The sequence below is a fragment of the Tiliqua scincoides genome, chromosome 1, assembly GCF_035046505.1.
Source record: "Tiliqua scincoides isolate rTilSci1 chromosome 1, rTilSci1.hap2, whole genome shotgun sequence".
Taxonomy (NCBI): domain Eukaryota; kingdom Metazoa; phylum Chordata; class Lepidosauria; order Squamata; family Scincidae; genus Tiliqua; species Tiliqua scincoides.
The window spans coordinates 275,101,437-275,389,794 of NC_089821.1; the positions used below are offsets into that span (position 1 = coordinate 275,101,437).

At 44.4% G+C, this 288,358-nt stretch overlaps 1 protein-coding gene across 4 annotated transcripts; it reads right to left on the reverse strand.

Annotated features, from left to right (window-relative positions):
* Positions 1–32,463: 32,463 nt before the first annotated feature.
* Positions 32,464–227,047, reverse strand: BCL11A (BCL11 transcription factor A). 4 transcript variants are annotated; one of them, XM_066626298.1, is made up of 4 exons: positions 226,622–227,047; positions 219,732–220,061; positions 50,847–50,989; positions 32,464–35,259 (listed from the first exon to the last, which is right to left on the reverse strand). In XM_066626298.1, the coding sequence occupies exons 1-4, from the start codon at positions 226,674–226,676 to the stop codon at positions 35,176–35,178; spliced, it is 612 nt and encodes a 203-aa protein (XP_066482395.1). In that variant the 5' UTR covers positions 226,677–227,047; the 3' UTR covers positions 32,464–35,175. The 4 variants fall into 4 exon arrangements, with proteins under 4 accessions (XP_066482395.1, XP_066482377.1, XP_066482368.1 ...); XM_066626280.1 differs by having other exon boundaries at positions 49,262–50,989; XM_066626271.1 differs by lacking the exon at positions 32,464–35,259 and having other exon boundaries at positions 44,516–50,989.
* Positions 227,048–288,358: the final 61,311 nt, after the last annotated feature.

The window sequence follows — 288,358 nt, forward strand, 5'->3', positions numbered from 1 at the left end:
CCCCAGTAGAATCATAAATAAAGCTTTTCCACAAGCATCCAGTGACTGGAAGCTGCAGAGTTGTTTAAAGTAAACTGAGCAGGACTGAAAAGATTTGCATCCAGTTGTGTTTATTCATTGATATCATTGTGGAAGAAATTGCTAACAGTGAGTTCATACAAATGGTGCCAAATTAAGTCAGTAGTTGACTGACTTAATGCTTGTTCCTCTTGGCCCATATAGCAGCACAATCCACAGCTGATGATATTTTGTAAAAAGCAAAAAAAGATCACTGATATTGTACACCATGCTGACTTTTTTTTTTTTAAGAAGCAAGAATCTAATACGCAACTCAAATGAAGTAGGTGCTGTGTGGGGATTTCATGAAAGAGCTTCATTTTCACCTACATTTATGTATATTAACTGAATCAAGTACTCATCTCCCATGTACCAGATGATGCCTTGTTTTTGCGATTTCTTTCACATCTACATTGGGTCCTTAAATAGAAGAAAATTGATGGCTGAGGGGAATCCATTTCTCACCCAAGATTTCCTACAAAGACAGAATTGAGGAATGTGGTTGTAGTTCAATGCTATGGTCACTGTACTAGAAAGGTACTGGTTCAATTCCAGATAAGGCTAGGAAAGACCCATGGCAAAATGTCAATGCACATTGTTCTGAGCCAGCTGGATCAAGGATCTTTGTAGTATCCTTGTAGTGTTTTCCTACTAAGCCTTTAACCAAAAGAACAACTTCCTGGCTTGTAAATCAGTGGAAGACTGGCGATGGCAGAGTCAACAATACAGCATAAAGCTGGCTAAAACACAAAGCCATCCCTGAAACAGAAAGTAGAGCTTTCAGGGATGGGTAATAGTTGGGGAACAGTTTTCAGACAAGGATCCTTGGTTTGAAAGTTGGGATGTTAAAGTGTCCTTCAGTCCAATCCTTCCAAATGTTCATGCAGTGTAAACCCCTACAACCGTTGTTAACACAACAGTGCCAATGCGTGTGACCTGGCCACTGCCACAAATGGCGAGTGACTGGGTTCATGTGATGGTGGAGAGTGGATGCCCACCACCCCAGGTAAGCTTGGCAGGGGCCAGAAGGGAGGTGGGGAGATGAAATGGGGTGGAGGTGGGCGGAACAGGGAGGAGACAGGACAGGGAAGAGGGTAGATAGGGTCCAGGAAGGGAAAGGGCTTGATGACAGGAGCACCCACCAAATCCTAACTCCCTTCTCAGGCCCAATCCACCTCCATGGGTCAATGCAGATTTGCACCAGCTATACAGCTGGCACTGGTCCAAGCTGATCCACGGTGACTGCTGGGTCTTACCCAAAATGTTCCCTTGCCTCAAGGAGCCCTCAACATGCCAAAGGCCCCTCCCCCCACAGAATACAGCAGAAGTCTTGTGGGTATCGCTCCATTGCAGGGAGTTACAAACAATTGGGCTCTCGTTTTCATCTGTGAAAAGGTGGTGGGATGGAGAGAGTGTCAGACACATGCACATCTTCCTCAAGCCCCTTCTTGAAAGCCTTGCTTTAAGCCTGGTGGCCGCTGCCCACAGATCCATGGGCCTCTTGAAATGGACATGGGTGATTGAAAGATTCCCTTCCTTTCCCAGGCAGCTGAAAACAATGGAAAACTCTTATTAGAAAATCTCTCTCTCTCTCTCTCTCTCTCTCTCTCTCTCTCTCTCTCTCTCTCACCAGTGCTGTTTAAAGCCTGACTACCTCCAGTGGTCTCAGTGTGCACGCTCACTTCAAGGTTCCGTGTGATCTGGCGCCCAGCGGACTGTGCTTAGCCGAAGAGATCTTAATTATTATGATTATACACAAGTCCACATCCAAACTTCCAGGAAATCTGGAGCAGTGCAGTATGTACATCTTTAATTTAATTACTATTTATTATTTATCATCTCTTCCCCTAAGCCTTGGAGCTTGCCGTCTTTAAAGAATTAGCCCAGCACTACTAAAATATGCAATGCGGAGAGCCGGCCAGCTTAATCATTCTCTTTCTGATGGTTTTTTAATTATTACAGCCTCTGTTCCCTGCCACCACCCGTTCAGCGTCTTCTTCCTCGGTTAACCTGATATGAAGCCATCTTTCCTAAGGGAGAGAAGCAAAAACCTTGAACTGGGTTGCCCCCCAGTCAAAACTTCCCATCAAACACAGAACCACACCAGAGTCATTCACACCAGGCATGCTTTGCCCGACAATCATTAAAGCCGGTACCCTGATGTCACAGAGAGACTTGGCAGCCAGGCAGATGGCTGCATTGGCCAGGCCTGCACAACTTAACACACCAGGTCAAACACACTTCACTCACTTGTGTCTCGTAGCCTAGAAGGGGTGAGAGTAACCCACTATGTTGGGCAGTCACAGGCATGCAGCAAAAGACAGTCCACTGTGCCATCCGCAATATCATTTTTGCATTGTGTGGGTTGTTCAAGGAGAACAAGAAGCAGTGCAAGGTCAATTTTGCATACTTTTGACAGGAAGGAGCTATCGGACAGGGGTCGAGTAACTGCCAGCCCATCCACACGGGCACCTGATGCCAGTTGCATCAGTGGTGAATTGTAACAGGTCCATGGGGGGGTGGCTGATTTGGGGTGCCTTTCACCCTAAGTCTGCCACAATCACCACCTCCCTCCAACCAGCAACCAATGCAAGCCACAATGATCAGCTTCACATTTGCTCAAGTGAGAAGCAGATCATTCGCGCTGTCCCTGTAAATGAAACCAGAAGTCCCACACTTCCTGGTTTCATGGCAGCACACAAGGAGCACAGTAAAGGTTTTTGTGCGTTCATTTGTTTGTTTGGACCACAGTTGGACTCAGGTGGAGCTGACATGACATGGCAGTGTTTCAAGTTGCACTGCCCCTGGGCTTTGCCACATTCAGTCCCTGACGTCCTTAGCTAGGGGTAGGAAAGATCCTCTTCTGAGACCTTGGAAAGCCACCCCCAGCCAGCACAGACACAGAGCTCAGTAGACCAATGATCTAACACACCTTAAGGTAGTTTCATATCTTTAACTTGGACCCTCCCAGGCCACTCTTACCCACATGGAGTTTCTTGAGCTGCAAGAAGGACCTTGGGGAGACCACTCTTATGTCACCAAGCACTCAGCAATAAGTGCCCCTCCCTTTATGGGTTTTCAGTGTATTCTAGAAGAGTTGGGCATCTCTCACTTCACTTCAGGTGTTGGGAAAAGTGAGAGTAGCAAGAGAAACTCATTCAGTTTCTGACTCAAAGTGCTTATCAAATCCATCTCTGTCCTAGATATTGAGGTTCCCCTATGTGTATCAGAACAGAACTTAAATGTCCTTCTTCCAGAGGAATATTTCCAGAATATTATAAAGTGACAGGAGATTTCTGCTCCCTTCTCTGTCTTTTTCAGGTAAAAAACACACACACCTCAAAAGTAAATTTAAAAATGATTTTTTTCTTGTTACAATTGCATAATTATTTTTTAAAATGTGATTTTTACACATTTTTTAAAATACACATTTTAAAAAAATGAGTGAGTGAGTGAACTAGCAAGCTTTCATTTTTCATTTTTTTTCCCCCAAGTTTCCACAGGAGTATAAACTGGAGGATTTTGTAAAATCCCAGTCATTCCTGACAGAATTCAAATGAAGGGGAACCCAAGGGGTATTGGAAAGCTGGATCAATAATAGAGCAGAACTAAGAGAATCTGCATCCCAGAGAATTTGGAAGGGATCAGAAACAATGATTTCTCACTTCACATCCATGTTGTGTTCAGGTACAGTGAATTAATGGTGCACTTTCTCTTTAAATATAACCCAGTGGTTACAGTCCTCCCTCCTCTCTTCCATTAGCTGACAAGGAACATTGCTGTAGGGAATCCTTCCCTTCCTTCCTGGGATTAAATAGGAAATGCAGGAAGGGTTGATCTAGATTGAGACCATGGTGGCGGCAAAGGGTTAGAACCCCCATCTCACATGCCATAATCACTCCTCATCTAGCAGCTCCTAAGATTAACTTATGCCCCAATCCTATTGGGTTCTTGTGCTGCAGTGGCACCACTGATATCCTATCCCCTTCCTGACCTCAGTCCACCTTTCCGGGTCCACTTGGGCTTGCACTAGCAAAATTGCTGGTGCAAGTCCCAATAGACTCATTTGGGCAGTGGAACATAAGAACATAAGAGCTCTGCTGGATCAGGCCAAAGGCCCATCTAGTCCAGCTTCCTGTATCTCACATTTGGTGGCCCACCAAATGCCCCAGGGAGCACACAAGACAACAGACACAACCTGTGTCCCGGTGCCCTCCCCTGCATCTGGTAATCAGAGGCAGCCTGCCTCTATAAAACCAAGAGCTTGCACATACCTACTATGAATTGTAACCCGTGATGAACTGTTCCTCCAGAAATTTGTCCAATCCCCTCTTAAAGGCATCTAGGCAAGATGCCATCGCTACATCCTGTGGCAAGGAGTTCCACAATTACACGCTGGGTAAAGAAATATTTTCTTTTGTCTGTTCTAACTCTCCCAACACTACATTTTAGTGGATGTCCCCTGGTTCTGGTGTTATGTGAGAGAGAAAAGAGCATCTGTCTATCTACTCTGTCCATCCCCTGCATGATTTTGTATGTCTCAATCATGTCCCCCCTCAGATGCCTCTTTTCTACTGTCCACAAGGTGCTGTCCACAAGGACCCCAAGATCTCTCTCCTGATTTGTGGAAGTTTATTCTCAAACACAGACAGACAAATGTTCCCTTACCCAGAGGTAAACTCCGAGGCTGACCCCCCCTCCACACACACACACACACAGGATGCAACGGCACTCCACTGATGCCGCTGTATCAGCAGGGAGAGGGATTTAGTTAGGATTGCACTGTAAATGTAACATATTTTGGCCTTTCGTATTCAAAGTTCAGGAGACCACACACCACCAAATATACAGAATAAAGTGAGAGATTCCAGACCTTCTGAGTCCTTTACATCGTGCAAACTTCCCATGATGTGCACAGAGTTCTCTTCTGCCTTCCTCCCACTTCATTCTCTCATGTCACTCAAAACACCCCAAAGCAGTGGTTCTCACACTTTTAGCACAGGGACCCACTTTTTAGAATGATAATCTGTCAGGACCCATCAGAAGTGATGTTGTGACTGAAAGTGACATCATCAAGCAGGAAAATTTTTAACCATCCTAGGCTGCAATCCTACCTACACTTACCCAGGAGTAAGTCCCATTTACTGTCACTGTTAAAAGAATATACATAGTAGCTTGTTAAAAGTACATGTCTGTAACATTTCCCCAGATGCAGTCACATACCATGATAGCATCAAGTCTAATATATTAAAAATAAAATATTGAAATGAATGGGGACCAACCTGAAATTGGCCCACAACCCACCTAGTGGGTCCCGACCCACAGTTTGAGAAACACTGCCCCAAAGGATGCAAGAGATGTGAATGCCCCTACATCAGCACACAGGTGAGCTGTCTGCTTGCAATGCTCTTTCCCCCAGAACTGGAATACCCCCTCCAGTCTCTCACTCTGGCCCTGCCCATGTGGTTGCGTCATTTCAACATAAGAACATAAGAACAGCCCCACTGGATCAGGCCATAGGCCCATCTAGTCCAGCTTCCTGTATCTCACAGCGGCCCACCAAATGCCCCAGGGAGCACACCAGATAACAAGAGACCTCATCCTGGTGCCCTCCCTTGACATAAACCATTTCTAAAATCAGGAGGTTGCGCATACACATCATGGCTTGCACCCCGTAATGGATTTTTCCTCCAGAAACTTGTCCAATCCCCTTTTAAAGGCATCTAGGCTAGACACCAGCACCACATCCTGTGGCAAGGAGTTCCACAGACCAACCACACGCTGAGATGTACAAAATTATGCAGGGGATGGACAGAGTGGATAGGGAGATGCTCTTTACACTCTCACATAATACCAGAACCAGGGGACATCCACTAAAATTGAGTGTTGGGCGGGTTAGGACAGACAAAAGAAAATATTTTTTTACTCTGCATCGTCCACTCTTACTGGTAGCAGCACTGCAAGGCCTTTCACAGCACAATGCATGCAGCACACGAGGTGGCAGCATTCAGAGGGGATAGAATGGACTGTACCAATTCAAACGGTGGGGGGGGGGCCCTAAAGACCAGGAAAAGTCCTTACTTCTGGCTCCTATTCCTGGTAGTCACTGTCCTGCAGATCGCTTCTGTGGGTGCCTTGATGAGTGCTACTGGAGTTGTGATTCTTGATTCTCGATGGGTCAACCCCTTTTCTTATAGTCCTTCTAGCCCTATTCTCATGATACATCCAGGATGAATGAATGAGTGTTATGTGAGGGGAGAAAGATCAGAGCAGCAGGCCAGGCACCCTGGTCTACATATATTTACCAGAACGTGTGCATGGAACCACAACTATACTTATCTAGGGTTTCCTCCAGGTGATTGGGAACTCTGAAAAAGCAGAGGGAACTCTGAAATTGCAGGGAGGGAGCCTAACATGTGTACAGTACTATGTGCATTGACTCCATTCAAATAAATTATCACCTTCTATGCATGTTCGCTCATTATGACTGTCATGGGAATAGGGCCAGAGTGTCTCTAGAAGTTAAACTGCATTGCTGATGCAGCTTTTCTTTAGCATGGGGTGGGGTGGGGATTAAAAAAATGGGATCTCCTATCTGCTATCTGACATGGTACAGTCCTTTCTGCCGCCATGTTCCAACCTGGCTTGCTGCAACCAGTGACCATGAGGCTGAAATGTGCAATGCCTTTGGTGTGGATCATCCTGGGGAGCTGGGAGTTTATGAACATTTCTCAACTTGTGCTGGAGAAAGGAGCTGAGATGGTCAATGCTGGGGGGCAAATAAGAAGCTCTAGAGGAGGCAGGATGAGCTGCCTGATCACCAGTTTGCCTACCCCTAAACTATAACCACTACTTTTCCTTCTCAGTCTGGGGACAAAACAGAGAGGAATGCAGCAGTTTACTCCCCTTTGGACAGTGGCTTTGCTAGGGAGGTGTGGGCCACACTGGGTTACACGCACGGTGGGGGTGATACGCGCTATGACCAAAATTGCTAAAATCACAGTTTGTAGGAATAACACCATCATTGCCAGTTGATGTAATGAAAAATCCCAGAGTGAAATATCTCCATTCTATCAAACATTATGGCCAGAAAACAAAAAAGCAACAGTCTTTTATAACAAAAACAAAAAACATTTCCTTAATTCAAAATGGACCAATGAGACTGATTGTTTGAAGAGCCAATGATATGTTATTATGACACCGCATGGAACCAATAAGGTGTTAGTAAGGTGACACCCGGGGGTGACACCACTAGTGACAAAAATCGCTAAAATCACGATTTGTAGGAATAATACCATCATGTTATATACCATTCGATGCATCATTTACAGCAGAATGCAATGAAAAAAACCCACATGGAAATATCTGTGTTCTATCAAAAGGTATAGCCAAAAAACCAGTGGAGTGGGGCAATAGTACATCACCACACTCACCACCCGGGTTATTGGCCAGCCCACTGCATGGGAGGAGGTCCATCATGGGGTGATGCTCTGGACTCCCGCACCGGGTGACGCAATGCCTACTGACACCACTTCCTTTGGAGCAGTACTGCAAACAATCCACGTGTTGGGTCCTTTACTGCTGGGGTAAACTACCGGTGCTTGAATCAGTGCGTGCAAATGTGGACTTCTGTGGTGGGAGAGCATAAGAAACCATTTGCAGTGTGCTTTCCCTGGAAGTTCTCCTGTAGAGACTATTGTGCCACTTCAAACTCTTCCCCTTTTGGCATCATGTTAATTATCTCAACTGCTCATTAAGAAGGTAAGACTATCTTTCATCTTCCTGAGAGCATGTTATAACAAACATCAGCCTCAACATGGGGAGAGAGAGAGAGAGGCCCTGTAACATTCATCTCTGTGACCCAGTTAATTCTCATATCTGACCGTTTTTGTAGGCTCATCTAATCAGTAGCAGGATTGTTTGTGTGTTTACCACATTTTCATCCCACCCTTTCGGTAAATGCCTTCCAGGGTTTGCAGATTTCAGCTTATCAAATTAAAAATTCACAACAATAATAAATAGATCAGCATCAAGCACGATAACAATAAAAAACAGACTCAGCAGCAAAATAACAATAAAAATACAGGCTCAGTAGAAAAATAACAATAAGCCAGTTAAACAAAAGACATTAAATTGTCTGGGCAAATGCAAAGATTTTCACCTGGTGCTGAAATGAATCTTTCCTGCGATCCATGAACAGCACTGTGCACATGTCCAAGTACTGGCTGGGATGAGAGAGGGGAAATAAGTCCCTGCCTTCTTAATTCCCCTCCCCATAAAATGTCTGACTGTGGGCCTGCTCAGCAATCTACTGAGTGCACCTGTACGATATCTGTGTTTTCAAACCCACGTTTGTCACATTCATTTGTCACATTTCTTGGTGTATTACAACATCTTGAGAGTAGGCTTAAAGATGTGTAATGTGTGAATTTCACCTTTGGGGGCAGAATGGTGAGAGGCTAGCATGCACTTCTAGCCCTTTTCAGGAGTCAATTTCAAGGAGAACAGAAGTGTGCAAGACTGACTAGCTCAATCCCAAACTATGAGCATTCACTGGAACACAAGAAGAGAGCTCCCATATATATATACAATTGCACACTGTGGGGGGGGGGGGTCTCTTCTGGAATTCTAATGAATGTGCAGAGCTTGCTATTGCTGAGATCTTCCTCTTTCACACACACACACACGCGCACACACACACACATGTCTGGAGTGAACGTCTGAATAGGGAGGGCTTAAGTTGTTAAGGAATAACAGAGCTACATTTAGCCAGAATGCAAAAGAATGGGGGAGGGAGAAGCCTTAACAGTTGAACCTTGTTCAGATGCAATCATATTTTTCATTCTCTTATCAATTGGTGTCAGTTACAGATTTGGACAAATAACCCCAGTTCACACACCCAAATGAGGCTCAAATGACAGGTGATGTCAGCGCACTCACTTATTTAAACTTGGGTCTGCCCAACAAAATAAGGGGCTGGGCCCAAAATTAAGAGCAAAGTAGGTGTGAGGATCTGAGCCCTCCCCAGGAATTTTTCTCCCCACTGGAGCCAGGCTTCAGAGAGAGAGAGGAATCCTTTGCCAGATGGCTTGTGGGTAGGTGAGCCAGAGGGAAGTGGGAGGGTTTGGATCCTCTCACCCACATGCCTCTTTTTCTCTTAAAACAAACAAGTGGGTCTAAACAAATGGCTCCACTGTGATTGTGTGTACAGTAGTATCAGCCTCAGCGTCAGCTTCTTGTGGGTCTGTATGCGCTGATTCTGTTGCAAAGTGCAGAAGAACTGGGGCAAACATTTCAAGGGGTTAAACGCCAACTGGGAGGAGAAAGTCTAGCCTTCAGGGCATCAGGTTCCCCAGCTACTGAAACCCAGACAGGCCCTCTCCCTCCCTCTGGCTCTCTTTCTTTTTTTAAAACACAGCACTGTTTGACAAAGGTGTCATGTGATATTAAACATGATCTCAAACCTGTGAACACTGACCTTTGGCCCTCCTTTCAAATCTGAAATGTAGATTTGGCTGGGACACAAACTCCAGTCTGCGAGCCAGCACTGAAAGTTTGCATACCAGTTTGAATCGAAAGACGGTACAATGCCAGGGTCAGCGTAACACAAAACACGCAAGCCCCTAGACATAACACAGACTCTCTCTTTCTAAACACCATTATAAGCTGTTGGCCGGCCCCATCCCCCAGCAGACAGCTCATGTACACGGACTCGCATTTCAAGCTTTTTGGGTGATTGTACAGTCCTCCCCCCCAGCTCCATTCGCGGTTTGGCTCTCTCAATACACTGTGATAGCTGAGAGTGTTCGCGGTAGCAGGGAGTGAGAAAAATCTTGAGAAGGGGAGGTCAACATGTGTTGTGTTGCTTTCTTTGCTCTAATGCTGAACTGCCAGGAAAGGCGTCTTCCTCCCCACCACCACCACCCACCACCACCTCGCAGCTGAAAATTCAAGCAAACCACATAGACCTTCCTGTTTCAGTCAGAGGTACATCATAGATAAAAGAGATCCTTACACTTTGCTTTATGCTTTTGGGGGGTACACCTCAGATATTTTAAGTGAACCTGCCAGAGGAACATGACAATCATGATTGCAAACACATGCAGGGAGCTGGACTGAGAATTGCTACTGTCTGTTGAGTGTACATGGGAGCAAACCCAGGTCTGTGTCTCTCTAAAACATGGAACAGACCTCAACATAGGACTAAAGGACACAGGATGGGGGAGGGCTGTGCGGAGCCATATCCTTGGCTGCACATTCACATTGTAAGTGCCCCCAGTGTGTATTCAATGAATGCATGGACAGCAGGTGCAGTGGTGTAGCTAATGATTGTGTTGCCCGGTGCAGAGCTCATAATTATGCCACAGAAGTGACGTCACGTCTGAGCTTTAAAAAAACTGAAAACGGGGGAAAATTCACCTCCTCCTTCAGCAGCTCACTGCCCACTTGCTCTGCTACCTCCCTGCCGGGTCCCCCCATATTAACCTTATTGGTTCCCTGCTGTATCATAACAACACCTAATTGACTATCGGAATAATCAGTCTCATTGGTCAGTTTTGAGTTTAAAAAATTCAGTTTTTGTTACATAATGCAGTTTTGTTTTTATTTTCTGGTTATTTGGCTACAACTTTTGATAGAATAGAGATATTTTGACACAGTTTGTTTCATTACATTCTGCCTTAAAGTCCACACTGAATGGTATATAACTTGATGCTATTATTGGAAAATACCAAGGTTTTCACAATTTTGGTCACTAGTGCCAAGCTCAGGTTGTTGCTCCCCTAAAGCTTGTTGCCTGGTGCAATTGCTACTCCCTGTACCCTTACAGTACAGTAAGTACAGTACAGTACTGTAGCTACGCTACTGGGCAGGTGGGATTTCACCCACTGGTCCTGCTCCAAGCTTTGCCATTGAGCAGGCTTTGTGACCACACTAGAATCTCAATGCCCCTTAACACAAGCCACTGGGAGGGGTAGTAGGATAGAGCTGTTGCCTTCTTGATTGCAGGCTTCCCTCAATAATCTGGTTTGTCCCTGTGGGAGGCAGGAAGCTGGGCTGGATGGATCTTCTGGTCGATCAGCAGGGACTTTCCTCATACTCTTTGCAAAAACCAGAACTGACAACTAGCACAGTGGTCCAAACACTGTCCAAGTTCATTTATTTTCATGGCCAGTTGGCAATTTTAAGTGCAGCTCCCTACCCCAGTCCTTGAATGTAACAACAAGGACCGTGTACCTATTGTCATTTGCGTACTTTTGGAGGACAGTGGGCGGTGGGTCTGTTGGAAGGAGAATCATTCAGGACAGCAGAGGTTTAAGACTAAACACAGGAGAGGAGAAAAGATCCTCCACTTGATGCCTGAGTTAGAACATCTCTTTGCTAAGAATTAACTGCCAAGGAACCCCGTAAACCCTGCACCATAAATACTGCAGGCCTAATTAGCCTTTGACCTCATATAGCTGCCTAGCTGGTCCACTAACCCTGTTACATGCTGTATTTATGGTGCTTCCCAAACAGGATAAAAGGATATATTAGATTTAGTTTCTTTTTCTTTCTTTCTCTCTCTCTCTTTTTTTTTTTTTTTAAGAAAAAAGAAACTTCAATTATGTCAGAGTCTATGGCCAACAAATGGCAGCACCTGACATATGGTCAGGAAGCTCAAAGAAGAGACTCTAAATGGTGCTACATAGATGGAACTCCCATGTTCAAAGGCAGTGTGCTTTCAGCAAATAGAAGATGCTAAAGAAAAGGCAATGAGGGGGGTTGTCTGTTTCCCAGGAGTTTCTCTTACAATAGACTGGAAGACTAGGTAATAATCACCTTCATTGTATTATTCTGTTGTTATTTTTAAAGCACCTAAAATTGCTAGGCACTGCACAAAGTTGCCAAGTGATATGTGCCCTCTCCTCCAGTTTATAATCTCTGACAATACAAACTTATGCATGTCTACTCAGAAGCAAGTCCCACTGGGTTCAATGGTGCTTTCTCCCAGGAAAGTGTGCATAGGATTGCAGCCTGAGGTTCTTTGCACAGGCAATGTTTATGTCCTTTTGTTACATCATTTTGCAGAAGACACCACCAGTGAGCAGACAGGTTGCTGTTCTCTTGACCAGCAACTAGCTCAAGGGCCACTTTGAGAGGCTTTTTCCCAAGGCCTGCAGTCATACTTGCAAGCGATCAGATGGAAAGGCTATAGGCAAGTGTGTTATCTTTGTCAAGTTGAAGTCAAGCTCCAGAGTGATGAATGGGTTCAGAGGGACCTAAGGCAGGCACGTAGTCAAGGCTGATCAAGCAAAAGGCAACAACACAGGAGGAGAGGGAAGGTGCAGGAGACTGTATGATGACTACTCGCTGAGTAAGTTGTTCAGATGCAGCAGTGAATAGGACCAGCCAGGCAGTCCTCCCCAGATCACCTGTTAGGACTGCAGTACCATCTCAGGTTGCCATCTGGGTGGCGTTGTGGTACAGTAAGGACAAGCCAATATTTCCCTCTGCCGGAGAGCTGTCTTGAAGGCAAGCAAGTAACAGCCCAATCCTGAGATGCCCAGTGCCCTGAGGAGCAGCTGTACCAAAATGGTTGCCACTGCATCCTATTTGTGCCAGCAGTTGCCAGCGTCTCCTCATGGGAAGGGGTTCATTCATCCCCTTCCCCCGCGTAAGGGCACAGGCCCTACAATGAGGATACTCAAGACTGTGCTATTTTCCCAGCGCACAGTTGAAAGGCCTCATATCAGGTAGGAAGACCCAACACAGTGTTTTGGATGCGGCTAGCAGAGCTCCACAGGTCCTGCCCCCGCCACCCTGCTCCCTCCTCCCACCCTGGAATACCTCCCACTACCCAACAAATCTCTTCACCACCTGGAGCTCTTCCCTTGCTCCTAGCAGCGTGCAGCAGGCTTACGGCACATTTGCGACACTCAGCACTGGCATAGGGCTGGCACTAGGAGCTCAGGATTGGGCTCTAAGGCAGCTGGGGCCTGCTGCCAGATTTCCTCACTGATAATCCCCATGTCTTTCAGTTTCTCTGAAGAGTCATCTTGTGGAGTGCTGGAGTGCTTTGTTGCCCCTCCCATACCCAATCTTCACATATCAGATTCCATATCAGAAAATGGTGGTTCCTTCTTAAGAGTGCTTCCACCCTGATGTGTGTGGCGTAAGGCAAACATGGTTACAACCATTTCAGCTAGAGAGGAAACAATTTCCTGTTTCTCCAAAGGTACAGGACAGCAATGGCATGGTGGATGATGATGTTGTCATTCTGTTGCCCCAGGCAGCTGCTTATAGGGTCTGTTGGGCTGGACTGACTCTAGGAGCAAACATCACCAGCTGCTTCTGAGATTTGTCCTGGGAAGTCACGAAGATGAGGAAAGATGTGATGATGCATATGAGAGTGAAAGAAATTAACTGGGAAAATCCTCAGAGGAGACACACACCAGGTTCACCATGCCACTGCTGTCCTGTACCTTTGGAGCAACAGGCAGTTGTCTCCTCTTTAGCTGGCATGGTTGCAACCATGTTTGCCTCATGACACACAGATGAGAGTGGAAGCACTCTTAAGAAGGAATCATGTATCAGAGGCATTCTGAAGAGACTGGAAAGTTAAGACACATTTGGAGGGAAGGCTGACAAAGAGAAGGTTACAGCTGACCGGCACAGTACTTGGACTTTTTTTAAAAAAAGAAACTATTATATGCCAACATAATCCTATCCCTTGCCTTTGACCTTGCTGTTTGCCAAACACTGAAGGCCAAAGTCTGAAGAAGTTGGAATGCAAGGTGTAGAGTGCTGAGATAAAAGAGAGACAGGGAGAGAGATTAAGTGTTTGGTCTACTCTTCAGCCAGCTTTAGAGTTGAAAGGTCAAGAATTGTTCTAGGAAAGCAAAAGGAAAAAAACACCCCTGCTACTCCCTGGTTCACATACTTCGAGACAAAAGGCAGTATTCAAATGGATGGCTGCCTTAGAGATTGAAGAACTCAAATTTCCTTTCAGAGTTCTTCTTTTAAAGAAGGGTCGAAAGAGAGAGAGAGAGAGAAACACCCAACCAATCGCTCCAACAACAAAGGGCACCTTGAAAGACTATGAGACATTATTCTATATAATCTCTGTTTGAAACCGAGGGCTGACTTGTTTGTTTGTTTTACCAATGTCTCCTTTCTGTGGCACAAGGATCCTGGAGGGCAACAGGCTGACAGATTAAAAACCCAACCCTGATTCACATCCCTACCTCTGAGCTTTCAGCTTATTTACTTGTTCATTTCAGACCTATGGATGTGTCATGGATGCATATCAGACCCATTTTAAACCATGCCACATGGCAGCTGTGAACTAGAAGCCATGCCATTTCTAGAGCACTGACCAAGACACCTTTTGCAGCACCATGTTAGATCATTTTAAAAATGAAACAAAAACAGGATAGGTGGCATGGGGAAATCACACTGTCTGCTCAGTCAACTGTGGCCATGAGGTGGAAGACGCCATGTGGCATGCAGCATTGTTCCAAGGGGCATTCTCCCAAGTGTTGTCTGCGCAGAATATGTGGTAGCCTGAAAAGCATGTTCAAGGTTTGTTCTATGGAGGTACAGCATTCATGTGTGGGACTGCACAAGCAGCATGAAAAAGAATGCAGTCTTTATTATTTTTTGACACAGGGATTTTCACAGCCTTGCTGACACTTAGCAGGGCCAGACTGCTAGCTGAACATAGCATCAACCACATACAGAAAGGAGCAAGTTCAGGACTGCCTGATACCCTCTTAGGAGGACGGGTTGCGATTTGTACAAAAGTGCTAGCCCAAGAGTTCCAAACAGCCCTTCACAGCCACACCCTCAGTACACAGCCCCCCCCCCCCAACACCAAAAAAAGCCTACACAGGCCAACTTGAGTGGTATTCCCACAAGAAAAATTAAACACTCCTAATGCTTTTTTGAAGTGAAATGCGCCCGCCCACCCCCTTCATTTGCATCTTATAATAAGGATGTTATCATTCTAGTTTATAGCTCAGCTCTTTAGTTGCTATCTCTCGAGGGCTTAGATTGCCCCTCCTGAGTTCAATATATGTCTGTGAACTAAATGTAATCTTTTGGAAGCACTTTCCTTCCATATTAACATTGCAACATTGACGAGCTAAAGGTTTTTCACTTTTCCAAAGTGTGCAGGGCGTTTTTTTGGCAGATAATGGGAGTCAGATGTACTTGCCTGTATCCAGGGAGGTTGGGTTTGTGGAACCAGCAGTGAGCTAAGAAACCTTCCTTACCCCTTTATGCTGAGCCATAATCTCCAGTGTGCTCAACCTCATACATTTAGATTAATTATAAAACATTGTCACTAGAATATTAAAATAATGTTTAATACACAAAAGGGAATAAAGGGGGGGGGGAAACCTGAACATATCATTTTGCCCCGTGACCTATCGCACCAGTTGCATGCAATATTGCCTCCTGATTTACCTCCCCTGATTGTCTGCTGAAGAGCAAGCATTTATGCCTTTGCCAACTGTGTGAAAACCACGTACCCTGCTCATCCAAAAACCAAAGCCACCTCAAGTGAGCTTCTGTGGTGGGACATCTCTCTCTACCAGCAAGGATGGTAACTTCTAGTCATTCTCACATATTTAGCACAGGGACCCACTTTTTAGAATGAGAATCTGTCAGGACCCTCCGGAAGTGATGTCGTGACCAGAAGTGACATCATCAGGCAGGAAAACTTTAACCATTCTAGGCTGCAATCCTACCCACATTTACCCAGAGGTAAGTCCCATTTACTATCATTGTTAAAAGAATATACAGCAGGGGTGCTCAATAGGTGGATCGCGATCTACCGGTAGATTGCGAGGCAAAATGAGTAGATCGCGGAGTGCCGAACCCCCCCTTCAGGTGCCTCTGGGAGGAAACGCCGGGAGTAAGGCCCATTGTACTCAATGGGCTTACTCCCAAGTAAGTGTGGCTAGGATTGCAGCCTCACAGCCTAATCCTAGGCATGTCTACTCAGGAGTAAGTCCTGTTATACTCAGTGGGGCTCAAGGTACACCAACATACATTGTACACATAAATGTTATATGTTATGATGGGCGAACATTGTAAAAAAAACTCTGGTAGATCTCCGGGCCTTGCTGGGTTTCAAAGTAGCTCTCAAGCCAAAAAAGTGTGAGCACCCCTGATATACAGAGTAGCTTGTTAAAGGTACAGGTCTGTAACATTTCCCCAAATGCAGTCACATACCATAGTAGCATCAAGTCTAATATATTAAAAATAAAATATTGAAATGAATGGGGACCCACCTGAAATTGGCTGCCCTAGTGGGTCCCAACCCACAGTTTGAGAAACACTGCTCTAAAATAACCAAGCCATGAAAAGGAAGATATGCTGGAGATACATGCCCTCAACTATCCTTCTTTCCCAAGAAGAGTAATCTTGTCCAAAAAGAAAGAGCACATGGAATGAAAGAACATGCCTTCACAGAAAGTGGAAAGCAGTCAAGCTTCCAAGAGAAATGATCATCAACTTTCATTCATTTGTTTTCAGAAAAGCAAGCCTTCAATGGTTTGGGGTAAGCAGTCTGAAATCTATGGCACCTGACGTTAATGAATGTTCTGGAAAATTGTGGCACCTCCCCCTCCATTCCCAGGAACTGGCCTTCTAAATCTCCAAGTCATTTGTCATGAACCAATCTCTCCCCCAGCCCCCAGCTTTGTTCACTAGTACTTTGGATAGTGCTAAGAGTTGCAAAGGAATCACAGTTGCAAAGGAAGCCTTGTCAGCTCTTCTGGTGCATGATGGATTGTTCCGATAGTAAAGAGTCCCTATTGTGTTCTAAAGGTTCCAAAATGTACCTTTGGAAAATAGTGTAAAGGAGAAGCCTGTGGGATCAATCAGTAGCAGCCTTCTCTGTAAGCTGTGCAGCTGCACGGCTGCCCCTACACTGCCACTCTAGGGCTCCGCACACCCCTTGAAGAAATTACAGGCATCATTGGTGGGTAGAGTGTGGGACAGAGAGACCCACCTTGGGTTTCAGTTCCATTTTGGCTGTGAATTGTTTGGGCTTGTCATTTTCTGGGAATGTTTCTTTGATTTGGAATAGTAGTTCTAGTTCAAGAGTTATTGTGACGTCAAGTGTGATAAAGATTGTGTCGCACTGTTCAGTCAGATGCTCTATAGATGTGGGCTTGTACATGCATCCAGTGGAATACTGTCTCCATCATATAGTTCCAATCTCAAAGTGCAGCTGGGCATGGCATGGAAGATCTATGATGGTGCTCAACTTGGTTTTAGCGAGAGAGAGAGAGAGAGAGAGAGAGAGAGAGAGAGAGAGAGAGAGAGAGAGAGAGCGAATGGCAGGTACTGGCAGGGTCTCATCTTTTGGGCCCATGGTTGCTGAGCCCTCATGTAATATGAGGACAATAACTTGGGACTATCTTATGAAGTTATTGTAAGATACAGTCTGTGTATGTACATTCCTGGTTGCCAATACTAATCTTCTCTCACCCAATCTGAGACTGGTTTGGATTTCCCATATTCCAGGTGCGCCTTGGTTAGATTTGTGCTGCAGTGAGTGGGTGAGTGAGGACTAAGTGTTTCAATGCATAAATTAAAAAGCACAATAAAAATGAATAAAAATACTTAAGCCATTTCTGCCCAATGATGCATATACACAACAGGGACCAAATATGTACACCTGTGGGCTGGGCAAAAATGGGTTAAAAATTATCAGTGGGAAGCTGGCACCCTCCCACTTGCCCCACCAGGGTCACCACAATTCAGCACAAAAAAGGGGAGGGGTTCAGAGTGCTTCCAGAGCTGCTGCAAGCCAAGCCTTGGAAGGGGAATTCCAATGAATTCCTTCCCTGAGTAGGGGAATTCCAAAGCTTTGGGGATGCCTCCGTCTGCACCTTTGCTGCCAGCTCCTCAGACAATTTATGTTGCAAATAAGAGTCATGATCAAGACAGAAAAGAAACAAATTCTGTGGAGGACAATTGCCACATTTTCGAGATGTCAAATTTGCACATAGCATCACAGAGTTGGAAAGGACCTATAAGATCAATGAGTCCAAACCTTGCCCACAACTACAACATCCCCAATGGGTGGCTATCCAGCCTCTGCTTAAAGAACTCCAACAATGAAGATTCTACCACCTTCTGAGGCAGACTGACAAACAGTGCATACCATCAAGAAGTTCTTTCTAATGTTTAAGCAAAATCTTCCTTGTAATTTAAACTCATTTGTCTTGGTCCTACCCTCTGGAGCAAATGAGAGCCATTTTGAGTTGTGGATTTTTATGCGAGTTTTTAAACTAAGCTGTGTGGGGATGGGAGATGATTCCACAGTCAATGCAACACTGAAGACCGATAAAGGGAACATACAGGGATGGACATATTCAGTGTGGCTTGACTCAAGTCGAGTCAGGAGTCTCCACCCCCTGCGATTTGACTTGAAAACAAGTCATAACAGAGGCACTTTCCAAGTCACCTGGAGCATTTTCAAAACTCAAAAAGACTCAAGTCATGAGTCTTTGAGCCTTTTTGATGCACATGTCAGGAGTGGGAGGGGGTGGAAATGGGGCTGCTGCTTGGGAGTGTGTATGCATTGGAGGTCTCTTTAAACACTCCCTTGCTGTCCCATTTGCAAACAGAGTGTGAGGGGTTGGGACAAACTGTGGGAGAGTGGGGACAGAAGCTGCAAGAGGGAGGAATGTGAAGTGCAGCAGCTGCAAAGCTTACCAGAATGATCCACTCCTTTGCAGCTGTACTCATAAGCACTCATAAGCAGGCCCACTGCAGCCAGTGATTCAATGGGGCTTCCTCCCCCCCCCCCAACAAGCAGTCTGAAAGCATGGTTGCTACAAACCTCCCCCCAATGGCTTCCTTGCCTGCTTTTTCCTGGGCTTCTCCAGCCAATTCCAAGGCAAGAAGCTCCTTCAGCTCCTCCTTCTGCCTTCCCTCATCCAAAGAAACCAATCAGACCACCCATCCATCCTCCAATAATCATCCTATTAGAGATGGGCAAGAAAGCCCGATCCTGCCTCCCCCCTCCTGCTTGGATGCAAAAGCAAACATTAACCCTTCCTTGCCTCCTGCCTAGAACTTCTCTGTTGCTCACCTGGTCTGAATGATGGCCCTACAGTAAGCAAGCACACCCAGAAACAGACTTGAGTCTGCATGTGTGGGAACCAAGTGCCAAGTCAGGGGCCTCGGACTCAAGTCAATTCCTGAGTCATTGGCGCAACTGACTCAAGTGTAAAAGAGTCAGTGAAAAATGCTGATTTTTTTGTGACTCAGATTTGACTTGAGTTCCCATCCCTGGGAACATGGGTGTTGTAGAAGAGGGAACCCAAAGTCAGCTATATTAGATCTCATCCTCACCAAGGGGAAAAACTGGTTGATGAGATGAAGAGAGTGGGAACCTTAGGGGCAAGCGGTGGCAAAGCAAGGGTGGGGCAGAGAGGGAGGTCCGTCCCGGGTGTACGCCATAAGGGGGTGTTAATGGTGTGCTGCATTGCTTGCCTGTTTTGTACCACCACTGTCCAGCACAAAAATCCTTTGCTGGAGCTGCCCTGAAGACTATTTAAAAGTCCAGAGCGCATGTGCGATGGTCTCCTCTGCCCTCATTTCATTTTCACATCCTTCTCCCTATCTCTTCATTTTCACATCCTTCTCCCTATCTCTCTCTCCTTTTAGCAATCCTTGCCCCTCCTGTGCTTGTTTATCTCAACCCTGCGATTGTAGATCTAACCAGCAAATGCTGACCCGCACATACTCAGAAATTATGGCACAGGGTGCAACAAGCTGCTCTTAAAGGTGCCACGGTAGGGCAAGAAGTTGGGCAGGTGGGGAGCTCCATTATGCATGCCCTATGCGTTGCTGCCTTGGACTCTGCTGTTGCAGTGCAGTGGGAAATGTAGGGGGTGGGGGAAGCCCTGCTTGCTGAAAGCAGAGCTGGCACCTCACTGCAAGAGTAGGGAGGCGGCCAGCCCAATGCTGTCCTCCAGCTGCCTTGGCAAGAATTGCTCTGGTCACTGGCTCAGGGAAATCTGGAATTGCCCTTTCCCCTCATAGGCCTCCTTGTCTACTCAACCAGTTTTCTCTCCCCTCTCCCCTGGGTGAGTTTATATGTGCTGTGGCTGTTGTTCTTCCCTCCCTTGGTGAATGCCCAGCCTGTGAGGCAAAGGAGGAGTCTGGCAGGGAGAAGCTGGGTATCTTGTGAATAGGAAGCAACAGCCTGGGCTATTTCACTTTTCCCTCTTTGCACAAAGATTGTCTTGACCTTGCTCTGATCCAGGCCAAGGCTCTGATCTGGGCACAGGTAAAGGTTTGGGAACTAGAGGGGGGGTTAGAACTAAGGAGTGGAAAGAAATCTTTGAGATTAGGCACAGCCTCAGGTTGCTGGGAGGGGAAAGAGAGGAGAGGTAGCAGTGGGGGAGTCGTGGTGGTGACAGGCACTGGGGCAACCAGGATGTTTGGTGGTGACTTGATGACAGGTGTCATCAAGCCCAGTGATGCCACTGGGGGCAAATGACCTCTTGAGGACTAGGCAGGATCCATGATATGGACATGGGAGAAAGCTGACTTGAGTTGGACATGTACCCTGGTTTCAGGAAAGCAGACTTCAAAAAGGGAAGCACTGGAAGAAATTACGTGGGCAGAAATCCTCAAGGAGAAGGGGGCTCAGGATGGATGGGAGTTTCTTAAAAGGGAGGTAGGGAAAGTGCAATCTCAAATGACCCTGATCAGGAAGAAGAGGGCATGCATTATTTTATGTTATTGTTGGTTTTAAAATGACAATATCGTCTGGCACATTCTGTTATTGTAATCTGCATTGGTAGTGCCTTTAACAGGACCGAAAGGGGCCTAGAACATTTTTCAATAAATAAATTACATCCCAGTGGACAGTGTTCTAAACCTTTAATCCATTGATCTTATCTCTTAAAAAGCCTCACATTTTTATTTTTAAAGATGGAGAAAAGATTGAGTCATTATCCATTTCATGGGGTGTGGGGGAGGAGGGAGAAAATGGTGAGCTACAACTATAAAAATCTTAATTGCAATACAACTGAGCAAGCCCTGTGTCATCACGTTCTTTCCAAATGCTACTTTCCTCAAAGTGGCTCCTTCCTGAAACCTCCTTTTTGTGCCACTGCACAAAGGCACTGGATGCATGAAGTGATAATGGCACCAGGCATGTTATGAGTCATCTAGTTCAGGGAGATAAATAAATCCTCAGGAACATAGGAAGCTGACTGAGTCAGATGGTTGGCCCATCTAGTTCAGTATTGTCTATAGAGGTGGTCCTTGACACGGATGTCCGACTTACAGACGTTCCAGTGTTTGCTCAGGTGTGGCTGTTCAGCCTTGTGCTTTAGTGCCTGCACTGTGCCACAAGAGCTGGCTGGATAGCCACATCAGTGCTTTTGCATGGGCACCGTCCACCCAGCATAATAGCCCTTTTCCGACTTCCATACAAAATTTCAGAACAGAACCTTTACATAAGTCTGGAACTACCTGTACTGGCAGTGGCTTTTTACTCACCTTTGAGACAAAGCAGTTTCCATTTGGAAGATGCGTAAGTGAGGTGACCCCATGGCCAGAGTTTGCATTCAGAGATCTCAGCCTTCAGTACAGCCTTGGCCACAAACAGCAAGCTTCAGTGAATCTTGTTGGAAGGCCTTGCACCACTCCAGGAAATGGGAGGCTGTAGCAGAGGAGCTGTGTACCTGGCCAAATGCAATCAGGAGGATTGTGGATTTGCTCATTCTTTCAAGATTAGTGGTTCCCAAACTGTAGGTCAGGACCCACTGGTAGGTCACAGTCTGATTTTTTGTGAGTGCCGTAGCAGCTGAGCAGAGCCTCCAATGAAAACACAGGTGAGGGAAGGATCAGATAACTAATTGCCTCAAGCCCTTTTCAGAACTCAGAATTGCCCTGCAAAGAGCTCCTGCAGTTTGCAAGCATGTGTAAATATAGGAGGATAAATGTTGGAGCATCTTTTTTCTGGTTATTATTACATGTAAATAAGTAAAAATATTATTTCTTTCTATATTTTTTATGTCTTGAAAACCTAGGTGGGTCCCTAGAGTGTCATTTTAATAAGTGGGTCCCAGTGCTAAAAGGTTTGGGAACCAAGGCCTCTGAGAGGAATTTTATCAGGGGGTACAAAGTTTGTTTTGGGCCCCTTTGTGAAGGGGAGGGGATGAAACAGAGCAGGGGTGGATGGTGATGGGTGAGCAGAACGGGGAAGGGAGGTACAAAACAGGGTGGGGTGAGGGTGGAGACAGCTGGAAAAGTCTTTGGAGCTCAGGTCTACCCACCCATGTGGCAGCTGGATTCAGTAATGCAGAAATCAAACACACTCCTAAGTCTCTCTAAAATCTTTTAAATATAGAAATTCATTGCAGAAAATTCACATCATTCTATTTAGGCTCCCACTAGAATGAAAAGTGTCCTGTGAGTACCAAAACTTACTTCTGCAGCAGCTGTGGCCCTGAGCTCCTCTTCACTCCTTCATAGCAAGCAGATCCACAAGCCAAAGAGCTACTGTAGCAGTTCAGTTTCCTCCCGGGTTTGATGCTGTATTAAGGAGAGTCATATCTGCATTCCTTGGCCCAGCATATATGGCTTGCCAGTAGCTGGAGCCACAAGCTCCTGGTTGTGTCCCCAGCTTCCCCTGCAGGCAACAAGTCTGAGTAGATAGGAAATGACAGATCCTGGTAAATTTCTGGGCCCCTCCTTGGGCTCCTGGGCCCTCTTTTTCACCCTGGGCCTGGGTACGAATTACCCCCTTAACCCCCTCTCCTAGGCCCTGTTTGGAGCTACTGGTCAAGAGAGCCTGGGCGTCCTTGAAACGCCCCTTGCAGCACCTTCCTTGCCCAGTGCTGGATGTCATTGTGCCAGCCGCCTCAGCCATCCTAACTGGGTGATTCTGTCCAGTACCTGGATTGACTCTTTTGCTCCACAGCTGTCCAGGTAAATCACTGGCTGCCAGGGTGACAGTGTCTGGGTGTTCTTGACTATGTTCAAAAATCTGGACTCCAAGAATTTGCCTTTTTGGCCCTGAGGAACCCTATATTAACCCTGGGCATCCCTCAACAGTTTGCCACACCCTGCCCGCAGCCACTGCTCAAAACCACTGTGTCAGTCAGACTCATAGCTGAGCTGGCCCTGGATAGACTCATCCTCCATGGAGGCTTTTTTTGCAGGAAAGATATGACAAGTGGAGAAAGGGACAGCAGATGGGCAGGAAGATCACAGAAAATGGAGATACTGGTTGACATTCCAGCACCAAGGAAGGAAGTGAAAAACCCCTATGACAGCAGTGCTCGAACTTTTCGGTCTCTTTACACTCCTACAAGGAGTCTTGGGGAGCCCCAGGACATTGGCACATGTGTGGAGTGGCACAGCACTGAATACCGGCAAAGAACCAGAAAAGTGGGGGACTGAGAGGGGAGCCACAAATCAGAGAGGTGGGAGGGAAGGTCGAGCAAACCAGGCAGGGGGCAGATGGCAGCCACTAATGGTGTGCTTGCAGAGCCCCTGAAGGTGTCTCAGGGAGCCCCAGAGCTCCTAGGAGCACACTGAGGAAAGTTGCTCTATGACAGTGTTTCTCTACATTTGTCGTCCGTCATACCACTTCACAAGGTCCACCTATTCAGAGTGTCACCTGAAGTAACTAGCGATGACATCATCACCAATTACTTCTAGGTTGGGAGGCCAGATGCAACATGACAAATACCAGTAAGAGGCTCTTCTCATGTTCTTATGAGGAGTTATAGTGTATTAATGGATATGGGCTGCCAAAATCCTATCCCTCTTTCCCAGGACACATGAGAACATAAGAACATAAGAGCCCTGCTGGATCAAGTCAAAGGCCCATCTAGTCCAGCTTCCTGTATCTCACATTTGGTGGCCCACCAAATGCCCCAGGGAGCACACAAGACAACAGACACAACCGGCATCCCGGTGCCCTCCCCTGCATCTGGCAATCAGAGGCAGCCTGCCTCTAAAACCAAAAGCTTGCACATACCTATTATGACTTGTAACCCGTAATGAACTTTTCCTCCAGAAATTTGTCCAATCCCCTCTTAAAGGCATCCAGGCAAGATGCCATCACTACTTCCTGTGGCAAAGAGTTCCACAAACTAATTAGATGTTGGGTAAAGAAATATTTTCTTCTGTCTGTCCTAACTCTCCCAACGCTCAACTTTCGTGGATGTCCCCTAGTTCTGGTGTTATGTGAGAGGGAAAAGAGCATCTCTTTACCCTACCCCTTTTCTCTTGTAACCCATGTGGACTTTGCCTCCAGAAATTTGTTCAATCCCCTTTTAAAGGCATCTAGGCCAGATGCCATTGCCACTTCCTGTGGCAAGGCGTTCCATAGACTAATTACACAGTAGGTAAAGAAATATTTTCTTTTGTTGGTCCTAACTCTCCCAACACAATTTTAATTGAAGCCCCCTGGTTCTGGTGTTATGTGAGAGGGAGAAAAACATCCCCCTATCCACTCTTATCCATTCCCTCCATAATTTTGTATGTCCCAAACATGTCCCCCCTCAGGTGCCTTTTTTCTAGACTGAAGAGCCCCAAACGTTGTAGTCTTTCCTCATAAGGTAGGTGCCCCAGTCCAGTAGTCATTCTGGGTGCTCTCTTCTGCACCTTTTCCATTTCCACTATGTCTTTCATATGTAAAGTTTTGATTTTTTGCCCCAATGTGCATGACTTTACATTTACTTACATTGAAACGCATCTGCCATTTTGCTGCCCATTCTGCCAGTTTGGAGAGATCCTTCTGGAGCTCCTCACAATCACTTCTGGTCTTCACCACTTGGAAAAGTTTGGTGTTGTCTGCAAATGTGACCACCTTACTGCTTAACCCTGTCTCCAGGTTTAATCCTGTCTTTTCAGTCTAATGCCAGCAAAATGACTGGTGTAGCTCTAAGGAGGTCTATAGGTGATTGGGCAGCCTACCAGAGGGCAAATATTTTTATTTACTTCCTGCTGGCTGTGATCCCCCCCCCCCCAATTGGATGCAGCACATACTCCAGCAGGAGGTCTGGCTCAGTTGGTAGAGCTGCTGCCTTGTATGCCTGAAGATCTGAGGCTGCCAGTTCGAAACAACCAGAAGTACCCGAGAACTGATGACGCACTGATATACTGATGAGCTGACCCTCGGTGGCAGAGAGGAGTTGCCGTCAGTTGCCTCTCTCGGTGGCAGAGAGGAGTGGAGCATGGGAAGTGAAGGGCCAGAGAGAGGCCAGACCGGGAAGGAGTCCAGCTGGAATGAGGAGTTCTATGAAAGTCTAGAAATATTCAGTTGTAAAAATCCCTACGGGGGTTTAGAACAGGCTGCCTATGTAAACCTTGGATTAAAGTCTGAGGAGAAATCTGACGACCAAAGAAAGGTAGTATATAAATACCTGTATAAATAAATAAATATTCTATCAGCAGGGCTGCATCGACACCAATGGTGGGTGTTAGGATTGGGCAGTTTGTATGTATATATGGACATGATGTTAATTTGTACTTCAATTATGCTCTTGCACATTAAGATCTTGTAACTTAAAATTATTTATCCTTTTTAATGCTGTGCTTTATTTAAATCCTTTTCTCCTCTTCATCTCTGCACCAGCAGAAAGCCCTTCTTCTCATATAGCTGCAGTGGTGTGGCCTCTGTTTCCCCAGAGAGCAATTCCCTCATGGTTGCAATGGGCTGCAGGTGAATACTGCAGCCATGTGGACAGGGAAGATGTGATGTGATTTTCCCATGTGAGCAGCACCCTGGATGCCAGTCAGGTGGGAAACACCAAAGTCACAAATCCTGCCCACTTTTGCATCAGTCATGTGTGACCTGTCACCAGAAGGGTGTCACACTTTTGTCAGTCACAAGGGGCAAGTGGCTTTAAGGCCATTGTCGTTATATGTGAAAGGAGTTAATAACTCCCTATTGATTTAGCACATGGACATGCCCTCTCCTTTCTTGCCCCGTGAAGTGTTGACATACCAATTGACCAAAAATGAAACAGCTTCTAAAGCTGCAATATTATACATGCTTACTTGGGAGGAAGTAGCACCAGTGGTGTAGCTAATTTATTTATTTTATATTTCACATTTTTACATATTTATACCGCCCTTCTTCCAAAGAGCTCAGGGTGCTGTACACAGCTGCTCTCCTCCTTCTTGTCCTCACAACAACCCTGTGAGGTAGGTGAGGCTGAGAGAAAGTGACTGGCCCAAGGTCACCCAGGAAGCTTCATAGCTGAGGGGGGATTTGAACCTGGATCTTCCAGGTCTGAGTCCAACTCCCAAACCACTACACCACCCTGGCTAATGATCATGTATCCTGGTGCTGAGCTCAAAATGATGCCCTGGAAGTGATGTCACAACTGGAAGTGACATCATACCCAGGCTTTGAAAAAAGTGAAAACTGGTGAAAACCCTCCTCCTCCCCACAGCCGCTCATCACCCACTTGCTCTGCCATCTCCCCCCAGTGGCATAGTTAAGGCATCTATCTGTTACCTGGGGTCAAAGAAGATTTTTGTAGCTCCCCCTCCATGAGAAAATAAAATAAAATAAAAAGTGTGCCCCTTAATGGTTAGAGTCACTGTGCTGGGGTGAAGAGGGAGTTATTCTCTCGCTGCTAAATATAACAGGAGCATCATTTGAAAAAGTGCCTCTTTACCCAGTTAGCAGGTATAAATTTATTATGATACATGGAAATGAGAGCTGATTCATATTAACACCTTATTGGTTCCATGCTGTATCATAATAACAGCTCTATGGCTCTCAGAGCAATCAGTCTCATAGGTCAGTTTTGAGTTAAGAAAATACACTTTTTGTTCCATAAGGCAGTTGTGCTTTTTTCTGGTTAATTGGCCATAACTTTTGATAGAATACAGATATTCCAATGGGGTTTGTTTCATTCTTTCTGCATTAAATCGCCTTTCCAATGATATGTAACATGATGGTATTCCTCGTACATACCAAATTTTTTCACAATTTTGGCCACTAGTGTCAAGCTCAGTTTGTTGCCCCCCTAAAACTTGTTGTCTGGCGCATTTGCTATCCCCTTAGCTATGCTGCTGAGTACCACTGAACGCAGAGGAATTTGATTCCAAGTGGATGCGCACACTTTCTGAGGGGTATGTCCCATGCTGCTTGTGATTTTAATGTATTTTAGCATGCCATAAATACCGTTTTGAGACTGAAGTAAATATAAGTATAAAAATAAATGCACAAACCCAGCGGGCCTCACTTTCAAGGAGATACACATTGGATTGCCTGTGGGATCCCAGCTGCTGCTGGACCTGGTGCCCATCAATTCTGGCCCTCTAGCCTGCAGCGTTAATGCAAATCGAGGGGTTGCTGGCCATGCAGTGGCAACAGCCGCAGCCACCCTATTAGAATAAGTGAATCCTGAAGATCTAATAACGAGCTGAGAAGACGTTTCAGTGCCTCAATAACAGGGCAAGACACACCAAATCAAAAGAAGCAAGATGAACAGTGCATTTGCCTGGAAACATGAGTGCCGAATAAATGGCATATTAAGCAGAATAATCTCTAAAAGCCAAAGAAGGAACCCATTTCAATTCACCTTTTCCTGAAGTTAATGGTTATCCTGCCACCCTCGAGAACAGAACTAAATATTCTCGCTGACAGGTTTCAAGTGTTGCTATTGGCTATTTGGATTACCTGGCAGGGCACAGCGCAACGCTGGAATAAGAATGCTGGGCAGTTCTGTGCCTGTGTGTTTTGTCTTTTAAGATCCTGTTTGGACATTACGACGAGGATGTCAATTCCTTTTGAGCATCTGAAATTAGTGCGGTTTAACAAGCAGTCCTTTCTGTTTTATTAGCACCCTGTAAAAATTATATCACCATGCCAATGGTTCATTGATGTCTTAATCAATGTAATTTTTAAGGTCAGGGGGGAAAGGAAGGTGTCGCAAATGTGTTAACCTTTGCTATTTTGTACTGCCAGGAGACTCTGTTAAAGATTATGGTGTGCCGAGAGAAACATTATAGACCTCAACCAAATGGAATCTGACAAGTGCATTTTTGCCATCTTGTTTATTTCTGTCGGATCCTCACAGGGAGCAGGTGCGATCCCAGAAGATAAAAAGGGCTGGTAGTTGAGGTTTAGACTGGACTTGACCAAAAATGTGCAACTGCAGGTGGGCATCTAGCTTCCCCTTCCCCTCTATAACAACTTACATCATAACATTCTGTTTTGCTTCTCCTACTTTAGAAGGCAATGACATGACACCATAAGTGATGACATCAGCAAGTACATATTACAAAGGAGTTAGACACAGGGTTGCCATTTTTGGCTCCAGTCACACATTTACTGGCATGTATCCTTTGGCATTCAGTGAGCCAAACTGGTTCCTTAATGAAAGCTATCCCTACCAATTAATTTCATGGGATAGGTCCAGCCATGAAGCTTTTGAATGGTGTGTGAACCTTAACAGACCACATCCCCTGTAAGGTTACAAAACCTCCCAGACATAGAACCAGCATTTAACCCCAACCAGCAACATGAGACACACTTTCATATTTTTTTTTTAATCTATAAATCAGATTTCCATGTTTTGATGGGTAAGTACTACTGGACGTAATTCAGAGTGGGCTTCTCTCAAGAATTAATTTGGGCTCAATTTAATCAGGCTCAAATTAAGCTCTGCTGATCTAAGGCTGTGTTATGGTTCCAGTGCAATTATCAGAACCACACCATGGCTTGGAGGTGACTATGGTAATGGGGGTGACTTCTTGCAGCAGTGTCTCTGTTGTAAGAATCAATGGAAGACATAGTTCCCACAGATCCTTGCAGACACTGTGCATTGTGAACATGCATACCAGTGTTATGGGTACAAAAATCCATGGGAAATGTAATTTTTGTGGATCTAGATGACTCTGCTAGGATGTCAGGAATGACAGCAACTACATCTCTAGATCTTTAGGTTTGGGATGCTGCTATGGTAGCACCAGACATATGAAATGGACGTCACAATGAGGCCCGCACACTACTGTCACACAGTCACCTGGTCCGCTTGAATCAGGAGGGGGCAGCTGCCTCAGGAAGGGTGGGGAACCCAGCTGAACCCATTACAAGTTAATGTTAAATATTAGAGGAGGGTCGTGCTTGGCTCACAGTGGGCTTGAGGGTTCTGAGGTGGGGAAGTTCATTTCCCAACTCAACAGTGCAACTTCAGTACAGTCAGTCATTCCTGGAAACCTAGAGGCATCTCAGAAGCGTATCAGAAGCTCCTCCATGAAAAGATACTGTCAGATGCACTTCCTTGGACAACTTAAGTTTTATCACTCATTCTAGCCAAAGTGATAAATTCTTCACTTGAATTGAAACTGATGAAATTGACAAAAAATTGAAGTATGACAATTCTTCACTTGAATTGAAACTGATGAAATTGACAATATCCTTCCAAATTAGGTTACTTCAGTTCCAATGGTCTGCAAAGAAAATTAGGAAACTGACCAGTGTCTTCACAGGCAGGCAGGAATTTATGGTCTAGGTCAGATTGACTTGCCATCCTGCTTTGCCTTCTGGTACATATGAAGTTGCCATCCACAGCAGTCCACTTAGCTGAAAACTTGCTAAAATGACAAGTGGTGTTCCAATATTTCAGACAGGGGTCTTTCCCAGCCCTACTTGGAGATGCTAGAAATTGAGCCTATAGCCTTGTGCATGAAGAGTATGTGCATGACAAGTATGAAAAGCTCCCACTGAGCTGAGACCCTTCCGCCTGGTAAGACAGGTGGTACAGCATGTCTTGACTTAGGCCCAAATGCTTAGCTCCTAGGCGCAATCCCTGCCATCTAGAGCAGGGGTGTCCAAAGTTTTTGGCAAGAGGGCCACATCAGCTCTCTGACACTGTGTCGGGGGCCAGGGAAAAAAAGAATTAATTCACATTTCAAAATTGAATAAATTTACATAAATGAATATTTTCGAGATGGAACTTATATGAAAGAATGAAGGTCTTGCAATAACTCAAGGCCTATAACAGGCCTTGCACAAAGCAAGGCTGGCCTTTCCTTTACTGCCGCTACTGCATCACAGACGTGAAACAGCAAGCAGTAGAGGTAACCCTCATCCCACAGCTCACGTGAGAGGTCAAACAGTCGCCCTCACACTGAGATCAGTTGCTTCGGGCCAGAGTAGGCTCCAACAAATCTTCAGAGGGCCAGAGGCTCATTGGAGACTAGAGGCTCCCTGAGGGCTGCATTGAGAGGCCTCGAGGGCTGCAAGTGGCCCCAGGGCTGGGGTTTGGGCACCCCTGATCTATAGGAAAAGCAGAGAAACATTCCTCCCTGAAACCCTGGACAGCTGCGACCAGTCTGTGTTGTCAATACTGAGCTTGATGGACCAGTGAACTGACTTAAGTTAAAGGCCGCTTTCTGTGAGATTCAGTACCCAGGATGCAATTCTTGTCTTTGATTGGGGCTGAAAAAGAATTATTCCAATGGCACATTGGCCAATTCATCAGGGAGGGAGACTCCTGCAGAATGTGGCTTGGCTTCCTTGTATGAGTTGCCTCAATTACCCTCTGGAAGCAACATTAGCTTGCTTCTCTGCAGCAACCTGTGAGATGCACTGTGTAGCTCAGTGGGCCCAGTCAGATCAGTTGGCAGACCAATCCGGTACTGAGTTGATGAGCTGAGCTGCTCTGCCCCTTATGCTCTCACTTTTTATGCCCTCCCCACCAGCACCACAGATACTACTGGCAATTTTGGAGCCTGGTCCCTCCAGTCAAACCACACATGTATCTACGATTCACACTCACTGTCACTCATCCATCCCCACAAAGGCCAAACTACACATGATGCAAGAGATCCATGAGTAGATTTCTTGCCCTCCTTTGGGTTTATTAAAGCAAACATGGATGTCTCAGCTGATACTGAGGCCTTACTACTGAGGGAGAGCAGGCTCACTCACATTGTATCTGCCTTGTTCAATATCTGATAGCAGCTTGGGAGGGTGACTGAAGTTGGGAAAACAGTGCAAGTGAAAGAGTTAACCCCTCCCTGAATGCCACAGTCCTGATCCAATTCGACCCCACCTCCAGCTTTTAATGAAAGATGTCAAGAGTCATTAATCCCCTGCATCAAATGTAGTTTCAATCTACAGTTCTCAAAATGCTGATAACTCCAGCAGATTCTGTCTGAGAAAGCCAGTTTTGGATCTCGATGGGCAGCCATAAGCAACCCATTTCTCAGAACATTAATATTATAATGCCATTGCACAAACTGATGGCAAGGCCACACCTGGAGTACTGCATCCAGTTCTGGTCACCACACATAAAAAACGATATAGTGGAAATGGAAAAGGTGCAGAAGAGAGTGACCAAAATGAATACCTCCCTTACGAGATAGACACCTCCTTTACAAGGAAAGGCTACAGTGTTTGGGGCTCAGCCTAGAAAAAACGCACTGGGGGGGGGACATGATTGAGACATACAAAATTATGTAGGGGATGGATAAAGTAGATAGGGGGATGTTCTTTTCCCTCTTACACAACACCAGAACCAGGGGACATCCTGGTTCCAGTTGTGGACCTGCTATTAGGTCTGATGGGGCAAAAGCCGCTAGGACGCCGCGGAAGCCTCTCTGAGTTGCCCGACAGGGTCCGAAATGGTGCTTCTGGTTTTCTGGAAGCATAGTTTAAAGCACTGGGGAACCTCAGAGAGGCTTTCCCAATGTGGATGGAGGTTGTGTGAGGCTCTGTGAGCTTCAGGTGAGTGGGGGGGAGGCAGCAACAGCCCGCGAGGTGTGCCATCATGGACCTTTACACTGGGCATGGGGCTTGGGAGGTCTGCCCCTGCCTGGTTCTCATAAAATTGAGTGTTGGGAGAGTTAGGACAGACAAAAGAAAATACTTCTTTTAGTGTAATTAGTCTATTGAACGCCACAGGATGTGGTGATGGCATTTGGCCTAGATGCCTTTAAAATCTAAAAATCTAAAATCTTTAAAATAAAAATTGGACAAATTTCTGGAGGAATCGTCCATTTCATGTTAGAAGCCATGATGGGTATGTGCAACCTCCTGGTTTAAGAAGTAGGCTACCTCAGAATGCCAGATGCAAGGGAGGGCACCAGGATGCAGGTCTCTTGTGTTCTTGTGTGCTCCCTGAGGCATTTGGTGAGCTACTGTGAAATACAGAAAGCTGGGTCTTTGACCTGCTGCAGTGGGACTGTTCTTATGTAACAGCTTCTTGTGTTTCTAAAATGGGTTTGGATTCTGTCAAAATAAGAATGGAGTCTAATAAACATGTTATGCCAACCCTCTATTCATTCCTTCCCATCTTTTTTGGGAATACACAGCAGACAGTGTTGTGCAATCACAGGGCGACACAAAGGTTTTTTTCTTGTTTCTTATTTTTCCAAACAAACACAAAGTAAAGCATGGCATGGCCCTCCTGCCCTCCCCTTTGCCCCCCAAAGTACATATTTAAGCAATAGAAATGCAGTACATCACAATCGGCATCACGTAGTTGCACACAAATGATAAAATTAGACAGTTGGGAAAACCACATGGACTTCTGTAAGAATAAATACCAATGCAATTGTTATAATAAGAAATCGTGATAATGACTTCAGTACATTTTCTGGAAAGGTATGCCACCTAGAGCTGTAAAATGTCTGGTGTGAATATATGCAGTTCTTGGTATTTCCAGTTAAGGGACCTCAGTTAGCAGGGCTGGTGGTCCAAGACCCTGGAGAAATGTCATTCAAAAGTAGAGAGTGCTGGGCTAGATGGAGCATTGATTATTAGGAACAGGATGGAGAATAAGACTGGTAGCATTGTATTGCCCTATAACAAGTCAATGGTACAGCCACAGTTGGAATTCTGTGTGCAGTACTGATGGCCACACCTCAAAGAGGCTATTTGTAGAGCTGGAGAAGAAGCAAGAGGGAAGCCATAATGACCAAAGGGCTGAAACACTTTCCTTATGAGGTTGGGCTACAGCATTTGGGGCTTTTTAGTCTGGGGGGGAAGCAAAAAGGGGGGAATTTTGGCTGGTGTAGAGAGAGTGGGAAAAGAGCAGTTAGATGTTCTCTGATACACAATACTAGAACCAGACATCATCCAACGAAACTGAGTGGTGGAAGGCTTAGGACAAACTAAAAGAGGTGGTACTTCACACAGCACATAATTAGTCTGTGGAACTAGTTGCCACAAGATGTGGTGATGGCCACTAGCTTTGACAGCCTTAAACGGCGATTGGACAGATTCATGAAGGATAGGTCTAGCAATGGCTAGTAATCATGATAGCTATGTGCTACATCTGGGTTTAGAGACAGTTTACCCATGAATACCAATTGCAGGGGAGCAGCAGTGAGAGAGATGGATGACTTTCCTGCTCATGGGCTTCCCAGATGCAGTTGGTGGGCTACTGTGGAAAATTGGATGCTGGACTAGATGGGCCTTTGGCCTGATCCAGCAAGGCTTTTCTTATGTCTGACTTCAGTATAAGGCAGCTCTATATAGCTTAAGAGAGACAAACCTTAATGGACAAAAGAATCCACTGGACCCATAGTGCCCAGAGGATGGGCAGCCCAGAGGGCCATTTGCATGGTGATTTGAAAGAGATTGTGCATAGATCCAGGGACCACCAGCTCCAAGCACGAACCATATAAGGCTCCTGAATGGTCCTATTAGACTAATCAATGATAGAACACTGCAGCCCCTTGGTGGCATATGAACAACTGATGATGATGATTCTTTATCAAATACCTCTCTGTTTATTAAGTGGGATGCTTGCCAGGACCCCAGTCCCTCTCAAAAACTTTAGTGAGAGTACCATGCCTTACAGCACAGAGGACCTGCTTCTCCACAGCAATGCCACAACACTCAATGGTAGCCACTGACCTTGTGCAACTGTGATGACTGCTGGTGTAGGCATTCCTGTTTTATACCTCAAGTTCTTGTTCAGTGATGCCTGCAGTTACAGCACATGACCATTAGGAGATGAAAGGCCATGTGGTTTCAGTGAGAGATGAACAGGAAGCAGCTCTCTGGAGAGCTACAGTATCACTATCAGATGAATGTGGTGCAGTAGAAAGATAGGCTGCCACGTAGACAAGGGCATTCAGACGTCATGGGATTTTTGGCAGGATGTGACCAATGTCTAATCATAGGCAGCTGATTCATGAGATTTGACCATTTCATACGATTGGTATCTTCTAGCCCTACTGGCTGATGGCTTAGCCAGGAAGAAAAACCTGTGTTTTTGAAATACGGAAGGGTGAGACTCACGACTGCATCTGCCTTGGCAGCTGCTGCTTCCACTTTCTAACCACCAGCACACACAGAAATCTTGGAGTAGCTTGCTAAAATCAATGACTGTCACTGTTTATGCACATCAGCTTGCACAATGGCTTCCACACGTGATATTGGCTTCTATAAGGCCAGTGTAGCAGGTCATGAGAATTGTGATCAAATCTCATCTCCCCTCCTGAATTTCTCCTTTAGGACGCATTTTAACACTAGCATTGGCTTCGATCTTAAGGATATGCAAAAGATATATTCACCACAGCCCCTGATGTGTGCCATCAAAAACTAATGAGTCTAAGGAATTTCCTTCTACTAAGCCAAACCATTGGTCCATCCAGCCCAGTGCTCTCTGTTTTGATGATGGTGGCATTCCACAAGCTTGGACAAAGGTCTTCCCTTTCTGCAAATTCTATACTGTAGTTACAACATAGCAAGTTGGAAGAAAGTTGTTCCCCTCCCCCCTTCGGGACTCTGATGCATCACAATGATTGACATGAGTACGTGCAGGTAAAAAAAAGATGTGGTCTAGTAACTCCTGGGAACTGATTTGCCTTGCCAGCCTATCAACATGTTTTAAAGTGGCTTTAAAGATTGTCAAATAAAAGGGAAAAAAAAACATTTTGATAATGGAAAGCCCTTGATGGAGGATTTTCCTTTTAATGATGTTGTTTTTATACTATATTAAAAATATATAAAGAGTCCTTCAGACAGGCAGCAGGGAAGGCCTTTAAGATCCTGCCTTGTGCGTGGCGACTCCTGGAGCTGTTTTGCCAGACACCATCCCAAACTAACCAGACAGCAAACCCCACTTGGATGTCACATACGTGGCGCACATCCCCCATTGCGCTTCACATTCGCTCAGAATTTAAGCGGCCTTGAGCTTCCATCCGGAAATTGCCACACATCAGGAGTTGCCTGGGCGCTACGCCAACCTACAAAAAAGGATGGGGACAGAGGAAAAAAAAATAGGTGTAACATGGACCGAAAGTCAAAGCATTCCTATTTACATTAAGAGTACACATCACACTATGGGATGGAATACTCTACTTGAGCATCTGCGTCATCCAACGTAACAATCCAAAATATCTCATATACTTAAGCAAGGTGTCACCCAACATAACAAACTCCCACATTACCTAGGAAGTGCAGTGGCCCCAATCCAGCTCTAATTACATGCATCTAGTGTCCTTGGGAGGGAATGTGCATCCTCAAGCACAGCAAAAGATGTGCCCAGGTAGGTCAATGAATACTGTAATGTGTTTGCAGTTGCATATCCAGACTGCAGCTGCATCAGCTAAGCATACAGAAACCTGCTTCCACAATGGATCTCCTTTGCTGGATTGGGGCATTTGAGTCTAACTCAATACAAGACATACTCATGAAAATAAAATCATCACAAAGTCTATGCAGTTTTTTGGTTGAGAAGCAATGCTGACATCCAGTCCCATGACGACAGTCTTTGTGACATGAAGTCTGGGTGAAATCATAGACCCTTCAAAACTCTGCTGAATTTGGCAGAAGCTGTGGATGCAGGGCAGGGCTGGAATTCTGCTGTCCATATTCCATTTCTTATGTAGATTGAAGAAGCTCTTCCGTTCTGAAATGGTCTTGTATCCATGACCCTGACATGATGCCATATTCTTGTCCACAAAGACCTCTAAGAGGAACTATTGCGCTGAGATCAGCAGGTAGTTGAGCAGGACTTAGCTATATGATGGGAGAGAGGGATGCTTTCCAAAGGCAATACTGGAAGAAATAATGAACTGTATGGAAGACACATAGGAGACAAGGTGTACTACACAGGTACATCCCACACCTATAAAAATCCCAACATGGACATGTTCTTAATTACAAAGTCATTTTTCCTGTGATACATTTTCAAACCAGAAGTGAATCATATCACTGTCCTAATGTCATTGATTTGTAGCACAAGAAGCAGATCTGATGAAATGCATCCAATCCTTCAGAATATCTGACATAGAACACTGGACCATTTTTGTTGAAGGGATGAAATCCCTCCAGGCCATTATTAATATGAAGTGCCTCTGGCATCCCACTTCAAACTGAAGGTTGGGGGGGGGGGGTTCACTTGAATCAAACAAATCCCTGCACACACACAAAAAAACAAGCATGACAGAGATGTTACATTGGAACCTTTTCCCCCAACATCTAGTTTTCTATGTGAAGGGTTGCTTTATTTTCAAAATGGAGGAATCTTCTGTCACATGAGCTCCGATCCCCAGCCTGAAATGCTACAAACCTAGACCCATAACATTCTTAATCTTGCTTCTGGTCTCCCTTACTATGGCCCTTCTATTGAAAGCTGTGGAAAGTTAATTCATTGAGAAGCTTCACTGCAACTCAGCTCATCGTCTCAGAAGTTTAGAGTGACAAAGTTTTTAGTATCTGCCCCACTCCACCCCATCACTCACTTGTTAAGATTTCTTTTCTTTTTTCTCTCTCACCAGAAATAAATATCAAAAAGTTTCTTTGGACCGTAGGCCAGGCTCACACAAACTGTTGCTGCAGTTTAAGAATACATTACAGCCACTGTCAAAATCTATTTCAGAAATCTAACAAACAGTGAATGGGCCTCAATGGTTCATGCCTTTATAACACCATTAATTTATCACACTGCTAGAAAAATGCCACATTCCATATTAGTAGTTTTGCTTTAGTATTTGAGCATAGGATACATTGTCATCTGAAAGTTATGTTATTATTCTACTTCTGTCCAGTTCATTCTTGTTGACTACTTTATTCCTTCTGCAACATTCCAGTTATTTACGTACGAGACCGCAGCCCAGTGCTAGGACTGCTCTTAAGATCAATCCACTTGAAATTCTAGATGTTACCTTCTGATCCAGCCCTGCTCCTCCATTGTGCCAAGGACCAAAAATGGCTCTCCACAACCTTTCAACATTTGGGGTCCAGGGCATGTTCCAAGGGTACAAGGTACAGCCACCTGACCTTGCAGAAGTTAAACAGGTCTAGGGGTCTGGTCAGTGGCCATCTGTTTGCCTTGCTCCCCAATGCAGTTCTTTTGAAGTGAGCAAGATTGGAAGGGGAAGCAATATCGGGCTCCACCCAGACACGCAAATCCAGGTAACAAGCAAACGGCTCTCTAATCCTGTCCTCCCCAATATGAACAGCAACAGAGGCTCTCTCAAAGTCCTCCCCCTCACGTACACCTCTCCTGTGCTAGTCAAGACAGCTCGAAATGAGCAAGAGTTTCTACAGTGCGTAACAAAAAGATCTGTTGCTGTTTATACCAACAAGGATGGAATTAAATATACCTTTATTTGTAGGTGAAACTCTGTTGAGGCTTTTATGTTCAAACAGGGCTGTGAGTGTGTGTGGAGGGGGTATGAAGGAGGGCGTTAAAGTCTTTGCCTGAATCGTCACGCATATAAATTAAAGAGACAAAGTTGTTGGGGGGCGGGAGTATAGATAATTGGGATTGCTAGCTATACTGGGAGCTAGGTGAGAAACCTATGCAGCCTGGACTAAGGCTGTATCACTAAAGTTTTCGGCTGGAACATCTGGTTGCTAATCCCAACACACACATGGATTTGCTGCGAACTTTCAGGAACTAATCCTCTCTGTTTCAGCATTGTCTAGCAATGGGAATAAAACCACTGCATGAGCACCCTTGGTTGTGTGAAAATGCTTTAGATGTGATTGATAATCATAACTGAACTATAAAGGGGGGGGTTGATGGGGGAGCTTTCTTTAGATTTCCTGGATCTCTGAGATTTTACATGCACATTGATCCTAGCTAGTTTTCCAATCTGAGGAGAAAAAAAATTCCATTAACTTATCCTGAAGTCATCACATGATAAATAGACATTTAAAATGCATGTTTTATATGTTCATACGCTGATATAGATGAAGACAGATATAAACCATCGGACACATTTATATGACACATTCTATGGGCTGATGAAATTTAAATAATAGCCATTATTGTTTCATAGCCAGATGAGCAATTTAAAAACATACAAAACAAAAACTTATGATCTTGCCTTATCTGATGACTTCTGTAAAACTAATACAACAGAATGACATACAGTTCTTTAGAAAGGTATATTGGCAGTGACCCTCAAAAAAATGACTTTCAAGTCGAACAGTATCAGACCATTCACTGCCAATATAGATGGAAATATAGATGGAGTTTGTCTGATGGTGCTATCTTTATTTTAGTCTAGAGGCCATGGGCTGGTTCCCATATGCACATAGATTATTATCCTCTTTGTATGGTGGCTGAGTACATACATACAAGTTCTGTGCAAAAAGGAAGGTCTGGGATGGCTGCATAAAGTGAAGGCCCATATTGACCCCATCAAACAATTCCTGTCCTTTAGAAAAAGGGAGGGAATAATTCTATCTCAGCAAGCACACATTCAGGCTTGCCTTGGGCATTACCTTAGGTGGGTGGTTGAGGAGAACATGCGCTATTCTGCCACTGTACCCAAATGAGTGATGGGAAGCATATGAATTGACCCTGTTTTAAGGATAAGCCTCACATTTCAGTATGATCTCATTTACAGGTTCTGACATCTCACATATACATTGTCTTCAGGTCCGTCGTCATTTAAAGGCTCAGAGTGAACTCTGCCACAAAACCAAACTGAACTGGGTTATGCTGAAGTGATGAACACCAAAAAATCTTAAGACTCACAACAATGTGAGCACCATAGTTGTGATTCCACAAAACTATTAAATTTTTATTAAATAGACAGCCAATGCTATCTATTCCAAACATTTGAAAACATTCTATTAGTTGGCATTTGAACCCAAGTCTATCATTCTGAAACTGACCCACTGTCCAGTATACCACACATTTTGGTTATTTATACTTGTTGCCCCAGGGAGCTATTTTTGAATATTCTCCATAACCACAAGAGTTTTACATACAATTCACCAGTGGAATCCTTGTAATTTTCCATCATAGGTCCATATAGGGAAAATCTTCGTCTATTCTAAGTGCTAGATCTCAATCACACATTTGTTCTAGACTAGCAAACAGCTGTTTACCTAGTCACTTGTGGTAAGTTAAAAATCAGCTCCAGGTGACCAAGAAGGGAAGTGTTTGAATACTGCAACAGAAGTAGTTCTTTTGCTCTTTCCAAAGCATGCCACAAAGAATATGTGGACTGAGGAGCACATGTAAACATGTTTGTAGTCTAGCAATATTTTAAGGCTTATATCAAGATCAGAGTTTGATATCAACTGATCAAAGTCTTTCTGGGTATGTATAAAATGGCCCAATCCAGTGGTTTCAGAAATCCTGAACCAGGAGATTGATATGTATTGTCTTCTGAGTAGTAGGTCTTCTGTTGACATTATTAGGGTGCAAGGAAACTGCTATTGCTGCAGCTTCATCTTGTAATGCACATCCTTTGTCCCTTCTCTGGACCTTGAGGGCATTTATACTAGCAGAAGGCCCATCCTCAGATAATGTGGAATGATTCCCCATTTGTCAAGTTTCCTTGTCTCTCTCCCCTCTGCCATTTTCCAGGAAGTGTCACACCAGGCTTCAATCTGCAGCGCTGAAGTCATGTTGCATTGGGAGTTTTCTATACACACACACCAAAAGCTGGCGGTGTGCACAGCAGCTGTTCCCCACAGTTCATGGAGGTTTTGCACATGTTCTTCCAAGAAAAGTGTGGCAGAAGTACTGGCACTGGAACTGGGGCTAAGACGTGTTCTCTATACACAGGTTGCTTTCAGATGTGAATGGAATTGTACTTCAATGGCCTGGGTTTGATCACACAGTGGAGCCAATTCAGTGTAATAGTAGAGGAGAGAGGGGAAAGTGAAGGAGGTGAATATGATACTTTAGGGATTCAGCAAGAGATTCAGCAGCAAAAGCAGAGAGGAAAGAGCAAGTTGGGAAGTACTGAAGAGGAAGAAGTGACAGGATTATACACTGGCCTAGAAGCCATGAGAAAAGGGAAGGAATCCTCCTAGGCTTGCATAGTTGCATACCTAGGAGAAAAGTTCCATTTAAGTAGTTTATTTTCACTTTGTTGGTTGTGGAAATGATATCTGCAAATAAAGATCAAAGAGACTGCATTGTAACTAAGCAGGAATTAAGAGACAGAATGGTACTTCTCTCAGGTGTTCTCACATAGCCTGTAAGCCAAAGTCAGAAATGTGATGAGAATCTTCCAGTGAGTTGCCATGCAGAGGGAAAATCAAGAACTGTTATCTGCTTGACACTACAAGCTAAAAAGATGTAGAACAAGGTCTGGAGGTCTAGGAAAGCTAGAGAAGGACGAAGTCATAGAAGCTCAACAGGAGCTCAGGATGACAGAGGAACCAACAGTGTTTGAGATAAGCCAGGCAAGTGGAAGGAGGTTGGAGAGATTCGGCCAGAAAAGTCTCTGAAAACTGTCATAGGAGTGATTTTAATGGAACAGAAACAGAGAAAAAAAGGCCAATGTGGAAAGGGCAGGCATATTGTTGATGGACACAAATACTTCAGCCAGAGCCAGAATGGATGTTACACTGGCCAGGAGGATCAGCATCTCCGTCATAACTCTCTCCTCCATATTGTTGGCTGCAATGTATCACATAAGCCTCAGTCATTGTATCATGAATGTTCCTGCCCATAGGCCACATCAAGAAGAGTTCACTGGTGACATGGGGTTAAAAACTTACCGTGTCAGCATGTTGGACCTGATTAACATGACGAGCTGTTTTAGCCAAAAAATATGACCTAGGAGTGGTGATGCCAGTGCCTTTGGGGAGCAAAGCATCTAGACTGGCAGCCACTGGAGTTAGAAAGGGAATGCAAATGAGACATTAGTGGGAATGAGAAGTTATTGAAGTGGGAAGGAGACAAAGAAAAAAGTGGTTCACAGTAAGTGAAGGGGGACAAGATCAGGAAAACAAAATTCTATTATTAATAGGAGCACATGTATGGCACTTAAATTACCCTAGGGCAGCTTTGGAGATTACAAAACTGCTGCTGAATGCAAATCTCTTCTGCATTCATAAACTGGTAGGGTTTGTCTTATATGGAAAGGGAAGGAAAATTTCTATGTACAGCCAGTGCAAATACTTAACACAAGATCCTTTTCAGACATGACAAATGCTAACAGTGAACTGCAGAAAAAAACAACTGCATAGCCAACTGGAGGCACTTGTTAATACCATCCAAACCCATTCTCATTTGTCCTTATATTTAAGTGATGGTGATCTTAAAATAACCTGCTCAAGATGGTCCAGCGAATTAATAGCAAGAGTGAGCTTTATTTATCTATCAGAGACATTTAGCTTAGGTAGCTATCAGACTACACTGGATCATAGTTGTGAGACTAGTGGAAGTCTTAAAATGGCACACATTGCATGTGAGGGCCAGGCTAAGTCAGGGTCACCTGTACCTGAATATAGAGCAAAAGGTTATGTACTTGAATCTGAACTGGAGTCCTCGCATCATCTGGGAACAGTCACTTAAGAGCAGGACAGGATCTATGATCAACCCCTGGATAGCCCGCAGTCTTCTTCCATTGTGTAATGTAGGAATGTAGGCATCAGAATGTGAAGGATCAATCAAAACTGGAGCCTGCCCGGAATCCGGGGAATTTGAAGGACACAACAGATTTTAAGGAAACTAAGAAGAGAAAAAGAAAGGAGAATGGGCAATAGTGAACTAAGAAGCAATAGACTAGGAGCCACAGAAACCATGCATCACAATGTGGAGTGGGAAATATCAAGTCTTTAAAGCTAAGTACAAACAGAAATGGGCCGTAGCTCACTGGTAGAGCACATGCTTTGCATGCAGAAAATCCCTTGTTGCGTCTTCAGGTAGAGCAGAGAAAAAAAATCTTGTCTGAAATGCTAGAGAGCTGCTACCAGTCAGTGCTGATTAAGAGTTAGACAGACTAATGATCTGACTCAGTATAAGGTAAACAACGCATCCAGAAAGACCAAATTCTGATCCAATCTTTTCATCCTGCCACTGGGGTGTTCTGATGTATGCATCTTTTCTGGGAAGAAAAATATTACTTTGGAAAAAAGCCCCAAGAGAATCCAACAATCAAGTTCAAAGGTAGGCTTGGAAGAGGAAAAGGGTACAGTAGTTAGAGGAGGGGAAATGACAGCAACATAACCATAGAAGCATAGCTCTAAACTAAAATTGCTGCAATGGTTCCTTTATCCAGTGAACTGAGTTTTGTGAAACTGATCACTACCAGATAATTCTTAGCACCCTCACCAAACTACAATTCCCAGGAGTCTCTCAGAGAAACCAGGACAGTTAAAAGGTTATAAAACTGATTTAAATTTTATGGTGTAGGCAGATTCAGAGAGGTATCTAATGGAACACCATGCTACCAAAGAGTGACTGGTGGATAATTCCCTTGGGTTTATACATAGGCAAAGATTTTATTAGAATGGAACAGACATTGTCCTTGCTTGTAGATGATCTTATTATGAATGGCCTCCATACATGAACTGACGAAAGCTCAGTAGAAGCAATGTGTTTTGTACACACAAACTCTTAAATCCAGTCCCTCTCCTCTCCAGTTGAAGGATGTCAAGCAGCAGAGTTGAGAAAGCCCACTGCCTCCCAGAGACTCTGGCAAGCCGCTGACAGCTGGAGGGAGATGAAACTAGGCTGGTGTGCCAGTGATCTTAGCACAAGACAGTTTCTACACATTCATACATCTTTCCAAGAATCCAGCCTCAGGTAGGACTATAATCTGTAAACAAGGAGAAAGAATTGCCCTGTGGTCAAGCACGTGGTTTGCACACATAGGACACCATACACATTCCCTAACCTCACTGATTAAAAGGATTTCAGATTGCAGAGGCTGGAAAAGACCCATGACTAAGAGTAGCACACATTGTACTTTAAATGAGTGTTTGAGCTTTCCATGCTTGTCTTGTAAACAAAAATGGTACACAGGGCTCCCAATCAGGACTTCAGCATAGCAGGACTTTAACCCTTCCTTCCATCTCAAGTCCCAGTATATACTGGGCCCCCCTTCTTGAAGCATTTACCTTGGAAGGAAACTCCAATTGACATTGATGTGATCTTTTTTCCAACTAAATAGCATACATGCTGGGAAATGGGGAGGGGTCCACTGGGATTGGGAATTACACTCCCTCCCACATCACAGTCGCAGTGCACAATCTGCACTGTCCTCTGTCCCCAAGCCCCAGTGCATGCTATTTTCATTTAAACAAGCACAGAAGACTGAAACTATGCATTTAAGTAATGCGCAGTTTTATCCCAAGACCTCAGTTTTATCCCAAGACCTCTCAACAAAACAGATGAGCTGGACCAAGGATCTGACTCAAGATAAGGCAACTTCACATGAACAGTGCAGTGGAGGTTGTGACCATTTGTACTGATGTGCTTATGCACCTATGAGCCAAAGTTATACATTACATTTGACCCGGAAGGATTGGAATGGGAAAGAGTGGAGTGGAAGTACTAAAAAGGCATAAATTGCTGCATCTTTCAGCATGTGTCTGTCACTTTTTAGTACTCACAATGGCTTTAGATTCCAACTACTGGAGCACAATGTTGGGAGCACACTGGTCCCCAAGCAGCTGGACCTCATCTCTCTCTCTCTCTCTCTCTCTTTTGCTTATGTTTCAACTAGAGTAACCAAATTCTCCTTTCCCTGGTTTTTAAGGGAACTCAACTGTGAAGAAACAATGGAAGGGCTGCTGCAAAAGGTTTTGAGGTTACGCTGTACCTCAAAAATCTGGGATAATGTATATGACTAGGAATTGATCCAGTTTTGGAAGTTGTGCCAGCAAGATTGGCAACCACATCAGGCTACAGTGTTGCTCACACAACTCAGTTGTGCACTGATACTCAACCCAAAGTACAACTGACCCATGATGTGGTATGGATCATAGTGGTCTTTGCACACATATGTACACAACCATTGTTAAAACCAGTCTATGTAAGAGCCCCAATGTGGACACAGGAGAAAAGCAAGTATTTCCATTGTTTCTTTTTCTTTTAAACGATGTCTCTTAAGAAGGTATAGGTCAAAATAAGGCAACAAAAATGCTATCAAAAGACAACAAATGTAACAATTTTTACAAATAAAAAAAAGGAAAGCAAGAAATACTCAATTCCGTTGCGCCAGGAAGAGCAAGAGACAGTGTCACAGAGGTATGTGTTTTTAATAAAGCAAATAGATGCTGCAACATGCAGTATTCGTAAAACTTGACAACATATACAGACCTCTCAGGAGGAAAAAATATATATATATATATTTATATATATGTAATCAGAACCAGAGTCCAGATATTTAAAGACAATGTATACACAATGTTTTGATAAAACCTATCCATTGTACAGAATATATAAAAAGAAGAGCCGCTCCCGTCCCAACTTCTTTCCAGCTGGACAAATGTGGTCAAGTGGTTCCCCAAGTAGTTGGGCCACACTGGGTCTGATCTAGGTTGTGATATGCACATGCTGGGATGAAACTCCCTGTGCATGCATGTATGCCTGTGAGCAGTTTCTAGTTTTGCTACAACACCAGGTGACATATTTCCAGTTCAACCCTGGAACTGGAATCACTGGGTTTTAGTTTATTTTGAGATAGGCAAGGAAGGGGGGCTCATGGAGTGTTGCTGCATGGGGAGGGAGTTGCATATATTGTTGCGTAGCTTGTCTGTGATTGTATGCAATGGCGCAAAACAGGAAGGGGGCTGGAGGGGCTGGATGACTGTCCCTTTCACAGACAAATATGAACATTGTTGCTGTCAATAAGTTTACCTTTTAGGCTTTAGCTAAATGCATTCTTGGGGGAAGGAGGCGGAAGAAATATCCAGATGGAAAATAAGGGTTCCCTCAGTTGGAAAAAAAGGAAAAAAACAAACTTAGTCCTCAACATAAGACCAAAGACACTTTCCCCGGGGCAAAGCATTTTATTGTGATCTAAATAGGGAGCTTTCCAGATCTTGGGCTACTAACAAATACATCAAATGCCCCCGTGAAGAAAACCCACTGGTCTTCTCTTAAAAGTTGCTTCTCTCTTGCTGAGGGACATTTACAGTGTGTCAAATGAGGACACGTAAAGCTTATGGTGTGTACTTTAAGCAATTATTTTTATTTTTTATTTTTTCAATTAAGGGACAAAATGGGTGAATGAACAGGGTAATGCAGACAACTGCCCAATTAAAAAAAAACCCAAAAAAACACAGACAGTGGTTTTTCCAATAGAACTTAACAAAGACTAGAAAAAAAAATACAATAAAGAGCCAGGTTGCGAATGACCTTTGGTCATCTAAACAATAATAAAAAAAAATTTTTAAACCCAGAGAAAAATAAAAGATCAAATCCAATGCCTCTGTTCTGAACAGAGGGCATAAGCAATAATAAATAGTGACTTCCATAGTAAAAGATAAAATTTCAAGTTACGACAAACAGCTTTCATTACAGGAATAGAAAAGGCCGATAATAACAAAATATTTTGCATTGCCATATACAAAAAAAGGTATCGACTCCAGCAGGGCTCTCTCTTTTTTAATATGCTTTGCATATGAAATCCTTTCCGATCTAAATATATAAAGCACCATTTTAATTTTTTTTTTCTTTTTGGCAATGGAAAAAAAATCCTGCAAAACTTTTAATTTTTTTTTCCTTTCATTCTATTTTTCTAAAATTTTTTCTTTTCTTTTTTAACTGCATATGAAGTTTTAAGATGCTGGAATGTAAAGGGGTAAGAGGAGAAGAAGAAAAAGGGACCAAAGAGCACACTACAGAACAAACCAACATCATCACCTTGCATTACTGCATACAATATGGCAGCAGAAAACAAAGGAACCCCGAAAAGAACCTTGATATGTACAACCCACTTCGACGCTCATTGAGTGCGACAATCAAGACAGATTTTTGTTCCCCTCCCCCCCCAAAAAACAGCCATTATATGGCCTCTTATCTGTACAATGTCACACTTTCGTTGTCCATTTTTTTTGAAACATACAAATAATTTGCACTATATTATCCTGCCAAATTAAAAAAATATACCGTGGCAGCCTGTTTGTATGTATGTCTGTGTGTGTGTCTGTGTGTTTTTCCACTACCAAAAAAGGTATGGTGATACCTTTTTTTAAAAGAGAAACAAGCAACAGTTAAAAATACAAGCTTCATTATAAATACTATAGTGCCTACTCTAGGTGAACATTAAATTCAAATACCATTCTAGAAATTACAGAAAAAAGAGACCATAAATGTGTTTTTCTTCTTTTTTGTTTTTTTTTTTCTTCTTAGCATAGGAACCAACAGGAGTGTGCATTTTCCTATATTTAAGTACTATATATTCTTAAACCTTTCCCCGATGCATTTATTTTACAACCTGAAGAGTTGTGTGTATATCCAAGGCATAGGATTTTCCACTACTGGTTTTCAATGAAGAACAGGTCTTGTACACCACCAAGACAATGAACCCTAAAATACAGGTGTTTTTTTTTCTCCCCTAAGCATAATGAAGTGTTTTTTATAAAAAAAAATTTCATAACATTTATATTTTAAAAAGTTTTGTACAAAAAAAAAAAACATCCTTGCACTGTAGGAGCGAGAGCAATCATTCATTATTTTAAATATAATTGTAGGACCTGTTCCCATTCACAGCGCCGTAATGTTGCGTCCCAGTCATTAGTCAAGTAAAACGGCAAGCTGGCAGAGTTTTTTATATGCTCATCAGTGTGAGATCATGCTCATTTAAAAAAAAAATTTTTTTCATTAAATCTTGCAATTTTTCCCTTAAAGTATAGACCTGTAAACTGGGAAAATTGTACAGTGCATTTAAATTGTCCTATCTGAGCAGTCTTAGAAGTTTTTTATACTCAGCCTGTGTACCTCTGATTAAAGGAAAAGATACAGACACGACAGGCAGAGTCAAGTGCTATGTGAACATCCAACGGGGCAGATGCTAGCTTAATCATAAAAACAATGAATCCTTTATCCATGACAACATAACTAGCACATAGCATATGATAAAAAAAAATGAAGTACAACTTTTAGGGAGCACAGACAAACACTGCTACTCTTTTTAAATTATCTTTTTCAGAATGTCACACTTCAAGGCAAATCTTATAGTTCATAGTTAATCATCATCATATCAATATTAGCTTATAACCTGTTCTTAGTTTTAAATGGCAAACAGTACCACATTGTGCTAATAAATCACTTTTCTTTTTTTCTGCTATGTGTTTACACTCAGTAAAATATTATTGCCGAACTGTTTATACGTCTTTCCTTATATAGAGGTCAATATATAGACAGACAGTACGCAAGGTTGTAAGTTTCTAAGTTGATTGTCAAAGTGACAACCAAATGGATCTGGACTTAATTGTTTTCATTCCTTTTCTTTGTCTCTTTTTGCTGTTGCTTTTTGTATGCTAAAATCACTAAAATATATTGTTAGAATCTTCATAATGTGAAATTTCTTCCTAGGGTGTTTAAATCACCTTTCAAGGACTCCATTTCACATTCTTTTTAACATCAAAAATAGTAATTTCAAAATGGTGGCTATGGAGCAGGATATGGGGAAGGAAGGGTTGTGGGGCAACAGAGAAAATTCTGTGTTTGTTATTTTTTCAACTCTCTCCTGGAGTGCAATCGGTTAGTTGGGTAATCATTTTTCTTTTTAATCAAAAAGGGGGTGGGAATTCAAATGATGATTAACTAGGACTTATTGGGTTTTCATTCTTAATTTCTTTCTTTCTTTCTTTTTTTAGGTAGCCACTGTTGTGAGAAATACAATATAGAATTATCAGCTGGTCCTAAGGACTCATTTACATTGCCCAGTGCGGAAGTTGAGCTACAAGTTTAGAACAAGTAGAGTTTGCCACCAACATGGCTTAAATAGATTCAAGGCACTCAGATTTCTGTTTTAAACCAAATGATAGTACAAATTTACCTTTTCATTTATGTCCTTATTTTTCAATTAAAGGCCTTTTTTTCCTTTTCCCCCACAAAAATAAAAACAAAAAATAAAAACAACTGATATGTTAAATCCTTTTAAAGACAGCCATCAAGGTAACACTGCAGAATTTTTTTTTCCTTTCCAGTGTTATCTGTCTGTCCATAGAGGGCTAATTGAAAGTAGATTTTTTTTCTACATGTTTCAAAACAAAACTGTACATGATATGTGTTACAGAATGGATGCAGCATGGTTGGTTCTGTTTTAAAAAAAAAAAACTTTTGTTGTCATTTTATTATTAAATTTTCTCTAAACATCTTTTCCTGGACCATTATTGGAAACAGCTATGGAGCTGTCTGCATTTGTGTGTGTCTTCTTACTTTTTGTTTTGTTTGCTCAGCAACGAATCAGGGGACAATTTTTAAAAACAGCCATAACATACCATACATGCTGTCTAATAAAAAAAATTAAGAAACATACATAACATGTAAATTATTGCACAAGAGAAAGGCTCAAAGTTTGCGTAGTATTGCCCCAATACAGATCATGCATTCAAATGGTGAAAACAGAAAAGGGGAAAAAAGAAAAAGAAAAAAGGAAAATGAAAACAGGTGCGCTGGTGACAAGCACTTTCTGAATATCATCCTTAGCTTCCATTATTTTACTCACAAGGGACTAGAAAATTTCTACATGGGGGCTGGGCGAAGTTTGGGGAAAGGAGGGAGCAGAGGGGATATGTTAATATACCTCTATTCAGTTTTTATGTCATTATTCAAGACTCGATCACTGTGCCATTTTTTCATGTGTTTTTCCAGGGTACTGTACACGCTAAAAGGCATCTTACAAATTTCACATTTGTAAACGTCCTTCCCCACCTGACCATGCGTTTTCATGTGCCTGGTGAGTTTGCTACTCTGGGCGCAGGCGTAGTTACACAGCTCACATTTATAAGGCCTTTCCCCAGTGTGGCTTCTCCTGTGGACAGTGAGGTTACTACAGTTCTTGAAGACTTTCCCACAGTACTCACAAGTGTCGCTGCGTCTGCCCTCTTTTGAACTAGGCCTTCCAGGGCCCGGGCCACTAATATGCGGGGTGCTCCCTCCGCTTCCTGTACCGCTGCGGCCTGATATCCCTCCATCCATCTCCCCGGGAGGCGTTGAGAAGCGTAAACTTCCATTTTCAGAGGAGTGTTCTGAGGAGGAAGCAAAAGGCGATTGTCGGGAGTCTCCGAAGTTGAGGAATGGATCTTTTAGCTGTCTAGAGGCAGCATACCCAGCTAGCCACTGGGAGTAAACATTTTCAGTGTTAGGCATTGCCGTCGTGGGTAGGTCAAACTCCTTTTCAAGTTTGATGCGTTTAGAGAAAGGACTGAGGGAGCTAGGACTACCCAAGAGCAGCTTTTTTGACAAACCTCCAGAGGCAGATTCACCAGGGGAACATCCCCTACCGTTAATTGCGCCGTCATCAATGCGATCAGATTCACCAGCTACTGAGTCTTCGTCACAAGTGTCTCTATGTGCCTCAGATTCAGACAAATGCCCTCGTTTATGTTTCTCTCCAAGGACCTGATGGAAGGCCTCACTGAAGTGCTGCATGGAACTCAGAACCATACCCTGCATGACATCCGGTATAGAACGATTCTCCTCAACAGATCGGGAGTTGTTTTCATGGTGACGAGCTGCTTCTAGATTAATGCCAAACCCGTAGTCCTGCCTTTCATTCTCAGTCAAATCCTCCTCTTCTTCTTCCTCTTCCTCCTCTTCTTCCTCCTCCTCCTCTTCCTCTTCCTCATCCCCATTTTCTGGAATCATATTGGAATCATTCTCACTCTTAAACTTGGCAACTACAGATTTGAGGGCACTGCTTGCACTACCAACCAGATCACTAGTTCCAGGTTCCGGGGAACTGGCTGTGGAGAGGCCATCATCGGACTTCACTGTCATGGGGGAGGATTTGTGCATATGGGTTTTCATGTGCCTCTTTAACTTGCTTGCTTGAGTGCATGCATGGTCACAAAGGTTGCACTTGTAAGGTTTCTCTCCAGTGTGGCTCCTACGATGGACAACTAAATTGCTCTGAAACTTGAAGGTTTTCCCACAAAATTCGCAGGACTTGGATTTGATGGGTGGTTGGGAAGGGGGAGGAGCAGACTGAAGAGGAGGAAGAGGTGGTGTTGCCAGGAATGGTGGCTTACTGCCTGGCTGGAATGGTTGCAGTAACCTTTGCATAGGACTGGGCCGATTCGGTGACAATGGCGGACTAGAGGTGTTTCCCGCTAACTCTCTAAGTCGCCTGGAGAAATCCATTGCTGGGGGCTCCATGGCCAAGGGGTTGAGTCGCAGCACCCTGTCGAAGGCACTGGGGTGATGGGTTGCAAGAGCCATTTCTTCGGCACCCAGGCGTTCTATGCGATGTGGATCCAAGTGATGCCTTGGAGGGGGACTAAACAAAGGTGGCGTGGGGGGGAAACGCCCTTCTCCGAGACCCGAAGCTTCTCTCGCTACCGATCCGGGTATTCTGAGTAGATTAAAAGGATTATTGTCTGCAATGTGAATCCCATGGAGTGGCGGCTGGGAAGGACATTCTGCACCTAGTCCTGATGGAATACCAACCCGTGGTGTCAGGGGACTTCCATGCTCACTTTCTAAGTAGATTCTTAATCCATGAGTGTTCTGTGCATGTTGCAAGAGAAACCAAGCGCTGTTGAATGGCTGTTTACATGTTGTACACGTGTAACTGCTGGGTTCATCTTTACCTGAAAGACAACACAATGGTAGCATCAATGTTTAATCATTGGATAGCCTCCTTTATGATTGACCATCATCAAGGTTTAATTTCTTGAAAATCATTCTACAATATTAAAAAAATAAGATGTAATGATATTGGAATACACAAGAAGAAAATATATAAACAAGTGAATACAGAATATTACTAGACTCCCTAATCTCAGACCCAACACACTTGCACCGTGTAATGCTAGGCAGGTTTACTCAGAAGTAAATTCCACTATGTTCAGTAGTAGCACATTGTTTAGGATTGTATTATAAGGCCAGGAGTATGTAAGTTCTACTTGTATGGGGAAAGCTCTAAAACTAATTGTTTGAGGAGCATAAGTCTTATGAATCTTAAAATGAGGTAACCTGTAGGCTACGAACTGCTCAAATACTAGGGTAGCCTCACCAATTAGACTGCCTCAAAATTATTTATCTGGGGAAACACAAATGCCTAGAAGTAACTCTCACTTTTGTCATAAGAACATAAGAACAGCCCCACTGGATCAGGCCATAGGCCCATCTAGTCCAGCTTCCTGTATCTCACAGCAGCCCACCAAATGCTCCAGGGAGCACACCAGATAACAAGAGACCTCATCCTGGTGCCCTCCCTTGTATTGGCATTCTGACATAGCCCATTTCTAAAATCAGGAGGTTGCACATACACATCATGGCTTGTAACCCATAATGGATTTTTCCTCCAGAAACTTGTCCAATCCCCTTTTAAAGGCATCCAGGCCAGATGCCATCACTACATCCTGTGGCAAGGAGTTCCACAGACTAACCACACACTGAGTAAAGAAATATTTTCTTTTGTCTGTTCGAACTCTCCCAACACTCAATTTTAGTGGATGTTCCCTGGTTCTGGTGATATGTGAGAGTGTAAAGAGCATCTCTCTATTCACTCTGTCCATCCCCTGCATAATTTTGTATGTCTCAATCATGTCCCCCCTCAGGTGTCTCTTTTCTAGGCTGAAGAGGCCCAAACGCCGTAGCCTTTCCTCATAAGGAAGGTGCCCCAGCCCAGTAATCATCTTATTCGCTCTCTTTTGCACCTTTTCCATTTCCACTATGTCCTTTTTGAGATGCAGCGACCAGAACTGGACACAATAATCCAGGTGTGGCCTTACCATCGATTTGTACAACGGCATTATAATATTAGCCGTTTTGTTCTTTTCTAATGAGCCCAAGCCAACATGATTTACAGTCCAATCTTATCCCTCCACTGATGCAGGTTCTGCTGCATGTTTTGAGAGGGAGAGGCAACCAGAAGGCAAAATGGTTGCCTTCATGCCTACCTCCATGTAGGCCTATGGAGCTGGAGAGTCCAAGGAGAGGAAAAGGGTGGGACGGACTGAGAAAGATAGGATCTTAGCACAAGTCGTTGATGCCATGATCCACCCTCTCCTTTCCTCATGCCATGACACTCCCACTGCCAACTTATTGGAGTTGGTGCAGCTTGGGTTCTGCAGTGGTGAGATACACCACTGCCACCTGTGACTGGCCTGGCAGCTGCATGATTTTTGTACTGTCGCTGGGCTTAAGGGTTGTCATACAAGGACCACAGGACCGGTCCATAAGTTTATAGGAAGTATGCTTAGGGTTGCACTTGTGCAGTCCAATTCTTGCAGGCTAATCTAGAAGAATATCAAATCATGTTCACTGGGATTTACTTCCAAGTAAACTTGCACGATTGCAGTCTAACATGGAAATTCTAAGCATGCTTAGTGAAACATGTTAGCTTTGAGTTCTGAGGGAAGCAGAACCACAGCTTACAAGTTGGTTCAGGGAGCAGGTGTAGATTGCTGAATCAGCAGAATCAGCAGGCACCTGGGACTGACACACCCTGGGTGTGACCAAGCCAGCACTGATTGGCTAAGCTAACTACATAAGGTTAGTCTGTCGGAGCTTCCAGTGCAGCAGTAGGGGTGTTGGAGATAACTGTGGAACTGCTGCCAGTGACTGAGGAGACTGGATACTGTATGTATATGTTATTACTGACTTATGGACTGAACCTTTGACTGTGTATTGTTGGAAACTGATTTGGATTTGTTATACTTGGATTGATTGCTCTTCGTGCTGACTCTTGGACTGCTAACTGACTACTCTACTTGTGATATCCCTTGCTCAAATACATCTGCTGAAAGTACTCTGCTGTATTTGCTGTTTTTCTTGCAACCGACTCACATTGGGACAAAACAGGGATCCTACACCAAACATCTCATTCAAACTAACCTTAACAAAACAAATGGAACTCCACTGAATATGTACATAAGATCATGCTACATTTCTCACAGCAAATAGAAAAAGTTGTCTTACACTGAGATGGAGCAATACTCTGTCCAGCTCAGTACTGTCAACTTCACGCTCAGCAGCTCTCAAAGTTTTCAGACAAGAATATTTCTGTGCTCTACTTGGAGAGGCCAGGGCTGAAACCTGAGACACTGCATGAAAACCTGATGCTCTTTCAGAGAAACCATGGCCCCTCAATAAAGACCAGAGCCTAAGGCAATAAATTATATGCTAGGCCTTCTTATGTAAGTACGTTACAAACAAGAAAGAAAATGAAAATTACATTAAAATTATCCCCAAAATTACGGACATAAATAGGTAGTTTGAAACCTGAGAATTATGATATAATCCAACTTTTTTTTTCTACAACTGGTTTTTTGGTGACCCAACAAAATCCATACAACCAGATAGTTGGATAAAACTATTTATATGTGGATTAGGAGTTTTGAGTGGGCAAAGTTCAGACAAAAATGGATTTGGATAATTCAAATGCTACATTTGGCTGAGAAAAGTTCAACTGTTTATCAAATCAGGAGAGAAGAGAGAGGGTATGTTCATCTAGCTCAGGGGTGCCCAAACTCTGGCCCTGGGGCCACTTGCGGCCCTTGAGAACTCCCAATCCAGCCCTCAGGGAGCCCCCAGTCTCCAATGAGCCTCTGGTCCACCGAAGACTAGCTGGAACCTGCGCTGGTCCGATTCAACTGCTCTCAGCGTGAGAGCAACTGTTTGACCTCTTGTGTGAGCTGTGGGACAAGGGCTCCCTCCACTGCTTGCTGTTTCACATCTGTGATGCAGCAGCAGCAGCAAATGAAAGGTTGACCTTGCTTTGTGCAAGGCCTTTTATAGGCCTCGAGCTATTCCAAGACCTTCATTCATTCATATAAGTTCCATCTCTAATATATTAATTTATGTAAATTTATTCAAATTTGAAATGTAAATTAATTTTTTCCCCAGCCCCCGACAGTGTCAGAGAGATGATGTGGCCCTTGTGCCAAAAGTTTGGACACTCCTGATCTAGCTAAACAACCAAATCCTGCTTACCTTGGAAATGCTCAAGATTGGAAATGTCAAGTTGAGATGCAGCTATGTATCTCTTGTGGCACTTTAAAAAACGATCACAATTATAGTAGAACCAGCTTTTGAGTAGGCACAGTACAATTCAAGGACTGTAGTCGACAAACGCTGATGCTACAATTTGTTAACAAAAACATTTGTTATAGAGCAATCCTAGGCAGTGGTGTAGCTGACCGGTGTGCTACTCCCAGGGCATGCCAGTTGTCCTACCACCCCTATCCCCTCCAACATGGAAGTAATTGGGGTGATATGATGACATCACCGCAATTACTTCCAAAACTTTCAGGACTAGGCTGCCCTCTTTGGAAAAAGTGGCCTGGCTGCAGGCAGCTTGGCTGCAAGCAAGGGGGCCAGGACCATGGTGACTGGATTGCTGTGGTGGGGGCAGCATTACCAACCCTCCCACAATACCACCCAGGATCATCCCTGTGACCTCCATTCAGCTACGCAACTGATTATGTGTGTCTACTCAAAAGTAAATTAAATTCAATGCAATTGATCTTGCTCCAGGTAAGTGTGCACAAGATTGCAGTTTTTCAAGCCAATCCTGTGGGTACCCTCCACTGATGGTATTAGCAGAAGGCCCTCTCTGTTGGTGCTGTGGCTGCAGCGTCAATGTATGCAGCAGGACCACCAACATGAAAGGCTGGCGACTATGCATGTGCGCCACCAGAACACCCAGCCACTACCAGTTGAAGTGACTTGGCATGAAGGTAGGCTGAGAACAGGAAAGGGGAGGATCAAGGAGGGGATCAGGGCCCCTAGGAGGCATGTCAGGGGATGGTAGAGGAGCGGATGTTTGTAGCAACAGCATCTTATCCTATGCCAGCCCACCTGGTCTTAACATGTCCCTTTGGGCCACTTGGAATTGTGCCAGTCAATGGGCTGGTGCAGATCTGAGTAGGCCTATTGGGAAGCAGGGAATGGCAGAGTAGGTAAGTACACATTTCTTTTACTTACCTCTCCATTGCATCATAGTCCCTGGCTAGCCCATACCATACAGCAGAGCTGGTGCCAGTGCCTTATTTGCTGGCAGGAGATTGCACCGCTTGTCTTTTAAAGTGCCATAAGACTCTCAGTTGTCGCTTTTGCAGCAGACTCAGTTACACTTCTGGAAGGACCTACTTCTGGGTAGGCAGGCATAGGAATGTGCTGCAAATTGTCTGTTATGCAAGTGTAATGTTCAAAAGTAAGTCAGACAAAGCAACATTCTTTGACATGGCAGCTATGATACAAGTCAACAGGCTTTCTGACCAACCAGAGTTGCAAAAATGCAACATTTTCTTTCTGGTGGCATAAACCTCATAGCTGGGGCCCCCTGACAAGGATCTTCCATGAAAAAAACTGGAAGATTTTATATTTTTCCTATCCTTGGGCCCTAATGCGTTACGTTTTCAGGTTTAATTCCCCGCATTACTATATGAAGGATCACAGGTAGTATGTCAAGAGGAACCCTACCTGGACCTCATAATAGCTGCTGACTTACAGTGAGTTAGACCACCAATCCATCTGAGCCAGTGTTGGCAACCTAGACTGGTAGCTGGCATCCAGGGTCTTAGACATGACATTTCCTATCACCTTATGTGCATTCTTTTTAACTGGAGATATTTGAGACTGAACCTAGGACTGTGTGCGTGCAAAACATGTGCTTCTCCACTGAGCCATGGTACCCTCCTCAATAGTGTGAATTGCTATAAAGCAGATTTACACAAGGTGAAAATATATTTAATGTTCACTTTTAATTGAAAAGTTAATCCATATTACTCTATTTCACTGCATTTTTTCCCCTCGAAGAACAGCTGGAAATGGAAATGATAGCAAAGTGGAGTAGAAATACACATCCTGACAGTTGATTGTGAACAATTTAGTCATTCTGGAAACACAAAACCTAGGTTCATCAGTGAACACACACATCCACGCACACACAATTTTTACACACACACACACACACACACACACACACACACACACACACACACACACTCTACTAGTCTTCAAACAACAAGCAAGACTTACAATGGTATTTGACTGCACGATGTACTTCTTAGCTGACCTGTAATTTACTTTATGGCGGTGTTTATAATCTCACTCAATATAACCCACTTGTGGGCAAATCTTTTTACAAGATTAGACAGTAGATGCCAAAATTAGGTTTCCAAACATATGCCTAATGTACGTGTGGGTGGAGAGGAGGGAGGGAAAATATGAAGTGGATGGATTTGAAAGAAAATGCTGAAGTCCCTATCAACTGATCTTCATTGTTCTTGTTTTCCTCCTCACTTCAAAGAAGAAGAAAAGCTTTATAAGGGGATTTTCATTATACAATGTGTTGAATAAATGACTTTGGAAAATGACAGGCAGGCAGCCTTATAGTTATGTCTATTGCAACTCACACCAAGGGTTTTTTGTTTTTTTTTCTCTGTAGCTTCAGGTTCTTCTATTATTATACATTTAGTCTGGCAATCTGAATTAGGTGAGCATAAAGAGAGAGAGAGAGAGAGAGAGAGAGAGAGAGAGAGATTCAGTCATTTCTGGCAGGTGTTTAACATAGTGGTTGCTTTAAAAAGCCTTTGGAATAATATTTAACATTTCATTCTTCCTCCAATGCCAGCATTTTAATGAACCACATTGCAATGTTTAGCACGGGGTGTCAAAAGACAGCAGCAGATAAATATGTACATCTTGTGGAAGGAGGAAAATGCAACTGGCTTGCAGATTCCCAAAAGCTTGCTTTGTGGGCTCTGAGTAGAGAGTTGAGTCCAAGCAGAGAAAGCTGCAGGGAGGCAGGAGAACTGGGGAGCAAAAGGCAGAGGCCAACGTGGCTGGTTTTGTTTTATTTTGCTGTTGCAAGCTGGAAGCTTTTAACAACCAACAGCATCAGCCTCTGGTATGCTAACAATGAAATGTTCCCCTGCTTTGCTAGTTTATGTATTAGGTCAGTGGAAATAGCACTGTATCTTATAATGAGGATACAACATACAGTTTTTGTAATTGCATTTTAGCATTCCCATCAACTAGATATTCTGGATCAGAAGGGCAGCTGGTATAATCATAATGTCAATGAGAAAGGCTGTTACGGCAGAGAGTAAAGATTACATGGGAGAAAAAAAAGCAGCTTTGAAACTGGTAATTATTACCAGTCCACTAATAGCAAATGATGCATTACAGTTTCACCATATAATCTGTATTTCATTCAGCTTCTTGCTGGGGCAGTAGATTATATTACAGCATTCACAATGCCAAAATTCCTAACCTACAGTCATCAATAAATGTGTTGCGTCCTATAATTTGGCAAATGACTTTCTTCATAACATCTTCTACTGTTGTAAAGGCTAGAATCGATTTCCTTCATAGCATAAAATTTTTTTAAGGCTTCATTGATTTATTAAAGTATAAAATCTAATGTTTTTCTTCATTTGCTCAGATGAAAAACAAGTTTCAATTTTGCCATTCCTGTTTGGTGATTGGGGGGGGGGGGGCAAGGAGAGAAAAAGCCAGGCCAGGAAGATGGTTAAAACCCATGAGTGATTTACCTCCCAGTTTGAAGAAACACAATTTCTAATTTGTCTATTAGCACTTGATTAATTATGAAAGCTACTGACTGACCATTTTACCTCCTAGTGAGGTCTTAACAGTCAATGCAAGATTACTAATGTATTAAAGAGATAGAAGGACGGTACAGCCAACCAGGGAGAATTTAGCAAGAACGCGTGCGCGCAAGGAACACTCTTTCATTGCTTTTTGGAATGGCTGTCACCTAATTGGCACCTACACCCCCTTCGTCTTGCAGTCCCACTAAGCTTTCTCCTCCACTGTCAGGAACATACAAAATGACTGTGCTGACTGGCAGAAATGCACCTTCTCATCCACGTCTCCCAAGTGGTATCAGAATACTGCAGTGGCAGAAAGACACAGCCCTCCAAACACACATCCCTAAGCCTAAGGTTACCAAAAGGTTTGCAAAGATTTCTAATATGCTTCTGCCCCATTAAATTTCCTACAGTTGGAGTGGGTCAAATAAGGCAAGCTGTCATATCATCCATTTTCACTCACCCACCCCAATGTTCGCTGTATATCTAGGTAAGGTGTTTAAGGGTCTTGGGACGGTATTCCTAATGATCAGCTCCAGTGCCTTACCACCTGAACTACCACTGTACAACAGCAAATCCGGCTACCTGCTCTCTGTGCTTCAAGAATTCCATTATGGCTGCAGTACCAACTTGATTGAGAATTTAGCCAGCTCACACCAGGGCCAATCACTGCCCACTAGGCCTTTTGCTCCACTATCCATGACCTAATGCTGCTTAGACCCTAAATCCTACTGGTACTGGACCTGTATCTGCCTCTTGCCTACTTAACCTGACAATCCGCTTCTCCCAAGTTTTGGAATCCAGCAGCCTGCAACCTGATGCTTGGACAACAGTATAATTATAACAAAAAAGGAAGGACACAGGGGGTATGACACAGAACCTGTATATTCAGGAATATCATTCAAATCTGGATCGTGCTAAGCAAGCACAGGGAGAGGAATCACCACTTATGCTTCACCTCCCCGGATGGTTCAGGACACCTTAAGTCGGTGTCAGTTATGCTGTTGTTCCTCTACCTCAAGGGTGTCCAAACTTTTGGGCAGGAGGGCCACATCATCTCTCCAACAGTGTCGGGGGCCGCGAATCAATTTACATTTCAGATCTGAATAAATTTACATAAACGAATATATTAGAGATGCAACTTATATGAATTAACGAAGGTCTTGCAATAGCTCAAGGCCTATAAAAGGCCTTGCACAAAGCAAGGCCAGCCTTTTCTTTGCTGCTGCTTATGTTCTTATGCTGCTGCTGCATCACAGATGTAAAACAGCAAGCAGTGGAGGGAGCCCTCGTCCCACAGCTCACGTGAGAGGTCAAACAGTTGCCCTCATGCTGAGAGCAGTTGAGTCGGGCCAGCACAGGCTCCAGCAAGTCTCTAAAGGGTCAGAGTCTCATTGGAAACTGGTGGCTCCCCGTGGGCCAAATTGGGAGTCCCCAAGGGCTACAAATGGCCCCTGGGCTGGGGTTTGGGCACCCCTGCTCTACATAGTGGGCTTATTAACTGGAATTCCTGGACACACACACACACACACACACACACACACACACACAGAGAGAGAGAGAGAGAGAGAGAGAGAGAGAGAGGGGAAATACAAAGCTCATAGCACTGTACAGATATCTACATGTATTTCTATGATGGAACAATGACAGCCCTCAGTGTACATGCTTTCTGGTGCATATCTTTAGTAGGGCTACATGCGTAAGCATCTCTACACATGATCACGAACCCACAAAAGCAGGATTCCGGAAGGTGGGGAGAGGTGTCTACATGAACAGAAGCAGAGATGCATCAGAATACATGGACAGCAAGGGGTGAGTCTGCCTCTCACCTTGCACATGACCATCTGAGCCAAATATTGGAAAGGGACGTTCACGTTGCCTTAAATCTGAAATAAGGCAGGATCAGAATGTGTGGCTATGCCTGTCTACTCAGGAATTCAGTAGGTCCCCCGCACACCAGAGTGGAAAAGTTGCACTTGCAAGCCTAGTGATATGAAGAACAGGCACATGTGTCCCCGTTTCCTCCCCTCTTTTTCCTCATGGTCTGTCTCCACTTGTAACCATCTGGGCATAAAAGATGCAGGCCCACACAAAGGCTGTTCTGAGAGAGGACTTGGGGGAAGTCCATGGGTGGTTCCAGGGTAACTGCCCAGGCTCTTCTTTTGTTTCTTTCTGAATCATCAACAAACTTAAGTGTAACAGTCCTAATTTAATTCATTAAAGGGTCCTGAGTCCTTAACTATGTTGACTACAGGGAGGGCTCAGCATATTGCACTTTTATGTAAGCGAAGACATGCACAGAATTTGGCTCTGGGCACAAAATTCAGGAGAGTGAGAAGCTCAGCTTTCATTTAAAAATAAAAGCATGGTTCCAGCTGTCAAGGTAAACAATAGTCAAGTGAACTCAGGGTTTCTAATGGACATGGGGTGAGGGCGAGGCTTCAGTGCCCTGCATAGCTCCTTCCCATTCCCTATCACATGTATTGTCCCAAAGGTCCAGATCCGTGGGAAGCTTTGCTCTGTACAACCCACTCCATGATTACCAGAGATGGCCATGCCTCGAAAGCAGTCTGTGGCTGACTCTTCATGTTGAGTGTAGGACTGCCCCAGAGTGTAAGATATGTCTCCTTATTTCCCAGATGTTTGGCCTGGCTTGGCAGAGACTGTGCAAGGCTCCCCGCACCTCCTGCAATGCCCTGCAGCCACTTGTAAGTAAGCCACCTGTAAGCCCCCTTCCACTCCCATTAGCGATGTGATCCTGGGGATTGTGTCACTGCCCTTGCCCCCTTCCCTGTCCCTTAAAGGAAGGGGGGGACCCTTTACACAAACTGATGGATTGCAACCCACCAATTTGAGAACCACTGTCATAGCCCATGTCTTTGTGCATTCTGCTCATTCACAGAATCTGGGACTGAACTTTCTGGCCTTAAGTCTTTGAAGATAGACTTGAAAGTATGTAAGCAATGCCTGGTAGTATCTCAGATGAGCAACTGAGTCACAATTCCAAGGGTCACACAGACTGGGGCAGCAATGCCCCATAAAGCTTTTGAACATTCCCTGTATTGGTTAGCCAAAACAGCACATGCAAAACACAGAAATGTATGAAAATGGGTCTACTTGGCATGACTTACACAGGCAGAATCATTCAGTTTTTCTTGGTGTGCCATTTGAATTACATTGGCATAGTATTTTTATTTTATTTTTTATTTTTAGCACAAAGTACATACAGCTCTGACTAAATCCCAAGCTAAGTTCCCCAAAGCCACCCATGCCACCGCACAGATTCTTCCACCATATGAAAATAAAGTAATGGATTACAGCTAAGTGAGATCTGGAGCAAACCCAGGCCAAGCATGGCCAAGGAGGCCCCTGTTTAGCAAATCATACTAATCCAGCCAATCTGGAACTCTGCGTTGCCAAGTTTTGAGGCAGGCCTTTCACTCCAGCCAAGGATGGAACTTTCCCTAGCCTACCTCAAAGGCATTGTTTGCTGAGAAAGGAGTTGTTGGCTTATAAGGAGTCTGCAATGACTTATTTTACACAGTAGAAAGAACTACTTGGGAGATTCCCAAAATGTAACTTCATATCGAAAAGTAACAAAAAACCTTTTAGATGTTAGATGGCTTTTGTTCAGAGCCTGACACTTTCACTTTTAATTTTAAACACAAAACCTCCCCAATGAGACTGCAGAGCTGTCAGCTGTGTTAGATAAGGAGGAGCAAGAGACATCATTTTTTTTTCTCACCTTCCACAATTGACTCCTGTCCAGCAGGGAATCCCTTTGCCGCCACCGCCGCCACCCACACCCCCGTCTTCCCACTTGAAACACTTTGGGGCCTTGAAAATAATTAGCGAACAGTGAAGAGTGACTCTGAGCATCTACAGAGAGACTTCCTTCACCACCAAAAACAAGCACCAGTTTCACATACATATTAGGGGCTGACAGGTTAAAGGATGCAAGCTCTGGACCAGAATGCGTTACAGTATAACCCATGTTTTTAAGGAAACAGGCCTTGCACTCAACAGATGTAAGTTTGATAATTTCATTCATGTACTTATCACCAGGTCATTCACCAAGATCAAAAGTCCAAGAAGTTAATTCAGAGGAGTGAATTATGTTATGTTATGCTTGAGAACTGCTGGCTGCTTAGATTCACTTTCATGCGGCTCTGGGCCCACTGCTGGGATACATTTCAACTGCAGGCTACAAAAGTTGGCAACGTCTGCTTCTGAAGTTCCTGACAATTTCAAGTTTGAAGGTGAAAGTCTGGATTCAGGCAGAATGAACTGAGCGACTATCCGATGGTCTACTCGTGAGTGGCTTGCATAAAATGACAGAACCAGCCATAAAATGGTTCTGTCAGTGCTGGATCAATGGGCGAGAGCCACCTGGGTTCTTTCTCTGCCCTGCCAAAGAGCCAGAAGGAGGAGGGGGAGAAACACACTGTGTTTGCTCCTAGGAGCCAGGAAGGGAAACGAGAACATGGAGCAGAGATTGGGCCAGACAGAAGGGCCCCTGCTGCGCCACCTCCTTCCCTGCCCTGCTGTGCATTGGAGTCTGCCAACTCTCCGACTTTCAACAGGAGACAACAACAATTTGAGATTCGTCTCCTCCCCCAAGCCAGAAAAACTGCCTTTATTCTGATCAATTTTATCTTCCCCAAACTTTCTTCAATATTGCTGGGAATCAAAGTAAGCCTTTCAAGAATTGGGCAAGTGGAGTGGAAGCAAAGTTAATAAAATTAAAAGAAAATAGAAAAAGAATGCTGAAACTGAGCTGCTGGAGCCAATTCTCACAAGACCTCAAATACTAAGGATATAGTTTGGTCAACTTGAGCTGTCACCTCGAAAAATGCCAGTTAATCAATCAGTCAGTCACAGTTGTCTTAACGTCAAGAGGACATTTGTACTCAAGGACCTTATTGCCCATGTAGTCTACACATGTAGCAGAATGAGGTAGGAACTAAAGTGGTACAATTTTGAGGTAAAAGAATGGACTATACCACTAAAGAACATGCATACACTTTAATGCCTCATTATTAAAAACTCCCTGTAAGTAAAAAACTAGTACAACTTTGAGTGGAAATTTTCTCCTAGGATGATTACTTCTGAATTGTGGCGAGTGCTTTTTTATTTTTTTTAATGCGGTAGATCATTTAAAAATGGCATTCCCCCACCTGCAGCCTAAAATGGTACAGTTCAATATATCACTTAAGTATTCTATCACCTCCTTTTATGCATATGTAGAGCAGGCCACAGTCTCTGGAAAAAGGGAGCAGGCTTTTGGCGCACACTCACCAGCTCACTTTTCCTTATGTCCTTGGCAAGGTGAGAGTCTCAGATGCCACCATTTCCTATGCACATCACTTTTCAGCAGCAGCAGCAGCATCTTGTCTGCCATTACAGAAACTTGGAAGGAGTAACTTGGAAGGTACTTGGAAAGATTAACTCACAGTGGCCACGACTGCTGTTCTCTGAGTAGACAAATGAATGGGGCAGACTCCCCTCCTTCTAACGAAGTTACAAGTCATATATGGATATCAGGGCAAACCACATTTCAGTTAAACCAAAAGAGTTAAATTCAAATTGACTTTAGTGGTTTTCAAACTGTGTTGGGAAAACCCAAAGGTCCTGAGAAGTTCACTGGGTGTTTTTTTCCAAACAGTCTGCCCACAGGGCTGCTTCCCAGAACTGTGCACCCACAGAAAAATAATGGGTATATTCTAGGGATCCCTCTCAGTCCATGAAAGACAATGGTGAGTCCTAGCAGGTCCTGTGTGAACTGAGTGTGAGTCTCAGAATATTTCCCAGATTCCTCTGCAACATGGGCAAACAAATTAACATGAAAAGGGTTCTTGACTGATGAGAAAAAGTGACTACCTTGATGTTCAGTCAAAAGAGTGACTTACACAAATTAGGGCACAAGCCTAACCAGGTCTACCCAGAAGTAAGTTCTATTTTGTTCAATGGGGCTTACTCTCAGGAAAGTGTGGTTAGGATTGCAGCCTTAATGGCATAACACTAAATCAGTACTAGGCAAATAAAAATGTCTTTGACAGGCACCAAAAGGACATCAAACTCAGTGCCAGGTCAACTGGCCTTGGAGACTGTTCCATCAACAGGATTGCAGCCCTGGTCACCATACTGCCTTCTTTAAAGCTAAAAAGTTTGAAAGTCACTAATTTAGAACCTGTTAGATCTGATAGCTGAGAGGAAGATAAGACTAAACAAGATATGACTAAACATGAGAAATCATTTGATCAATAATATTAACTGGTGGGCAGGATGCCTCACTAATTGTTCTGCAAATACATTGCAGAGGCTTGGAAGAAGTCAGTATCAGCACATGTGCTCCATTATGAAGACAAATCACCGCATAACATGAAGTCTTCTTCATGAAAGTAAAATGGTAAATGTAATTAGTAGTACGTATCATTTTATAAAACCTTTTAATCCATACAAAGTGCGTTACAATTCTTAATTCATTCATTTCTACAACACCACCATGAGAGGAACTGCTCAATCCTAAGCATGTGATTTATTATTTTGCAAATGAAACTGAGGCTGTAATCCTATACGCACCTACCTGGAAGTAAGTCCCATTAAACTCAATGGGACTTACTGCTGAGTAGACATGCAGAGGATTGCACTGTAAAGTACACTTAAATCCAAAGCCTATTTACGTCTACTCAGAGATAAGTCCTATTGTGTTCAATGAGCCTACTCCCAGGAAAATATGAATATGGATTGCAGCCAAACTGCCCTAAGAACATTCAGTTTAAGGCAGTTTGGATTCTGGGACAAACTAGCAGCCCAATTCTATCCCTAGCCATGCTACAGCATGCAGCCATGTCAGGTGAGTATGTACTGCATGCTATGGGGGGGGGGGGGAGAAAAGGCCAGTGAGGGATAAGTAAAAAACGTATTCCTCAGAAGGCCTTCTGGCCTCCTATGGATCTCTTCAGATTCACACCAGTTATGTAGCTGGTGTAAGTCCAAGGAGAGGAAAGGGGCATATTGGGCAGTAAAGAGGGGATATCATCTGCTGCAAGTTGCTGTTGCCAGGATTCAACCCTTTCTCTTCGAACTGCTCCCATTTCCTCTCCCTCTGTGCCCATGACCTGCTCCACCACCATCTTACCTGGGTCTGCACAGGCCAAGCTCCGCAGTAGAGGATGCACAGAGAGACTGATCCTTCATGTCAGCCACTCCTGAGTGCCTGACAGCAGCATGGTATTTGTGGCTGCGCCAGGGTGACCAGATACAGTGGAGGACAGAGGGCCTGGCCTATACCTTTAACCAGTGCATAGAAGCGGAAATTTTGGTAGGTGCAGCTCAACATGGAAGGGTTTGAAAAGCTACATCTGCCAAAATCCCCTCTTCTATACACTGGTTAAAGGTATAGGCACTCTGTCCTCCGTTGTTTCTGCTCAGCCTGGGCTGCACTGCTGCATTTAAAATAGCAGAAGGCAACATCTGCGGTTGCAACCATAGGACTGGGCCACTGGTCTTCTATTCAAATATTTCAAGTTCTGTTTTAAAAAGCATGTTGACAAGTGTTGTTAAAAACACTCTTTTCTCTATAATGCAATTTTTGTCAAATTTGTAACTATGGTTACCATGGCGCACATGAGGGGCAAATTACCATTTTTAATTGGGTAATTCTAATGATGTGGCTGATTTTAAGCAGGCCGCACAATTTGTGACCTCCAAACCAGTAGCTGGCCAGTAGAGACTTTCAGTTGTCTGCCTGAGCATTCAAAAATGGGGCAAGGGGGGTGTCAAGCACCGGGCAGGCCATAATACATGTCTGCATTCAGGTTGGTGGATCACAAGTTGTGTAGGGCAAAGAAAGACATGACCAAAGAAAGAAGAGGGGATGGGAGGGTTACACTTTTTAAAAAGTGTATACAAGACTTGTATCCAAGACTATGTTCCAAGTCATGTTCCCTTGTTAAGTTAATGCACATTTAAAAGTATATTGTTATCATAAAATTACCACCTCAACTTTCTTATGTAAAAGAAAAGAAACAGACCTGTCATGGTGGCTTATTGTTGCCTCAAAAGGCAGCCTCCCTAGGTGTGTCCGAAGCATCCACCAGCAGAGCCATAAAAGCAAAGCTGAAGAGAGGCCAGCTGGGAAGAAACCATGTCAGTCAGATGCCATTGCTGTGGGGAAGGCAAGGGAGGGAAATTGTTCTAAAGCTAGGCATTTAAGCACTTCACTCTGCCAAGTCAGTAATGGAATAATATGCTGGCCAGTGTGCCAACAGGCTTGGGAAAGCTTTCCTCGTTTATGAAGGGAAAAGCAACATCCAACATTTTAAGGGCCAAAATAGGCATTCAGGGCAACTGCGTGTTTGTTAAACATGTGCTTGACCTGTTCAAATGCAAATTGAAGATGGTGGTCCACTTTTGGTACCACAAGGAGCAAGGAAAGCCAGCAGAACTTGTCCCTCATCTTACCTCATCTGAGCTCCAAAATTTTAAGCAGTTTTTCCCAAGCCCAGATTTGATACCAAAAGTGAACAGGCAGGGAGAAAAATAAAGCAGTTGACTGCAGCAGGGAAGGGGGTAACTAACACATGGCTGCATTGAACACCTACTTTAGCTCTTAATATCTGTAACTGGACAGTGAAGGCAGAAGTAACCATCAAGGGTCTCTAGTACTGTAACTTAGGTCCATTCTTATGTTAACTCAAAGTAGCAATTTTCAACCCATATGCTGAAAAAGGTCCACAGGTGTGCTGCAGGAGTTTGGAGCATAGTGGTTGAAAATTGCTGAAAAACTCTTCCAGTTCTGCAGCTCTGTTTCTAGGGCAACTGTCTATAGTAGTGAATTGTCTGCTCCTCTTATTCTGCCTGAGGAGGAACAGGGGCAGACAATTCGTCACTACAGACCAGGGTGTCCAAAGTTTTTGGCAGGAGGGTCACATTATCTCTGACACTGTGTCGGGGGCCAGGGAAAAAAAGAATTTACATTTAAAATTTGAATAAATATACATAAATGAATATATTAAATATGAACTTATATGAATGAATGAAGGTGTTGCAATAGCTCAAGGCCTTTGAAAGGCCTTGCACAAAGCAAGGTTGGACTTTCCTTTGCTGCCGCTGCTGCATCACAGACGTGAAACAGCAAGCAGTGCGCGAGAGCCCTCATCCCACAGCTCACATAAGAACATAAGAACAGCCCCACTGGATCAGGCCATAGGCCCATCTAGTCCAGCTTCCTGTATCTCACAGAGACCCACCAAATGCCCCAGGGAGCACACCAGATAACAAGAGACCTCATCCTGGTGCCCTCCCTTGCATCTGGCATTCTGACATAACCCATTTCTAAAATCAGGAGGTTGCGCATACACATCATGACTTGTACCCCGTAATGGATTTTTCCTCCAGAAACTTGTCCAATCCCCTTTTAAAGGCATCTAGGCTAGACGCCAGCACCACATCCTGTGGCAAGGAGTTCCACAGACTAACCACACACTGAGTAAAGAAATATTTTCTTTTGTCTGTTCGAACTCTCCCAACACTCAATTTTAGTGGATGTCCCCTGGTTCTGGTATTATGTGAGAGTGTAAAGAGCATCTCCCTATCCACTCTGTCCATCCCCTGCATAATTTTGTATGTCTCAATCATGTCCCCCCTCAGGCATCTCTTTTCTAGGCTGAAGAGGCCCAAACGCCGTAGCCTTTCCTCATAAGGAAGGTGCCCCAGCCCCGTAATCATCTTAGTCGCTCTCTTTTGCACCTTTTCCATTTCCACTATGTCTTTTTTGAGATGCGGCGACACTTTTCTGAGTGGTGAAGACCAGAAGTGATTGTGAGGAGCTCCAGAAAGATCTCTCCAGACTGGCAGAATGGGCAACAAAATGGCAGATGCGCTTCAATGTCAGTAAGTGTAAAGTCATGCACATTGGGGCAAAAAATCAAAACTTTAGATATAGGCTGATGGATTCTGAGCTGTCTGTGACAGATCAGGAGAGAGATCTTGGGGTGGTGGTGGACAGGTCGATGAAAGTATCGACACAATGTGCGGCGGCAGTGAAGAAGGCCAATTCTATGCTTGGGATCATTAGGAAGGGTATTGAGAACAAAACGGCTAATATTATAATGCCGTTGTACAAATCTATGGTAAGGCCACACCTGGAGTATTGTGTCCACGGGTTCTCCCACATCCACATGCCTGTTGACACATGAGACGTCAAACAGTCGCCCTTAAGCAGAGAGCAGTTGCATCGGGCTAGTGCGGGTTCCAACAAATCCCCAGAGGGCCACAGGCTCATTGGAGACTGGGGGCTCCCTGCCGGCCACATTGAGAGGCCTCGAGGACCACAAGCAGCCCCAGGGCTGGGGTTTGGGCACCCCTGCTACAGACAATTGCCCTCCCAGAAGCAACATTAAAAGAGGTGAAGACCACAGAGGTCTGTGTGCCATGAGAAGAAAAACATTGAAGACATGGGAGAGACATGGGAATTCAGCGTACCCCTGCTAATTGGGTAAGAGGCACTTTTTCAAGTGGGTGCTCCTTTTTTAGCAGGGGGAGAGTAACTGGCCCATCTCACCCCAGCAGTGTCTGTTCTAGTGGCTGTCTGCTGGTATTCTTTTGCATCTTTTTAGATTGTGAGCCCTTTTGGGACAGGGAGCCATTTAGTTATTTGATTTCTCTGTAAACCGCTTTGTGAACTTTTTGTTGAAAAGCGGTATATAAATACTGTTAATAATAATTAATAATAATAATTCAGCTCAAGGAGGCTGCTGTCTCCACACACTGTCCTCCTTTCACAAAACCTTCCTCTGCCACATCCCATGCTGCTCCCAAGAGCCCCTTGATCATGAGGAGAGGCTTATCATTGAGCTTAGGAGTGGGAAAGGTAAGTAGTGCAAGTCCCACTGCCTTCCTGCTATTTCATATACAAGCCCAGATATTTGGGGCCTTTCATAACTTCCAGTTTTCTAAGTTCACAATGCGCTCCCAGTTTCTAGCCTCCATCAAAAAATCAGACCACTCAGATTAATCTAGAATTTAATAACTAAAATTCCAAATAACAATAGCAATAAGAATAGAAAACAAAATTACTTCTTACAAAGAAAAGGTGTTTTCATATGAAGACCAGTTAATTTTAAGTAAAAGAAAAAGCAACTACAGGTATGATAAAATCAAACTGAAGAATTAAGTATAATGGCTAAAGATGAGAAAAATCTTAACGCAGCAATTCTAAGATTACTATAACTCTATTAGAAGTTGGCAGGTAACAGCTTAAACATGTGACAATTCATATGACAGATATTTTTTGATTTAAATTAAAAGTTGTAGGAAAATTTTTTCCTTAGTTTGACAAAATTAAGACATAGCAGAATAATTACTGGTTCTAAGTAGGCACACTGTTAGCTCACACAAGTTAGCTCACAGAACTGACTGCTGGAGTATAGACTCAGTCACCCATTTCTGGGCCAAAACCACACATTTAGAATATTAAAGGTCAAACCACACACACACACACACACACACACACACACACACAGAGCAGAAAAACCCTCCTGGAAGAAACCGATTTTGGTTTTGATTCTCAGATCTGATTCAGACTGTCTCTGAGACTCTCTGAAAGATGCAAAGGCCTTAACATCCACATGGTGACAAATATTACTAATCACTTCCTCGGCTTGACCGTAACTGGACTTACACCTGGTATCTCCATGAGTGTCGGTCAAGCATCACTTCTAACCACAGTTGCTAAAAGTGTCGTCCAAGCAGGTGTGCAAGATAGGTTGGTGAGATCACATTTCCTTTTGTGTGTAAGTCATGCTTCTACTAAGGTGACTCAAAGTTTACTTCTAAGCATGAATCATCTTATTTCTGACTTCCAACTCCTTTTCGGACCAAAGTGTAGCACAGTTTTCTACTGACCACAAAATGCCTGAAATACCGGCCACATTTCAGAAAACAATGTTATCAATCTGCCTCAGTCCAAGAAACTATAGTGCCTTAGACAGATCATCCAAAATGACCCCTCAGTGCATCCAAGGTGGTAAAAATATATGAATAATTGACAATTTAGTGGCACTTAATGGTACCCTAAAATCTGAGCTGCCCCACACAGCCTATTAGCAGGGCTGGAACCTGCTGACCTGATACTTTTACAAAAACGGTTCTTTTCATTACATATTATTTGTTAAATAATCACTCATGGCTTTTGTAAGATCCCATTTACAGTATGTGTATTTTTCTTACTAGAGACACTTGCACAGTTTAAACTCAGATGCCAAAAAAAACGGCTTCTCCTTTCTCTCTTTTAACACCAAAATGAAAAAAAATATATTTGAACAGCAGTTTGAAGCAAAACCAGGAATCTCTTTTTATTCAACTTAAATGTCAAATGAATGCTTGTCTTCAGACGCATATTAAAGACATGGAGAAAGAGAGAGAATAATTAATTGTTACCACTTGCACTAGCTTCTCTCCTTTCTCCATCTGGTCTGTTAAAAAAAAAATACAACCATCCCAAGAGCACAATCCAGCCAAAACTAAGCACTTCAAAGTTCTATGTATTTCAATGGGGGAATATTTAAACTTGTGCCATTGAAACCAACTGAACTTATGAGCTCTCAACATTGACTGGATAGTATCCAGTGCTTCTTCAAAACTCACACCTTTGACTTGAGTAAAAACTGAAATACACCTTTGTCTTCCCAGAGCTGTAATACTGCTGATTTAGTTATTCTCCCTGGAAACTACAAGACACTGTTTGTGTCCCAAACTGTGGGGATTTACAGAGTTAATGTGAGGAGCACAGTTCACTGTTTCCACTGAAGCAAGTTTATTTATTACATTTTTAGTCCTTGTTCCTTGACAAGGCTCAAAGCAGCCATGTGCACTAATCAGGCAAAGGACTGCTTCGCTTTCTCAGTACAACTACATCACATGTCCTCAGACCACCAGTTGGGGTTCAAGGAATAGTCTTTGTCAGTATGCTCCCTCCATCTACTCAGGTCCTGAGATGAAGTTCTGCTATGGGTTTCTGGCCTTAGGAGGAGAGACTGGACACAGGTGTGGCAGAACTGGTGCCAAAAAGTGAGTATCAAGGATCCTTCCAAGGAGAAACACTGGAGAATTTTCAAGAAAAGACAAACAGGTTTCAGCAATATGAGTAAAACTTCTGAGTGGGTACCTGCACATCCCTAACCAGGACTTTTTCAATGATGGCACTTGCTCTGTGAAATTCACTGCCCAGGTTTGTTTGCCAGATCTACTCGTCATGCCTCATGGGAAAGTGACAATAGCTGTTCTGTTCTAGATAGCTTTGAAAAGATAGGCTTGACTTTTTGCATGTGTTTTTATAATTATCATAATGTTAACACTCTTTTATTTTGAAATTTTATTCTTTTCAGAATGGAATGTTATAAATTTTAAGCATTTTTATTTTTTAAATAATTCGTATTTGCTCATTTCTTTATACATTTTTATCCCACTCTTACCAAGTAAATCCAAGATGGCTAACTAAGGGCACAATCCCAACCAGGTCTACTCAGAAGTAAGTCCTATTTTGTTCAATGAAGCTTACTCTCAGGAAAGTGTGGTTAGGATTGCAGCCTAAAGGTGCAATCCTAACCAACTTTCCAGCACCAAGGTAAGTAAGGGTGATGCAGCTCCGAGGCAAGGGAACAAACATTCCCTTACCTTGAGGAGGCCTCTGTGACTGCCACCCAACTACAGGGCGCTGCACATAAATCTTGGGCTCAGCTGTGTCAGCGCAGAAAAGTTAGTTAGGATTAGACCTAAGTCTAAAAACATAATACACAGTTTACAATGAACAGATTCATAATACAATCTTAGGCATGACTACTCAGAAGTAAGCCCCACTTAATTCAATATAACTTATTCCCATGTAAGCGTGCATTGCACTGCAGTTAGAAAATAGTGGTTAAAACAGGTGAAAACAAAATGCTTCAACAGGAGTTCACAAGCAAAATACTTGGTGAAACAATGGGTTAAGCTCAAATCTCTCCAGATGCCTAGAAGTTGGAAGCTACACAGAAACTATGCCACAAACCAGCAGCTGATGGGTCACAGACTGGTACCAAGTCCAGACTACCAATTTGAAAAGCACTGCCCTAGAGTCAGTCTTGGACCTGCGTATTTGGTTTGCACCTGGACAACCACCTGTCCACAAAAGGAAACTGCCACCATTCCTTTTTACCTGCCAGTTCTCCAGCCAGGGAAGCTGAAGACCTATAGATGTCCCCCCTCTAGTCCCTAAAGGTTCAAAGTAGCACAAACCCCCAATACTCTTTGCTCCAAGGTCCTGGGAAAATAGCAGTATGGCTGAAATGGCCAAACATATCACCCACTATGCGATTAAGGGAAGATGCCCTGGGAAGGGAAGCAGGATATACGCAGTCCTACGCCCCAATCATGCAGTAGGCATGATATAGCTCATACGAAACTTGTGAACTAGATCACTATTTTGTTGACGGGAAAAGACCATTAAAACTGAATATAATTAATGGCAGGTCAGTTCAAACCACAAGTTTCATGCTGCCTACCAATTAGAGAAGCTAATTTTGCACACTACAATTCCATCCAGTGCCTGAAGAAGGCTCTGAGACCTGGGTGTACACACAGTCCATGATGGCCAGGTCCTAGAGCATGTGGTGTTTGATTCAAGCATAGGCCCTGGACTTTCCAGGAGGGCCAGGGTATTGTGACAGTTGAAGTGTGACCATTCAAGTGTGCACTGCAGAAATCCTCTGGTGTGAAAACATCCTTTTTTAACCATCAATGCACACTTATATGAAAATGGAGACTGTTCTAATGTTCATAAAGACCTGTGGTCAAACTCAAATTGATGTCTGCATGAGTCAGTTCGGACGCTTCTAGGAGCTGCCGAAAGTGATTGAGAGAGGGGGAGATATTCCTTTATATTATTTCTTGCTCCATAAAAAAAGGGGAAAAAATAACTCCATTAACAAGAAACAGCTCTCAGCTTGGCAAAACAGAGATGGATTGCGCTGTCCCTCAGAAGCATAGCACAGCTGCCAATCAACTGTCATTCTGTTATTGGACTTCACATAGTTTGGCTATCAACCCCTCCCTCCCCCCAACTTCTGTCTCCAAGTTGGCAAGTTAATTTGTCAGTCTGGAAGTAATTTTTAAAGGCTTCAAGCCAGGGTGTGGTGTTCGGGAAGGAAGGTTGAGAGCTGTCCCTTGCACACTCAAATCAGGATGTGGGGAGGGGCGGCTGAAAAGGGGTTAGAATTCAGATTTGGTGCAAAAATTCAGCACTGAACAAAAACTTCAAAGGATGGCCTGAAGCAAACAGAAATCAATTCCATAGACATAAACAGGAGGCTATAACAGTTCATCCAAATCCTCCAGTTGATCGATGAACCCATCGACCACAGAAAATGTAAGCAAGACAATTGTGAAAAATGATAAAAGTGAACAGAAATTGGAAATTCTTAGTGGTAAGATGGGGGAAAAAATGAGTGGCTGTCCAGCAGCTGCTAATGCAAATTGGTTATTCCATAATAACAATCTATTATTGTTATTAATAATACATTATTTCTGAGATAAATAATATGAAATAATAAGAAACTCCAGGCTCTTTCAACCATCTCTGTGATTAACAGGTCACTCATGGTCACCTGCTTTCTATGGAACTATGAACTCCAGCCAACCATTACCTCTGCAACTGTTGGCATTCACTTTGAGCAGAACTGTACGTTACACTTAACACGAGGCCTGCAGAAATTGTTGTTCTTACCAGCTGCTCCGTTCAGAATCCCATCTCCTGACCTTTACTCTAGCACTCCAGACAGAACACATGGTTTTGCTTCTACATTGCTGTGTCAGGGAACAAGCAACAGAGCAGTACAGTAAAGCAGACCTGATAGACACACACAATGGTGTTTGTGCACTCTGGCTGGCGTTAGTAGCTAGCCAAAATGTATGCCCACCATCCCCAGAAGAAAAGGGGCAGGATCTTGTCTCCAGTATCATGCTGGATTTTGACAATGCCTGGAGCCTCTCCTAACCCACCACAACTGATACAGTGAGCCCCAACAGACTCACCTTCACGATCACCAGGCAGAGGGAAGGATGTTGGTCATGGCAAATACATTTCTGGATACATGTATGTGTGCACACACAATTTATTTCTACCCCACATTACTCAGCCACAGCTTACAAAATATTAGTCATAAAAACAGCCCAAAACAATACCAAGAACTGCAGGCATTTAATTTACAAAGCACAGGCTCACACAGCAAGCAAATTACAAGCAAGCAGCATTCCCGGCACCTGCAATGCAAAAGCTTTCCTGAAAAGAAAGGTCCTGGTTAATCTGCAGAAAATACACCAGAATGCTGGAGCAGGTACACTTCTCTGGGGAGAGAAGATGGTGGTGGGAGCACCACAGAAAAGGTTCAAGATTTGGCACTGATCCATAAACAAGGAGACTCCTTGTAAGGTCTCCTCTGAAGATCATGAGGGAATACTGTATAGCAGGGCTTTTCAGACTGGGGCGTCGTGACACTTCAGCCTGTGGGCCCTGGCCTCTGCCCCCTTAAGGGCGGGGTAGCCAGGAGGCAGGGAGGAGGCAGCGGCACAATCCCCAGGACTGTGCTGCTCAGGGAGGCTGCAGGGGCTTGGTTGCACTTACGCGAGCCTCCTGTAGCCTCCCGGGGGTGTGGGGAACCCTGTGCAACCTTCTGCAGGGCTCCCCACAGCTTTGAAAGTGAAAGTGGAGTGATTGCGGCCTGTCTCCGCTAAAGCAGAAGTAGAGCGCGATCACTCCACTTTCATTTCTGAAGCTGCAGGGAGCCCTGCAGAAGGTCACACAGGGCTCCCCGCACCCCCAGGAGGCTGCAGGAGGCTCGGGTAAGTGGACCCAAGCCCCTGCAGCCCCCCTGAGCCGCACGATCCTGGGGATTGTGCCGCTGCCTTCCCCCCACCCCTGCTGCCTCCCCCTGAAAGAACTTAGAGCAGCTCAAACTCTCCCGGAGTGTTTGAAAACCACTGTTGTATATGGACGGAGGAACTGTGCCATAGCCAGGCCCTTCCAATGCTCCTTAAGGATACTATAAGGGCCACTCTGCAGCACAGGTCAGTAGTTTGTATCCTAAACCCTACCCAAACAGTCAAGAACTCCTGGACAAATTCACAATGAAAAAATTTTCTGACCCATCTTGGCCAGCTGCTTGGTGATGGGGCTTATTTCAGTGGTGGAGCAGCAGAGGTTTTGTTTGCTGAAGGTCCCAGGCTCTAGACAGGGCTGGGAAAGGCCTCCTAGGCAGTTGCTGCCAATCAGCATTGACATTCAAGAGTTAGGAGAGTCTATGGTCTAACTCAGTATAAGGATGCCTCATATGGTCATCTCGTCATCTACTTCTCAAGTCGTCACTCCTGCGCTGATGTTGGCATCCTTCAGTCTCGGAAGACTATGGTATTGTGCTCTGAATGGTGGTTCTGGAACAGTGTCCTCTCCAGTGCATGAAGCCTGGGTAAAGTAGATATGGAGGATAGACTGTTTCCCATGCAGCAAATCCCCCTTCTCCACGTCACTGAAATGGTCCAATGGAAAGGCAGAGGCCAATACAGTTGGTTCCAGCGGCGTCGCAGGAGTTGCCAGAACGTGACTGTGTTCAGCCATGAACTGCCTCAGGGACTCCGGCTCCGGATTTTGCGCTAATGAAAATGTAATCAAAAGAGGGCCACCCAGAAAGAACATGAAGGTTCTTGGGTTCTCACTAAACTCCAGAAGTTTGCTGAGATATGAAACTTTGTTGTTGTTTCTGATCCAGGGTAGCAAAGGAATAAAGACTCCTAGAGAGTCACCAGGATGACTCAGAATGTCTGGCCTGATGGCCAGAGAAGACCTTTCATTTTCATTTTCAATGCTATTACAGCATGATTTGCTGTTTCATAGCTGGTTGTGTGAAAGAGAGAAAGGGAAGAGACTGGAAAAAGAAATAGAAACAGAGGAGGAAAACAGGAAGATTTGAAGCAGAGAACAAGAGATAGAAAGGTAGGGCTGTTTGTTATAGAATATTTATAACCGCTGCAATCTAACCCCAGCAACATTTTGTTTCAGGAAAGCCCTCCTCCTTGCATATGTTTATCCTGGGACTTGTATCCCACTTTTCCCCCCCAAAGGAATGCGTAAGACACCTCACAGCACAGATATACAACAGTTCAAAAAACAGTCCCATACATCAATCTTAGCATTCTTAAAACCCAAACAATACAAAGCAAAACCACAACAAAATCAGCAATAACCAAACTAACTAAGACAACTGGGAACAGAAAGACAGTATCAAATCAAAGCACCAAATGCCTGTCAAAACAAAGAAGCTTTGACATGACAGTGAACATGCAACAACGAAGGGGCCAGACAAACCTCAAACATGGGGGGAAGGTTTCTACAGTCTGGGGGCAGCAACTGAAAGGTTTATCATGCATTCCCCCACCACCACTATAATCAAGCTTCAGAAGGAGAAGGAACACAAAGCAGGGCCTCAGAGGTCAGCTGTAACACTGACTTACAAGAGACTCAGGCTGAAAGCTGCATGTATGTTTCCCCATTACATGCTTGTGCTTTTTTGAACTGAAGTTTCAGGAAGCAGCAATCTTGATCAGAGAACTGGAAGGGAAGGGCTGCTTATCACTATCTCTTGGCTATTTTTGTTCAAGAGTTTATCTGTGATATGTACATTCAAACCTTCCTCCAAGGAGCCCAAGACAGCATACACAGCACTTCCAACTTCCTTTTTACAACATCCTTGTAAGGTTGGCTAGATTGAGAATTAGTGACCAGCCCAATACCACTCATTGAGTTTCATGGGATTTGAACCTGGGTATCCTCAGCCCAAGTTCGACACTCAGATCACTAAACTATACCACTACACCATAAACTGCTCCCCACCAGCAATTTTTTCACTTGCAGTAGAAAACATGTATACAATGATGTTATAATTTATTTGTTTAAGAAAATTATAGTCCTCCCTTCAGAAAAACTCTTCAGTTGGCATGTAATCAAAAATCACAAAGTACAATAAACTGTAGTTAAAACATTATAAAACAATTATAACATTGCAGAACAGCAGCCTAAGAGCAGCCATTTTGAAGAGGAAAATTACTATATGAAAAAGTTAACAACTCCCCCGCACTGTTTCTCCACTCCAAAGGCAACTTTTGATTGACAAAAGAAAACCTTAGAGGATGCATACATATAACTGTGTGTCCTGTGTAGTCTCAGTCTCCTTCTGATAAGGTTTGAGACTCCCTGTTTTAAATGAATGGGTACTTTTTGCCAAATGAGTCACCAACAAACTCTGAGAAGTACAGTTTCAGTAAAAAGCAGAAATCAGAAAGATGATAACCTAATACAGCTTCCTTGAGAAGTCATTAAGGTGCCCCATCCCCCATCCCCCATCCCCTGACTCTCGGTCAAGCTAAGATGTCTTACCTGAGCCTCAACCTGCTAGATCAAAGGTCCTTCAAAGCAGGTGCCCGACAATCAGGTAAACAATAACCTTGTTTCAACAGCCCATAATTATGTATTTACCTGTTGGCCGTTAGGGACAATTGAGTTAATCATTCACTTTATAAATGCAGCCAGTAATTACAGCTGTGGTAGGAGAAGTTCAGAACTACTGTCATTGGTTTTCAGGCACTATTTTTCAAATTACCAATTGTTTCCTATTTTTCTCCTTGTCATTCCACCTCTTCCCCCTTTCTTTGCACAAACACGCACACACATGCATGCACACAGTTTTATCACCTTGCCCCTCATTTGTGGCAGATTGGACCCAAACAAAAGGCAGGAGAAACTTCACTTACAAAGTTATGATTCCACAAACCGTACTGTGCTTGTTCAAGGACCCCGTGGCCTTGTGGAAAGGATGACCAGATGAGGAGAAACAGGACCTGATTCTGTTGCTGTCTGTCCTTAAAGTAGGTAGGAAGAGGCCAAATCAGAGCACATGTACTGATGCTATGGAGTGCAAGGAAAACACTTCTCCCATGTGTATCACAGTCACCCCCAGTGGGGACACGTGGCAGCTTCAAACATGGAAAGAGCATCTGCATTTCCCCCATGAGAAATGCAGAGTTATAGCTTTAGAAAGAAATACAACCCACTCACTGTTTCCTATATAGTGTGTGAAAGCTGCTTGAAAAACCTGAGTCGGGCCATTGGTGCATCTAGCTCTGCATAGTTTATGCTGACTGGTAGTGGCTCTCCAGAATTTCAGGGAGCAGTCTTTTCCTACCCAACTTGGAGACATCAGAAATTGAACATAGGACCTTCTGTGCACCATGCAGGTGCTTGATCGCAGGTATGACCCCATCCTGCTGGGGTGGCTTAGTAGCTGCAGTGATGGTTGGACTAAAAAAAAATAGTGCACTGAGACACTGGGAGAATGGTCCTAACTTAGCCAACTCCCTGCGGTGTTACTTTTCTACTTGCAGGGAGTTTATTCTCACAGAGGATTTTCCTTTCCCACCTGCAGTTTCAAGTTGTACAGTCTATCCTTCCATCATTTTCCCTCAGTTTTCTGGTGTTTCTGGGATGCATTTCTATAACTTTCCTTGGCCCTTCTTCCACCTTAGGTTCAATTAATGTGTCAGGAAAAAACAGCTAGCCATACTCCCCTTGCACTGGCAAGCCACAGTTCCATATCACAGAGTGGGCCACATTCAGTGTTCCCACTGTACACTAGTTCAGCCTGGAGGCGTGGCTATTTCAAGATCCTCCTGCAAATCTGCAATGCATTTTAAGATGGGTGCAACTTACATTAATTCCTTGTAGTAGCCAGGGAACTAACTACATGTAATCTGAAACACAAGCAGAAGGAGGATGGCCCTCTTGACCCCCTTCTATTTTATTTACAGTATTCATTCATTAATTCATTCATTCAATTTTAAGTTTAATATCCTGCTCTTCAGGCAATTGCTAGCCAGACCAACTTACATAATATCTAATGAACATGATAAAGTACAATAATCAGTTTCACCAAAATTCAAGATAAAATCAGCCATAGCAGAGTGAACCACAGCCAGTGGAAATAACACATCCTAAGCAAAAATCTAAAAGGCAAATGGAAAGATATTTGCCCAGTGCCAGAAACACATCACAATCACCATTGGGCAAGCCTTTCTGGGGAACATAGTTCTGAGTCCAAGCATTCCAACATGCAACTGCTGGAATGCCAACCTTCAGGATTGTCCTGGAATGTCCAGGAATCCATATCGGTATCCAGATGATAACTGAAAGCAATCATGGAGACTTTAACCAGGATGTTAATGTCCAGGAATTTCCAACATAACTTCATTACATCATAACTACATCATAGCTTCAGAAATAGCAACAGTGTTGCTGCACCCATTGCACTTCTGAGGTGGCATGGAAGGAGGCTTGGAGGCTGAACCCAATCCACTTATGGTGCACCTGCAGGTCTCCCTTCACAGCAATCATCCCACCCCAAACAGCAAGCAGAGCTCCAAGGTCAACTCAGTTCCCTTACAACAGAGCCAAACCTGCCTATTCTGTTGTTGCTGCTGGATTTCATGCTAAAAGACAGGTTAGGACTACACTGCACTTCAACTAGATTCAGTTCATCTGATTATATGGATTGCCTTGCTGGAATATATAATCATCACTTTTGGATGACATTTTAAATATCCAAGGAGACAAAAAATTGCAGTAATACTTGATAGCTAAATCAAGCTGAAAGACTGCAGATTGGCAGCCAAACCCATGGAAAGAAACCTGCATCTTCCACAAATTACCAGAAGACTTGAATCTGATATTCTCCCCCCACCCCCAAAAAAGAAAAATGAGTTGGATGGAAAGTCACTGAGAGAGAATCTGCGTCTGGGAATTTAATTATTTTCTAACACACAACCACCCTCATCCCCATTTTAGAGAAGAAAAATTAGGCAGAATGATTTATGCTTTGCATTGTGCAAATAATGACAGGGATAAGCAATATTCCTAACTCTTAAACACACTCCAAAAAAGCTTGAAATGTGGCTGTGACACTCAAACCGAATGTGTCCGTCCCTTTAGCTAGAAAGGAGAGGATGGGGCGGGCAGGAATGGGACACGATAGAAGTTTATATACTGTGCACAGTGTGGAGAAAGTGGATAGTGAGAACTTGGATGATGTCATCATAAAAGCCCACATGATTAGTACTTTTACGTATTACTGATGCAAAATGGGAGTCTGACCACTCTGGGGTAATTTTTTAAGGGCTACCACACTCCAGTGGGACAGCACTTGTGTCTTGTTCACAACTGATGCACCAGTATGAAAGTCCACTGCCTGTCACTTGTCATCTACTTCCCAACCTTTTCTCAAGTGATCCATTTCATGGGAACTAAGCAAGGCTGCATGCATGAAGTGATTCTGTCAGAGCACAGGAAAAGTATAGAATGTGATATCCAGAACAAAATTCAGCTCCCCATGTTTCCTAGTTTAAATTTAAAAAAAGGCGCCTAGCCTTTTTGAAGATATGTCTGAAACTGGGTGACCATTGCTTGGTGAGATCTCAGTAGCCACTGAGATGGTTGAATCAGAAACCTACAAAGCTGCCTTATACTGAGTCAGACCACTGGTCCAGCTAGTTCAGTATTTGTTGGCACTTTGGCTGTTTAGAAGGCCTGGAGGGGAGTGATATAGACCTGGATTGAATGCAGGAGATCTCAGATACAATCCCTGGAAGCGTCTCTGAGTAAAGCAGAGAAAAGTCCAGGTTTGAGCTACTACCAGTCAGTGAAGAAAGTACGGAGCTGTACAGATCAGTTCCTGACTGACTCAACTCACTATGTTCCACCAAGAGTCAACAGGAGGATCCAACTTCTATGAGCATCCAGTCCTGGTTTAGCAATGCTAGGGATCTGACTCATGGCTACCAGCTTAAGGAGGATGCAACAAGGGAAGATGGGACAAATTTGCATACTTTGTTTCTTCAAACTGAACGAATGTTGATGTAATGTTCATTTGCATACTAGACTATAACTACCTTTCGATTCTCCCCCCTCTCTCTGGTACAAGGAATCCAAATTGTCAATTCAGGGTGCGAGCATGTGGAAAAAAGTGGTTTGGGGAGAAAGGGAAGTGCTTCACAGAGTACACTTTGTTTTTATTATTATTATCTCCCATTTGTTATTATTTTTTCTAAACTACTGCAATTGTGGAACAGGAACTCCTCCCTAACTATTTCTTGATTTCAAGAAGCAGAGTCAGTGTGTGAAGGCTCATACCATCTACACAAGCAATCAAATCAAGGGCTGCATACTCTGAACACACACACACACACACAAAATTATCCAAATTCTGTGCCAGTAAAAGATGAAACTGGTGTCCTGAATAAATATCCTGATTGTGCTATTTGCAAAATTGGTATATATTTAAATAGTTGGCTTAATTTTTTTCCACAAATCCTAGAAAAAGAGAAAAAGCTATGCAAGGCAATGAACCTCAGCCTTTACCACAGAACACAGTGCTCAAATCCACCTCTGGCTTCTGAGTTTCATTACATTTTCATGCATGTTTTGTTATTCATTACATTTGTTACTTGAAGGAGCTCAGTGTGGCATACAACTTTCTCCCCACATGAAGCCTGCGTGCTTGGATAAGAGAGAATGACTGGCTCGGAGTAGATAGAAACATCTGCACAGCAATTAGAACACAGGTTCCTGCTCTTAGTACAACACCTAAAGTTGAGGGGCCAGAAAGTTGCTAATGCCTGCCCAGTACTAATTTCTATGCTTGTTCATTGCTATTCTGAAATACACTGAGCTCTGTATTTATAAATAATGAATAGTATAGGTTCAGTACTATGTGGAGAAAAAATGCCCAGTCATGGCCTAACATACAGACTCAACCAGATCTCGATCTCTCTCAGACTGACACCCAAAAGCCAAACTACACACTAAGCACACAGTTTGGCTCTGCAGGGTTCCCTCCCCCTTTTGTAGTCATAAGGATATGACCATGGTAAACCGTCGTCTCATAGAGCCCCAAAATGACTATTAACCCTGAGAAGGAAGCTTCCATTTGCACCAGTGAGAGCTTCCCACCTGGGGCTAAAAGCAGCTGTGAGGACACAGTTTTCATTGAGAATGTAGCATGGGGAAAATGGATGAAATGCCACTTGACCAAGCACTGACATCTTGATTGCTTGCCCCCATGGCTGCTATTTAACTGGGGGGGGGGGGAAATAATGTCGGGCCAAACAATGATGGTTTGCCTCTTCAGCTGTTTCTGACTTACTGACATACGTGTTAAAGGCACAAATTTGGAAAATCAGTTGACCTACAGATTCATAAGCTGGAAGGGAGCAGTAGAAAATCTTGACCTGAAAGGCATGGCCTTCCACCACAAACACCTCTCCTCCTCCCAGGTTAAACTAGTAAGTCGAATTTCTAAAAATTCCTTCTTACTGGGTCCTTTTGTCATGGGAGGAATATACCCCCCAAATTTCATGTATCTAGGTCCAGGGCTAGGTGGGCTGGGTGTTGATGAATCAGTCAGGACATTCGTTTATACATATATGGATTACTCCAGTAAATGAGCTAAACTGCATGAGAAAGCAAAAAACAACCATGGATTGCTATACACATTGATCTGAGGGGAAAACATATTTCTGACGGCAGCTGCAGCCATCCTACTGGCCCCGACCAAGAAGAAAAATTCAGTTTCCTCCAAATCCACTCCATCCAACATCACATCTACGTCTGTGGCAACTTCTAAACTCCTGAGGAAGTATGCATAACTATGTCATATCCACAGAGTTTAAAATACTCGGCCTTTCCTCAATATATGTAGAAGCCATTCTCCATTCTTCCCATTTTAGTTAAAGACAACTGGGCAATCTTCTGTTTTTAGAGCCCATGAAGAAAGCCTAAACTTTATCTGAAGGGTGACTTCCCTCACAGACAAAACTGTTAAGTATCTTAACAGACAAAAATCCATAAGGAAAATTAAGCTTATTGTTGCTCATAAGCATGTTTTTGTGGAAGCAGACCCACTGCAAGTAAGTCTTGCTTCCTACTCAACAAGTTTGGGATTGCAGCCAAAGTATGCAACTTGCTCTTCTGGGAGGAAGTTCCAGCTACAAGGGAACAGCAAGAGACAAAGGGTGGAGCAGTTTAAGAAACAGGAGACATGAGGGTGACTGGCCGAGTTGGAAGAGTGAGGTTCAGCAGCATGGTTCTACATCAGAAGAAAAGACAATTTTATGTCTTGTTTAAAAACAATGGTAACTGACAGCCTTTTAAGGTAATAGCAATAAAGCCCTGACCTGGTATTGCCCCAAGGCCATGTAAGGTTAAGTTGGAGGGAACTTTAAGCCCGTGTCCACGACCCTCTTACCTAGAAGCACAATGATCCCACAAATGTTGACTTGCCATGTTTTTTCTCAAAAGCAAGACCTGCCACTCTGAGTATTAAGATTATTGTATCTACCAGGGTCTGGCTTATAATACAGTATACAAAGTATTGAATGCTGTTGGATCTATGAATTAAGACCACTGGACTAAATGAAGATACTTCGGTTTAATTTGGTTTTGGAGCAACAGATAAGAGTTCCATTGTGTGAAGGCAGAGCTCTCTGAAGAAGAATTTTCTACCAAAACAAAGCATTCTTACTTACAAGAATAAGCAGCAGCATCCCGGGGGTTTGAGGAACCCCACAGATGCCTCCATAGGACTCCCCAACATGTGGAGAATGAAAATAGAATGATCGTGTTCCACTTCTGGTTTGCAATTACAAAACTGGGCCACAATCATTCTATTTTCATTCACCATGCATTGGGGACCCCTGCAGAGGTGTCTGTGGGCTCCCTACACTCCCAGGATGCTACTGCTCATTCCTATAAGTAAAAGAAAATGCTACTGCTCATTCCTGGCCTCCTGACAGCAGTGCGATCCTGGGGATCACGTCACTGCATTCCCCCCTCCCCCAGAAGTACATATTTCAGGAGGTTTACTCCTGAGGAGTTTAAGAACAGCTGCATTAGACCCTCCAGTCTTCTGTTTTTCATTCTTCTAGCTAGCAGTGTGCCTTTGTTATTTTCAACTGTGTATGCGCATAATGTGCTTTACAGCCTAATTATAACTCAGGCAGGGTGGCTAGCTTGCCTGCCCAATATCCAACAAGGGTTTGGGACTAATTGTGGCTCATCCTGGGGCAAGGGGAATGGAACTACTTGGATCTGCACTACCTCAGGAGGTGGCACAGATCTGAGCAGCCTGGAGCTGCTTCGGGTCTCCCGGGAATGGGGTTAGGATCCTGCACAAGTGCCAGATCCTAGCCGTACCCCCACTCTGCTGTGGCCCACCCACCACCTGCCCTCTCCTCGCCCAGAACACCTCCGTCCCCTGCCCTCCTCAAGCCCCTTTGCTGGCCTAACTTGGCCGGTGCAGCCTTACTGGTCCACAGGTGCTTTGGGTCTTGCGTCGGCCTCCCTCCTCAAATGTAAAATGTATTTACCTGCTTATAAAGTATTTTATACATAATACACTCTAATTATTTGTCATTCACAGCTTTCCATGTCATGCTACTCTGTGAGATATTTCTACAATAAGCGCTTCCAAGAGCTATGCATTCATACTTGAGGAAGAAGGCTAGCTATCACTTCCCACAAATGACAAAGATGACATTGCTACTTTTTAACATACTAACATACTAACCTCAGCTCTCATAGGACTACATTTATTTTACTTATTTAATATTAAATCTTTATCTGAACTTGACAAATGATACTATGGATCATGTTGTCACATCAAAGCAACCCCCAAAGGAAGATGGCAGCTGTGACAGGGTGCAGCCTACCATTAGGACCAAACATGACATTAAGCCCGCTGGATCAGGACCGTGACATTCTGTTTGTCCCCACCACAGTACCAATACGGATCCCTCCCCAGCTGCTATTTAACAGAGGTAAAAAAATTACCAGTTATGCTAACTGAGGTTTTCTCAAATAGCAGGGTATAGGAGGCCCAATCTAGATCAGGAACATGGCAGGGAAAAGGGCTAAAGTCCCTGCCATGATCCCAATCCACATCCCCCTCTTTTTTGACTGCTATTTCAGAAAGAAAAGTTAAGCTACCAGCACTAATGACTCGTTTGACTGGAGCTATGTAAACCATTCTGTGCACATATTGTTGAGAAGCAAGGTGATGATGATCTTAATGTAGTGTCTAGTTTGGCCCTTAATCCCCTTCTGTATTTCGAGATAGTGCCTTCTGTATGAATCCTCCTTCACACTAAGATCTTGTCAGGGTTCCCACCTCTTGGTACCTCTGTTTTCTGATATTAGGCTGACAGTTACAAGGGGCAGGGTCCTCCTCATGGAAGTCCTTGCCTGGGGGAACTCCAAAGCTAGTCATCATCTCCTTCACCCCTGACTTTTTCAAAGGCAGGTCAAGACCAGTTTGCTTCAGAGAGCCTTTCAGGGAGTCAGTTAAAAACAATGTGTCAGTTTCGAAGTCACACCAAGCCATAGTTGAAGCAAATCTGCTTCAAATCATGCTGTCTGATTCTAGTTGATTTGCTGAGCACAAACCGTGATTTTGTCCTGAGAAAAAAGGTTTGGTGGTTTGGGAAATCTGGTTTGGTGTGACATCCGAATTGAGCCAAATGACTCTTAGGGCCCAATCCTTAGGGCCCTATGACACTAGGTGTCGTAAGCATGCTGTGATGCACATTTATGGCACCCTTGGAGTAGTGCTGAGCCTCAGTGCTGGAGGAGGACAATGTGTGGCTGCTCAGGTAAGTAAAAACTACCAGGCAGCAGTGCAGGTTTTCGGGGTGGGAGACCAGCCCGGAAGGGGAGTGGGCCTGGCAGAGGCCTCCTTTGCCGGATCCTATCCTCCTTGTCTAGCCAAAAAGCCCTATAAAAGCCTGGAGTTTCTCCGTCTGTGCCAGCAAAATAGCCAGTGTAGACTCAACTAACTCCTTTGCAGGGTCTGTGCCCTTATTTGGGGAAAGGGGACCTCTGATGGCTTCTACAGGACCATTGCAGCTGAGGCGGTCAGGATTGGGCTGTAAGTGCCTCTGGTGATGGCTGTCAGGCAATATATTCTAAAGGTAACAAACAGACCAGTTCTCATTGACTAAAGGTTAGAATTTTCTGTAGAGGTGCAAATTCCACCACTAGTTAACTGCACAGAGACCCGAAGAAGAAATGCAATGCTCAGATTGAATTAAGAAACACATGCACACAATAATGGCACACTGGGAGGCATTCTTAAGGTTGCTTCCTAACTTTCTGCCCAGAGAGGTCTTAAGACAGCCTGTAAGAAATTGTCACAGGAATAAAGGAAAAGCAAGCTGGAAATAAGATCAGAAATAAGCATCTTTATTTATAAAGATTTTTATATATTGTGTGTTTGTTGTTATTAACTAAAAACATTTTTTCATTTTATTTTTATTTTTGCGTAATATTAAGATTATGAATTTTTAAACATGATTTTATTAAGATTTTCAGTGTTACAATGAAAACCATATGTACAAACAATATGATAAAACAAACCAGCAACACTTAAGAGAAGTATTGCTATATAGTAGGATAAAGATATGACACTCAATAAGGCTGAAGACTTGATATTGAAGGTTGAAGACTTGATACTGCAAAGATTGGTGAATACATCATAACCTGAAAATAACACCCAAATTAATGCACAGATACAAATTAATGAACAGAAATTAGCTTATATTGCCTGGGGGCATATTCTTTTTGTCTGGAAACACAATGAGAAAGATAAAAGACAGCCAGGTGTCAAGAAGCTTATACTGCTGGCCACTTTATATCTCAAATACTTTCATATGTAAAATGTGAACAGAACAACTATGTGCTTGCAAACACATCCATCCTCCAGGTACACACAATCAGGGAGCTGGAGCTGGCTGCTGCTACCTATTAAGCATAAACTCAGCAGGAAATCTGGGTTTGCCTAAGTACATCATATGAAATGGCCCTACAGCACACTGAGTACTGTATTAAGATTAATTCATCTCCGACTCTTACTAAACTGACCACTGTCTTTCCTCCACACCAACTAATCTGGCAATTGTTCTGTTTAAATTGCACTTGATCATCATTTCTTTGGTTATCACGCTACGACTCCTTGCATATTAGCATAATGAAATGTGCAGTGATATTGTTTATCTAGGGCTAGATCTAATTGCTACTAGAAACTAATTAAAATAGGAAAGGTGTGAGAAGCCTGACAATGATCTCTTGCTCATGAACAGTGAGAGTGGTTCTAGGACTCACCTGGGTTCTCCTTTCCTTGAGCCCAGTTCTTCACTGACTCGTACCTTGGGGCACATATTCAAGCCCACAAAAAGTGAGTGCAAAATACAGCTGACACATTCATGATCTGCACTGCAGAAGCACTGACAGCATTCAGCTAAGCTTGTTCATTTCAGTGCACTGAACACAAAAAAATCTCAAGGGGTACAGAAGGCAGGGAATTTTGTTTCTTTGTAAGGTGTTTGAAAACGGTGTTATTTAACTCAAAAGTAAGCCCATTGTGTTCAGTAAGATGTAGGCTATAATCCTATCTTACTGGAAACAAACACCTCTATTTATTATATTTATGTTCCACCTTTCCTTGTGAGGTAGCTGTGGCTGAGACAGAGTGACTAGCCTAAGGTCAATCATTGAGCTGAGTAGGGATTTGAATGCAAGTCCTCTCAGTCTGCTCTAAACATTGCACCTCTAGTTCTCAATAGGATCCCACCAAAAATGCCCCAGGTCACAAAAGAGAAAGTCTTGGCCCTGTCCACAAGGACATACAGCAATCTAAGCTGTGCACATGTCCACAAGACTGGTGTCTGCACAGTGAGTCCTCTGCCATTCACTGACACAAGAAGCAGGGTAAAGACTGGAAGCCTGGTGAATTCAACAGGAGCAGGAGGTGGGAAAAGGCTGGACTAGTCAACCCCTCCATTCTCCTTTGCCTGCCACTCAATGCTCTATCCTTGTTGAGTGGAGAAGGTTTTAAGTAGGGGAGGGATTACAGTTCAGTGGCAGAGCACATGTTTTGCATGGAGAAGGGCCCAGGTTCAAGTCCTTCAATTTTCTGGTAGGACCTGTGAAACTCTGGAGAAGCACTACCAGTCAGTGTAGACAATACTCGATGAGATGGACCAATGACCTGACTCACACGGCAGTTTCCAATGTTCCTATCAGTGGCAGACAGGGAGGGGAGAGAGGCGAGGAATGGCAGTTAGCCCACTCCCTCCACTCACCCACACAAAGGCCCTCTGGGCCCTCTTCTCTGCAGACAGACAGCAGGCTGTTTTGTCATTACATTTTTATTTGGCATCTGGATATTGCACTAAGGTGGCTCCAGGCCTCGACCCTGCAGATAGGCTTGCCTCCACCATAGGCAGGAAGGTGTGTGAGAGATCAGAGGAAATGCCCTGTACAGCTTCCGTCAGAGCTTCCTGTCACAGTTTCCTCTGCTCATACACAGTCCCTCCCTCACCTGTACTTCTACTACTACTGTTACATTGCTCCTTGCATGATAAAAAACAAACTAGTTCTGCAAAAATGTCAAGACCAGGTGTGAGAATAAAATACATTTATGCAAAACTGGCATTACAAGTCAAATGATTCACATTCGTTATTTTAAGCACCGGATTTGCATTTTCTGGGTGTAGACTGTGGGTTTCCTTAGCAATGAACCTGAATTTTTTTTTGTCCCCTCTAAAATAACACCCTGCTTTCAGCAACAAGGACATGGTGTCTGCCTGCATATCTCAATAATACTGCATTTCCTCCTAACTATTCTACATAATCCTTACAAGATGGGGGGCCAGCCCAGTAGCCCTGGGGACAGTCTTGTGGCACACCTGCTGGACCAGACCAGCATTTGCTTTCCCACAGCAAGCAGCCAGGTGCTCCCAGGAAGCCCACAAGCCCACTGGCAAAAAAAGGTGGTCACCAATGCCTCAAAAGAACCTTCTACAATAGGCTTCTGCTATTAACTCCAGGTTACATAAAAAGGTCAGGGGCTATCACAGCTCAGGTCACCCAGTTGGTCCGAGACTGAACAGATGCCTGAACTCTGTCTCAGGGCTAATGCTCAGTCTGACAAAGGAAATCCACAAATAAGACAACAAATTAGCACCCCCTCCACATGGCATGCTATGGCAGGGGGATGACCAAAAGGTCAAAAAGGCACTTATGGGTCTTCTGGCACTTATGGGTCTTTTCAGACCCATGTCAGCTATTTTGCTGGCGTACTTCTTGACTACAGAAGGTGATTCCCACTGTCATAACGGAAGGAAAGTATTGGGCCATAAATTTACTAAGTAGCCTGTTCCCACCCATCTATTGCAATTAGTCATTTGTGGTTGAAATGGACAGGAAAAAAGGAACCTACTTTTGTCAAGCTTCCCTGCCTGGTCACTTGGGAGTGATCCTTGCTCACCACAGGCGACTAGGCAAGTGGCCAGTTACAAGCTTGTTTGTGCTGAATACAGGGATGCCATTTTCAGGGCATGCAAAGTGCAGCTACACACTCAGAGGTAATATTTAAAGCACCACAGGGAAAAAACTGTACACCTGAGCAAATTAAAATGACACAGCCCACTTTTTGGCCTCTAAAAGAACATCTCTTCTCTGTCAGGGAAGTGTGATTTGTGAGGAAATGCTTCTTATCTAATTATGGACTTCTTTGCCCCTCCTTTTGAGCAAAGAGGGCTGCTAAGGAAAGCAGAAATCACACCTGCTCGCATTCAATCTGGCCATCACCTTGGGGCCCAGCAAGATTCAGTTCCTTGTTCAAGCAGGAGCTTGTTTTTTGTCATTTAAAAAAAAAAGTTTTCAACATGTATATTTTTATGACAGACAAGCATTGATACTGTTGCCCTGCCTTGCCAGAGTAAAAGGGAGAGAGAAAAGGACAAGGCAATACAGACAGAATTCTTTTTAAGGTACAACAACCACATACATACTTTAAATTGTTCTGAGGAGCAGCAGTTTTGAAAACATCATCAGGGGAAACCTGAGGTTCCTCCGAAACTTACTGGGGGTTCCTCAATGAGAAGATTCTCTGAAAGTCAGCTTGCCACCCACCGCTACTGATCTTCCCCTGCAAAGTCCCAGGGATGTTGGAAGTGCTCTTGGCTGCCCTCTAAGTTCCTGTAGTAAGGGCACTGATCAGCTCTGTTGTGCCTATGTGAACGGAGTGTGTGATTGCTTCCCAGAATCCTTCACACCACAGAGGGGTTCCTTAGTATACCAATCAATGTAGAAAGGGTTCCCTGAAGGATAAAAAGTTTGACTTATAGCAGTGGTTGTTAAGCAACAATGGGATGAAGCTCACAGCACTGTGGGTTTTTGACCAGCAGTTAATACCTCTCTACCTGCGGAGACCAAAATTCCAGGTCAAACACTATAGCCACTTCTGTGGAGGCCAAGGACAGGGTGACAAGATGTCAAAACCACAAAAGAAGACAAGGCAACCCAAAATGTAGGACATCCAAGCAAAATGTAGGACAAATAAAAGCTAAAAGCACTCATATATTGATTTCATGTAGTTAAACACTCTATTACTTAAATTTAAAACTATATTACATATAATTTATTACATAAAATTTATTAATGATAAGAAAGCTATGCACTGCCTGTGGGGCCCACTCTCAGGGAAAAGGAAGACATTTAAGTTCTTTTCCAGGACAGGAGGCTAAAAAAAAAAAGAGGACATGTCCTGGAAAAAGAGGACATCTGTCACCCTGGCCAAGGAGGAGTAACCTCTCTTAATCTCATGCCATTCTGTCAAATTTTGGATTGGCTGCCTGCCTGGACTTCTATATAGCTGGGAAATATTCTGTTCCTGAGGAACTTTCAGTCTGAAACATGCTATTGCCAGTTGCAAATGTTCCTCGGATGGCACACCTACACCAAAAACTGTTTTTGTACCAACTTAGCTGTCATGGTTTCTCCTCAAGGAACACTGGGAACTGAAGTTCTGAGCAGACTGTTGGTTCTTTGCTACATCAAGATTCTTAGGAACTTCGGTAACCCCATCTTAAGACAATGCATGCTTTCTTGAAAAGGCAGTATGGGGCGAAAAAAGCATAGCTATCTGAAGCTATGCCTTAACTACTATCATTTCTAAGCTAGGATGATTTTCTGGACATGACAACTAGAAGCTCAAACAAAACTGAGAAATCCAGGACTCTAACAGGAGTGGAAGGCTTGAACTGATGTCAAACCTACTTTCTCTTGAGTAAACCCATTTACTTCATTGGGATTATTTTGGGGTATCACGTTCAAGACTAAAGCCTGAAGGACATTTTATATTACATATTATATTATTATATTATAAATACACAATCATTTCCCTCTTGTCCCCTCTGTAATAAATCAAATACTAAATAATCAAACTGGGGGCATTCTTGTTGGTCTGTGTGTGCTGGTGGCCAGAGCTTTCAGGATGATAGATTTATCTGCATGTTTTTAAGGATATTATTCTTGCAACCCGATCACTATCTTTGCTTATTAGGCCATATGGCAAGGGGTTTAAAAACAATTTACAAAATGCCCAAGAATATATTAACTTTGTAGTAGCCAGATGATGCACTGAAGCATAAATTACATCTCCCAGTAAGATTTTGCTAGACCCAGAAGGATTTGTCCCAGTGGATGGCAAAACTAGATAACTTGGGTTGCCCAATGACAAAGCACAATGTTCAAATTCACATAGAAAAATGTGCTGACACTGAAGTAGGCAGATACCAGTCTCACGCTCAGTAGCAACAGATTCACTAGGCACTTCCACACCAAGTGGAAGGCTGGAATACTTTTGGACATCACCTATTACTAGAAAAGTCTGAAAATCAGACATATTTATGACTTATTTCCCAGACAAAACTGCAGGTATGAGGTCCCATGTAGAGCAATATTGTAGAAAATATTCCTGACAACATAAGGACAAGAAATCCTCACAATAAGTGAATAGTGGAAGTAAAAGAACAGGGAGTTGCAAGGCTGTATATCCCGCTAGTACTCGGAATGGAGAGGATCAAGAATTCACAATTCACACACTTCAACCAACCTGGGATTGTGGGTGACAGGATTTACATTTTACTCCTCCGCATGCTTATTCTGTTTTATTTGAAGGCCATACTAATGAAACAATCTCCCAATTTTTTAAAACTAAAAAATACAGGTGGAGCTATTTGTCATGTGACCACTCAAACTTTTATAGCTACAGGTGGAGCCTCGGTATCCACAGTGGATCCATTCTTGGACACACACACCCCCAGTCACTGAAAACTGCGAATAAGCATAAACGAGTATGGCAGTTCCACCTTTACGCATTGTAACTTTCCTATGATTGAGAAAGAAAGGATGGGTACTGGCACCCCAGAGTGTGTCTTTGCTTACAGAAGGCAAGAACTTCATGCGTGCATGCAAACACACTTCTTCAGCTAACGATTTTTAAAGAGTGTTCCAAGGAACCCTGGGTAGGAGATTCCTCACAAATATGTCAAAGAGAAACTCAGAGATGGAGGACAGGTTTCCATGGAAGCTCTTTTGTCCTCAGCGAGTGGTCTTCTCTTGCAATGCACTGCCACAGAGCCAATCTAATCCCCTGGCAAAACTGAACTCTTGCCCAAGCACCAACCCTGAAAGGGGGGGCTCAACAGCATATTGCCAAGGCAGGGAGAGGAAGGTGACTCAGCTGAGCTGGACGAGCAATGCCTCAGGGCTGAGGAAAGGACTGAAACCACAATAGTATGGGGGGGCTGCTTTGCACCTGAGGCAGAGACGCTAGACAATTCTAGTAATAATAAAGTACGACAATGTTCTGCCCTGTGAGCTACTGCCAGACTCTAGGGATGACCCTAGGCAGCGAGGTGCCCCGGACAGGTGTGGGCTTGGCGTCTCTTGTCTGGGGAGCCACCGTTTCATGAATGGCCTTGTGGGGATGTGAAGGACATACACTAGAATGGGAGGAAAGCCTTCACAATGAAAATAAGGGCCTTTTCAGCATCTGTTACCATTCGTGGAGTGCCCTTTACATTTACCAAGATAAGCGTTTCGTTGGAGGGAACACACACTTGAGCGCGTTAATTGGCAGCACTTAGCTACCGGTGAGAGCTTTTGTATGAAAGCCTAATGCACAAATTAATGGAGTAATCTTCCTTGTTATTCAGTGGGCCAGCTTCGGAAACTCTTTCTTGGAAAGGGAGTGCTTCATGCAAAAGGAGAGCTGCAGAAACCCACTCACGCCTAACCAAGAATCAAGTCACTAGGCAGTGTGAGGGCAGGCAGCAGGATCCTGCTCCTCAGACAGTGAGAGCTTCTTCAGAGAATATCTTCACTGTCTTGGCTGCACAATTTAGACTGAGGAGCAAGGCAGGGAAGATGAACCATTTTTCATTGATGCCTCTTTTTAACAGGGTACCTTCAAGATTCATCCAGAGATGAAGCTCTCCCTCCACTAGGCACTATCTAAAACTGGCAAAGTAGACTGTTAGGGGATGGAACAGAGAAACAGATCACTCCCCCCTCCCACACACCCACAAATATATGAAGAAAAAAGAGAGAAGGAAAAGGATGGATCTCAGCCGAGGAACCATCTTGGCAAACCTCAAAGAGGGTATGGTACAAAACAATACACTCCTACGACTTCAGTTGAGACAAGGGATTCAGGTCCCAGCATCTGTTTATATCACCAGGGGACTGAGATAAGAGGAAAGACAATGTCTCCAGATGGTGCTCAAAACTAGCGTGTTTTGCTACATGTGAAATTTCACAAAATACTTTGAAAACTAATCTTCAGGACAAAAGGTCTCCATATATCCTAGTCTGGTACACCAGCTGAAAAATATTCTTTGAGTTAGCTGACATACCAGAGCTTTTTTTTTACTTCCTTTTTATCTCAGTCATCCTCCAAGGAGCTCAGTTTGTTTGGCATACAGTACATAGTTTTTCCTGCTTTCAGCCTCACAACAGCCCTGTAAGGAAGCTTAGGATGGGAGATACTAAATTTCATGGATTTGAACACAACTTCCCACAGTCCCTACACTCTATCCTCTGCACCATGCTGGCTAAGATAGGTGTTGACCCTTTGCTCTGAAGGAAGATAGCTATCAAAACACAACAGGCAATTTACATGTAACAAAACAACAACTGAAAGGAAAAGATGGAGGCCACCTTGCTTGTTTTGTTGTCTTGTGTTGCTACCCTTCCTTTTCTTCTGCTTTAATACTGTGGTTTAGCTCTGGAACTGGCAACGTAATAACAAGAAAAAGCATTTGAGCTTATGAAGAGTGTTTTCCCTTCACCGCTTAGGAACTTCAAGCCACACATTGGGAGATAGCTGAAAGCAGTTGATAGCTGAAAGCAGTTCCAGATTGTAGGACTCTGCCTTTTAGGTAGCACCTCCTTTTTGAGAAAGCAGGTTCTCCAACCCTAGCAGAAAGACAGCTCAAATTCACACTCATCCCTTGCTGGGTTTCTCTCTCCTCACTGCAGTGAAGTCGGTCTAAGACTAACAGGGTCTTGTAAATACACTATAAAACTTTCTAGCCCCCACCTACCAATGCACACCAATGAAAGTCATCATCAGCCCAGAATTAGGCTGTCATCTTGTTTAAGGCTCTCATCCAGTTTACAAAAACCTTTCTTCTCTGTCTGCAACTACAAGCCATCCTGATTTGCCACAGAAGAGCAGGCGAGCAGCTGTGACAAACCTGAGCTAAAAGGAGGCCACAGGGAGGTGTGCTATGCGTGTGATGGTGCTTTTCACTTCCTTTCATTGGTCTCAGCAGAGGGAGGGCTAGTCAAGCAAGGAAGAGCTATAGAGAAGGAAGTGCTTGGTCTAGAAAGTCACGCTTGTCTAGCTGGCAACATCTTCACGACTCTCGCTCAGCCCTCAGACTAAGTTGCACTTCCCATTTCTGGATCCGGCGCAAAAAGCCAGCTTTTCAATTGCAAAGTCTTCACTTGGGTCAAATATCTCACCCTCGGTCCGTTACTCTTCCTACCCCATTCAAAAGACCAACTCACAATGTTATACCATCTTTCAAATACACCCGCAAAAACTACCTGGAGGATATATTTACTTCTCACAGATAGCCAGTCAAATGGTAGTTCACAGGCCTGGCACTACAGTCAAACCAACTCAACCAACCTGAAAGGAAGAAGACTGCCTCGAAGAACAAAACTATACAGTTTTAAGCACATGTTTCTTAAAGTGTGCAATTTGTGGCTTGAATGTTAAACAGCAGCTAGTTTGGGGGGTCCCTGTAGCTCAAGACCGCAGGAGAGTGGGAGTATAACACCACCCCCCTGCTGTAATCCTGAACTGGATCTGCTATTGCACCTCCCTTGGCAGCTATTTGCCAAGAAATCAAAACTCCTTAGTGTTAATGGGAACTTTTTTCCTTGGCAAATCATGGCTGCGGGAGGGACGATGACCTGTATCAGAACCACAGCAGAGTGTAAGGGCTGAAACCTTGCCAGAACCAATCTGGAGAGGGGCCATCCAGCCGCTATCTACCATTTAAAAACCACACATGCACTTTACAAGGTATGAACTTAAAGCAGTGGTTTTCAAACTCTCAGGGAGTCCTTGCAAGGGTGGGGGGGAGCATTAGGGGCGGGGGAAGGCAGCAGTGCGAGCCCCAGGATCGCGCCACTCAGGGAGGCTGCAGGGGCTAGGGTACACTTACCAGAGTCTCCTGCAGCCTCCCGGGGGTGCAGGGAACCCTGCGTGAATGTCTGCAGGGCTCCTCACAGCTTTGATAGGGAAAGCTGAGCGATCACGCTCCATTTCCGCTTTAGCGGAGGCAGAGCGCAATAGCTCCATTTTCCCTTTCAACGCTGCGGGGAGCCTTGCAGATGTTCGCGCAGGAAATTAAGTACCAAATTTCCAGTACTAAGATAAGGGCAATGCAGCTCCAAGATAAGGGAACAAATATTTCCTTACCTTAAGGAGGTCTCTGCCACACAACTACAGGATACAGCACATGCCCCACTGGCACAGCTGTGTCAATGCTGGAAAGTTGGGACCTTGGTAGTACTGCGTATAATAAACTCTATAGCCCAGTTCTATGAACATTTACTGGGGTGGCCCTATGACTGAATTCACACTCCTACAGGGTGCACAGGTTGGCAGTCTTCCTGTTACAACCATCATCTCATTACTACTTCAAAGAACACTTCTTCAGAGACTACTAGACATATAATACCAGCTCTTTAACCTCCAGGTAATACAAGTAGTGGACTATATGTCACAGGCCTGTGAAACCTGGTTAAATTAACTGTGACTTACTCCAAGAAACGACAGCTCAAAGAGCAGCTTTGGAGAGCCATTAACTTCAACGTAATTGTAAATGTGTGTTGTGGTTATGCATTTGTACAATTATTTGTAAGGCAACTACAGAGTTTTGTGGGAATGAATGCCACAAGGCTACAATCTCCAAAATTACTAGGCTCTTCCTAATACACTTTGGTCTAAATACATCGAAGGGGCAATGCTCTAGAAAGGGATCCCTTGTGGCAGGTGCATCCACAAGACCATAACTGAGTAATTAATCCATAATCCACTGCAGCATCCACAGTCTCCAAGGAGCAAGTTTTGTGTTACCCTTCTGCCTTTTCAAAATCAAAGGGCTGAGGGGAGAAACGCAGGACTTAGGGTGGAACTTCTACTCAGTGCTTTGTTCCTAAAATGGGAAGAGCTAAGACTAATATCTGATTAGATGTCAGGATCTCTGACCAAGATGTGCTTTCCTCCGATTCCAGATGTGGAGCTACTCTGCCGCAATCCTATCCCTCACCATCCTATGTGATGCAGCACTGCTGCCAGAGCATGCGCTGTATGCTATGATGGGGGAAGGTGGCCAGACAGCTGAGGAGAGCTAAGTAAAAAAACATTTTTTTTTAACCTACCTTTCTGTAGACAACCTGCACGTCAATGGGTCTCCTTGTACCTATGCCAGCTATTTTGCTGGTGTATGCCCAAGAAGATGCAGGGGGATTGGGCCAGGAAAACCAGAACTATTACAGCCTGGTGTTACCATCAAGATTCACCCTCTCCCACCCTAGTAACACCACCTGCCCTCCCTGCTTCTCCCTCTCCTGCTGCTGCCACTGCCATCTTACCTGCTCTGGTGCATCGCTGAAGAACTGCTGAAGCACACATGGGCACACACTGGTGGTCCTACAGTAGAGCTGCAAAAAGCTGTGAGGAACCAAGCCTATACAAACTTTCTGTGGGTGGCATTTAAGAAGACTCCCTATCTGTCTTGTTCAATATGAGGCTAAGAGTCCATAAAGATGTAAAATACAAACTTTACTGCAACAATTTCTCTTAAAATAAGGAGTATGTTTGTATGTGGAAGAAGAGCTGGATGAGAAAGCAACTATATACAAGCTCTGACTGAAATTACCATCAGGTTCACCTCCTAGACTCCTTCCTTATGTCCTTGGCAATCCAGTTAAGGTCTGACAGCGTTTAAGGATGACAGTGCTTGAGGTAATGGGACAGTGCCATAACAGGATTACAGGAAAATGTGAAGGAAAGGGCATACGGATGTAATGTCATTTCAGTAACAGCATCTGCGATCGGTTTGGGCTCCCTTTTTATTATTTTTTGCTGACAAAGAAGTCAGTTTCACTTATACCATTCTTTCAAAACGGTGTTACAACCATAAAGAGTTTACTTCCGCTGCATGATAGAAAAATACTTCAGTTACAGGTGATGTTGTGGGGATCCAAACTTCCTCACGTTACTTAGGGCTAGTAACACCAAACAGCATAGTGGTTAAGAAACCAAGGTGTGAAGCAGGAACCCCCGTTCAGAATTCAGATCTTGTCTCTGCTGCTTCATTTGTCTATTTAAAATTTTTCACTGCTTTCTCCTGGCTTTTGTATGGATCTCTAAAGTGGCAGACACACCCAATGTATTAAGGAATGAAGTGCGTCCATCAAAACATTTAAGGGAACAATACTACCCTGTGCTGGAACAGGCAAGCCAAGAGGCCCAAGAGGCAAGCCAAAAGGCAAGATAGGAGCCCAAGGCGACTCAGACAGAGACAAGGGGAAACTTTTCCCCTTACCTCTGGGTAAGATGCCTTTTCCCCACAGGTCTTCTCAGACTTGGGCCACATCCTGAGGTGGCGTAAGTCCGAGGAGAGTGGAGTGGCTTGAAGCTCCAAGCTCCCCAGCAACAGGGGTTGGGAACCAGCATAAGCACTGGATCCCAGCCTTGCCTCCCACTCCCCATCCGCCCTCCCTCCCTCCATCTAGAAACACCTCCCTCAAGCCTCCTCCCCACACACCCCAGAGGTTTATGTTGGCCCAGCTGGGCCGACGTAAGCCTCAGTGAAGAAGCCGGTGGGGAGGCTTGTGTCAGTCTCCACAGGCCGGTGCTCCTCTGGGTGCCGGCCTGGCTTCCTCCCAAGGAAGGGACTTGTGCCAGCCCATGGGCGCCTCTGGATTGCACCCTATGACAACTAAAACGGCAGAATAAAATGAAAATCAGAAAAAAAAACTGAAAAAGAGGCCGAGAGGGTGGAAAAACCAATAAGCAAGATCTCCACCAAAACACTCATAGTCCCTTTCTACTCTCTGCAGGGAGTGCGTTTGCCTGAAGAGGCAAATGCTCTCCCTATGAAAAAAAATATATATCCACATGATCTAGAACACCGGAGTGCCAGCACTGTGGATAATATTTCCCAGGGAGAACTTTTCTGGAAAATGTTCTCTCTGCAGAGTGCAACAGCCGAGTACAAGTGCAATACCAGAGGCACAATTTGCTGCCGTGCCGATAGAGGGGCAATATGCCATGGTTACAGCACTTCTAAACAGAGCTAGATTAAGCATTCATTACTCTGGGTCTGAGGAAATGTAGATAGAAGGAAGCACTCCCTAGGATAGTCTGAACTCATAGAAGTATGCCACAAATTCACTAGGCAGCCTCAGGAAAGCCAGCATTCCTCAGTTCCTGCAGCTTGCCACCACATCTGGATAAGGATATATACTAATGCTGCATACCTCTAGAGTTGTAATAAGGTTTATTGAGGCCCAGTCTACCCATGTGGCAGCCTGAAGACCCTGAAGTGGTGAAATAGACTGCACCTATGACACAGGGAGAGAGTGCATTTCTGAATGCTTCCTCATGTTAAAAAAAATTCCCCTGCAGGTAAAACCTAGCACAGCAGGAGGAAGGATCTATTCTTGGCTAGTCACACACATGCACATGTGCCTGCACTCAGGCATGCATGCACGCACATACACTAACAAAAGTTTGTCCTGCAAGTAAAAAACCTAGCACTCCAGGGAAAAAAGCTCCAGTCAAGGCTGCTCCCTGCTGTGTTAGTTTTCTACCTGCAGGAAGGCAGAACTTTTTAAATTAAACATTAAAATGTTTTTATATAGGGAAGCATTCAAAAATGTGCTCTTGTAGTTTCAGCTGGTACAGTTCGTTCTGCTGTCTCCAGATTCTACCAGTTCATTCTCTTACACGTGTACCAGGTCTGAGATAACATACATCAGAAGCTGTAAGGCAGCGTTTCTCAACTAGTGGTACCACCAGAGGTACCCTGGTGTCTGGTGGTACTCACGGGATCCCTGGACACCTGCCACCTGGCAGGGAGACCAGGAATGCGGCACAACAACAGCGGTAGGAGACTCCAAAGCATGCTTTTCCATGCCAGAAAAAGCCCTTCCATCCACCCTGAGCCCCTTACTGGTGTTTGTCGTGTCGCATCTGGCCTCTCAACCCATCCCCAAAGGTTCAAGGTTGGTCATGCTATCCTAATAGCAAACCCATTAAAACAGTTTAAAAAGGCACATTGCCCAATCCAATGAGGCAGGTCCACATGCTGATCTCTTCTGTGCATCTGGGAAGTACACACACCATCCAAGTGGATTCATATTTCCATTCTAATGCTCACCTGGGCTCCAGAAGGCGTTGATGGTGAAGATGCATGTTGATGGAGATTGTGCATCTTCTGGAGCCACTAACCATGTTCTTAACATTCCTATCAGCTGATTTTTCCCCAGATTTTGGAGTTCCCAGTGGCGTAGTTAATGATCGCATAGCCCGGTGCCAAGTTCAAAATGATGCCCCAGAAGTGACCTCACAACCAGAAGTGATGTCATTCCCGGGCTTTTAAAAAGTAAAATCAGGGGAAAACCCACCTCTTCCCCCCAGCAGCTTGCAACCCACTTGCTTTGCCGCCTCCTCCCAGACAGTGGCATAGCTAAAATATCTGCTACCTGGGGTCAAAGAATATTTTGTAGCGCCCCCTCCATGATTAAATTAAATCAAATTTAATTAAGTAAATAAATAGTGTCCCTTATTGGTTAGAGACGCTGTGCTGAGGTGAAGAGGGAAGATTATTCTCCCCTGCTAAATATAAGAGGAGCACCACTTGAAAAAGTGCCTCTTTACCCAGTTAGCAGGGGTAACTGTATTATGATGCATGGAGATGACAGCTGACTCATACTAACACCATATTGGTTCCACGTTGTATGATAATAACATCTCATTGGCTCTCAGAACAATCAGTCATGAGAACATAAGAACACAAGAACAGCCCCACTGGATCAGGCCATAGGCCCATCTAGTCCAGTTTCCTGTATCTCACAACGGCCCACCAAATGCCCCAGGGAGCACACCAGATAACAAGAGACCTGCATCCTGGTGCCCTCCCTTGCATCTGACATAGCTCATTTCTAAAATCAGGAGATTGCACATACACATCTTGGCTTGTAACCCATATGAATTTTTCCTCCAGAAATTTGTCCAATCCCCTTTTAAAGGCCAGATGCTGCCACCACATCCTGCGGCAAGGAGTTCCACAGACCAACCATGCACTGAGTAAAGAAATATTTTCTTTTGTCTGTCCTAACTCTCCCAACACTCAATTTTATGTCCCCTGGTTCTGGTTTTATGTGAAAGTGTAAAGAGCATCTCTCTATCAACTTCATCCTTCCCATGCATAATTTTGTATGTCTCAATCATGTCATAGGTCTGTTTCGAGTTATGAAAATCCACTTTGTTCCATAAAGCAGTTGTGTTTTCATTTTCTGGTTAATTGATCATAACTTTAGAGAGAATACAAATATTCCAATGCAGTTTGTTTCATTGTGTTCTGCGTTAAATTCCCTTTCCAATGACATATAACATGATGGTATTATTCATACATACCAAAATTTTCCCAATTTTGGCCACTAGTGTCATGCTCAGCTTGTTGCCCCCCTAAAGCTTGTTGCCTGGTGCAACTGCTAACCCCTGCACCCTATTAGCTATGCCACTGGGAGTTGCAGATTACTTGAGCTCGTTTCTGGAGTGGAACTAATGTATGAGGAATCTCCCACTGCTCCAGTTTCTTAATTCCACATTTTGTACAGAACTCCGTGTATGTGCAATTTATCACAGCAAACGGTTCCTTTTGTTCATTTGGGTCTTCCACACCATCCCACCCAACATGACCGACATGCATTTGCAAATCAATAGAATGCAAAAAAAAAAAAGCAAATCTAATGGTATATCCAAATGTATCAAGTTTTTTTGTTCTGGATTTTCCAAATGTGCAAGAGCACATGAGCTCATTCATAAAACACCACACCAAAACAATCTTGCTGCAATTAATCTTATCACATCAACACTGCTTTTCACAGTGTTTTATCAACACAAATGCACAATGGGAGTGGAGTTGGAGGGGAAAGAGGTCACAAAAAGCACACATTCCAACTCAAACATCAATTTCAGAAATTCTTAGTTCAACTGCAATTCAGAAGGTGCTAAATGCAGAGAGAACAACTCAGAGGGACTTAAAAAGAACAGAAATAGGAAACACTCATCTTTACTTGATATGCAACATCATTGCCATATACAACCAGAGTTTCTTCGGTGCCAAGACAACATTATTTTGTCCCCTCAAATGAAAAGTTGTAACCCTTCCAACCTACATGCTAGTCTGAGCTAAGCCCTGCAAATGCATCTTCGTACCTTTCTCCCTCAATTCCACACTGAAAAGTCGTGAGCCCCACAATACATGCACAAAACTAAGCACATGGAGAGGACAACTTTTAAAATGTTTTAATTGTGCTCATTTATTCATTCTTACAGCATGCAATTCTCATATACTGTACTATTTAATCTGCCATGATTATTCTGAGGTCAGAACAGAGCTCTTCCTGGCATAAGAGTCGTCCCCCCCAAAACAGAAGAAGCAACACACAGAACATGATAGAAGCACCTGAACAAAAGCATGCTTCAAGCTCTTTTTGACTAGCGTACAAAGATCTGTGGAATTCTTTGCTCTTCTCCAATGTATTCCTCATGCGCTCATGTTCAACAAGCCTCTTTTCTTTTGCATCAGTATGCCTTGCCAGTAATATCACAGCTGCCCTTGGCCGCCACACCAACAGCTTCCTCATTGTCTGCCTCCCGAAAAGTTTTGTTACCAGCCAAGTGACCGACCACAAACAAAAGCTTGTTTGACCAGCACTTGTTCCAAAACAAAGCTCTAGCTAGAGAAGGAAATGCTGGAAAAGGCAGCCGAATTGATACTCTGTCAAAATTCAAAACAGAGCTGCATTTTTTCCATTGGAAGCTGACAAACCCACCCAACAATGCTGTCTAGTCTCCCTGTACTGGCTTTGTCCTCATTCCACAAACCACAAAAAACTGAAAACAAAAATATTTCACTAAAATGACACACTAAAATATTTCACTAAAGTGACACATCTCAGAGAGATGACACTGCAATGTCATCAAGGATATGCTGCTTTACAGAAATCTAGCACAGCTTCGTACCTTATTAAAAGGCTGATGTACGTGGAAGGCTTATCCACAAGACAGGCTTCAAACTCATTTAATTCCTTCTCCCAAGTTAACCTGAGACATGCATTCCTTCCCATATTTGTATCTCACGCTTCCACCAAGAAGCTCTCTCTTGGTGGTGAATATGGATGAAGCTACCTCCCTGAATCCTCACAATGAACATGTCAGGTAGATTAAAGCGAGAGAGAACAAGTGGTCTCAGGTCCATCCAGTGAGCCTCACGACCCAAGCAGGAATTTGAACTCTGATCTCCCTGGTCCAACATCCTAACCTGTACATGCACCAAAATGATTTTGTGAAAGGGGGCTAGATAATTCTTAACAGAATTTGCAGCACCAAATTACCAAATGCCAAAGATACTTGGTGGAAAGCATGACACTTAAATTGGTCTAAAACCGCTATAAGTCTGTAGTGTAATTGGCATACATGAAGTGTACGGAGGAGCTAGGTTTCATCAGCATTTATGACAGCTGAAGTGACTTCCCCTATCATAAGAGGCTCCCTTGTAAGACTTTGAAAACTTAAGTACTTAGTGCTTGCCAGCAAATTTCTGAGAACACAGCTGCAATTCTAAGTACCTTTACTCAGAAGTGAGATGCAGTAAAATAAAGGAGCCTTGGATTAAGGTTTTAAGGCCATTTTACACATTATATAGCAATAAACCAAGGTTTGCCACACAGTCAGGAATCTCTGCCACATTCATCTTATGGATGAGATGGCACACCCATTTTCGAACACCTTTCTCATGTTTTCACTTTACATTTTTAGGTGTACTTTTACAAGCTTCTGGTGCATGCCTAAAAAGCTTAATGTATGAAGAGACCCTTCAGACAGCCTTCAGACCCCTCAGCCGAAGAGACGCAAGGTTAGCAGGAAAGTCAACACATCAACAGCCAGTTTACACAATAAGGCCGCAATCCTAACCAACTTTCCAGCACTGATCTAGCCGCAATGCAGCCCCACGGTAAGGTAACAAACATGCCCTTGCCTTGAGGAGGCCCCCTTGACTGCCTCCCACTGCAGGATGCAGTGCACGCCACATTGGCACAGCTATGTCAGTGCTGGAAAGTTGGTCAGGATTGCACCCTAAGAAAAAGAGAGTTGTTTTTTGTTTTCAAAAAGCCTACACTAGGAGGATACAAGATAAATGACTGAGGGAGGAAAAAAGATCCCACCCACCCCAAATGCCAGATATTGATAATACACCAAGTTTCAAATGCTGTTTACTTCAACCATTCTAACTTTTCCTTTCTGCATTTGCCGCTGCATTTGCTAAAGTTGTCAGAAGGAACTGATAGGAAGCAAAGAAGGTTTGGCCTCCTGTAGCACAGGAGAAATTCACATGTTAAGTTACTGATTAGACAAAACACCCTGCTGGGGACACACAGCCGTCACACCCTCGATAAGGAAAGCTGGAAACCCTCTGTCTCCTGCAGCCCAGGCTCACATGCGCTGGACGTTTGGCCAACAGTCTCCCCCAGCTTTTCCCAGGCAGACGAAAGCGTTCATCGTGACTGGCAGCGAGCCAGTTGCAACTGTTGAGCTGAGCTTTCAACGACAGCCTGCATTTTTTCAAAACAAAACAAAGTAATAACAGACAAAGCACTGTTGGTGCTTTCCTGCAGGCGTTATAGACGCTTGCCTCATAATATCAGAGGGGAGATTAGTGGCCTGGTCCTACGGCTAAGCTAACTCCTTCTGACTCTGGGTTAACAATGAAGCATTATGTGGCACCTCAAAAACTGACCGTTCTTGTCTCAGATGGCACTGAAACTTGTAATAACTGCACAACATGCTTGAAAATTATAGTGTCAGCAAAGAACGTTTTAGGGGATCAAGGTTAGATGACAGGAACAAACTAACTTTTGTGCTTCTGTGTGAAAAGTCTTCACTGAATCTCAAACAGTGCTGCAAAGTTGGAAACCTCACACAGCCTTTCATGAACACTGATAAAAGGATGCGGACGCTTGGAAATAATGCAGAATTCTTCATCAGTTCTGAGAAAACATTCTTTGCCACCCAAAAGACATACTCTCCCCTCTCCAAATTAATTTAAAATAAAAGGCAAAAAAACACGATAGCCATGTGTGCTGTTTACAGAGGTGGGGAGAGGCGACAGTCACCACCACAAAGCATCACACATGTTGCTTCACACACATCAAAGGCCATGTAATTATTCCTCAGAGGCACTTGTTGGTATGGTATAAGAAACCACAACAAACACTCTTAAAGTACACTGCTTTTCTGCTACTTAAATCTTGAATATTTGAATCTTGTATTTCCCACTCTCACCAAAACTCTTTGTCTTCCCAAAGAGTGGTTTCATATGTGATACTCACAGCCCAATCCTACTCCTCACCAAACTATAGAAGACATATTTCCTTGGTGTCTAAGAACACCCGAAGAGACTAACAAGACATACTGTGAGAGTGCCAGTAACCCATATCTTGGTGTTCGCGGATGCCAGTCTGCAATGATAGGGAACCCATCAAGGGCACTCCATGCCACAGAGCCTGTGGTTGATTTCTGAGTTCAGGAGAAGTATCAATTTCCTTGCACTCAGGACAATTTTTCTGGCCCTGAAGGCACATGATCCTACCTGCTGCCAAGATGAGATAAGGTGCTTCCCACAAGCAGAGACTGAGCCATCCTGGAATCACTGAGACAGGGAATTCACAGGTAAGACCAAATTTTCCTTTTTTGTCTTACACATTTAGGCTGTTGTTTCTTGTACAGTACTTGTGCTTCTCAATAACACTATTAGTGTACGCTAAAGTTATGTTATTAGCTACCTTGAGTATTCAATAGTGGAATAGTAGAAGTATTTTAATTAAATTAACTGAATGCAGCTCTTTAGAACTTAAAAACACAGTTTCCACTTTTGTGGATCACATGCTGAAGTGCAGATATATCACAATATATCCCTGCTATTTAGTCCAACTATTGATGTAATCTCTTTTAAGTTAACATCATGAGGCAATGAGTTCTACAGTTTAATTATCGACTGGACATTAGCAATTGTTTACCGTATTTTTTGCTCCATAAGACACACCTGACCATAAGACGCAACACGTTTTTAGAGGAGGAAAACAAGGAAAAAATATTCTGAACCAAATAGTGTAATAAAATATTTAATAAACTATAACAGAATAACATTTGAATCATGTAAAGTGAACAGCAGTCAACAGTGGCATTAAGAACCATTATCACTGTCATTAACAAATGGAGAGACAAAGGTTTAAGTACTCTAGTTTTCTGGAAACCCCAAGAACTCATTATCACTAGAGTCAGAATTTATGAAGCTCACAAAAGCAGGTGCACACAAATAGGGGATCACATTATCTACAATGTGATACTACAATGTAGTACAATGTGATACTACAATAATGTTCTGCTAAATTCCAATCCACTGGGCCTCGTGCCCACTTAAGGCTGATCAGTCCCCCTTGTGCAACTCACCAGTGTAGCAAGCAAAAGTGAGTCCAGTTCTAGTCCACAGATACCAAGTAAATCAGTCCCATCAATCAGAGTTACCAAATCAGAGTCCAGAGCCAATAAGCCAAATTACAGTCCAAGGTCAGGTTCCAGGTAGGTCAGTCAAATCCACCAGGGTATCCAAGTCCAGTCACAATCCACAGTCAGATTCCAAATTGAATAAACCCAGTCAGTTCTCCTCTCCTACCTCCAACCTGCACTCCTTCAAAAACCCACAAACTCTTTCTGCCTCTGGTACTCCTTATATCCCTGAGGGCCCTATTGCCTTCCAGTGGCTGCAGCTGTGCAGCACTCTGCTGGATGCCCAGGCCTTACCCTTAAAGGGGCCACTGCTGACACCACATCTACCTCCTCGCCAGTTCTTCTGTGATTCCAATACAAATGAACAAGTGAAAAGTCCAACCACAACTTGAATTCTCAAGACACAACAAACCTCTGGATTTATGGTGAGAACCAAGCTTTACCTGGGGCTTGTGCAATAAGCAAACACTGGCATTCTGACCAAGGAGACAGTTTTTTCTTTGTGATGGGGGGGGGCTTACATTCAGATGCTGGATGAGGTGAGTGAAAGTGCCCCTCCCCTGCCGTGTGAGTGGGGGGGGCAGAGCATCTGTGTGTGTAAGAGAAGGGAGCAGCCTGTGTGTGCGAGAAAGGGGGGAAAGTGTTTGTGTTGCAGAGAAGTTGTGATGCCCAAGCTTGGGGGGGGGGAGAAGCTGTGATGCTCCAGGCTTGGGGGGAGAGAGGATGTGATGCTCCAGGCTTGGGGGGCGGAGAGAGGCTTTCCTGGGAGTAAGCCCCCCTGACTCTAATGGGACTTACTTCAGAGTAGGCATGCACAGGATTGGGCAGCGAGACTGCCACCCCACCCAGGCTTTCCTAGGAGTGAGCCCCAGTGATGCTGAGACTTACTTCTGAGTAGACACTTGGGCTTGCTCAGCAAGACTGCCACCCCACCCAGGCTTTCCTGGGAGTGAGCCCCAGTGACTCTGAGACTTACTTCTGAGTAGACACTTGGGCTTGCTCAGCAAGACTGCCACCCCACCCACACTTTCCTGGGAAGCCGAGCAGAGCGGGCAGGGGGCGGGGCCAGGGGCAGTTTTTTTGGTTTTTTGTTTTTGTTTTTTGCAGTATTCGCTCCATAAGACGCACACACATTTCCCCCCACTTTGGGGGGGGGGGGAAGTGCGTCTTATGGAGCAAAAAATACAGTATATCTAACCTATGTTTTTCCCTGCCTTCTCTTCAGGGTTTCAGAACAACTTCCAACATATTTTTCATTACATTTTATTACGAAAGGATTGTGGGGGGCAAGAGAGCCCGCATTCCCCTGTGTTCACACATGGAAATGTGCCATGAAATTCATAAACAAACCTGCCAGGAGGAATGTTCTAATTCTACATGTTTCTTTGCCGCAACGGACACGTTCCCTTTCCAAAGCCTAGCAATGATACAGATGCACACACACAAAAAAGAGAATGCAGTAAGGATAAGAAGTATGAATATTAAAAAGCTCCCTTGTAGTCTTTGCCAGATGAAAATGTAAAAATTCATTGCAAACAGATTTTTTCTTATTAAACAAAAAAGGCCCATAAAATATAATTCTAATTTATGAAACCGGGGAAGCTGCTTGAATGAGAATATTTAATTACAGCTCCAAAGTACACACATCTCCCGGCGACCATTCATTCTCTGCATTAATAATAATTAATTAATTCACGAGCTAAGGCGAATTTCCGGCACATGTTGGTTAGGAAATTTGATTTTTTTCCTTTTAAAAAAAATTTATATTGCCGACAACTTGCTAAGTAATACTATTTAGCAATCTTCAGCAACTTAAAGCAAATAGGTGGTTTTTCGAAAAAGGACTGGCTAACCATGGATTGTAACTGTGATAAGTGCCTGTGCAAATATTTATACAATTTGGAGAGTTGTTTGTATGGTATTATTATGCCACACAAAACATTACACTTCCCAGGATTTCTTAGAAAAGTAAAGGCTTTTTTAAACAATGTTTCTTCAAGAAGAATCAAGCACAGTATTATGCCTGTATTCCCTCCTGTAACAGACAGCTCAATCCTGAGCTGCCTGGAGCGTGCAGCTGCGGTGGAAATGGCTGCCACCATATCCTGTGCGCTCAAGGTAGCTGCCGGTGGCACCTCTGGAGAAGGAGACTTTCGTCCCCTTCCCCCGGGTAAGCACAGTAGCCCTGCAATGCAGCTACTCAATTCACTGCCAACCCAAAGGTCGGTGGTGAATCAAGTGCCTTTGTGTCGGGCAGTGAGCCCAACACAGAGGCTTTGGATCTGGGGGGGGGGGCAAAGTTGTTGTTGTTAATAATGATGATAATAATATTATTATTATTATTATTATTATTATTATTATTATTATTATTATTATTATTATTATTATTAACAGTATTTATATACCGCTTTTCAACTAAAAGTTCACAAAGCGGTTTACAGAGAAAAATCAAATAACTAAATGGCTCCCTGTCCCAAAAGGGCTCACAATCTGAAAAGATGCCAGCAGGCAGCCACTAGAACAGACAGTGCTGGGGTGAGGTGGGCCAGTTACTCTCCCCCTGCTAAAAAAAGGAGCACCCACTTGAAAAAGTGCCTCTTACCCAATTAGCAGGGGTAATTGGGTTTCACCGGTCTTGCCTCCCTCCCTCCTCGCTCCCTCCCCCTGCCCTCTTCCCGCCTCCACAGAACACCTCCTCCCCGTCCTCTGCTCGCTTCCCCCCTCCCTCCCTGTAATGCCACCTCCCTGCCTTCCCCCACGCCCCCACTTACCTCTCCGCTGCTTGGCAGTTCACATGACTGCCAAGCGGCGGGGGTCAGGTGACTGCCTAGTGGTAGTCTGGCGCCGGCCAGCACTGGGCTACCACTACCGCTCACCCAGCAGTAGGGTAGCGGCAACAGTGCGCGTTGGCGATGAGTCAGTGCGCCAAGCCCAGGATTGGGCTCTAAGTCTACATGCATAAAACTGAAATAAAAGTCTATTATTTTCTGGTTACTCCATCTCCATTACCCTACTTCTCTCCCCTCTTATTTGCCATCTGTCAAATTGTAGATTGTAAACTCCTCAAGACAAATACCTCTGTAAAGAGAAATGCACACTGATGGCACTAATTCAATAGTAAATATCAGTAATATTTGTACAATCAATGTATTTGGGGATTTATGAATCAATCCAAAAGAAAGTGAGAAAGTTTCCTGCCCCAAGGAGCTTACAGTCTAATCCAGGGCTGATTAGCTAATCCCATCTGCAGAATGGTCTCCCATCTTACCTTGACCCCTGCAGAAGATCAAAGCCTGAACCAGTGTGACAGCAGTGTGGGTTAGCTAATCAGTTGGAGACATGTTACATAAGAACATAAGAACAGCCCCACTGGATCAGGCCATAGGCCCATCTAGTCCAGCTTCTTGTATCTCACAACAGCCCACCACATGCCCCAGGGAGCACACCAGATAACAAGAGACCTGCATCCTGGTGCCCTCCTTTGCATCTGGCATTCTGACATAGCCCATTTCTAAAATCAGGAGGTTGCACATACACATCATGGCTTGTAACCCGTAATGGATTTTTCCTCTAGAAACTTGTCCAATCGCCTTTTAAAGGCATCTAGGCCAGATGCCGTCACCACATCCTGTGGCAAGGAGTTCCACAGACCAACTACACACTGAGTAAAGAAATATTTTCTTTTGTCTGTCCTAACCCTCCCAATACTCAATTTTAGTGGATGTCCCCTGGTTCTGGTGTTGTGTGAGAAAATTATAAGTAGCAATGTAAATAATACGTATAAAGAGCAAAAAATCACCAAGAACAAACACAACCAATTTTTAAACTCAGAATCAACATTCACATCAAAGGTAGCAGAATAAAATTCATCAGTAAAAACATTAAAATTACATTTGGCATGCTCACATTGCCATATTACATGTTTATATTGCATTGCCACATTTCATTTCAAACTGCATTAACTCCTTGCTCCCGCCCAACACATACATGCTCTCAGAACTTACAGTCCAATGCTGAGCTGCCCGGCGTGTGGGGCTGTAGCAGTGCAGAAAATGGCAGTAACAGGCAACCGCTGCCGCCTCCTCTGGAGAAGGGAACAAAAATCTCCTTCCCCCGGGGTAAGGCAATTAGCCCCGCAATGGGGCTACTCAATTCTACAGTGACCCAAGGATTGGCATAGAATTTAGAGCCTTCGTGTCGCAATCCTAACCCCTTATGTTAGTGCTTTTGAGCACTGGCATAGCAGTGCCAATGGGACGTGTGCTGCATCCTGCAGTTGGGTGTCACTCATGGAGGCCTCCTCAAAGTAAGTAAATGTTTGTTCTCTTATTTCAGAGCTGGGTTGCCCTTATGTCAGTGCTGGAAAGCACTGACATAAGGGGTTAAGGATTGTGCCCTAACACAGTGATTTTCAACCTTTTTCGTCTCATGGCACACTGACAAGGTACTAAAATTGTCAAGGCACATCATCCATTTTTGGACAACTGATAAAGCACACCCTGCTGTTGGTGGGGGGCTCATATCCCCAATGGTCCTATTAATAAATCCTCCACCAAACTCCCACGGCACACCTGGGGACCATTCGCAGCACACCAATGTGCCACGGCACAGTGGTTGAAAATGGCTGCATAACAGTACAAACTTATGTGCATTTATTCAGGAGTACGCCTCATTGTGTTCAGTGGGGTTTACTCCCAGGGAAGTGCATACAGGTTTGAAGCCTAACTTTAAAAAGTGGTTCAATAATCAGTTCAGATACTTTGAGCAGGTCTGGATCTACTGAAGGGGGATGCAACCAGTAAGCACCTGTTCTGCTTAGGGGGTTTCATCCCAGGTCTGATTCTGGTTCAAGGCAACAGACACTTCAGGTTTGCATCCTGGTCACTGAAAAACTCTCTCACTTTCTGAGTTTACTCTGACTCTCTGGACTTTAAAGTTGCGAGATTTAATTGGTATATACAAAAGCTTTCATTAATCGGGGGGGGGGGGGGTAACTGGTTGGGTCCTGTTTAAATACCAGGTGTCAGTTTGAAGGGGGTTTCTGAGTCTGATTTGTAGACAAACTATGGTTAGCAGGAACCATAGTTTTCCCAGGTTGGACAATGCAGCAACCAACAAAACAGGAAGTGAAGGAAAGAAGCAGTGCTCATAAGAGGAGGAGGGAGCCAGAACACAGCATGTTCTCAAAGGCCAAACCATATTGTCTGAATGAAGCCATAACTCCCTTGGGTGAAGTGAGATGTGGCATTGGCAAGAGATACTTTTTAAAAAATGGATTATTTAACATATCAGCCATAGAGGCCCTGATTCAACTTCGGACTGCAACATATAGGGAAGGTTCAACCCTTTCCCACATCCTGTTTTCCCAACAAAAATTGTGTCCACCCAAAGCTGTTAAAAAACTTACAGCTGCAAACAGCAGCTTCTGTCCTGCAGCAGGATCAGGGTGGAGGAGATTTTGGTTAAGAAATGCAAAGGGGGAAAGGATCAGCTTCTCCTCTCCACGCGCCACAGCTTCCAATCTGGATCGCCACTGACTTAATTAAAAAACAAAACAAAAATGTGATTATGACTTTCTTATCTCGTTTCATTTGACCCTTTGATTTGCTACACCACTTCAAGCACTAAGGTGAAAAGACATCTAAGGGTTCAGAAAAATTATTACATAACAAATTCGCCTTAAAAATAAAAAGAAATGAAAAGGAGAGGAAAGGCAAAAGAATGGGCAGGAAATGAGCAGTATGAGACTTCTGTCCACACCAATCTCACATAATGTGGTCTTTTTAAAGTAAGGTATTTTGTGTGAGAAAATGAGGAAGTAAATTTCAAACAAGGTCAGATCACAAGATGCACAGTGGATAACTATGCCTCCTTGTACAAAACAGCAGCAACAGACGGCACAATTAACTATTGGCACAGACTCTGCCTTTAGATCTATTTTTAATTATATTTATTTATAAAACTTCTTAAACACCTTTGTAGCCACATGGCACGCAAGATTACATATGTTCTAAGAGAAATCATGTAAAACCGTTTGAAAAACAGAACTAGAAATACAGCACGTAAAAAGACTCTTAAACCACCTAAAAATCAAAAAGGCTTTATCCAATTTTATTTAAAGTTTGCTGATAGAAGCTAAAAAAAAAAAAGATCAGCCAATTAATCTTGCAGGGAGGAGAGTTTCGCAATTGGCACCAGAAGGCCCTGTTCCCTGTCAAGGGGAGCATCAGAGGCTGGCCAGGTCAGTCACTGGCTGAGAGCTCATGCCTATTAGGGCCCCCTATGGCTAGGCTGACTCCTGAACTTTCAATACAAGTGCCAGTGGTAGCGTCCAGATCACCAGTAGGGCACGGGCAGCCCAACCCTGAGCTGCCTGGGGCGCATGGCTACAACGGCGCAGAAAACTGCTGCTTCCTCAGCCTGCTGTAGGCGGTGCCTCGGGAGAAGGGGACTTTTGTCCCCTTCCCCCAGGTAAGGGAAGCGGCCCCCCAATGGGGCTACTCACTTTACTACAGACCAAAAGGTCGGCGGTAAAGGCATTCGTGTAGGGCACCGAGCCCTACACAAACGGGCAGAATCCTGCCTCCCAGCTCCCTCTCCCCGGCACGCCTCCCACCCGCCCTCTCTCCACCCTCCCCACGCCTCTCTCCTCCCTGAAATGCCTCCTCCCCGCACCCCTCCCAATCCCCACTTACTGTGCTGCAGCTCGGTGGTCCATGAGACGTGCAGTAAGTCTCATAGATGTGCCTTATGGCACGTCTGCGACAGTGCGCTCTGGCAGGAAGCCAAAGCGCGGAGCTCAGGATTGGGCTCTTAGTAGGCTTAATGCAAGCCTTGACCCCAGGGCCCCAAGCAACCTAGTGACAACACAGCAATATGTGTGCTCCCTGGGGCATCTGATGGTCACTGTGAGGTACAGGAAGTTGGACTAAATGGTCCCTTGACCGATCCAGCATGGCTTTTCCTGTGTTCTTATGTACAGATCTATAGCAAACCATCATCTCCCACCTTCTCTTCGACCAGCAATATAAGGTTTGCTGTACACATGTGGCAGAACTGTACCACTGGATGTGAAACATGTCATTCTTGAACACTTTAAAAAAAACCCTGGAAGTAAAAACTCAACACTGCAGGGAATAGGGCCTGCTTCTTCCTATGCTTGTTTTCTACTTGCAGGGAGCTTCCCATGTACTGAAGCTTCCAAAAAACAGATTATCTTCCCACCTGAAGGCCAGAAGTCATACCATCCATTCTTCCACCTTATTCCCACCTCATTTTACTGCAAGTGTGAACCCAGCTTCAGAACCTCACCTCTAACAAAGAACATTCATAGGCTCTCCCATTCACATCACACACAAGAGGAGCAGCTCCCAAGTCACAAAGGAATGTACCTGTGAGGCTGAATATACTACTCCCCCTAGTAAATGTGAAAATTTGGAAAACTCCATTGTGTGTACACACTGGAGCAGAACAGGGAGCTGCAATTAGTCCCACATCCTTATTACACACACACACACACACACACACACACACACACAGAGAGAGAGAGAGAGAGAGAGAGCGCAATTCCTCTCAAACAGGACAGGAAATACAATGGACAGGTCCACATGGAGTTTTAAAAACTTATTTGACGAAGGCCGAATACAAAGAAGGTACTACCATGGAATCCTCCTGCATACAGACAAGGACAGTACCGTTACAGGGTCGTGGTTTGTGCAGCTTTGAAGTGACTGGTCCCAGCACACACAGAGGTTGAGAACCACTGATCTAGAAGACCAGCTACTGGGAGGAAGTCCCAGGAAGTTGGCCCACACTTCACTGAATTCACACATGGTTCATAGGCAAGGCCCTAACAGGTTCATGCAACAATAAACAAGTTAGTCTCTTAAAGACCAGTGTATACGCTTAGCAAGAATCTAATGATAAAGTTTTCCCTGGACTGAACCATTTCAGGCTGCAGGTTTGGGTGGGTAGAGAGCTCCCCTCTTCTAAAAGACTGCTCTCCTCTTCTTAAAAAAAAAATCAGCCTAGCCCAGTGATTCCCAAACTGTGGGTCAGGACCCACTGGTGGGTTGCATCTTTGGTGCATCACGAAGGGCTGGGCAGTGCCTCCAATGTAAACACAGGTAATGGCAAGAAACTGAGCTCCTACAGTTTGCAAGTATGTGCAAATATAGGGAGATAAATATGTCTTACAGCCCAATCCTGAAGGCAGCAGAGGCACCAAGTGCAGTGGCGTCAAAGCGGCTACTGCTGCAGCCTGCGGCCCTATAGCAGCTGCTGGAGGTCTCCTTGGGGGAAAAGGACTTTTGTCCGTCCACCCCCGAGGAAAGTCCCAAGCTCTGCAATGGGGATTCCAGCGCAGACTTGAGAAACACCATGTCGGGCATTCCAGTCCAGCATGGAATTCAGGATCCTCAAGGCCCTCACCTCACCTCACCTGGAGCTTTTACCACCTGGAGCGCTTACCACCTTTTTACTAGATTTTCCACCTGGAGTGCTCAGTGCTGACTGATGCTGGACCGGTGTTGACTCGGGGCAGGGAATCATGGATGCGCCTTATGGCACATTTGTGACACACAGCATTGGCGGTACCTTTGTACCAACAGTGCTGAAGAACTCCGGATTGAGCTCTTAGTTGATAAAGAATTTTAAAAAAACTCAGAAGATTTTATTTTATATTAATTTGTCTGTGGAGAAACGTGGGAAAGGAAGGAAAGCATTCATTAAAGTTCATTAGGGCTACTTCATGATGAGAAATGGATCAAGTTTTTTGTAAACAAATGAAGAAAAAATAAAATATTATTACTTGTAAGCAAATAAATAAAAATATTTATTTTTATAAATATTGACCTAGGTGGGTCCCGATAAGAGTGTCATTCTAAAAAGTGGGTTCCAGTGCTAAGAAGTTTGTGAACCACTGGCCTAGCCTTCTCCCTGACATGCCACTTTCCATACACAAAGAAAATTTGCATTCATGTTCAGTCACACAGGCAGGTCTTCCACCACCCCCTTCCAGACAAAAGTGGTACTGTTGGAAGAGAGCTTTATCACATGATGCTGCTGAATGTATACATGGCATTTTACAATAGAATCAACCCCAGACCCAAGAACCCAGACAGCTAGGTATCACACACAGCCTAAAAAGGTCCCTCTCCCCATTGTGCCCAGACACATCCTGTTCTTAAGTGTAGGTCCGCTGTGCTGACTGGCACGTTCTTGGTCAAAAAAAGAAAAGTAGCCCTGCTAGACTGCAGCCTACCCCCCCCCCACACACACACACACGCATATTCTATGTTACATTATCAGATCCTGGTGAAGTTCAACAGTCCCTGATGTACATCCCAGAACATGACCCAGGATCTTCTGTACTACGCTGCAGGCCAACCCATCCATGAAATTAAATAAAACAGTTGCCTCAGGCAACAGACTGGCAGGGGGAACCCATCTCGGTCTGCCTACCAGTCTCTTTACTCCTCCTCCATCTCTCATGCTCTAGCCTACCACTTTCCTCACCTCCACACACCTCCACACAGTCTCCCACAGTGGCTGCGTTTGCTTTTCAGCTAGCAGCACTAGTAGCGCTAGAGAGCTGTATGTTAATCTCCTTCTAGTATGCTAGGAACGCATTTTCAGCCAAGCTAGCAATCTTTCCTTCAAGACCAATGCTATTAAATATGGCAGCTTCCATGCCTTTGAGTTCTACTGGTAGAAACATAGTGGCCTCCATGCATTTAAGTTCTAAAGACTCTACAACTAGATGCCATTTTTCGTCTGTTGATCAAACTAGAATGAATTAAGTTAGAAGTGACATCACATCCTGCTATTTCCTGGTCAAAAACCAAACACAACCTCTATCTCCCCCTTCCTTTTCCAATCCAAGAAGATGAAGGAGCAAAGGTTGACCCATCCCCAGGTAAAGGGAGGCAATATTTTATATCCTCCCTCAGGTACCAGGAAGACGTACCCAATTCTGGGGCAGAAGAATCCACATGGAGGGGACTCACTGAAGAAAGAAAGTCTAACCATCGCTGTTGATTTCCAAAAGCAAGTATAATGACTTCCTCCCTCCCAAGGTTGATCTAATGATGGATAAGTTAAAGGCAGTAGAGGAGTACTTTGCAGGGTGGGCCATAATACTAATTAACAGAAAGTCCAAGTGAGTTGATCACTGTGGCTTTCATTCTTTCCTTGCTGTGAACAAATAGTGGGGTTGGCAGGTGGGAGGGGCTCTCCATAGATCAATCTAAAGATTCTGTTTTCCACCCTCCTGTTTACTGTCACACTCAAATAAATGCTCTCAATGAGTTGCTTTAGCAATCAGAATTCATACTTAATTTAACGTGCATTTTCCTTCAGCAGGAAGCATCTTAACATAGAAGATTTATAAAATAAAGATGATTGGCCCTGCAATCAGTTGTGCAGGGGGAATGGGAATTAAGAAGAACCTCATACCAAGCAAATGAATCTCCTTTCTTGCCCTCCCATAGTTGATGAGGACAGTGTCATCTCAAAAAAAAAAAAAAAAAAAAAAAAAAAAGACACAGTGTCATCTCATCTTGTTAATCTACAGAAAAATATTGCACTGGATCTGTAGGTTTAGAATTAGAAGTGAAGCAGGGGAGGAGATTCAATAGTCTTTGCCACAATCCGGTCAAACAATGCACATAAAATCAAACTTTGGAAGGATATGTTCACATATGTACAAAGGCAGCTCAGTTTCAGTAGCGGTCACAGAAGTATCAATGAGTATAAAAGTAAAGCATAGAACACAAAGACTTGCAGAAAACTAGTAGATCTGTACCAATAATCTCAACAACTGCAAGGAAACCCAGAAGTTAATGCAAGGAGCAGTCTTTTCCAATTTCCACAGCTGTGAGCTGCAAGAGCTCTGGTTTCTATATATTGAAGTGAGACCTCAGTTACTGAGTCATTATTGAATGTTTTTGAACATTCCAAATGCACAGAAGGTTGTTTTTAAAAAAAAATATATCAGTACACTAAGGGCACAATCTTAAGTACGCCCAGGCCCAGGAGGGTCACAAACGTACTGTAAAGCATGTTTGCGCCTCCCTTGGAGTACACCACACTGGCCAGCACAGAGGTGTGCCAGCCCATGGAGGCCAGATCCAGCCACCACGGCAGCAGGTGAAATCATACTGGCCAAGCTTGGCCAGCATGGGGATCTAGGGATCATGGGGAGGACAGGAAGGAGGCGTTTGGGGGCAGGGGAGGGCAGGTGGTGAGCGGGACCGTGGGTGGGGTGGGTGGCAAGCAGGAGGCAGGGCCAGGACCTAGCAGTGATGCCAGATTCTAGCCCTGTTCCCGGATGACGCAAAGCGGCTCCATTCTGCTTGGATATACGCCACGTCTTTAGGTGGCACAAATCCAAGTAGACCCATTGGGGCCGCTGCGACTCCCCACAGAGTGAAGGCTATTTTTTCCCCTTGCCCCAGTTGAGCCTCAGCCAGCCCCAAACTTGCACTGGATATAGCGCAGGTTCGCCAGCCTGCCTGTTCCAGCACAGGTTAGGATTGCGCTCTAGTATCCCAATCTCATAGGGCAGATACAGTTGCAGAACTCCCGATCCGCAACCATAAGTACCACTGCAGCATAGTAAATGGCGCTGCTGTTGTGAGTTTCAGAGCCGCCTGCACAAATGGCCAGAGGTCTTGTGAGTGCTCCACTGGCTCCTGGATGGCACACTGGAACAGGTAAGGCAGTTTGGGGTGGGGACTAGGCCAGGGGCAGGGCGTGCACAGGGCGAATCTCGGTGGCAGCAGCACAACCCAGGATCCTATCACTGTTTTCCTTGCCTGACATGCCCACTGTCTCTCCTTGGACTTATGCCAGCAAAATAGCTGGTATATATCTAAGGAAAAGAGATCCACTGATTGTCAGGCAGCCTATGGAGAGGTAAGTAAAATGATTTTTGAGATTGCAAAATAATTTTTACTTATCTTTCTCGGTCCGTCTGGTCACCGCAGCCCCCCACCACCACAGCATGCAGCGCATGCTCTGTCAGCAGTACTACATGCTAAGGGCTAGCAAGATATAGGATTGTGTCCCTAGTCTTTTAAGTTGATCAGGAAGAACATAAAGAAGGTCAGTGGCAAGTACAGCAGTGGTGGTAAACTCTTCAACCAAACTAGGTGTGCCATATACTTGCAGCAATAAAAGTGGGATGACCAACCTGTAGCTAGCCAAGACCCACAGGACCATGACTGAGTGTCTTAGAACAAAAATCACTATTTCAGCTGCTGTTTATGCCCTGGTCATACTGGGCAGGAAAGCTACCTAAAAACATTTGGACGGGTAGCCAACACAAACATTTTCTTGACCCAGGGTATCTTACTGTGAAAATATTTTCCAGCCCCAGGTTTAAATTGATTGAAAGTGGGCATGCAGTTACTGACACCAAATGCCACTAAATATTCTGTTAACCTCAGCCCTTAAAACCCATCTTTCAGAAGCACAATATGCTACACACCTTACTGAGTCGCGCTGGGGCCAATTTCATCTCACTGATGCGTGAATCCAGCACTGGCAGGTGTGGGATACTCTTTGGTCCAACTAGCTGGAATCCTTCCCGAGTGACTTGAAATTCTTATAAGCATTTTGTATAAGAGCAATCATCCGGAAGTGACAGCTATAATTTAAGTTTATGCCCTAAACTTTCACCATAACTCTATTTCATGCTCATGTATGAAAACAGCCCCTGGTAGCCAAAATTTTTCCTGTTTAATGTTGGGCTGGCTGGAACTCTTTTAAGTGTGCCAGGCAAACATTACTGATTTCTTTTAATACTGAGGAATTCTAATGAATGTTTAGATACGCATACCTGCTGTTCCAATATGGGGGCATTCTGGCTGATCTGAGGTGGAATTGGAGGAAGGGAGAATGTGGGAGTTCTGGAAGGACATTCCCACCAGAAGGACCTTCTGAGGAGCCTTCTACAGCAACCACTGTGCAATCTAGCTAAGTTCTGTCTGCACTGGTTGGTCACTGCTGTCCAGCACAATTGCAGCAGGGGGTTTCTGAGCCCTACCTGACAATGCCAAAGAATGAATATGCAACTTCCTGAAGACAAAGCAGGTGCTTAGCCATTGAGTTATGGCCCTTCCCCAAAGAAGCAGGAAGGAAGAATGGTCAGAGTCCACTTTGTGAGTTGCCAGCTCATGTTCCATTCTTTGGTACAGGGCGTGTGATGCACTATACCTATGAAGATGCTTGGTCTTCGATGAGCTGAGTTACCTGACTCACTTACAGTACTATCAACATTAGAAAGAGACCTTCCCAACTAAAAGGAAACTGAAATCTTCATGGCTTGGAAATCAAACCATTTCATGCCTCTTGCAGAAAACAAAGTCTGCAGAACACCATTCCCTAATAATCACCCTTTATGGTTCTTGCCTCTTGCAGCTCCATCCATCAGCCATCTGTTGCATCCCCCCCCCCCCGTTCAAATCCATACTGTACGCAACTTGGGGCAGCAACATATCTCCATTGCTTATAGTATTTTACTTTGACAGCACTGTACAAGTCACAGTGCATATTCTGTGTGCAACACAGTGGGTATCTGGTCCTTTTAAAGTCTTGCAATTGGAAGGGATTCTCCACCCACAGCAGAACATGCCTTTCTCCTCCCGCCCCCTTCCCCCATGAAAAATGAAAGAAGAAAACCCTGCAGCCGATTAGCAAGGGTGTAATAAGGACTCCAAACTGGGGCAGGCATGACACCAAGTCATTATTTCTCGGGCCTGCTGGGAGGCGCTCCGGCAATTCAAAGTGTGGCTTCCCTGTTTTTCAGCTGTTCGTCGGCAACAATGGCTGAAAGTTGGGCCCTTTCCAAGGGTAGACAAGGCCCATATGTTTAGACGCTGGTACTGGCATGGAGCCTGAGTAAACAGACTTCACACAGGAGAGATCCATTACAAGATGTACCTCCAGGCCACAAAGATACGCTATGGCTACTGCTGTAACCTTAGGCCTCAAATAGTAGTCACCACGGCTGTTCCTTCACCACCCACAGAGTGAGGGGAACGAGGGGGTTATGCAGCTTTGCGCAATTACCCTTGTCCTGATTCAACAGTCAGGCAAGCAGCTCCTTTGAGGCTGACACAGGATCAAAAACTTTTTAAAAGTCAAGTTTAACCCCCCCCCTAGCAGAAGTCTTAGGCATAAGTGTCACATCACACATTACATTCCAAGTGTACACTTAAGACTCCTGTGCACATCTAAACATGTAATGTGTGAAAGCCATGAGCAAGTGTCTTATAGGTACACTGGGAATGGTAGACATACCTTCCCTTCTGCCTACCTTCCCTACCCTCACTTAGGGCCCAATACTATCCAATTTTCCAGGGCTGGTGCATTTGTGCCAGTGGCGTGTGCGCTGCATCATGTGGTGGAGAGGCAGTCAGTGGAGCCTTCTCAAAGTATGGGAACACGTGTTCCCTTACCATGGGGCTGCACTGTGGCTACACCAGAGCTGAGAAGTTGGATAGGATTTGGCCCTTATCCTCTTCCTTTTAAGTCTTGGGGTCAACCCCTGCTAACTGGGTAAGAGGCACTTTTTCAAGTGGGTGCTCCTCTTTTATTTAGCAGGGGGAGAGTAACTGGCTCACCTCACTCCAGCACTGTCTGTTCTAGTGGCTGTCTGCTGGTATTCCTTTGCATCTTTTTAGATTGTGAGCCCTTTTGGGACAGGGAGCCATTTAGTTATTTGATTTCTCTGTAAACCGCTTTGTGAACTTTTTGTTGAAAAGCGGTATATAAATACTGTTGTTGTTGTTGTTGTTGTTGGGGTGCATGGGTTGCATCTCAAGGCCTTACTGGCAGTCAGCTCTGGGCAAGGTATAGGGATGGGGTCTGGCTCACTCTCTTCCTCACAGTGTTCTCCACCTTTCTGCTCCTTTAATCCACACTAATATATTCTCTGATGCTACACTCAGCCATGAAAATGAAGTATAAAAAAAAAAACAACACTATGTTTAAAAGAAGAAACCTTGAGTCTCTGGATTGTGCAGCTCTTAGAACAAACATAACTCTTCTTTCTTTTTTTTGTTCATTAAAAAATGGAATCTACAGAGAGAAACAGAAACAGGCAAAAGGTAAATCTACATCCGGAAGTCTCTCTCTCTCTCTCTCTTAAAAGTCAATATTCTCCCCTTTCTCCTATCCTAGAAAGACCCATTGCTGGAATTCTTGAGCTCTTTTAGTGGAGACAGAAGGTATGTAACTTACTTTATCCCCAGAACCTTATCAGTAAAATGTTTACAGTGAAGATTAGCTCTATATCTGGGCAGGAAAGCTGAGTTCATTCACACCATCTCCTCCACAAGCAGAAAGAAAAGGAAAAAATGTATAAAAGGTTCTCCCCCTCCCCTTCATCCCTGCCCTGAGAACGAGCTCACTCCTCCCATTTACTGTATCAATTGTATGGGACTTTTCTTTCATTGAGAGTGCCAATCTAGCCCATGGGCATGAGAGAGAAAAATGCTGCCAATGGTTTAATTGGGGCAGGGACCATTGAACATATGGAACTGCCTTATAATAAGCCAAACCATCTTCTTGGTGTTGACTATGCTGGCCAGTGGGGGCTCTTGAGAGGTCTTTTTCCCACCCCTACTTGGAAATGCCAGGGACTGAACCTGGTGCATAGAAAGTATGTGCTTTATTACAAAGCTATGGGCCCCCCCATTTAAAATGTTTATACAAACAAATAAAAACAGTTGATAAAACAAGAAGTCGCAAGGCCAATCAATATTTTAAAACTACAAAATTGAAGCAGGGCAGATTAGTAAAACTCAGATTAAATCTAAATAAAAGTGGTAAGCAGTATTTTAAAAAAACAACAGAAATCTAAGAGAACAGAAAGGTCTTAAACCGTTTTCTAAAAGGAGTAGGGTTTGTAGTTCAGTTGCATGCGGAAGATGCCAGGTTCAATCCCTTGCACTTCTAGGTAGGGAGAAGAATAACATGGAGAGTTTCCCCACTTCATATAGACAATGATTGACTAACTGGACTCAGTGGAAACTTCACTTACTCAAAAGAAATGTGTTGGTGCTTCCCTTAACTACTGGGAAAGTGAGATTCACAGATGGAGTGCGGCCTTGATAATTGTCACCACCCACACACAGGTCACAGACCTTGCTTTACAGATACATTCAAATAAAAGATCAGTCCTTAAGTACCCTGTTCCAAATGCGTTTAGAGCTTTAAATATTAAGACCAGCACCTTGAATTACACCTGGGAATGAAGTAGAAGCGAGCACAGATCTTCTACAACAGGTGTATGATATAGTCAGTACAACACACATTTCAATGAATCTACTGGAAGTTTCACAACCATTCTCAAGGGTAGCCCAATGTGTAACACATTACAGTGTTCTAGTCTAACCAAAACGTTACAAAAGCATAGACCAGTGGTTCTCAAACTGGTGAGTCATGACCCACCAGTTTGTGTAAAGGGTTACCAGTTTGTGTAAAGGCAAGGGAAGCAACATGAGCCTCAGAGGTGGAAGGGGGGTACTTTTACTTACAAGTGGCTGCAGGATGTTGCAGGAGGTGTGGGGAGCCCCATGCAGACCTCCACAGGACTCCCTGATGCTTAGAACATTGAAGCGGCGAGCGCAAAGCATTTCCTCTTTGCGTTCGCAACTAGGAAGTGCTTCGCATCCGCTTTTTTCAATGTTCTAAGCATTGGGGAGCCCTGCAGAGGGCTGCATGGAGCTCTCCACACCTCTTGCAACGTCCTGCAGTCACCTTCCACCCCTGTTAGCGACACGATCCTGGGGATCATGTCACTGCCCTCACTCCCTCCCCCACAAAGACTTATTCCAAGAGTAAAACTCCCAGGAAGTTTGGGAACCAGTGGCATAGAGCCTAAGTAGTGAAGTTTTCTATACATACATGCACTAAAATCTTGTTATGTTAAGGCCCAATCCTATCCCCCTTTAGCACCAGCAGAGCGTGTGCTCTGCCAATGCTAGCCATTGCAAAAGTGTTGTAAAGCACTCTGCGATGGCACACTAGTTTGAAGAGCCAGTGGGAAGGCCAGAGTCTTCCCACTGGCATCAGAGAAAGGAACAGCACCTGCCAGAGTGGGTAAGTGCTGTGATGAGCAGTGCAGGGGCAGAGGAGGGTGGGAAACAGGATGTGATAGGGTGGGTGGGGAGGGGTGTAACGATGCAGGGGTGGGTTGATCAGACCTGGGAAGGGGTGAGATCGGCAGCACCGGCATGCAGAATATGCTTTCCCTCTTCCCAGGTCCAATCCGCCAACAGTGAACAACTCAGACTTGTGCCAGCACTATAGCTGGTATGGGTCCAAGTTGACCCATTACGCAGGTTGGGGCTTACCCAACAGCAAGGGAACAAATGTCCCCTTAGCTTGAGGTGGCTTTCCACCCGCTAAATGTAGCCTGTGCCAGGGATGCTGCACTGACGTGGGGAAGTTTAGGTAGGATGGAGCTGACAGAGTTGTATCCATGAAGAGAAGGGATGCCCCCTGGAAGGAGGAGCCTTCGATTCGATCTTGGACTAACCCTGCCTTCCCAGAAAGGTGGGGCTTCCCAGGAATGCCACCCTTCCTCTTCCAGAGAAATACTCATTTCTCTAGAGTGCAACTCTTAGGATGTTCACACAAGGGCAATGCTAGACAAACACATTCCTGTGAGATGATGAGGTATTAAGCATCACTGTGTACAGCTTTTTCTAAGTAGGAAAAGAGCATTTGAATTAGCTGTCTGCAAGGTGGCCATTTCTGAGAAAGACACAAGGCTGTTTCAGTTTATGGTGGTCAATTTTTTGCTGATGGAGGCATCAGCATATCCAAGAAGAGACTCAGAATGTGTTCAAAAGTATTCACAGGAGGGTCAACAGAGAAGCCAAAAAGCTGTTGAACAAAATTCTGTGCCAAGTTAACTTCTGCAGCAAATAAAAGAGAATTCTACAACCTGCATACAATATGCAAATCAATTATTTCCTATTAATTTATTTTAATTCTACTGGTCACAGGGAGGGGCAAGAAACTGAGTGGAGTGCTGAACCACTTGCCCAAATGCATTTAAACATTCTCACCAGACCCTGGACTCTACGCTTTCCAGTTCCTTAAGAGTTTAACCTTAACTTAAACCCTGAAAACAAAGAAAGAACCTAAGATCTGTACGACACTGAATCCTGTGCTTTTTCTGTGCTTCTGTAGAATCATGACTAGCATGTCTGCCCCAGAGTTCTTCATGCATCAACTACTACAGTATGTTTTATTTGCTAATGAAACCCAGCAATTGTCAGCCTGGGAAATCACTTGGGTACAAAGCCCTGAGGGGCTGGTGTCAGCTGGACAAATATTTCACCTGCAATAACAAATGCAAAACTTTTCTGCCCTTTCTGCCAACTCGCAGCCTCTCCACTCCCTTATCTTTCCATCACCATGGCATGGAGGTGGCTGTTTTTCAACTGCAGGCTGCACCTTGCCTGCGCAAACAGCCACTTCGCCCAGGCTGTGGGTGTAGGCTGGCACTTTTGTTGACCCTAGGATCAGGCAGCTACTCGCTGTCCATGCCACACAAAACTGGCTTTTCCATCCAGAGCCAAGCCCTTTGCTACACCTCTCTCTAGCAAGGAACGTTCTCTTCTGAGACAAACGTGGGAATCGGAGGCATAAGAACATAAGAACAGCCCCACTGGATCAGGCCATAGGCCCATCTAGTCCAGCTTCCTGTATCTCACAGCGGCCCACCAAATGCCCCAGGGAGCACACCAGATAACAAGAGACCTCATCCTGGTGCCCTCCCTTGCATCTGGCATTCTGACATAACCCATTTCTAAAATCAGGAGGTTGCGCATACACATCATGGCTTGTAACCCGTAATGGATTCTTCCTCCAGAAACTTGTCCAATCCCCTTTTAAAGGCGTCTAGGCTAGACGCCAGCACCACATCCTCTGGCAAGGAGTTCCACAGACCGACCACACGCTGAGTAAAGAAATATTTTCTTTTGTCTGTCCTAACCCGCCCAACACTCAATTTTAGTGGATGTTCCCTGGTTCTGGTATTATGTGAGAGTGTAAAGAGCATCTCCCTATCCACTCTGTCCATCCCCTGCATAATTTTGTATGTCTCAATCATGTCCCCCCTCAGGCGTCTCTTTTCTAGGCTGAAGAGGCCCAAACGCCGTAGCCTTTCCTCATAAGGAAGGTGCCCCAGCCCCGTAATCATCTTAGTCGCTCTCTTTTGCACCAAGGACCAGCTGGCAGCTAAGACCCCAACACACAAGGAAAATTAGTTAGCAGTGGGGACTGGTGAATGACCTGGAAAGGCCAGTGAGTGCAGCATTACTGAGGCTCATCAGGTGCAGACCTGGGTGGCAATGAAAGACCACTGGAAGTTCCATGCAAGAAAACATACAGATTAAAAATCCATGTTTTGGAAGCCATTAAAACAAAGACTGTGACAAGACTTGAGCAGTTCATATTCTTGGCTTTAAGAACCCAGTTTACGCTACAGAGGCTTAATACGAAAGTATCAGTGCTCAAATTACAGGAGGTGAAGAAGGTGCCCAGACCCCTTATCTTTTCTGACAGCTCCCTTAGTTACTATTTTTGAAATAGGTATGCCATGATGTGGCTAAAAATGAAGGCAGTCAAGGGGCCAGACTTGTGAATTCCTCAAAGGTCTCTTCCCTGCCTTTCCCCCCATAATTCAAGCGCTGAAACATATAAAGCTGCCTTTGTCTACTCTGACCAGCTCTGTGCCTAAAGTCTATTACCTCCAATCGTTCTTTAGCTGGTGATGCTAGGGATTGAATCTAGGACTGACTCCAGACAAAAGGTGCTCTGCCAGTGATTTCCAGCCTTTCTTTGCATTCTTCTCACCAACATGGCCCTTCAGAGCCACCAAATTTAAAAAATAAAAAAAATTAAAAAAGCCATCAAGGGCTAAGACAGTGGGATCTGGAGCAAAGCCTTGACTATTCCAAGAAACCACTAAGCTTCTCTACATGTCAGAGGTCCCAGGTGGTCTATTTATCTCTCAATGAGATGTCACATGGAAAGAAGCCTCCCAATGTCTGTAGTAGATGCTAGTCCTAGAGGCAGATCAGGCCAGCGGATAGACATTGTGGCTTCTGTTGCTGCCCAAACAAAGCAGAGCTTCACTGGTTTTTGTGAGAGGGAACCAGAACATTTATAGATTATTTTCCTTGTTTCCTTGAGCAAAACACAGTCAGGCACTGCAGTGCTACCAAGGCAAGTCAGCTGCAGATGTTCTTCCTTGCCAGAAGCAAGAAAGGACAGAAAAGCCTTGGCAGGGCAATCTCAGGTTTCCAGTCCAGTCTCTCAAGTGGATGGAAGCCACATGTAAACATCCTGCCTCCAAGGACCAATTAAAATGTCAATTCATCTTACCTCGTGGCAGGCAAAATATACGACCATGTGGCAGCCCTTCATACTGCAAAGGGTCATATTCTATAAGAGGCAGATCATGAGTCCACTGAATGGTCATGTAGACCATCTCAACACCTATAACCCCAACAGCAGTTGCTGAAGTGGGCTCTGCACAGTGGTCTTCTGTTCTCTATGGTGTCCACTTAGTTCTTACAGGGCTTTCCCACAACTTTCCTGTTAGTCTCCAGGCACTCAACTCCTTCAACTGAGACCATATTCCCAAACACAGTCAACTTAACCATGTAAATATGGACTTCTCAAAGCACGAGTACAAATACAAGATCACACCACCACCAGTTACATAAACAACTGCTTTTTGAATTCACTATTGCTCTGTCAGAATGGTTGTGGTATATCAGCTCTATAGCACTGGGTTATAAATATCCACTTGCCTAATTGCCTGAGGCAAAGCAAATATTTTCTCCAGGCAACGATCCAAAAATAATTTCAGAAACTAAAAACAAAAGACTATTTTTTTTCTTTTAGTTTTCAATTTGCCATAGGGCCCAATCCTAACCACTGGTTAGGCTGGCGCAAGTCCCTTCCGCCAGCCTCAGGGTATTGCAAACTTGCCATAAGGCACCTATGTGATGGCTCTGGAGCTGGTGGACCAGAGTACAAATGTGCGCTGGCCTCTGGAAGTTAGATCCGGCTTCCACAGCGCCGGCAGAAGGGTAAGTTCATGCCAGCCTGGGAAGGCCAATATGGAGGTTTGGGGAGGGTGGAAAGAGAGCAAAACGGGGGCATTCCAGGAAGGAGGGAGGGCGAACGGTGTGGGCAGATCGGGCCTGGGAGAAGGCTGTTGCCAGGAAATGGCATTTCCGAGTACTCCCATTGAGGCCGTTGCCATGCAACATGGGGGTAAGCAGAAGTGATTCCACTTACTCTGGGGCTGGCCAACCCTGCACTGGATACAGCTCAGGCCAGCCAGTTTGCCTGTTCCAGCACAGTTTATGATTGGGCTGCCTGTTGACTAACTATGGTTTAACACAGACAATACGTCAAACCATGCTTTAAGTTTCCAAATGTAAACAACGGGGAAGCCATAGTCTGAACAGCTTATTTGTTTTAATTTTCCAACCTTTTCATATTCACATTTCTAAGGTGCAGAGACTTCTGCAAGCAGAGCAATGACTTTAACCAATGCTTGTCAGTTCAGTCACTACCACAACATATCACAGTTAGCAGAATCAAGGTTGGCAAACCTGTTTGAAACCATGATTTCTGATTCTGCTTTGTCTGGTTGACTGCATTTTTGCTATTAAGCGCCCCTAACCATGGTATGGTACGATATCGGAACTGAGCTAGTTTGAATGAACTGATAGGCTACTGAAAGCTTCTGTGAGGTGATAACTTCTGCGCCAGGCTGGACAAATGCTTTTTGCATGAATGATTTGTGGAGGAGGGGGTGGATTTCAACATTTTATGGATGGTTTTTTGAGCCCAATCCTGAGCTGGTGCCAAAATGTCTACTGCTACATCCTGTGTGTGTGTGGGGGTGGGGGGGGGTGTTGTGGAGATCCCCTCAGGGTAACAGAACAATCATTCCCTTACCCAGGGGTAAGGCTTCAAGGCTTGGGGCGGGGGGGGGGGTTCTATACAGACTTCTGGTAGCTAAATAGCTGACACAAGTCTGCATGGACGCACACTGCAGGATCAGGTCTGGGAAGAAGGTTAGGATTCAGCAGCTACTGCTGTCACCAAACCTGTCCCCTTCATGTACCAGTTTTGCCCATCCTGCCCTGTTATGCCATCCTCCACTTCCGTTCTGCTGTTCCACCTTCCCCGCCATCTTACCTAGATTGGCAGGTAGGTCCTGATACACTAGTGCCAGCAGGAAGGTTCCTGTCATCCTGCAAGCATTCCCAGAAGAACACGGAGTAGTGCGCTGCCAGAGCAACTTTTACAACTGGCGCTAACTGCTTAATGGCAGTCCGCACTAGCAGAAAAGCCATGATGATAATAACCAGAACAGGTAGGACTGGGCCCCTGATTTCTGAAACTGATTCAATTTACCCATGTACCAACATTTTTAAATAAAAATAAAAATAATGCTCAAGCTGGTAACTCCCCTCATGTCCCTTTCTGTCCATTGCACTTTGCAGTTCTTTGGCACATTGATGATGATATCATAAAGGTCATGCCCTCTAAACTGCTACAGCAAAGAAATGTTGATGAAAAGCATCCCTTATTCTGACTTCCTTTAAAAAAAATTTGATTTTTTTTCCATGTTGCTGTCAGCAGCTTCAAATAACAGCAAGGAAGCCGAAGATTTATGCAGGAATGCTTACAAAAATTATTTCATTATTGCTTTGGTAAAAAAAAAAAAAAAAAGACAACTCAAAACACACCGTTACATTGCAGCCAAGACATTGAATTAATGTAATTAAACTGCTACCTGATGGTATTATCTCATTTAACTTCAGATCTGAGGCACTGAAAAGCATCTGCCTTTCTCTTCACTTGCCGACCAGCACACCACGTGATAAAACACAGCCATAAATACACTGGCTCAACTGAGCTGTTTAAAAATAAATTAGCAAACTATAAAAATAAACAGTCACATACATATGTAGTCAATTATGAACTAACTCTAATTTTTGTGCTGAAATACTGTCTTTGACCTCAGTCATAAACAAGCACTATTAAGAAAACATAATATCGCAACAGACAGGAGGCCAGGGATTAAATGCTCAGCAAGCATAGCCGAATGCAAAATAAGGGATGAAAAGGAAGCGGGAAGGAGGCTGGGGTGGGGGGAACAGAGGTGGAAAAACAGAACGGCTCTCTTTTTATTAAGTGCAGGAACCAAACACTGACTTTAGGTTTTATGTTGATTAAAGCTACTGATGTTGGAAGAAGAGAGGAATAGGGTGGGGGTAAAATCCAAAGAAATCAAGCTTGTGGGTTTTGGAAACTTGCAAGATCCAATGCAAAGCAAAACAGTGTTGTGCTCACAGCTGCATCATTCACCATTACTGAACTAAACCACAAGTTTTTGAAAACTTTCTCCTTGCAAAGACCCTTTTCAATATCAGTTTATCTGTTGAAGAGCCCCCATGAATCTGCCACAGAAACCCCAGCGTGCTGCTGAGAATTTCAGAGGAGGTTAAATTCTTGCATAATGCTGGCCAGGCCTGTTGTGTTCCACTACTGCCCCATGTGATCTAAAGATTATTATTACTATTTATTCATTTAGTGCCATCTATGAAGCCAGGACCCTACCCCAAGGAAAGTGCAACTGGGAAACAGACACAAGGGGGACGACAGAGGCTTTGCTACAATGGGGAATAGAGAGTAGGAAGCAGTTGCGGACCTACCATAGAAGTTTATGGGGCAAATGCCCCGGCTGCAAGCCTCTAGGACCCCGCAAAAACCTCTGAGGCTCCCGATGGAGTTGGAAACTGTGCTTCTGGTACAGAGAGGTTTCCCTGATATGGGCTCAGATTGTGCGAGGCTCCATGAGCCTCAGGTTGGGGGGGGGCAGATTTGTGGACAGGGGGGCGGCAACAGCCCACAGGGGGGCGCCATCGCAAAACTTGCCCTGGAGCATGGGTCTGGGGAGATCCGCCACTGGTAGAGAGTTGTCAAGGTGTAAACCAATACACAACTCAATAAATTTCATATAAAATAGAACATGTATAATTACAAAAGTTACAAAGAGAAGAATATGATACACCATTAAATAGCCACCCTTGAAAACTTCAAACAATAGAAAATATGACATGGACAACATAAGGAACAGCAAATACCAATGGCCAGCATGTTCCAGACCATTATCCGGTGAAAGTCTGAATAACTTCTTATTTCAAGACAATTTTTTTCAAATCTGTACAGTATCTTTTGAACATTATCAAAACTGTATAGTATCCTTTATCTTGTCCTGTATTTTTGGTCAATGCAGCTCCTCAGAGTAATTATACAATTTCAAATTTAAATAAAGTTCATAGAGTTGCAGTTTTTGTTTACACCATCGGGTTCCTTTTCCATGTGGCTCCTCACCTCTTTTGTGCTCAGGAGAAGGGGGCTGCACTCAAGGCTGCATAGGAAAAAAAAAAAACATGAACCACATGACCTGGAAGAGGAGATGCTTGAGTGTCAGGCTGCTCCAGATATTTTCAAGCCTCACATATGAGCCCTTGACACATTGAGAAGAAGCAAGCAATCAGCAGGGTGGACACCTTCACACAGTGCAGTTTGCCTGAATTTCCAACCCTCAGTCACTACAAAAGTTATTAGGCATTGGAAGAAAACTTTGTTAGCAACAGGTGAAGACAGAAATCTGATTTTGAGAGCAAAGGAAATCACTTTGGAAGCATCCTACCACGTTTATTTCAAGCACATATTTCCGCTTCAGGGTCAAGCTCTGGGGAAAAAAAACCCCAATTCTGCAGTTCTGAACATATAAAGCTATCTTATACTGAGGGAGTCCATTGGCCCATGTCATTCAATAATCTCCAAATGGCAGAAGCTCAGGTAATGGTCTTTCCCAGCTACCTGAGATCCTTTGAAACTGAGATGCCAGGGACTGAACCTGGGACCTTCCATTTGCGAGGCATGAAACAGAAACCGGCTGTACGTGGCATTGACTGTTGCCTCATGATGACACCACACAATCTCACCACCCCAAACAGAAAGAGTTAACTCAGGAAGAGTTTCCTCAGAATGCCAGGTGCAAGAGAGTGGCAAAAGGATGCAGGTCTGTTGTCTTGTGTGCTCCCTGAGGCATTTGGTGGGTCACAGGAAGCTGGACTAGATGGGCCTTTGACCTGATCCAGCCAGGCTCTTCTTATGTTCTTGTATTAGTTTTGCACTTACTAAGAAATTTCCTTTTTAACTAATGCAGTAGTTCAGTAAGAGAGAAACACCCCAATGTATAAAAACAAAAAGAGCATGGGAGCAAGAAGGGCAAGGCTGACAGTTCACCCACACTTCAATTTGTCAATATGCGTGTCAGTCATTTCAGTTGCAAAGCTGGGGTCACTGCCACAGCTGATGGATGCGCTGCAAGCTCTGGTTAGATTCCATCTGTCCTCGCCCTGTATCTGCCCACACAAAGGTACATGAGGCTGCATCAATAAAGGTAAAATTCTCCAGTGTCCTGAAACTGAAGGTTCCATATTGCCCAATCAACAGCATTAACTAAGCCTAATGCATTGTGGTGACGAATCAACCTAAAACGTTCACTGCTCAAAGGTTTTCAACCCAAGAGAAAGAAGGCATTTCAGGGGAGGGCACCGGGACGCAGATTATGTATATTGTCTTGTGTGCTCCCTGGGGCATTTGATGGGCCACTGTGAGATACAGGAAGCTGGACTAGATGGGCCTTTGGCCTGATCCAGCAGGGCTCTTCTTATGTTCTTAAGGCATTATATAAATAAAGAATGGGAAGAAACACATGTTTACACACACACACACACACACACACACACACACACACACACACACACACACACACACACACACAAACTGAAAAAGCCTGATCAGCCTGAGAAGCTGGAAGGAAGGCTTCATTACCCAGCGCACTGCCTGAGGCCAACTCCTCTCCAGTGCTGAGACACGTAGACCCAGCAGTGTAGTCAATAACTACACAGAATCTGACATTTACACAAACAAGAAGGGCTGCCAGTCGCTGAGAGACAAACATCCATAACGCACACATATTTAAAAGGAATGCACCAGTGGGGTTATGTAGCGTCCAACCAAGTTGAGAGACAATCTTCTGTCTCCACAGAAGTTCTGGGGTCAGAAGTTCTGAGTTATGGTCACCACATCTCAAAAAGGACATAGTGGAAACGGAAAAGGTGCAAAAGAGAGCGAATAAGATGATTACTGGGCTGGGGCACCTTCCTTAAGAGGAAAGGCTATGGCGTTTGGGCCTTTTCAGCCTAGAAAAGAGACGCCTGAGGGGAAACATGATTGAGATATACAAAATTATGCATGGGAAGGATAAAGTGGATAGAGAGATGCTCTTTCCACTCTCACATAACACCAGAACTAGGGGACATCCACTCAAATTGAGTGTTGGGAGGGTTAGGACAGACAAAAGAAAATATTTCTTTACTTAGCGTATGGTTGGTCTGTGGAACTACTTGCCACAGGATGTGGTGACAGCATCTGGCCTGGATGCCTTTAAAAGGGGACTGGACAAGTTTCTGGAGGAAAAATCCATCATGGGTTACAAGCCATGATGTGCATGTGCAACCTCCTGATTTTAGAAATGGGCTATGTCAGAATGCCAGATGCAAGGGAGGGCACCAGGATGAAGTCTCTTGTATCTGGTGTGTTCCCTGGGGCATTTGGTGGGCTGCTGTGAGATACAGGAAGCTGGACTAGATGGGCCTATGGCCTGATCCAGTGGGGCTGTTCTTATGTTCCCAGCCACAACCAAGGGGCCCACAAAAGAAAGAAAGAGAGAGTGAGAAGAAAGCAGAACACACAAGTGTGGAAAAGGGCAGAGACCGGTGGTTGATTTGGCTTTAACATTACAAGAAATGTAACATGGTCCAATTGCAAGAGAAGGAAATTCTTCAAATTCTCCCAAAATGAACAGACAACAGATTTAAAAGAAGGCAAAGGAAGTACCTCTTCAATCAATGCATAATCAGCCTGTGGAACTCAGTACCACAGGGCATTGAAATGGGAACTAGCTGCCGCATCTTTTCCTTATTCTAAAAAGATATGGCCCAATTTTCTACACTGAAAACAAGACAATGAATAATAATAATGATCTTTTCCTTCTCAAGAGCTTCTAACCAGACTTCATTTTCAGAGGCAATGTACTTTTAAGAGGTGTCAGGGATCAGCACCAACTGGAAAATATCACCACTGCTGCCTCCATTAAGAACTTCCCAAGACAATAAGCACTGTCACATTAGATGGACCAAACCAGAGAGGCCAGCTCAGTATCATTGGAAGCTCAAGCCAGGCACAAAAGTGGTGGCTATTCTCTTTCAGTGGCTCCCAGTATTTGGTATTCAGAAGTAAATTTCCTCTGTATATGGATGCTCCAATTAGATATCAATGGGTAATACCCACTGATAGTTTCATTCTCCATGAATTTGCTTAATTCTTTTTAAGCCATACTTCCCTAGGATGTCTAGGTGTCCAGTGTCTGTAGACAGCATGCTGAGATGAATTGCTGATGACAAATCATGTGTTCTTTTGTTCATGGGAGCAATTTTAAACCAAAGGGTTTTGTTTTGTTTTTTTGACAGTCTCATTGCTTTTGAGTTCCTTTGGTTTATCTTCTTTTACTCCCCCACAAACCATTCATGAATCTGAAAAGATTTTTGTAAACTATTTATAGAGTATTTTAGTACTGGATTCAAGGGGATTAAAGGAAACTTGTTATCCACTCTCCAGTAACTAAAGAGCAAGTATTAATTTTCAAACCAAACCGGCCACAAACGCCAAAACCCATGTTGGACTCTCAGTACAGGGCTTCAAGAAAAAGGATGGGAGGATCTGAACAGCCGAAACATTAGGCCTAAGCCGCATGGCAGTTTCCCACTCTCAGGGAGAGGCAAAGTTCAGTACTGGAGCATCTATCTTGCATGCCAGAGGTCCCAAGTTCATAGTACCTTCACAGGCTTATAACAAAAAATGTGCTACCAAAATAGGTACACTCCATGAGCCGCATTCATTATGCTATCTGAACACATCTGCCCCTGTTGGCATATTTTGCCAATAACATTTTGCTTCTGCTGATCACAGGTAGGTGGAGCAAAGAGTTATGCAAGGGCACCAAAGCCCCACTCTCCAGCTTAGCTCATCCTTAGGGTTATGTGATTCACTAAGTACGGCTTCCCACATTTCCCAAACTTCTCTGCAAACTTAAGGACTAGAAACAACTTTTAAGTGTTAGGGATCTCAGAAACTAGAATCAATGTTTACGTTTTCAGGCATATACAGTACAATCAAAAAATCATGGAGTACACTTGCAGCCCTAAAGAAACTCCAATATACTTCCAGTTCTTAACTCTATAAACCAGCCATTTACAACCACTGTGCCGTGGCACACTGGTGTGTCGCGAATGGTCCCAAGGTGTGCTGCGGGAATTTGGGAGAGGGCCATTTAGTAGGGCCATTGGAGGATGTGAGCCCCCCATTGACAGTACAGTATGCCTTGTCAATTGCAAAAAAAAAACTGATGGTATCCCTTGACCATTTTATATCCTTGTTAATGTGCTGTGAGGTGAAAGAGGTTGAAAATCACTGCTATAAACTATCAGTAATTTCATTTCAACTTTGTCTCCCTCATTTTCATGGAGTTTAACCCCAACTTCTCCCCCTCAAAACATTTTCCTTTCTGTGTCTCCGAAACCTGCATGGCAGGGGTAGCTGGTGGGCACCCAAAAATAGATAAATTTTATTTATGCTCTAAGTCAGTGTTTCTCAAACTGTGGGTCATTACCCACTAGGTGGGTTGCGAGCCAATTTCAGGTGGGTCCCCATTCATTTCAATATTTTATTTTTAATATACTAGACTTGACGCTACCATGGTATGTGACTGCATTTGGGGAAATGTTACAGAACTATACTTTTAACAAGCTAATAAGTATATTCTTTTAACAATGATAGTAAATGGTACTGACTCTTGGGTAAGTGTTGGTAGGATTGTAGCCTAGGATTGTTAAAATTTTCAGGCTTGATGATGTCACTTTCGATCATGACACTACTTCCGGTGGATCCTGACAGATTCTCATTCTAAAAAAGTGGGTCCCAATGCTAAATGTGTGAGAACCACTGCTCTAAGTCATAATATTTCAATGTATTTTTATGCATTTGTGTTCTGGAATGTTGCAACTTCAGATAAATTCAGAGAAGGGTGGGGCAAATAAATAGAATTGTTGATTTGATCTTTAGCCTGCGTCTAAAAGACTAATCCAGACTCCACTGAAACCAATTATGGTTTTGGACTTCTGGCAGAGATGATGTTGGTTGTTTGGCAAAAGATGAGGTGTGAAGATTTAAATACAGAAGTTGAGGTCAAAAACTGACCCCAGAACTCAGAAACGTCAAAAGGGAAATCTGTTTCCAAATCCAGTACTTAACTGTTATGTTCCTCCTTGAAGTGCTCCTGAACATAACATTTATTTTAGTCCTAATTTATTAAATGCTGGCAAAATTCTTGACATTACAATGAGATGTGAGTGTAGAAGGGAAGCTATATTTGTAAGGACTACACTGCACCTCCTCCTCTATGTAGAATCCTAGCAAACCACACAGTGCTGGATGGCAGATTTCACCTCTCACCTAGAGGGATCTTCAGGTGCAGAATTTTATTTTTCCCATACAATGAAATGGAAACACTTTGCTCACATGGAATGTGTCGCATGCGAATCAAGCATCTGACAGACACAGTTGCAGAGAAGATGTTCTAGCACCAAGTGCCAATTGGGAAAAGTATCACAAAAAAGACTCTGCAAGCATGGCCACCCATGGTAACTGCCTCTGCCTCACTCTCTGGTGAATTATGGATTTGTGGCCATAATGCTTTCTGGTGGTTACTTTCTGTACATCAGAATCTGGCACACACACTTACGTATATGCTTTATGGCAAAGTGGAGGTTTTCCACCAAAGGTCACTGTAAAACACACACACACTGCTGTTTGCCCTCTCCAAAGTGAGTAAGCAAGTAAAAATATGTCCTGTGTTAAATGATGATAAGAAATATGGAGAGAAGAAAGAGTGCACACGCACATACACCAGGCCATTTTCCACGGCACCCATCTGCTCTACCTCTGATAAAGCACCAAAAAGCTCCTATTCACACAGGCTCCAAGCATTAAAGGCTTGTTTGTTAACATGCTCCATAATACGAAGATTTTGCCTCTGATTTGGGTTGTTGTCCTTAACAGAAGTTCTAATGTGTGTTTAAACTGAAAGCTTCCAAAGAACCCCAGCCGACATTAATGGTGCACTGAACACCAGGCACCCCCTTCTCTGTTGCACCATTTCAGGAAAATTACAATTTTCTTCCACCCACTTTCCCAACCTGGTGTGACCTCCTTCTCCTTCCTCAAACACAGAAGCACTAAAAACTAGACTCAGAATTAGTGTTGTATTTCAGAACATTCAAACAGCTTTGCTGATATCATTGTGGTCATCCTCACAATAACCAAGTGAATTGGTTTTATTAGCCCCATTTAGCTGAGAGAGAGTGGCTACTCCTAGATTTTGTGATGGGGGCAAGATGCCACTGGTTGTACAACAAGATGTGATACAATTTGAAAGACAATATCCGCAATAAGATTTTGCTGATGTAATGAACGTTGATGGAATTAAGGGTTGGATCTGGTGACCCACTCTGCAAAGCTTTTCTCAGTCCTTCCTCCCCCGAAAATCATCCCTTGACAGTTCGTGTCAAAGTGTCATGATATACAACAGGATGTAGAGCAAAGGGAAAACCAACGGGGCCATCTGAGGACGTGTCACTGTAGCACAGCAGAGAGCAGGCCAGCAGTACCTCCCTTCCAGAAAGCTGCCTGATACACTTGAGCCCCACAGCTAAAGTCCTTTCCAATATTTTGTAGAAAAAGAAATCTCCTCCATTCTGCCAAAAGCATTTCTTAATTCATTCAAAGCCATATTCTCTCTGAGAAAGACTACTATTCTATGAACCTATTCAGCTCTTTCCCTACCATACCCATGACAGGATCATGCCCCAAAACATGAAGCTGAGAAGCTGTACAAATGGAGATCTGGCAGGTATGTGCAAGGTAGAGGTAGGCTGCTTCTGATTGCCAGATGCAGGGGAGGGCAGCAGGACGCAGGTTGTGTCTGTTGTCTAATGTGTTCCCTGAAGCATTTGGTGGGCCACTGTGAGATATAGGACTAGATGGGCCTTTGGCCTGATCCAGCAGGGCTCTTCTTGTGTTTTTAGATGCCCTTGTCCCATCCCAAACATCCCCACCAGCCACAAGAGAATGGACATCAACAGGTAGTATCCTACAATATCCCCACCAGGTGATCTCATAAGGATCAACACAAAGATCAGGAAAGATTGCTAGCTGGGCTTTGGGAAGGAATACTGATTAAGCTGAATTATCAGGGCCAAGCCCCAGACTTGTCATATGGACATGACCTAACCCAACTATGCATCACTTGTCACCCACTAAGCCAAACGCAGCCCACTTGCCATATATGGTGAATCATCTGTGATTCAACAAACGTCTTTTGCCTAACAGTAGCTGTAACCTCCCTACGACTGTAAGACCTTCCTAGCACCACAAGACTCTGGTTCCAGGCTGCTTGAAAGCCTTGAGCAATGTTTGTGCTGGAGATGCAGAGGAACATTGTGTTGCAGGTCTCTACTTGCTTGTTTGTAGGTCAATACACTACTGCTTCGCTAACCATGTGCCAGGACAGGGCAGCACTCCACTGGCGAACGGTATGGGTGCGCTCAGAAATTGAATAATGAAAGGCTTCTGAGAGCACAAAGCAATGCACACACCCAAAGCACCAAGAGGGTTGCCCACTGAGCCTCTGCATGAGTCACTGCTCTGAGTCTGCCTCCCTCCAATCGGGCAGCATGATCATAACAATAGCTCATGCAGAAACAGGGGGGAGGCTTCTCTGTGGGCAGGAGGGTAGATTGCTAAGAAAAAATCCTTAGAGAGGATTGTAGAGAGGATTGTAGAGAGGAGGTAGAGGGATAAAGACCAAGGGAAAGGGGCTACAAGCAGAGCTTCCTACTCCAAGGTAAAATCCCCACCATCTCGACCACTGATTCACCTACATAATCCAGACATGGCCTAAAGCAAACAGACACCTGGGGCAAGCAAGGTACTCTTGCTCAGCCAAAATGCCTGAAGAACCGAAAAGACTGTCAGATTCAAGTTTAGAGCAGCTGCAGCCCTGGCAATTCCAGCATGCATAAACAACGTCAAACTCCAAAACAAGGCTCTCTTGGCAACACCAATAAAGAAACTGGGAATCTGCAGTCACGAAATATATTTTATGGCCTTGTACAGGGAGAGGAGAGCATTTAACCTTGTTGGCTGCTCATAATAAAGGCGGAGGGCGGGCAGGTATTATTTCTGCTGTTTAATTACAATAGGAAGACATTTTATCCAACACTGTCATCATGTGCAAAATATTACTTTATGGGTCTTGACTCTGGGCAGAATAAACATGGCTGTCCAGGAGTAGCTTCTTCAGCCAAGCCGTTCTGAAACCACTCCACTCAGTGGCGTCGCTAGAGGGGTGCGGGGGATGCAGACTGCACCCGGTGACGCGCACAGGGGGGTGACGCACACTGGGGAGGTGAAGCACTAAAATCACGGTGGTTAGGAGTAATACCATCATGTTATATACCATTGGATGTGGAATTTCAAGAGGAATGCAATGCAAAAAACCACAGTGAAATATCTCCTTTCTATCAAAAGTTATGGCCAAAAAGCTGGAGAACAAAAAATGCATGGATCCCTATGGAAAGTGAAAGTGAGCCGTATTGCGCGTTTACTCATGAGTAGGCGAACATGCCTTAGACCATTGAAAAGGGCAGGCTGAGAGGAATCCAACATCTCCAGAATGGTCCTGATCCAAAGAATGCAGACCCCAAAAACACCTGAGAAGGAAGTCCCTTCCTCCAAGCAGATGAATGTATTCAGCCCTATGGAAAGTGAAACTAAGCCTCACAGACAAGTTTAGTCGACTCACGGTCAAGTAAGCAAACGTGCCTTGGCTGGTGTGGAAGATCAGGTGAAGGAGAATGCAAGGTTACCAGAATGGTCCTGATCCTATGCACCTGGAGCTAAACAAGTGCTCCAGAAGGCAGCCCCCCCCCCCCACTGAAAAGGATCAAAACAGAGGCTGCAGCTGATAAGGTGAACTTTTTTGAGACTTGCAAAGCCAGGTGGATCCTGACAGCGATCTGGTTTAAACAGAAGTTCTTAAATTGAACTGGGCACTGGGTAGGGCTGAAAACCTTACTGGTTTTGGAAGGGGTATGTATTATTGCAGGCACGCTACAGAGGAAATTCACTTGGTGGAACATGGCTGGCTTCTGCTTATTTAATTATTTGTTTTACTTTAATTATTTATACTTATTTATTTTAATTTGCCTGATGATGTTACTTCCACCATGGCATCACTTCTGGTGGGTCTTGGACAGATTGTCATTCTAAAAAGTGGGTCCCAGTGCTAAAAGTTTGAGAACTGCTGCCATAAGGTGTTAGTAAGTTGACACCCTTGGGGGGGGTGTGATACCACTAGTGACCAAAATCACTAAAATCATAATTTGGAAGAATAATACCATCATGTTATATATCAGTCAATGCGTAATTTCATGCAGAATGTGTTCTATCTTTGTCCTATCAAAAGGTACAGCCAAAAAACCAGTGGGGGCAGAGCAATGGTACATAACCACGCCCACCACATGGGGTATTGACCCGCCCACTGCATGGGGGGTGACGCGCTGGCATCCCGCACTGGTTGACACGAACCCTAGTGACTGACTCCACTGCCTCCTGCCTCTCTCATGACTACATTCCATTTTCTGCTGGACAGTCACTGGCCTGGTTTCTCCCCTTCCCCTTTGTCTATCATGGGGTGCAAGAACTTATCTACACATTCAGACTATCAGATGGAACAGTCCTAGAACTATACCATTTCCAAATGCATTGAGGGGATTATACAAAATGCATGTACACAAATAATGAAATACCACCCCACATCCATGCAAGTACAAAAATTAGCACTGCAGAGAAAAGGCTAGGCTAGGACTCTCCTCCCTGACAAGATAGGTTTCCACAGGAAGGTACAGCATTCAAATGTTTATTGATCAATTTCCATCATTTATGTCCCTCCCATCTGCCAAAACACTCATGCAAATCCCCCTCCCAAGCTAAGTTCTGAAGTAGTGCAGTCCCAGGAGAAATGTACCATATGGTCTTTATGAATGTATCACTTGGGTCTAAGACAGCCGCAGAGGGACAGTGTCACTTCAGTGTCCTATACACAACATAGTAAACTGCTTGTGCTGAAGACAGTCTAAGCCTGAGCTGGTAGTAGCTCATGCTGCATGATCATAAGCACACCACCAAATACACACTTGGAGGTGCAACACTCCCAACTGATCCTTTTCCATGGCCATAAGGTCATATCTACTCTGCTTACCGTAAGTCATATAAGAGAGCACCACCACATGTGTTGCTGTACAGAAGCAAGGATGGAAGCACTAAAAAAAAAAAACTAGATAGCTTCTTCCTGACACTGTTCTCAAAACTCCTGGTTACACAGAAGAACATCAGAAGGGCCCTGCTGGATCAGAGTGAAGGCCCAGTGAGGCCAATAACCTTTTCCCCACACCAGATGATTCAGAAAAACCCTGAAGCAGGACAAGAAGACAAGATTCCTCTCCTGCTTGTGCCTCCCAAAGCAGCTGGAATCCAAAGAAATATACAGTATTGCCTCTGTACAGAGATTCCATACAGTCATCAGTTCATTGAGACCTACTGAGCTCATGGGAAAGGTTGACTAAACAAGGGGGATTCCTGCAGGAACCAGATGTGCCACTGTTCCCTAAATTGAGAGACATGGCAGCTCCACACTGGAGTTACACTGGGAACAAGTACGTACCTCCTAATAAGTGTTTGTGTCATTTTATAAAATAAATAAAGCAAAGATAACATAAAACACGTAATGCAGTCATTTGTAGTCACATCATGTTTGAGCAGCACAAGCCCTATGCAAGTCTACTCAGAAGTAAATCCCATTGTGTTCAATGGTGCTTATGCCAGGAAAGTGTGCATAAGATTGCAGCCCAAGTGTCCATGACAATCAGGACAATCATAATCCACGCAGGTATCACATCAGCAATTAATAAGATACTAGGAAGAGGTACTGCTCATATACCCAGGTACAAAATTGCACACTTGCTCACACTTTGAGTGGTATTTGAATTAGGCAGATGCTTTCAGACAAAGAGCTGCTGGGGAGGGAGTGTAGTGAAAACAGAACCGGGGGGGATGTTAACTCCCTTTTATGAAAGAAGATACACATTTGACTTGAGCCTGACTCTTAGTGGCAGGGTGGATGTAATGCATAGCTTGGTTCTCAGATCTCTTCAATGGCTTCCCACTTTCTGTAAACACAAACATCTTGCCCTTACTTTTAAAGCATTCATTCGGCCCTTGTTTTTCATTAAATCCCTGGATGTAACTTCTGCTCTTCCAGCTCTATCACCTCCAGCTGACCAAAGATCTCTTTGGTCTCTTGCTGTGTTTAACATGGACATGCACACAGTGCCATCTTGCTTCCATCCTTCAAATCCACCATTTCCATGGGGCATTTGATTCATCCTTTTAACCCTCATTCCTCACTTTAACCAATGTTTAAGTGTAACCACATTTGCCCACATTCTCCACCTTACCCTTTTCTCTTCCTCCCACTTGCTTTTCCCCACTCTCCATTCTAAACTGTAAGCTCTATGAGAGCGGGGTATGTAAGCTTTGTGATTTGTTAAGGTGCTATGGCATATTTATTAACTTTATTATTATTCCTTTGATATTGTTCATTTCTGTCAACACTGACATGCCTAGAGAGCTGCCTAACTTAACAGGCTCAGTTCCAGAATTTTGATAGTTGTTTCTCACCTACTCCCAAAAGCTATCACTTCATTTTCTCTATGAGAATTTTTCTTTCCCACTCTTGAATTACAGGAGTATTATAAACTCCACCAACACGCCTTTGCAGCAGGATAATCTTTTGAAGTGGTCACTTCCTCGCCTCAGTAGACCTCTGTGTACCAACCAAGATAGGACAGAGCCGAGTTCTGAGCACAAAAGCTGCATTTTCTCCAGCAATACAAGGCAAGGTGGAGGTGGTGTCTGCTGATAAGGGAGGATTTCCCTGCTCAAATTTCAAAAGACTCATACCAAGGAAAAGAAGAGAGGGAGGGGGAAAAATCCATTTAAGCTCTTGAATAACCCACTGCCTGAGACTGAAAAGCAAGTGAAGGCACACGGTCTCTTTCAAACTCTGACCTTTCAAAGGTTTGCACTAACTGGCATAAAAGGTGTGGCAGAGACAGAACCAGTCTCTCAACGTCCTGGAATTCTCACACGGACAAGGCCACGCACACAACCTCCGCTTCAATTCAGCCAGTTAGTGAGACTGAAATGTGCACAAGGCCTTAGGTGTGCTTTGAAATAATAACATGTTCTCAGTTTCTGAAGGAGGTCTGTGCAATTTACACACAACTCAGCACCCCCCAAAAGAGCTTGAAAAGAGCCCAAAAGAGCCCCAAAAGAGCCAAATTTGTCCCAAAGGACAAACTGTGCCAATTCCCTACTGGATCTTAAGGGAAAATAATACATTATCCACAAAGTAGGAGGCAATCGCCAAAAATACTTCTGGGCCAACTTCTCACCCTCTCCCCATAATTTTATTTTTTCCTTCCATGGATCACAAGGTGCCATATAGTCTAAGTGACCAGTCCATCCAGTATTGCATCCAGTTCCTCCCTTAAATGCAAACATTTGAACCATCATGTTTCAGTACAGGTAATAATATGTACCCAGGTAAGCTCAGTTCTGTGCCAAGGAAAGCAGAATTCTGCAATGGGTGTGTGTTATGCAAATATCAATTTCTCTTATTTTGCATAATTTATTTCGCTTTGGCTTTTTTTACAGTTTGGGGTCAGGTTATCTGACATACCAACTTCTCCCATGTATTCTGGCCCACCCACTTAGGTAATCTAAGGAGGCTTTCCTGCAAGTGCCATATTTTTCCCAAATGAGGGGGATGGCAACATGGGGGCCAGCCATCTCAGTAGTGGTGCCACAATTATGGAACTCTCTACCAGGAAAATTAAAATCCCTCATGGCGTTTAGGTGACGGCTTAAAACATTTTTGTTTCATTTTGCATTTGGGATGTCTGCCTCCTGTGCTTCTATAGCAGTTCCTTAACTATTTTTGCCCTCCTCCAATTTGGCGGTTCCCTCCCCCGTTGCATTTACAATTTATTTTTTATTGTTATATTGCATTCTCTGTTTTTTATTCTGTTGTATATTGTATATAATTTTTTTAAATCTATAAATTGTAAGCCGCCTTGGGCCTCTGCTTCAGCAGAGGAAAGGCGGGCTAAAAATCTTTTAAATAAACAAACAATCAAAGGAAGGGACAAGGAGATATGCAGGATTCTAAACACCAGCCCCTAACCAATGGCACTTTCATTCTGCCCCTCCTTGGGTTTCTAAGGGATCAGCAGGTATTGCCTGCAGCTTTGAAGTAAACTGTCACAAAGGACTAGAAACCTGCTTTTAAAAAACAACAGCAAGTAGCGATTCTCAGTAGTTCTGTGCCCTCTGCCACATTCTGTACTTCCACAGAATTGGTGCATAGACACAGCACAATCTGGGATTCAAATGGTTTTTGGACTTGGGCAGGCTTGCCTGAGCAGGAGGGAAAAGAAGGCTGGAAGAGCAGCTCCAAAGACCCAGCAATCCAGATTGCTCCTGCCTAGAAAGGTGGAGTGTCTGGAGCAAGTCAAAGGAGATTACTTTCCTGAGCACAGGAAAGAGATTCTTTACATCCCTGAACTTGTTTCAATAGCTAGCCAACAACATTACCAAAGTTCCCCTCCCCCAAAGCTACACCCCACCCCCCCACCCCCGGACTGAATACAGATACCATGCCAGGCAATGTCTGCTGTGCTGAGCTTTTACAACTGGGGCAAACTTTTGACATGTCGACTTTTGACTCTGCAAGTAGTGTTTAGAACTCTCCCCGCTTTGGTGAAATATTTATTATTAATAATATGAAAGATTTATTATTTGTTTCCAGCAGAGTCCAGAAAGCACACAAGGCACTTTCCCGACATAAAAGATGGCAAAGTCCCTTCTCCCAAAGGCAAAAGCCGACTGACAAAGGCAGGCCAAACAGCAGGAGCCTCCAAATTCTCTAACAAGGGGAGCAGCAGGATCTGTTATTCAGGCCTTCTGAGAGGTTTTCCATGGATATAATAGGCTAAAAGTTGGTGCAGAGGGAAAAGTGGGAAGAGGGAATTCTATTTTTTTATTAACCAAGGGGAGAAAGTTGATCAGAAACTGTATATCCATGATCTTGACTATCCTAACACTAGAACTCAGGGCCACCCAGTGAAGATGACTGGCAATTGTTCTAGGTCGGACATACAAAAGAAAATTCTTCCTCACAAAATACACAATTAACTGCACAATCCTAGGCATGTCTACTCAGAAGTAAGCCCTATTGCATTCAATGGGTCTTACTCCCAGGTAAACGTGTATCGAGCTGCAGCCAAATTTATAGAATTTGCTGCCACGGTAATGATCACTGGTTGGGATGCTTTAAAAGAGAAGTAGAGAAAATCATGGAAGAAATTCATGAAACTCATATCAACAACTATTAGTCATGGTGGCTAAATGGAACCTCCGGGTTCAAGGGCAGTCTATCACTGGATAGTAGTTGCTTGGAAGCAACATGGCAAAGTTAGTTTCTTCAGGCACCAGGATGCCCGTGTAAAGCAGCCCCTCCCCCTTGGCTTCTTCATTCGGGAAGGTAAAAGCAAAGTCTTTTGCAGCTATGACTGCTTAGGAAGCTGAGGGGGATGGGCCACTTTATGCAGGTGTCCCCATGCCTGAAAAAGCTTACTGCTTTGGACCCCTTCCAGGAACGCCAGTACAAAAAGGGGAGAGGGCAATTGTGGATAAAATGCGAAGGAGACCAGTCCAAACACTGCTCTGAGCTCCTTAGAAGTGTAGGATAAAGTGCAGTATAAGTATACTATTTGGTGTTTATACAGTGCTTGTGTTTGAAGCACTTCACAGAAATTAGCTTGGAAATCCCCTATAACAACTCTGCAAGTTGTTATTACTACACTCTTATTGCTGACTGTGGCAGGGAGGACTGAGGCTTAGGGCGCAATCTGAACCAAATTTCTAGCAACAAAGTAAGGGCAGTGCAACTCCGAGATAATGGCAGAGGTGAGATCCCTAAGAGCTGCTTTGCTTGAGATTTCTTCACATCAAACAACATCTGAACAGGCCCCTGTGTGGGAGTTCTGATGAGAGCAAAGAAAACTGCATTCAAGGTAGAATCAAGGGCATCCCAAATGGAGTAGCCTTTCTACGCTCTCCCACAGCAATAGAACTGCTGTGAGTTTAGAGTAAGACATACTCCATTTGGGATTTCCCCTTTTGAAAAGCCAGAAAACCAATCAATGTTGGCACAACCAGTAGGCAGAGTGAAGCAATAGCAGATGTTGTGGTCCCATTAAAGGGCAAAACACTGACAATTTGTTTGCTTAGGATTGTATTTTTTTATCCAAGCAGTTTGTCCTCTGGATTTTTTAAATTTATTTTTTTGACTCAGGTGCCAAAATGTCTTGGGCCACCTCTGGAACAAAAATTGCCAGGACCAGATTTCTGTGGTGATTCTTTTTGTAGGAACACTTCTTGATTTACAAGGAGCCATGGCTTGTGTCAGAAGAGAAGGAACCCTCGATGGAAAACCAGAGCTTGCTCTTTGCAAATCACTTCTCGTTTGCAGTGTTCCAACTGGCTAATGTATTCGCTCAATTCAATCTGGCCATCCATCTCCAGCATTGTAAAAGAGCTCCTAAATGCTGACATTTTGAAAAGTGTCTAAAATCTCTAACCCCTTACGCAGGCCTGGGGGGGAAAACTGGTCAAGGGTGAGCTCTCAGATCGTCACATAACAAGAGGTGGCTCATCAGTCTTAGCCCAACACAAAACTGGGAGGGAGCGAGGGTGGAGGGATGTACTTATTTTTCCAGTACTGAAATGCAATAGGAAACAGGCCAGTTGCTAGCAAGTGGCTCAGTGGAGGATTTGCTGCAGACTTTTATCAATGCACACCATTGATAAACGGAAAGCAAAAATCTTCCACACAAGCCCTTAAAATCTTTCCCTATCACAAAATGTGTTGATGGCTACTAACTTAAGATGGCTTTGAACAAGGATAAGACAGTGTTATGGTGGATTGGGTCTATCAACAGTTGGTGGACATTATAACAACTCCATGAACCTTCTACCTCTAAATACCAGTGGCTGGAAACAAATAATGGGAAGGCTATCATCTTCACATTTGGCTACTAAGTGTCAAAAGGCATTGATCACTACTGGAGACAGAGGGATGAACTAGACGGATCTTGGTGTGATCCAACAAATCAATTCTTATGTTTTTTACAAAACTGAATAGGATTGGCCTGCTGCTGTGAACCAGAACAAGTGATTCTCCATCCAAGGCCATTACCAGTCCCACTTATGTTTTGGTGGCAGCCACCATGCTGATTAAGATACCACACAATTCCAAATCAGCAATAGATAACACACATTCTATTTGTAACCTACCCCAATTAAAAGACTGAGTAATGGTAAAAACAGAAAATTCTTATAAAGTTTAAAAGTCAGCCCTCTTAACTTGCTCCACTGCTACAACAGAACGGTACTTTTTAAAAAAAATTTTAACAAAGCCTATCCTAAGCCACAGTCTACAATCATCCAGTTGGCCAAACAAGAAAAGGTTTTTGGTTTAACTTGCTGTTTTACAGTCAGGTTGTTGGTATCATGAAGTCTTCTATGAAGTTTGAGATATTAAAATTTCAAAATGGTGCGCATGTTGAGAACACAATTCCATGTTTGAATATCATCACAATTCCATGTTTGAATATCATGTTTGAATACTCCCATACCAATTTTTGAAGGTGGAAGGAGAGATGAAAAACGCTTTGTAAATGTGTTGTCTAAAGTGAGACCTTTTGAACGTGGCTGCTGACTTGTGCAAAAGGCTAATCCTTATTCTTGCCAACCAACACCAAGAAGATTCTTGTCATAACCACTTTAGGACACCCAAGGATAGGCTGGTTCCATGAGAAGGCCACAAAGTGGAGAGCAGCCCTCATCCAACTCTCCACTGCAGTTCATCTTTTTGGTCGCTTTTCCATTCATGATCCGGGTTGCCGACTTTTGACTTCAAAAATACTGGGGCCCTGGATAGCATCAGGTTACAGGGGGTTAGGCACATTGGGGGGCCTGGAGCTGAAGCTTATGCTCCTTTCAGCCCATTTCATCTAATAATAATAATAATAATAATAATAATAATAATAATAATAATAATAATAATACACAAGCACCATCAGTCCATTACAAAAGGTCACCTTACTAGGAACAGCGCATATACTATGGCAATATTTGTAATGCAACAACATAAAAACAAAAAAGAGTTGCCTATCCTAGGTTCTCCGGATGGACTCAATAGGTGGATATACACAAAATTCAGTCAAAAACAACATGACTGTGTGAAAACTGAATAATAATAATAATAATAATAATAATAATAATAATAATAATAAACTGTGTTGAACTATCATAATAGATTACAGTTGCTCTGTCACAAAAACAGCAATAAAAGCAGCTTTTGGCCTGTGCTTTGCCAGCCTTCCTTTCAGAGTAACCTTACAAATGCTTTATTCCCCTCCAAAACGCTCAGCATGCATCAAACCAAGATAGGCAGAAGAACCAAGATGAAAACATGTTGGAACGCTTCCCTTGCTCTGTGCCAAAAATGTGTCTGTCTCTTTCTAACTTGTAGGTAGGCAGACATGGGTGTGGTGCTCCATCCACAAAGGAAACCTTGGCAGTCTGAAAACTCAGGAGAAGCCTCTCCTCTTGTTTTTGGTTTTGTTAGTTCCTCACCAACACAACCACCACCCCTTCAGAGGGAAAAGAAATCTTGGTTGAAAAGAAGTCCAAGAGATCACTAGAACACAAAAGAGACGACTGACTCACTTCCCCTCTAACTTCAGAAGTTCAACTCAACCGCGGAGGGCTGCGGAGCACCAAAGCTAGGGATCACACCCACCCCGGCAGTGACCAATTCTTTTGGCGACTTAAAGTCACTTTTCCTTGGGTGTGAGGTGGGAAATCCATTGTGAGTACCAGCAGCAAAAGAAGCAGAAAAATGCATACAGAAAGTATAAAAGGGGTTCCCTCTTTGAACTGCAGTGCCACATACAACTCGCTAGACTTCAGGGTGTGTTGCAGCTGCTCTTTGTAGAAAGGTTTTGCAAAAGGTGTGTTCTGACATGTCCCCTGCTCAGCTTTACTCAGGATTTTTTTTTATACTGATAGTCAACTGCTTTGTTCAAAAGTCATTCAGGAAATGGCGTCTTGCGCTGTTAACGGGGCTAATCCTAGAAAGGTGAAGCAAAGATGAATTACTAATTAAACTCCTCCAATGCTGAAAAGCCGCAAGCTTTGCAGCCTTAAGTTCTAAGAACAACAAAGGCTACATTCACATGGGAAAAAAATGGCAAGCAGAGATAGACAGATTCTCCAGGAGAGACTACTGTAGGAGGGGTAAGAGTGCACCTTCTGAAATGTTTACACATACCTTATGTTTTATCCCTTCAATTTTTCCCACAAGGAAGATCTTTTTTGAGGGAGGCCTATACTGTAGAAATATATCAGAATTTCTCAAGGCCTATAAAATCTTGCATAACTTCAGCCTAGGATATCTTGGAGAGTAACTCCTCAAGGAGTAGGACAATCTTCCCAACAAGAAGTGATGATGATGAGGATGCCTTGTGCCAGCTGCCTTTCCTGACTAAGATGAGATACACATTAAACAGTGGCTTGAAAGATACATTTTCAAAGTGGCTCCTTATTTGTAGGACACTCTCCCCATGCGGTATGAAGCCTCTCACTCTCACAAATGAAAAACTTTCTGTACTTTCTCAGGTTTTTAGGAAGAAAACACATGTATGATCTGAAGGCACATGAAGTATCATACTGAAGGCACATTCAGTATACTGCTGAAGCTTAAGCAATCTGGGCCTGGTTGGTGCCTGGATGGAGACTGCCTAGGAATCCACATACAGTGAAAACCTTGATTTAACAGACCTCAATTTAACAGACTACAAAAACAATGGGCATCTTCTGCTTCATTAAAAACTAATCATGTATATATTTTGCACCTCATTTGGAGTTAACAAACCTTCTGCATTAATAGATACACACACACATTCACATTAGTCCACTACATTGAGGGCTCACTGTAATATGTGCACTACCTCAGGTTCTATCATGAAAGAAAGTCACTGTTCTCTTTTTTCTATTCATATGTGTTTTTGGAAAGTCACATTTTTTTTTTAATATGCAGGTGTTTTGTGTTTTAACTGGAGGAAAGGTCCATCACAGGTTACAAGCCATGATGAGTAAATGCAACCTCTAGGTTTTAAAGGTAGTCTATCTCTAAATGCCAGATGCAAGGGAGTGGCAACTTCTTGTGTGCTCCCAGGGGCATCTGGTGGGTCACTGTGAGATATAGGAAGCTGAATTAGATGGACCCTTGGCCTGATCTTATTATTATTTTAATGGTTTTTAAATGATTTTTAAATGTTAAATTGCAAAATGGCAATTCTTATAAGAAGGGTTTTGATTGTAAGCCCCCTTGTGGGCCTGTTGGAGGACTGGTGCAATATAAACAAGTTCAATAAAATAACATGTTTTTCCTCAGTTACCTCAAGAGAAGAATCAGTTTATCTCTATATGGTGGACAGGCCTGCCCTGGAAAAGGGGCTCTGTTTCAGTAGTGTTCACATGAGCAATACATGCTCCATTTGAAACAGGAGCCAATCCTGATGGATTCTCCTCACTGGACTTTGATTGCTTTAACTTTTCAAATGAAACCAAGTGACAGGCAGCAATGTGTACCTGAACATCATCTTCTGAGCTTGCGTGATGTAAAATTCACCCAGCCTTGAATTCATTTCACTTACTTTTTAATTCAGAAAAAAATTCCCATATATCCCATAGATGTTACCAGTGAGTAAGATAGGATTATAGCCCAAGTCTTACTGAACCCAATGGGCTCACTTCTGAGTAAAATAAATAACACCGTTTTCAAACACCTCTACCCATAAGCTACAAATCAGTTATGCATCTCCTCATTTGAAAACAGAATACGGTAATGTATGAAACAAGCCTCTCTTCTTCAACACACAAAAGCATTATCAGCTCACAGACCTTACTGTAACTCTGGTTGAGAACCAAACAGGATTTAAAGTTTGCTGAAAAGTTTAGTTCAGCAGAATTGATGATCCACATATACAAAGCCAAAACTTGCTTTGCACCCTTAGAGTTAACCAGTTTTCTGAAATCTTTCGGAAACAATCTATATCATTAACTTGGTTAATTTCATGAACAAGGTTCAGGTGACAAAGGAATATACACTGTACCAAATGTGAAGACAGACAAGCTTTCCTAATGAAAGAAGTGGTTTGAGCACGTTTGATTCAGTTAGTGGCATCCGATTTCAGGGCAGATAATGTGCATTCAAAATCACTTCTTCCCCACTGGGAGGAATAGGAAATCAGTTCACCACACAGTCTACCCCACATTTTACCACACTTGAGGTCTGGCAAACTCTTCCTTTCTACTTGGCAGGATAGTACAGATGGCCAAGCTAGCCTGGGGTGAAAGAGTTCAACTTTTTGGTACTTTGGTAATCTGTATTTGTCCACATAGTCATTCTGAAGTATAGTACACATGACAAACACCCACTGCATTCAGAAGCATTCATTTTCCTGGTAGAGAACGTGTGTTCAAACCTACAGATAAATCCCCAGTCCTCTACAAGTGGCTGTGGAGGTTCTGCTTTCTGGTCCATCCTCATTGAAATTTGGTTGACAAGGAATTCTTGATGCCACAGTATAGAATTCCTTCCTGGGGAGGTCTGACAGTTTTCCTGTCTTCTCACTTTTAGGTAGGTTCTAGAAATGCTTTTATTTAGATAAATTTCTGATATTCAACTCATTTCTGTTGTTTTTATGCTGCTGATAGTTTGAGATGCTGTAGCTTCTACAAATGCTGTTTTAATATATTAATACTATTGTTTTGGTATCTGCATGCCACTTTGCATTTCCCGAAAAATAGAGTAAAAATGAACTGAAATTACAATCATAATAAATGAATCACTTCCATCAGACTGAGAACATACCTCTGACAAAACAGAAACATAAGAAACGTAAGAAGGCATTCGACACGGTCCCTCACCAAAGGCTACTGAAAAAACTTCACAGTCAGGGAATTAGATGGCAGGTCCTCTCCTGGATTGAGACCTGGTTGAAGACCAGGAAACTGAGATTTGGTCTCAATGGGCAATTTTCACAATGGAGAGAGGTGAAAAGCGGTGTGCCCCAAGGATCAGTCCTGGGACCGGTGCTTTTCAACCTGTTCATAAATGACCTGGAGACAGGGGTGAGCAGTGAGGTGGCAAAGTATGCGGACACCAAACTTTTCCAAGTGGTGAAGACCAGGCATGATTGTGAGGAGCTCCAGAAGGATCTCTCCAAACTGGCAGAATGGGCAGCAAAATGGCAGATGCGTTTCAATGTAAGTAAGTGTAAGGTCATGCACACTGGGGCAAAAAATCAAAACTTTACATATAGGCTGATGGGTTCTGAGCTGTCTGTGACAGATCAGGAGAGAGATCTTGGGGTGGTGGTGGACAAGTCGATGAAAGTGTCGACCCAATGTGCGGCGGCAGTAAAGAAACCCAATCCTATGCTTGGGATAATTAGAAAAGGTATTGAGAACAAAATGGCTAATATTATAATGCTGTTGTACAAAGCAATGGTAAGGCCACACCTGGAGTATTGTGTCCAGTTCTGGTCGCCACATCTCAAAAAGGACATAGTGGAAATGGAAAAGGTGCAAAAGAGAGTGAATAAGATGATTACTGGGCTGGGGCACCTTCTCTTGCATAACCTCTTGTTATCTGGTGTGCTCCCTGGGGCATTTGGTGGGCCGCTGTGAGAGACAGGAAGCTGGACTAGATGGGCCTATGGCCTGATCCAGTGGGTCTGTTCTTATGTTTTCTCTTCCCATTTTTTCTTCTTGTTTTCCATCCCCTTCAGTGTTCTTCCCCCTGGCCTTCTCTGACTCATGTCCTCTCCTCCATCACCCCATGCTTACATACCTCCCTACTTCCCTTGGCTGCATCCAAGGGATGCAAATAGATGTACAAATCGATGGTAAGGCCACACCTGGAGTATTGCATCCAGTTCTGGTCGCCACATCTCAAAAAGGGCATAGCGAAAATGGAAAAGGTGCAAAAGAGAGCAACTAAGATGATTACTGGGCTGGGGCACCTTCCTTATGAGGAAAGGCTACAGCGTTTGGGCCTCTTCAGCCTAGAAAAGTGGCACCTGAGGGGGGACATGATTGAGACATACAAAATTATGCATGGGAAGGATAAAGTGGATTGAGAGATGCTCTTTACACGCTCACAAAACACCAGAACCAGGGGACATTCACTAAAATTGAGTGTTGGGAGGGTTGTGGTGATGGCATCTGGCCTAGATGTCTTTAAAAGGGGATTAGACAAGTTTCTGGAGGAAAAATCCATTACAGGTTGCAAGCCATGATGTGTATGTGCAACCTCCTGATTTTAGAAATGGGCTATGTCAGAATGCCAGATGCAAGGGAGGGCACCAGGATGAGGTTATCTGGTGTGCTCCCTGGGGCATTTGGTGGGCCACTGTGAGAGACAGGAAGCTGGACTAGATGGGCCTATGGCCTGATCCAGTGGGGCAGTTCTTATGTTCTTATCCTTTCTTAGGCCTTGCTCTGTCTGCCTAACTTCCTTCAAGCTCCACCTCTCTTGGATCTAAGCAGTTCAGGATGCAATCCTAACCACACTTTCCTGAGAGTAAGCTCCACTGAACAAAATAGGACTTACTTCTGAGTAGACCTGGTTAGGATTGTGCCCTCAATCTGTGACACAGGTCTACAAAATTGAGGGTCAGAAAAGCTTTTCCCAAACTTTATGGTGGTTTGATATGAATTTGGGGTGCCAATTCCAACAATGGCATCCGTTTTACTCTATAACATCTAGTTTTGGACTAGCTGGTAGAGGATCTATGAACACTCTGTGCTGTATCAACTTAACTCATCCATATCCCAAGTCAACTTATGCAAAATTTACACCTCAATTCCTATGTATTTTTTTAAACTCTTTTTAACATAGCAAGAAGTAGAGTTTTTCAAAAGTGTTGAAATGGCAAAAGAAGGTTTGCTTGGCTTTTTAATTTTCTTTAGCATTTGTTATCTAAAATTGCTGTCATCATACTTTTGTGATTTATTTGCTAAAACTTGGTGCTATTTATTAAACTTGAACATTTCTATCATAAAGATTAGTGCCCCAGGCCTAAGATTGCTTATTCTGGAACAATGCCTTAAAGTCAGTGGGATTCCTGTAGAGCAAGCAAACATGATATGCAGTGATGAAAGGGGCAGGCAACATACTGCAATATTTTTTTATTGCTGATCCATGTGAACATGGAGTTTAGATTTCTTACTGACATCAGTAAGGAGTGTTGGGTTGTGGTCTTTTGGACTGTATTTCTTCTATTACTGAGTAATGTCCTAAGAGACGCTACCTCACAGGATCTGTCATGAGAATCCTGATTTTTACATGCAGGGACAAGCATAGTTCAGTGGCAGAGGACATGCCTTGTATGTAGAACATTCTAATTGAAAACTCTTGGGTGGGTGTATGCATGCACATGGCAGAGCCAGCACTGTGCAAGCACATGACTGCTGATGGGACTGTTTCCCTGGTAGGGGCTGCTGATTCCAGCAGAGGTGAAACCATGTGCTTGCACAGTTCTGGCTTTGGCAACTCCCACCTCTATGGCCTGGCCCTGCAAGCTATGGGCGAAAATTTCCTTTTCCCATTGATTACCATGCAGCAAGTGCTGGAACTACCATATTAGCTACTGCTGGTACTTAGTATGCTAGTCTTTTAATATTCATATAATTCTAGGACTGAGTTCCAAACTTGAGGCTTAATTCTCCTGCATGGTGCTCTGCCAGCCTGTTGTTTTGTTAGACCCACCTCACTCACACCTGCAGACCATCCTGTGGTCAGGGCTATGCCTAATCTGTAGTCAAATCATGCCAAATTCTGTGACCTGCGTGAATTTTGTAAGTTAAATCCATTGCATATATTCACATCATTTTATTCTAGTTGACCTGTGCAGCATGTGGGAGCCCCATAACCCTGACCCCTGGAGATTCTGCTCAGTCCTTTTTGGCTTCCTGAGATGCTTTCAAACCTACCATAGCAACCTTAAAAGCTAGAACCTTCCCTTTTTTTAAACAGAAAGCTGGGATTCTGAGTGTGCTAAATTCTCTGCTGAGCAGCAAGTTTTGTGTGTTTGTGCAATCACGGAATATATTCCAGTATGTCTGTGGGCCTTTTATGGCTTATAGAAAGAAGCTGGAGATTGGTGCAGTTTGGTAATGGAGCTTTCCAGGGCTCCATCACCTCACTGTCCTACAGCTGATTTTGTGTAAGTTGCTACATGTGTACTTTAAGGCGATCAGCAAAGTATGGGTGCCTGAGACTGTACTCCATCAGCAGCTTCAGCTTCCGTGGCTCTCTAACATTTACTTTGTACTAATATAGTTGCTAACTCCAGCCTTGTTATGGATTTCCAGGCAGGACACTATCAGTGGACCCCAACAATCATATCTGTCTTTTCTTAGCCCCATTCCCTAGAATGACATGATCTTTGTGGTTTTGGGTACCAAGAGGGTTAGCTGGTCTCTATGTCCCATGGCTGTGGCCTGACAACATGTGAAACAGCAACCTTACTAATGGCCAAATCCTATTCCACTTTCCAGCCCTGGAGTAGCTGTGTCAGTTGGGTATGTGCTGCATCCTGTGGTGGGAGGGTAGTTATGGAGGCCTCCAGAAGTTAAGCATGCAGTAGAGATTCTTGTTCAGTTCCAGATGTTGCAAGTTGGAGCCAGGCAGGCTAGTGTCCCACCTGAATTGAGAGAGCCCTGGAGTAGAATAATGTTTGAAAAACTCATTGAAAAATTGGTTTATGTTCAAGCTGCCTATGTAAACCGCCTTGAGTATATTGAGAAAGACAGTATATAAATACTGTAATAAAATAAATACTTCTATCCAGTAACTAGAAAGTATTCACATCTCTGGTAGCAACTAATTTTTGCAGACGCTCATTTAGAGTAGCGAGTGAGAAGTGATGAGCCAATACTTCAAGCCTTCTCCCAACATTGCCCTGCTGTTGCCACAGTTGCCATTTTGTTAACACTTCTTTTGCCTTTAAGCCAGCAAGTGGAGGCCACTGAACTTTCCTCATAATTCTCAGTTGCTGACCCCCCCCCCCACAATATTGCTAGTTGTCACTTTGCTAACCGTTGTGCACAAAAGATGTGCACAAGGTCAGATTCTCCAAAAAGAAAGCCTGAAATTCTATATCATCACTATTTTTTATGACATTGTAAACTGCTTCAGATATTTTAGCAGAAAGAAATGTTTTCAATAAATAACAATTAAACTGGCTGACTGGACTGTGTGACCATACGCATGCCAAACCTTTTCTTGAAAACTCTCAAGGAGAATTCCACAATTTTCCCTTTGCAATGTGTTCTCATGATGAACTGACTTTGTGAATTAGGAAGCTCTTCCTAACATTCAACAGAGCTGTGCTTCCCTCTGTAGTTTATGTATTCATTTGAAGATTTATATGCCGTCTTTCTTCTAAGAACCAGGACGGCTCACAGGGTAAAGTCATTTCTTAAAAGTATTTTGAATTTTGTATCAAAAACCAGTTACCCCCCCCCCCCGGCAAGATTTCCAAGGCGCAAATGTCAACCATCCCTTGCTCACACACTATAGGGAAGGAAGGAAGGGTGAAAGGCAATGATTTGAGGCCCCCACAGCAGAATCCCCTTGTGCATAGAGCATCTCTTCCAGAGGGCAAGATGCCAACTACCCTGGAATGTAGTGCCATTCAGCTAATAGAACATCCATAATGTATATATCTTGACGCTAACAGCCTTGCCAACTGCTGGCAAGCCTTGGGCTTTCCATTTCTGAGGAAGAGTTTTTGAGAAAGTGGTCTTGGAACACATCCAGCTGCATCTTGATCAGGCAAGGCATCTTTGATCCCCCCTCCCTGTTACAAAGATCAGGCTTGTTTTATACATGGAGACAGTATTATTAATACAAAAGCCCACCCTATTTAAGAACATTTGGCATAAGAACTGTCAGAGATTACGCTCAGCCCCAGGGTTCTTGTCAGGTACAGAAAGAAATAGGGATGTGCAACACTGGCCCCTGTAATTGGGAGGGAATCCTCTGGATTAGCCAGGACCTTTAGGCAGCATCTGGAAGTAAGTCCTACTGAAGTCAATGGGACTTATTTTGGAGGAGACAAGCATCAGATTGTGCTCTGATAAATTCAGGAGTCCAGCTTTTAACCATTTAACCACTGAACCATAGTTCAGTGCCTTCTGTTTGCTCTACTTCAGGTTCTATCACAAGCCTTCATTCTCCCCTATCTGCAACCTAAGCCCCCAGTCCTCCACTCCTCAATTAATGACCTGAGACACTCTGGGTTGTATGACACACTCTCCAGGTCTGGATTCCGTCACAACTATTCACTATTATGTTCCAATCCTAACAGGTTCAACACAGAGCTTGGAAAGTAAGTCCACATGCATGATTTCATGTGCCAATCCACAGGCTGCACTGGGACCCACCCACAAAGAACTCCAGTAACCCACACGGCAAATCAAGCAGGGAAGATTAGGAAAAAAATTAGAGGAATGAAAGGTGGTACAGTCCACATTAGAGGGGTGCTCAAAACCCCACATGACATGGTATCTTCTTGTTTCAAGTACTGGTTCCTGCACCTGCACTTAAAGCACCAATCAACAAAAACAAGATAGCACTTGCATCTACAAGTGCAGCTACCAAATTTTGCTTGGTGAAATTGAAAATGGAGGGTCATGACATTCACGAATCTCTGACTCTGCCTTGAGAAACTTTGCTGATTCCATCTATGATGGTCATGTGTTGTTAAAAATTATTATTATTATTAACAGTATTTATACACCACTTTTTGACAAAAAGTTCACAAATCGGTTTACAGAGTAAAATCTATTCATATTACTCTTAATCACCATCATCACCTGCACAAAGTTAAAGGAGAAGCCAATAATTCTTTGATGGAATTAGCAAAGGTTCTCAAGGTGGAGATTCATACATACAGGGGACCTCCATATCTGCAAAACCCATATCCACAGATTCACCTCCAGAGTGTTCTCTGAGCCCAGCATTTAAAAAAACAAAACTTCCAGTTTCACAGAGAAACCGGAAGTGACATTTTTTATATAAGGTATTATGAAGCCCAGGGAAGCACCTGAAGGCTTTCCCAGGCCTCCTTATGCCTTATAAGACATTAAACATGTCACTTCCGGTTTCATGGAGAAACTGAAAGTGACTTTTTTTACCCCTAGGACTCAGTCTGAGCCTGGCAGAGGCCACAGACAGATGTTCGTGGCCTCTGCTGGGCTCAGAGCACTCTCTGAAGGCAAGAGGAGCAGAGCTCCCCTCGCCTCCAGAGGAGACACGCAGGTGGGGGCCCCATGGACCCGATCCCCAGATAACGGAATCTGCAGATATGGGATCTGTGGATATGGGGGCCCTCCTGTATACACACAATCCCTCCCCAAAAGGTGAGACAAACAACAGTGCAAGTGACTCCTCCCACCATTCCACTTAGTATATGACTGAGAACAAGTCTGTAATGGGAGAATGAAGCTGCTGTTCTCTCTAACCTCTCAGCTCCCACATGTCTCTTGTACTGCGATTTTAGTTCTTAAAGAAACAGTATTTTTTTATTTATGGTAGTTTTCATTATACTCATTTTTGGTTTTATGCAACAACCCCAGAACGAAACCTCATGTAAGCTGAAGGCAGACTGAACGCATTCCAGAAGGTAATAACAATCCAAAACTCAATAAGCTTGCAGTAGTTTAACTCCTCCTAAAATTGTCTTCACCCTCTTTCTAGGAATAAGAAGGGATGAGCTCTGTACCACTTTGGGGGAAAAACACTACTGTGGTACTACTACTGAGGAGGTGATGGGCTGTAGCAGGCTGCAGGAGGTGTGGGGAGCCCTGCACAGCCCACCCTGAGGTTTGGAATACCCCGAGGTCAGTAAAAGCAGGCACAAAGTACAGTGGTGCCTCGCAAGACGAAATTAATTCATTCCACAAGTCGTTTCATATTGCGAAAATTTCATCTTGCGAAGCGCGGTTTCCCATAGGAATGCATTGAAATTTAATTAATGCGTTCCTATGGGCAAAAATAGTCAGAACAAAGTCAAATTTGGTTTACAAAGTGTTTATTAAGTGCTCTTTAAAGGCATACATACTGTACAGAGGATTTCAAAAATTTCAAGCACAAAACTTCAACTTTTTAATTTTAAAAATTTATCTTGCGAAGCACGGCCATAGAAAAAATTCGTCTTGTGAAGCATGGCATAGAAAAATTCGTCTTGCGAGTCACCAGAAAAAAATTGCAAAAATGCTTTCGTCTTGCGAGTTTTTTGGTGTGCGAGGCATTCGTCTTGCGAGGCACCACTGTACTTCCGTTTTGCAGGAGGTGCTTTGAGCCTGCTTTTACTGACGATTCCAAGCCTCGGGGAGCGCAGTGGAGAGCTCCCCCACACCTGCTGCAGCCCTACCTACATAAAGTAAGTGGAAAGCACCCCCTTGCCCCCTCTTAGCTCCTCCCCCACAAAGATTTATTGAGGGAGTAAAACTCCCTCAAAGTTTGAGAAACACTGAGTTACAGTGTAATCCTAGGCATGACTACTCAGAAGTAAGCCCCTCTGAGTTAAATGGGACTTCATTTAATGTGTGAACAGGACCACAGCCTTAATGGCTCAGGCCAATGGAGCTTGGAGCAGGGCATCATCATCCAAATTCAGCATGTGGTCGGTCTATGGAACTTCATGCTGCAGGATGTGGTGACGGCATCTGGCCTGGATGTCTTTAAAAGGGGATTGGACAAGTTTCTGGAGGAAAAATCCATGATGGGTTACAAGCCATGATGTGTATGTGCAACCTCCTGATTTTAGAAATGAGCTATGTCAGAATGCCAGTGCAAGGGAGGGCACCAGGATGCAAGTCTCTTGTTATCTGGTGTGCTCCCTGGGGCATTTGATGGGCCGCTGTTACAGGAAGTTGGACTAAAAGATCAATATGTGGATTATTTGCTTTAACTTGGTCTGTGGGATGCAAAAGCCTATGGGGTAGATACACATTTTTTAGAAAAAACTTCCAGCTCAGCAAACGGAAACAGCTGAAGTTGACTTTGAGAAAACCAGCTTCCCAGCCTACAGGCCTGACCAAGGACCCAATCCAGAGTCCATGCGCACTGGCTTACTGCTGGCACACACTGTCACAAATGTGCCATAAGGCATGTTTGCAAGCCCTTACCATGGGCCCAGTGCCAGAGCTCGCCCAGCGCAGTTCACGCTGGGCCAGCTCTAGTGCAGGGCCCGCATTCCACCACCAGGCAGTCGCCCGGACCACCTGGTGACGTAGAGGTGAGTGGAGGTGTGGGGGGAGATGGTAAGAAGGCATACTGGGGTGGAGGAGGCATGGAGAGGGCGAGGAGGAGGTATGACAGGGGAGGGAGTGGGGTGAGACTCCCTGAGCCTGACCCTCCTGAGCCTCGTTTAGGACCGCATGATCCAACATGGGACACTTCGACTCTACAATAGCTCCAGAGTTGCTGTGGAATTGAGTAACCCCATTTCAGGGTTACTTCCCTCACCTGGGGGAAGGGGACAAAAGTCCCCTTCCCCCAAGGAAGACGTTGCAAGCTGCCTGGGACATGCTGGATGTCGCATCAGCCATTTTGGTGCCGTGGCAGTCCTACATGCCAGGCAGCGCAGGATTGGGCTGCAAGCTTGGAATTTTTGATTCTGTTGGATTACACTGGTGACTACACTCTGGTAACTACACTGGCTGCCAGTGTGAGGTTTTGACCTTTAAAGCTCTTTACAGCTTAGGACTAGTGTACTTGAGGGACCGCCTTCTCCCATACATTCTGCTGAGACTTGAGTATGCCACCCCAGACAGGTGGGGGGGGGGAAGAAGCAAAAAGGCCTTCTCAGTTATGGCACCACAGTTCTGGAACTTCCTCCCAAACTGTACCCCCCTTAAATCATTCCTGCAGGGGCTAAAAACATTTTTATTTTGATCAGCATTTATGTAGTGTTGGTTTGTGATGGGGTTTTTGTGCTGTATTGTGTTTTTAGGCTTTTAATGTTTTATGTCTGCTTTTATTGCCACCTTTAATGGCTGTATTTTAGCGTTTTATTATCATTTACCACTGCTTTTATTTTCCAGTGCTGCTACATTTTATGTTCCTATATTTCATATTGTTATCTATTGCTGTTGCTTTTATGCCTTTTGTGCTGCTGCCTCTGGCATTTTTGCAATTTTATTGCCACATTGTTTTTATACTGACGGCTTTATGTAAACCGCCATGGGTGCTTACATAAAGGGACAAAGGCGGGATAAAAATGTTTTAAATAAATGAAATCAATCAATAAAGGGCTTGCCTGTTGTGTGTACTGAAAAAGCAGCTGTCAAAATCTCTACATCGGAAGTTGCCGATATGTTTGTTGCAGCTCACAATGACGTAACAGGCTTCAGTAAGCTAAATAAATAACTTATTACCAACACAGACCCAATTCTATAAATTATGGTGTCTAAAACGTGACCCCTAAACCCTTCTTCCTTCCACAATAATGGTCTTTATTTCCAAAAAACAAAATATCCCAAAAACCCCCCTAAGAGTAAGGAGGAAACTCCTGGACTTCAGAGGCAAGGAAAATAATACTGCTGTTGTTAAAAATATTAAAATAACCAACGACCATGCCCACTGAGAGGACATGATTAATTTTGTTCTCCTGTCTCTGCCTGCAACACTTCTGACCCAACGCACCAGCCATGTATGATGTGACTTCCCCAAGTCCTTGGCAATACCCCCATCTTTGCAGTCCCATGCTAGTAGGAAAAAATTGCTCCTGGTTTGTGTTTTATTTGTGATATTTTAAGGATGCTTTAATGCTTATGTTGTAAATTACAGTTTCAAATGTGATTTTTTAAATGGCTTTGTAAGTTACTTTGGGTGCCCTACAGGGATTTAAAAAAAATTTCTTTTTGCTTGAGGAAGGCCAATGAAGGGCAGTGATACAGAGAGCTCCCAGCAAGTGCCTATCTCAAGAGCAGCCAGGAAACTGGGAGGGATCTCCTGGAGGGAAGGAGTTCTTAGCTAATTATCATGGGTCCTACCTCTTAAGCAAGCAAGAGGAGAGAATTCACTCTGCATGCTCCCCCTGTTTTCCACCAACAGAGAACATGTGAGCAAAATAAACATAGCAGTTGTCACATGTAGGCATTAGAAAGCAGGCCACTGGAACCCATGCACTGCTGTCATCAATGTAGCCTACACAGTCAGTCTGAAAGTAGTTCTGACCATGCTATCCCCACACTGTTGAGGCCAACAGCAACATGAGGTGTGCATATGTGTATATTCTGTCTGTACCAGGAGCACCTCTATCAGATCACCTGCTAATTTCCAAAGAGTCACCTGCACCTCCAGATGCACAAGGAGAGGGGAGGGAGGGAATGGATTAATAACAGACATTGGTCATGACTCCCTTGTACTCACTGGTGCACATTTCTGCTGCAGCAGCTGCTCCTTTTGTCTTCTTCCAGTGAAGCCCAGCCAGCCTAAAATTTAATTTAATCTGCTATAAACCCAAGTGTCAAGCACTTAGGTGGCAGCTAAAAGCACCACTCTCAAAGTGGTGACACTCTCTGAGTGACACCAGCTAATAATAGTCTATGCATTAAGAGACTCCAAAGCAGACATTTTGTGTAACCAAAGACTTCACCTGCACATAGGAACTGATGGCCTTGGCCAGTCCCAGTTTCTCAGGCTGCAGACAGCCTGGTGGGGAAAGCCCACCCGGGTTCTTTATGTGATTAGCTCTGCTAATACCCACCAGCCATCTCCTTTCAGGGAAGGAGACAACAATAGACCTGGCTTTTGTTAAGGGGGAGAACAAAATGCCACCTTTTAGGGTCCTGCAATCATCACTCTTCCCTTTTCATCTACCTCAAAGCTACCCAGTCCTCCTTTCTTACCAGAAAAGTTGCTTAACCCTTTGCTGGACATGCCTTTCTTGTCATCTTCACTTTCTTTTCAAAATGAACAGTCTCCTAGGTCAATAGAATTGAAAAGAACAGTGGATGGAGAGGGTCTGAGGCAGAGGAAGAGTTGAAAATTGAGTTCTACAAGCACAGCTCAGGTAACCAACATGCTAAGTATGCTAGACAGTACAGGCAGGCAGCTCACAGCTGGGGGCAAAAAGCAACCATCAAGGCTTTCCCAGCTGGCCTCCAGTAGCTCTCCAATCCCCAGGGCACCTACTGCACACTTCATCTGTTTTCTCCTGCAGAAAGCAGACGAAGGCAAAGGGCTCTTTAATTCCCTTATCCTCCCCCTGCCACCACAGTGTAAACAATTGCAGAGACCAGGGCAGAGCTTAGAACACACTTCAGCCTGTCAGTCATGGGCTGGGTCCACACATGCAGTAGACTGCAGTGGAAATGAGGTGGCAGATGTGACAGTACCTTTGCAAACTATAGGGGCAAAATACCACTCTCAAAATGCTTCCCCACATGAAAATGTCTTGCAAAGAGGAAGCTGGGGGATCTGGGAGAAACAGTCTGGCCTAGCCTTTTGCTTCCTATGCTGGTTTTTGAACTGCATGGAACATTCTTGCAGAAGAACATTCAAAAATGGGGTCACCTACCTGCAGTTTAGTGGTGCAGTTTATGTCCAAAAGGAGTTCAAGGAAACAAGCCTTTTCAGTGCAAATATTGACCTCCACCAGGTGAAGTGACTTGGGGTTTGATTGATTGTTTGGGGGGGGGGTGACTTAGAGCCCAATCTTACCTAACTCCCCATGGTAATAAAGTGGTGCCAATGCAGCATCTTCGGTATCCCACAGTGGAGTTTAGGCCTCCAGAGGCCTCCTCGTAGTAAGAGAACATTTGTTCCCTTGCCTTGAGGTAAGTCCATGGCACCCCACTGGATGTACTCAGACCTGTGCCAGTAATATCATTGAAGCCATGAAATGAAAGGAGCCCAGGAAAAGGGTGAGGATTCGATGGGTGCTGCTGACACCAAACCCAACCCCTTCCCTGGTCTGATCCACCCTCCTTCCCAACCTCTTGCCTTTCTGTTCCACCCTCCCTGTTCTATCCCCTCCCCGCCACCCTCCCATCCCCTGTGTGGTCTTACCTGAGGCAGGGTGGGTGTCCCCAGTCTGTCGTCATGTGAACCTAGACACTAGCTGCCTCCAGGGGCAGCCAGGAAATGCTGCCCCTATGTGTGTCACATTTGAGACAGCCAGAACACAAAGTTCCGGTGGTATGACCAAAGCATAAGACTGGGCTGTTAATTTCTCTGCTGTGTGATTTTTTAAAAAATTTTATTCTGCTTTTATGATCTAGAGTCTGCTGTTTTCTAGGGCCAAGCTAGAAAACCCATCATAAAACCCATCATTAAGAGACAAACCTAACACTGGAAGCACCTCTTTTTTCACAAAATCTAGCTGGACAGGGAGGAGAGGAAGACCAGGACAGCATTACAGATGAAAAGAGCAGCTCCCCCCTGCATTGTTTTACTGCCAAAATTTCCCCACGCAAATTTTCCTACTTCAGGGAGTCAATTTTCAGCTGGAAAATCGCAAAATATTAACCTCCATCCCACATCCAGTCCCAATCCGACCTCCCACATGCCCCCAGCTGCTCCCTATGGGAAAAGAGATACTTCCAGTGTTAAGTTACGATAACATGTTATCTGGCCACTACTATTTTCTGAGACTTTCTGACAGCTCTGCTGGATTTTCCTGCTGCCTGAGATGGCAATTCATCCAAAGCTCTAACTGCCTTCTGGAATAAGGAGATGGCCAGTGCCATGGATCGGTCTGTTCCTGAGCAATCTTCTGCCATGTCAGAGAGCCAATTCAACTTCCTAGTTTTTTTTAGGCGCTGTAGGCAATGGAACAGCTTGGCAGACATCTTGAACAACAGCAGTGGAAAACTTGCAACAAGTCCGATTGGACACAGGTTTTTAAAACTTGCTCTATGGTGATGGTAGCAGGGAAGAAGGCCACCCTTGCACCTGCAGAGAGCCATCCAGCTGAGCTTTTCCAGAATGTTTGGGGCTTCTTCCACCCGGTATCCCAAGGATGCGAGGAAAACAACTCAGTAGTTGCTCGATGTGACCAGCTTGCTAAGCATTTCACAGGTAAAATCACTCACATACATCATGATTGGGGGAGGGGATAGGATTGGGGTGTTAACATCTAATTTGGAACTTTGAAAGTGAATATAATTTCTCCCAAAGAAAGTTCTGATATTCCTAACTTCCTAATCTTATTTTAGTCTGCAAGATGGAAACTTAGGAAAATGAATGTAGCTGGCAATCTTCAGTCTCGAAAGACTATGGTATCGCACTCTGAATGGTGGCTCTGGAACAGCGTCTAGTGTGGCTGAAAAGGCCAATTCGGGAGTGACAATCCCTTCCACACCGGGAGCAAGTGCAGTCTGTCCCTGGTCTGTCTCCCTGGCTATGGGCCTTCCTTCTTTGCCCCTTTGCCTCAGTCTGTTGGCCAAGTGTCTCTTTAAACTGGGAAAGGCCATGCTGCACAGCCTACCTCCAAGCGGGCCGCTCAGAGGCCAGGGTTTCCCACTTGTTGAGGTCCACTTCTACGGCCTTCAGATCCCTCTTGCAGATGTCCTTGTATCGCAGCTGTGGTCTACCTGTAGGGCGCTTTCCTTGCACGAGTTCTCCATAGAGGAGATCCTTTGGGATCCGGCCATCATCCATTCTCACGACATGACCAAGCCAACGCAGGCGTCTCTGTTTCAGCAGTGCAGACATGCTAGGGATTCCAGCTCGTTCCAGGACTGTGTTGTTTGGATCTTTGTCCTGCCAGGTGATGCCGAGAATGCGCCGGAGGCAGTGCATGTGGAAAGCGTTCAGTTTCCTCTCCTGTTGTGAGCAAAGAGTCCATGACTTGCTGCAGTACAGAAGTGTACTCAGGACGCAAGCTCTGTAGACCTGGATCTTGGTATGTTCCGTCAGCTTCTTGTTGGACCAGACTCTCTTTGTGAGTCTGGAAAACATGGTAGCTGATTTACCGATACGTTTAGCTCGGTATGGAGAGAAAGAGTGTTGGAGATTGTTGAGCCAAGGTACACAAAGTCATGGATAACCTCCAGTTCATGCGCAGAGATTATAATGCAGGGAGGTGAGTCCACATCCTGAACCATGACCTGTGTTTTCTTAAGGCTGATCAAATGAATGTAAAATGTGTAAAATGCAAAATGTAAAAAGGTGTAGAAAGGTGTAAAATGTAAAATGAATGTAAAAGGTGCTGGAAAAAACTGTCAAAAGGTGACAGGTAAACTGATACTTTGTGAGCATATTATGCTTAACATGTTTATAATATGTTCTGAGAATTTTATTTTACAAGTTTTCTTTTGCAGTACAATTAAGGCCCAGTTATTCCAACAGGCATTTTGCTCTTGAGTAGAACCCTCTTCATACATCAGCCCTGGCATCAGGGGTATGGCAAGAAGGTATGGTCCCATCTACCCTGCAGTGCATTCTCTGAAGATAACAGTGTGATAACATGTGAAGAGGGTCATTCATTTTGCTGGTAATAAAGGCTGTATAGTCCTCCAATACTTGTTCACTCACACACAGGTTCATGCTGTGCACCTCCACCCCCTGGGTGCCATTTGACAATTCCTACCAGAGAAGTTATACCTTGCATCCCCAAGGACCACTAAAGTGGGCTAAAGAGAAAAACTCTTAGCATTGAATTATGAGATTTTTTTAAAAAATGATCCTGACTCAAACATCTCATCCTCTCTCAGAAATATTATCCATCCCTAGCCCAAGCTTGTATTTCCCTTCTAAGTAGGGCTCATAACACAGTGCTGTGGAGAAGCTGGACAGAATCTGTCCTCCAAGCGTGTCTTGGATACACAGCTGACTGGATGTGTCAGTTATGTTCCAAATGGGTTTTCACAGGTCAAGGTTCTGTCGGCAGCAAGAGCACATGCTATTTTTAGACAGGATAAGGTCACAGCGCTTTTAGAGACAGTGAGGTCTACAATAAAACCTATTGATCAGACTCTGGAACTAGTGCTCCAGAGAGACATGTAGATTGAAAAAGAAATTGCCTGGCCATTTTCTCCACAGACTCAGTGGGTAAAAGCTTGTTGGACTTAACATCTTTCAGGACGCACACAAACAAGTAACTGTGCACAGATTATTTTAGTCCATTTAACCAGATGCAAGAAGCGGGAAAAGAAGGCAATTGGCAATGGGGAGGGGGGAATGGGATGGAAGGAATAAATAATGTTGCAGCTGAGTGCTGGAGTAAGGCTGTTCAACAGCAACAAGTGGAGCCATAATTCAGACGCCAACAAACTTAGAGCACTGCTGAAAGAGAGAGCATGAGTTCATCAGTAAGATGCTAACTCTTTCTCCTCCTCAGTTCATCACATCACAGTATCTTTGGAAAAAGTCATTGTCATTGGATAAGCAATCAGAAGTAAGAACTGCCACTCAAAGTCCATCAAGCCCACCGTTCTGTCTCTGAAGAAAGGCTAGTAACAAGTGCCATAAAGAAGGAGACAAGGGGGCTTATGAAATGCCTTTGAAAAGCAGCCCACGAACACCCATCTCTTTTACTGCACTACCTGGAAGGGATTGCCAAGGTTGTAATAAGAGCAAAAGTTCATACACCCAGAAGTTTTTCCAGACCATCACTTTATATCACAGCAGCGACACCAAGATTTTTCATTTGTGGCAGGGGATCCAGACATTTTTCCACAAGACAGCACACCCAAACCATAAAGTTTAGGAAATATTTTTATAATATTCCTGAAAGAGTTTTCTGCCAGTTCATGCATCAACTGGGACATACCATTTCATAAATTTAAAACAGAGGAAATATAAACATTCCCTTGCTGCACCAAACAGTTACTTCAAAACAAAAACTCCTAGTGCTCCACACCTTAGTCACAGCTCTCCAACTTTTAAGTCAATACCTGGCTGCAAACCTCTTTCCATGATGAGAAGCACTTCATTATTTAGGAAAAGACTTTGTGATCTTCAGGGTGGTGGTGGTGGTGATAAGAAAGTGACATGTATCTTTATCATGTGCTCTGTTCTTCCAGTTTAGCTCACAAACCAAATATGCCACAGTACGAATAACCTATATACCACACGGTGACACAACTGACCCCATTAGCTGCTCAAGGCTGTTCAAGTAAGAATGGTCAACCATTCACAGACTAATGCAATGGCTACTACACTTATACATTACCATCAGCAATAACAGGAATAGCATAATATTCTGTATCGTTAGAGAGTTGCTTGCAGAGAAATTCTAAAATTTGCCTTTGAATACACAGTACATTTTCCTTTTTGAAATTCTCTATAGACAAGAATTTTATCTATATTCCAAAGTTCATGCAATAACATAATATATAGAAATTAAAGCAAACCATGTGGCTTTTTCTTTTATCTGATGCCAAAATTATATAGAACATTAATCACAATAAGAATGGTAGGATGCAAAATCTGAAATGGACATTTATATATAAACTCACTGAAACAACAGTGGATGGTTCTCTTAAAGCCAAAGCCACACAGTAACAGAAATATGTTGCAAGGCATGTGTTTAACCTGGTGTTCACTGGACTAATGGACAGTAATCTGGATATGGAGGAGATCATGTTATGAACAGTCACTTCCTGGTATGGTTTTGGCCAAGTGTGGCCCTCTACCTTCACAGAGACAGGAGACCAAATTGTATGGTCTGCCCCCAGAGGTTGGAGGGTTCCCCAGTGCTTTTGAAGGATTCCTGAGAGCTTTGAAGGATTTTTCAACTGCCAGGGCCACTAACTCATCCAAAGTTCCAGTTGACTTCTGGAAAGAGAAAATGGTCAGAGATGTGGATCAGATTGCTTCCAAGCATCCTATCCTTCATTGTAGAGCTAGGGCTGCGGTTCTCAAACTCTCAGGGAGTTTGAGGACGGCAGTAAGTGCCTGCGTGGGAGAAGGGAAGACAGTGGGGACAGGGGGAAGGCAACAACGCGATCCCCAGGATCATGTCGATAAGCCGGCTGCTGCAGGGACTGTACTTACCAGTCCCTGCAGCAGCCTCCCGGAGGGTGCGGGGAGCCCTGCGCAACTGTCTGCAGGGCTCCACAGCCTTCAGAAAATGAAAGCGGAGCGATCGCACCCCACTTCCACAAAACCAGAAATGAAGCGGACCAGGACGCAGGTTATGTCTCTTGTCTTGCAGGCTCCCTGAAGCATTTGGTGGGCCACTGTGAGATACAGGAAGCTGGACTAGATGGGCCTTTGGCCTGATCCAGTGGGGCTCTTCTTATGTTCTTATGTTTTGAGCTGGGAAGTTGGACACGATTGGGCCCTAAGTTTAACTGAATATGATGGGCTTACTCCTCAGTAAGATAAATACCATTTTCAAACACCTCTATCTATAAAGCATAGAGACTCAATTCTACAGAGGCAAAAACTACAACATTTCAAAACATCAGGCGGAGTAATTTTGATTAATCAAAAATGCTCAAAAACACTTCATTCCTTGGTGTTTAAATAGCCCATGAGAAAATAATATTTTATAATTATAATTCATATAAAATATATTTTATACAGAGAGAGAGAGAGAGAGAGAGAGAGAGAGAGAGAGAGAGAGAGAGAGATTTCTTTGCTTCACAATATAAATATTTAATCACATAATAGTCAGAAATTCTGTTTCAAGTCAGATTACACACTTTGGTCAGCAGCAGCCCATTGGAAGATGTTTGGTTTCCATTGCAGAACTGCAGAATTCAAGGCATACATGCTTCTGGCAGCACAATCAATGCTTGGTGCTACTAACAAACTATCAAAACATAGAAACAGTTGCTACTCTTTAAGCTATAACTGCAGAATATAATTCTTTGATATTTATCATGTTAAAAGGGTATGCATCTATTATCCACAATAACCAGCAATTATTACCCATGGCAAAAATCATGGAAAAGCAAGATGAGATAGCTATAATGGGCAGGAGGTGTGGTCTGCATCCGATGATTAGGGGGAAGAACAGGAGATCTCCTCTGGGTAAGGAACATTTATTCCCTTACCTGGAGGTAAGCCTTTGAGCTGAGTCTACTGAAAAAGGCAGTATATAAATATCATAATAAACAAATAATCCTGCCCAACGACTGTCAGAGGCAGATGCTAGGCTAGTTCAACTTCTGAGTCTTATGCAGTCTTAACAGTGGCTCCATGCAAACCACTAGCTCAGCGATTTTCAACCTTTTTCATCTCACGGCACACTGACAAGGCACTAGAATTGTCAAGGCACACCATCAGGTTTTTGACAATTGACAAGGCACACCATGCTGCCAGTGGGGGCTTACATCCCCCATTGACCCTACTAATAAATGACCTTTCTTCAAATTTGTGTGGCACACCTGTGGACCACTCGCGGCACACCAATGCGCCATGGCACAGTGGTTGAAAATGGCTGCACTAGCTCCTGATTTGCAAACAATCACACTTCTTTCCTCATCTTTTCACTTGCTGACATAATACAGGTGTCCGCCGCTTAACAACAGTTCACTTAATGATGGACCACACATATGATGGTAGCCAATGCACAATAAAGATGCTCTTAATGAGGCAATCCTGTCTCCCATAGCCTGCAGCAGAAGGTCTGTTTACACAACAGAGAAGCTCTTAATGCAAAGAAGAGGCAATCTATCTCCAGTAGCCTGTACAGTCAGCTAGTGTCTGACAGGGAGTGTCTGTTTACACAACAAAAGCAACAGATTGAACTGAATGTTCACTTAATTACCTAATCGCATAACAATGGTGATTGGAGAAAGTTAAGTGGTGCACACCTGTATTATATACTGTATAACTCCAAGGTATAACCACTGAGTCAGCGCCATTGCTAACCAGAATTTCTCTGGAAATCAAAACCAAACCTTCGTAAGTGCCTTACAACTATGAGGGAATCCAGTTAAGCACTATCTATGCTTAGCATCAGTGCACATTTACTGATGTGAATGAAAAAAGGATGGGGCAATTTGCTACACAGAGGAAAATAAGAGAGAGAATGTAATTTTCCATGGTTGGCTCCCAATTTGCTAACCTTGTTTTGTAGGGAGCCAGCATTATGTTTGCTTGTTCAGAGTCTTGTTCTGATCAAACCTGACCATTGAAGTACTACATTCTTAATTCCTGACGTTTCTAAAAATAAAACTGTGTTCCTGACAAATGGACCCATTATTTTGTGTATACCATAGGCCAATTCAGCAGGCACAAACAGGTGCAGGCAGTAGTCTACAGGTAGACCACTGACCAATTTCCCCCTGGTACCTGCTGGTTCTGGGACTCTTGCAGAGAATCCTGAATTAGCTGCATACTCAGAATAAGTTAACACATATTTTACATGGGGGTGGGGAGTTATGTCCCAAGGCCAATCTCAAGGAAACAAAAGACAGACAATGGGGTGGGGAGAGGGGTGGATCCTTTGCATGCCTTCTTCCTTTATAAATGTAAAATACATCACAGGGTGAGGGGGATCTAGCAGAAACAGAGATCACACAGGGCTGAAATCAGTCCCCTCCTTCAAATCACAGGACAAAAGTTTAATCTCTTAAATCTTTGAAATACCAGGCACTTAAATACCAGAGGGGCTACTGAAGGGGAAAAGATCTGATTTACAAATACTGCCCTCCTATACAGAACCTCAATTATTTTTAGTGACTGAAAACACAGAATAATATCACAATAACAAAATGTTAAACCAGCCTGTGTTGTCATAACTTCCAGAGCCAAGTGTTGGTTCTTTGTAAGTTTAGAGCAGAGATAGCCAATTTTTATATTTTGGGAAAACATTACATTCTCCCAGCACTAATGTAAGGGAAGAATAATCTGACCCCCACATAAAATGACAGGTCAGATTCTATAACAACAATGAGTTTACCCAACATAAAGGAATTCACAGGCAGGGACATGTGCAGTCAAGTCTAATTGGCCTATTAAAATATGAACCTGCCTTGCACATACTCAGACCACTGTCCCATCTAGCCTAGTATTGTCCACTCTGGCCAAAGTCCTTCCAACTGATTGGGAGACATGAGTAACTAATGTGCTTCTTTAAGGAGTGCCTCAAGAGGCAAACTGGCAGTGAGCTAAACATGTAGATCCATTGCTAATTTTCTTTACAAATGAAACAGCAAGCATTTTTAATACCTTAATTAAACATTTGGTATGTCACCAGGGGTCAAATAATGTTGCTTCTGGCCCACAGTTCATCCAAATCAGTTGGCCATTCCTGATTTTTAAAAATGCACATATTTTGGTGCAGTTTTTCTCCCTTTCCATCAACCATGGTCTCAGACAGAGTGGCTGTGAAGCATTTGTTTAAAAAAAAATGGGAGTAATTAAATGCATATTTATAATTAGAACATAATAATTTGCAGAGGGGACAAACAAGAACCTGATTCCAACCTGCAGTCCATTTAGATTTACCCAAATATAGAGTAATTTGATGTTTTATAGTCCTCCTCTCCCTCAGACTAGGAAATACAGTCATCTTAGAAAGCTGCTGCAGAGAGAGAGTGAGTGAGTGAGTGAGAGAGGAGCGTGCTATGGAGAAGCTTGCAATGAAAATGTTTGACAACGCAAAAGCAGCCATAAATTACATGACAACTGTGTAAAAGTCATGATGAAACAAATAAAGAGCTGACCTATAATGCATCTGATTCATTGTGGCGTACAGAACTCTCTAGCTCTGATGTCTGTGCGGCAAACTCCTTCTTAGAAGCAGAACTACTTAGCACGGAGAGAACTGTAAATTATCACAAGTCAACAGCATTGATTTTTAGTCGACATTTCAATCAGTTTGAACGAGAAATACTACACCGCTCATCCGGCAGCCTCTTAAGCGAAGCTGCCTGCTCCTCTCTGGAGCCCTTTCCTTCACTTACAGCACTCCTTAAATCCCCCATTGTTTCCACAGTACAATATTTATTGTGGAATCTCCAGGCACAGGTACTTGACCTGAAGGTCACTGGCTTGTCTCATGGGACATTCCAAGTTAACTTCACTGAAATTCACCAGGATGCAGAAAGCAGGAGACCATGGGTGTGGTGCGCCTGGCATGGGCCTCTACTCCAAAGGGAAAAAGGAGACAGTATACACCGCAGAACCAAATCACCAGCTTACTTGTCAGAGGGTGTGTGTCAAACATAAGCAACCACATAGCATTGTAGGTAGTCTAGGAACAGGGCAAACATACTCCTGTGACCAGTCACCATCTATGAATTCAAGCCAGGTTAACCATTTTACTTTGGTTTGAAATACACAAACCAAAACAGTTTGGTGAATCCTCCCCAACCAAATTGTGTAAGGAAGAAGACAGACAACCAGCGTCAAATCAGGTGACTCTATAAGCTGTAATGACACCATTCTGTAAGACTTAAAACTGGGCTGTAGCCTCTGCTCAAGATAAACCATATGACCCTCTAAATGCGCCATGTTAGAACCACATTCCACTCATTCAAACTCACTGTTAAAGAAGCACCAGAAGCAATGCCCTCATTCTCCCCTCCTTCTTGCCTGCCTTACTAGTTCTTTAAACCAGGCTGGGCTCTGAGCATGGTCACCCAGCCTGTTTAAACAAGGGGCCAAGTGGGTAAGGAGAAGAATAGTGCAGCAATCCTAGAGCACGCTGCCCTGCCTTGTCGCAGACCTGTTACGTTCAACTCTCATGAATTCCTAATTCCTCTGAAGAAACAACCAGATTTCCATAATGTATTCAGTCCCGAATATAGTTTCCAGGCTTTACTACTAAGACTGACTTCAAACATTTCTTGGGCACAGTTCTCCATTTTGCAAAGTCAAAATAACAGTTTCCCAATTTTACAGGGGGATGTGAGAGCAAGGCAAATGAATGCTGATTATGTTCTTGGCAGGAAACTGGAAAATAGACATACACCTAAGAACTTTCATACAGCCAACTATTGGTACAATTATATGCCAAGCCCCCCAGGGCTGACTAAATAGAATGCACATGTTGAGACAGTAAACAGGCATCGGACAGGTGTAGATGATCACTCCAGATTACTGGGAAGTATCCACCCACAGTCATCCACTGCTTTCTTCATGTATGTCTGATGTCAAGTAACAACACTGTTTTAGGCACAGCCCCACATAAGAGTTAAGAAGCTACCTTGATTGAAACATCTGCCGTAAGCAACAGTAAATACAAACACCAGCATAGTGTGTCCTTTTAAGAGAACTACAATTTTGGATATTCGTTAATGATGGCTCTCACATGAGAGACCTTCAGTACTCAAGCAAGGTCACACAGCAGAAAGATAGGTGACAACTGATTTCTATCACTCTCACTGCAGGCCTGCTAGTAGCATCAAACCTAACTATGAAATGAAATCCAGTACAGTCCACTATGTTCAACTATTAACAAGAAGAAGAAGAGCGCTGAATGTACTGGCCAAATCTCCAAACTCTGTGGAAGTGCAGAGAGGTAGTACTGACATACTGCATATGCTGCATCATGCATGCAGTAAGGCTTAATCTTCAGAACCGTTTCACTGTTAAGACTTAGGCCTGGAATCTGTGTACAGCTGCTCCTCTTTATTGGACCAACAGCTCAGATCATGACTCGAAACCCGTGGATTTGATCCACCACAGGTTCCAAACCCTTGGGAGGACCCACAGAGGACTTCCTGGACATGACCGGAAGCACCATCCAGTCGCAATTGCGCTCTGCCTCCAATTGCGCTCGCAATTGCGCTCTGCCAGTTTGTGATTGCAAACTGGAGGTGGAGCGCGATCACTCCACTTTCACTTTCTAAGGCTCAAGGAGCCCTGCGGAGGGTTGCGCAGGGCTCCCCACACCCCCAGGAGGGTGCTGCAGGGACTGGTAAGTGCATGCCAGTCCCTGCAGTCCCCTTAGCAATGTGATCCCCCCACCCCCGCTGCCTTCCCCGCTCCTCCGCAATGACTTACCTCAGTCCTCAAACTCCCTTTGAGTTTGAGAACCACTGCATTAAATCAAGAGTTCACTGTATCAGAACTTGTGTTTTCCTTCCATTATGAGAACTGTGGCCAAAATTTGTTACATCTTGATTACAATTTGATAGTGCTGCCGTTTCAGCACAATTGACATATAAGCAAGATCTGGCCTAGAAGCCACAGCTGACCATCCCTGGGTTAACACATCATCAGTTTCTGCAAAAGATGTACTATATATGCAAAAGCAAACTAGCTGCAATCACAGTGACCAGACGTCCTCTTTTTCCAGGACATATCTTCTTTTTTTAGCCTTGTGTCCTGAAAAAGAACTTAAATGTCTTCCTTCTCCCTGTGAGCAGGCCCCTGCAGACAGCGCATAGCCTTCCTGTAATTAATAAATTATATATAATATAGTTTTAAATTTAATAATAAGTAATATAGTGTTTAAAATAACCACATGAAATCAATATATAAATGCTTTTACCTTTTATTTTTCCATGTCCTACATTTTTCTTGGATGTCCTATATTTTGGGGTGCCTTGTCCTCTTTTACAGTTACGACATCTGGTCACCCTGGCTGCAATCCACAGACAATTTAATCCACTGGCTGCAATCCTGGCTGCAATCCACAGGAGAGACTGCCTCCTTCCATATAATCTGGCCTATAATCCATCCTCTGAGATCATCAGAGGGCCCCTTTTAACCATGTCACCATTGATGGAGGTGAGGAAGATGGTGGAGAAGAATAGGGCCTTCTCAGCGCTGGCAACCCAACTGCTGAACTCTATCCCCTAGGAACTAAAAACTACCCCTTCTCTGGAGACCTTCTGAAGGGGCCTTAAGACCTTATTGTTCAGGATGGTTTTTGATGACTAACATGAGAGACTGGTGTTTTAACTGACTAGTATTTTAATTGAATGCAATTTTTAATTGTTTAATTATTATGAGATCCACTGTTTTTGTTTTATTCTTTTGTTTTTAACATTTTTTGCTTTATTATTATTATTTTGTTTTTAAATCTTGTAAGCCACCTTTAGTACTCTTACCAGGAGAAAAGTGGTGTAGAAAATAAATAAATAAGCAAGCAAGCAAGCACAGTTTACCAAAGGCTATAAAATTCCACTGACTTCAAAGGAATAAAGCTTAAGTGGTTCACGGACCATTCTCCCAATAACTCTATGCCTACTGAATTTCTCCAGCTGTTACATCTCATTCCAGTGACACTAAAGAAAGCCCATGAAAATCTCCTTATCTGTGGGAAGTTTATTCTTTGCCCGGAATCCCCCTCTTCTCAAACTGGGAGAGAAAATTACCTAAGCCACCCTATACAACAGGCCTGTTAAAAAAACAAATACTTTGGTACGATACAGAAGGCAGCTTTACAGATGAGATTTGCCATGGCGCTCAGGAGGCCATATGCCACAAAATGGTTGCCTGTAAGGACACCGTGAGGAGATAATACCTATGAGGAGCTGACCACCTGTAATCTCTGGTCACATGAGAGGAAAATTTTACCACAGCACAGTACTGTTACTAAGCATTTATATAGCATTTCTGAATGCTGAGTGTAATTTTTACAACTCTGTAAGGCAAGTCAGTATTATTGTTCCCATGCTGCTGATGAGGAGAGCATTTTAGCAAACACATTTATGTTGCTCTGTAAAATGCCATGTACAACAATGGTGCTATATAAATACAGTACAGATGGGGCCCTATATCTGTGGATCTCATATCCGTGGATTCAATTATCAGTGGATTGGGTCCACTGCTCCCCCTCCCATGCGCACATTATGCGTTGGCAACCTTCAGTCTCGAAAGACTATGGTATCTGTTTAAAATCAATGTTAGCTCCAACACTAGCCTGCGGAAGTGTTTAAACAATGTTAATGCACTCGGGGGATGTGTGGGGACCACCATCAATATTGCCCCCCCATATCCACAGTTCCCATATCCACATTCCCATATCTGTAGGGGTTCATGGAATGAATCCCCCCTGCAATTCTACATCCTTTAGCAATGCTTCATCACAGCTCTCTTTGTTCTGGGTCGACTGACAACTATTGTTGCCAATGGAGCCAGTTTCTTTCAATAACATCTCCTACAGCACTACTCAGTGTTTGGCTTTCCAAGAATGGCTCTCCACTGTTATCGGCAGTGTTACTGTACAGTACTAATCACAAGACTTGCGTAAAAGCACCTGATGAGTTTAGAACTGAGAATTCACATTTGAACTCAGAGCTTTGGTTCCTAGCTCAACTTCTTAGCAGCTGTCTTACATAATGGCCCTCCAATTCATGCACCAGTATGGCAAACACCATAGACAAACTACAATCATTCCACAAAGTATTTGTGGATTTCATGAACATGCACCAAGTGCTAAAATGGTCATCACTAATCATTCACAGCTTTAAATCAAAATGAGTGAGCTGCTGAATAAAATAAAAAGAATTTGAAAAGGCATGCTACCAGATCTCATGAAATGGCCTGCTCAGTTGATATTCTCACTACTATGCTATGATGGACCTCTAGTTCATGTTAATATACGACACTATACCTTTCTTTCTGTAACAAATATTGGAAATTTTATCTTCAGTGGCAAATTGCAAGTTTAGAGCAATGCTCTCTTTTTCTTTCTCTTCTGTACCTTCTCATGAATACAAAACACACCCATACTCCCCCCACCCACAAACACGCACTTTAATTTGTCTGTTTGGGAGGGGGGGTAATCTTTTTTTGTCTTGGGCCCTCAGGTTACTGGCACTTACACAATTCTTTCTTTTCTTTTTTTTAACAGCAAGCCAAGAAAGATGATAGAAGCTGTCTGCATGGCCAAACAGACTGGTCTCAACTAGTTGGGGGGGGGGAATAGGAATTGAGCTGTCTTCATTTATCCCCCCCCCACCCTTTTCCCTTTAGCCAAAAGACCAGGGAACATTTGATGCTCAGTCAGTAAGCATTAAAAAAAAATAATTGAAAAGGCTTGACTGCTCCTTGGGCTGTGACACTCTCTCATCACACTCTGGACTTCAGCCAAGTTCATCTGTTAACAGGCAGCCACAACCATGGCCTGCTCCCCCCCTTTCCCCTTTCTCCCTCCACCACCCCCCACCACTCACCCCATACTGGCCCTTTTCCCTGACCTGCTCAGTCCTAAAAAACTAGACATCGATTATGTCTTCGCTTTTCACTTTCCATTCAAGATAAACATAACGCTTCAAGTCCAGGGCACACCCTGGGACCCTTCACAAAGCCATCTATCATTCTGTCTGCCAAACCAGTCTGGCCACAGTGAGGCACAACAGAATAATGATCTCAATGTACAATTTTCCCTTTGTGTGTTTGCCCTGTTACTACTAACCTCTTTGCCTCTACCACTTTCTTAAGATCAGTTGCCATTGACCACAAAATCACACTCCTTTGAGCATGTGGTGGGATGGGCTTAATTCGTTTCACCACTAATTTTATAATCCCATCCTTTCTCAAAGGTCCACAGTGGATTAATTCTCTCTCTCTCTCTGCGTTTGTGGAAATGCTTAATTGTTTCTTATAAACTATTTTTCAATTTATAGTGTGCTCCCTTCTCAAAGTTCTAAACTAGTTGTGATTTAAAACTTACACATCCAATAAAAAGCAAACTAATTTTGCCTACCCAAAGTTAGAAGCAGGTCATAACCAGAAATTTTGTGATAGTAACATTTAAGAGTGCACTAATGAGGGGAAGGCAATCGCATCAAAGAGGAACAGCAAAAGTAGTTTGATATATTTAAAGCTGCAGTCCTAAACACACTTTTCTTGAGATTAAAACCACTGAATACAGTGAAACTAACTTAAAAGTAATCATGCAAAGGATTGTGCCGCATTTAACAGTAACGTTTAGTTTTTACTAAATAAAAAAATTTATGCTGCAACTTCTAATTGATAAATCGATCCAATCAATTAAAACTTCTTAATCTACTAAAATCTGATTAATCAGAAAACATATTTTAAACTTAAATTATTTTAATGTAAGTACTTATTTTAATATGAACACTTAGAAAAACTGCACGTTTCTTCAAAACTGTTGTGCTAGTCATACGCAACTGTATGCAGATTTAATTACTGATGTAATCTATTACATCTTATTTCATTAACTCACTAAGATTTCTACAATCAGGATGACAGCTCTACAAACCTGTGTTAAGCCCAACATTCCAAAATCTCATTGCTGTTGCCAGAATTTGAGAATTACTGCATATGTATTTGTGCACAGGAAACAAGGACTCCCTAAAATATTCTAAACAGCAGAGGAATCATAGCAATGCACATGTATAAGTTGTTAGGAAAAATCAATCAATGAAATTTAAAATATTCTGAATAATGAATCTATTGATTTATTTGCAACTTGGTTTTTAAAGCTGGCTCCTAATCCATTGGAGTGTCTCTCTGTGAAAAGATCTTTAGGGTTGCTGGCACTGTTGTTAAACCATTTATGGACATAGCTTCATTCAGCCAGTGTGTTTAAGATTATTTTTCCAAAGAATAAATGACTTGTCAGTAATATTTTTGTCAAGGGAAACTGCTGCCTGCCTTAAAACAGCCCCTGCATAATACCTATAAGGTAATACTATAATTCTAACAAACCAAAAACCAAATTCTGCCTGTTTCCCCATCATCATCAAGCTTGGTCTGATCTTGCCAAACTCCAGCCCAGAGTCAATGTAATAATATTTTAAAGGATACCAGAGACTGTTCTTCTACCAGTCAAAATACCATCCACCACTCCTTTTCTGATCTACATTTGGCATTGAGTCAAGAATCTGAAGTTTTAGGATAGGGGTGGGAGGCAAGAGAATAAATTAGGACTAAAACTCAAGGAAAGGTGGTGACATCTGTAGTCACAAAATCATAAGTGGAAGTGAACCAAAGGACCAGACAGCCTAACCCAAGGGTGTCAAACTCATTTCATACAGCGGGCTAAATAGCATTCATGATGCCTGCTAAGGGCCAGAAATGATATTATAACAGGTATTTATATACCGCCTTTCTTGGTCTTTATTCAAGACTTTATTCAAGGCGGTTTACATAGGCAGGCTTTATTTAAATCCCTTATTAAATAGGTTTTTTTACAATTTGGAAGAAGGTTCTTTCTTTCAAGAACCACTACATTCAGGTGTTTCATTCCGATCTGGCTTCACATTCTGGCCTCCATCCTCCCGGTGCCGGTGGCCTTGAACTGGCGACCTTGTGGATGTTATCTTCAGGCAGACGGAGGCTCTACCCTCTAGATCAGACCTCCATGAAGTGATGTCATTAAACAGGTGATATCCAGAAATAAACATTTTTTCTCACTTAGGAACTCATTCTGCAAATGACAGAAGAGAAAATACATAGATCTTGATCATACTTCAAGATATGGGAGAACCCATGTGGGCTGCCCCTTCAGCAGTGACACCTCAGCATGGCTCAGCAGCTGAGAGCCCGAGGGCCAGATAAAAAGCTTCCAGATAAAGGGCCACATCCGGGCCCCCGGGCCTTATGTTTGACACCCCTGGCCTAACCCATTTTCCCCACAGAAGCAAGATCATCTATTGTGTGAAGAATGGACACCTTGCATAGTAAATCTCTTTTTAAGGCATGTGGGTATAAAAGAGACTTGTGTGACATAATGGACAAAGAATGTTAGACTTCAACCAAGGAGACAAAATCATTCACCAAATCTTTCCAAACATAAGAACATAAGAAACAAGATTTTACTAGGCATAACTCTATACCACAGCCCTGCCCACCATAATTTTAAAGAGAGATACCTCATCCTGTCAGTCACTCTCTCCCTGCCACCACCACCACCACCACCCAATTTAAACTACTGTCAACCAATCTCAGAAAATACAAGCCCTTTTGACTAATCTAATTTTCCAAATAAAATCTGGAAAATCTGCTTCAGATGCAGTGCTCTTATATGCAAAACAATATTTTATTATCTTCTTCATATTAAGAACATAAGAACTTATGTTCTTATCTGATCCCCACTGGATCAGGCCATAAGCCCATCTAGTCCAGCTTCCTGTATCTCACAGCAGCCCACCAAATGCCCAGGGAGCACACCAGATAACAAGAGACCTCATCCTGGTGCCCTCCCTTGCATCTGGCATTCTGACACAGCCCATTTCTAAAATCAGGAGGTTGCACATACATATCATGGCTTGTAACCCGTGATGGATTTTTCCATATTGGACTTTGTTTTTAAATGATTGATACCCAGCCTAGGACTTGAAAAAGAGAGGATTGGTAACATCTCTCTGAGGCAAAACAAGCAAGAATCACAGCTGCCTGTGGATGGTGCCTCCATTCTGCAAGACACACACTTCTTAAAAGACACAAGTTAAGCCACAAGTTCAGTGTCCTGGAGAGAGTGTCCCTGAAAATTTGGAGGGACCCAAAGGTGCATCAAAAAAGCGCCAAGAAAATTAAAACAAGGAGTTAAAAACTAGAAAAAAAACAACAACAAAAGAATAAAAAATAAAGGTTTTTCACAAGCTAACAGTAAAGCTGCAGAACCTTTCCAAAGATGCTGCTCAAGCAGCAGTTAGAAGTAAACTGAGCAGGAAGGCACTCACTCCACCCCCTGGGCAAGAAACACTGCTCTCTTAGAGGGAGGAACAAGTGCCAGTTCCTGGATTCTAAAGCTCTCTAATGCTCCAATCTGATTGGGGTTTTACAGCAGCAAATCTAGTGATCCACTGCTATAAGTCTCCTTGCTACAGCACAAATGTTGTGCTGCCATCACATGGCACAAAGTCCCTAGCAGAAACAGCCAGAGGCTCCATGAGTACACCAGAACTGCCTGAATGCTCCACCAGTGCAGGTAAGGTGGCAGAGGGAGCAGTTCATGGGAGGTTTAGGGCAGGGAGTGGTCCAAACCACGGGACAGTTCAAGGGCAGGAGGGAGTGGATCTCAGTGGCAGTCATGCATGACACTTTCCCAGTCTAAACCTGCCCCCATCCTCTCCTCTGATTTACACCAGTAAAACAGCTGGTGAGTGTCCAAGGAGACTGAATGGAGGCCAAGGTGGCCTATTGTTTGACTGTCTGATCACTCCTACACCACAGCATTGCAGTGTGCACTCCATCAATGCTGCATGATGTTCCATGGTGTTGCTATGGACTGGCAGGGACAGAATTGGGCTATAGGTTTCTAGGTTTCCTCTGCACAGGCCTACAATCCATTTATGTGACAGCAAAGAACCTTTTCTGTCTCTCTTTCCCCCAATCCACTGGAATTTAAACTGCTGTTATGCATCGTCTGGAAACAAAGGCCCCTTTGGTTGAGCTGATTTTCAGAATCAGGTAGTTTTTGATGTAGTGCTCCTATATTTAAATCAATATTTTATTTTATACTTTGTACTGGGCTTTGTTTTTAAACTATTAATAGCTATTATTAAAATAAGAAAAAACAGGTGAAAATATATATACTGTAGTAAATTTATGTAAGAATCAGAGCCCTATCCTATCCTCTAATATAAAAGCAATATAGCTTAGGCCCCTATCCTAACCCACTTTCCAGCACTGGTGTAGCTGTGCCAAGGGGTTGTGTGCTACATCCTGCAGTTGGGTGGCACTCATGGAGGCCTCCTCAAAGTAAGGGAATGTTGCTCCCTTACCTTGGAGCTGCATTGCCCTTATGTTGGTGCTGGAAAGTGAATTAGGATTGTACCCTTAGAAACCTAAATTAAGCTCTTTGCATCTGCTCATGCAGTTACTCATTCCCTTGCTCCAGCACTAAGTTATCCACACCCTCTGAAACCACACAATGGCGCACATTCAGGGTGGCAGTACTAGTCCCTTTTAGTCCCAAACAGCCCAATCCTAGCCAGCTTTCCATCATCAATGCAGCCACAATGCAGCCCCCATGTAAGAGGACAAACATTCCCTTACCTTAAGGAGGCCTCCATGATTGCCCCACCACCACCATTGGCACAACTGCATCAGTACTGGAAAGTTGGTTCGGACTGGGCTGTAAGAGTTTGAGACCATAATAAAAACCTCTTCCTGTCCAATTCTACCCTGCTTACCTTGTACAGTATAGGATCTGGTCGGCCAATTCACAGTACTGAATCCTTTGAAACACAAGCATTTGTTTTTCCATGTTTGTTTAATCAAAATTATTGTCCAAAACATCCAATTCTGGATCTACTTATTGTTCTGTATGCTACTTACAGAACATTTTCAGTTTTTATTTAGGAAAAGTTCATAGACACTACATTTTTTTTTTACTTTTCAGGGACTGTGGGGGAAGTCATTGGTTAAAAAAACACATTTTGTATGTTTTTCAAAGCATTTTGCAATCTCTCTTTGTAAATTTATGAGTCCTAGGCAGGTTCAATCATAAAACTGCATACAGGATCTAACAAAAAAATTGGTGGTAGCTAATGATCTCAACCTTTGTAAGTGAGCCCCAGCTGCATGGTTACTTCCTATCCCTTCCAGACCCTTCCTACCCAACATATGAATTGCCTTTCAGAATTTGCATCCTCTGCAATGTTTATTAACCAACATTGTGGGGTAAGGGGAGGGGATTCGGGTGGGGATTTTTTTTCTCCCCTCGCTAGATCCTTTGTTTCACTAGGACAGCTGCATGCCATCTCCACCCCCTCTCAGCCATCCCCTCCTAAAGAAATAATTAAATCCAATTAGGACCGGAAAATAATTTACATTTTAGTTGAATGTAACAAGGAGATGGGGGTGGGTTGGAATTATCACACACACACAAAAATTGAAGCTTTAAATTTTTATTTAAACCACCTTGTTTTGCATTTTGAGCTGCGGACTATACATTTTGCTTTCAGAAACTCTGTTTCATGATGTTAGACTTGAATGTACATTAAATACATTTATATTTCATAATAAATAAGACAAAATAATTAAAAGTAAGGTTGCTAGAATCCGCTCCTCCATTAATCATTCGGGAACAAGATAATTCTGGTCTACTATTACCTATGGTACAATTTGGTTCTGTTCCCTCCATGACAGCTCATTTAAATGGGTTCCATTGCAATGGATTAGGAAGTAACAGAATCTTGGTGTTTGAATGGCAAAAAATTCCTTGGCTTAGGCATGTGTTTGCTGATCGAATTTCAGATCATGTGTCTTTCGTTATTGTGGCTTTGCCTCAAAACTGTTTGCAGCGGTTATGCGGGTGGGCCTCAAATACTCTCCCCCACCCCGTGGACGGCTTTGAAATCAGAAATACTGGGGGGGGGGGAGTTTTTTTAAACTATCACTCCTTGCTTCAAGTTATACTGGTAGCCCAATCCTAAAACATACTGAAGCAGTTTTTTAAAAGCTGCTTTGGATGGGACACTCCACAGTGTGCTGGTGCAATAATAGCGGTACTGTGACAGCACAGTACTGTGACAGCACAGTACTAGCACTGCACTGGCAAAAATATTTCGGGCTGGGATACAAAAGTGATAAATGGAGGGAGGAAGAAAAGAAATGGAAGGTAAGAGAGAGACTGAGAGAAAGAACAGACATTTTAAAGGCCTTTTCTCTTTCTTTCTATTGGAATTATCTGTATATTTGACATTTCAGCTGTTTCTGTACTGCCTCAAATACACCAGACTTTAAATCTGTGTACAATTTACTCAGAAACAGAACAAAATCTGCTTACACTTACCAATATGTTTCACTGAGAATGTTGTAACATTTTAGTGCAGTATGATGAGGCCATGCTGCGAGGAAGGGATGGGGGGTGGGTCCTTCTCCCCCCACCGCCAAGATATCTTGAAGAAACACAAGTCCTTGTAGAGCTTTGAAGGCATTTGTAATATTTTCATCCTTCAGCATCAAGAAAGTATATATGACAATGTTCACAAATAAATACTGTATGTTAGAGGTTACAACCAGTAAAATCCTTTCTGATTCACTTGAGTTGAGAGGAAATTTCTGTGGCAGGGTTGGGTTAGGCATCCTTCAATGAAAAAGAAATAATACACATTTGTTTTACAAAATGTGTGAATTATCTAGGCATCTTTTGTGGTGCTCTGACACACAGTTTGCACCTTTCTTGTTCCCAAATTTCAGATTAGCCAGTTTATCCATTAGTTTCATCATTGTATCTTGCAAAGCAATTACATCAAGAAAACGATCGCACATATGGAATCAATTATACATACACTTGGACACAGACCAAAGGCTAGGAAGTCGGCAAGGGCAAAGCCATTCCACACACACACACGCACAAAAGCCCCTGGAACTCACAGATGGACCCCATCAGTTCATCTTACTGCCTAAAAAAGTTCATGCACTTAATAATTTATTTGTGTTCTGGATACTGTTTCCCAGCTGAATATTAACAACTTTGAACTGAAGCATGCTTTTAGCATGGTATGGCTGGAAGTCACAGAAGGGCAGAGCCAAGTCCCTCTGGAGGTTAAAACAGTAACTATTGTTACTTACAATACGATCACTTCTCTTCACAATTTATTTTCTTTCCTTACCCATTCACTTCTGCACTCTTGCTTCCAATCTGATTTGTGGAAACTAGCTACAAAAATGTAAGAAACAAAAAAAAAAAACCCCAAACTGGCTTGAGTGTTCATTCTGCAAAGGCATTTGGTATGGTAAACAGAAACAGTTCCATTCAGCAAGCAGAAGTCTAGCTTCAAAATACTGAGCGTTACACTTAGTACAATTGTAGTAACTGCATTTGTCATTTGGGAGAACAGGAAAAGAGACCTGCCACCTTCCATAACTTCTTTAACCCATTTCTGCCTGGTCCACAGGTGTACATATTTGGTCCCTGTTGCATATATGCAACGCTGGGCAGAAATGATTTAAGCAGCAAATTGTGAGGAGGGGATGAATGGGACAAAGATGCCACACTGACCAAGGTCTCTAGCTGGAAGCTAATTTAGTGAGCAACCATAGAATTAGGCCTCAGAGCTCAAAGTAACATGTGCAACATTGAGCCCCGAGACTGGCAGGCATTATGGATTGGCCATGCCTGATACAAATACAAGGAGCCTAGCCCTCTGCCCTTTACCTGGTCATTAGAGCAAAACATTCCACATGTTGCACTCCAGCTCCAGCAACTGACACGAGGAACTTGTCTGGGGACTCACCCATGTCTGGATTTCAGTGTGGCTGCCCACAGCTCTAACCTGGTAAATTATCTGTTCTAACACTGTCCTGTATGTAACCACTACAAAACTCTCTCTCTCTCTCTCTCTCTCTCTCTCTCTCTCAAATCACTTCTGCAAAGTATAACAGAAGGTGGGGTCAGCAGATGCATAAAAACAAAAATAGCCTCACAAGGGAGCACCCAGCACCTGCAGCCAGGTAGGTCTAGGTAGGCTCTGTCTGGGTTTTCAGATTCAAAACAGCACACAATCCATATGGTTATTTATTTTTTTATTTACAGTTCAATACTCCATGAAGTTCAGGGCAGTGTACACAGTTGTTCTTTCTCCAGTCCCAACTATATCCTCACAACACCCCTCTGAGGTAGGTTTGGGTGACCAAATGACCAAGGTCACCCAGTGAACCTTGCAACTAAAGTGAGGCTGCAATCCTAACCACACTTTCCTGAGAGTATGCCCCTTTGAACAAAACAGAACTTACTTCTGAGTAGACCTGGTTTGGATTGTGCCCTGAGACTCTGAACCCAGGCTTCCCAGTTTTAGTCTGAAACTAAACTATACCACACCACAGATCACACAACACACCATGGTTAGTTAGGGACTAAAGGGCATGCTTGTGTCATTTGCTCTCCCACAGAGGGCTATCCAAGAGCATGCCTACCTAGCCCTGCCCAACCAATGATAAGCCTGCTCAGCACACCCCCACTCTCTGCACATTCATCTGCAGCAACAAACACTAAATGCAGGCAGAGTTTTTTCCCTTTATCGCAACCCTGGAGCGTTCCAGGATTGCCACCATGGGGAAGTACTCTCCAGAGTTCAGCATTTGTCACTAAATGCTTAACTGCATGGTGACTGAGGGTGGGTCTAAGCTGGTGCACATCTGAAAAGCCCTCACACATTCACACTGCCATGACTAAACAAGTGAATGTGCACCCACTAACAAGCAGTGTATGGTAATACACTAATCCAGTATTTCTCAAACTGTGGGTAGAGACCCACTAGGTGGGTCGCAAGCCCATTTCAGGTGGGTCCCCATTCATTTCAATATTTTATTTTTAATATATTAGACTTGATGCTGCCATGGTATGTGTCTGCATTTGGGGAAAGGTTACAGACCTGTACTTTTAACAAGCTACTCTGTATATTCTTTTAACAAGGATAGTAAATGAAACTTACTCCTCGGTAAGTGTGGGTAGGATTGCAGCCTAGGATTGTGAAAAATTTTTCCTGCTTGGTGATGTCACTTCCGGGCATGACATCACTTCTGGTGGGTCCTGACAGATTCTCATTCTGTCTGGCTGGGTCCCAGTGCTAAATGTGTGAGAACCACTGCACTAATCATATATGTAGTGGTTCCTGGTAGCCAGGGAGGGAATATCATAAGAAGATCAAGGGCTCATCTAGTCCAGAATTGTGTTTTTAACAGGGCAACCAAATACCTCTGGAAGCTCATAAGAACATGAAAATGATCACAATACCCCTTTATCAGCCTCTGAAATTCAGAAGCACCTTGCTTCTGTACATGGATGCTCCATTCAACTAACATAATTAATAGTGGTCAATAGGCCTTTATGTATTTGTCTAGTTCAGGGATAGGCAATCTTTTCAGCAAAGGGGCTGGACAGCGATTATGTCATCCCGTCATCAGCTGCACACACAGCTTGGCTTGGGGGCAAAGCTGGATGATTTTGGCAGGATGGCTTTGGATGGTGAGCCAAATCTGGCCCATGGGCTGTAGGTTGCCAAACCCTGGTCTAGTCCTTTCTAATTCTTAGTTTTGAAAAGGGAAAAAAGATGCTCCATGACTCAGACGTACCTAAAAGAACCTCTTGCTGATCTGAAACCCTTTCTCTCTTAAGAGCACAACAGTTTTGCTGAAACAGAGCAACATTCCACCTAGTTCAGCATCCTCCTTCTAACTGTAGCCAATCAAATAATCATTTTCAATCCTTCAGCCATGTGCCTTCTCTTTTCTGCTACCACTACCTTCTATTCCCCAGTCCTTTAGTCCCATCTCCATTCCCATCCTTTCTTGCCCACTATCACTGCCCCACACCTCATGCTTGCTTTAAATTAAAAAAAATAACAAATTATAAATTCTTTGAACACCTGAATCTTGAAAGTAGAATAAAATAGGCAAAAAGTATGCAATTACATGCAAATCTACTTAATTTCCATAATTTCATCTCAGCATATAATTTGGATTTCCTTGATGTGGAATTTTTGTTTTGTTTTTAAACCCAAACCTTGTTGCACAGACTTTTAGACAAAGTCAGAAAATGATTAGGACACAAGAAAGTAAGAAAAGAATCGAGGAAGGGAAAGAGAGTGAGAAAGAGAATGACCAAACCTCTCTGATTAAGCAAAAGGAAAATTTTGGAACACTTAAACACAAAAGATTTTGCCTATTTAGGTGCATATTCAGACAACTGTAAGCCTCGTTATTTCCAAGAGATTTCACTGGTCCTGGACTCCAGGCACATCCACATGAGGTGCTAACTCCAGAATCGTCACAATTTGTTCACCCACTTTTTGTCTGACATTTCCCATGACATCATAATCAAACTGTTGTTCTCCTGTTCTTTGTTCACCTCTTTTTAGACTGAAGAAAGTCCTACTTGGGGGGGGGGGGAATGAATATTGGCACAATATAGATCACTTTAGTGCCACACTTCCATCTTTCTTAAAGAGGCATGGTTCTAACATGTGCAATGACTTCCCAGGTAGGTGAGCAGATCATCACATATCTAACACACCCTCATTACTATTTTCCCATCAACTGGGGTTTTTTTTGTATTTAATTTAAAGTGATCTTTAATTTGTGCTCTGTGTGGGTGGTTGGTGTAGGCACGCTCGGGTGAGCATGCAAACATACATATGTACAACAGGTTTAAATTAAAAAAGCATTTTAGCACAAATTCAAGGAACTTATTTAAGAAAATAAAAATGCTTTTGTGGCCAACATTATTTTAACACCATGTTTCACCCCCCGCCCCAAAATAATTTAATTAGCATTAAAATACTTTTTAGCCTTTTTAAATTAACTTTAATAACTGTGCAATTGTGCCTAAATAACTCTGCTTTAGTGTATATTAAACAGTTTGTTTCTAAAAACTAATTTTAAAAAGTGAAGTTCTCAAGTTACAGTCCAAACCTATCCTTATCCCCCTCCACTGGTTCAGCCGCATCAAAAATGAGTGTGCTGTATTCAGTGGGGGAGACAGAGGCAGATTGGGAGGCTTCTGAGGGGAAAGAGGATTAATCCCTTTTCTCTTCCATAAGCCTCCCACCCTACAAAGGGTCTCTACAGAGCTGCGCTAGCAATTTCACTAGTGCAAGTCTAAGGAGAGAAAGAGAGCGGGGAGCCTGCTGCCAGAGGAAACAGGATCCAGCTAGCGTCATCACCAATGGATCCAGCCCTCCTCCATTCCTCACCCTTCCCTACCAAGTTTCCCCTCTCCTTCTGGCTTACCTGCTCTGGCAAGTGGCCAGAAGTCCAACAGTACAGGCACAAAGGGCACTGCCAAAGCATGCTTTGTGGCTACTTTTCAGCAGCTGCCGCCATGAACATGTATTCCACCGGTGGCTCTAGCCCAACTGTTGCTTCTTCTTTCCATGCCCAGATGGCTATGTCCCATCCATTAGCACTGACGGAACACAGCAGGATATGCACACAAAAGATCCATTTGTCGTTGTCCTCCCCAAAAGTGACAGCTAGATGCAATTCTGCATACAGCTCACAGTGGAAACAGAATGACTGGGGAGCACTAGGAGCTATCAGTCTGCAAGTACCACTAAAGTATTATTTACATCTATGGAAGGCTGGAGAATACAGGGAAGCATATACCTCTATAGCACAGCCTTGGAAATAAGGTTAAATAAGTAACTAGCTCCCAAAATGTGTGGAGGCCTGCCCGCCCACACACACCTAATCTAATCCTTTTGGTGGTCTATATAAAAAACAAGAGGAAAGAAGTGAAGGGGGGGCAGCACCATAGCTAGCAGAAACACCAGAGAAGATCTCAATGCAAGAGAGTCAGTACAGCACAGAGACTGGAACTAGGGATGCCACTACTCAAACGTCTGTTGGAGGACTTGGAACCGTCACCATCTCTCAGTTCAACCTCCCTCTCAGGATTGTTATAAAAGGGGATCAGCCACATATGTTGCCCTGAGATTGGAACAAGGCTGAAACTAAAGTGTAATTAATACAAATGAAGGAAGAAAGTCATTTTAAAAGTCTTTTGGGGGGGGGGGGAATTACTGGCATACTAACCTTTCAGGAGTTTTTCTGCACAATCTCAAATATACTAAACTTTAAATCTACAGTATGATAAAACAGAACAAAAACTTACTTGCAATCAGCCACAGATGTTTCTTCCATGTCAGGCAACCAACTAAATAGCTACTTACTATCCTGCTCAAGCATTCATATATATGGTCAGCACCATTTTCTCTCCATGCCACTTAATAGACCAAGAGCTCGAAAATCAGAGGGTTGCACTGTTCAGCTTACCTAAGTGGTCAGAGGATACATATGTGCCTCCCCATGATATAAACAACAACCTTGTTGCAATGAGCTTTGACATTTGGCTTCTTTGACATCCATAGGCATTTTAAAAAATCTGAAAATGTGCCAGGAAGGTCAAGCAAAAGTAGCTTTGGCTGTACACGCACTGAAGTAGGACCTGAGTCTTGTCTCTGGTTGTCTCCTACACCTGGCCCTCACTGAAAACATCATATGCATTCAAATATTTCCATCCTTTCTCCAAGCCCACATGTTCATGAGGCCATTGGCAACATCCTTCAATCAGCACCCCCAACTATAACCAAACATGTTTTTGTTGTTGTTGTTGTTAACAGTATTTATATATCACTTTTCAATGGAAAGTTCACAAAGCAGTTTATAGAGAAAAATAACTACAGGTGGAGCCTATTTATCCACATTACTTCTGTTCCGTGACTCGGCACAATTAACGAAAACACATTGTGCTAAATTCCACAGAGTTACACAAATACACTACAGCCTGACACTTCCGGATGGAAGGAAACTAAGGCAGCTGTTATCAATCCCCTCCGCTTCGTACTCAGCCCTCCCCATTGCCAGCTGCCTGGCTTCTTTCACAGTTGGGATGCTGATCTTTTAAGAGTCCAGCCCTATGCATTTCTACTCAGAAGTAAGCCCCATTCCAGTCAATGGGGCTTACTCCCAGGAAAGCATGCGGAGGACTGTAGGCTATATCTCATGCTTTGCTTGGTGGGAAGGCTTGCTTGTGTCCGTGATTGCCTGCACCATGGGGGGGGAGTTGCTTGTGTCAGTGATTGTCTACACCATCTCAATGGGCGGGGGAATTTGGCAAACCCTCCCCGGGGGTTTTTAAAGCAATCCCCTCTGTTGCCACCACACCTGCCCCTGTGTGTGTGTGTGTGTGTGAGTGAGAGAGAGAGAGCGAGAGCGCGAGCGCTCCACCTTGCTGCACATGTTCTGGTTACAGAGATTTTCGGCCCCCCTTTCCCTCTTCAGCCTCTTTGCTGGCTCAGGGGCTCCAGGAGTGTTACTGTTCCTTTGCAAGGGGAACCTCTTCCAGGGCTATTTCCCTGCCTGGGTGAGGCAGAGCCTTTTTGCAGTGTTTTGGGCTGCCTGGAAATGGAGCAAGACGCCAGCACAAGGCAAAGGTGTGTGTGACTTTTGGTTCCCCCACCCCATTTTCGTTCAGACAAATCCGCAGATAAAAAATCTGTGGATAAATAGGCTGCACCTGTAATGGCTTTTAAGATAATTAAATGCAGCAGCTTTTGCTCACATTCACACCCACATTTCTCTCCCCACCTTCTACTGATTTTATACATTTCTTGGGGAGCAGAGCACTTTGGGAGAGTGACACTGTGCATGCATCAGAGCCAACACAGGCCTCCAGACTGGAATGGTAACATTTCTGAGTCACCAACTGTGGAGCTGCATTTTTTTTCTGACATTGTACCATCTCTGAGAACGGTTTCTAGCATGCTTTAGAGGAGCCTAGGATGCAGTTTAGGCAGGGCATTGCCATGCCTGTTAGTGGTGAAACCTTTCATCACTCCCATGATCAGAGAACATGCCTTAAAGTACACTAAAGCTGCAATTCCATGCACACTTTCCTAGGAGTAAGTCCCACTGAACACAGTGAAACTTACATCCAAGCATGTATAGTATTGTGTGTGTGATATCTCTTGCAAATGCACATTTCTAAGAAAGATTTGATTGGCAACCTTCAGTCTCAAAAGACTATGGTATAAGCCTACAGCACCCGGTATTCCCAGGCAGTCTCCCATCCAAAGATTTATCACATTGAGAAATCTGCCTTTCATAGTAACTTATCTACCATTACTGACCTTCTCCATGAGGAAACCCCACTAAACTTCTTTAGAAGCCCACAGTCCCCCAGAAAACAGTTTGAAAGTACTGCTACAGCATATTTGTGTCTGGTTATGCATAATATGAGACAAAGCAAGAGGTGAATAAGAAGAAACATCACCTTCCTCACCTTTTACTACAAATAAGTAAGTGTTCAAATAAATGAACATTATTTTTCCCCCACTACATTTGGACACTGTATTTTCCATTAAGGAAAGGAGAGTGAGAAGTAAAGCAGAATAGCTTACCTCAGATTTTTATTTTTTATAAGTGAAGAATATAATGTCTCCACACAGTCTCATTAACAAAATGCTTCAGTAAATCATTTGAATAAGAGACTGCATTGTGTTCAGCTTTACTATTATTAAACCTCTCAGAGAAGAAAACGCACACACACTAGTACATTTTATCCCAGTATGCCTGTTTTACTGAGGGGGAAAATGTGAAAGCTATAGACCAAGATATGGCTAAAATTTGTTAAAAGAAATGTCTCCCCCAAATGGGAGCAATTTAATTCTACACTTCCACAAACTGTACTTAACATTAAAAGAGAACGGATAAAACATATTTAATTACTCCAGGTTACACTTCTAATTCCTCAATTCACTAAAGGAAACTTGGCAAGAAAGAGGCATCATTTTGCTGCTTTCGACTGGAGCATCCGAGGGAGAAGAGCTACTGAGGCAGCTAATACACAAAACATGATCAAAAGTGATTAACAACAGCTTCATATGCAAATTGCATTAATGAAGGAGTGCAAAGTCATCATGTAAATTAAATATGTCAAATCTCTTGGTGAACTTTCAATCTTGAGGAAGGGAGGGGGAGCAAACACACTGCTTTAATTTTTTTTTCTACATCATCAATTTTCTGAGATTGAAAAAAAATCTAAGAATCTTAGCGCTATAAACAATTTTCACCTTTTTTTTTCCCTCTCCCCTCTCTCCCCCTCTCCTTCAGCAGCCTGACAGTTTGGCCTGATGTGTGCAGACTGCACATGTTAATAGGCCAATCAAAAATGCAAAACAATTCGCAATTACTGCAAGGACCTAATGGTCATTAGAATTTACAACTAGGTAATGAACTAAAGTCTGCCCACACCATGCATATTCATAAAGCAATTTAGCCTTTGAAGATTAAAGAAGTGCTTAAAATTCAAATGAGCTTTAGCAAATTATCAGGAAGATTCATCCAAAAAGCAAAAAGGGTTTTTCTTCCTATGATTTCCTTCTCTCTCTTTAAAAAAAAACCAAAAAAAAAGGAAATGCAAAACTGTTCTGTCTTCTAGACTGCAATTCAACTTCAACAGAGGCCTCCAAGTCAAGCTAAAGGCGCTGAAGACAAACAGAGGCCAAAAACAATGCGAAGGACTTTGTTCAGAACCCTAAGCCCTTCAGATCCAAACATATCTCTAAACATGGTAATTTATCAAAAGCAACACAGACTCGCTTATGGGCGATATTGGGAGCCGTTCTCTGAGTACAGATTAACAAGATTTCTGCCACCCTCTCCACCTCCCCCCAAAAGCCGTTCTCCCCTCTGGCCACATCTTCCATGTAAACATCAAATGTATTATAAAAACATTATTCTCCTCAAAGGATGGTAGCGTTAATTTTAAAAAAAGGGAAAGTTTGAAAGGAAAAGGGGTGCGGTAGCAGAGGCTAGGAGGAAAGGAAAATGAAGGCACACATCACAGGAGGTAGATAAAGTTATTTGATTTCCTCTGATGCTTGGAAATTCAAATGCTTGCCATTTTCAGAGAGCCAGTTCCAGTGAACTGTGAGGATGTCAGATGACAGTCAAAATTTTTTCCTCATTTATCAAATGGGAATCAGATAACTAACAGACATTAGTCAACTTTCAATTGAAGTCCTATTCAATATTCTTTGCAATAGACCTGCAGAACTCAAAGCAGTTTACTCAATGGAGTGAGCATACCCATTTAGCCTGCCAAATCCTGATTCTGTAGCTTCCGAAACTTTTTTTTAAGAACCATACATTATTTTAATAATGTTTTTAACCATTATATTTACCACACAGTGTTAGCAATTGGATTCTACACAAACCAGTTTCATCTCCATTAGCCGTACAGTACACATCTCAAACAAGCCCTAAAATCTGCCAAAAAGGCCTCTTGAAAACACCCTCTGTACGTTAAGCAGAAGTCTGAAAAGACAAATTAGATATTCCTAGCCTTGGAACTTCTGTCATTGGAAATCTGAGGACCAATTCAAACATTGTAAGTACACCAACAGAACTGTTTCTTCATGGTACGGGCTCCGAGCTGCAACGTAACTACTGGTTTTCCCCACAGACAGGGCAAATTGCTTTGTAATTACACATGCCACAGCCACAAACCACAGGAAGGTTCACCAATGGCATAGATACTGACACACAATCTGGCCAACTCACATGGAAAAGCAATTTCAGGCATTACAGCTGTGGGTACAGAGCTCACAGCAAGCAGAAAGGGAGGTGGTCCCCCCTCGCACCTAACAAAGTCAAAATTTCAGTATCTTCTGAAAGTAATACAAGTTGTTTTTTATTTCAGCAGGTGTCTGATGGTCAGAAATCAGCAAGAGATTATTGCAGCAACTGTTTCCTTATAGTCTTTATTTTGCCACATAGGCTACCACCTGATTAAACGACTTTAGTTGATCAAGCATCTGACTTTTAACCAATTAATTAATCATATTTAAATAAATGTGCATGTTATCAAATACTCTAGAACTTTGGTTCCCAAAGTTTTCTTTAGGAGGAGGGAACCACATAAGTATTTGGTGCAGCGGGAGAATTGCAGCAATGCAATTGCCAGGATCATGCAGCTACAGGGGATGGGAAGGGGGTTTTCTTACTTACCTCTGGCCTATTCTGAAGTCCTGGGAGGCCTGGGGGGTCTGGGGAGCCCTCCTAAGGACTCCACAAGCCTCTGTAATTGTGAAAAAAAATAAAAAAACCCTGCGGAGGATTCCCCAGACCCTGCAGGCCTCCCACACCTCTAGCACTGGCTGCAAGAAAATAAAAACCCTTCCTGTCCCTAGCAGCAGCGCAATCCTGGGGATCATGCTGCTGCCTTCCCACCCTTCCCACCCCTTAAAGGGGCAGGGACAAGTTCTTTCCTGGCAAGTGGGTCATGACCCACCAGTTTGGGAACAGCTGCTCTGCCTAACCAATTAAAATGTTCTTCTCCACCAGTTAATCAACCAAGACTGCAATTCTGACTTCTGCATTTGGAGCCCCTGACTTCCAGTGCACTCAGGTAAGACGCCGAGCAGCTCAAGGGCATGAGGAGGGCGGCAGCTAAGTGGAAAGGGAGCCTTTTGGTGCACTGATGCAGAATGGGAAGCAGATCTGGCCCAAGAGTCGGGTGGCCGTATCCTCCTCCACTGTATCCTAACTTCCTTCCCAGGTCAGGCAGCCCTACAAGGGGCTTCTCGAACATCCGCCAAATAAATAGTTGGCGGAGATCCAAGAAGCCCCACAGGCTGGCTGGATCATTACTCTGGATAAGGGGAAAAATATTCCCTTACCCATAGGAGGTCTCCAGCTGGCTCCCAACTAGCCCTGGATATAGTGCAGGCCAGGCAACCTGGCTTTGCCAGCACTAGTTAGGATAAAGCTGCCCCGCTTTTTCAACATGATCCTAGGGATTATTTAGAAGTAAGTCCCACTGTGTTCAGTGGGGCTTATTCCCAGGAAAATGTGTATAGGATTGCAGCCTCAGGGCCCAATCCTATCCAACTTTCCAGTATTTATGCAGCCATGCCAATGGGGTGTGTGCTGCATCCTGTGGTGGTGGTGGTGGGGCAATCACGGAGGCTTCCTCAAGGTAAGGGAACACTTTTTCCCTTACCTCAGAGCTGCACTGTGGCTGCAATGATGCTGGAAAGATTGGGCCTTGAGTTGATTAATCTATAAATAAAACTATTAAAAGCTGCAGCCTTAATATCTGTATACATAAAAATATAGACAAGTGTTGTGAAACAATAAAATTATTCTGAAACACTAAAAGTCACCTGTGATCATTTAGGATAAAGTGCAAAATAAACTTAAATCAATCTTCACAATTATTTTTTTTTCAAGTGTTCACAAATATTTCCACACAGATCTGTGGGAGATCTTCTCTGTTACATTTTCTGTGCACTTCCTGTTTAATGTCTCATGTATGAAAAATCTTTGGCTCACAGAAATGCCCTCTTGATTAAAGAGAGATGTCTGAATATCTTCCCATAAAGAGAATGGGTGATGCCAAGAGGAGCGCCACAAGGTGCCTTACTACTGCCATGAGGTAAATGTGACATTCTGAAAGCAGTTGGAGTGCTTGGGCTGTTTTAAGAGCCACGCTTCCTAAGAAAGGGGAAACTAGTTTGCCTCCAAGGTGAACTGTCATTGAAAGCTTATGGAAGAGCCACGTGATTCCTATTCTCAACTCTTTCCAGTCCAGCATCCTATTGCTGATCTTCACCTACGGTCTGAGAACAAACAAATCCAGCCATCTCCACTCCGTGGATTGTCTTTCTTCTGGATGTCTCCTTCACTAACTCATCACAGCTTAACATTTATTAGAAAGACTAGGATTCAGGACTGCGTGAAAGGCGCCATCAGCAGACATCTGTATCAGCTACAGGTTTCCAGTTTTGACCAATTCTTTTTGACACTAACATTACTTTACATGAGTCAGGCGGGAGGAGGGTGGATATGGAATGTGACAGAGTAAATCGAAATCGGATTAAAAACAAAAGTTTAGACACTAGCGGGGAAATGCCTGGAGAATGGCTCTTGAAGGCGAAATTTCTTAAGCTGTCTTCACGTCACATCCCTTCTTTGAACAATTCTCTTCTTCGCTCAGGGCTGCTTCAAACACTACACAGCAGCAAACACGCATTTGCATTGTCCATAGCCATACAGCAGGGAGCCTCCACCAGGACTCTGTGCACTAAAAGCTTTTTCTAAAAAAAAAATAAAAAATAATAATAATTCTACATCAAGAAAAGAGGAATAACACGACCTCTATCAACTATACATAATTCATTTTAATTTTGAATGTTTTATTCAGCAATTTTGCATTAATTTATTTTTGCCAGTCTCTTTGCATCTATAAGGACTAGAACCTTACTTTAAAAAAAATAAGGAAGCTGAATCCTGCACCTAGGATCATGTTCCTCACTTTTTATGCACTTCTGCAGTACTACAGCCTGTACATATCCCCGGTTACAGTCAATCCCGGTTCCCTGGGGCAAGCACCAATTCAAAACAAGTTTTGTTGGGAGTGCATGTTACACTTTTAGATGTTCACATAAAATACATTTCAAGCACCCTTTACCAGAAAAAGGTGTGAAGTAATCCTCTCTCTTCCCCATGCCAAAACTGCTGCAAGATCACACTCAAGACTCTGAATATTCCTAAAAATAAAGCAATTAACTTCTTGCCAGCAATCAGTGAGCCATCTATGACAGAACAATTCAAACGGAAAGGATCAAGTCACAATTCCCATAAGAAGATAAGAACAGCCCCACTGGATCAGGCCATAGGCCCATCTAGTCCAGCTTCCTGTATCTCACAGCGACCCACCAAATGCCCCAGGGAGCACACCAGATAACAAGAGACCTGCATCCTGGTGCCCTCCCTTGCATCTGGCATTCTGACATAGCCCATTTCTAAAATCAGGAGGTTGCACATACACATCATGGCTTGTAACCCGTAATGGATTTTTCCTCCAGAAACTTGTCCAATCCCCTTTTAAAGGCATCCAGGCCAGATGCTGTCACCACATCCTGTGGCAATGAGTTCCACAGACCAGCCATGCGCTGAGTAAAGAAATATTTTCTTTTGTCTGTCCTAACTCTCCCAACACTCAATTTGAGTGGATGTCCCCTGGTTCTGGTGTTATTTGAGAGTGTAAAGAGCATCACTCTATCCACTTTATCCTTCCCATGCATAATTTTGTATGTCTTAATCATGTCCCCCTCGCGGTGTCTCTTTTCTAGACTAAAGAGGCCAAACGCCGTAGCCTTTCCCAACCCTTGACCATCACAAAAAATACAAAAAGCAATTACATCACAGCATCTGCTGGCAGCAACCAAATTATTTTCATACAGGAACTATTATTTTATCTCTACCAAACAAACAAGTATATGCATGTGCTAACTTGTTAAGCCATCCACTTGTATGTAGAATATTTTATTCTCTTCCTTTTTTTTTTTCCTGTGCCTGCTACCAGTCACATAAGCTCCAAGATCAGAAGAAACACATCTCCTTTGAAGCTCCTCAAATGTTGCAGTTAAAAAGACAGCAGTTGTTTTCAAAAGATCCAAGAGTATCTTTATCGGAATTTAATGTTTTCCTTATTGATCACCTCCTTCTCCTTCCTCTCTTCCCACCCCCCTCTCTAACAGTACATAAAAACTTATCAGTAAATAAACAATTTATTACAAAATAGCAACGCTGCTCAATAAGCCTTTGGGAGATAATGTATTCTTGCAATGTAAAAATCACTTACATCTAATCATGTGGGCAGGGGACAAAGAGCTGTTTTACAAAAACTCAGGTTTAGAACAAAACCTAAAAACAACTGTGATAATAAGTCATCAGTACAAGTCATCATAACGTCAAAGCCCAACATCCAGTGCTTTAAATAAATTGTTAATTTTTTTGTTCCTTATGCCTGGAACTCATTCCCAGAATTCCTCTTCAGTCTCTTGTGTCACTTCTCTTTCAATTCTCTCTTCCAATCTCAACTTTTCCATGAAACCTCTATCCTAACTCTTTAGAACTGTCTTCTCAACTGAAGGTGCACACATTAATTCCTTCTCATTCTTGCCTCTTCCTCTGTTGCCTCTCCCTGTCAAAACTGATTCATATCTGCACAGGTCAGAAACCCTCCTTTTCTCCACCACATAGATCAGGGTCTCAAAACCCTGGCCCGGGGGCCAGATGCAGCCCACAGCCAGCCTCTATCTGGCCTATAGCCAGCCTCTGATTCCCTGAGAGCCTCTGGCCCCATTGACCAAACACAACCAGAGTTGGGCTTGTTGGGGGAAGTAGGGGGAACGGGGATCGATTTAAGTGTGTGCTTTATTTCTTGGGTTGTGTTAGTGCTTGGAAAAATCCTGGACATTTGAGCCCATTCATTCATTCATTCATTCATTCATTCATTCATTCATTCATCTAAGTTCCATCTCTAATGTATTTATTTAAATTTAATTTTTAATTTTTTTTTTCCAGCCCTCAACACTGTGCCAGAAATTTGATGTGACCCTTTGGCCAAAAAGTTTAGAGATCCCTGACATAGATAATGCCATGTGTGGCACAAGAGCTCAACACAAAACACTCACATTACACAGATGTCCAGCTTGTGTCTGCACTCTTGGGGTGGGGAACTTTCATGAAACAGATGGCCATGTGGAGAAAACATCACACATGCCACTAAGAGACCAATCCTATGGGCTCTGAACACTGGTGTTGAGCTCCAGCACATAAAGCACATTTACAGCACCCAGACTATAAGAGGCACCGACCCAGTACCAGCCACGTTGACTCCAGTGCCAAATGGATGCCACCCGGAGCAAGGGAAGAGCTCAGGGCAGTGGTAAGGTCTTTCAGGGTGAGAGAGGTTTCCAGGGCGGGAGAGGGTGGGAGGAAGAACTGGGGTGGGAGGGGTGGTACTAGCAGGAGCCCTATTCCGCCGTATCTTATCTTCCGTGTCAGGCTGCAAAGCCCAACATGCAGGTTCTCAAGTCTGCACCAGAAAAATAGCGGACAGACTTGAGAAGCCCCTTTGGCCTCAGCAATGCCACTGGGGTAGCCATTTTGGCACCACTACACCCAGCAGCACTGCCAAGGATAGGATTGGGCTGTAGGTCAGAAGGGTGAAGAGCATGCCCATTCTTCTCTAGATTATTGACAGTACATTGAGTATTACATTTACAATTTAAGAGTGCATATCTGGATCCCTAATAATTAATGCAATCTGTGTTAAGTGATCCTGAATATTCTCTCTTCCTTAAGAATGTTACTGTCTTGCAGGGCAAGATCCACCTAGTCCAGCATCCTTGGTAAGAATTTCACATGGTAAGTGGTCCACTGGTGGACCACCATCTACAGAATGGTTCAGTAGAAAATGCTGCTTCCTTTAGCACAGCTTTTACCATACTCTGTTCTGGGTGTGACTGGCAGTTAAGGCAATCAATGGAAGCAGTGTATTCCAACTAGTATGGACCAATCAGCACAAGTTTACTGCCTTAACCTTAACAATACCTCCTATAGCGCTGTTTCACACATCACTTGGTTTGCAAGAACATATCCCTCAAGTTATGGGAATTATTACTATACATACAGAGACGCCTGCGTTGGCTCGGTCATGTTGTGAGAATGGATGATGGCCAGATCCCAAAGGATCTCCTATATGGAGAACTTGTGCAAGGAAAGCGCCCTACAGGTGGACCACAGCTGCGATACAAGGACATCTGCAAGAGGGATCTGAAGGCCTTAGGAGTGGACCTCAACAAGTGGGAAACCCTGGCCTCTGAGCGGCCCGCTTGGAGGCAGGCTGTGCAACATGGCCTTTCCCAGTTTGAAGAGACACTTGGCCAACAGTCTGAGGCTAAGAGGCAAAGAAGGAAGGCCCATAGCCAGGGAGACAGGCCAGGGACAGACTGCACTTGCTCCCAGTGTGGAAGGGATTGTCACTCCCGAATCGGCCTTTTCAGCCACACTAGACGCTGTTCCAGAACCACCTTTCAGAGCGCGATACCATAGTCTTTCGAGACTGAAGGTTGCCAACTAGTATGCAGAGCAATAGATGAAGGGTTGATGCAGCATTTCAGCGGAAAGTAAAGTCAATTATCTACTTTATGAGTATTCTGTTTATAATATCAATTAAAAGCTTGTCTTCATCTTTTATATCTCTGGCTTTTAATTTATTAAATTTATATACATTTACATATAGGAAAAGTTCAATATAGATGCCTTTATTCTGATCCTTGTAAATCAGTCAGCAGTGGACGCAATCCTAACCCCTTATATCAGTGCTTTCCAGCACTGGCATAGCGGTGCCAATGGGACATGTGCTGCACCCTGCAGTTGGGTGTCACTCACAGAGGCCTCCTCAAAGTAAGGGAATACTTGTTCCCTTACCTCAGAGCTGCATTGCCCTTATGTCAGTGCTGGAAAACACTGATATAAGGGGTTAGGATTGCACCCAGTATCTCTCTAGTGCAACATAACTTGCAATTTAAAAAAAAAACACCCTAAAAATCACCATAAGAGAAGGCAGTGTTTCTTTTCATCAGATGTAAAGAAATATATAAGCATATCCTTAAATGTAAATGTAAATCCTTAAATGTAAGCCCTGGGGGCTGGGGGATAAGAATAGGCCTTCAGTTTGGCTGTACTTGTCCACTAAACAGCCACCGGGTAGATGGGACTCGTCAGCCTGGGAAGGCAGCTCATCTGAGAGAAGGAAAACTCTGATCCCAAACCTCCACTGCCTTGTGGCTACATCCAGTTATGGAAAAGGCTTCAGGACTCAACCTCGAGGCAAAATCCGGAGCCGGAGTCCCTGAGGCAGTTTGTGGCTGAACTCAGACACGCTCTGGCAACTCCTGCGACGCCACTGGAAACAACCGTATTGGCCTCTGCCTTTCCATTGGACCATTTCAGCGACGTGGAGAGGGGGGATTTGCTGCATGGGAAACAGTCTATCCTCCATATCTACTTTACCCAGGCTTCGCGCACTGAAGAGGACACTCTGTTCCAGAACCACCATTCAGAGCGTGATACCATAGTCTTCCAAGACTGAAGGATGCCAACAAGGCATCCTTAAATGTGGTGTATATTTACAAGGGAAGAATAACTGTCCCACTTCATCTAAGCACAGTGTATTTTCTAGTGGCTGTTCCAGGTGTTGTTTTGCATCTTGTTCTTCTGCATCTAGATTGTGAGTCCTTTTGGGACAGGAGGCCATTTAGTTATTTGATTTTCTCTCTAAACTACTTTGTGAACTTTTTTCTGAAAGGCTATATATCAGTGGTATTCAAACTGGGCTGTTGCGATGCCCCAGCCTGTGGGTCCTGGCCTCTGCCCCCTTAAGGGGCAGGGCAGCCAGGAGACAGGGGGAAGGCAGCAGCGCGATCCACAGGATTGTGCCACTCAGTCGGGCTGCAGGGGCTTGGGTGCACTTGTCCAAGCCTCCTGCAGCCTCTCGGGGGTGCAGGGAGCCCTGCACAACCTTCGGCAGGGCTCCCCTGGTCAGGAAAAGTGAAAGCGGAGCAATCGTGCCCCACTCCGCAAAACCGGAAGCGAAGCACAATCACTCACCCTTCCCTTCTGGGTTCACCCTCCAGTCCCTGCAGCAGCCGTCCCTGTGTGCGGGGAGCCCTGTGAGAGCGCCTGCAGGGCTCCCCAGGTCAGCGAAAGGGAGAGTGGGGCAATCGCCTTCCGCTTTTGTGGAGGCAGAGCAGATCGCTCCACTCTTCCTTTCCCTTACCTGGGGCACCCTGCAGGCGTTCGCGCAGGGCTCCCTGCACACAGGGACGGCTGCTGCAGGGACTGGTGAATGCATCCCAGTCCCTGCAGCCCCCTGAGCAACACGATCTTGGGGATCGCGTCGCTGCCTTTCCCCTGCCCCTGCTGCCTCCCCCCCCGCCCCCGCAAAGACTTACTGTGGGTTTCAAACTCCCAGAGAGTATGAAAACCGCAGCTATATATGAACATCTCAATACTAGTAATAACAAATCATGAAGTTTGTTAACCTTGAGGAAGCCACAATCTCTCAACCTAACATAGGTTGTTGGGGCAATAAAGGAGTAGAAGGGGAAGGAGCCATGTACACCACTTATAGTACAATCCTATGCAAGTCTACTGAGAAGTAATTCCTAGTGAGTTCAATAAGACTTGTTCCAAGGAAAAGTGAGTATCTAGGATTACTGCCTGAGAACCTAATCCTGAGCTCCGCACACTGGCTTACCACTTGCACACACTGTATTTTTGGTCAGCAGTGAATTGAGTAACCCCATTGCGGGGTTACCCCCTTTACCTGGGGGAAAGGGACAAAAGGCCCCTTCTCCTGAGGTGCTGTCCACTGCTGCCTTGGGTGTGCAGGATGCGGCGGCATCCATTTTTGGTGCCTCCATAGCCGCGTGCCCCGGGCAGTTCAGGATTGGGCTCTGAAGCTACTTAGAGGAAGGGTGGTATATATATAAATCTGAGGCTCCAAAAATTAACAAGACTCATCTGTACAGGAAAAATAAATCAATTTTCAGAAGACATACCAATTTCAACTGAACGCCACCTGCTTCAAGGCCCAATCCTATCCAACTTTCCAGCACTGGTGCAGCCGCAATGCAGCTCACAGGCAAGGTAACAAACATTCCGTTACCTTGTGAAGGCCTCCATAACTACCCTCCCACCACAAGATACAGCATACACCCCATTGGCATGGCTACACCAGGGCTGGAAAGTTGGATAGGATTTGGCCCTTAGTTCCCTATACCTTTCACTGTTAAAAGAAAAGCTGTGAAAGTTTCAGCCTGAAACAGATACTATTGACTAACTTTGGATATAACCTGGAAGGAAGGAAAAACCTACCTTAAAGTTTATTTTTCATCAACTCTGGTACAGACTCTGGTCCCAACTCTGGTCCCATTCATCTATCTGGATCACAAGAGTAGGCCTTTCAAAAATCTTCAGCCTTTTTCTTATCTGTATAGCTAACTGATGAAAATTTTAATCTGTGATTAACGCTTCCATTGATTAATCACATCGATTCATCAATTAAAGCTTGCAGTCCTAATTACATTTTACCTCGCTAATTAAAAAGCCTTTCCAACCCAAAATTAAAGCTCCCATATGGACAAAGGCTCTAGAACCTGTGTTTCTTAAAATGAAATCCAGAATTCTTTTCAGGCCTTTATTTTTAGCTTGTTTATTTGAAATTAATTCTTGTTTTGGAGGTGGAGAATGGCTGGTTTAATTGAGTTTTTGAATCATGTTCCCTCTATTCCAGCACAAGATCTAATTGTAGGTGTAAGCACTTGGCAGTAGCATTAAAGAACTGAGAACAAACAAACAAGAGCTCATTGTTTATGACTGACCAGCTCTCCCTGGGTATCTCTTCGTCATCATCAACTATTCCAGGGTGAATTCAAGGAGTGGTGCTGATTTGTAGCAAAAAAAAAAACACACTGACAATGCCTATCTGCAGAAGCACTAATGTATTCTAAAAGAGCTTCTCCTCACCAGTAATTTCACAGGAAGATTAACATCTGATTGTTTTCTTCATTCTAAGAAAACTATTTTGTTATCACAATTGATAAAACATGATATTCGATCTGCATAGTCAAGGGAAAATATATAAACTCCTGATCCAAATCTGGTATATACGGACTCTTTTCAATATAAAAAGTGTATCTGTTTAAATAGCAACCTGTACAGGTAAGGCTTCTGATAGGATTGCATCAGATTATCCAGCCTGATTCTCCAGGGGAAAAAACAGAAAGCTCCACGAACAGGCTCAAAACTTCAAATTCAACATCTCACTGATACCTCATTTGTTCCCAGTATTAGAAAACATATATAGTTGGGGAGCGGGAAAAAGGTACTCTCTATTTCATCCCCTTGTCATACATTTTCCTCAATTTATTCCAACAGCTTCTGACAGCTGTTGATTCTGTTAAATGAATGCATTGTTTTTAAAAGATTCACACAACATCCCCTCCCCAAATGAAGAAATATACATTTTAATGGAGTGCTGTTGTAAACCTGCAAAAAATGGAAACCTGCCTAAACAGAAAATTTAAAGACCAGGTTGTTTCTTTTTGCAGGAGGCAAGAGAGACTGCAGGACACAACCTAGTTGACTGTATTTTCCTTTCTTTCAATCAGATCGTAAGGTTATTATTGCTTTTTTTTTTTTTCCAAGAATTTATGTGTATCAAAATAAAAGATTTCAACAAATAACTATTTACACCCCATCCTCACATCATCTATGCAAATCTAAATATCCTTGTTAAAGGATTAATGGGGGGGGGGAAAGGCCCTCGAATTATATAAAATTATGTGAGCAATTAAAAAGGGGTGTTTTCATTTTACATCAGCTCACAGAGAAAAACCCTGTGGAAAATCTGGTATACTGAACATTTTCCACTCCTGTCATTCTCTCTAGGCTACCTAAGTCTTCTAGAATTCCCCAGACTGCCTCCATATTAAGCCTGCTGTGTACAGCTTTATTATACTGTGGTGGCAAAGGGACATTAATATTCCTTGGGTTGTATCTGACAGGATATTTACATGCGCCCATCTGAGCTCATACCCAAAAGCCACTCTGAGGTGCAGTAACCGCACTTCGATTGTAAAGGCAAATGAAGAACACACATTCCCCGAAGGGATTGGGAATAACCTCCCCACCACACGCACACAGGCACGCACATTTCAAACCCTGCCCTCACACAATGCCACCTCAGAATGAGGAATGTGCTGAGGGGATGGCAATGGGTTGTTCACTCCACTGAGAGCAGCAAAACAAAACCCTCTGAAATAAGTTTTTAAAATGCACGAAGAGCAGAGGAAAAGACTGCCTCGAAAACTCCGGCACACCTTATCAAGCACATGTCTGCATACTAAGGTGGTGGGGAAAAGGTTCCTAACACACAAAGTATCTATGGTGTGGTGAAAAAGAAGTTCATCTTCCAAAGACTGGCCTTTCTCTCCACAAAGATGTGACTCAGCTTAAGGCCTGGGCATGTACAGGTGGCAGTTTTACCACATGTTCTACTACACAACTGCATGTGATACGTTGCAACATCTTACTCTTCATTTGGCAGGAAGATCCTGGATATTTTTACAAGTTGCTACTTCTTTATATTTCATAATAGTGATATCATCACAGCCAACACAGCCAACACCTCATGTTTGAAGCAACAGGATTTAAGACTTCGGCCACGCAACACATAGTTGCATTTCATTGTTTACAACGCTAATTGCTGAATGTTTATATTAGATCAGAGGACAGACCACAGATATATGCGCTCCTTAGGAATATGTGGTCTGAGACACAACAATTCTACCACAAGGAAGAAATAGCACCTAACTTTTACCTGGCATAGGTTGGCCCATTCATATATAAGATGGAACATTTGCCTCAGATGCTCATCCTGAGAGAAATGTCCACTGGGAAAGGGGTAAGATGAGCTTTCTGAGGGGGAGTAATGAGGGGATGGGGATAGGTACAACATGGATCCCAAGACAAGAGACAAATTCTGATGAGTAGACATGCACAGAATTGGGCTCTCAGTCTAAGGCAGTCATTTTCAACCACTGTGCCGTGGCACATTGGCGTGCCGTGAATGGTCAACAGGTGAACTGCAGGAATTTAAAAGTGGGTCATTTGTTAGTAGAGTCATTGGGGGATGTGAGCCTCCCCATTGGCAGCACAGTATGCCTTGTAAATGGTCAAAAAACTGGTGGTGTGCCTTGACCATTCTAGTGCCTTGCCATGGCATGAAAAAGGTTGAAAATCTCTGGTCTAAGGCTACACAACCATGCTGGCACAAAATACATGAAAGGTATGGAAACATACTGTCAAACCTTCTAAGTCATGTTCAAAAAAAAATTAAACCATTGGTTTATATTTCCACACAAGCATCTTTAATATTCTTTTTTTAGTATAGTTCTTACAATCCAGTTGGATTCGCGAGGGGTAAAAGAGGAGATACCCCCCACTCTTCAACATTCATGATGCGAGTTTAAATATAACTGCTTATGGTAAATGCACAATACTTATTATGAAGTCTGTAAGTGCTCTCAGATTTGAAAAATAAACTAAAAACTGTGGACAAAGGTAACCCAAACTTTGTGCCCAGAAAACCTGGATGTTGCAACATATTTGCACACGTGGCCTCCGTCTGTGGTCCCAAAAAACCAAATGGGATTAATGGGCACCAAGACCTGATCCACTGAAAATTCAATTCAGACCGTTTCACCTTCAGCTGTTGAGAGTTCACCAGGAATTTCCCAGATAATTTCAAGTCTTTCATAACAGACTTAAGGGTTGGAAACTTTAAAAATAAAAATAATACTGTAAACACAAGAGCTAAAATGCTCAGAATACCGGATTTTATATTCAATGCCAATTCTCATGCTTGCATGAGAGCCACTCCAGTACATTCAATCTGCAATTATAGTGTAATTAATCTGTAACCAGAGGTTGTGTGGTTTTGTGAAATGCCAATTCTCTCAGACTCCAATCTGGCTAACACCTTACAGTTAGGAAACCTGGATAGTTTATTCACTGGCTGCATTATAACGTTCACAAGCTTATAGGCATTCATCTGAACAGGACCTTATGGAAAAGATGACAGAGAAAGATTCTGAAAAAGAATTCAAAAAGTAAATAAAAGAGGAATACAATGAAGTTCACTAAGATTATTGTAATATTGATATTACAGTGCTATCAAGATTTTGCAAATCTTATTCAGTGTATAATGTAATATCATAGCATGACCAAGAGGATAAAAAAATTCAATGGACACATATAAATAGTACAAACATAGATTTTCAAAGCTAATATATTAAACACCTGAACAATGAACAACTTCCGACAAGATCCCTCAAGGACTCTTCCAAGACTTCTTTACAATTTATGTTATTTAGATAAACTAGGAAATTGAGTGTATGCTTAAAAAATTAATTACCACTATGATAAACAGGTATTTGAAATTACATATCTTAGACTGATATAAGATTCATTCCAGGCCTGAGATTGACCAAGGCTTCTTGCTGAATGCATACTTGGTAGCAAACTCAAGTTTGTCTGTTGTGTAACGTCTTGGTGAGATTCTCCAAATATGCACATCTACAAAGAAAAGAATCATTCTCACAGCAATGTTGCTAAAAAGAGGAAGAAGAAACCTGATCCAGTATTTTTTTTAAATAGCAAGATGCCTGTTTTTCCTCCTTGTTTGCTCTGACCTCAGCTTTTGCAAGGACTGAGTTTCTTTTGCTGTATTAAACTGCATATAACTGAATGAAGTCTGAAAGTGAATTCTGTCCAAAGACCTCCATATATTCTAAGTGACAAATGCATGCATATTTCACATACACTGTCTGAAATAATCATGTCACTCTCCTTCCCATTTTTGTCTGAAACTTACAAACACACACAAATAATTTGGGTTCTCAGTTATTGAACAAGCTGAAATATTTTCAGTATGTTTCACAATATTAGAGAAAACCTCTACAAGAGAAGGATTTCCGGCCTCTTCATTTTGATGTGAAATATTTTGTTTACACCTTGGCAATCTAAACTCCCCACCATCACCACTCCTGATGTGCTTGCTGAGTCCCCACAGATCAATCTCCATTTTTTGTCCAAATAATTTCAGCCATACATAACCAAGCATTTATTAATTATTTACTAGTTCGCAATATGGTAATACTGGTTCCTGCTATTCAGTCAACCCAAAAAAACTCTTTTGATTTTTTAGACAACCAGGTCTATTACAGCTCATGAGGTGTGCCACAATAAAATGACATACAAAGAAAAGGAGACAGAAAGAATGCAAAACAGCATACCTAATACCCTACACTAAAAGATAAAGTTAGAGGGAGGCAAGAAATTGGGTTAATTCAAAAGACTCCAGCCCATGTGAAGGTTGTTTTGGTATATTACAATCAGAACAAAACTTTCATGTATACTTTTCTTTGCTGGGGCAGAGCATTTGTGAGGGGGAGGAACAGCTATTTGCACCAAAAAAGAACCTTTTAACGTTTGTAGTAGAGGAATATAAAAAGGAGTACAATCCCACCCACTGCCCATGTACAAAGGATGAGCATGCTAGTCACGTGGACCTTTCTACAAAAACACAATCTGAGAAAAGAAATGTGGGAGAACACATATGCCAGTCATTCCACCCGTGCATCTCCCTTTCACCCAAAATGCACACAGTATCTGAGATCCCACCAATGTAGCACCGTGTCTCTTTGCTTGTCAGGAGTAAATTTTGTAGCCAAGCAGGCCTCTGGGTTTAATTAAGCTTTCCAAAGTCTTCTGACAACAGTCCAGCAATAGAAAAGAAAGGTACTTCTGTAGTTCAGTCGTGCAATTGTTGCGACGCTTCTATTTACAATTTGTCTTGGAAAGAGTTGCTCTGACATGGTGCTTTGACAAAAAAGCCTGTCAGTTCACAACCTTTCCTGTCTTATTTACAAATATAGCTTACTTGGAGGATCCAGGAAGTTAAGTATAACCTTTAGATAATCCTTCCCCAAGTTTTTTAGGTTGTTGCAGTTTTACCCAATCTACAATGGCCTTCTGTTACACTGAATTAAGCAAGAGCAGTTACAATTTGGGGTCATCAAGGCCTCTTCCCACTTGATCATACAAACTGCAAATTTTTTTAATTCTACAATTTAAGATTTTCAATCTCACAGAGCTGTAAAATTAAAAAAAAAAAAAAAACCTGTGATTTAAACACCACAGAATTTACAAGAGCAATCTGGCTGGAACTGCACCTAGCCGTTTATTGGAGATGCAAGTAGGCCAATAATTTCCCAACATATTACAACGCAGAAAGGATCTGGTTGGATTTGTATGGGAGGAAGATATTACAGGAAATATATATAGTGACTAAAAAGGACTCTCTTTTGAATAGCTTATACAAGATGCATGTCCATTTTATTTTTGTGTTTTACATATACACAATACACATATTGTGTATGTACATGCACATGTATCACATTTCACTGAGGTACAATTGAGGCATAATAGGATTCAGAATCTCATTCCCCCACCACTATATGCTACACAAATTTATGTCACAGAGAAACTCTTAGCATCTAATAGAGGTGGATTACATTAGCTGTATATCCAGCTCTTTGCCCATGTATTTCATCATTCATCCACCTGCCTACCTCATTCCTATTTGGCTCTGTATCCGTCTAGTATAAAATATTACAAGAACATGTGTAAGTTCTCAGTTCAAACAGGATTATCCTATCTTTCAGGGTAGCAAAACCAAACTGCTTGCCACACCCCTCCCTCCATATCATCAGTTGATACCTGGTGGTCAATGCCTGTGAGGCATTGATAAAAAAGATGCCTTACTGGCATGGACACACACATAAAGGCTGCATTCCTATATACTGTTAATAATAATAATAATAATAATAATAATAATAATAATAATAATAATAATAATAATAATACTTCTCAGTAGATATGCATAGGATTGTACCATAATTCTAATTTTCAGTTAAGTTTTTGCTGTTGCAACAAACCAGAATCACTAAAAATTCTGTGTGTCTCCAAAGCTTGTGGACAAGTCAATCCATATGACCGAATGTTAATACAGGCATATTTTCAGAAAGAAAGAGAATTTATCTTTCATGCTGCGTCAGCTGTAAAAATAGCACATCAATGACAGTTCTCGCTTTCGTCTATCTAGAACTAGAGAAACGTATCAAAGAGTTAAAGATGCATCATCCCACTACATCTGAGTGACTCAGTAGCTTATTTCTTCTATTTCAAAGCAGTGAACCCTAAGCATTATTTATCCTAGGAAGAGAGCCTTTTATTGTAATACATAAGCTTATTGACTAGAAAATGGCTCAGTGAGTATCCATATTTAATATGAAACAGTGCAATAAAGGCTTTGCTGCAGAATTCTTAACTGGACCCATCCTAACGCTGTTATACAATACTGTAAGTTGTTTTTTTTTCTAGACACTTATTATGAATCCTCAACAGCTATCAAAAATACCGAATTCCCCCCACACACACACACACACAACCCTACCCACCCTTCTGAATATCACAGTCAGTTACACTTATCTTTTTCACAGTGGTAAAACAGAGGCTTGCAAAGAAAGGAAGGCAACCCCCCCCCAAAAAAATATGCTATGCAGCCAACTTTCTCATGAACTGCACTGAACCCCCAAAATATGCCTATCCTCCGAGAGACAGAATAGTAAATTTCACAAGAAACCCCAACAGTATAATAATGGGGGGAAGCTCCCTCACCAAAGTCATCTCATCTGTTCACGAGCTTGACTTTTTATTTTCTACTGAAGGAGAAACCCTGAATTCTTTGGGTAGCCTCACTAACTCTAGTCTCGAAGAAACTAAGCCTAAGCATACATACACTAGAGCAAAATACCATAGTCCAGACTCTTGCTTGTATGTATTCCAAAGTACACCAAGACTCCTTGCCTATGAACACAAGTAGGGTCTTGCTGGAACAGACCAAAAGACCAGCATCCTATTTCTCCACAGTGGCTAGCCAGAGATCTCCCAAAAGTCAAGCAATAGCACCCCTCAAACACTGTAGCCAACAACAGGTAAACAGCAGCACACTGCCTCAGAAGCGGGACATTCCACACAGCTATTACGGCTAATAGCCACTGATGGACCTTACAATACAATCCTATGCATGTTGACCCTTAAGTAAATGTTGTACTTCCAGACAAGTGTGTACAGGATTCCAGCCTTACAGCCCAATCTTGAGCTGCGTGGGGTTGCAGCGGTACCAAAAATGGCTGCCACCTCATCCTACATGCTCTAGGCAGTCGCCGCCGGATCCTTGAGAGAAGGGGACTTTCATCCCCTTCTCCCGGGTAAACAGAGTAGCCCTGCAATGGGGCTACTTGATTCTCCACCAAGCCAAAGGTGAGCCCAACACAGAGGCTCTGGATCTGGTGGAACTTTGCTCCAATGGTCCTGCTTCCCTCGATCCCTGCTCCCTCCCCTCGGAACGCCTCCCTCTCCCCAGAACGCCTCCTCCCCGCCTCCCCCCACAACCCCACTTACCTCTCCACTGCTCGGCAGTTCCTGCAACCGCCAAGTAGTGGAGCTTCAGCGGCCGCCTGGCACTAGCCCAGCACCAGCCAGCGCTGGGCTATCACTGGTGCCTACCACTAGAGCCTACAAACATGCGACAGTGCACACGGTGGTAAGCTGGCGCACACTGTTCAGGATTGGGCAGAGTCTCCATAAATATATTCTCTTCTAAAGCCATCTAAGTCAGTGGCCATCACCACGCCTTGGGGCTGCACTTCCATAAACTGATTACTTATGAAGAAGCACTTCCTTCTGGCTGTCCTGAATCTACCGCCATCAATTTTATTGTATAGCCTCAGATCCCAGTCTAATGGCAGAAGGAAAAAAAACATATTCCTATCCACTTCTCCACACTATGCACTGTTTTAAAAACTTAACTCATGTGCCCTTTCAGTCCAAAAGTTAAAAAAAAGGCTACCCCATTCATTCGGTGGAGGGAACAGATAGATGCCAGCATGTTGAGAAATCAACACAGAAATTAGTTTCCTTCACGAATATGAAGAGGGAAGGCACTGCAGACATGAGAGGGAACATCTGTAGCTCTTACATCCAGAACAGAACACTTTTGAAGGTAAAAGTTTATAACCTAAACTACAAAGGCAATCACAAAGAGTTGGTGTAGTTGCGGTATAGGGTCCAGGATGCCTATATTCCAACCCTACTAAAGCACATACTCAAGGGGAGGTGATGGACAAGGTCCATCTCACAGTCCAATCTTGAGCTGCCCAGGGCGCGAGGCTGCAGAGGCGCCAAAAATGGCTGCAGCCGCATCCTGCACACCCAGGCAGCCGCCTGTGGCAACTCGGGAGAAGGGGACTTTCATCCCATTCCCACAGGTAAGCACAGTAGCCCGTAATTGGGCTACTCGATTCACAGACCAACCCAAAAGTGGGCAGTGAATCAAGAGCCTATGTGTAAGGCGACTTCGCTCCACTGGTTCTGGCTCCCTCCCTCTCTCTCCGCTCCCTCCCCTGGCACACCTCCCCCCACCCTCTCCCCGCCTCCTACCTCCTTGACACACCTCCTCCCCAACCAACTCCCATCCTCCACTTGCCTCCCCCCTATGCAGAACACCTCCTTCCCGCCTCTGACTACACCCCTGTTTACCTCTCCACTGCTTGGCAGTCCACGCAACTGCCAAGCAGCGGAGGTTGGGTACCCGCCCAGCAGTAGCCCGGCACCAGCCAGTGCTGGGCTACCACTGGCACTCACCAGGTGGTATGACCCACAAACGTGTCTTACAGCACGTTTGCAACAGTGCGCACCAGCGGTGAGCCGGTGTGCAGAGCCCAGGATTGGGATCTCAGTCTTCCATCTACAGAAAGAGAATTTTAATGACAGTAAAGCTTCAAGGGTCAGGCACCCAATAATCCAGCATCAACATTGTCAGGGAACATACCTGCTTCAAGAGCAGACTCCCAACCTTGCCATCCTCTATGCAAGTGCAGTTGTCCCTGGCTCAACAATGGCACTGGGACAACCCAAGCAGCTTGGCAGTTAATAATGTAGTGACCCCATCGCTATACACTAGATAAAGGGTCAATCAAGGGTGAGATAGCACTTCCTGATAGTCCAGCATATCCAATAATCCAGTACCACCTCGCTGCCAAAGGTATCTATCAGACTACTGGAATTTTACTGTATTTATATCACCAGGATTGTCTGAGGACAACAAGACATGAATTACTTTTGCACAAAGTGCCACACAAATGAATGAATGAATGAATGAATGAATGAATGAATGAAAGTAAGATTTCTTTGACCATAGAGAGGTCACCAGCAAGTGTTAGGGTCTTGCAATTCTTACTTCTTATAGTGCTTCACAAACTGTGGGTCGGGACCCACGAGATGGGTCACAAGCTGATTTCAGGTGGGTCCCCATTCATTTCAATATTTTATATTTAATCTATTAGACGATGCCACCACGGTATGTGACTGCATTTGGGGAAATGTTACACATCTGTACTTTTAACAGGCTACTATGTATATGCTTTTAACAATGATAGTCAATGGGACTTACTCCTGGGTAAGTGTGGGTAGGATTGCAGCCAAGGATTGTGAAAAAATTTTCTGCTTGATGATGTCTCTTTCGCTCATGACATCACTTCTGATGGGTCCTGACAGATTCTCATTCTAAAAAGTGGGTTCCAATGCTAAAAGTTTGAGAACCACTGCCCTAGTGTATGTTAATTGCATTCACTCACATCATCCTTTGTTCCCCTTGCCTCTTATATCACATTGGCAAATTTAGATTGTAAGCTTCTCGGGACAGGGACCTGATTACTTCACACTGATGGTGCTATATAAATAATAATGAGTAAGATGTCAATCCATTGAAATAAATTTAGTTGATTGTTTGAATTCCTTAACTGATTAAATGTGAATATATTTGCATATTGCAAAATACCATGTAGAGGTGCTTTCTCTCTGAGAAAGTGAAAGAGGTGGGAGATGACTTGCAATCTAATAAACAAAGCGCTCCCATCTAGTGATCAAATGGAAGGCCATCTTCAATACCATCTTTCTTATTTTCAAATACAGAAACACAATGTAACAGCCTAAAATAAAAAAAAGCAAGCATGCCTTTCCAATTAACTTTGGCTCCTGTAGATTAATCAGCTAAAGCTTTAGTTGATTTATCTTCTGATTAAAGGTTGCCATCCTAACAGAAACAACTATTAACCATCTTATTATATTCTCAGGACTGATTTAAACTCTGCCCTTTCCGTTGCCAGTAGTCGCCTCTGTGAGAGCTGCCAAAACGGCTGACCCACACTGCCAAGCTACCTGGTGGGCATATGTAAAAGGCCCTTACTTTATGAGCCTCCCATCCAGCATTTGCACCTTAAGCTCTTCCACTTAAGCCATCCATACCGCAGCCTGGGAAGAGGGAAGGGGGGAGATCACAAAGTCCTTTCAACTGGTCTCTGAGACCAATTGTATTATTTTTACTCCTTGTGTTTAATATCTTGCGTTTTTCCTTTTAAAGAAATCAAAGAATGAATATAAATGCAAACCAATAAATAAAAAATATTCAAATTAAGGAGTACTGAGGTGGTCTCACCCTCACTGTTTCAAATCTATACTTGTCTTCAAATCTATATTGATTTGTAACAAACATCACAGATTTATGGGTATAGAGCCAGACCATGGTAACCATTTCAAGTTTGCAAATTAGGGGTGTGATCTTGTATCAGCAGCAGCACAGTTGCTTTCCTTGTTTGAGAGTATCTAGGACTGATCACTTTGGTTTCCACCAAATCCTAAGCTCTAAGAACCAAGGGTATTTGAAATTAGCTCCATTAGTTCTTTTAGAAGAACCAGAATAAATGGCTGTAAATTTCTTACAGTTGTACATAAAGCGACCTCAGCACCTGAAAGTGCTATACAAATGCTTGGTACAATTGTTTTATAATGTTACTGTGGACTTAGCTCTTCGACACAGCTGAGAGCATGTTGGATTTAGATCCAGAAAACTTGAACTCCCTTCACAGCTCTGAACACCTTTGAGGCCTTGGGGAAGTCCCAGTTTCCCGTCTCTAAAATGGGAACTGGAATCTCTAGTAACCACTTTCTGTGAAAAAGAGCACAAAGCTTTTTGCTTGGAAAAACCCAACACAAATCGCAGCTCACCGGCCTTAGGCAGGATGATAATCCTGCACACTTTAGCCTAAGAGCAATTTAGTCACAGGCTGCTTGTGTCAGCAACAAAGACAAGATAAAGTTCAGAAAGAAAGGAGAGCAAAAACAATCTCTCCATTCTTGCAATTCTGTTGCCCCTTGGACCAAGAAAGTTATCTGGTATGTCTGAACTACAAAGCAGGTTTTTGTTAAGTTCTTTCCTCCTTAATTCTTGCTTGACAGACGCTGCATTTTGTCTTTCACACAGAGACGTTCAATATGTAAATACCATGTTACATCACAGAAGGGCTGCTCCATATTTGGTGATTTAGCATGCCTGCAGTACGCAGATCAGAAAGCCCTTCCAGCAAGTGCCAGCTTCACTAATCATACCTCATTCCCCTTCAGAATGCAGACAGCATGTGATGTAATGGTCACCACCATACATTACACTACAGTGGTTTAACCTACATGCTAAAGATAAGATCATCTTACTGCACTGTTATGCTTTCAAATGTAGCCTGCACAACTTAGCATCCTCGCTGTTTATTTCAATACACATAAAGTACCACCTTATTTATCCAAGTGGTCAGGAGGATCTTGCAAAGCCTAAGATAATCAGAAGTTTGGATAAATGGGAGTGTTGCTTATACAGAGTGAATCTGGCATGGGGTTAGCCAGGGAACTCTCAGAAAATATGCAGAATATGGAATCTGGGACACAAAGTTGGACAACTGAAGTTCAGATGAAGGAAGATACACGCAGACATCTAGAGCACAAGTTGTCGGTACCTGTAATCAGAATTTAGGGATAGTGGAATGCTATTTACGCAAAGTAAATATGGTACATTTGCGAAGAACTATATGGAAATTTAAATGGAACTAAAATAGAAAAGGGATTGTTATAATCTGGGTTGAGAACTGAGAACAGAAAGTAATATCTAAAAAATGGGGTGATAATATCTTCTACTAATTCATCTAATTTTCAAAATGGTGGATGGGAGCTACACAGGTTATGCAGAACATATCTTCAAGCACAGGTATTCTGAGCAAAACTTAAACACAAAAAACACAGGGTTACTGCTTATAAGCCTGCATCTTTTTTTCTATTTTAATGTTTTTATTTGAACACCTACACCTAAGGAAGAATCTTGTGTAACTTGAAAGCTTGTGTCTCTACTGAACTAGCAAAAGGTATTTGCTTGTTCTGTGGGCTTGGTTGTTCAGAAAGGCCACTAGGTTTACAAAATTTTGATACACGATGGGTCAGTAAAGTTCTACTAAAAATATCCTGATGACAACAGAATAAAATAATAATAATCTAGCAAATCTACACACATACATGCACCAGCCAGTTAGACCTTCAACCAAATTTAAAAGTTGAGGAAATTACAAGCCTGCAAATTGAAATGTGATTTTTTTAAGGATGTTCTCAACTTGGCACTCACTGCTAGAATTTGCTTTTTTGTGTCCAATTTTTGGTGACCAAAAATTAAATGAAAGCATTGAAATCTAATTATTGCATCTTACATGCACACACACCCATTCCACCAAAGGCAAAAATGCACACCCCAGAATCCTACAATTCTGCCGAGAACAATTCCTGAATTTCAAATGCAAAACAGCAAAACCCTGAACTACAACATTTTGGACACTTAGCACATTTTGCAGTCAGATTTAAGTCATTACATTTCTTTCTGCTCTATTATGCCAAAGCTGCCAAATGCTCTATTCTGCTCTATTATGCCAAAGCTGCATACGCATACATGCAAAGTCTATTTTAATTGCTGAACTTCTGGGAAGTGGGTGGGAAAGAGCCTGTTGGCTCTACTGCTGCCCTGGAAAGCAAGCTATAGGCCCCTGATTCTGCTGCAGACCCATCTACTTAGTAGGGCTATATCAATTTAATAGCCTGTGAATTGCTCCCACATTTATATGGGAGGGGGCAGATCCAAGGCAGCCTATGACTTATACACAGTGCTCCTCCTAATACCACAACATCCCTGAGGCTATTAAAACAACAGTACAAGTGATACTTTATGCTAACTGTTCCGGCCTTTCCTTATGTTTTATCAGATCTATGTCAGTTTTGATGGTGCATATTTTTAAAGCGGTTTTGAGGGCCAAAAGATGAAGGTCTTGTTTACCATACAAAAACCATCTGTAGATTAACAGCTAAACCAGGTCTTAACCCTGTGGTACTAACGGACCTCTCTACATTCCCATTAACTTCAAACATCTTTTTATTTCAATTGTGTGTGTGTTTTAAAGCACAAAGACACACAGCATCTTACCAGTGATTAAAATACATAGTATACGTTAACTGCAGGAACAGCATCCATTAAGTTTTGTTTTACTTTACTCCCCCACCCCCAACTAATACACACACTTAATTACACATTTAGATTTGTGCTGTTGCCCGAAAAGCAAATCCACCCTGGACATTTGTATGGGTGACATGTGGCAGTGTAAAAGCCACAGAAGAAAATCAAGATACATCTGTCAAAACCACATCAGAGACAAGACACAGCACTGGGGTGAACATTTATCATTTGGCTGAAGAGGCAGGATTGCAGAAGGCAGCCCTCCTCCCCTGTCAAACCAACCTTTTGAAATTTCCAACATGCCCTTAAACTTTTCGAATAAGCAAGCCTGTGCGCTTCAGCAACTGCCCTCTCTACTCTGGCCTGGGCAGTAGAAAATGGCATCTTAAAGTCAAGGTCAGCCGTGTCACTTCCCCAAGGGGGTTGCCTTTAATTACAACCCACGCAGTGACAGCCAATATGGATCGGAGGCTGGGGGATGTTAACCCTTCCTCCCCTTGCCCTGAGTTTGCAAGAAATTATAATTAAAAAAGGAAAAAGAAAAACCATGCAACTGGCTCTGGAAGATGTAGTTGCAGCTCGGAGTAAAAATGTTACAGCTGATGGCACTGCATTTTAGGGAGGCTTGGGAGCCCTAGAACTAATTGTCTGCATGGACTACTGCAACCAGACTGAGCATTTAGCTATCTGGAGAGCAGGTTCCACGGCAGTGGGCTCCATTTTTGTTCTGGCTAACAAATGGCATTCTGTACCTGGGAGACAGTCTCAAGCAGAAGGCTTGAGTTCTGAGAGGTTACACTTGGGGGCTGGGTGAGAGGTTTAAAAGGAAGCTATGGACTCTAGATCCAAGAAATAACAAGAATGAACCAGGAGTAGGAACAACACTGATGTTACAGTCCACTGCATGCTTACACTTTACAAAGGAATTGTATTGGCCACAGCTGCAATTGAGTTACACCTTTGTTCCACACAGTGTGACAGGCAGGCAGATGATCATCCTTAAACACACAATGGATACATGCCAGGGTTAGGCAGCCAATCAGTCAACCTAGCACTTGTTCTCTTCACAAGTAGGAACATGCATCTGTCCAAGACACCTGACATGTTTATGTCAGGAAACACTAGTGTAACACCAGTGTAACCAAGTTAGAACACGGCACTCACTTGGGAAACAGAGCTAGGTCTGCTGTGTGGAGATTTTCCAATTGGTGATGTAAGAAAGCGTAAATGAAAACACAGACACAAAGCAGGTGGAGGGGAACCTTTCCACCATACCCTGTGCTGCCTCTCCACAGTCTCACCAGTTGGGTGACTGCTCCTGCACCAGCAAGATTCAAAATGAAATGTATGGAGTACAGAAAGAAAGAAGTCAGTTGAGAAGATGGAACTGGAAACTTACATAGTACTGTAGTATGACATGATTCTCTTGATTCTATAGCTAGCTAAAAATAAACTGTGTGTATGTGCCCGCATGCCGATGCACACACACAAATGCTTCATATTTAACTAATGAATTAGCAGAATGAAATTTCAGGAACGCAGGACTTCTGCAGACATCCAATGGACAAGCTCTAAACTTGCAAGAGCCCCCCCCCCATCGCTTTGATTTACCTGCTATATGTTCCTGTTTAGGGCAAATTCCTCTAGATGACGTTGACAAACAGTCGTCATCCTCGGGCGTGACCTGGATGCCAACCTCCACAGGATTGGATGCTTTTCGCAGCTCGCTCGGTGAGGGCGAAGGGGGCTTATCCACAGCCTTCTCTAGGCAAAGAATGCCATTGCATTGCTTCCGTTTGTGCTCAATAAAAATAAGGATGTCCCCCAAAGGGAAGTTCATCTGACACTGGCCACATGTAAGGAGGTCATGGTCCCCTTCTGGCGCTCCCAATGTACCATGATCAGGTTCGTCATCAGTGAGAATGGCTTCAATAGGTTCGGCTACAGTTGGGGGAACAAAAAAACACAATTAGAACATTCAAAAGAGGAGACAGAAGTAACAAGGAGTATGTCCACGTAGTAGGCCACATTTTCCAGAAAACAGGGATTCTTGAGAGTTATATTCCTAAATCAGCTTGAAGCTGGAATATTCAGGAAAAGGGAATATTCACTGCATTCCATGGAGCAAGTATATATGCAGGTACAAAAGACACATTACTAATATTAAGAACCTTCCTTAAAATTAAGGGGTGACTTCAGAGACAGTGCATCAAAGACAGCCTGTTTTAAAGTTCCCTCACACTTTTTTAAAGACAAACAAGATTAAGCCAGTCCAATCCTGACCACAAGACAGCAAGCAAGCTTCCCCTTTACAGCATGTTGTCATTTAAACAGGAAAACGAATTTATTAGTGGTGCCGTGCAGTTCTTTCTGAAGGAAAAACAACTATGATATGAATAACGGTGAACATGGACACTCCAGACTTTCTCTCTTTCAAAAAGGTTCAAATAAATCTGCTGTCTTAAAAGACAATGAGAGAAATAAAGTCGTCAAAAGGGATTGGTATTAATACTATTCAAAAATAAAGCTATCTCTTTGGTATTTGTACCAACGCTTTTGTAAATCTGCATGTTTATGCTTCCAAAGGCAGTATCAAATGTTTAGAACTGATGTGTTGCGTGTGTGTGCACAAATATAATAACCATAAGGTGGCAAAGGTGGTTTGGGCATGTCTTTCAGCTGGCACACGATACCCAAACATCCCTGCAGCATATGCAAGCATATTTGTATGTCCTGTGCCCTGGATGTGCAACATCAGAATGACTGTAATTCTCTACAGCAGTCATACAGACTGAAAAGATAACCTGTGATCACTCAGCAAATCTACAAATTTTATTGCTAAGGTACAAAACATACCGCTCGAAGTTTCAACCATGTCATCTAGACATATATGCACACAAACATCCAATTCGCTAGCAATTGCTATGTACAATTTGGGAAATAAGAACACTTGAAAAAATAAGCCAATTAGTCTGGGGTGGGGTTCCCTCCCCCTCGGAAAGGAATGCCTCAATCAATCAAAGTATGTTGGCGCTGGTGGCCTTCATAAGGTAAAAATCAGTATAGAGTTGACCAAATTCCAGCTTTTGTAACCAGAGTAGTAAGTCCTTTCTTTCGATCTGAAGTACCTTTCCTAATGTTGTCAGAGTTGATTAATTTTCTGAACAAGGTCCAGAAAGCTCCATTAAGAGCTGTTTCTGCACACACTATCGCCAGCGGATAGTTAAACAAGACAGATTCATACAGTAAGCTTTTGGGGAGGGGGTGTTACTTGCTGTTGAATTATCTTGGCAAAAAAAGACCATGTAGAATTCACGATTCCAACCTTTCAGAGAGAGAGAGAAAACCAGCCCCAGGGTCTATTTCCTACTTTTTAGCTACCACTCAGTACTTACAACCCAACACAAACGTGAAATGGCACTCTTGCAAAATATCAAATGCTGCCAGTTAAGAAAAATGTGGCAGGATGGCAACACCTCAACAGTTAATCAGCCTGACCTTCTTTAGCATGCGGCCAATTTCACGTTTAATGAACTTAAAGCCACAGAGAATCAAAAAATAGATTTTAATTTGACTTGGAACAGATTTTGATAAAGTGCAAAAAAAAAAATATTACAACACACTAAGGTTAAATTTATTTCAGTCCTATCTAGGTATAATATTGGGGGAGTAGGGTGGATCTAGAATAATTCCCAAACGTAGAGAATAAAATAATATTGAAGGAGGCATGTACCTCTTGTTCCTTGGCTTCAAATAGAACACAGGGATACATTCCATAATTTCTTTCCTCCACAATAACTCCTAATTTAAGGTAAGGTCAATTACAGAAATATGGAGGATATATTCTTATTTATACTTTGAAGTCTTCAACACAGAAAGGTTTTGTCTAAGCTTGCTTGACAAAAGATAACACATTTACAGTAACGTATTTTAGTTTTCAAGTAATACAAAAGAGATAAAAAATAGAGGGGTTTCCGCAGCATCTGCAAATTTTTCTTTGGGGGAGAGTGACTATCAGGTTGCACTCTAACAAAGTGGCAGGCAACACAAGGACAGGTTGTCCCAGCAGGTTTTCTCTCTCTCTCTCTCTCTCTCTCTCTCTCTCTCTCTCTCTCCAGATAGTCTAAGCTGGAAATATTTTTCCATACAAACTTTAGAGCACATTCCCAGGAGCAAAATATCAGAACAACTGAATATTATTCGATAACAAGAACCTCTGCCTAACAATTAGTCAAACTGCAATATTTTAGGCCTGATGTGTTTGTGAAATCACTAATACAGTTTAGTAAGGCAAGACAGAACCCTTTTCTAGACAGTTAAAAGTCCTGCTAAACAACAGAAAGGATTTTAAAAAGAAGAAAGGGAGATATTTCTCGAAGACTCTATAAAACCGGGTTGGATTTTCATCAAAACCAGCAAATGAAGTGGCAACTGAAAACTGTTGTTGATTATACCTCTGCATTTCAGCCAATTAATTTTATAGGAGGCAAAGTTCTTGAAAATAACAAGATATTCATATGTACAGATATAAAAACCCATAACCTTTTTTCAGCGCTCTTAAAGTAAATGATTGCTAATTAAGAAAAATGATAGGGCAACATACGAAAGAGGATTGGCACCAAGCTCCTTACAAAATATTTGGCTTCCTAAAGCAGAGAGGCAGAGGCAAAAAATGTTATTGCTATTATTTGAAAGGAAGTGCACAATGTGACAATATAACTCAAATGTTTGTTGCTTATTTGCATGCCACGTTTTCTAATTCAGTCAGCCAACAAGGCGCTGAATATGACATTTTGCCCTGCCAATGGATCTCTAATTAAAATAGGTGTTTTTTTTACCTATAAAGGTACTTGCTCGTTATAAAGTCAATCTAGAAAGACATGGGAGATTACAATCAAAAGCAAAACCTCTGCATTTCTAAGTATATTTCTCAGTGGATTTCAAGGCGTTCTAAAGAGTAGGATGAAGAAAGAAGGAAAGAGCAGAAAAGACAGGAAGAAAGGGAGGAAGGTAAAACCACTTTTCAGATTAGAAAATATGTGCCTCATGTTTGAAATGTGGATTTGCAAGGAATAAGCAATTAAGCCTCCGCTGCGAATGACGGAGGGCAACCAACCAAACAAAAAAATGTTTTTAATGTTTAAAGGAAGGAAACCTTTAGCAGCCCAGTTACAAGTTTGCCTAAAAGTGCTCTTCTAAGATTAGTTTAACAGTTTTAAGAAATACCTGAAAGCCAAGCCAGGGAAGGAGGATGAATTGTGGGATGGATTTATAACACACAGAGAAAAGAAAGGAAAATAACAGGCGGCATTTAGGTAAATGGAGACGTGGAAGAAAACTTGGGAAGGAGATGAGAGCACAATGGAAAGGAGAAAAGGACAGGGAACCTTCATCTGCAAACACGTGCAAACCAAGCCAAGGTGTTTCCTCGCCTTTTCGCTGGGGCCAGCCCTTCTCTTTCAAATCTATTTTTTTAAAAACCTACCCCATTTATTTTCAAAAGCTGCTATCGGTTTTCATACAGGGCTAGGAGAAAGGAGGGTGGAGAGAAATAACAGATCCCTACCAAGCCACCCAAACAAAAGCAGATGCTTTGCAAGGAAAGCCAAAGAAACAAAAAAAAGTCATAGCAGGGAAGAAATTAACATCCCAAATCTTTGCAGAGCTGCACGCTCGCCTTCACTAGCAACCCAAGGTCCATGCACGATAACTCCAAAAATATGTGCAGTCTATGTACAAGTCAAGAAGATTTCAGCAAATATCATGAAGAGTGAGTGGGTTTGTTGCATTTGTTTTTGTCCCTCTCTTACCTTCCTGGCTTTGTACTAAACTGTTTAGTGGTTTGTTTTAATCTGACTGGAAACAAGCAAAACCAAGTGTAAAGTTGTTAGTGCTCTGCGATCTACCAAAAAAATCATCCCTGCTGTTGCTCCCCGACAGAGGGCTATTGCAGGGAGGGGGGCAGGAAGAGTATCACAACAGCAAAATCTTTAACGGAGAATTTAGCAGGAGGAGAGCTTGTAAAAGGTGTGATTTGTAAGCCTGCTTGCTTTCTCCACCATCAACACAAAGATAAAAATTAAGAACAAAGGGGGTGTGAATTATTGGACAGGGAGGGAGGAGGGAACACACACACACACACACCATAACCCCCCTTTCTCCTCCCTTTGCCAAACAAAAAATGTACAAAATTAAAAGATGTGAACAGAACTGATCAAGGTTCAAGTTCTTGATGCTTTCTTGATCTCACTCTGCCTCCTAGCGGCCAAAACCTGCATTTATTTATTATTTTTTGAGTAGGAAAAGAATTGTTTTAACCCAACTCTATACACAGATCTCCACCCCCTCCTCTCCCAGTCTGACCCCCCTTGTCAGGATTGGGAGGGGGGTTGAGGGAAAGAAAAAATAAAATGTGTGCAGTTGCTGCACTAACTCCCCTAACACAAGCCCATGTTCCAATTTATTAAATTAAAAAAAAATTTGCACATTTCCCTGGGTTAAATATTTTCATCTAAGTGCTAGATGTCCAGGAATTTGGGGTCGGTGGGAGGGAGCCCCAGAGAGTGGAAGGGGGTAGATGAGACCTAATCTTTTCATCTGAAAAATGAGGTTTTGAAAATGTTGGCAAGCACCTAAAAAAATAATGGCACGTCTGAGATAAAGAGTTAAATTAGGTTATCAGTTTGGCTGAAGGAAGGGAGAGAAAGAATCTCGCAACGTGTTTGGAAGGCGATAGCACGTCCAGAAGCGCGACAGTTGTTGCAATACATGACACAACGTTTTGAAAAGGGAAGGTGGACGGGGGGGGGGAAAGAAAGAAAGAAAGAAAGAAAGAAAGAAAGAAAGAAAGAAAGGTTCCTTAAAAGACTACTTTATCCCATTGGGGGGGGTCTGGCTGGCAGTTTTTCCTACTATGGGGTGATTCCAATTAAGCGTGCGTGTTGCAAAACTCACATCACTGGGCAGTGCAATGCTGTCCTGTAAACGGGGCTGTTTGCAGGGGGCGTGGAGATGGCAGTGCAAACTTTTGCAGAAGCCGGGAGGGGAAAAAAGGATCCCTTGCAAATAGTCACTGGGGGGAGGAATTAATGAACGATGCAAAAAAAATTGCACGTGCAGGTTCTTTCTCTGCCTCTTTGCGAAGGCCAACTTAAGCATTTCATCTCTTCTTCTTCCTCCCCCTCCTCCTCCGCCCCCCCATCTCAAGTCCAGACTTCCCTTTTGTGTTTGCCAGCAGGCACCACTCCGGCTTTTGTGCGCGGCTCGGCTCGAAGAGAAAGGCCAGGCGAATCGCGGGCACTGGGAACCCTCCCGTGCCAAGCGAGCGGCGCTGGGGCCAGCGCGGGGATGGGGCTCCGGGCGCTCCGGCCACGTCCCCGCTGCGCTCCGAGACCGGGGGCTGCACCCAGGCTGGCTGGGCGCGCGAACAGCAGAGCGCTGTTCCGCCGGGCCGCTCTGCTGGCAGCGTGTCCGGAGCACACGCGGCGCTTGTAAACATTCAGGCACGAGATTTTTCCCAATCAAAATCCAGCCACTTTTTCCCCCCTTTTTTGAAAATCTTCCAAAAAAGCGTGCGAGGGAGAGGAGAGGAATCCCTTCCCTTTCGCCAGCGCTCTCCGCTCGCTCGCTCGCTCCCTCCAAGTTTCTGCAAAGCAGGAGTTGGGGCCCCGAGGAGGAAGGAAAGCGAGGGGGGGCCACACGCTGCTGGCCACAGCAAGCGGCTGACGGGGGCTGGAAGAGGCAACCGTGGCCGTGCAAGCGGAGAAAAGCAGCCGCAGATCACTGGCCAGGCAGGCACAGCCAAGGCGTCTGCCCCCTTCGCTCTGCACAGCGGCGGGGGGAGGAAAAGGAGCGGGACACGCAGAGGAGGGTGGGGGCGGACGATCTGCCACGGCCACCCCCAGATCTCTCCAGTGGAGACAAAAGAAAGAGCGCAAAGGGTCCCCTTTTGCATCCTGTCGTGCCAAAAAAGGGGTTGCATGGGGGAAAGAAAAGCTTTGCAAGGGGAAAGGAGAAGCAGGTTTGCAAAGGGGGAGCTCCCCATAAACGAGGGCGCACCCCCCAGGCTTCTAATCCGGCTCGGAGAAAAAAAGGCAGCTCCTCTTGCAGCGCACGCGTTTTCTCTGCACTTTGGCGAGACGCTCGCCTGCCTGCCTCCTGCAAAACCTGCCCGCTTTCTTTCAAGTTGCAATTCGTTTGCAAGGCAGCGACACACACGCGCTCGCTCGCTCGCTCTTCCGGCACCAGCTCTCTCGCAGGATCAACTGCAGAGAGAGAAAGCGAGCGGAACTTTGGAGCGCGCAGAGAGAGAGAGAGAGAGCCCGATCCTGCGCGTGTCTACTCAGAAGTCAGTGCACGGGACCGACTCCCAGGAAAGTGTGGCCGGAAAGTCTTCCTGGAGAGCGCAGGGGAAAGGGCGAGGGGCTGAGCGGGAGGCGAGTGCGGGCAGAGGGTGGGGACGGGGAGCGCGGCCCGGCCGGCCCGGAGGGAGGTCTACTTACGCGAAAACTCCCGCTTGCTTAAGTGCTGGGGCTTGCCTTGCTTGCGGCGAGACATGGTGGTGGCGCGCGGGCTGCTCGGGCGGGCGGGCGCGCGGCGAGCTCTCCAGCGCGGCTCACATGGGGAGGCGGCGGGCCGGCGAGGAAGGAGGCTGCCGAGGAAGGGTCTTCATCAACGTCTCTTGACATCCAAAATAAATTAGAAATCATACAAAGATGGCGCGGGCAAGATGAATGGGGGCAGCGCAGGCATGGCTCGCTGGGGGCTGCCTGCCTGGCTGGCTGGCTGGCTTCTTTCCTTGCCGTGCCGTGCGGGAGGGAGGGAGAGGGAAGGAAGGGAGGAAGAAGAGAGAGGAAGGAGGGAGAGAGAGAGAGGGAGGGAGAATGGCAAAAGCCCCCCTGAGCTGCAAGTTCAAGTGCGGACGTGACGTCCCTACGAACTTGAACGTCAAGCGGCTGGATGGACACAGGCATACAAAACATGGGCAGGGCGAGCCGGGGAGAGGGGAGGAGGAAAGGAGAGCGCCACGCCAATGGACGGCCATCGGGGGCTGGACATGATCGCGCCGCGAGGGGGGGCCCGCGGCAGGGCAAGCCAATGGCCGGGCACCGGGGGGGCCGCGCGGAGGCGGGGGGAAAGGGGGTTACCCTCCGAGGCGCCGGGCGCACGCGGCGGGGAGGAGCAGGAGCGGTGCGTAAAGGCGCGCGGAGAGGAGCGCGCCGCTCCGGAGTGACCGCAGGGGCGAAGCGGGAGCCACCCCGTGCGGGAGAGGCAACGGACCTGCGCGGGCACGGGTCGGGCTCTGGGGTCCCTCCGCAGTTTGGGCCCGAGCGGAGGAAATGTCCCAGCTGGGTTCTGGTCCGCCGCTTGGACCTGCGCTCGCTCACACTTGCGTGCACGCTGGAAAACAAAAAGTGCAGGCGTCGATCCTCGTGCCCAAGATCACGCCCACAACTGAATGAGTGAATGGATAGAGTGGGGCGCTAAGAAGGATTGTGCCCGGCTGGCTGGCTGAGACCCGGGGCTTTGGCTGCGGCCAAGCAGGAGCTCCCACACCTGGGCTGTTCCGTGACCTCCACACACAGGCACCTACCCATTCCCACACCCGGCAGTCACAGGTACACTGCCTCCAATCATGGAGGCTCCACGTGGCCTGTCACTGCTCGGACAGACCTGCCTAGCGTGAACGCAACAGCATTTGTTTTGCTTGGTTTTGAGCCGCCTTAAGGTTTCAAACCGAGGGAGTACGGCTGCAATCCTAAGCACACTTTTCTGGCCCCTTGAATATAATACGACTTACTTCTGAGTAGACACGCATAGGCTTGGGCTGCTAGTCACATCGAAGGGGGTGGTCCCTGCTTCTGAGTAACTGCTTATGATCGGAGGAGAAGCTTGCCGTCACTATCACACGCTTTGCGACCCAATTTCAAGTGGGTCCCCATTCATCTCAATATTTTATTTTTAATATAGTAGACTTAATACTACCATGGTATGTGACTGCGTTTGAGGAAATGTTACAGATCTGTACTTTGAACAGGCTACTCTGTATATGCTTTTAACAATGATAGTCAAGGGGACTTATTCCTGGGTAAGTGTGGATAGGATTGCAGCCTAGGATTGTGAAAAATGTTCCTGCTAAATGATGTTGCTTCCAATCATGACATCACTTCTTTTGGACCTGACAGATTCTCATTCTAAAAAGTGGGTCCCGGTGCGTGAGAACCACTGAACTATACTATAGAGTTATGTATACTATAGAACTACTCTAGAGTATACTATAGGGTTACGTAGCTCTGTTCTTCCCTATCAGCAGGGGTTCGAATCCTCCCAGCACCATACACCTTGAAGTGAGGAGAGAAAAGTGTAAACTCTTGTGCCATTTCACCTTGTCTTAATACAGGGAGGTTTGCAATCCACGTTCATAGCAAGGTGGGTCTGGGAAGAAACTATGGACGCATTTACCTGGAGGTAAGCCCCACTGAACACAGCGGGACTTGCTTCCTAATAAACCTGCACAGATGACAAAGCCCATTTGAACCTTCTGTGGGATGTCTGACAGTCCAATACTATGCATGTCTGCTCACAAGTAAGTCCCATTAGAGTCAATGGGGCTTACTCCCAGGAAAGAGTGGCTAGGATTGGGCTGTTAGTCCTCCTACGGGGTCTACAGGGGCACCACAGGCCAGTCACAGGGAACTGATAGTGGGGAGGGGGGTTGACATTCTTCCTGGGGAGTCACTTCAAGTCCCTTTAACAGCACTGATCAGGGCTGTAAGAGAAGCACTGAGCAAAGGTGCAGGGTGGAAGGTGACCTGTTGGAATGTGGGGAGAGCCTCGCCCTGGGGGAAGGCGTCTCCCAGCACCCACAGGATTCCTCTGGAGTCAGTGGGCTGCGGGTGCTCCTAGTGGACCCTGCGAAACGGGAAGCAGCGCTGTGCAAAATCTATAAGGAAGAGAAAATGGCTTTGAGTTAAAAATAATAATCATAAAGAAGAAGAAGCAGGATGTTTTGAAAAAGAGGTAGAAGGTTGACAAGCAAAAGGGGAAGGAGCCTTCTGTGATTCCCCACCTTCAATACGGGGGGGGGGGGGAAGGGAACACCTAATAAGTGAGATTGCAGAAGAGATGAAATAGGCAAGGAGGAGGTGAAATTAAGAAGGGGAGGGGAAAGGCGTCTGCCTGCCACCGCCTCAGGGTTGTTCAAAATAGAGGTTGGAGAGGGGGCGGGGGTCTCCTCAAAATAATGCAATCCTTGGGGGGGCTTGATATCAACGAGCATCACCGGCACCGAAAGAGAAGAGGGTTGGGGAGAGACCCCAAGTTCTTCTGATGGAAAAGGATACCAAGAAATAACCCAGACGGGGGAGGGGCAGAGAAGGTCAAGCCGGAGTTGAGCCCCATCCGAAGTGGGGTTTGGAAGCGGATGCCGGTAAGTCAACCGGGAAAAAGTTTTCTGCACGGATTGCGATGATCTCCGGCTGAGACATGGAAGGCACAAGGCGGGGGTCTCGTGGGGGGCAAAGAATGGGGCGGTGGGACAGACGGGGCAGGCGTGCGCCTCTCGCCCCCACCCCACCCCACTCCGAGAATCTTGGAAGCCCCAAAGCGAGGCAGACATCCAGAAGGAGGAGGGCCCATGTCGAACTGGGGAGCAGCCGCCCCACTGCAGAGGGCTGAGGGCATCCCCCAGCAGCAGGTAGGCAGGCACACGGGCCGGGCACTGGAGTTCCCTGGGCCTTACTCCGGAAGTGGCTCGTGCGACGGCAAAGGGAACCCTGGGCTCAACTCTGCCACTGAAATCGATGGAACTCAAGCCTGTTTTCGCTGCTTGCCTCTGGGCAAAATCCCACGGAACTCACAGCCCAGTCCGATGCGTGTCTACTCGGAAGTAAGTCCCATTATAGTCAATGGGGCTTACTCCCCGGAAAGTGGCTAGGATTGCAGCCTCAGCGAGACTTCCTTCTGCTCCAGCCTTGGGCTGGATCGTGCCACGAAGGCACTGCCCTGTAGGCACACGAACGAGCGGACCGAGCCTGTGCAGGTCTACCTGGATGTAAAACTCGATGAGTTCAATGAGGCGCCTTCCTCGGCCCGCGTGCGCAAAGCTGCAGTCCCCGTCTCCTGTTCTGACCCGCACACTAACTCTGTCCACCCACATTCACACGAGCGCGCTGCTCTCGCTTTCTCCCACATACAGGTTCTGTCTACACAAAGACGCCCATCCGCTCGTGGTGAAAACGACCTCCCCGCAAACTAGCTTTCTTGATCCGAGGCGTTTTTACTGGGAAGTAAGTCCCATTTGCCTTCAGTGAGGCTTAGAACCCAGTCCTATGCTTGTCTACTCAGAAGTAAGCCCCACTTGCCTTCAGCCTAGGCTTGTCTACTCAGAAGTAAGTCCCATTGTCTTTCGTGGGGCTTACTCTCAGGAAAGTGTGCTTAGGATTGCAGCCTTACACCCTTGGCTCAAGCGACCTGTGTGCCAGCCAAAGTTCTTCGCGGGAACATTCACACGAACTCTGGGGCGCGTCAACTGCACTCCCCATAGCTACAAAGCAGCCCGTTCCCACGCGCACTGGCTGAAGCTCCACACCCACCCTCCCGTCCCTCGCACGCCTGCCAAGCCTTGGAGAAAGCCGCTCCATCGCCTGCCCGTGCTTGGAAGCCCCTTGCAGGGGACAGGCGCGAGAGTCGGAGTTGCTGGGGGCCCCGAGGCAGGCAGCGACGCTCCCTCGCTTGCACACTCCCTTTCCTCCTCTTCCCCCCCCCCCAGCCGTCTGCAGAGATATGCAGTGCCGCGCCTCCTGTGCACCCCGACCGAACTTACTTCCAAGTCACGTTCAGCCTGCCCCGTTCTGGGCACGTGTAGAGTGTGGCCAGAAGCATGCAGCGAGCCCGAGGGGATCTGCTCCCGGGTAAGTAGGATCCGAGTGCACGGCTTGTTTTCCACGCACACTTACAGACACTGTTGCGCTGGCCTGACAGCCCAATCCGAGCCACGCTTTCCTGAGACTAAGCCCCATTGAGTCGAATGGGTCTTACTTCTGAGTAGACAGGCATAGACTGGGCTGCGAGGCTGCCATCCTAGCCACGCTTTTTGCAAACACACAATCCTGCTCCTTTGCAAACACACTTTTCCATGCACCCTCTCTTCCACACACACACAGAAAAGATCACTGGCTGCTTCCCTCCCCTCTCCGCTTCCCTCCTCCCTTCCCTGCTCCTCCGCCAGCCAGACCCGATCGCCGGGAGAAGCGGCTGCAACCTTTGCATAAGTCGCTCCCGGACGCGCGCCGGACTCGGTAGCGCGAAAGCTCCGGGAGAAGCCCGAACTGGAGGGGAATGAAGAACTCGCGAGGGCTCGATCGGACCTTCTTGCGGGGGCTGTGAGCTGGGCTCATGGCGCAAAGTGGCCAGTAACGATGTGAAGGGGAGCCTTGGCACCCTCTCGCTCCAGCTTCGCACACCGCAATCTGGGCAATAAACTTCTAGGGACGTGGAGGGGGGGACGCTGGTTGGTTGCGGAGTCTACACAGTACTTTGCGATGGTGTTCATACCGTGTGCAGCAGCGAGACCGCATTTTCTGTGACCCCTTCAAGCCTATGCGTGTCTACTCAGAAGTAAGGCCACTGATTTTAGTGTTACTACTCTAACACTAATGTAAGTGTGTATACAGGAGTGCAGCCCTGGGCTACAATCCTAGCCACACTTTCCTGGGAGTAAGCTCCGTTGACTAGAAAGGGACTTACTTCTGAGTAGACACGCATAGGATTGCGCTGTCCTAGGCATATTTCTTCAGGAGTAAAGAAGGGCCACTGAACACAGCATCTTTGCAGACAACACCCTCTCTTGTTCGTGTTTACTCGAAGGTAATCACCATCGAGTTGATTGGGTCTTACTCGCGAGTAAGCACAGCTTAAGCAGGTATTTTAACAACTGTCCAACCTCAGGGGGGCTTAACTTCCTAGTACAGGCAGACGGATCTAGGATGCAGCTGCACTCCTGTGTACAGTAGAGAGAGTTAGTTCCACTTTTAAATCCGCGGGTTTTCCATTGCCGGGTGAGCCTGGCTAGAGAGCTGCAGCCCAGGAAAGGTTCTGACCTAGTGTGGCCTCTGTCCGACTGGCAAGAACTCCCCCTCTCCCAGTGGCGTAGCTAGAGGGGGCAAAGCACTAAGTTTTGCAGGGAGCCTCCGTTTTGCTCCCCCCGCCCGGAATGGCTCTGAAGGGGAGGGGGAGGGGCCGCTTGCACGCTGCGGTGAGGCTCCCTGCAAAACTTAGTGCTTTGCACCCCGTCTAGCTACGCCACCCCCATCGACTCTTTGGCAGGGTGGAAACTGACTCGCCGCTGCTCAGTGTCATCCGCGGCGGCTCTGCAGCCTCTGCCTGCACAGCAAGGGCTGACCCTAGAATCGAGTGGCTGGATGCTCTCCCTGCCTGGGGGTGGGGGAACTTGGTTTGCTCGCTTCCCCTTGCTAGTCCTGGAACAACCACAGGACAAGCCTTAGGCTAAGGCTAAGACCTAGAAGGGCTCCTCAGTCCAGAGGTGTCGGTGGTGACAAATGACCCCCGCCTGGATCTGCCTGAATGACTCGGTGCGGCTGTGGTGCCCGTGCAGGTAGGGACACTGAGGATTGGATGGATGAGATGAGGGGGGAGAAGGAAATGGTGATCAGAGGCGCGCACACGCACGGGGAAGATGGACACATCCTGGAACAGGCACAGACCCAAGATTGTTACATAGATGGAAAGAGACAGAAGAGGCTCCAGGTGGCCCAAAAGGATGAGGTGGGTAGGGAGAGGGGGTGATGGAGCACAAGCTTCACATAGGGGAGGACATCAGAGGAAAATATTCTAGGAGACAGGACAGAGCACAGCCCCTGTTCGGAATCCTTCTGCTGGGAAGTCAGTCCCATTTATTTCCATGTTCACTCCCGGATTTCAGTGGAACTTCTTTCCCATAAAGCACCTTTGGGATTTCCTCTTTCCTACTCCACTACATCTTATCCAGTTTTATTTAGAAGAAAAATCTCTCAAATCCAATACAGTGTTTATCAGACTGTGGGTCGGGACCCACTAGATGGGTCCCAAGCCAATTTCAAGTGGCTCCCCATTCATTTCAATATTCTATTTTTAATAGACTTGATGCTACTATGGTATGTGATTGCATTTGAGAAATGTTACACACCTATACTTTTAACAGGCTACTATGTATATGCTTTTAACAATGATAGTCAATGGGACTTACTCCTGGGTAAGTGTGGGTAAGATTGGAGCCTAGGATTGTTAAAAATTTTCCTACTTGATGATGTCACTTCCGGTCATGACATCACTTCCACTGAGTCCTGACAGATTCTCATTCTAAAAAGTGGGTCCTGGTGCTAAAAGTTTGAGAACCACTGCAATAAGACTTTCTTACAAGGGTGTGTGTGTGTGTGTGTGTGTGTGAGAGAGAGAGAGAGAGAGAGAGAGAGAGAGCCCTCATAAAAATGCACTGTTATATGTTTCTGGGAAGTCTGTAAACAGGCATGAATGCATTCTCTCTCTCTCTCTTTCACTCACACACACACCCAGCCTCCCAGTGCTTCTGCTCTCTTCAGACCTACAAGTCAGCTCATCTTCATGTTCTTCCCCTTCCTTTTTCTGACTTGTTGTTTAATTTCAAAATAAACATGATCCAAGACAAGCAACGCCTTCTCGCCTTTTCCTTCTTTTTGTAGTGGGAAGGGATAAAGAGAAACAGGGAATCATTGGCAAGCAAATGTTCCTTGTGATTACTGTACTTGAAAAGACAACATCTTTTGCTTATCACAATTGGAAGCAGCGGCTGAAGCCATGGTTTGAACTTAAGGTGGCCTATAGAAAGGCTCATTTGACTGAGGGATGATCGGGTAGGACTAGAGAGGGGCAGGATGTCAAACACAGGAGAATGCTCTGGTCACTGGCACCCTAAAGAACCCACCCTTTGCCTTCAGGAGGGTTCACCAGTAAATAGAGCAAGAGAGAAATGTGGAAACCTATGTACAGGTGTGGGCACCTGAAAGTTACTCAAAAATAGACAATTTTATGTGTGATCTTTGTGTTCATCACACTTACTTCTGAGTAAACATGCATAGGATCAGGCAGCATGGTGGTTACCTGATGTATACTCTCCTATGCCACATCTGAAGTCCTGCTTTTATGTTTCTTTACACAGAAACAGACCTGTTGCCACACAAGTGAGGGGGTGTGTGGGTGGATGCATTTTACAGAAGATCTCACCCAAAGGGGTGAATGGGTAAGAGAGGTTCTGGTGTTCGAGAACTCTCTCCCTGTCCCTCTCATCCGAAAGCCCTGGCCTTGCGCTTACTGTCTGTGCCTCCTTCTTGCCTTGCACGAGTGAGCAAGGTGCTTCTCCAGCGCCAGAATGTGAGCATCTCTACATTTGCAAAGAGCCTGTTGCCTTGACCAGTGCTTCTATCCCCACGTCCCTTGGGTGGCCGTGCCTGCCTGTCTGCCCCTCCCCTGAAACTCCCTTGGATATGCTTGGAGCTCACATCCCTGCTCGGTGGGTGGCCGGGCCCACATTTGAGCTCACATTCCCCAGCACCCCACCCCGTGGTGGCTTCAAATCAATGAAAGGCACAACTGCATTACAGGATTACAGTAAAGAAAGGTGGAGTGATGGGAGAGTTCGCTAAGGTTGCAATCCTATCCACACTTTCCTGGGAGTAAGCCCCAAGGGCTATAATGGGGCTAACCTGAATAGACATGTATAGGATTGGGCTCTGAGCCTGCAGCCTTCTCCAGCCGTACACGTGCAGGGGTTTGGGGCTACAGTGGGGACAGCATTTGCTCAATCACACTTTCCCACACACAGTGGGGAGTAAGCCCCATTGACTACAGTAGGTCTTCTGAGTAGACAGGCATAGGCTTGAGCTCTAAGGCTGCAATCCGATGCACATTTTCCTGGGAGTAAGACCTATTGGACATAATGGGACTTACTTCTGAGTAAACTTGCATAGGATTGTGTCCTAAGCAGCACCACCAGCTCCCTGGTTCCCTGCTCCTTCCAGTCTAACCATCTGCATAGTAGAGGTGGTGGTAGCAACTGGACCCTCCTGTTATAAACTGCTGCCTTGACTGGGGCGGTGGTTGTGCACTGAGGACCCTGAGCAGGGTGACCAGATGTCAAAACTGCAATAGAGGACTGGGCATCCCAAAATGTAGGACATCCAAGAAAAATGTAGGACATGACAAAATAAAAGCTAAAACTTGCATAAAATATATGCAAATATGCATATATTGCATGGTCTAAATACTTTATTATTAAATTTAAAACTCCATTACATATAACTTATTAATTACAAGAAGGCTCTGTGCTGCCTGCTCACAGGGAAAAGGAGAACATTTAAGTTCTTTTCCAGGACATGAGGCTGAAAAAGAGGGCGTCTGGTCACCCTGACCCTGAAACTCAGTGCTCACCTGAGCCAGGAATGCACCAACTACCTAGTTCTGCTGTTCTGAAAAGTTCCCATCAGCATACCTCTCCTTGCCGCTCCGAAAGTTCCTGGGGCTTGTAGTATCAGCCCTGCTCTGTTGAGACTGCTCTGTTGCAGAACGCTCGCCTTTCCCCCACCACTACAGTTCCCAGGGTGCTCTGGGGGAGAGGGAAGTCCTGCAAACATAGTATAAGCTTGCTGTATAAACGCAGTGCGTGTTTTTTTCTATAGCTTGCAGGAGAATGATTCAGGGCCCAATCCTGTCAAACTTTCCAGCACCCATGTACAGTAGTTGCAATGCAGCCCCAAGGTAAAGGAACTGATGTTGCCAAACACCTTTACGTTTGGGAAGCCTCTGTGGCTGCCTCCCCACTGCAGGATGCAGTGTGCACCCCACTGGCACAGCTGCATCGGCAATGGGAAATTGACTAGGCTTGGACCCACAGTTGGAAGAGGATTTGGTGTCAGGCACATCCAAGGACAGTGCCTGACCCCAAACATTATTCTGAGCACTGGAAAGCTGCTGAAGCCAGGCCTTTCCACTGATTCTCTCCCTGCAGCTTGTTGCCATCTCTTTCTTTCATCCTTTCTTCTTTGGCTAGAGGGGCTTCTTCTCAGTTAGGGGGATCTACTTTTCATCTCTCTGAATCATAATCTATCTGATTTTGCAAGAAAGATAACCAAAACATGTGTAGTAGTGTAGTAGTAGTAAGTTCAGCGATTTTCAACCATGGCACACTGGTGTGCCATGAATGGTTTGCAGGTGTGCAGCAGGACGTTGGAAGAAGGTCGTTATTAGTAGGGTAATTTTGGGATGTGACTTTCCCACATGCAGCATGGTGAATCTTGTCAATTGTCAAAAAACTGATGGTGTGCCTTGACAATTTTAGTGCCTTTTCAGTGTACCATGAGATGAAAAGGGTTGAAAAATCACTGAATTATTTAATGGTAGTAGCACCGTTACTATAAAGAATGACAGGAGCCAGGCAAAGTTTGCCATGGTTAGGCTGCAGTCCTGTGCATGCTTATTTGGGAGCAAGTTCCACTAAGCACAGCAGAATTTATTTCTGTGTAAACCTGCATAGGTTTACGCTGTACAGGCATGGTTTATTACCTAACCCAGTGAATAGATGCAATAGGGTTGGGCTGTGGCCCAGGGCCTAGGATAGGGGGGTAAAGGGGGTAATTTGTACCCAGGCCCAGGATCAAAAGGGGGGCCCAGGAGCCAAAGGAGGGGGCCCGGAAATTTCCTGAGATCTTACATTTTCCTATCTACTGACTTGTTGCCCACACAGGATGCTGGGGACACTACCACGATTGGGGATGCTGGGGACGCTACTGATGCCACATGGGGTGGTAGACCTGGGCTCCAAAGACTTTTCCAACTGTCTCTACTCTCTCCCCCACCCTGTTTCACTCCTCCCTGCCCCTATTCTGCTCACTTGTCACCAACCTCCCCTGTTCTTTCACCCCTCCCCCTTTGCAAAGGGGCCCCAAAGAAACTTTGTGCCCCCTGGTAAATTCCTCTCAGAGGCCCTGCTGTGGCCTGTGGGTCCCAGCTGACTTCCATTGGACACAGTGAAGCAGAAGCTTCCATTGGTTCTTGTTGCACGTTTACTTTCAGGGAGTTCAATAGGGTTTACTTCCAAGTAAATGTGCCACCTGGTAATCTTTAAATGTATGTGAGGCTGCAGTCCTAGGCACATTTACGAGGAAGCAAGACCCACTGAATTCATCCTAGATCGTGCTCTGTACTAAAACATTTACTGTATAGGATGAATTATATATTTGTAAGTCTGTAAAATAACTGTTGCTCCAAACAAACTGTTCTATTTCCTCCTGTTTTGGCTTGAATCCCTGTACTCAGCTGGCCTTGTGGTTTAGCAAGACCTTGTGGTCTCCTTGTTTTTGGAGAAGATCTGTCTTGAAATGCAGAATTTTTAATTTGGGAAGAGGGTATAAATTTCAGGACTCCTTTTAGCATGAAGTCCTTGCAGCCTGGTCAGAGGTGGGGGGGAGGGGGAGAAAGGATGCTCTTATTTTATGGAGTACTCATGTGCTTTTTCCCAGGGCTCTGAACAGCCTCCCCTTTCACTGCTGATCCTCAGGGAAGTTGGCCAGCCACTGTAGCAGGGAAGAGTTAAAGCAGCTTCCTTCTTATAGGGCAGGAGGGCTGGGGTTTGTGCACATTTCAGACAATTCCCCCCCCCCACTCACTTATCTGCTTTTATCCCTACTCCTTTTTTTCTCTACCAACCATGACCCATGCAAACCACTTTCAAACTAATTGAATTGTTGTTGCTTCTTCCATCCCCAAGAATCCTGGGAACTGCATTTGGGGGGGTGGGGTGAGGTGATGGAAGATCAGATAATCAGGTGGATGATGTGGTGTTGACAGCGATTCCCATGTTTTGACAGCTGTTTGACAGCTCTGGGAAGGGCAGTGCTAGCTCCACAGCTGTAATCAATCAAGGCCAATGGAAACTCTTGATGTACACCTGAGCTTCATTTGACCTTGATGGGACTTCAAACAGACATGGACTAAGGAGGTAGCTCACAGCTGAGCTACATCTTGGACTTAATGGAGCTACAGGAATAAAAGGCAGCTTCAAAAGGCACAAGGACCCAGACCTACCAGACGAACAGACTTACAGGACACCGACAGACCCACACAAGGAGAAGGGGACTGCCAGGACTCTGCTAGAGGACACAGAGGAGAGGACTGCCAGGACCCTGCTGGAGGAGACACTGTGCTGGAGAAGACAGAGGAAGGGAATGCTGAGACTCTGCTGGAGTGGACACAGGGGAGGGACTCTGCTATTGGGAAGACTGGACCTTTACCCACTAAATTAAGTGGAGTTTTGGGGAGGGGAAGGCCTCTGGACAAGAGGAATTGCAGGGAGTGTCTGTGTTTGTAGCAATAAATTTTGTTAATTGCTCAAACTGATAAGCAGTTCTAGTCATTCCTTTGCACACCACAGCTGCTGTTCTTGGAGAAAGGTGTTAAGTAGCCAAAAAGCAGGCATTAGAAGGGAGTTGGAATATTTGGACAGGACAAATTGGCATAGCAGGATTGGACAAAACAGAGAGCTACTAAGAATTCATCCTAATTGTTATGTATGTAAGTTATGCAGGATCAAAATCAAACTGCCAATTGGGTGATGGATCGAAATCCTGGCACCCGATTGGCCCTCTAGTTAAGGTTTCAGTTGCACCAATCATGGGAAGTCTGGGTGGAGTTAAAGGCTATAAAAAGCCAGGGGTTTGCCTTGTTTTTTGCCAGGTTCTGTTCTGAAGATGGAATAAACATATTGAGCTGTTATCACTTTGCCTTCCTTGAATCGCATGGACCCACTATATAACACTGGCGATGAGGGTGGGATCCTATTCCTCCATGCTGAACAACGCTAGAACCAAGAGCTGATTCACTCAGAGCTGATTCACCACTGGGGAATTGTTGCCCCAGACAAAGAAAAAAGACCAGCTTCTATACGTTTGTTGAGCTGCCACCATGACCACCCAAGGTCACATTGGGGAATTTGATCCAGCGTCCCCAGAGCTATGGGACACTTATGCAGAACGTCTTGAGTTCTTCTTGGAGGCCAACACAGTTAAAGATGTTGCCCTAAAGCAGGCCACCTTGCTCAGCGTCTGTGGCTCTGCCACTTTTGAAATTGCCCAGAATCTTGTGGCACCAGTAGAATTAAGGGATACCAGTTATAAGGATATCATGGGTCTCCTACAGAATCACTTCTCGCCCCAGCCTGGAGCCGATTGGACTTTTGCTTACAGATTTTCAGGGTAACCGTGCCCCTGTTCGGGGTGCAGGTAAGTTTCAGGTTCATTATAAACACTTTGATGGGCTCCTGGATCTGGTGGTCACTGAGAGACGTCGCACTAGTCTCCTCAGCCTTGCGTGGTTTGCTCCTGTGGGTATCCAGGTGACAGGTCCAGAGTATCAGCAAATTAGACTTTGATGCAGTCTGCCAAGAGTTCGCCCAGGTCTTTGAGGGGACCCTTGGCTGTTACACTGGCCCCCTGGTCTCTCTGCACCTAGATCGGGCCATCACGCCCATCCACATGAAGGCATGGCGGGTTCCTTTTGCACTCAAGCCCAAGATAGATGAGGAACTGGATCGCCTTGTGGCTCAAGGGTTCTTAGAGCCAGTGCCGCACGCACTCTGGGAGACTCCAGTTGTTACCCCTCTCAAGCCTAATGGGGATGTGAGGAACTGCGGGGATTACAAATGTACAATCAACAAGGCTCTCCAGCAGCATGTGTACCCGGTGCCAGTCACTAGCCATCTCCTTGCCTCCCTTGCAGGCTCCAAGATTTTTGGAAAATTTGACTTAGCCCAGGCTTATCAGCAGTTGCCAGTGGATGATGACACAGCAGAGGCACAGATGATAGTTACCCACCGGGGTGCCTTTAGGGTCAAGCGCTTACAGTTTGGCATCTGTGTTGCACCAGGAATTTTTCAGGGCCTCATGGACACTCTCCTCAAAGGAATTCCTGGGGTCATTTCCTTCTTTGACAATGTGCTGATTGCTGGGGCATCAGATTCGGAATTCACCAGTTGCCTTCGCGAGGTCCTTTGCCGCTTCCAGTCTGCTGGACTTAAGGTAAAGAAAGAGAAGTGCATCTTCAGAACCTCGAAAGTTGAGTTCCTGGGTTACCTCATCGATGCTAATAGTATCCATCCTGCACCAGAAAAGGTTTGAGCTATCGTGAATGCCCCGCCTCCAACCTCCAAGCAGGAGTTACAGACATTTTTAGGACTCCTGAACTTTTACCATTCCTTTTTGCCACATAAGGCAGCGTTAGCAGAGCCACTCCATCGCCTCCTGGACAAGAGGACCCCCTGGGTCTGGGGCCGCCACGAGGATGCTGCCTTCTGAGGGGTAAAGAATTTACTCACTTCCAACTCCGTACTGGCTGACTTTGATGAATCACTTCCTGTTGTCCTTGCATGCGATGCCTCTCCATATGGTATTGGTGCAGTCCTCAGCCACACACTCCCAGATGGAAGAGAGGCTCCAGTAGCCTATTATTCGAGCACCTTGTCTTCTGCTGAACGGAATTATGCACAGATAGACAAAGAGGCTCTGGCTATAGTGGTGGGCATCAAAAAATTCCATGACTATCTTTATGGTCAATGATTTTTGATATTGACAGACCATAAGTCTCTGCTGGGTCTTTTCGCCCCAGATAAACAGACGCCCCAGATACTGTCTCCCCGCATCCTGCGTTGGTCCATATTCCTGGCAGCATATCGGTACTCCCTGAATTACAGGCCTGGCAAAGCGATGGGCAATGCAGATGCCCTCAGTTGCCTTCTGCTGCCTGCTCATGGACCCGATCCAGCTCCAGCACACGGCATCATGCTCCTGGAATTGCTCCCAGAACCGCCACTCCATGCGTCGGACATGGCTTCACACTCAGCCAAGGACAGTATTCTTTCCTGTGTTCTCAACTGGGTGTGGAGGGGGTGGCCTACGGACCACATGGATACAGAGTTCACTGCATATGTCTGCCGCCAGCACAAACTCTCAGCCCATAAGGGTTGCCTCCTCTGGGGAAGCCGGGTAGTCATTCCGACTAAGCTCTCACTAGGTCCTAGAAGCCCTATGTGAAAAAAATCCAGGCATCGTATGAATGAAGGCACTGGCCAGGAGCTACGTCTGGTGGCTCAGAATTGATGCGGCCATCGAAGAAAGGGTGAATTGATGCAACACCTGCCAGGAGTCTCAGCCAGAAGCACCTAGAGCGCCCTTACAACAGTGGGAGTCCACTCGCACCCCGTGGTTCTGACTACATATAGACTTTGCCGGGCCCTTTCACAGCCAAAATTTCTTCATTGTAGTGGACTCCTACACCAAATGGCTAGAAGTTGTCCCAGTAGCAGCTATGACATCCCGGGCAGTCGTCAGGGCTCTCCGCAAAATCTTTGCTACCCACGGCCTAACTGATACGATCATGTCTGATAACGCTGCCCAGTTCACATCACAGAATTCAAGGAGTTCATCAGCAGGTATTTGATCCACCATGTGACATCAGCTCCCTTCCATTCATCCACGAATGGTCAAGCTGAACGCATGTTGAGAACCACAAAAGAAGCATTCACCCGCATCACCCAGGGTGAGTGGGACCATCGGCTGGCAGCATTCCTTTTCAGCCAGCAAGTCACACCATGCACTGCCACAGGCCACAGTCCAGCAGAACTTCTTATGGGACGGCGCCTGACAATGTGTCTTGACTGGCTGCACCCAGACAGGACTTTGGAAAGACCACCGACCTCCGAGATGCGAGAGGGTGTGCGTGGGTTCAGCCCAAATGACCCAGTATATGTACGGAACTATGCGAATGGTCCAGCGTGGATCCCAGCAACCGTCATTAGAATCACTGGCCCCGTCTCATACGAGGTGGCCATTCTGGACGGCCGGACCCTCCACCATCATGTGGACCAGATGCATCACCGCCTGGCTGACTCAGCACCCACCACGCCGATTCTAGTCCCCGGTAGAGAGCATCAGGTCTTGCCACAGTCTGGAGAGGCCATCAGTCCAGATGTGATACTGCAGGAACTGGAGACCTCCCTGGACTTATCTGAGCCACCAGATGTCAGTGCACCTATGGGGAGTCCCTCTGCCATAGATGTGCCAACCCCAGAGCTGACTGAGGAACCAGAGGTCCTGATACCAACACTGCGGCGTTCTTTGCAAATGCGGGTACGGCCCCGCCACTTACAGGACTATGTTGGTTAATCTTGAACTGTACTTGGGGGGAGGGGTGTTATGTATGTAAGTTATGCAGGATCAAAATCCTGCATAATGGATCGAAATCCATTCGATCAAAATGGATGGATGGGTGATGGATCAAAATCCTACCACCCGATTGGCCCTCTAGTTAAGGTTGCAATTGCACCAATCACGGGAAGTCTGGGCAGAGTTAAAGGTTATAAAAAGCCAGGGGTTTGCCTTGTTTTTTGCCAGGTTCTGTTCTGAAGATAGAATAAACATATTGAGCTGTTATCACTATGCCTTCCTTGATTTGCATGGATCCACTATATGAAACTAATCTTAACCCTTTGTATTCTGGCTGTGCACTTAGAAGCCCCATGAGTGCAATGGAGCTTTGTCCCGTGGATCCATCGGGAGCCAGGACAGTATCATAGGAACTCAACTGAATAGCCAGTCTTGGAGTCACCCTAACACCACCATCCTCTATCTCTGCCCCCCTCAATACATGTCACAGTGCCCATATTCATCACTGGATCCCTGTGCTTCCATCTTCCTTCTTTCTCTTTGTTGCTTGCTAAGATCCTTGAGGCAGGGTTCTGTCCTTTTATGATTCTGTGAACTGTAATGAACGTTGAATCTGCTGTGTAAACAGAGGGTCTGGGATTACAGTCCTAGGCTTGCAATATGGAGATTGGCCATGAGATTTGAACCTATCATCATCCCTCACCCTTGCCTATCTCACAGCGTTGTTGCAAAAATCCCATTTATACCTCACTGAAGCAAGGATAGGACAGAAATGAAATACTTAATAAATAATGCACAAGCCCTGTGTGAGGGTTGTCAAAATTCTTTGGACCAGAACATTGACTGGTTCACATGTGCATGTGCTCATCAGAACATAAGAGTCCTGCTGGATCACGCCAAAGGCCCATCTACTCCAGCTTCCTGTATCTCGCAGTGACCTACCAGATGCCTCAGGGAGCACATAAGACAACAAGAAACCTGCAGCCTGTTGCTACTTCCTTGCATCTGGCATTCTGAGATAGTCAAAGCAGGAGGTTGCACATACCCATCATGACTTGTAACCTGTGATGTACTTTTCTTCTAGAAACCTGTCTGATCCCCTTTTAAAGGCATCTAGAACAAACACCAGAATCACATCCTGTGGCAAGGAGTTCCACAGACTAATTACACGCTGGATAAAGAAATATTTTCTTTTGTCTGTACTACTACCGGCAACCTTCTACTACTTTTGGCTATTTTCTAGCCAAAAAACAAAAGCCGTTGTTTAATGGCTGTGGCTTTCCCCCACAGAATTCTGGAACTCGTAGTTTGGTGTGAGAGATAAGAATTATGTGAAATATCCTTAGACTCTCCCTTCTTCCCTTTGTAGTCCCCAGGGTTCCTTGAGGATGATAGAATTACTATTAAGCCAGTTAAGGAGTCTTGTGTAGTTATCCCCTTAAATGTTGTTTTGGAGATAAATATTGATACATACTTACAAGAACTCCAACAGCTGCTTTCATTATGACACAGTTGGATGTATTTATGCACATTTCTAAGTATGTCATCACTTCCTAAGATCAACTGACCAGAAGAAATTATCTGGGCTGCTCCTTTACCTTGAAAAGCAGCCTGGTCTGGCAGAAATCTACAAGAGAAGCTTTTCACAGCATGAAGATAGGCATTATCACCTGCTATTTGCTGTTGCTTTTATGGGCACAGCAAAAGGGACCAAGTTCAAAGTTGACAACCATTTTTCAAACAAAAATTCTTAGCTTAGTAGCCGGCATAAATTCAACAGGTTAACTTTTCTCTATTCCTAAGCAGCCATGCTGAAAAAGAGTTGCTCAGTTTTTGCCAGTCATCTTTACCTGTTACAGGCACTCTGTCACAAAAGACGAGATCAATGACATTTGCACATTAATTCTGAAGAAAGAACAATATTTTCTTTGATTATTTTATTTTAGAAAACATCTATTTTCCCTTTCCAATCCTCAGAAAACTCAAGGCATCCTACACACAGGATTTAAATAAAGAGTAGATCAAATAGCAAAACAAGGACCAGAACTGAAATGCAGCAAAACCCAAACAAAAACTCAGTCACAGCCAAAATCAGAGCAACAAAAGGCATACAGAATAAGTCGGGTCTTCTTCTGTATTGTTGCAGGCACTCTCATAGGAGAGGTGTTCCCTCCTGCATGAGAAAGAAGGAGGAATGCCTCTTCTAAGATGGTGATTGCCATCTGCAGTATTTTAACAAATATGCTGGATGAGTTGGGACACTTTTTCAGTCAATCCAGAGTTGTAATTCAGTGGTTCTCACACATTTGCCCACTTTTTAGGATGAGAATGTCAGGACCCACCGGAAGTAATGCCATGACAAAGTGACATCATCAAGCAGGAAAATTTTTCTACAATCCTACCCACATTTACCCAGGAGTAAGTTCCATTTGCTGTCATTATTAAAAGAATATACATAGTAGCTTGTTAAAAGTACAGGTCTGTAACATTTCCCAAATGCAGTCACATACCATGGTAGCATCAAGTCTAATATATTAAAAATAAAATATTGAAATGAATGGGGACCCACCTGAAATAGGCTCATGACCCACCTAGTGGGTTCCAGTGCACAATTTGGGAAACACTGGTCTAACTGTTTGCAATCCTACTCTCCCACCCTTCACTTATGCCTCAGTGCACACAAGGAAACATACATAGGGTTCTTCCAAAGTTATCCTCTCAACGGCCCAGGCTAGACTCGGAGGTAGTGACTGGCTTCATGACTCAGCAAAAATCTGAAGTGTGCAGCAAAAGCAGATGGTAGAATCCTGAGGTGGCAGAATAGCCTGAACCAGTGGACTGTAGGCATACTCTAATTGCAGACCGCCAGTGTGGGTATAGCATTAGACTTAGGGCTTGTCCACACATGCGTAGAATGAAATGGTAATTGTGGCAGATTGGATTGTACCACTTCAGATAGCAACGGGAGGGATTAATCCTTCTGAATGTAATATAAACCCCCCCTGAAAACCACTACCATCAGATGGTCTACCGGAGCCTGCTCCCTGATGTACTTCATTTCTACTTGCCAAGAATTTTTAACATATGGGAACATTAAAAATGAGATCCATCCACTGCAGTCCATTCTGCCATCTCATTCTGTTGCATTTGTAGACCAGACATAAGTCCAAAGCTCTACGCATTACACCCCTCTGGCTCTCCACAGTGATGTAAAATAGAGCATGCTCCCTCTCTCATTCATCATTTTGTAAATTGTAGCAAGAAGGTTTTCTTACCCCCTTCACTATTGTAACATGGCAAGCTTTGCCTGCCACAGTACCCTCTCCTTCACAAGTGTTAAAAGGATCAGAGACCTGACCTTCGATGCAGCTGACTCTGTGAGGCAAAAGCGTGTGGACTGTCCCCTAAACATGAACTGTGCCCTGATTTTCCAATATAACCAGTTTCTCACTATCCATAGTGCACAGACAGGGAATGTAAGAGGAAGTTGGGAACCTGGGTGCCCGGGCCAATCATGAGATGTAGATCCCATGCTGTTGAGAAAGTGGCCTGTCCTGAGCGTGTTGTGCCAAAATGAGTGACTCATTCTAGGCATTCATTAAGTCACCAGCCTCCATATCCAACAGCACAGACTCCAGCCTGTAACTGGAAAGGATCCTGTGGAGAAATACAGAGTTGGGAGGAGCTGCAGCTCAGTGCTTGCTATCACTGATATGTTGGGGGGACAGTGCAGGCCTTTGCCCCAGGATCTCCAGAAACCTGACACTGGATGCAACAACTTCCAGGCACCTTTGGACATCAACTCTTATGTTAGAAATGGAGGACTATGCAAGATGCTTTGTTGCTTGATTATTTTTTTTCTGGACCCCTCACCTTGTGCTAGTTTTTTGTCCCTACTTGAGGTGGCAAGTACACGTGTAGTGACCACAGCTGCAGGAAAACTATCAGGAATGAGTGAGTTGCAGGGCTAAAACAGCAAGGATGGGGAGTCTTAAGTACCCTCCAGCTGCCCCTTCTCCCCTGCAAATTACTCGTCCCACAAGTTGTTGCCAGCCTTCTCTGCCACCAAACATGGGAATAAGCATTGCTCAGTGCTTAGGAGAGCATTTGTTACATCTTAACACAATTATTTCCAACCAGTATGCCACGGCACATTGGTGTGCAGCCAACAGTCTGCAGGTGTATTGCAGGAGTTTGGGGAGGGTCATTTATTAGTAGGGCCATTGGGGAATGTAAGTTGCCTGCCGGCAATGTGGTGTGTCTTATCAAGTGTCAGAAAACCAATGGGATGCCTTGATAATTTTAGCTTCAGTGTGCCATAAGATAAAAAAGGCTGAAAACACTGCCTAAACAGGACATTCTTAACTAGACATTCTGAACTGAGCAAGTGGTTGACTTTTCCATGCTTTATGTAATTTTCACCTGCATAGGTCGCATAGGTTGCACCTGCATAGGTCGCACCTGCACCTGCATAGGTTGCACCTGCATAGGTCGAAGTCAAGAAACCAGCTGTTATTTTGATCCAGTTTTTCTTTTGCATGTCAGCTGTGTGTGTGTGTGGGGGGGGAGTCCAAACAATTACAAACAAAGAACTTGTCCACATGGAAGCTGGGGGGCGGGAGCTGCACACACAAAAGTCCAGAACATTCCTTGCCCCATGGCACAGTGGAAATTGGCACTGGTCTCACCTGGTTGCCATCCATCTGAAGGCAGGAGTACATGGAATTGGGCCTCAGAAGATGGTCTTGCAGAAGAGGCTGCTTCATACAGGAGTAGGGAATTCTTCAGATTTCCTTCAGAGAAGGAAGGTCCTTCAGAGAAGGACCAGTTTCAACTGGTCCTCGGACATTTAAAGCTCAGTTGTTCAAACTAGAATTTTGAATTAAGCCTAGAGAGAAACCAGAATCCCATGGTTGCAGCATTTCACTGCTTTGTCTCTTAAATGGCTCCATGTGAGATTCCCTCATCTAGGAAACTATTAAAAGGGCGAGAACCACACTGTCACCCTGACATGCACTCATCCTAAAACATCCGATTGGCAATTTGTTTTTCTGGATTACCGTCATCTCCTGAAGTGGACTGCCAGCAAAGTCTGTCATCTGAGATGCCATTTTCTCCCCAGTTCCTTTGCCTTTAGGCTGGGCCAACAGCTTCCCTCAAAAGAATGGATTTGGTTCAGGACCTGTTGGTGGTGACCCATTGCCACAGCAACTACACAAGGAAACCTCGTAAGTTGGTTTACGGGGCTGGGGCACCTTCCTTATGAGGAAAGGCTACGGCGTTTGGGCCTCTTCAGCCTAGAAAAGAGACGCTTGAGGGGGGACATGATTGAGACATACAAAATTATGCAGGGGATGGACAGAGTGGATAGGGAGATGCTCTTTACACTCTCACATAATACCAGAACCAGGGGACATCCACTAAAATTGAGTGTTGGGCGGGTTAGGACAGACAAAAGAAAATATTTCTTTACTCAGCGCGTGGTCGGTCTGTGGAACTCCTTGCCACAGGATGTGGTGCTGGCGTCTAGCCTAGACGCCTTTAAAAGGGGATTGGACGAGTTTCTGGAGGAAAAATCCATTATGGGGTACAAGCCATGATGTGTATGCGCAACCTCCTGATTTTAGGAATGGGTTAAGTCAGAATGCCAGATGTAGGGGAGAGCACCAGGATGAGGTCTCTTGTTATCTGGTGTGCTCCCTGGGGCATTTGGTGGGCCGCTGTGAGATACAGGAAGCTGGACTAGATGGGCCTATGGCCTGATCCAGTGGGGCTGTTCTTATGTTCTTAAGTTGCATTTTTGCCTGTCATGAAGCTGTGGAAGGGATTGGGCCAGAAGGAGGGGAAAGTAGACAACTCTAAGAATAACTATAGGCATGTGGGGAAGAGGGAGGCTGTAGGCATGTGGGGGAGGGCTATTGGGGCCAGCACCTGACTTCCTCCAGGCATGCCAGGACCAAAACAGTAGACTATGTGGCCGCCATGAAAATAAAGGCAGGCAAAGGGAGACTACCCTTGAAAGTCCCTCTCCCAATTGTGTGGACAAGATCAGCATATGACCTTTGGAATTTGTCTGTGCACTATATATTTCTGATGTGTTGTGTTACTTGAGCTCCCACTGCCCCTCTCCTTCCCCACTGGTTCCCCATGAGAAAAGTCTCAAGATAAGGTTCAACAGGGATGACGCCTCTCTGAGACAGTTTGCAATCATCATAGTTACAGAAAGACCCCATGGTCTAGCATAGGGGTCTCCAAACCCCGGCCCGGGGGCCAGATGTGGCCCGCGGCAAGCCTCTATCTGGTCAGCGGCCAGCCTCTTGTCCCCTCAAAGCCTCGGTCCACTTGCCCAAACATGACTGGAACTGTGCTCTGGTTGCATCTGGAGGGTTGCATCTGGTCTGAAGGGCCAGAGAGGTTGAATGAATAAGCCCATTCATTCATTTATTCACTCATTTAAGTTCCATCTCTGATTTATTTATATACATTTTATATTTAAATTTTTTTTCCAGCCCTCAACACCGTGCCACATATTTGATGCGGCCCTCTGGCCAAAAAGTTTGGAGACCCCTGGTCTAGCAGAAAATTTGGTGAATTGGTCCTCTTCACAGACATCTTCATTGTCTGGGCCCAACAAGAACAGTAGCTCACACCATCCCCAACTGGGCATGCAAGCCTGCCTGGCTTGGAGTAAAGCATGGAGTGGAATGTCCAGCTGGTCAAAAAGCATCCAATCAGGTGGGCAGTGACTTTGCTGGTGTGTGTCCTGACATGACTCCCTCAGAGTGCATCTCTGTGTGGAGTCAGCTTCACCTGCTTCCTCGGATTGGAGAGGTTTAATGGAATCAAGGATTCTTGGAGTGAGTACAGTTCAGGATCAATGAGACAGGCACATACAAATTTTTATTTTGCTTTAAGGCTTGCCTGTAATTACCTGCTTGTACTATTGTTAAGTCCTGTACTTGTTCTCTTCCATGATCCAAGCCATTTCTGAAAGCCTTCTTATTAGGATTTCCCCCCTTGCCCCTTGTAATATTTTCCTGCCACCAACAAACTCTTCTATGTTTTAGCTCTTCATCTGTCTGTTGTTGGAAGTGGAATTCTTTTTATACCCCAATGGGTGAGCTGAACCAGTAGAAAAGACCACAGATCCCAAACAGTAACTGAAACAAAATGGTTTATTGATCTATGGGAGAGATAGCAAAGCACATGCTATTATGGAGCCTAGAAAGACACTAAATAAAAGTCAAATTGACAAACTGACTAATGCAAATTCATCAAAATAATAAATGTAAATCAAACTATACAACACAATATAACAAAATACTAAAATACTATTTTGCAGAAGTCCACCTTTTCCCTCTGCCCATTACTTAAAGCTTAAAGCCTGATTAGTTTCATGCTGCAATCCCAAACAAATCCATCTGAAAACAAATACTCAATACAATGATTTTCAGGCCACAGTAATCTGACAGGATTACTATCATTAGAAGTTCCTAATTTAACCCAATAAACCATCCCCACAAAGTTAGAGGAAGATAATCCTCAGGTTTACAGCCACCACACTTGTTTTTCTCAAGATTTACTGATGAAGATGAAGAAAGTTCTTTTAGAAAAAATTATGAATCCACAAAAGTAAATAAAAAATTTGAAAGTTAGTACATAAAGTTGATGAGAAAAAATTGTCATGTAGGAAAACAAAAGCAAGGAAGGACAAAGGTAAGAAAAGAAAATACTTATCAATAATATAAAGCCATAAAGGATTAATTTAAAAGATGAAATAAAAGCGTGTCCATGCTCTCAGAGGAACAATGGAAAGTGAACGTCCTGCAGGAGGGAATTCTATATGTAGGGGACCATTACTAAGAAGGGTCTCTTCTGCATCTCCTTCAACCATACTTGAGGTTGGACTGTCTCCTTGGATAGTCAGGGAACTGTTTTGCCAAATCCCAAGCCACTGGGCCTTGCAAGCCAGTCCAATCAGAGTTGCCAATAAGCCAAGTTACTGTCCAATCCGTCAGGTTCCAGGTAGGTCAGTCCAATCAATCAGGGTATCCAAATCAAAGTCCAAAGCCAATCACAATCCAGTCTTTCCCAATTCCATAAACCAAGTCAGTCTCCTACCTCCAACCTGCATTCCTATCACCCACCAAACCCTTTCTGCCTCAGGTGCTCCCTATATACCTGAGGGATTTCCTTATGCTCTAGTGGCTGCAGCTGTGCAGCACACCTCCAGCTACCACCTGGGCTTTAATCCTGCATTCACTTAGAGCAAGGGGCACTGTGGACACCACACCCTATCTCCTCGGTAATATCTTCCGCAATTCCAATACAATCCACCCCTTGGTGTCACAGTGGTTCCCTTGATCAATTGCTCTTTTTTCTTGGACCATCCACCCCTTGGTCTGTTTCATCTTTTCCATACCGGTTGCTGAAGCTCCCATACAGTCCAATCCATTCTGGTGCCCATTTGGTCTATATCATGCCCCATCCCAGAGGGCAGCCTATCAATCCCAGTGGTCCTGCAATTAAGTCCAGAGGCCATCCTATTAATTGCAGGCATGCTGGCTCCTCCACTTCCATCTGTTCCCCTCTCTAGGGCATCTCTAAAACTACGAGGCATTCCCATTCTATTTCTTGGGGAGTCTCTTTCAAACCCCCTTCCAGCAGCAAAGCCCATTTTATTCATCCTGCCAAGCCCCATTCTAGGAGGATAATGGCCCAAACTCTCCATGCCATGGAAAGGGCCTTCCATTCCTCCCATTTTGTTCATCCTAAAATCCAAGCCTTTCATACCCGTTGTTCCAGGTCCCAAGTTGCCTATCTCCAGGCCCTTGGTCAAGTGGTTTGCATTAATAGGTCTCCCTCCTGGTCCCAGCCCCATACCAATGCCCCCAAGTCCATGAGGAAGCTGCTGGGGTTGCTCTGGAGAGCAGTCTCTGTTTGGTAAGGCTCGTTCATCCATCTTCACGTGCATCTGTCTACCAAACAGCAACTGTCCATTGAACATGGAGATGGCCTGGACAGCTTCAATTACTTGCTCAAAAGTCACAGTGCCAATCCCTCGACTTCTGCCATCTTTGTCTTTAAAAATGTCTGCACGGACAACCACACCGGCCATGCTGAACACATCCTTCAGTTTCTTCCAGCCAACTTTGTACTTCAAATTGGCAACAAACACAGTGCTTCCCAATCTGCCAGCCTGAAAAGAGTCAAAGAGGCCCTCTTTGCTGCTCCTGCAGCCCCACCCCTTTATCTCTAGTCCAGACCGGCACTTCAGTTCAACCAGGCGTCCTGCCTGTGCCTTATACAGGCTCTCTGCAGCCTTTATATCTTTGTGGGCATTTGCAAAGGCCTTCACATATGTGAGATTTTTCTCTCTTTCAATGCAAATTAGCCCTTTTAACTTGGCAACTTCCTCTCTCAGAATTCTCTTCTCCACATCCTCCCCACCTGACCCCCTGAGCCTTTTCAGGGAAAGGATGCCATATTTAATGAGTCCTCCCATATACTGCACCATCTGGAAAATGGTCCAAAGAATGCTCAAAGTAGCCCAGACATTCCATAATAGGACAGGAGCATTTGCTTTCCATATAGCAAGGTCCAGGGCCTCCCAGATCTGCCAGAGATCCATTTGCTTGCTCTCTTGTTAGACAAGGGGATACTACTTGCCTTGGGCTTGTACCCCACTCCTGGTACCAATTGTTTTGCCAAATCCCAAGCCACTGGGCCTTGCAAGCCAGTCCAATCAGAGTTGCCAATAAGCCAAGTTACTGTCCAATCCGTCAGGTTCCAGGTAGGTCAGTCCAATCAATCAGGGTATCCAAATCAAAGTCCAAAGCCAATCACAATCCAGTCTTTCCCAATTCCATAAACCAAGTCAGTCTCCTACCTCCAACCTGCATTCCTATCACCCACCAAACCCTTTCTGCCTCAGGTGCTCCCTATATACCTGAGGGATTTCCTTATGCTCTAGTGGCTGCAGCTGTGCAGCACACCTCCAGCTACCACCTGGGCTTTAATCCTGCATTCACTTAGAGCAAGGGGCACTGTGGACACCACACCCTATCTCCTCGGTAATATCTTCCGCAATTCCAATACAGGAACTCACAAGATCCCCCCCCCCCAAGACCTCAGGGCAGATGAAGGTGGTTCACAGAGAATATACCCTGAATACTAGTTGTTAAGGGCTGCATTTGTTAGCTAGTAAAAGTTAGCTGATAAAATTATTCTCTGCTGAATGCGAAGACTTCTGAAGCACAGAACTGCACTTGCATACCTGAGCATACTATAATTTTGTGGCCATGGCTAGAAGCACATCAGGAACCCACCTGGCTATGTTGATTTAGACTGCTTGCTGGACATCACTGCTGGTCTTCTGGAAGTGCACCACCTCTACATTTTGGAATGGGATAGAGTTAATTATCTCAAAGAAAAAAAAACCAAAAAAAAAACACTGCTTTTAGTGTCACAGTTTTGGCACAAATAAAGTACACACTGGTTGCTTGGCTCTTTGTGCTGCAACTTTCAAAATGCTGCAAGAAAAGATGGAGAGGGGGAATATTTGGTAAACAAATTTCATGCCACAGGTTTTACAAAGATTAGTGATGTATCAGAGCAACTGCTCGTGGATGATCCCTTTTCATTTTTTCTTAAAGAAGAGGATCTATATTTTTCTGTTACCTTTCCAGACTGTAAAGCAATCACAGAAAACTGCAGGAGGCCCCATAAATATGCAAATCACTGAGAGATAACTGGTTTCAATGGTTCCGCCTTCAAGTAGAAGGAAAGGAGCCAAGCCATCTCCATTCTGAGTAATTTATATGTTAGTGGTGCCCCCTGCTGCATTCACAAGCTGTCTACGAAAGAGACAGTAAAGCATCTAGCTGCTGATCAACAGAAACACCCTATGAAAATCCCCACTTGTACATTAAGGCCTATCAGTATTTCTATTACAAGATTTTATTTTCAGAGGCTACAGAACCTGAGCATAAAAATTTGCTCTGAGCTAAACTCTGGGTGAACGAAATGTAAGCAAAGGGGGAAGGAACTGGAAGTTGTATGGGAGCAGTTATTAATTTTTGACCAAAAGCTTTCATTCTCTCTCACTTTCTTGTTGTACAGAACATAGTAAAGGCAATTATTTACAACAAATCTGCCCTTTATTTTATTTGTTACTCTCTCCTGTCCCCCAAGTTTTAGCCATATTTTTTTCTTCTACACCAGGAAAGCCTGACAGTGTGATATAATTGCTTTTAAATTACAGGTCCAGTCAATATATTCACATCTTAACCCAGTCACCTTTAAGGTTGTCCTAGGCTGCCCATTCATACAGGATATCAGTCCTTTTTTTTTTTTTATCCCCATCTCTCTCTCTCTCTCTCTCTCTCTCTCTCTCTCCCTGTAATGTACCTGCTCGTAAAAATCTAGCTGTATTTGCCCATGGCACCATAATCTCATTACTGCTAAAACAAATTAAAGGCTATATCTTTTTATTTTTATAGCCTTGTGTCTGATTGGTTGATTTTGGTCATTTGCTCCTGTATTAGTGAGAAATTTAAATAACACTTCTGTTTGTTGTCCCCTAATGATGTACATATCAGAAAGTTAACATATAAATGGAGGAGAATAATTTTAGCCATTTCCCTTCCTTGCTTTCCTCTGACATGCCATTAAGAGAGGGTTGGTTTGTTCAAAGTAAAATTTTGCAGGTCATTAGTCCAAAAGAATTTTTTTTTTAATCCTCACATAGTCTGTCATCAACGAGTAAAGGCTATAAGCAGTTGTGCAGTAACTTTATGACTGGCGTTGCTCTGAACACTACAGTGGTCTCTGCACATAACAGAATAACATGATACAATTCAGGCCCGTGACGGTCTATTGAATATATAATATGCATTTTAAAAATCGCCTGGAAATGTATTCACATGACAGCGTCTAATGGATCAGGAGTTGCTCCCCCTCTATCAAATAATAAAAATTGTTATAGGCCAGTCTATCATGTCATCTTACATGCTCATCTAGGAGAACTGTTTTATGGGAGGGGGGTTCACTTGCTTGTTGTTTTTATGAAACACTATAGCAAAGAGCAGGACTGGGGAGGAGAGCGTGGGAGACAAAGGCATTAAGCTGTCCAAATTGTATTTAAAATCAGATCTTTAAGGTCCAAGCCACACGCACAAAAGAGGGAAAACGAAAGATGGTTGACTGTTTGCTTGATTTTGCATTCAGTATTTTTGCCATGCAAATATTCAAATTATGCAGCTCAGTACTTTCTTGGCAGGGGGGAGAGTGCCGCCCCAGAATTCCAACCTGAGTCCTAAATTTCCTAGATTCTGTTTGACATCTTGTGGCTACTTTTGCTGTTTTGCTTAGAAAGCAAAATGCCTTGCACATTTTTCTTCATTCTGTATGATGGAATGGAGTGGAAATGCGGTATTCTTGACATGGAACAACAAATAAGGCTGCAAACAGAAAGAATTCTAACTATTTTAACATCAAATTTACATTAACTTCAAATTAGTGTCCAGAACTATTAGATGCCTAGTGTGGCTCTGGTTGAGACAGTGTCATTAAATTTACATAAACAGGCATATGAAGAAATGCACAGAACCAAAGAGAAAACAGGCCTGAATACCTGGTGGTTAGACAATGCAGGATGGTTCTCAGCAGGCACCATTTTAGAACACCAAAGGAAGCCCTGCAAACCAAAATATCATACACAACTATTACAGGATTGCATTGGGATATTTAGCATTTGCTTGGAACAGTCGATGAATCATTTTGTTGTCACACTGTTCGAGTAGAAGCTTCCCCTCCTGTGTGTGAGCAGAGGGGAATGCCTCTTCTAAGATGGTTCCCTACTACCTGCGGATTTTGAAAACACTCACATTAAAAGTAGTTGGCTTAAGGAACAATCTGCTGTCAAGTCGCTGAAAGGTTTTTTAACCAACTGTTTGAACAGAAGCTCTGTATCCCTCATATCTAGTTACACAGAGGTAGGACACACGTACACGCACACATGTGTGCACAGAGTGGGGGGCTGTCAGCGCCATGTTTTTCATACCTACACACTTTCCCAGTTTGAGTGCTGGGCAAAGGTTGATTGCCAGAGGAAAGGACACAGCAGCTGGAATTCACTCAACCTGCCTTTACCAGAACTCTTACCATCTACATCCTGTCACTCACCTTCCAGACATTCAGTACAACCATTCAATTTACTGAATCAAGAGACTGTTTGATCTTATCTGCGTCTGTGAGCTGACTGTCAACCTGCGAAGGCTGCATATTAAATCATCTATAGTGGCTCTATCAAGCTGGGATGATCGTTTAATTCCAAATTTATTAACCCTTGGAGTATAGTCCTCATGCTTAACCTAGTGTGGCTGGCATTTCATTTCACCAGACTGTGATTTTTTTTACTTTTCAAGGTATGTCTGAGCCAGGAGTTAAAGGATCATTAACATGAATTGCATTCTTCCATAATTAGGGGGAGCACTGATATCCTAGGTTTGTTGTCACATCACTATAGTTACTATAATACTCCATAGTCATGCCAATTGTACACTTATGTGTGTGCACTGATGGGTGTGCACTCCAAAAGCTTGCCACTATGTACAGTAACTGTGTTCGTGTCTACCTATGTGTATCTGTGTGTGTGTGCATGTCTGAGTGTGACATACAGAAATGAATTTCCTTGCAGAAAATTTAGGAGAAATGGAGGGAAAGACCACACACAGTATTACAGTGATGTGATTCTCCCACAAGGGTGACCCAGCACTATACAAGGTCAGCAATGTTCAGCATATACACCATCCGAGAACAGCAGGTACACCAATCACAGCAATCCAACCTAGAGCTGTCTGCCAAACAAAGAAATCTTAGGACGCAATCCTAACCCCTTATGTCAGTACTTTCCAGCACTGACATAAGGGCAATGCAGCTCTGAGGTAAGGGAACAAGCATTCCGCTTACTTTGAGGAAGCCTCTGTGAGTGACACCCAACTGCAGGATGCAGCACATGTCCCATTGGCACCACTATGCCAGTGCTGGAAAGCACTGACATGAGGGGTTAGGATTGCGCCCTTAGTGGATTAATTGTATGAATTGTAATTGATGGCTTTTAAGTCTGTGTATAAATTGCACACAAGTATGAATAAAGAACCAGGGTGGTGTAATGGTTTGGGAGATGGGCTGAGGCCTGGAAAATCCAGGTTCAAATCCCCCCCCCCAGCCATGAAATTTCCTGGGTGACCTTGGGTCACTCACTTTCTCTCAGCCTCACCTACCTCACAGGGTTGTTGTGAGGACAAAAGGAGGGGAGAAGCTGTGTACATGTGAAAAATAAAGAAAAAGGCATACTTTTGTTGGGGTTGGATTAAAAGAACCATACCTGGAAGTGTCTCTCTGCAAACATTTTGAGAATTTGCAAAGTGCTGTTACTGGCAGGTTCTACAGGAGTTTGTATATTTCAGCATATTTCAAGGGAGAAACAGTTTGCTATTGTTCCAGGTTTACACTTTGTGCCAGAGTGCAGCACCAGGAAATCATCTTCCAAGAGCAGAAGCCATCTTCTGTTTGGGGAAGGACACCTTTGGACCTAACCCTTTTTTCCAGGGGATGCTGGATGCCTTGTAGCAGACGCCCTCTTAGAAGAGGCATGCCCTCCTTCCTATGTGTGAGAAGATGGGGGAATGTCTCTTCGACCATGGTGCCTACTCCACCCCAAGGTTTTATAAGTACAAAAAATTAACACAGATGAGCACAAATTGAAAATGGTGAATATTTGAACAATAAAAGAATATTCTGTCTAATGAATTGGGAGGCGGATCGTTTCAATTCATGAAACATTTTTAAATATATTAATCCAACTCCTGCAGCTCCAGCCACATCTCCAGAAAGTCCAACTGATGTTTAGTGCCCAGTATCCTGAACCCAGTTGCACAGATTATCATTCTGATATCAGAACTAGGCATTGTGAAATGCCTTCTTAAATATGTGTTTCCTGGAACATCTTACATCTGATTCATACACACGACACACCTTTATTATTCTTGCAAGTCGCTGATGCTATCAACATATTCACAGGGGTGTGTGTGGTGTGTGTCCATTTTTCCCCTCCCAGACACAAACAGAGAGAGAGATGTGCCTCTCTCTCTCTCCCTCCCTCTCTGTCTTTAATGTAGCCAAATAACAATTTTAGCATTCAGATGAAGCGATTTCATTCTGCGACTGCCTTTTCTATTAGATTTGATTTTGAGAAAAACCCCGTGGGTGCCTCCAAGGCAGAGAGTTACCTTTGAGGCTGCAGCGTATTCAAAAGCAGCCTGAGCTAACCTTGACCTTTGACTAGACCCTGTTCCATCTGGTGCCAGCCTAAGGTTTCCTCCCCCCTCCCCAACCCCCCTCCTCCTGGCTTGACAGTCAGCATTGATCAAGGCAGAATCCAGTGTCTCTCGCCACCCACCCCCCTACAACTGCCTTCTTCTTCCTGCCCCCTCCTCTTTCTCCAAGGGCTTGGGCGATGCGTGCAAAGGACAGCACATTTCAATATATGGAAATGATGCAGCCTCTTATGCAACCATAAATCTGCAGACGGGGCTTGTGTGATGGGATTCCCCCCCCCCCCATTCACCTCCAAGGAGTCCCTCGCTCGCCAGCGTTCTTATCTCTCTCTGCTCTCCTGCAACCCCCCACCAGGTTTTCCACCAAGGGTTTTATGCATTCAGGCAAACAATCCCCACCAGCCACTCTGCCCAACACGCGGGAAACAGTCACAGAGCCGCGTTCACACGCACAACCCCTGGCTGCCCACCGTTTGCAATGCAGGGCATGTTGACATTGTCTCTCCTTCCCAAATCCGTTTCGTGGACTGGCTACCTATGATTTATTTCATTTGCGGGGGGAGGAGTGTGGGGTGATGGCACAGGAAACTTTCCCAGACCACATCAAAGATCAATTGGGGGGGGGGGAGTAAGGCCGGTTCAATATTTCTGCAGCCCGATCCGAACTCGCAGGCTTGCCCAGGCATTCCACGCAAAGCAGTGGGGCTTTCCCACCAGGAAACACGGGCTGCACCGCGCACGTTGCAAGCCAGGTTTTCCCAGGAGCCAGTCCCAGGGAGCTCAAGGGGCCCTGCTGCTGCCGGGAAGCGCGGATCGGGCTGCAGCTGGAGGCGCCGCGCTGAATAACGAAAGAAGAGGAAGGATGCAAGAATGGCCAGCCATTTAGAGCTGTGCAGCGCCTCCAAGCCAGCCCCGCTGTGAGGCTTGCAATAAGAAAAGGAATCGGGAAGCAGGCAGGCAAACGAGTGGAGAAGAAGGGGCGACACACTCGTGGTTTTGGGGGGGGGTGTGTGTGTAAATCTGCCTGCAAGAAGTGTATGTGTGTGTGTAGATCTGCTTGCAAGAGGTGTGTGTATGTAGAGATCTGCCTGCAGGGTGTGTGTGTGGAGAAAGAGATCTGCCTGCAAGAAGTGTGTTTGTGTAGAGAGATGTGCCTGCAAGGCGTGTGTGGAGAGAGAAAGAGAGATCTGCCTGCAAGGAGTGAACGGGCTACCCCTGAAGGAGGCACACAGTGCCTGGAGACAAACCCCCACTCAACACAGTAGGGCTTGCTTCTGAGAAAGCCCGGCGAGGATCGATGGCTGGCGGTCATTTTCCAAGGAAACGGCTCTACAACGTGGGGAGGGAGCCTGGCCCTTTGCAGGGCCAGCTTCTGGCCCCCTGTGAATCCGATGCGAACACATGTCTCGTGTTAACCCCGAAGTAAGCCTCACTGATGCCCACGGTCTTGCTCCCGGCTGAAAGTCCGCCTCGACTAGTCCACATGGCAGGGATTGCACAGCCTTACTCACTAGTGAGCGTGCACCGTATTGCATGCAACCTCCGATGCACCACGCAGTGAGGCTGACCCGATGCCCGCCCGCTCAGGAGTAAGCCCCACTGAGTTCCACGGGGGCTTACTCCCGAGTAACCGTGCATAGCGAATTGCCTTGGAAATAGCCATGCAGCTCATCGCGATTTACTCCCGAGTAAACGTCCCGGGTACAAACCACTCACTGCGCGCTTGCTGGGGAGTAAATCGATTCTCTCCCCCCCCCCGTTCAATGGGGCTTCCTACCCAGTAGGGCTTTACACAGGCGTCTCTGGATTTCGCTCTGCAGCCTGCGGAGGACACAAAGAAGCGGCGCGGGGAGTCGGAAGGAAGAGGCAGCCCCTGGGCGGGGGGGGGGAGGTGGACTGAGTTTGGCGCCGGCTTCCCACCTGTCCCAGCCGCTCAGCCCTCCTCCTGCAAGGCTGGGAACCGGCCCTGCTCCTCCGATCACCTCCCACGCGGCTCCAGGCAGGCGTCGTGGGGAGAGCAGCCCGGGCGGCCGCCACTCTTGCAAGGAAATTGCCTGGCTGGCCGCTTGGGCGCATTTCAATATATGGAAATGACCAGCGGCGGGGGCCATAAATCAACACTCCGCGCTGGTGTCACTGCCGCCCCCCCCCGCTCCTTCCATCGCCGCCTTCGCTCCCCCCCCTTCTTCTTGCCATCCTTTCCTGCACGGCACCCTCCACAGCCCCAACGTTCCCGGGGATTCGTCCCCCCCCCCGTTTGCAACACAGGCGGCTGCGGGAGTTGTCTGTGCACTACATTCCAGACCTACACGGGCATCGCGGGGCTCCATTGCAGAGACTGTCCCCCTTTCCCCTTCTTGCAAACTTGCAGGAGGAATGGGGGACTCCTTGCAAAGTGCGCACCCTGCAAAGACTTGCAGGGGAGCGGTTGCATTTGGTGCAGGCGTGGCCTGAGAGAAGCAAGTGTTGGTCGCCAGGCCTTCCTGGAGAGGAGGGAGAATTATTGGCAGAGCCTGCAGCACCAGGCAACGCGATCCCTGGGCGGAGGGAGGGAGGCACAGGCATGGCATGCTCGGAAATGGGTGGAGAGGCTCCCCCCCTTGGCGTTCTCAGCTCCACCCACCCCCGGTATGTAAAACTGGCTTGACGTTTCGCACAACTGGCGTCTTAGAGCCCAATCCTAAGCATGTCTACTCAGAAGTAAGTCCAATTATAACCAATGGGGCTTATTCCCAGGTAAGCATGGATAGGATTGCAGCCTGAGAGGCCAGTCCTGTCCAACTTTCCAGCTCTAGTGTAGCCACAATGCAGCCCTGTAGTGGGGGAACACATGTTCCCATACCTTAAGAAGGCCCCAGTGACTGGCCTTCCACCACAGGATGCAGCGCACATCCCACTGGCACAATTATACCGCACTGGAAAATTGGATAGGATTGGGTCCTGAGACATCCCAGCTCTATTCCATGTAGGCTTACTCGGGAGTAAGACTCCTCCACTGCAGTGGGACTAACAGCACAGCCTATGTATGTCTACTCAGAAGAAAGTTCTATTGTGTTCAATGGGGTTTACTCCCAGGCAAGTGTGTATAGGATTGCAGCCTTACAATCCTAAGTGCATGATGGGGGAGGGGGCATTGGAATGGGGTTTATTTTCAAGAGGCCAAAATGATTTCTTGCAGCGTGACAGGCCAGGCCAGGGGTGGGCATGTTGTGTGGCCAAATGCAACAGAGAAGAAAAGATCCTTCTTGTTTAAGAATCCTTCTGGAGAGGGGAGTTTGGAGGAAAAAGAGCATCTGCCCAAATGCTCTCTTTTATGCACAATATGCATCTCCTCCAGCCCCTCCATTATTTAAAAAAAATCATCAGGGTGGTTTATGATCTAGGAGAGTCCCAAGTGTAAAGCCACAATAATGAAGAAAATAGCAAATAAAGTGACTGTATTAAAACACAAACGCACACCCCATCTGGGCAAAAGTTAAAATGCCATCAGGTGGTAAAAGGTTTGGGAAAACAAAAAAGGCTTTGCCTGGCACAAAAAAGGCATCAGTGCAGCTACCAGCTGAGCTTTCCTTGGGAGAACCATCTGCTAGCAAGGCACCACCACTGAGAAGGCCTTGTTGCCACCCACCTCCCCTCAGCAGCAGAGTCACAGATTTCAGTGCACCTGCAGACTGGTGGAAGAGTAGCTGATCTTTCAGATGCCCTGACTCCACAGTGTAGGGATTCAAACCTACTTCAGATTCTGCTCTGGATCAGTAAAGCTCTTAATTAAAAGTACAGGAGCCCTTTCCAAATGGTCACCTCCAAGGGGTGCATGTGAGAGAAAGAGAGAGATTGGTTCTTTATGTTCCAAACAGGAGGCTCTAAACCAGTGATCCAGGCAAGAATTGAGGAAGTTGCTTGCAGATGTGGTTACTTGAAAAAGCAACAAAATACAGATGCATGGCTGTTGCTTGGATTTCTCTACCTTTGATGACCAAAAAGCGGATAAAAAAAACAGCATTCTACTAAGATGCTTTTTCAGACATTGACTTGACTGTCTGGAGGTTGATGCATGTTTCCACTCTCCCCATGCATTCATTTGAATGGGCCATCACAGGTATCACATTGCAAATATAACTATCATAGCATTTTGCATCACCTGAGTGTATGTTGGTACAATATTTAACAATAAAAAGAAAGTTGCTGGCCCAGGTTGCTTAAATCCTGCAGTAATGCAGAAAGAGGAAAAGAAGATGGAGGCAGGAGTAAACTACAAAAGATGTTGCATTCCATTCATTTATGCACATTAATGGAGTCTGTTCCCATGTCATTTATTTTATCATGTTATCATGGGTCTTGTATTCTGTCTTTGTCCTCACAGGGCCCCCATGCAGCTTGCCAATCATTTAAAATACAGCAAAATAAAAATTACACAACAAAGAAAAACAGTGAATGACAAAGCCACAAAGGTGGCTTGAGGAGTCAAAGGAGGAAGCATGATACTAGGGCTGCTTCCAGAGGCCATTATAACATTCAACTGATTTACCATTTAAAACCAGAGGTCATAATTAGGGCTGTCATCCAATTAAAGAAATCTCAGTCAATCATATGAGTTTAATTCAATGGACTAATTAATTTGCAAAATTTGCATCTGAATAAAAAAATCATGGAAAAAGCTTGCTTTCTCTTTAGGTGATGCATGTATCTTAGCAGAGGCATTCCCACTTATGTGAGAAGAAAAGGGAATGCCTCCTCTCAGATGGCACCTGCCATTTGAAGCTTTTGCATTAGAAGTAATTGACTTAAAAAAAATGAGCTGCCTAATTAATGGGGGGATATTTTTAATTTATCAAAAGGCTTTCAATTGATTCATCTAACTAGTTAATTGACTAAATGTTGCAGTCTTTGTCAGTTGATCTTTCAGCTGGAGAGAAAAAAGGAGAGGACAAAGGAGAGAAAAAAGAATAGCATGAAAAATGTAAGCGTTCAGAAAATGTTAAAAACAATAAAATTTACACCAGCTCAGTGGCATATCCCTCCCTTTTTTACAGTGGTCTCCACACCCTAGAAACCCAGAATGACAAGAATCCAGAAGGGAGGGGACCCTTGCAGGACCTCTTCCTCACAGCCATAGTTCCTCATCCTCTGTTGCTCCCATTTACTTTTAGCAGAGAAATTGTACAGAGATGCAATCAAGACTATGGGAGGGCAACATTTGCCCACTCTTAGCCTAGACCAAAGGTGCCTTTCATCTTTGGGGCTCCTGGATCTCTGAGATGACAAGCTGCACGTGCTGAAATTCCCTGTTCTGCACAATTGTTAGAGGTCCAGAAGCCCTAAAGTTGAGAGGTTGGCCACTCCTGCCCTAGACAATGGTGACCCCTATGTCTTTGGGGGGACACGTTTTGTCATCTTCCCCCCCCCACACACACATATTTGAATAGTGTAATGGATTGCAGCACTTGGACTTTGTTTCATAGAAATCTTCCATAGGAGAAAATAAATAATTTACTGCTTTGCATGTGTGTACACGCACAAGGAGGTGTGGCTTAACCTTTTACCAATCACAATCACATACTTTGATGCTTTTTTATATGTGGGGAAAAAGATACAGTATATGAGCCCAGAAAATGTGAAATGGACATGTATTTTACTTGTGCTTTCACATGAACAGGAATTTCTTCACGCCTTGTAATTCCTGCTTGGCTAATTGGAGCAGAGTTTACAATGAATGACTTCAGGCCCAATCCTATACAGTGCGTGCCGGCTTACAGCTGGCACACACTGCCGCAAACATGCCATAAGGCATGTCTGTGGCCCTCAGGGCAGGTCCAGTGCCACTGCTAGCCCACCGCTACTGCTACCGCTGCTCCACCGCTCTGCCGTTGCACGGACCACTGGGCAGCAGAAAGGTAGGTGGGGGCAGGGAGGAGGTGTTCTGGGGAGGGGCGGAGGGCAGGGAGGAGGTCGTCCCTTGGATCATCATAGAATCAAGTAGGCCCATTGCAGGGCTACTCACCTTACCCAGGAGAAAGGAACAAAAGTCCCCTTCTCCCAAGGAGCCGCTGGTGCTGCCCAGATTGCACACTGAATGCAGCAGCAAGTATTTTCAGCACTGGTGCAGCCCTGCACAGCAGGCAGCTCAGGATTGGGCTGTTCCTCTCCCCTTCAATAATTTTAAAATTATTTTCTGGAAATGATGGGAAGCCCAATCCTAACCTGCAGTGGAACAGGCAGGCTACAATGGTGCAGGAAATATTTTTCCTCTTACCCTGTGTCGAGCCCCAGCCTGCCATATGGGGCTATTCAGATCTGCACCAGTTATTTAGTTGGCTGAAATCCAAGTAGTCCATGTAAAACTGTTCGGGCCAGGGATGGGGGGGTTAGTATTTGCCAGCCCCCCCGCTACCAGGCCCAAACCATCTCTAGTTCCACTTTCGCCTTGCCCAAAATCGCTCCTTCCTCATCCCCGGAACATCCTCCTGCCACCCTGTCCCACCCCCTGTGCCACCCGATGCAAAAGTACCCTGTTGGGCAGGTACAGGGTCCAGATCTGGGCCTCCTGGCCCTCCATGGGCTTCCACATCAACCCAACCAACTCCCACGTTGGCACAAACGTGGCTTGTAGCACATTTGCAACACTCAGGAGCTCGCAAAGGGGCCTACGCTGACTCAGAGTACTGTTTGGATTGTGCTCTAAGATGGATAGATGATAATTTCATGGGGGATAATTCTGTCAATAACTATTAACTATGAAAACTACAAATAAAACCTTCATATACAGAGGCAGTGCACCTCAGAGCACTTGTTGCAGGGAAGAAGCAACAGCTTGTGAACCTCTCAGTGATAACTGGTAATACTGTAAACAGTATGGCAGCAAGAGCAATGGCAAAACTGTTCGGTTGAACAGCAATCTGCCATTAAACATTACAAATATTCAGAGATGAAAAGTTTCAGTTTTCTCTTATGCAAAGAAAAGATGGCGGGATGGAACTGCCAAAGTCATCAGTGGGTAGGATGAATGATGTCCTGTATGATTTGCCCTGCCATCTGCTAGTAATGGTTTGAATGAATATGAAGACCGACAAGCAAAAGAAACACAGAGAAGGCAAGACTGAAAAGGAACGGAGAAAAAGAAGGAAGGAGGAAAATGTGTAAAGGCAACCATTGCATTTTGAACAATTTCCCCTCCAGCAGTTCCTCTCACCCTACCCTGTACCAAAGAGTCCCCTTACCTTTAGGAAAGGTTTTTCTGGGCATAAGGAACAGCTTTGGGGGGTTGGGGTGAGGGAGTGCCCTCAGGTTCCAAACCTATCTATAAGCATTATGTATAGTGATGTTTAGTTGACTCACGGTTAGTTAACTCACAGTGCAAGCCTTCTCAGAAATAAGGTCTAGTCCAGTGGTTCTCACACATTTAGCACCGGGACCCACTTTTTAGAATGAGAACCTGTCAGGACTCACTGGAAGTTATGTCATGACCAGAAGTGACATCAAGCAGGAAAATTTTTTAGCAATCCTAGGCTGCAATCCTACTTACACTTATCCAGAAGTAAGTCCCATTTACTATCATTGTTAAAAGAATATACATAACAGCTTGTTAAAAGTGCAGGTCTGTAACATTTCCCCAAATGCAGTCACATACCATGATAGCATCAAATCTAATAAAATATTTAAAATATTAATATTTTAAATATAAAGATAAAAATAAAATATTGAAATGAATGGGGACCCACATGAAATTAGCTTGCAACCCACCTAGTGGGTCCTGACCCACAGTTTGAGAAACACTGGTCTATTGTGTTCATGGGGATTACTCCCAGGATAATTTATGCCTGTGGTGGTTCTTGTAAGAGACAAGGTGTCTAGACAAGACTACATTTCTCCATCATATCCTTTACAAAGAAAAGGTATCTGAAGATATATATATTATTTTGATCTGAAGGAATTTGCTTTTATTTAGAATCACAGTCTGGCTTGTTACTAAAAAAAACAAGACAAAAAAGACAGCAAAGGAAGTGTGAATAATTCCAAAAATATATATTTTTATCACTTGGATATTACAATTAGTTTCTACAATATTAAAGAGATGTACAATATTTCCCAAACTTTCAGATGTAAACAAAAATTTGCACAGCATAAGGTTTGTTTGCAACTCTTGCCAGCACATGCCAGAAAAAAAACAAGTGTCAATTAATCATAAAATAAAGCCTTCCTTTACTGTTTTTTTGTTTTACACTCATGTAACTTAACAGGTTTTTGAGAAAATTGCTGAGGCGGATGTGAGATTTAGTTTCCCAGTATCTGCAGAACTAACAATTTTTGTTGTAAGACAACAACGCCTCCTTAAATAGAACTGTTGAATTTCTCTACTTCCTGCAAATGCCAAAGCACATTATACACTCAAAAATAAATTATTTTTAAAAATACAAAGAATATTCCTTTCTTACTGAGAACCTCTTCTTGCAGTGATCCAGCCAGCTGCAATACAATCTCTTGCATCAACACATTCGCAGTTGCTCTGTTTTATCATTCCATGTCTCCAAACTTAGAAATAGTTCAAGAAAAGAAATCATTAAAACATCCTTTACACAGTACTTTCAGCAAGAGACAAGTGTAACAGTAATCTGCTTATCCAAGCTAGGTGGCAAATTTCAGGATAGACAATTATTGCTGAATTCCAGAACAGCATATGTATGAATGAGAAAAAAAAATGTGGTACCTTTTAACACATCTGTTGATACAGGAATCTGCATGCTTGTGAGAAATACAAGACTTTTGATTCTAACCAATGAAGGTATGTTCGATGGAAAAAAATACGTACTTGTTGTTCTAACAGTACTAGTCAATTTTAGTGAATGTTCACTGGTTCTGCGGTTGTGCAATACAGAAAAGTAGTCTCTATCCACTCTACTCACTCAATGCATAATATTATATGTCTCAATTATCCCCCCCCCAAGACTGAACAGTCCCAAATTTTGTAGCCTTTCCTCATAAGGGAGGTACCCCAGCCCAGTAATCATTTTGGTCGCTCTCTTCTGCACCTTTTCCAGTTTCACTATATCCTTTTGGAGATGCGCCGACCAAAACTGGTCACTACTCCGATGTGGCCTTTCCATTGATTTGCACAATGGTATAATACTGGCCACTTTATTCCCAGTCCCTTTTTTAATTATCCCAAGCATGAAATTGACCTTCTTCACAGCCTCTGCACACCAGGTGGACAGTTTCATCAAGCTGTTCACCACCCCTGTCACAGAAGCTCAGGGGTTCTGGCAGGGAGGGTGTTTCCCAGATATTCCTTCTCTGTCTGGTGTATTTTGCCTGGGATGGTGGCAGTTGATATAAACTATCATTTTTCCAACACCCCATTCTGTGTACCCAGTAAAATGGAGAAGCAGGGAGCTAGAAGGGGGGTATGCACGTTAACCGTCAGGCACTGCTTCCCTTGATCAGCCTAATTTCCCTTGGTGCTTCCCTGACAAGAACTTATTCTGCTGCAGGTGTAAACTAAGCCTGAAAGTTAGTGGTGTAGCTGGAAGGAGTGCCACCCCAGGGCACACCTTCCAGGGTTGCCCCATGACCTTGACCCCCACCTGACCTGTATCCCTCTCAATGCATTTGGAGCTGCACTCTGGTGGTGTACAGAGGGTGTTCTGAGGCCTCCAGAAAACCTTAAAATGTCACTCCTGGTTTCCCTTCCCCCAAGTAAGTGGCATGTTAAGGCCTTCTGAGGTCCGGGGAGGATGCACACTATCTTCCTGGGCCTCAGAACACCTTCCAGATGCAACCGGGCACAGCTCCAGTCACATTGGAAGGGGGTGTGGGTTGCTGATAGCTGCGGGGGTGGCATTGCTGTCCCAAAAACTGTGCTGCCCAGGAGCACAGCATCCCCCCCAGCTACACAAGTGCCTGAAACTTTAAGGTATCCCCTTGGAAAGTCTTCAGCAAAGTCAGATGGAAAGGCAGTTCTGAACAGGGGAAAACAGATTCCACTCCTAGACTAATACATTATTCTGCAGCCCCCACCCCTTGCTAGGATTTAAAGTCTTCTGGTTTGTTTTTGAGAACTTTGCAGCCTGAAGGAGGAAAAAGGGAGGCTGAGAATGTAAGCTTTTTATCTGCAACAATCTGTTCCTAATTAAGAAATTGTCTCAATTCTCCTCTGCCTGAGGAAGGCGTATGGGCATTCTTCTAGTAAGTATATATATATATATATATATATATATATATATATATATATATACACACACACACACACACACACACACATATACACACACATATATATACACACACACACTAGAAGACAATTTCTTAATATATAATTTCTTATATCTATATCTATACTCGTATATCTCCTTATCCCATTTCTTGAGCTTCTAATTGAAGAACAGTACCATTGGTTATAAAAATATTCCAAGGGTGACTCTTCTTATACAGGGGAAAAGGATTTTTAATATCTAAAGCCTCATCTGAACTAACTTTTTAATTATTACAGGTGAGTGGATATGAAGAAAGGCTTAAAATTGTTTTGTTTTAAGCTTTAAAAAAGATGACCAGGGAGACACACAATAGAGCAGCCATTTTCAACCACTGTGCCATGGCACACTGGCGTGCCGCAAATGGTCTGCAGGTGTGCCATGGAAGCTGGGAGGGTCATTTATTAGTAGAGACTTTGGAGGATGTGAGCTTTCCACCAACAGCATGGTGTGCCTTGTCAATTGTCAAAAAGCTGATGGTGTGCCTGGAGAATTTTAGTACCTTTTCAGTGTGCCTGCCATGAGACAAAAAAGATTGAAAATCACTGCAATAGAGGCTTAAAAGGCCTTCCTTGCCTGTGGAATGTTCTGGTTCAACCCCAACACAGGGGTTAGCAACCTATGGCCACCAGGCTGGATCTGGCCCACCAGCCAAAATTATGTGGCCCACACAGAGCTTGGCTTGGGAGGCAAAACCTCCCACCCAGTTTGTTGTGCACCAGACAGAGAATGGAAGAGCCAGCCGCCCAGACTCATGGAGTTCCTGTGCCCTGTGCCACTTCACAAGCCTGGGCAGGCAGCATAGCCATTCCCCATCCAGCACACAGCAAACCAGGAGAGAGGCTTCACCTCCTGTCTTGTCACAGCTCATCCCCACTGGGCCTCATGCCCGCTCAAGGCTGATTAGTTTCCCTTGTTTAACTCACCAGTGCAGCAAGCAAAAGTCAGAGTCAGGTCCTAGTCCACAGATTCCAAGTAAGTCAGTCTGATCAATGAGAGTTGCCAAATCAGAGTCCAGAGCCAATATGCTGAGTCACAATCCCCAGTAGGTAGGTAGGTAGGTAGGTAGGTAGGTAGGTAGGTAGGTAGGTAGGTCTTGCCCAACATACACTCCTCCTACAACCCACAAACCCTTCCTGCCTCAGGTGATCCTTATATCCTTAGGGACCTCATTGCCTCTAGTGGCTGCAGCTGTGCAGCACACCCTTGGCTGAAAGCCCAGGCCTTAACTCTTAAAGGGGCCACTGCAGACACCACATTTTACCTCCTCCCCAGATCTTCTGGGATTCCAACACACCTCCCAAGCCAAGCGCCATGCAACCACTTCTGGTTGCTTGACAGCCTGGAAGTTTGGTTAGGACATGAGGATGGTTGCAACCTCTGCCTTAAGATCTCGGAGAGCTGTTGCTGAGCAAAGGAGCAGCAAAGCACAGAGCAGTGTCTGCCTATCCAGCTGCATAACACACCTTGCCCTGTACCCAGTTCCTGAGATGGTCTTTGCTCCCTCATCTCCACTGCCTTCAGTCACCTCAAAGTCTTGTAGCTGGAAATGACCTTCCCACATGTTCCCCTGCTGCCCCAGAGCCTGGCGCCTCCTCCCAAAACACCCATATGGTGGCAGCTCCCTCCCTCTCCCTTCCTGCCTTCAAAGATCTCCTCCAAACCCATCACCTTTGAAGGCTGACTGAACATCTCCAATGCCCCAGTGCCCACCACTCACTCCTCCTCCACACTTCCACTCTGTCTTTCTTCATTTTCCAGTCCAGGCAGTAGGAGGAGCAAAGTCTGGCATATACCCAGGTAAAGGGAGCAACATTGGGCAGACTGCCTCAAGTGCAAGAGGTGCACACTTCTCATCCCTTTTCTTTGGCCTGATCTATATACACTGCTCAAAACAATAAAGGGAACAATTAAACAACACATCCGAGATCTGAATGAACGAAATATTCCTATTAAATACTTTGTTCCTGACATAGTTGAATGTGCTGACAACAAAATCACACAACAGTCATCAATGGAAATCACATTTATTAACCCATGGAGATCTGGGTTTGGTGTCATACTCAAAATTGAAGTGGAAAAACACACTACAGGCTGATCCAACTTCGATGTAATGTCCATAAAGCAAATCAAAATGAGGCTCAGTAGTGTGTGTGGCCTCCACGTGCCTGTATGATCTCCCTACAACGCCTGGGCATGCTCCTGATGAGGTGGCGCATAGTCTCCTGAGGGATCGCCTCCCAGACCTGGACTAAAGCATCCGCCAACTCCTGGACAGTCTGTGGTGCAACGTGGTGCTGGTGGATGGAGCGAAACATGATGTCCCAGGTATGCTCAATTGGATTCAGGTCTGGGGAACGGGCGGGCCAGTCCATAGCATCAATGCCTTCATCTTGCAGGAACTGCTGACACACTCCAGCCACATGAGGTCTAGCACTGTCCTGCATTAGGAGGAACCCAGGGCCAACCGCACCAGCATATGGTCTCACAAGGTCCTGCAGTCCCTATCTAGATTGGCCACCTGGTGGATGCTATCTTTTGAAGAATAGGCTGTCATGCTCCTATAGTGGTGTCAGGTGGTGATGTCAGATGCCAGCCAGGTCAAGTAGTGACCAAAGGCTAACCCACTTTGGAGGACCCATCTGAGTGGGCCTGTTCTCGAATCCTCACTCCTTGTGGCAGAGGAACTTACTAATGAGCTATCAGTGGGGTATGATGAAGACTGATGGGGGCTTTTCCCCAGGACTCCCAACGAGCTGGCACCATTAACTGATCTTGAATATAGTTCTTTTAAATCTGCCTAATTAATTGGGACCACTTTTCAAGTTGACCAACAGGCCATTCATGAATCAATCAAATTAATTGTTGCTCTGGTTATTCCTTAGTGATCTGTTGTATAGAATACTGCCTGTATTTTTTCTTACAACTCCTGAGCACAAGGACTAGAGATTTCCTTTAAAATAAGCGGGGGGGGGGGGGGGCTGAACATTCCATGGAGGGGCCTGGAATATTTCTGCTGGGGGTCTGCTTCATAGTTTTACCCGAGCAAATAAGGGCCAGGCATTGAATTTCAGCTTTTTCTTCAGTATGAAATGATAATCTTCCCCTCTATTCATGCAGAATAGAAACAAAATACTGTACCTTCCACTAAAATCAGAATTTTTTCTCTGTGGAAAAAATAATGAATACATCTCTTGAAGTAGCTTTTATCAATAAGATATACGTATTTTGGGGTGGAGGAGGACCATGAGCTTGTTTCCTTAACCAATTCATTCATTTTCTAATAAAGCAGCTATCCACTTCAAAAGAAAGGAGGTTTCAGAGAATTTTTTTGCACAAGACTAAAATTACTTACACACCAGCAGACTGCATATTTATTCTGGCCTGACAATTATTTTTAAAGAATTCTCTGCTTTACATAGGGAAAAAAAAATCTTTTTTTTTTTCCAGCAGATCCAAACCATGGAATAAATTATGTACTCCATAAGCCTCAGTTTTATCATTTGTTCTCATTTTGGAAGAAGTAAATTGGTAGAGAAACTCCCTTCCAGCAACCTGTTTTATGGATTTCATTTCATTAAACACGTTACGCAATATTCTGCATACCTGAGGGTCACTTCACATATTACATTTTTAAACTTTTTTTAAAAAGTGTAGTGCAGACATTTATTTAATTTTTTAAACCACTTACATCCCACCTTGTGGGCAAGTTTCAAGTCAAGAAAGTCATGGTAAAATAATTTTTTGCAGGTACATGTATCATGCACAGGTTCACTCATTAGGGAGCTATGACTGGGTTACTCAGGGCCAAAATAAACTTCATGTGGGAATTCTGTGACTGGAGCTGGTTGCAGTGTCTTTTCCATTTCCAAAAGGAAAGGAGCCATGAAGGAAGGAAGATTTAAATAGGAGTAGTTGTGTGTTTGAAGCAGCTGAATCTTTTGTCTCTGTGGTCTGCAGAGACAAAAGAAGCCATGAGAAAAAGTAGGGTGGGGCTTCTGCCTGCTTCTCCTGGCAATAATGTCATTTCTGGGCAACACACGGTCACAAGACATGGCCAGCAACGCAGGCAGTTGTGAGGTACAGCAGGGAAGGAAGAAAGGGCCTGGGAACCACAAGATGAAGGCAAGATGAAGCAGAAGGAGAACACAGTGAAGGAAGGGGATGGAAGAGGGTGGAGGGGGAGGCACAGGGCTTAGACAGCCAGGAACTCTCTACACCTATGCACTAGCAGCCCAGAGGCAGCTACTGCCATGAACCTGAACCTGCCCACCAGGACCATTACTGCTGGGGTAAGCCAAAAGCTCCCTGGAAAAGCAACCTGAGAGCCTCCTCAGCACAGTGCTACTTCACTTCAGGGCCGGCATCAGTGGAAGGCACCCTTGGGAGCTGCTGAGGACCCAGCACCCCAGAGGAGTGCCCCTGCTAATGATTCCTTGTCCTTTGGGAAGGGTTGGACCCAGCCAACGCTCTGCAGCCACCAGCAGGATGGTCCCGGTACAGGTTTGCTCTTTTATCAGTGGCTGGCAGCAGCAGCAGGAACAGTCTAGCCAGCATCTGCTCCCTGCTATGTCTGTTGACCTTTCTCAAAACATCAGCTGTGAACTTGATGCTCAGATCACTCTACTAGTTGGTCATCCACTGTTAAACAAGATTTGAAAAAGATGGAGAGGCCTGTGCTGCAGTCTGGAGCTGGTGGCTTTAACAACCCTGCTTCTCCTCTGAGCCTGGGGTGTTAAGAAACCCCCGATACATTTACGATCCAAGCTTGGAGACTGTGGTGTTCTGTAGGGAGGGGTGGTCACTTCCGGTGGTGGTGGGAGAACGTTAGCAAACACTGAGAAAACCCCCTTGAACCTGGAGATTACTTCAATTTGTTTGCAGCCAGTCAAGAACACACAATCCCCTATTGAAAGTGTCTGACTTCAGGAACAGACAGATGGAGAGCACAGAGGTTAGGTCAGCCAGGCCTTTCCTTGACCTTTCCAGGAGGGATTAAATCAGTCTGACCTTGTTGTGAGAGCTAAATTATATCCATAGAGCTTCCTCCCCCCCCTTACTCCTCCTCTGCCCCCAATTCTCAAATAATGCATCTTTAATATGTCTCAGGCTTTTTTTCTAAAGGTCCTTTTTGTAACCTCAGGCGTATTTTGTCCACCAATTGCCATTGTTCAGCTGGAGCGCTTTAGACTAGCATTTTCTGACCCTTCTTTTAGTCTCTTCTTCAAGGATCACTCTGAAAGCAGGAAAACAGAGCTGCAAAACTGCAGTTTTTGTAAAAAACGACAGAACTGAATAAAAGCAGGAAAAGAGGAGAGCAATTGGTTGATGAAATTCAGGGGGCATGCCCTGCAGGTTGGGGGGGGGGGGAGGAGATAGACATTTAGATTTGTGAAACTGAATATTCAGGATGTTTCACAGATGTGAAGCCCACAAACCTTACCTTTGCTTTTCTTCTGATTTGAACATTAGCCAATGTATACAAGACAGGAAACACAGAGCTATTGGAGTTATAGTTTGTTCTGGAACCTTCCATGGCAGAGCAACTTTTGGCCAAGTTTGCCACTGATGAGAAAATCAGATTATGCCAACTGAGTCTTCTGTTTATTTTGGGCTTCTGAGAATGTCCATCTATGCAGAAGCGTTACAGACAATTGGTTAAGGAATGCCTTGCATTATATTCAGGCCTATGAATACTACTGCCTTCTCTCTGTCCCCACCACATCACCTCTATTCCACATCTAGTTCTATGCCATGGCAAGCTAAAATCTCTTCTCTGAATTATGCAAATTAATATCCGGACCACAGGTGTACACATTTGTTTCATATATGCAACACTGGGCAGAAATGGTTTAAGCATATTTGAATCCCTTTTGCAAGGTCTGCCTTCACTGTCTGTGGCTGCAATCCTAACCACACTTTCCTGAGAGTAAGCCCCATTGAACAAAATAGGACTTACTTCTGAGTAGACCTGGTTAGAACTGTGCACTGTGTTAGGCATCTTCAGCTGGAGCCTGCTCTGTGTCCAGCCACCATTCCCTTCCAGATTATATGGCCCCTGCATTCCCTCCCTGCCCCTGTAATCTGTTTTGTTCAAGTAAGCATTCATCCCTTCAGTGACCTGTCCAGCTTCTTGATTTTGTTTGTTTTAGAGCTGTGCTTCTCTTTCATATTGATATTGCTATTTGTTTTTATGCCATTGTATTGTAATGTTGTATTATTCTTGTCATCGTATACCACTTTAGTTGCATTGTGGGAAAGTCGCATATAAGTCTTGTAAACCATGAAATAAATGTGTCACTTCATTTGAATAATTTAAAATGAATAATTTAAAATTTAAAATAAATTAAAACCTCTGCTAACTGAGTAAGAGGCACTTTTTCAAGTGGGTGCTCCTCTTTTTTTAGCAGGGGAAGAGTAACTGGCCCTCCTCACCCCAGCAGTGTCTTTTCTAGTGGCTACCTGCTGGTGTTCTTTTGCATCTTTTTAGATTGTGAGCCCTATTGGGACAGGGAGCCATTAGTTATTTGATTTTTCTCTGTAAACCGCTTTGTGAACTTTCTGTTGAAAAGTGGTATATAAATACTGTTGTTAATAATAATAATAATAATAATAATAATAATAATAATAATAATAATAATGCAATCTTACGCATGTTTCCTTGGAAGTAAGTCCTTTGTGTTCAATGAGACTTAGGGCCAAATCCTATCCAACTTTCCAGCCCTGGTGTAGCCATATCAATGGGGTGTGTACTGTGGTGGGAGGGTAGTTATGGAGGCCTCCACAAGGTAAGGGAACATTTGTTTTCTTGCCTCAGGGTTACATTGCAGCTGCACCAGTGCTGGAAAACTAGATAGGATTGGACCCTTACTCCCAGAAAAGTGTGCATAGGATTGCAGTCAAAGTCTGCTGCTAGTTTAGCAAACAAATACTGGATGGTGTTAGTTAAGATGCAGAAATATTGTAGAGTTAATAGAGACCCCACTAACTGATGTACCTGAGATGTGGCATCATTTTCCTTTACATAAGCATATTATGGGAAAATGTGACTAGTCTCTTTTGTTTCATAGCACTTTGGACATTTATAAGCAGCTTCTGTACTAGGGCTAGGGATTGGGCTCTACCAGTAAACTTTTTTTTGCACAACAAAAAAAATTATAATGTAAACAAAAATACAAACAATATCAGTTAAAATCAACCAGCACAAACAAAATCAAGCAATAAGCAGATAATCACCTCAGGAAAGAACATAAAATAAAAACCCATAATAAAATTAAATCATACGGAGAAAGCCCCACAACCTGGGTGCAGCCATGGGCATGGCTGTGTCCTCTGTTTCCACCAGCCTTACCTCAGTCAGTGCAGGAACCAGGAGCAGAGCCACGCAGACGCAGCAGGCAAGCCAGACTGCCAGAACTGTTTCTGAGGCTGCAATCCTATAGACACTTCCATGGGAGTAAGCCCCATTGTACTCCATGGAACTTATCTTGGAGTAAACATGCATAGGATTGTGCTGGGAGAGTCTCTCAGGCTCTGAGAGAGTCTCTGGGTGGGAAGTGGCAAGAAGAATTGCTAATGATAGGCCAGGCCACTGGCAATCCCAATGTCGATTTGGAAAATGCTCTTTGTGGCATCCTCTGGAGGTGCACCAGAGTAGCCTGCAAGAATCTGAAGGTAATGTCTCTGGTCAGGAGGTGAAGGCCCCCCCCCCCCCCCCAGTGCACTGATATTTAAAGCCAGGATTGCAAGAGGCAGGTGACAGCGGAAGTGGGATGAGTGTTGCTTAACATTCCACATATGTGAGACTCAGAATGAAAGAATGAGAATTATTGTAAAATCCCTGCTGAACCGTGCCCCGCTTTCTCGAGGCAATCTCAAGCTGTAGCAGTTCAGAAAGATTCTCTGGCTGACAATTAATATTAATGGGAAGATTTTGCAATGTGGCATTATCACACTGTGAGATGGGTGGGCATACCATCTGGGTTTTGGCAGGTATTAGATATAATCAAAGGGATTACTTGGCTCAGGGAGAAAACAGAAAACCTTATGCTTGTTTAGTTTTTTTCTTTGTTTTTTGTTTAGATGCAGCTCTAGGTGTACTTATGCATTTTATGTGATCCTTTTATTTGCTGTCTTCCTCGAGTATCCAGGAGGAAGGGAGAAACGCAGACCAAGCCCCATCACCTTCTTTGGTTCAAGGCTCGCTTATTTGATGGTACCATTCCATCTCTCTTTTGTTTGCCTTATGGCATGTTTGCAACAGTGTGCACTGGCACTGAGCCAGTGCGCCGAGCTCAGGATCAATAGTCAAATTCCTCCAAACAACAAAGTCCAATCCTGAGCTCGGCGCAGTGGCTCAGTGCCAGCGCACATTGTCGCAAACATGCCATAAGGTACGTTTGTGGGCCCTAGCGCCGGTGCTCTGCCAGTGCTAGCTTAGCACTGGCTGGCGCTGGACTAGTGCTGGGTGAGCGCTGGAGCTCCACCACTTGGTGGTCATGTGGTCCGCCAAGCAGCGGAGAGGTATGTGGAGGCATGGGGGGAGGCTGGGAGGAGGCGTTCCAGGGAGGGGGAAGGTGGAGGGGGGGCAGGGAGGAGACGTGCTGTCGGAGGCAGTAGGATGGGAGGGAGACGGGACCAGTGGAGCTTCACTCCATTGGATCCAGAGCCTCCTTGTCAGGTTCACCCGACACTTATTTTTCACATTTTTACACCACCCTTCCTCCAAGGAGCTGAGAGTAGTGTACATGTACATACCTCCCTCCTTTTGTGCTCACAACAACCCTGTGAGGTAGGGGAGGCTGAGAGATAATGACAGGCCCATTATCTTACCCAGGAAGTTATCTTACCCAGGAACTTACCCAGGAAGTTTCATGGCTGAGCAGAGATTTGAACCTGGATCTTCCAGGTCTATGTCCAACTTCCAAACCACTGCACCATCCTGTCTCTCATTTTGTGCTGCTTTGTGTATTTTTTAATAGAAAAGTGGTCTACAACTTCTTCAAAAACAAGTTTTCCTCTAACTGTCCGTCCCTGCATTTGCAGTCCCTTGGCAAATGTGGGTTTGAGAGCATGCCTTTCCTGAGGCAATTCAAGTTCCAACCACATCTTTTTCTGAATGAATCCTGGACACTCATGTTGATCTTATACCCCCAAAGAGTTAACTGACTGGAATAAGAATTGCCTGCCTGGAACTCCTCACTATCACTGTTCTTCTGAATAAGTCACTGTTCTGAATGTGCTTTCAAATGGGAAGGACAAAGCTTGTAGGCTTCTCTGAGGAGTGGGATTTTGCTGTGTGATCTAGTTGCTTTAGATGCAGAGCAGTGGCAGAAGGAGCACCTTCGGTGGAGATTGATTGGAGGAAGACAAGGGCGGACCATCAAATCAGTCAGAGACACCACAGGCAACTTCCTCTGTGAATAGAAGTTACTTTGGACTCAGGCCATTGATTTGGTTCCTTATAGAGCAGGGGTGCCCAAACCCCGGCCCTGGGGCACTTGCAGCCCTCGAGGCCTCTCAATGCGACCCTCAGGGAGCCCCCAGTCTCCAATGAGCCTCTGGCCCTCCGGGGATTTGTTGGAGACCACACTGGCCCGACGCAACTGCTCTCAGCGTGAGGAAGACTGTTTGACCTCTTGCATGAGCTGTGGGATGAGGGCTCCCTCCAATGCTTGATGTTTCACATCTGTGATGCAGTAGCAGCAGCAAAGGAAAGGCCAGCCTTGCTTTGTGCAAGGCCTTTTATAGGCATTGAGCTATTGCAAGACCTTCATTCATTCATATAAGTTTATCTTTAATATATTCATTTATGTAAACTTATGTAAATTTATTCAAATTTTAAATGTAAATTAATTCTTCCCCCCCCCCCCCCGGCCCTGATACAGTGTTAGAGAGATGATGTGGCCCTCCTGCCAAAAACTTTAGACATCCCTGTTATAGAGCATTAGCAGTTCCTTCATGACCCTGTCATGTGCTTGCCCTGAGCAGCAGCTCTGAGTCCAGTCTTGATGAGGGGGCCCAGCCAGACTGGAAGGACCCAGGACAGAGCCTAGGCCCATCTGCCAGAGTAAAAAACCCCAGAGGCAGTTTTTAGGAGACCCCTGAAGAATCAGCCCATGCTATGCTGGGAAATTGATGGCAGCAAGCTAGGAGGAACTTCATAAAGAGGTGGCGTGCCAGGCTCCAGGCCAGAGGGCTGGGTCTTCAGAACACTGCACAGTCCAGGCTGGGTGATGGGACCTGGGAAGAATAGCCAGAGCCGGGAGGAATTAAAGAGTCAGGGCCCAATCCTATCCAACTTTCCAGCACCAGTGCAACCGCAATGCAGCCCCAAGGTAAGGGAACAAAAGTTCCCTTATCTTGAGGAGACCTCTGTGACCGCCTCCCCACCACAGGATGCAGCCTCATTGGCACAGCTGCACCAGCACTGGAAAATTGGATAGGATTGGGCCCTCAGTCCACATCTGGCCCTTGTGAGAACAAGCTTGCTACGTATTCACTAATACTCTGTCACACCCTGTGGGTTTCCACAAACAGTGTTGTGAGATAGATTAGGCCAGTGGTTCGGTTCCCAAACTTTTTCAACTGGCTGCTCCCTTGACCTACTGGGCCATTGGCCACAGCTCCCCATTAGGGCTACAATCCTATACATTGTATAGGGCAGGTGGGTTTTTCATGAGGATTCCACAGCTCCCCTGGCTGGTTTCTGCAACTCTCAAGAGAGTCACAGCTCACAGTTTGGGAACAACTAGATTAGGCTGAGAACCAGCAACCAAAGGGGATGCAAGGGAGGCAGATGCCCCTGGTGCTACACTGGGGCGGGGGGCAGCGCTGTGACTCTCTTCCCTGCCAGGTACACCAAGAACTGCACCAACAGTGGCTTTGAAGGGGAGGAGATGAGGGCAGCACTCAGATCAGCAGGGAACCAGCTGCATCTGAGGGCTGCCCCCTCTCCTTCCTTTAAAGAAAGGGGAGGGGAGGGGGTGGCCCTCAGAGTGGCAGGAAGTAGCATATGCCTCCTCCAATTTTGGAGTAGGTGTGCACCACTTCTGGCTTTGATGGAGCCTTTTTGCACCGCTTCTAAGCAGTGCGAAAGGCTCCTTTGCAGCATTTTGACACCGGTGGAAGCAGCGCCCAGGACAGAGGCGAGCGCCACTTGCAGAAGGTGGGTGGCACAGAAGCCTGTGCTGCCTCCTTCCTTCCCCCTTTGATGACGTCACTGCAATTACTTCCAGGTCAGAGGCAGGGGGGCGGTAAAGACAGAGGTGGCTCCAGGCAGAGAAAAGTCCAGGACTGCCTCTGCAACAACCAGCCCAAGAGTACCCTGTGAGCTTTGGGGTGGAATGGGAATTTGAACTCCAGGTTAGCCCAACACTAGAACACTGCACCACACCTGCTCTCAGTAGAAAGCTTGAAAACCCACAGTGATCACATCTTTCATTTTCACTTCTGAAAAATGCAACGGCAATAACCATGTTTTCTGTTTGCTCTTCTTCCTTTCAGCATTCTGATTGTAACTGAGGAATCCTCATCAATCTGCAGTAATGCAGGGCCCTGTTTATAGCTGTAGCAGTTAAGTTGTTAATTTTACACTAAACGGTTGTTATGATGATGAATTAGTACCCCAGGCCATCACCCAAGGGACTTAAGCTGATGCAGCCAACCAAAGAGAGGGGTGTTTGGCAAAAGGAAAAAGACAGTATAACTTTTTTAACACCCACACGAAATCCAGTAACGAAACAAACATTTGCCACAGAAGAAAAGGGCACTGCCTAGTTTTAAAAACAAAACTTATCGTACAGTGCTATAGATATTCAGCCATTCTGATCCCTAGTAGTTCATGTTCCCCAAATTTGCTTTACTTAGCAAAACACAAGTTGCAGAAATTTCCAGATCATGGACTCCCATACAACTCCATTCTATGGAATGTCTAAAATACAAAGTCAGGCAAATGGTAGAGAGCAAATCTATTCCATTCATGTTTAATTCATTTATGCCCTGCTTTCTATCATATAACCAAAGTGGTGGGACGCATAACATTACAATTAATTGAATTTTTAAAAAGTTATTTTAAAAAAGATATAACTCCACAACACTCAGCAGCATTTTAAAACATGCAATTTAAATGGTAGAAATCAAACATGAAAAAGTAGGTTGGAATATAAATGTTTTCAAAGAATGGGGAGAGAAGGAACCTGTCAGATCTTCTCAGGGTAGGAATTTCACAGCTGTGGTGCCATCACTAGAAAAGGCCCTGAGAGTCAGTGACCTACAGATAACCTACATCCCAGGGTTGTTGTGAGGATAAAATCAGGAGAGCTATGTATGCCACCCCAGGCTACCTGGAGGAAGTATGGGATAAATATAACCCCCACCTAGGGATATACGAAAGTGCAGGAGAAATTACAGTCTTATCAATACTAATCCCCCCCACCAACATTCCTCAAATATTTCTCCTTCCAATTTGCTTTGGTCAGAATCTTCAGACTGGCAGCCCTAAGTTAATGACCTAGACCTGGAACATTAGCTCTTTGACTCTTGTCCAGTGATTCAAATCCTGGTGTGAAGACTTTGATACATTCCTTTAAAATTTCAAGCTACATCCAGTTGTCCTTTTCCTGTTTACTCCCACTGTTCTTATTTACCTGGGACATTCCCTGTTTTCTGGTCCCTGTCTCTGGTATATAATTGCTTCTGTTCCAAACAACACAGTCCTGGAACGTGCTGGAATCCCTAGCATGTATTCACTGCTGAAACAGAGACGCCTGCGTTGGCTTGGTCATGTCGTGAGAATGGATGATGGCCGTATCCCAAAGGATCTCCTCTATGGAGAACTCGTGCAAGGAAAGCGCCCTACAGGTAGACCACAGCTGCGATACAAGGACATCTGCAAGAGGGATCTGAAGGCCTTAGGGATGGACCTCAACAAGTGGGAAACCCTGGCCTCTGAGCGGCCCGCTTGGAGGCAGGCTGTGCAGCATGGCCTTTCCCAGTTTGAAGAGACACTTTGCCAACAGTCTGAGGCTAAGAGGCAAAGAAGGAAGGCCCATAGCCAGGGAGACAGACCAGGGACAGACTGCACTTGCTCCCGGTGTGGAAGGGATTGTCACTCCCGGATTGGCCTTTTCAGCCACACTAGACGCTGTGCCAGAACCACCTTTCAGAGCGCGATACCATAGTCTTTCGAGACTGAAGGTTGCCAATACAATATTGATTCTTGCCTTTGGAAGAGATCTCAGGGGTGTATTTTATAAAATATTGTGACTGTTCAATAGCACACTATTTATTTATTTATTTATTTATTTATTTATACATACATACATACATACATACATACATACATACATACTCCTCTTCATCGCCCTCCTTGGCATTCAAAGCAGCTCCAGCCAGCTTCTTTTCCATTCACTACATAACTGCCTCTATCTCTGGTCAAAGTTGCTGTGTATTTGAGTTGCAGTTAATCTGGTCTATGTATAGTATAGTTTTTAAATTATGTAACACATTTTTAAACAGATTTATTTGCTATGTAGTGTAGGTCCCAGTTACTGTATAAACCTATGCATACAGTGGCTTGCATGTTTAGTTAAGAAACTATTAATAATAAAGCCAACTTGCCATGAGAAAAACAAAGCAGGTACAGTACAATTGGAGAACATATCTTCGAGGATCCCTGCTGAAGTAGCATTTCTAAAAATTGACAATGAAGGGTTGAGGTGTATGTACCTTTGTTGGGAGGCCATTGCACCATGTGAGTGTTACAACTAGGAAGGCCTTTTTGCTCATATCCAACTGCTGAACTTCCAGGGGAATGAGAGAATCAGCTGGATATGAGCAAGAAGGCCTTCCTAGTTGTAGCACTCACATGGAGCAATGAAGAAGGAAGTATTCTTGAGATACTCTGGTGTCAGGTTATTTAGGGTGCTAAAAGTTGAAACCTAGCATCTTGGTTTGAGCCTGGAAACAAACTGACAACCTGCAAAGTTGATGGAATATTGGCATCATGTGATCTGATCCTCTAGCCCTGGACAAAACCCTAGAGGTTATGTTCCAGACCAGAGACATATAGGTAATTTATTTATTAATTTTTAAAAATGAGTTGTGGTTATTCTGCAAAAAGTAAAATATGACCCAATGAGAGAGCATCTGTGTGATGCCTTCTCTCTTCTTTCAGAGCTCACCTGTGCTGTGTGATATCTGTGGCTTAACCCCTTATTCTTTATCCACTAGTGAGGAATCATCTCAGAATACGTCACTGTAATGGCACAAATCTCCAATTACCTGCCTGTATCCCCCTCCCTCTCTTTTATTCCTCTCTAGGCTCTAGCTTGTGAGCCCCTTGGGATGGTGACACACTCCAACATGTCCCAAAGCAAACCAGGAACACTTTTGTGTATTTGAAGAGCTCCTATTTTCACACCAAGGATCACTGCCTGAGATCTCCCTCTGCACATGGACATATGGCAGGGAATCTGTCCATCTGGGTAGGATTATGGGGAAAGACTGGAAGTGGTGAGCTGGCATTTTGCATCCACAAAACACTTGGTTGTCTTACAGAGTTGTTGTAATGAATATAGTAAGATACCTGAGGTGCTTTGCACACTCAGAAAGCATTAAACAAATGCAAATTATTAATACATCATTATTTAGCTGCCAAGGTGATTTCAATCTCATCTGGAATGTGTTGTGCACTTGTTACAATGTTGGATTTTTCATACATTGTCATTTTATTTGGATGTCCAGCTTCTGCAGCACACTTCTGTGCAGAAAGGTGAGCTAGAAATTAAGTAAATGATGGCAGCAATCCTATTCACAATTGCTGGAAATAAATCCCATTGAAAACAGCAGAACTTGCATCCCAGGAAGCAGTCATAGGATTCTATTACAAAAGAATAACACTGTGTTTTTTTCCTTGTTCAATAATGGAAAATTCAGCATTGGGGGGAGAGACATTTGGATCCCTCCTGTTTAGGCAAGTACAGTTTTCAGTGAGTTAAATGCAACAAAGTGCAAAAGAGTTTCTGTGAAACCTTTTCCACCTAATGCCTTGATTTCCCATGTTCCTATAACTTTGCTTGTGAACATGCATTTCCTCCTCTCCTATTTCACTCAGAGGAGCCTTTCCGGCCAGGTACAAGGAGGCACACAACTATGGCTGTATGACCATTCCAGTGGGCCACAGAAGTCTCGCTAGCAGCAAACCTTTTGTTTCCAATGAATGCCTGTCACCAGGCTGACATTTCAGCAAGTAGTTGGCGCCATCTTGAGATTGAAGTTCTGTACTGCAGGACATCCCTCAATTCCTGGCTGGACATTCATATCTGTGCTACAGCAACCGTGGTCAGCTTTTCTAAATATGTAGTGCCCAGCATGATGGTGATGGCTCTGGGTTACATTAGTTGGCCCTGCCATGAGTTCCAAAGACGCTTCTGCACAGAAATATATGTGCGTAGGTATCAACCATACGATCAGCACCTTCCATTTTTGCAGCAGGCCACAATTAAGTGCACAGGTGTTTAAGGGCGTACAGTTGTTGTTCATGCTTTCAGTTTTTGTTTTTTTAAATCAGGAGACAGCAGTGTATCCACAGCAAACAGATAAAGTGTATAGCCTGCCTCAGCTAACACCAGGAGGGAAAAGTGCCCTGGGATTTCTCTATGATTGCAGAGCCTCTTGAAAAATCAAGGCCAGGAAGGGTATTGGCAGCAGTGACACTGTCAATATTCTGCACCCCCCTTCCTGGTCTTGATCCACCTTCTTGGGTTTACTCGAACTTGCTCCATCAAAATTCATGGTGCAGATTTGAGTAGACAGTGGGGCAGCAAAGTCTTACACTGGGGCAAGGGAATTGTCTCGAAACTCCCCCACTGGATGCAGCATGCGCCATGTGGGCATGGCTGTATCAGCACCTAGGGAGTTAGGTAGGATTAGGCAGTCAGTTCTGGATTGTGATCCCTGTTGCATGCGCAGGAACATCACTACCAACTACGGCTTTCTGGCACCTGCAGGGAAACATATCACATGCCTGTCTCTGCTTGGAAACCCTTTCTGCACAGGGTAGTGATTCCCAAACTTTTTTGACTAGTGGTTCCCTTCACCTACTGGGCCACTGACCATGGCTCCCTATTAGGGTTATAATGCTATACATTGTATAGGGCAGCAGGTTTTTCACTAGGATTCCACTGCTCTCCTGACTGGTTTCCACAGCTCCACAGGGAGCCACAGTTCACAGTTTGGGCACCACTGGCATAGAGATTTTGTAATAGCAGAAACTCACCCTTTTATTTTATTATCTCACCCTTTGTCCACGGAGCTCAGCGCAATATAAAAGTCCTTCCTTCTCTACCCACTGGATTCACACAACAAATCTTGCAAGGTACGTAGGTTAGGCTGATGGGTAGTGCTCAGACCCAAGGCTTCCCACTCATGACTGAGTGTAGATTCTGACTCAGTCTTGTCACTCTAACCCAGGGGTCAGCTGACTTTCTTGGCAACAAAGTCAGACATTCGGTGATGATGTTATCATGTAATTGCTGAACTTCCAGGTTGTAGAGCTTCTGGAAGTGACTGCATGGAGCTCAGCTTAGAAGGTGAAGCCTCTGCCCAATTTGCCTGTCACTGGACAGGGCATTGTAGACCCACCTGCCCATGCTCACAGCTGGGTTGCTGCCATAAATGGTGAGAGGTGCAGTGCATGCAGCAGTGGCCCCAGCAGGCTATGCAGGAGCCAGTAAATTGGCAGCGGGGTGGGCCATGGGTGGGCCAGAGGGAGGGTCCACATTTTGGGGAGGAACTCGGGGTGTGTTGGGGAAGAAGGGGGTGGATCTGGCAGCAGTTGTGCATGCCAGATCTTATCCCCCATTTTTCTGTCCACCTTCCATCTCTCCTCAGGCTTGCACCAGCTATATAGCTGGCAAAGGTCCAAGGAGGCCCATAGGTGATCTGGCAGCCTGACAAGGGGTAAGTAAAAAATACAAAAATAAAAAAGTAAATATTTTACTTACTTCCTGCAGGCTGTCTATCCCCCCCCCCCCCCACTATAGCATGCAATGTGCAATTCATTGGCATGGCTGCCTGTTATAATGTGGTGAGGGATACAGGTTAGGTTCCAAGTTTCTGGACTGAAGATGAAATGTACTTAAGTTGAAACATTCAGTTCTTGCCAGCCCAGTGCTGTCATGCCTCTGCAAAAGCACCACCAAAGGATGTACTGTGCCTGAGCAAAAGTGCTGATGCAGCCGTCCATAACTCGGACAACCATAACTTTGACATCTGTAATTCAGGCAGCCAGCATATGCCACTTCTGAATGCAGGTAAAAAATTTGAAAGCAGTGTTTGTCAAACTGTGAGCCGGGACACACTAGATGGGTCGCAAGCCAATTTCAGGTGGGTCCCAATTCATTTCAGTATTTTACTTTTAATATATTAGACTTGATGCTACCATGGTCTGTGACTGCATTTGCGGAAATGTTACAGACCTGTACTTTTAACAAGTTACTATGTATATGTTTTTAACAATGATAGTAAATGGGACGTAATCCTGGGTAAGTGTGGGTAGAACTGCAGCCTAAGATTTAAAAATTACCTGTTTGATGATGTCACTTCTGGTCATGTCATCACTTCTGGTGGGTATTGACAGATTTTCATTCTAAAAAGTAGGTCCTGGTGCTAAATGTGTGAGAACCACTGTTCTAAAGTAAAAAAGGTTGTGTGTTTTGCTCTATCCTCCTATGAACCAAAACAGGCCCATCTCATACTTTCCTGCAGAACAATCAGGGGATTGGACAAGTTTCTGGAGGAAAAATCCATTACGGGTTACAAGCCATGATGTGTATGTGCAACCTCCTGATTTTAGAAATGGGCTATGTCAGAATGCCAGATGCAAGGGAGGGCACCAGGATGACGTCTCTTGTTATCTGATGTGCTCCCTGGGGCATTTGGTGAGCTGCTGTGAGATACAGGAAGCTGGACTAGATGGGCCTATGGCCTGATTCAGTGGGGCTGTTCTTATGTTCTTATCAGCACAGAAATGTAAACAGGGAAAGGTCACCAAGTCTGTGACCTTTGAGGTTACGAACAGAGGTCCCAACATGCTTGGGTGCAATTTCCTTCTCACTTCACTCTGCTTCCTGTGCCTGAAATGGCAGGTACCCTGAGCAGAGAATACAGTGTGCAAATTGATTTGGAGGCGATCGATGGCTTGGAGTTCGGCTCTGGCCGGCCGCGGTGTCACTGATTGCCTGCGGATTGATTCACATGCCACTCCTGCTCAGCCTGCCTGCCATGTCAGATGGAGAGGGGACAACAGAGTGAGAAAGAAAATGATGCATTCCTTAGACATCTTGTGCAGCTCCCACCTCCATTCCCTTCATGTACACTTCAACAGACACAGAGAAACTTGGAATCTCTCTCTCTCTCTCTCTCTCATTTACACAGTGGCCAAGGAAAAGCAAAGTTACTAGACTATGATCTGCTTTATCACATGTAGAAATGACTCAGGAAGGCATATCTGGTCAGGAAAATCAGGATCAGTAGCGTAGCCAGGGGAGAGATGGCAACACACAAACACTCACTGAGTGCTTGTGTGTTGCTGCCGGTGCCCTGAGTGGCTCTAATGGCAATTGGGAAGAGCCACCTGCTTTACTTTCCACACCACCTGCCCTCTGACTAAACTGCTAGTCAGGATTTCATTGGGGTGAGGTCTTAGCTCCAGTACTTGCTTTGATATGGCTGAGACCCAGGAATTGTGACTAAACTATATTGGTACAAATGGAGCTCAGGTGAGGTCAGGGCATCACATCCAAAACATTTGACAGAGAAATGGAACATTAAAGCATGGCAGCACTCACCTTTCATAACCTGAAAGTACATATAAGAAAAACAGTGAAATTGCAAGTGTTACTGTTCAAAATTTCTGCCAACAGAGAGGGGGCACAAAGAGTTTAGAGAGCAGGACTTAACCCCTCCCCCCTCACTTGGCCATAACGAGAGCTTTGATACACCAGAACAAGGCTAGTCCTGTTTTTTACAGTGGCCAAGCAGATGCCTCCTGGAAGATCGCAAGAAGGACGTGAAGGGAAGGCAATAGGCCTCTCCCACTGCCGCTCCCTGTAAACATATACTCAGTGGCACACCAGAGATTCCATATAACCTGAGCATGTATCTGTTTAGTGCTTTTTGAGGCCCATGCTTGACCATCACCAATTCTTGTGGCAATGAGTTCCATACACTAACAATACGTTGTGCAATGAAACCATGAAGCTCTCTCAATGTGGCCTTGGGCCTTGGCCACAGATTGGCCTACTTGACAGGATTCTAGGAAGGATTCTGTGTGCTGGAGGTGGCTCCTGAAGAGGCACAGGAGAGGTTTGTTGGGGCAATGCAGAGCTCTTCTCAGAAGGTCTCAGATATTTCAACAGTTCTGCCCACACAGCAGAAGAATAAAGGAAGGCAGACAGGCCAGGCCAGGCCAGCGTGTTCACTCCCAGTCTCTTTTCTTTTCCAGGTGAAATTGGTCAACATTTATTAACAAACAGGTTAGCAAATCTCCCACTTTACTGCTAATTATACAGTTAACCAGTCATGGAAAGAAGCTGCTCTCTGTCCAGGTTTGGCTATTATGGATGTTCTATCCAAACACATCAAGAAATGGACAAACCTATTTCTCAATTCATCATTTTGCTCCTTCTGTTTTTATCTTTGGAACCCAATTCCCTTCTTTTCTAGTACTTGTTCCTGGCAAAAGAGGGTCTATATTTGGTCTTGTTTGGGATGGGAGGGATGCCTTTGTATACTGCTTTGCTTCTAAAGCCTGAGCCCTGGCTGCAGCCATGCTGTTTCTTTCTCAGTTGCCAAAATACAAAATATACATTGTGCACTGCCTTCTTCACTGCCATGACTGCTGGTTCAGATTGTTAATTTTGCTGTATGTGCTTGAGCTGAAGTTCTACTCTGATAAATACAACCATGGCCATCGTACAATTAGGTATCTAATGATAAATCTTTAAGAGATTTATGTAAAGAAAACTGGTATGGTCAATTAGATTACTATACACCCTCCTTTCTGAAGCCCGCACATGACACTGTGTACCTTGCACAGAAGCCTTTAACAGCTCTGTTCAGTCATTCATTTTGGTATAAGTGAATATATGGAACATGATGAGAAGCTGCCTGCTGTGGAGTTAGACCCTTGATCTTGTAGCTTGGTATTGCTGATGTTTAGGCAGGAATTTTTTCCCTGTCCTGGAGATACTGCCAGGAATTCTGCATGCAAAGCTGGTGCTCTACCACTGAGAGGCAGTCCCCCCAGGGTGGAGGGGGAGATGATTGGAGGCAACCCCTGTTGCCTCCTTGGTGGCCTCCATGAACGCAAAGGCAACATTTGCATAGAGTGTCCAGATGTGCCCACA

Coding starts and splice junctions, on each gene's coding strand:
- BCL11A (XM_066626271.1), bottom strand. CDS start 226,676: ATGTCTCGCCGCAAGCAAGGCAAGCCCCAGCACTTAAGCAAGCGGGAG. Junction 220,062..226,621: donor AAGCAAGCGGGAGTTTTCGC/GTAAGTAGACCT, acceptor CCCCAACTGTAG/CCGAACCTATTGAAGCCATT. Junction 50,990..219,731: donor TAAACAGGAACATATAGCAG/GTAAATCAAAGC, acceptor GTTGTCTTTCAG/GTAAAGATGAACCCAGCAGT.